This window comes from Eschrichtius robustus, chromosome 15 (genome assembly GCF_028021215.1).
Source record: "Eschrichtius robustus isolate mEscRob2 chromosome 15, mEscRob2.pri, whole genome shotgun sequence".
NCBI classification, from domain to species: Eukaryota; Metazoa; Chordata; class Mammalia; order Artiodactyla; family Eschrichtiidae; genus Eschrichtius; species Eschrichtius robustus.
In genome coordinates, this window is record NC_090838.1 from 84,168,615 (window position 1) to 84,456,972 (window position 288,358).

General features: G+C 41.0%; 3 protein-coding genes, 1 non-coding gene and 1 pseudogene across 11 annotated transcripts in view; 3 read left to right on the forward strand and 2 right to left on the reverse strand.

Annotated features, from left to right (window-relative positions):
* Positions 1 to 5,766: 5,766 nt before the first annotated feature.
* On the reverse strand, positions 5,767 to 53,944 carry TMEM87B (transmembrane protein 87B). Of its 3 annotated transcripts, none has more exons than XM_068564403.1 (19): positions 53,662 to 53,944; positions 50,698 to 50,758; positions 47,042 to 47,133; positions 45,097 to 45,231; positions 44,076 to 44,129; positions 42,555 to 42,645; positions 40,666 to 40,727; positions 40,251 to 40,434; positions 37,257 to 37,356; positions 33,222 to 33,315; positions 28,076 to 28,147; positions 26,442 to 26,550; positions 26,298 to 26,356; positions 24,932 to 25,035; positions 23,551 to 23,624; positions 14,835 to 14,908; positions 12,663 to 12,715; positions 7,319 to 7,349; positions 5,767 to 6,177 (listed from the first exon to the last, which is right to left on the reverse strand). In XM_068564403.1, exons 1-19 carry the CDS (start codon positions 53,818 to 53,820, stop codon positions 6,118 to 6,120), a joined length of 1,668 nt encoding a protein of 555 aa, XP_068420504.1. In that variant the 5' UTR covers positions 53,821 to 53,944; the 3' UTR covers positions 5,767 to 6,117. The 3 variants fall into 3 exon arrangements, with proteins under 3 accessions (XP_068420504.1, XP_068420502.1, XP_068420503.1); XM_068564401.1 differs by lacking the exon at positions 28,076 to 28,147 and adding an exon at positions 31,609 to 31,682 and having other exon boundaries at positions 26,442 to 26,548; XM_068564402.1 differs by lacking the exons at positions 12,663 to 12,715; positions 28,076 to 28,147 and adding an exon at positions 31,609 to 31,682 and having other exon boundaries at positions 26,442 to 26,548.
* Positions 53,945 to 66,918: 12,974 nt separating this feature from the next.
* On the reverse strand, positions 66,919 to 181,849 carry MERTK (MER proto-oncogene, tyrosine kinase). Of its 2 annotated transcripts, XM_068564869.1 has the most exons (20): positions 181,772 to 181,849; positions 158,984 to 159,404; positions 149,149 to 149,249; positions 145,869 to 146,042; positions 130,526 to 130,612; positions 126,978 to 127,093; positions 121,117 to 121,300; positions 113,559 to 113,710; positions 99,608 to 99,761; positions 95,861 to 96,014; positions 92,747 to 92,832; positions 90,916 to 91,011; positions 90,114 to 90,194; positions 85,377 to 85,469; positions 83,713 to 83,831; positions 77,631 to 77,740; positions 75,707 to 75,866; positions 74,895 to 75,031; positions 67,778 to 68,074; positions 66,919 to 67,647 (listed from the first exon to the last, which is right to left on the reverse strand). In XM_068564869.1, the coding sequence occupies exons 1-20, from the start codon at positions 181,830 to 181,832 to the stop codon at positions 67,551 to 67,553; spliced, it is 2,880 nt and encodes a 959-aa protein (XP_068420970.1). In that variant the 5' UTR covers positions 181,833 to 181,849; the 3' UTR covers positions 66,919 to 67,550. The 2 variants fall into 2 exon arrangements, with proteins under 2 accessions (XP_068420970.1, XP_068420969.1); XM_068564868.1 differs by having other exon boundaries at positions 66,919 to 68,074.
* LOC137778232 (small nucleolar RNA SNORA70) lies at positions 171,827 to 171,961 on the forward strand. Its single transcript, XR_011076809.1, has one exon. It is a non-coding gene; the product is annotated as a small nucleolar RNA SNORA70 (small nucleolar RNA).
* A 29,053-nt stretch (positions 181,850 to 210,902) lies between the features above and the next one.
* Positions 210,903 to 288,358, forward strand: part of ANAPC1 (anaphase promoting complex subunit 1) — a 99,137-nt gene continuing 21,681 nt past the window's right edge. For 3 of the 5 annotated variants that reach the window (XM_068564315.1, XM_068564316.1, XM_068564314.1), the window contains exons 1-40: positions 210,903 to 211,157; positions 213,205 to 213,441; positions 214,440 to 214,601; positions 216,475 to 216,526; positions 217,122 to 217,222; positions 217,804 to 217,886; positions 218,964 to 219,037; positions 220,769 to 220,914; positions 221,129 to 221,349; positions 222,080 to 222,289; positions 224,723 to 224,818; positions 229,902 to 229,992; positions 230,106 to 230,171; positions 232,551 to 232,685; positions 234,069 to 234,209; positions 234,778 to 234,838; positions 236,797 to 236,984; positions 247,241 to 247,315; positions 249,341 to 249,609; positions 250,918 to 251,009; positions 251,821 to 251,969; positions 254,712 to 254,790; positions 255,188 to 255,224; positions 255,306 to 255,376; positions 257,296 to 257,474; positions 260,058 to 260,284; positions 261,713 to 261,831; positions 265,317 to 265,588; positions 267,701 to 267,935; positions 270,089 to 270,180; positions 271,530 to 271,664; positions 271,835 to 271,917; positions 272,801 to 272,879; positions 273,572 to 273,646; positions 280,693 to 280,769; positions 281,318 to 281,408; positions 281,499 to 281,552; positions 282,425 to 282,618; positions 283,975 to 284,061; positions 287,394 to 287,511. In XM_068564315.1, the coding sequence (XP_068420416.1) occupies positions 213,229 to 213,441; positions 214,440 to 214,601; positions 216,475 to 216,526; positions 217,122 to 217,222; positions 217,804 to 217,886; positions 218,964 to 219,037; positions 220,769 to 220,914; positions 221,129 to 221,349; positions 222,080 to 222,289; positions 224,723 to 224,818; positions 229,902 to 229,992; positions 230,106 to 230,171; positions 232,551 to 232,685; positions 234,069 to 234,209; positions 234,778 to 234,838; positions 236,797 to 236,984; positions 247,241 to 247,315; positions 249,341 to 249,609; positions 250,918 to 251,009; positions 251,821 to 251,969; positions 254,712 to 254,790; positions 255,188 to 255,224; positions 255,306 to 255,376; positions 257,296 to 257,474; positions 260,058 to 260,284; positions 261,713 to 261,831; positions 265,317 to 265,588; positions 267,701 to 267,935; positions 270,089 to 270,180; positions 271,530 to 271,664; positions 271,835 to 271,917; positions 272,801 to 272,879; positions 273,572 to 273,646; positions 280,693 to 280,769; positions 281,318 to 281,408; positions 281,499 to 281,552; positions 282,425 to 282,618; positions 283,975 to 284,061; positions 287,394 to 287,511 (4,929 nt within the window). In that variant the 5' untranslated portion in view covers positions 210,903 to 211,157; positions 213,205 to 213,228. The remainder of the gene's footprint in view (positions 211,158 to 213,204; positions 213,442 to 214,439; positions 214,602 to 216,474; positions 216,527 to 217,121; positions 217,223 to 217,803; positions 217,887 to 218,963; positions 219,038 to 220,768; positions 220,915 to 221,128; positions 221,350 to 222,079; positions 222,290 to 224,722; positions 224,819 to 229,901; positions 229,993 to 230,105; positions 230,172 to 232,550; positions 232,686 to 234,068; positions 234,210 to 234,777; positions 234,839 to 236,796; positions 236,985 to 247,240; positions 247,316 to 249,340; positions 249,610 to 250,917; positions 251,010 to 251,820; positions 251,970 to 254,711; positions 254,791 to 255,187; positions 255,225 to 255,305; positions 255,377 to 257,295; positions 257,475 to 260,057; positions 260,285 to 261,712; positions 261,832 to 265,316; positions 265,589 to 267,700; positions 267,936 to 270,088; positions 270,181 to 271,529; positions 271,665 to 271,834; positions 271,918 to 272,800; positions 272,880 to 273,571; positions 273,647 to 280,692; positions 280,770 to 281,317; positions 281,409 to 281,498; positions 281,553 to 282,424; positions 282,619 to 283,974; positions 284,062 to 287,393; positions 287,512 to 288,358) is intronic. The other 2 variants (XM_068564318.1, XM_068564317.1) reach the window with 2 other exon arrangements.
* Positions 284,522 to 286,197, forward strand: LOC137778117 (proline-rich protein 14 pseudogene; annotated as a pseudogene).

The window sequence follows — 288,358 nt, forward strand, 5'->3', positions numbered from 1 at the left end:
CCGAGCTGAGCTTCCTGTGCTTTATAGCATGTTCCTGCTAGCTAGCTATTTTATGCATGGTACATATATACAATGGAATATTACTCAGCCATAAAAAGGAATGAAATTGGGTCATTTGTAGAGATGTGGATGGACCTAGAGTCTGTCATACAGAGTGAAGTAAGCCAGAAAGAGAAAAACAAATATCGTATATTAACACACATATGTGGAATCTAGAAAAATGGTACAGATGAACCTATTTGCAGGGCAGGAATAGAAAGGCAGACATAGAGAACGGACATGTGGACACAGGGAGGGAAGGGGAAGGTGGGACGAATTGGGAGATTAGGATTGACATACATACACTACCCTGGGTAACTTCATTTTAATACACGTGAAGAAATCTTAGAATGTGTTTGAATTTCGTATGCAGTTTGTTTCAACTGAGTCTCAGTAGCATCTACCACAATCACTGTTGCTTTTTTTTTTTTAACTGCTGCATTTTTTTTATACTAACCTTAGCTGTCTTGGGAAGGCCTGTACACCAGGCACTTTATTTGTTGCTGCACACGGGCTTTCTCTAGTTGTGGCGAGTGGGGGCTACTCTTCGTTGCGGTGCACGGGCTTCTCTTGTTGCGGAGCACAGGCTCTAGGCACACGGGCTTCAGTAGTTGTGGCACGTGCGCTCAGTAGTTGTGGCTTGCGGGCTCTAGAGCGCAGGCTCAGTAGTTGTGGCGCACAGCCTCAGTTGATCCGGAGGCATGTGGGATCTTCCCAGACCAGGGCTTGAACCTGTGTCCCCTGCATTGGCAGGCGGATTCTTAACCACTGCGCCACCAGGGATGTCTGCACCAGGCACTTTAGATACAATATCTTAATCCTCTAACAGGCAATCACATGTTTGTTAAATGAAATTTCCCTTCTCCCCAGGACTTTGAGGACAACCCTTCAAGGACACTTCTCAGCCATAGCTGGTATTGTACCAGTTTTGTCACTTGTCAGGAGGGTGACCTTGGGTAAGTTATTTAACCACCCTCAGTTTCTTATCTATAAACTGGCTACACCTCCCTCATTGTCTACTATGAGACCACAATGGTTAACAAAGCCTGGCACTCTCCAGCACTCCCAACACTCCCTGAATTGTCATCAGTCACGACAACAGACCCTGCTTTTCCTCTGGGACTACCCATCCTGACCACCCCCCAAGGCTGGGAGAATCCCCATGAAGAAAATCCTCCACGTCCCATCAACTTGGGGCCAGATGGATTTTATTGATTAATGGACTCAGCTGTGATCTGAGAACACACTTGTTTCTAAAGTTTCTGATATCATACAGCCTAGTTATGGCCCTTTTAACATATTTATTTCTCAAAATGTTGACCTTAGAAAACTGGAAAAACACAGAAAGGCTTGGAAGTCTCCCCTAGGCCGGTGCCCCCAGATAACCTGTGGCGGAAGCCTTCATTGTCCACCAAAATCCATCCTCTCCTTTCACAGTTAGAATAGCAGGCAGGGATACGGCTCGCATCATTTCCCAGTCCAGTTGGCAGTTTGGAGTGGCCACTTGACTGAGTTTTGCTAATGGAATAGGCTAAGAGGTGATGGGTACCACTTCTAGGTCTAGCCCCGCAAAATCCCCAGGCTGGAGCAACTCTTCCCTTCTGCTGGCTGGATGCAGATGACAGGCCCCAGGAGGCGGTGGGCCCACAAGATGAAAATAAACCTTGGGCCCCTGAGGGACTGTGTGAGGAGGGTTGCCCTGCTCACCTCTACACCTATCCTAGCACAGTTACAAGGTCAAGAAATAAACTTTTTTGTCTTCACCTACTGAAATGTGATTGAATTATTATTTATTATTAATTACAGCCTAGCTGAACCTGAACATTCATCCTGAGTGCCACTGTGATGTGTTTTCACTCAGTCCTTTCCCTACTTTGTGTTTACATAGATGAGTTCACATATGAGACTCTGTATTATATTTCTTACAAGTACGTTTCTATGTTATCATATATTCTTCATAATTTAATGGTCGCAGAGTATTCCATAAAGTAGCTGGTAAACCATAATTCACTTAACCATTCTACTGTTGATATTTAGTTTGCTTCTTGTTTTTTCCCTACTTTGCATAATGCTATGATAAACATTTTTGTGCAGAAGCCTGATTCTATATTTTGAATCGTTTTTAAAAACGTCAGCAGAACTGGTATTATTCAAAGGTTACGAACTGGTATTATTCAAAGGTTATGAAAAGGTTGAACTTCTTTTCACAAAGACTGAATCAGTTACATTACCATCACTAATGATGTGCTCATTCCATCAGACATTAAAAAGCAAAAGGATTTTTACAAATACTTAACAGCATAAACATATCAACTTGATTTTTTAAAACTTCCCCTTTTATTTTGCATTTCTTTGATCACTACTGAGATTGAACACTTCTTCATGTTTGTTACTTAGCCGTACCTCGTCTTTTTGAGAATTCTGTTTATGTCCTGCCATCGACTGGAGTCTACATTTCCTGTAGATTTAAATAATCTTAGCGCTCATAAATCCTATCAAGAATGGATCATCGGGCTTCCCTGGTGGCGCAGTGGTTGGGAATCCGCCTGCCAATGCAGGGGACGCGGGTTCGAGCCCTGGTCTGGGAAGATCCCACATGCCGTGGAGCAACTGGGCCCGTGAGCCACAACTACTGAGCCTGCGCGTCTGGAGCCTGGGCTCCGCAACAAGAGAGGCCGCGATAGTGAGAGGCCCGCGCACCGCGATGAAGAGTGGCCCCCGCTCGCCGCAACTGGAGAAAGCCCTCGCACAGAAACGAAGACCCAACACAGCCATACATACATACATACATAAAAAGAATGTAAGCAGACAAGAATAGCATAAAAAAAAAAAAAAAAAAGTTCGTTGATTTAAAAAAAAAAAAAAAATGGATCATCCAAAATTTCAGAAGGCATTTTATTGTCAGAACAAATATTAAGGCACAAAAATACATCAGTTTTTGCAAACAAGAATCTTTGAAATAGTTTTGTCCTATATTCAGAGCAGCTTCTTCCAAATTATACAATAATTTAACCTTTTAAATAAAAATATATAACTTCTTAAGCCCCTTTCTTCCCAAATACATGTTTTCCTAGTTCTAAAGAAGTTTCTTATTGAGCTCCTGTGTTATAAATGTACATTTCCTTAAATCTAGTTTTGTCACTTATATACATTCGCTATGTAATTTAGTACTTTAACCAACATGTTACACTCCTTTCTTATAAGGCATGGTGTTTTGTATTGCTTATCGCGTGCTGTTGATCATACAAAGACACAAGTACCAAAACTAGGGACTTATAAATCTAGCATAATACGTCTCATAAACCAGTCCTGTATGGCCTAGTGCAATAGACTCAAATCCCTTTTGAAAAAAGGATACAAAAATCAACCTTTTATACTTTCATGTACACGTATGTCTTTTATACTTTCAGTCTTCACATTACAGTAGTGCAAATATAATATACTGCAGTAGAGGGGGAAAGTCAGTACTCTCTACAGGATATGTGAAAGATTTTAAATATTATTTTCTTTACAGGAAAAGTAAAAAGTATGGGAGCATCTTATCTCTTGGGCTTAAAAAATTCACATATTCATCTATTTTTCCTTACTTTTTGAAATAAACTAACGTAAAGCTCCACTAAAGCAGATACTAATACTAATCTAACTCAAATCATGAAAATTCCCTTTTAAGCAGATTTCATACATCACATAAACCTAACATGAATTGCATAATAAAAACACTTAAGCATGTTGCCTAGGAACACATAAAACTGGACTCTTATTCTCAGATCCCTGCATTAATAGGGAAACCCATCTTGATGGCATCCTAAGAATAAAGTGATGTGATAGCCTCAAAGACCCTGATGCCCAAAGTTTCTGGAAACTTTGTGCAGAAGCGGGGATGACGAGTTGTACGGTGGCTGTGAGTGTGACTTCTCCCTGGGGTCCTTCATCAGAACTACGGCTACAGCCCCAGGGAGCCCCTCCTGCGCACACGAGGGGGCCAAGAAGGCCCTCTGTAGGAATACTCGATTCAGCTCACGAGTCACCAACAAACACAGCTGCCACTGAAGGTGACAGACACAGTATACGCCCCTTGAAAAACATTTCTGATGAGGTTATCAGGAGAAAATACTGCTTTCTGTGACGAGGAGAAAAGTCTGCATTTCGGTGTGCACCTGAGCCATACCGGAAGCATCATTATTCTTGCCAGCTGCAGACAGAAGTGTTTTTATAAACACTATCAAGGTTATGTGAGAAGCATTTTCCCTTATTACTACACAGTTACCATCAACTCCCCACTCGCACCCCACGACATCTGCAGCTGGAAACCCAGGATTCTACATTTCAAAATTCAACTAGAGCCCTATGAGTTGGGGATCAATCTACTTCAAAATCTGGGGACTGGTATTAGATACAAATGTTAGGAACAAGAAGGCACTGGTCACCTCCAGCTCTGAAACAACTGGGCTGAGGGTAGAATACACCAAAACCAGAATGGACATAAATGCTGGGAAAGACGGTAGGTGGGAGCCCATTATTGTGGCAGAAACGGAAACAAGGAAGGGAACCCACACTGTTAGATGTTCTTTTCTTGGGAAGGATGTCCCAAACCTTTCTCAGTACAACATGGTCAATATTCACTATTGAAAATAAATTTGCAAGTATCTTTCAAGAGGCATTACTACTAGAAAGCTTTTTTACTACCTCCTATGAAATGGGTAAATGAGAAACCAATTCAAAACGCAGGCTTTTGAAAGAAATCATTTTGTTTTGTGGCTTCACAATGAAAAAAATCAATGAAAGGTTATGATTCAAGTGCTTGTACTGGTTAAGACTTTAATGCTTAATCAAAAACTCTGAAGTCATCCTCAACTCACAAGGTTAGAACTCCTTCAAAGAAAGACGTATAGGATTCTAACTTTAATTCCTATTCTAAATGTTCACTAGGCTGTATCTTTGGTCAGGAGAGCAGCAAAACATTCACCATTTCCATCATACTATATTCAACTGCTTTTCAAGTTTAGAATGTTCTGCATTAAAAAAAAATTTTTTTTAAATTTTTTAAATTTCAAATTACACATTACATATATAATGTAACAATAATGTATAAAACATGGTTTAAGGTTAAAAAATTAGTTACAAGATTAATAGTGATGTACTATGCAGTTAAATATATATTTTATTATGAAACCAAATATGCTAGGATTACATAGAAGGTTCTAGTTTCCTCAAGGTTCACTGGTAATGAGCCTCTCAGCTCGCCAGGGAGGAAGTGCTCTGGTGGAGCCATGTGGCCAGGGGACCCCATCTGCCCCAGGCATTCAGCAGCAGCACACAGATATCTGGCCTGAGGGAGGGGACAGTGGCAGAGCAGATCTTTGGAAGTGACCTCTCTCCATGTACTGTGCTCCCCTGAGCTCAGACAGAGAAGACCAATGCTATGATCTGATGTGCGTGGTGATAATTACACACAAGGGCTTTGTGCAGATGTGCATACACACAGGTACACACGCACACACGCACACACACACACACACACAGCAAACCTAACCATATAAACATCCTTACGTTCCAACGTTAACCAAGTTTTACTTCTTATCAAATTGCTTCAGCATGAAAATCAAAGAGAATTATTACTGCATCTAGTAACTATAAACCCAAGAGATGGAGACACTGCTTTACCACACCTCAGAAGAATCACATCACCTGAATCAAACAAAGGTCAGTGGAAGAACAGTAGGAGTGTTGATGTAAAAAAGTTGTTTTAAATTGTCACATTTCCCAGGAAAAAAAAAGAGAACCCAAATCCACACGCCTGCCACCCATCAGCAAAGGGCATTTGGGCACCTATCTTTATTATAATACTTCTCTCAGGTCATTGCCAAGTCTAGGCAATTTAATGGACATTAAACTGGCATTCAAGAGTCAGCTTAATAAGGGTTGCAGAACCCTCCCACCATCTGAATTCTTAATTTTAGTACATGGATTTCCAAGATCATGCAATAAAAACTTATTGTACTATATCAAAACAAAGTTCTCTTTTAGTCTTGAGGAAGTCCTTCACTGTTATGTAGGCTTCATTTATGTGGGTTCCAATCACATTATTTTTTCTGAAGAGAACATTTTTTCTGCCATTTCAGATCTGGTCATAATTTCCTTAAAAAAAAAAAGGGAAGATATTCATCAGAATGTTGATGCTCCTTCCAGGTCCTAACACAATTCTCTATAGCGCCTCTACGAAGTAGTCACAATTTTGTGGGGTACACGCCACGATATACACAGAAATATTAGATACGGAAAATAAAAACCATATAATCCAGACTTCTAGTAATGGAGTATAATCAATTATCTGTTAAGTTCAGAAAACTTTAACATTTCTAATTCAGAATCACCAGTGTGAGGCAGGGACAGAGCTAAAATGGATTTCTTAGGCATAGAGCTCATCTAGGGATTTGCCTGACTTTACCAGTTTAGGTATTTTGGAAATTACAAATCAATTATTTATCAAATGAATACTACAAATGCCCTTTTAAAAGTAATTCCATGGTATATCTTTCCGTAGAGTTATAAATCCTGGAGTTCAACGGTTTTGTAGCAAGGTGCATATATACGGCAGGCTCAAAACTTCCCATCCCGCTATGGCCAAATCCCCACGCTGACGCCAGCCTTCTCCCTGACCTTTCAGTGAACACAGCTGTAGCTTCTCTCATATTCTACAGCCACCACATAAATTACTCCTTAGCTACCACTCATTTCCCGCTACACTTTCTCTGTATAAACTGGTGGACCCCACGTCCATCCTTTAATCCTTACACCTTACACTTCAGACTTCTTCCTGGCCTGGGCCACCCTGCAGTGTCCAGACGATCTATAACTAATCCTTTCCCCCAAAATACCTTCCCAAATCCACATCATCTATTCAGATGTCCCACTTAGTAAATGTAACTCAGAAACTCTATTTAATACCCCAGGAAAATATCTACAAATATAAGAGATTGATTTAGACAAACTGTCATCTTGAAGTCTTCTAAACTCTTACATCTTAAGACGTTAGAAAATCATAGACTCAAAACCTCATAAAAATAATTCTTCCCTCCTTTTACACCAATAAGCATTTATCTTGCTCCTGTTTTAAACGAGGATCCAGCTCCTTAAAACTTTACCCACAACTCAGTGCAGTCTTTCAATCTGCTCAATTTGTAATCATTTTGAAAAGTAACTTTCAGAGCTTCTTTTGAAATACATTTCTACTTTGTGAAAATAATAGCTCCAAGACATAAGCAAAAATGTATTTTACCTCATCTGAATCCACTAATACTGGAAGAGCTCTGAAATAAAAGAAAAAAAAAAGTTGACAATGTTATTAAAAGGCCAGTGTATCTACAAAGCTGAATATAAGCATATCCCATGATCCACCGAGTCTCACTCCTGGAAGACAAAGTCAACAGAAATGAATACCTAGTGCTGCCAACAGACACGGAGAAGAATATTCATAGCAGTGTTGTTCTTAACAGGCTCCAAATAGGTAAACTGGAATACTATACAGCCCCCAAAAGAGGTATGAACTATTGAGGGATCAAATTTTAAAAATGGACACAAGTAATCTACAGTTACAGACATCAGTACAGCAGTAGCTTTGGGAGAGTGGGGTCATGATTTGGGAGGAGAACAAGAAGACGGTTTTTAGGGTATTAGTGATGTTCCAGTTTTTGATCTGGGTATCTGGGTGCAGGTTACATGAGTGTGCTCATATTAAAAATTTACTGAGTTGTATACTTATTTAGAATTTGTGCACTTTCCAGAATGGGTGCTTTACTTCAAAAATTTCAGTTAAAAAATTAACTGAAATATGAAAATATTATAACTTCAAAATGGAAACAACAAAAATCAGCAATTCTAGAGGCTAATGTGTTGGAAGAACATCAGGACTAAACCATGATGAATGAATAATTCCAAACACAATGGGCATCCAATTATATCTTTGTTTTTTAAGCCCCTGGTTATTTTTTACATTGAATAGTTGGACAAATACCTTGACTAGTGATGTGCTATCTAATTTGAAAACCCACATGTCATGTACTTTTGTGAGAACTTAAGAGGGATGAATAGGCTTGACTGTAGTCATCATTTCACTACGTACATGTATATCAAATTATCATGTTGTACACCTTAAATAAACACAAATTTAATTAAAAGATATACCTATTTTTAAAAAGATGGATGAGTAAACATATTATGAAAGGTGGTATTTATGGTATCAAGTATTTGTTTAATCCTATGTCATTGTCACCATTGACTGGACATAAACCAGTCAAGGATACTGAAGAGAGAAAAAGTTATGCAACAGAACCTTTGCTTGGGAAAGACTATATGGATAAAAAGACAAATGTAGGGCTTCCCTGGTGGCGCACTGGTTGAGAATCTGCCTGCTAATGCAGGGGACAAGGGTTCGAGCCCTGGTCTGGGAAGATCCCACATGCCGTGGAGCGACTAGGCCCGTGAGCCACAACTACTGAGCCTGCGCGTCTGGAGCCTGTGCTCCGCAACAAGAGAGGCCGCGACAGTGAGAGGCCTGCGCACCGCGATGAAGAGTGGCCCCCGCTCGCCGCAACTAGAGAAAGCCCTCGCACAGAAACGAAGACCCAACACAGCCAGAAATAATAAATAAATTAAAAAAAAAAAAAAGACAAATGTAGAGCTTCGATGTGCAATGGAGCACTGAGAGGGAGAGCCCAAAGGAAGGGTCTGCATGCCAAGGTCACAACATGAAAGTCACATCAACGCACAATCCAGAGGATTCCACTAACAGTGCAGCCCACGGTGGAGACAGAAGAGAGAGAAGTCGGGGCCTCGCTAGATGTGAGGAAGGAGCCAACTCTTATGGCTTGGAATAATACTATTAAGGGAAATCCAGACTGCTTTAGGGAAAGATGATCCAGAACCTTGGGGGCCCAGAAGACAGCCCATTGAGTGCTTAGCACCTCGTTTAGAGATGAACACTGCAATCTCCAAAATGGTCCCTTTTGTGAGGTAAATGACTATTTAAAACTTATTAAGATGGACTCAGTGCATTGAAGAGGAAGGAGAACTATGCTAAGCTGATCTTTTTGGTTTATCAGAGATACAGAAAAGCCATAATGAATACCAGATGAATATCACATAACACACTAGATCATATGGTTATTCATGATCTGTTTAGATTGTCCTATGACTTGAAAAATTTTTGGTCCATTTCTATTGATGTATAAAAAAGTGTTTACCTGTATAAGAAGTCCAGTTTCTAAACTTGCCACATAAATTGCACATGAATTTTGGGTAGCATTGTGCTAAACTTCTTGTGTTAAAAGTTTTCGGAATGGACACACAGGTTCCTAAGAACCTAAAATGCTGGAAGCTATCTTGGATTATACAGTTCTACTCATTTCACATAAATGGTTCATGAGAACATAAAAGAAGACATTTTGCTCTTTTATATTCCAGAGGAATTTTTGTAATCAGGCAGACATTCTACTTACAGAAAGAAATTGTAGAGAGTAATGACTCTCTAAGACATAAGGAGAACTGCCCAGGAGCCTTATTGCTTTCCACCAAGAAGTGGTGGCATAGCGTGGGGTTAGTCTACTTAGGTGATTTCCTTCTAAAGTACTCAGTAGTGAATTTCCAAATCTGGAAGATAACGGTTGCCACCTAATCTGAATCTCTCCGCACACCCTTGCTCAAAATTCCATGAAGTCCCTAAGGATTGCAAACAAAACCACACACAACTCACAGTCTTCAGCATAACCAGGAGAACACAGCAAACCTGAAATTATATGTAAACAGAGAAATAAGTGCCAATACTAACAAATTCCCTGCTGTCACTGCAAGCTCATGAGTACTGAGAGTGGGGAAAGAGAGGTTTGAGAGACTCTGTGAAAGAGTAGAGGGGAAGGAGGATTTAGACAAAGTATAGACAAACCTCTTCAAGAAAAATCAACACTAAGTTCCAAAATACTGACTAAAGGCCAGTGACTTGGTAGTTCACAGTATCTGCTACAGGGAAGGGGCTTAAATTTGAGGGGAACCAAAAGTAGCAGCCTTGAACAATCATGGTTTTCAGGGGAGAATCAGATACATGGAGAAGTGGTACCCTCAGAGCTATGGCAGTACCATGAATAAAAACAAGGAAGTAAAAGGGGAAAATTAAAGATCTTGTAGAAATAAAAGAAAAATAAGACACCACCAACCTCCCTCTCTCCATACCTCCATCCCATCAACATTTTCCATAAATAAAACTATAATTTATGCAACTGATGGAAGAAAGCACTCAAACTAGGAACTCTCACTACCAAATGCCTAGGAATGGGAAAAACAAACAAAACCAATTCCATATAATGGTGCAGGAAGAAAAAAAGAAGGAAAATGAAAATCAAAATGTTTTACAGTAGAAGAAAGCTACAGCTATATAACACAACACTCCAAATTAGATGAAATAAGTTAAAAAGAATATTTGGTGATATTAAAAACTACAATAAGAAATTTTAAAACCAAGAGCAAAAATGGATAAAAACAAAAGAGGAAGAAATTCAAAGAGTCCATTAAACTCTGGGGAAAAAAAAAAAAAGACAAAATCATCCCAGCAATGAAGAAAAAAATTACAAGGCACCCAAGGCAGAACAAATTTAAATAAAAATTTAATATGTGGCAAGAAAACTACTAAGAAAATGAAAATGATATAAAGAAAGAAGTAAAAAGGATTACAGAGAAACTAGTAAAAAAAATGGAAGATAGCAGGTAAAGGTGGAAAGAAATCAGATGATTCCTCCCACAGAAACATTTATAAAACCTGGACAAAAATATTAAAAATAAGTAGTTAAAGGCACTGGAAAATGACCAAAGGGAGTGGGGATATGAATCCAAGTAGCTCAACAAATTCCAAGAATACTCAAAAAGGAAACCACACCTAGGCACATCATACACACACTGTGGAAAGCCAAATGTAAAGAAAAAAATCTGAAAAGCGGCAAAAAATAAATGACACGGTACACACATGAGGACAATACAACTAAAAACTGACTTCTCTTCAAAACAATAGAAACCAGAAGATATTGGAGGGATGTGTTGGAAGAGCTCAAACAAAAGTCAATCAAGCTTTTTATATCCAGCAAAAGCATCCTTTGGACAGGACGGCAAACAAATACATTTCACATAAATAAAATTGAAAGAATTAGTTTCTAGAAGACCCATACTGTAAGAAACACTAAAGAAAGACCTACAGGAGAAGGTGGTAACTCAGATATACAGAAAGGAAAAAAGAAATAATAAATGCATGTAAAGGATATTTATACACCTATTTTCCTTTTATGACTATTAAAAGAAAAAAGTATAATAGTGTACTATTAGTTTCATAATGTAAAGGCAGTTCTTACCTCATATGAATCTGATATGTGTGAATTTCAGTTACCACAGTTTAATTAAACAACACCAGTCCCTCAACAAGACAGTTCAAATTTCAGTTACTCAAAAGCACAATGAGATACCACTTCACAGCCACTAAGAGATCTAAAATCAAAAAGGTGAATAATTACAAGTGCTGGCAAGGATATGGAGAAATCAGAAACCTCATACATTACTGATAGGATTATAAAATGGTTCGGCTCTTGGAAAACTGCTTGGCACTTCCTCAAGACGTTCAACATACAGTTACCACATGATCCAGCAATTCCACTTCTAGGTATATACCGAACAGAAAAGAAAAACCCAAGAGAAGGAGACAGTCCTGAAGGCAGCCAAAAACAAAACAAAACAAAACCCACATAACATATGAAGGAACAGAGAAGAAGTACAGCGGACTTCTTTCTAAAACTATGAAAGCTGGAAAACATTCAAGTGAGAATCTTTGAAGTGCTGAAAGAAAAAACAGTCAACTAGGAATTCTATACCCCTCAAAACAGCTTCCCAAACAGCCAAAACAAAGACTTTTTCAGACAAATAAAACCTGACAGACTTATTACCAACATACTTGCACGACCAGAAACATAAAGGAAATTCTTCAGGCAAATGTAACATCATACTAGACAGAAACTGTCTAAAAAGGAAGTAAATGGGAGCAGGGAAAGGAACAAACAACATGTGAAAACATCATATTTGGCTATCCTGTAGTCTACTGTGGAAACAGCTATCTGGAATTCGTGTGTCATATAGGACACTGATAAAGAAGAACCTGAATAGCTCCAAGTTCCCAGAGGGGCTTCCTCTGCACTCTAGTTTTCCTATGCTCATGTTTTTCCTCCAAAAGCTTCCCCGGGTATCGTGGTTACATGTGTTTAAAAAAAAAAAGTTTGAACTCTTCCATATTATAAAGTTAAAACAAAATGATTCTGATCCTGATAAACTTACATAAGAAAATGTTGGAGTTGGTTATAGGGCAGGAGTATTAATAGAGTTGTTGTACAGTGAAAAAGGAGGGAGAAAGACAAACCAAGGCAGGGCTGTGTTTTCTTTGCATTTTGATACGAAGTTAATCAGTCATACACTAGTGATGGGGGCCTATAAAAACATACAGCGGTGAGAGTTTTGAAAAGCACATAACAAAGCATGAAAATTATCCCTTTATACTACAGCCTAAATTTTAGATTCAAACTTTAGCAGAGGATATTTACACATCTGTGAATGAAGAGGGAATATTTTCCTCCACCCACTTCAAATCTTCATCCTGTAGAAATAAATATTTACGTATTAGCTTTTGCTTAATAATGCCTGAAAGCAGAATTTTTAAATAGAATGTATATATAACTTAAGCATTTAAATTCAAATGCATGACATTCTTTTAATTTCTACATAGCCTAAGAAGTTGACACTTATGCCACACGAAAATTGTGCCAGTATTTTCTTAAACAGTCAAACGAACACTTGGATTTTGGATTTTTGTACTTCTTTGGTTTTGGTTAGATGCACAGGTGTTATATTTTTGTCTTGAAAAACCATAGTAAAAATACAAAGAGTTGATTTATAAGATAGAAAACAGCATGAATATTGACTTGTATTAATTTTTTGCTTCCAGCATTCAGTATGCCTCCTAATCTGTTCACTTTATATCATGAGTTTATAATTTTTCAACAGAAAAAGATGATGGTACAGATATTCTAACTTTACAAAAGCCTATTTATTTCAGTCACTTGTGTTTAATGCTCATGTTTCTGTAGGAGAAAAGAAAAGCAGGTCAATTGGGGTATCTAAATTTTTTTTTCAACAGAAACTTGCTTATAGTTATCTCGCTGGGAGTAAGAAAAATAAAAGGTATATTGAATATTTTGGTTTATAATGTAAAATAAATCAAAATGGCTACATGGAATCCTCTGGTTCTAGTATTAATTATATCTTGCTTACTTACAGAGAGAGAGAAAGCAACTGAGCCAGTACTAATAGGAACCCCAATTCTCTGAGTGAATCTTGGGTAGAAATGAGTCAATCAAGGAGAGACAAGGTCCCCGACTTCTGATCAAGAGCTGACTACACGGGACTTCCCTGGTGGCGCAGTGGTTAAGAATCTGCCTGCCAATGCAGGGGACACGGGTTCGAGCCCTGGTCCGGGAAGATCCCACATGCCACAGAGCAACTAAGCCCATGAGCCACAACTACAGAGACTGTGCTCTAGGGCCCGTGAGCCACAACTACTGAGCCCACGTGCCACAACTACTGAAGCCCGCGCACCTAGAGCCCGTGCTCTGCAACAAGAGAAGCCGCTGCAATGAGAAGCCCGCACACCACAATGAAGAGTAGCCCCCGCTCACCACAACTAGAGAAAGCCCGCGCACAGCAACGAAGACCCAATGCAGCCAAAAATAATTTAATTAATTAATTAAAAAATAAAATAATTATCTAAAAAAAAAAGAGCTGACTACACAATTTAGAGAAATGGAAACATTTTCCCTTGCTATATGTGCAAATACTGAGCTTTAAAATAAACTGAAACATATCCCTAAAATAAGAGGAAAATCTCTTAGCAAGCTGAAAGTTTAATAGTTCTAACACCAGATAATTAAAACCGTGGAACTTTTTGAAGTTTAGTTAAATTACCATAAAACTACTCAAAGAACACATTTTAAAGAATTATTAATTACCAAAAATAAGGATTAGAGAATTTACCAAATCCAACAAATGAAACTGTTTCATACACCATCCATCCTGTCAGAACTTAGGTGCGTACATAAATTTTTACACCTTATTAACCACAACATATGTAACTGTAAGAAAGCCAAATATAAAACTGTATGATAGGCATTTCCATTTTGTTTAATTACTTTCATAATTACCACTTTTATGCACAAATAATATGCATAAAATATTTAAAAACTCATCTCTACCCAATATTTTACCGTTTTATTCAAGTTTACATGGTTTAAAAGTCCCTTTCCAACAGACAACAAATGTTATCTGAAATGGCTTCAAAAATCACATAAAAGTGCTGAAAAATTACCACAAACTTTCACTATAACGAAGCTTCTCAATCTTTAATGTGCATGCGAATCATCTACGGAATTCTGTTAAAAAGCAGATTTAGATTCGGTAGATCTGGTGTAGGCCTGAAATTCTGTGTTTCTAACAAGTTCCCAGGAGAGGTTTGTGCCGCTGGTCCAATGACAGCACATGAAAAGTGAGGGTTTACAGCAGTACAGTTGGCAGACTTAACTAGCATCACTACTTGGTAACATTTATTTTCATACAGAAAAACCTAGCAAAAAGTGTTCTCCTGAAGGTCAATGAATGTGACACTCATATAGATTTCTAAAGTATTAAAGACTGAGACTCTATTAAATATATACTATACTCACAAAATTATCAGAAGTAGCAGGTTTAGCTGTTCCATTGGAAACCGTTTTTGAGACTCTTAATTTTATTCCTTCAGCTGTAATGAGAAACATTATAGAAATTCATAAAATTATAAAATAATAATATTTTCCTTTGTAGCTTCACATTTAATAACCCTATAAAGAGAGTTAATAGTGGAAGCTTTGGGCTGGGTGCTGGCTTTAATATACCATTTGGGAATGTAGGAGGGACAGAAAAAGTTAAAAACGTCATAACTGATTACAAAAACAACCAGGCTCTCAAGTTGCTAGTCTGAGTTCCAGTTTTAGAGGAGTTTAAATAAACAAGCAAACATACATACATATATGCACACAGTAGATAGTTTCAGTACATTTTAAAGTTCATGGATTTAAAAATCTACAGGATTTACGATATATTTAAGAATAAAACACACCCGTGGCCATGCTTTCACTTCTCTAATGTATAAATTTTTAGAATGTGTTTATGGTATAAATAAAATAGGGAAGAAAAAGATTTTCTTTGTATTTGACCAAGGCTCTTCTTTATGCCAGCAGGTGTAGCAGAGGAGAGGTTAAGCACATGAGTCCTGAAACTAGATGGCCTCACTTGGAATTCTGGCTCTATCTATGTAACCTCGGGCTAAGCAATCAACTTTCTGTGACTCAATGTCCCTGCCTATAAAATGGAATAATAATAATGTCTACCTCAGAGAATTCTGATGAGCATTAAACAAATTAGCATATATAAGGTGCCTGAAACATAATGTCTATGTCCAATAAGTATTCACTTTTGTTACTACAATAATTTGCAAAATGTGCTTCTCCATAAACTAGGACAGTTGGTACAATATGATGAGATCAAGTGCATAAGTGGATATAATGAATGAAAATGAGATTGCTCAATCTGAAAATGTTTCCATGGGGCATCTGAAATCTCAACATTTGGGATTCTTCTCTTAAAGGCGTAATACACTGATTTTATTTTTAACTGAAGTATAATATTAAAAATAAAATACACAAACTTTTAAGTGTACAGCCTGAAGAGATTTTTATCAACTCTTGTGTAACTACCATCCCAATCAAGACATTTAACATTTTTATCATCACAGAGGATTTTTTTTCATTTAATATTTTTTCTTTATTTATTTGGGTCTTAGTTGTGGTATACAAACTCTTAGTTGCAGCATGCATGTGGGATCTAGTTCCCTGACCAGGGATGCAACCCGGTCCCCCTGCATTGGGAGTGCAGAGTCTTAACCACTGTGCCACCAGGGAAGTCCCCACAGAGGGCTTTTTAAATTCCTTTCTGGTCAATCCCAACCCCACCAAAAGCAACTATTGCTTTGATTTACATAATCACCACAGTTTACTCCTGCCTGCTCTAGAACTTCACATATAAAACCATAAGGACCCAATATTCTTTTGGATTTGACTACTTTCACTCAACATAAAGGTTTTGAGATTTATTCATGTTGTACAGTGTTGATTACTTTTGCTTCCCAAACAGTATTCCATTGTATACGTATACCACTATTATTTTATCCATTCATCTGTTGACAGACATTTGGGCTATTTCAGTTTTGGACTATTAAGGATCAAGCTGCTATAAAAGTGTACACAGTGTCTTTCTGTGGACATCTGCTTTCATTTTCATTTTTGGATAAATACTTTGGAGTGGAATGACTGGGTTATATGGTAGGTGTATGTTTAACTTTTTAAGAAACTGTCAAACTGCTTTCTTAAAACTTCTTAAGACTTCTTCCGTAATGTATGGGCTATCCAGCTGTTCTATATCCTCTTCAGCATTTCATGTTGCCAGTCTTTTAAATTTTAACCATGCTAGTGGATACATGGTAGCATTTCACTCTGGTTTTAATTTGCGTTTCCCTGATGACCAGTATTATCGAGCACCTTTTCATGTGCTTACTGGCCTTTCCTTTGTCTTCTTTGGTGAAGCGTCTATTTAAGTATTCTATTTTTTTTTTTTTTTTTTTTTACAAATTGAGTTATCTTTTATTGGATTTGTAGGAATTCTTATATTCTGGATACAAGTCCTTTGTCAGATATATGTATTGAGAATGTTTTATCCCACTCTAGGGCTGGCCTTTTCACTTTCTTGTTTCTCTTGATGAACATAAGTTTTTAACTTTGGTGATGGCTAATTTACCAACCTTTTTATTTTATGGTAACTGCTTTTTGTGTCCTAAGAAACTGCCTAACCCAAGGTCATGAAGATATCTTCCTGTTTTCTGCCAGAAGAGTTATAGTTTAATCTTTTACATCTAGGTCTGTGATCTATCTTGAATTAATTATAGGTGATATATACGGCAGGAGTCTAGGTGATTTTCCCCCCATGTGTCTATCTAGTTGTTCCGCACTCTTTGTTGAAAATACTATCTTTTCCTCATATAAAGCCTTGCTGTCTCTGTCAAAAATCGATTGACAAAGAGGTTTCCAATTTGGAGCTAATTTAAATATTATATCTCTTTTAAAAACAAAAGCTTTAGAAACCTCCTATTATATTGGAATCAATTTGGTGCTAGTAAGAGGACATTCTTTAAAGCGTTATTGCATTGATAAAATAATCTGAAGCAACAACAAGAAAATCCACTGAACAATATGTACAGATTTATTTTTGGACTATTTTTTTCAAGTTGTCTGAAATTTCATTTCATTTTATTTTATTTATTTATGTTTGGGACTCTATTTTGATACACTGATGTATGTATCCTCATGCCAATACCACACTGTCTGGATTAGTATAACTTGAAATTTTCGTCTTGAAATCAGTGTAAGTCCATTAATTTTATTTTATTTAGATATAACTTCCACACCATAAAATGCACCATTTTTTTTTTTAAAGATTTTTTTTTTTGATGTGGACCATTTTTAAAGTCTTTATTGAATTTGTTACAATATTGCTTCTGTTTTATCTTTTTGGTTTTTTGGCGGCGAGGCATGTGGGATCTGAGCTTCCCGACCAGGGATCAAACCCACACCCCCTGCATTGGAAGGCGAAGTCTTAACCACTGGACCACCAGGGAAGTCCCAAAATGCACCATTTTGAAGTGTACAATTCAGTGGATTTTAGAACAGTCACAGAACTGTGCAATCATCAGCACTGTTCATTTCAGAAGCTTTTCATCACCCCCCACCCCAAAACCCCATACCTATTAGCAGTTACTCCCAACTCACTTCTTCCACCAGCCCCTGGCAGCCACTAATCTATTTTCTATCTCCATGGATTTACCTTTCCTGGACTTTTCATATAAATGGAATCATATAACATACGATCTATTGTAATTGGCTTCTTTCACTTAGTATAGTGTTTTCAAGATCTATGTTGTAACTACAAGAACGTTTAGGTTCTTCCAGATCTTTTGTATTTCCATACATATTTTAAAATCAGCTTAACCATTTTTAAAAAAATCAGCCAGAATTACAATTGGGACTGTACTGGATCTACATATCAATTGAGGAAGTGATGGCTTAATAATATTGAGTTTCAATTCATAAACATTTACTTATTCTATAATTTCTCTTGGCATTGTTTTGTATTCTTCAGTACAGTTTTCCACATTTTTTTCCATTAAATTTATGCCTAAATATTTTATTTTTTGAAGCTCCTGTAAATAATATTATAAATTTCATTTTTCAATTATTTCCAGTTATATAAAAAACAACTAATTTCTGTATTTGGACATATATCCTATGACTCTATTATTCACTTATTAGTTCTACTGCATTTTTTCTTTTCTGTAGACCCCTTAGGATTTTCTACATACTTAACCTTGCTGAGGAATTCCTTGGCACTCTAGTGGTTAGGACTCCGTGCTTTCACTGCTGAGGGCGTGGGTTCAATCCCTGGTCAGGGAACTAACCCCACAAGCCGCGCGGCGCAGCCGAAACAAAACAAAACAAAAGCTTGCTGTTTGTAAATAAAAACAGGTTTACTTCTTGCTTTCCACACTTTATGGCTTTTGTATTCTTTGGGTTGGTTTGTGTTTTGCCTTTCTGCACTGGCTAAGAACTGCTGTCTGTTACTGAGTCAAAGTGGTGAGCAGATATCCGTGTATTTTGTTCCCAATCTTGGGAGGAAAGCATTCACTATTTCACCATTAAGTATAATTTTAGCTGTAGAGTTTTTTCATACTATTCTGTAATTTGTTTGCTAAGTGGGTTTCTTTTTTAAAAACTCATGAATAGGTGAATTCTGTGATATGTCTTTCTGTACCTACTGAGATAAATATGTCATTTTTCTTCCTTACTCTTTAGATGAATTACACCGATTGATTTTCAAATGTTGAAACAGCCTTGCAACCCTAGGATAAAGTCCACTTGACAATGATGGTCTTGCATTGTTCTTCTAGATTTTATTTACTAAAAATAAAATAAAATAAGAGTGGTATGTGGGATCTTAGTTCCCTGACCAGGGATCGAACCTGTGCCCCCTGCAGTGGAAGCATGGAGTCTTAACCACTGGACGGCCAGGGAAGTCCGTTTAAAGGAATTTTATGTCTCTACTCATGAGTGATATTGGTCTGTAACTTTCCTTTTTTTGTCTTTGTCAGATTTTGGTATCTGAGTTGTGCTGGCCTTATAATACAAGTTGGGAAGTATTCCCACCTCCTCTATATTCTTTTTTTAACATCTTTATTGGAGTATAATTACTTTACAATGGTGTTAGTTTCTGCTTTATAACAAAGTGAATCAGTTATACATATACATATGTCCCCATATCTCTTCCCTCTTGCGTCTCCCTCCCTCCCACCCTCCCTATCCCACCCCTCTAGGTGGTCACAAAGCACCGAGCTGATCTCCCTGTGCTATGCGGCTGCTTCCCACTAGCTATCTATTTTACGTTTGGTAATGTATATATGTCCATGCCACTCTCTCACTTTGTCCCAGCTTACCCTCCCCCCTCCCCGTATCCTCAAGTCCATTCTCTGGTAGGTCTGTGTCTTTATTCCCATCTTGCCCCTAGGTTCTTCATGACCTTTTTTTTTTTTTTTTGGATTCCATATATATGTGTTAGCATACAGTATTTGTTTTTCTCTTTCTGACTTACTTCACTCTGTATGACAGACTCTAGGTCCATCCACCTCACTACAAATAACTCAATTTTGTTTCTTTTTATGGCTGAGTAATATTCCACTGTATATATGTGCCACATCTTCTTTATCCATTCATCTGTTGATGGATACTTAGGTTGCTTCCATGTCCTGGCTATTGTAAATAGAGCTGCAATGAACATTTTGGTACATGACTCTTCCTTTTTTTTAAAAAAATTTTTATTTATTTATTTATTTATTATTTATGGCTGTGTTGGGTCTTCGTTTCTGTGCGAGGGCTTTCTCTAGCTGTGGCAAGTGGGGGCCACTCTTCATCGCGGTGCGCGGACCTCTCATTATCGCGGCCTCTCTTGTTGCGGAGCACAGGCTCCAGACGCGCATGCTCAGTAATTGTGGCTCACGGGCCCAGTTGCTCCGTGGCATGCGGGATCTTCCCAGACCAGGGCTCGAACCCGTGTCCTCTGCATTGGCAGGCAGACTCTCAACCACTGCATGACCAGGGAAGCCCGACTCTTTCTGAATTATGGTTTTCTCAGGGTATATGCCCAGTAGTGGGATTGCTGGGTCATATGGTAGTTCTATTTTTAGTTTTTTAAGGAACCTCCATACTGTTCTCCATAGTGGCTGTATCAATTTACATTCCCACCAACAGTGCAAGAGGGTTCCCTTTTCTCCACACTCTCTCCAGCATTTATTGTTTCTAGATTTTTTGATGATGGCCATTCTGACTGGTGTGAGATGATATCTCATTGTAGTTTTGATTTGCATTTCTCTAATGATTAATGATGTTGAGCATTCTTTCATGTGTTTGTATATCTGTATAGCAATCTGTATATCTTCTTTGAAGAAATGTCTATTTAGGTCTTCTGCCCATTTTTGGATTGGCTCGTTTGTTTTTTTGATATTGAGCTGCATGAGCTGCTTGTAAATTTTGGAGATTAATCCTTTGTCAGTTGCTTCATTTGTAAATATTTTCTCCCATTCTGTCACCTCCTCTATATTCTAAAGAGTTGTGTAAGATTAGAATATTTCTTCCTTAAGTATTTGAAAGCATTCACTAGTGAAGCCAGCCATTTGGGTCTGGCACTTTATGGGAAGATTTAAAATTTCAAACCCAATTTCTTTAATAAATATATGGCTATTCCAATTAGTGGCATAGGGTTAGAATTAAGATTAGGGTAGTTTCTTAAGTGTATTTTTCAAGGAATTTGTTCATTTTATCCAAACGCCCAATTTGTTCATAATATCCCCTTACTTACCCTTTCTTACTGTAGTAATGTCCTCCCTATCTTTCCAATGTTGGAAATTTGCCTTGCTATATTTTATTTCTGGTTTAGATTACCTAGAGGTTAATCAATTTTTATTAATCTTTTCAAAGAAACTACTTTTGGCTTTGCTGATTTTCTCTATTTCCCCGTTTTCTATTTCACTGATGTAGACACAACTTTATTATATCCTTCCTTCTAATTACCCTAGGTTTAATTTGCCATTCTTTTTCTAGCTTCTCAAGATGGAAACATATTATCAATATGTTTTCTTGGTAATATAGGCATTTAAAGCTATTAATTTTCCTCTAAGAATTGGTTTAGCTGCATCCTGTAAAATGTGGCCTGTTATGCTTTTATTATCATTAGCATGAAATATTTTCTAATATTCCTTCAATCCACGAGTTACTTAGAAATTACTGCTTAATTTCTAAACATCTGATTATTTTGTAGATATCTTACTGCTGTGCATCTAATTTAACCATTGTGATCATAAACATACTCTATATGATTACAATCCATTGAAATATTTGGAGACATTTTTAATGCCCACACATATGGTCTATCTTATTCAACGTAGACTTGAAGAACATTTATTCTTTGGTTGCTAAATGCAATGTTCTATAAATATCAATCAAGTCAATTAGGTCGATGGTTTTATTCAACTCTAACTGTAACATCTGGGCCACCTCTAGATTGCTCTTACTGATTTTTCCCTCAACTATGGATCACAGCTTCCAGTTTCATCCCATGTCTAGTAATTTATCATTGTATACTGGACATTGAGAATGGTATCTTATAGACTGGATTCTCTTATCTTCCTCTGGGAAGCGTTGTGTTTTGTTCTAGCAGGCAATTCAAATTATTGCTAGATCACTCTGATCTTTTGGGGATATGCTTTTAGATTTTATTAGGGTTTATTTCAGTTTAGCTTTGGTCCTAGGGTAAATTTCAGTGGTCCTAGACTGTGGTCTTTACTTCTAAGGAGTGGCCATTCTGGGGTTTTAATGGAAAGCCCAAGGGGTTTACCCAAGCACTTTTAACTTGCTGAGATTTGAATTTCAAACTCTGCAGTGGCAGCTGCTGAAATTTCTGTTCCGCTTCTTAGCCTAATAGCTATTGTTTTCCCCCTGGCCTCATGGAGTCTCACTTTGCACATACCCAGTTCAGGTATCAGATGAGACTAGAGAGACTTTGTAGACTTTCGAATTTCCCCCTTTGTGGCTCTCTCTTTTCTGGATTTCTTCCATCAATCTCCAGACATTCTTACAGCCCCAAATTTCACTCTCCAATTCCTTGCATCAGTAAAATTACACCTATCTGCTTGTGCTCTAGCCACTGTACTGTCTCATTGACTGGGCATGAACTCTTCTTTCATGGTTCTCTTCTTTCAACAGTGAAATCTCCTCCAGTTTCTGCCTGCTCTTCTTTGCTCTCCAGTGCCTCCAATGGTTAATTAAAAAAAAAAATCTGTCCAGAGTTTATTCTAGCTATCAGCAGGAAGATTAGCCCCAAACAATTCATTCCATCATTATTGGAGCCAGAACCAACACACTGAATTTTAATATCTCTGCTGTGAATAAGTTTTGCAGATCTCTTTTCTTAATAGAAAAGTCAGAAAAACATGAAAGAATTAGTTGTAGGTGATAATCTGATGAGAGGAGGTAAAAGGGAGTGTGGACACTGAAGACACACTGATTATGTTGCAAATTTTGCTGACTGGTTAGATTATAAAATTTTCACAGTAGAGAAACAAAAAAAATAGTGAAAAAGAATGTTACTAATAAGAGAAACCAAAGTAAGAGGAGGGAAGAACGGAATAAAGATAAAATTACTCTTTACATCTGAGTTACATACTTATGCTGCCTTAACAAATGCTTTAATTACAGTGTTTTGGTAAAATTAATAAAATGATAAGACGCTTATGTATAAATTAATAGAAAGATGAAAACTAAAGCACTAAAACCATAATTAGAAATGCTTTGGGCATGACCGGGAAATTACAGATGTGCACAATTTTCAAGAGCAAGAAGAGGTGATACAAAGAAATTTAGCAATCATCATTAAGAAGACGAATATTATTTAGGAGCTAAGCACAATATATACCAAATCACTCTTGTGGAAAACAGTGCACCTACTTCAACACTTAGACTTTAAGAGCAAACATGTAACAAAAGCTCAAACTACTTTAGCAATCTTGAAAATTTCATTACTGACTTCTCTTCCGTGACTGTCTACCATAATAGAGGTTTCTGCAGATATAGTTTTAAAAATATTTTACAGGAAGAAAAGTGTATCTGATCTTGCATCACAGGTAGAGGTACAATATTTCTTTGTTACAATATATACAGTGGTCATTTAATAAGAAAATATGTCACTCACTTAAATTCTCAGATGTTACCATGAATTCTTCAATTTCATCATCAGAATCATCTATTAAGGGCATGAAGGCATATCTAAATCAAAAACAAGGAGTAGTTTTACTAGTGTGTTTAAACCTGTTCAACTTTCAGGTTAAATCTAGAAGAGTCAGTACACACTTTAAAATACATATACACTTAAAAAGTTTCCCATAAATTGAAATGATAAAAATTTAATTATTTTACTCTCAAATCAGCAAAGGTTACTGTGAAGAAACTGTGAAACTGGGGTTCCCAAACCCGTTGGTAAAAGCATAAATGGATCAAATTTCTCTGGAAGCAACTTTGAAATATCGAATGCTCAGGGAAGGGAATTTTCTGCTGTACTTTTTTCTCCATGTCAGGTTTACCTCCCTGCCCACTATTTTTACTTATCCCCTAACGAAAAGAAATTGCTAACCTGATTGGTGAAAATAAAGCACACCAATCGAGCCACATTTACTAGGTCCAACAGCATTCAAAAAGCACTGCTGATTTAAAAAAAAAAAAAAAAGCATTGCTGATAATAGCAAAAAAACTAGAAACTAAGTGTCTAATAATTAGGGACTGCTTAAATAAATTATGCTACAATCATATGGAATGCCAGATAGCCATTAAACATAATATGGTAGGTCTATACAAGATGATAAGGAAAGACACATTTTAAACAAAGAAAGTGCAGAATAGTGTATATATGTATGTATTATCATTGTTGTATAATTTTTTAATCTTTTTTTAATCAAAAAATTTTCTATTGAAGTATAGTTGATTTGCATGTTGTTGTATAATTTTAAAGAGAGAGAGAAACACACACACTAGTATATATTTTTTCATTTTTTCCTAGAAGGAAGAAACTTAACAGTGCTTTCCTTGGGGAAGAGGAATGAGGCAAGGGAAGCTGTGGGGTTTCCTGTCACATGTAGTCTAAAGTGCAAGTTTCTAAATTTCGCATTCAAGCATTTTACGATTTTTCTCTCACTTTTCCTTTCCAGCTTTATGTCCCGCCAATGTAAGAGTAGTAACCAAACCGCATGGCTTGTTGGTCTCCAAAGTATGCCATGTCTGTTCCCGCTACCCCTAGAAAACCTGCACTCTTTCCCAGGTCAGCCATTCACTGTCCTACTCCTTTCCGGAAGGTGTAACATAAATGCTGCCTTTTCATGGACACCTCTTCCACCTTCCTGCTGGGCTTATACATCTCTTATTTCACTGTCTTGCTTTTGTTACATTTGTCTCCCCACTTGACTGTATGTACACTCTTTAACAGCAAGGACTACCTCTCCAGTTTCTATAAGTGCTGTTTTAACATTGTAGCAGGTGATGAGCAAATCCTTGCCAAATTTGAACTGTCCTATGTTAGGTACCTCTGATTATTTGCTGATGGTCTCCACAAAAACATTATTACAATAAGGATAAGGGAAAAAAGGAAGCTCCAAAACGCATCATCAACCCAGCGTTCCATCCAATCCTATAATAAGGACAATTCAAACAGGAAAAGTTAATTTTCTGATAAACATACAGGTTTCCCATTCAAATAGTATATAATGACAAGTACTAATGAAATCTTTCCAACCAGTAAGTCTTCCAAATGAATAAGCACACGTTTTTCCGAGAAACATAAAAACTAAGAAATGCTATCTCTATAAAATCATTATGCTTACTTCAGTAATATTAATGCTTACTTCAGCCTTATAACCAATACAATGAATAAAATCCTAACAAATTATATAGTATCATAAAAAGAATTAGAGGGACTTCCCTGTTGGCACAGTGGTTAAGAATCTGCCTGCCAATGCAGGGGACACAGGTTCAAGTCCTGGTCCGGGAAGATCCCACATGCCGCGGAGCAACTAAGCCCATGCGCCACAACTACTGAGCCTGTGCTCTAGAGCCTGCGAACCACAACTACTGAGCCCATGTGCCACAACTACTGAAGCCCACGCACCTAGAGCCCGTGCTCCGCAACAAGAGAAGCCACCGCAATGAGAAGCCCGTGCACCACAACGAAGAGTAGCCCCCGCTCTCTGCAACTAGAGAAAGCCCGCACACAGCAACAAAGACCCAACACAGCCAAAAATAAATAAATAAATTAAAAAAAGAAAAGAATTAGAGTTTAAAAGGGCTTCAGAAGTCAATTAATTTATTTTCTAGACAAGAACAGTTTCTTCTCTCACTAAATTATCCCTACAGCAGCAGAAGTCCAGGGTTTTCAGAGGGCTCTTTATAATTATTTATATAGAACTAGAGACTATTTCCAAATCAAGAAACCCCCAAGAGGGCCTTTTATATTTTAAGTCTGAGAAATGTGTCTTCTTCTAACTAGAGAATCCATGGAGGGTATCTCCTGAATGTTCATAATGAGTATACCATCCTAGAAACATGTCAGGCTTAAGGTTTACAGTCCTAAGTACAAAACAACCCAATTACACTGTGTGCTGGAAGAAAAAGATTTCCTGTTACCTTAAATTATACAGGGGGAGGATTCCTTTTCAAAATATACCAAAAGAAGTTGAGAAAAGGGCATAGTTGGAAAAGGAGATTTAAGAGGAACTTTTTCAGACATTTAAAGAAGGCAAGTGTTTTTATAATTCTATACAAAATAATTCCAAGTAAACAGAAGATCTCCACTAAAATTATCTCTGTCTACAAACACAAAATTCTTCAAACTTACACAAAATAAAATAGAATAATTAAAAATGCGAAGTGTTTCAATAGGAAGGTTATACTTACTGACTGACATTTTGCAATTCTAAATGTCTTAGTTGTCCACACCATAAACACTAGAGATGCTGAAAAACACCAAAAAAAGTCAACCTCTGAAAGAATATGCAATAGTAAAATAATGTATTTTAAAAGAAAAGTTAGACAGCTTACCCATTATGGCAAAGATCAGGGTATTTGTAAAGTGCCTGTACAGAGAAAATTTCACTGTGTTCTTTCTTAGCCTTAGAGTCTTCATTGTTTGTGCCAAACTTATAAAAATGTGAAAAAAGTTAAGGAAAAAATTTTCAATAGTAATATACAGTTAAGATAAAAAACAAAATAAGAATCTTCTGCTACATTTCCAAAATTAGTACTGCTATATATAATTCCTATAATTTAAAACTAATAAAAACAACAGAAAATGTTGTCTTGTCCAATATTGTATAATCATGATACCAATTTCATCACAGATATTGTTTTACGATATACCACTGTCTGAACTAAGTAAACAAACTTCAAGGAAAAAAAAACATAAGCAAGAAGGCCTATGATGTGCTCCTTCAATGCCAAATTCTTGAAACAGAGAACAGAGCAGGACACACACTAAATGGGGCCAAGTCCCCCTTAGGCCAGACACTCTTTACAGATCCCATCGTGACATGCCATTTGGCTTGTGCTTTTCTGTCTGTTTCTTTCTTACTTTGTTGTTTCTGGTCTAGTCTCATTTTATCCTCCGAATGACCATAATTAAGAAGTTGCATCTGTTAATTCCATTTTATAAATTTAAACTGAAATATGTCAAGTAACACAAATCTGGACTTAGGTAAAGAGAGACTTTATTGAAGAGATTATTGCAATAGGGAGAATGTTCCGACCGTAAGATCCGAGAGAGTCCCAAAGGTCAGGCAGGGAAGGGCTTTGCTTTTATAGGGAGGAGTAAACAGGTCTCGAGAGCAGCAGGTGTGAGAAGTGGGTGGCCTGACGGGGCAGTTGCTCAGAGAACGACTTTCCTTGAAGTCTGCAGGTTTTCAGGAGGGGCTGTGAAGGAGGGCTGCGGGTGGATGAAAGCCCAGGGACCCGGGGGAAGGAGAAGGCTTAGTTTGGTCCAGTCTGGTATTTGGTCCAGATTGGTCAGTGGGTACATAGGTCTGTGTCTGGCCCTGTCATAAGTAAACATGGGGGCACCTGGGAGTCTCATCGAAGTCCTATGGGGAAAGGCATCTGTTTGTACTGATAGTAAGCCTTTTCCCGGAACATGAAGGCTGTCTTAACCACGGCTGTTCCAGGAGCACAGGGCTCAGGTAAAGTACGACACGGTCAGGTACGAAGAAGCAGAAAGAGGCTCGTCCACGGGCTCCTCAGCAGTGCAGCTGCGCTCAAGCCAGAGCTCTGTAAACGGGAGCTGCTTCCTCTGCAGCACCTGCCAAGCCCCGTTCAGGGACCACACTCTGAACACACACAACAGAGCTGAGCAAAGGAATGGAAGTGGCACAGTTTGCACTTAGGCCTCCTATTTAAATTCCAAATACTTCATTCATCGAAAACTTCACTTTAGTACTAAAACTCCCAAAGCTGCTTTTCAATCTTTCTAAAGGACCAATAAGTTGCAACAGAAGATCAATTTCTAAAGTAGCACAATTCAACCCATTAGGCCTACTGTCAGAATTTACAGAAAGGCACATATGCTTTATTCAGTAAACGTGATCAAGACCAAATACTTCTGAAGCAGTAATGAAAGCACACAGGCCCCATCATCCTGACATGAGAATCACCTTGAACGTGCTGCTGCACTAGGAAAAGGATATCCACCAGCACAAGCCAGAGTCAAGAAGAGACAGAGGGAGGCTGGCCAGAAGCACAAGATCAGAATCATTTGCCTGCAGCAAAACAGCAAAAGAATAAAACAAACAAGCAGGAGAAAAGAGGCAGAAGGCTGTGGCTTCTGGCGTTTTCAGGCTATTTTTTCTATTAATGTAGAATTAGATTCTTACAGGAGGGGCTAGATTAGGTTCATCAAAGGTGAAGGAAGCAGGTTCATTATCCCAGCACTCAATTCTATAAGGATGTAGTCCTGCTTCTTTGCTTGTCATTGGTAACCATTTAGGAAATCCACTACCTTTTTGTACAGAGAAAGCAGACTTTTCATCTCAGTAATGAAAATTACCAAACAGCAGTCTAAAAGCAAACGTCAGAAATTCAGGTTGAGGCAGAAATGGATAATACTAAATTTCCTTTCTCTCACCATGAAATACTAACCAAGAGAACTTTAATTTCTGGATTTCTTTATGACTTTGACCTCAAACATGTTTATTAAAAACATTATTAATTAAGCAAGCTGAATCTTTCCCCTTATTTTCCTTATCTCCCCATCCCAATCTGGCTCATTATGTGTTGGACCAAAGCCAGTGCTGTCCATAAAGGTGGTAAGTTACCCTCATTCAAATCCACATGGAATTAGAGCGTTTACAGCCACTTTCCTCTGGAATTTTCTGCCAAGTTGCATTACTATGTATTTCCCCCAATGAACCAATGAACCACCTTATAGATGATTAAGAACAAGAATACTCTGAAATACATATCTGTAAATTACCAGGAGAAAAGATCATATAGATTTTTAAAATGTAAAGTTTACAAGGCTCTAAGCATCTACAAGTTTAGCAATAAGACAACTCCAAAATGAATAGATGTCTTAAGCACATTTTCTAAACCCACAATGACAGAAGAGAAGACATGAAGATTAGAGACAGTAACGCTGAGCCCAGTAGCTAGTTCACCTCCCCTGCAATTCTGCCTGTCCGGGTCCCAGGATGTTCGCACTGCCTGCCCCTTATCCTCAAGTCAGGTGAGAATCCCTAACAAGCGATGGAGCTGGGGCTTCGGCAGAGCGGGCTCCACACTGGGGATGAGTACTCAGAGCTGGAACCCTGCTCACCTGCAGAACTGAGGAATGGACTTCACCTTTTTAACAACTGAATGACTCTACATGTTTTTTTTTTTTTTTTTTTTAGTGTAGAGAATATGAAAAATTACACTAGAGTAAGACATTTTTACGACTCGGAAAAGATCAGATTTATGTCACTATAATTTTATTCAGTAAACTTGGATTCTCAACTGGTAGCTCTCAACAGAAGAAGAATCCAGTTTTTAAGCAAGTTTGTCGAAACAACTCTTTAAATTAGGTATTATCCCTTTACTAGACACCCCTCGGGAATTAGGGGCTACCTGGACATAACTTAGGAGGTCTGTAAATGCCTCACTGTAGGGAAAAGCTCCTCGTGTGAATGAAGTGTGTGTTTATATATAATCTGTGAAGAGGCCCCACAGCTTTCATCAGATTTGCAAAGGCATCTCTGCTGCCAGAACCCAAACAAGGCTAAGAACCACTGCTTTCGAGAATAAAAATAAATTAAAAGATTTTTGTTTGGTTCTTAACTTGGAAGCATATCGAGAATTCACAAACAGGGAATTTAAAGAATAGATAAGACCGGGTTTAGGAAAACAACCCACAAGGAGCTCAGAAAATCCTACTAACAGTGTTACATCTGTTAGCGCACCTTCAGAAAGGGACAGCTTCCTGTGGAGAAGGGACACAGGCAATTTTAAGCCCTCCGGCCCTCCCTGTGAGAGACAAAGATGAGAAGATGCCTCTTTCCATGTGGAAAGAAACACAAGGAAAACAAAAGCACATTTAATGTTAAAAGCTAAAAGACAATTAGCAAAGACAACAGAAACAAAAAGAACTGTGTAAAAATAAAAGCTTATGAGTTTCAAAGAGGACATAAATGTCAACGAAACAGATAAAAATAATGTTCTGGATCTGCAGAACCCTGCATTCTGCTCTGACCAGGTCGTAGTTTCTCTAGAATCCCTCCCATTTCCACGAATGCGCTTTAGAGGGTCCTGCCTTGGAGAGGAAAACAGTGGAATTGCCCAGACTCCACTGGAGTCACTCAATCAGTGAGGAGGAGCCTCAAGGATCGGTTAACACTGTCTCTGAAACGTCTCCTGCTGTGCTGTGGCCTCTGGCCCACCACCTCCACCGAACCCGCTCTCCTGCTGTCCGCCGTGACCCCTGGAATGCACCAGGCAGACAGGTGCGCCTTGGGAACTCATCTCTCTGCAGCGCTAGCCACTGCTGAGCACCCCTCCTTACCAAAGCTTTCCTAGCCTCCACCCCAGGGCGACTTCCTGATTCTCCCACCTCCCTTCGCCCTGGACTTCCTTCCATGCATGTTTCCGCCCCACGAGGCACTATCCTGGTTCCTCTCCACTTGCTGGTCTACCTGTTCTTCTTGGGTCGCTTCCGCGGCTGCGATCTTCTCCCACACAAAGCTGACTCCCACCTTCATCACCAGCTCTGACTCCTCTTGCTAAGCCAGGCTGGGACTTCCAACTCTCTTCTTCACACTAATGCCCCGGGCAGCTCAACCCTCACCCACTGTGGTCCCTTATCCATGTTTACCACCCTGAGAAAGGCAACACTGGCCCAGCCACCTACTTGAGACGTGCACGCCTTCCTGGGAGCCCTCTCTCCCTTTCCCCACCCATTCCTAGCCAGCCTGTCATCCGGAGTCCTTCTTCCATTTCCTCTGTCCCATTTCTGACCCTCACTACCCCTCCTTTGGCCCACTGCAAATGACTCCTTACTAGACTTCCCAGCTTTAGACTCTCCTTTCCCAGGCATTTTTTAAAATGCCATCCTTGAGTTCCTTCTTACAAGATTTCATCATGTCATTCACCTGTGCAGCCTCAACTCCTTGCTACTTTCCACCTTCTAAACTCTCGAGCATGTCATTCTATCCTTCCCTTCTGGTCCCACCTTCCATGACTCTCCTACACACGTTATCTACAGGCAAGCTACTCTGAGACATCATGCCACTGTCCCTATATTTTCATGCTTCCAACTATTTGGTCCCCTTAAATCTTCCCAGAATGCTTTCCCCTCAGTTCTTTTCCTAGTAAACCCCCATTTGTCCACTCAGTCTCAATTAAAATGTCACCATCTCCCTGAAATCTTTCCTGATTTTCACCCTGGAATAAATTTCTCTTTCCTCTGTTTGCATAGCACCTCTCTAAAATGGCAATTACTATTGCTATGTTGCTCCTAGTTATGTATTTGTCTTCCTTACCAGATCGCTCAATATGTGCATTTAAGTTTGCTGAGCTAATAGAAAGAATAAGGATATTTTTTGTTCGAGGAATCGTTACTTTTTCACCTTCAACTAAATTTCTATATTGAGGTAACAATAATGCATAAGTATATTTCTTTCTATTATTATTACAAACTAAAAATAATCTGATTTTAATGATACAACAATTTTAGGACACAGTAAAGGATATGAACCACACAAAAATGGAGTCAATAACAGCTAAAATAATGTCAGCAAATACAATAGCTAAATGGTTAGAACCCTGAAAAATAAAAATAGGGAAAAAAATCTGAATGTAAAAGTCTCATTGTATTATAATAATTATCATCTGATGTAGAAAAACAATTTATCTCATATCATCGTTTTATAAAAGGCCACATAAAAGACGTTATTGCCTAACAGAATTGTGTTTGAGCACGTGAAAGTTATCTGTTTTGGTGTCAGCAAATGTTTGTCATCAACTTGTCCCGTGATAACATAAAAGGGCACGATAAAGTGGCAAATAAAACACAGCGCGTCCCACCCGACTCAGGTCAACCATTTCAATCTCTGCCCTCTCCGCACCAAACCTGCAGCCATGGCTCCCAAAGAAATGGACTCCTCTTCATCCCCACGCATGTGAAAGGACACGAAAAAAGTAAAATAAGGAAGAGGAACTGTGTGGAAGGGTATAAACAAACCACAGGTTGGATGCGTACTCAAGAGCTGACAGAGAATCATATTTAAAACGGTCACGTCTAAGATGCTGACTGTGTAAAATTTTAAAGAAATACAATGCAATCTATCCGTGGGATGTTTATCCTTTCCATTTTCTTTCTAGCAAAGATGAGTTTTCTGTGAATTATACATGTAAATGCGAAGTTCTTCCTTATTACGTAAAAGTAAAAATAAATGCACCTTTCAAGGAGCAGGTGTATCTAACCCAGAATGCAGATGTGTCAAAGACACCAGAAGAAGAGTGAAGCTTTTAACATTATTGGACAAATGTCCTGCTTTAAGGGTCAGATCAACCTACATGAAGTAGACGTTATGTGGCAATATGCAGATTATTCACTCTGTACACAGTGATCTGATTTAAACATCTAATCCAAAAGATGTTTTGACTAAAAATTACAAGGTTCTCTGAATCAAGTAAAAATATAATAAGCTTCTTAATCACTCGCTCGTCAGCCATATTATTAAGGAAAACCGAGAGCTAGAAATGTAGGGGTCTTCACAAATACAAATATTCGCTCTTCTCGAGAGTAAAGCATTGCTGCCCATGTTGCTAGAGCCGTTTCTCCCCAGAACGCGACCTCCTCCTGGTTCTTCCAAGCGTGGAGTCTGCTGAATCCCCCAAATTCTGAGCCCACAAGAGTCAGGGAAAACTTACAACCAAAGGAGACTTTAAAAAGCAATGACGCGTAATATCTGTATGCACACGAGGTAAAATGAACTTTCTCTTCACTTACACGTTTAAACCAAGGGTTAAGGAAGAAATGAATGTGCTCAGACTGCATAATGATAAAGATGAATGTTCTTCGTAAAGAACAACCACGAACATTTTTGAGATGGAGCTAATTCCTAGGATGACGTCACGTGGTGCCTTCATAACCACATCATTTTACAAAGTGCTCTGTTTAGCCTTATACGTTCAGGACGTATTTAAAAAGGGAAAGAGTCCACAGGGGGGGAAATAAACTCAAATTGGGCCTTTATCACAAATTTCCTATCTTTAAAAATTCATCTCAGGAGATAGAAAGTAAAATCATATTTCACAGCAACAACAAAAAAAGTGCAAGTGGAATGATGTAGTTTTTACCCCAATGACTCTTATCACGCTTTCAGTAGCCGCAACGATAAAGTAAAGAATCCCCAGTCCGATGACCCGGTGCACGACTGTTCCTAGACGAGGCCTGGAACAAGCAGGAGCAAACAGAAAAAAGAAAAAGAAAAAGCAAGGTAAGTAAAACGTTATCTGACTACAGTAACTGGCCCCATTTCCAACACCAGGGATGTCACTATCCAATCACGTCAGTCCCTTCCCGCCGTGGAGGTACTTCGTTTTAGGAAACAGCATTATTTCCTGGGAAGAAGGCAGAAACAGGCTCAGGGAAATCTGGCCTCCTTCTCTACGACTTGAAGCTGTACTGATGCCTAAGAAGCAATATTTTTGAGGCCAGAGGATCTTGCTGCCGAAATCCAAGCAATATGATTAACATAACCCAGGTACTATGTCTATAGAATGGACGAGAAGAGTGATGAAACCTAGGAAGTAAGTGCCAACTTCTAAGTGTCACTGGCAGAAATAATCATTTAATTCTTTCACTAACAGAAATTGTAAAGTGTTCTGAGATGTGTCTTGTCAGCGATAATCCACTGATTCTATGACTTGGGCAGAGAAAGAGCAGGATGTCAGGAGATCGAATCCCACTGCCTTCCTCTCTCAATACTCCCAAACGACAGTCCGAACAGACTCCAGCTTTCATTCTTCGAATTGAAAAGAATTAAAATAACAGTTTTGATTCTTTGAAAGTATAAATGAGTTGAGAACATGCAAAGATGATGATTTTTGAAATTAGTCATTTTGAAAACAGAACTGAAATTTCGAGAATTCCCTGGTGGTCCAATGGTTAGGACGTGGTGCTTTCACTGCCGTGGGCCCAGCTTCAATCCCTGGTCGGGGAACTAAGGTCCCTCAGGCCACACAGCGTGGCCAAAAAAAAAAAAAAGAACAAATTTCATGACACTTGCAAGTCAGAATTTATTGTGAATACGTTTTAACTCAAAAACCCTCCTTTCAGAGTAATTAGAAGAAAAAACTGGTTTTGAAAAAAAAAATACTTATGATAGCCATTTTAAAACAAATCTAAGTAAAAACTGAACTAATACCCATAGCTCATATTTCAGACAATTTATCTAATTTAGTTAATCTAAATTCTGATTCACTATAGCCAGCCTTCTGGAACCCTGCAACAGCCAGAACTGTTACTGCGCTCGCTTTGTAAGGGTTGAACACAAGTTGACAGTGAAGGGATTCAGTCAAAAAGGGCTGAGCCCTCACCCACCAGCTCAGTCTTCTATCCCTTTCTCAGCCACCGCCCTCTGCACCCTGGGACCTGATGGTCATAACTACAGCTGTGAGCTGCCCCTGGGACCCAGAGGGTTTTGTGTTCTCTATACTGTACTAAGGCCAAAAACACAAAAGAAAGCAAAACAGATGAAAAGAAGGTTTCCTCGCTACAGTCTTGGTAACTGCACCAGTCCGGAGCTCAGAAGCACGTGTGCGTGCATTAGTGCACGGTTACTGAGTGCACGCCGTGTGCCGCCCAGTGCACTGGGGCCTCGGGATACAGCAGGACACAATACAGGGAAGTCACACGCAAGTGGGGGGAAGAGACAACAAATGCTAAGAAACACATCAAAAGGGATGAGGGGCTACAGCGATGGAGGATGGGCACTGATTAGGGTCCCAAAGGGCCATCCTCCCTGGGGGGGGGTGATGGTGAGGCAGAGAACTAAAGGAAGTGAGGGAGCAAACCACGCCTGGGATCCGGGGGAGAAGCTGACAAGCAGAGGCCCTTCCTGCTCTGTGAGCCAAGTGTCTGCTGTGTTTAAGGAACAGTGAGAGCAAGAAAACCAGCAGGAGGGGGCAGAGTGTTGGGGAGGAGAGTGGCAGGAGATGAGGTCAGCCATCGGAGAAGCCGCAGATGGAATTTGGGCTTTACTGAGTGAAATGAGCAGAGAAGTAATGAAATTGGAGTTACATTTTAAGAGAATCATCTTGGCTGCTGCTGTGTTTGAAAAGACTGACGGGAGACCAGGGCAGAAGCAGGGAAACCAGTTCGGAGGCTACTGGAGTGTAGTCTCGGCAGGAGAAGCTGGTGGCCTGGACCAGGGTGGTGGCTGTGGAGGGGCGGGATGGGCCCATTCTGGACTCGTTCAGCAGCCAGAGCCACAGAACTGGATGAGAAAGCCTCGGGGATGCCAGTCACTAGAGCAGAGGTCTGGGGCCTGAGCCCAGGGCCCCCCAACACTGGAGCTCGGGAAGACGAGAGGGCTCCAGCACAGGAGACCCTGAAGGAGCCTCCACGACCGGGCACCTGCACGGAGGCTGAGCGGGGCCCACCTGTCAAGGTGACCTTGACAAGAGCAGTCTCAGTGGAGGAATGGGGCCAAACCTCACAAGGACAGAAAATGAGGGAAGTGGAAGCGGCCAAGTACAGACAACACATCGGAAAAATGCTGCTGCACACAGGGGAAAAGCAATGAAGGAGAAGCAGAGGAGAGGGCCATCTGGGTTCAAGGGAGGGTTTGCTTCTGAAGATGACAGAAGTAACAGTGTGCTGAGGGGAATGGCCCACCGGAGAGGGAAATTGACTCTATCAGAGAAAACAGGACAGACTGCTGGAACAGCTTCTTTGACAGAGGAGGTAACAGGACCCAGGGCACCAGGGCAGGGCGGGGCTTAACCACACACAGGGATGGTCCACGCCTTACAGGAGCAGAACACGCTGCGTGTGGTCCAGAGGTGGGGAGGATGACACAGACCTGACGGCCGCAATTCCCTTCTGATGGCTTCTAATTCCTCAGTGAGAAAAGAGCCAAGATCAGCTACGATGGATGAGGGTAGGGAGGTGTGAGGAGAGAGGAGGGGTAAGTGGTCTTCCGCAGAGTGAAGAGTCAGAACACAAATGGCAAGGGGATCGAGAACTGCCAGCAGCACTCAGGGTGCCCTTCAAGTTCAGGGTCATGAAGTGAACTGAGCCAGACAGTGGGGTGGGGGGTGTTCTTCTCAGGCTGACTCTGTGGCCCCGGCTGAGCCTGCACAGATGGAGAGCTGGATTTATCAAGGGAGGCTGACAAAGGAATAGGCGGAGGCCCTCAGGGGTGGCAGGGGTGATCAGTGCCCTGCCGGACCGTGGAAGGCGGTGGGATCAATAGGCCGGAGGCCACACCAGGGACCAAGAGTGCCTACAGCTGACATATTAGAGAAAGTAAACAGGAAATGGGGGAGGCTGAAGAGTGGATTGCTTACATGTGCCACCATGGAGAGGGTGCCATTATACACAATACTAAATAATAATCAAGTCTAGAAAATGGCCAGGGGACTCGGTAGTTGAGGGGAGGTGACAGGTAAGAGCGGCAGAGGTGAGGAGGTGAGGTCAGGTTTCTTAAAGGATCCTCAAACGGATACTGAAATCACAGGGAAGCCTGACAATGAAGTGCTGAGGAGAAAGACAGTAAAGCAAGTGCTCGGAGCGGGGAGGGATGCGGGGAAACCTGGCAGCTGACAAGGCCTGACATCAGAAGATGGAGCTGTGATCCAGTGTGAGGGCTTGAGTTTCTGGGAGTCAGAGGGTCTTAGGGAACAGGCTCTTCCAAGTTCACGCCCAGGGACTCAAAGGTAAGAGGGAGAAAAGATCTGCTTGAGAGGGTCCCGAAAGCGGGGCCTCAGGCGACTGCCAGGTTTCGGCCAGAAATTCTGCTGAACCTGGTGTTTAATCAGAGCGTTCTCTCTTACAATATCTCATACACAATCATGACCCCTGACTATGCTGTCTAGGAAACAGAAAATGGTCTGAACTTCGAGAGTCATTTAAAATGTTCCATTATCCTTATAGTTGATTATTCATCTAACTCTAAAGTTACTGGAATTCAAATTCAGGATCTTTATCGGAGAAAAGAATAAAATAGCCAGTGCATGGAAATCTTTTAAAAACACGTCCTTGCAGGTATTTCCCTCTGGGGTTTGTGTTACGATACTGAGAGGTGTCGGGTTTCACAGGGGTCACAGCGGAGATGGATGGGATCACAGGATGGGGATGCAGTGTCTTTTCCGGGCCCCGGTACTTACTTCACAATGCCGTATCCCAAGCTCACGATGATCACCAGGAGGCGAGCCAGCGTCCTCTTAATCGCAGATATCAACTCCGCAAAGATCAGTAAACCTTGGGCTGAGGGGGACGAAGGAAAATCACTCGCTCTGGGTCCATCTGGACGCCTACCTCCAAGAGTCTAAATGTGTACTGTGTACAGTTACGTCCTGACCTCAGACGAATTAGCCACATTTAATTTAAAGGTCATCTAATCCAAGTGATGTTTGAAACCTCAATGAAGGGGATTCTGATCGGCTCTACTGGGTACAGCTTTCTCACGTCCACTGCAAATCTGTCTCCCCGAGCTCCCCTCTGTTCTTATTCTTCCCTTGAGGCTGCAAAGAATTGGAGCCCTTTCCTGTCCTGTAAATATCTGAAAACCATAATGCCCTCAAGAGCTCTCTTTTCTCCAGGTTGCCCTCATCATTTACTCATTCACGCTCCTACTGTGCGGCTATCACAGTAAAAGACACACCATGTTCCCTGCCCTTGTGAAGCCTGTACTCTGGTCGGGACAAGTAAACGGACAGAACTCAGCAAGTGCTGGAGGTAACGCTGTATCTCCCAGGATTGTGATGAAAGCGACCTAATCCACACAAGGCAGGAAAATCTTCTCATAGGAAGTGACAGCTACACCAGGGTTTGAAGGCTGAGTAGGAGTTAATCGTTTGGAGGAGGGAAAGGGGAAAGCAAAGGAAATGGCACATGCAAAGGCATGGAGGGAAAAAGAGACAAAGCAAAATATGCTGCAAGAAGTGAAAGTTCGGCATGTCTGCAGCAGAGCGTGTAACGAGGGAGGTCAAGAAAAGAGGCTGGGGCAGAGGTGGGGCCCAATCACCTCAGTTTTAGGCCAGGCCATGAGTCAGGACTTGTTGCTAAGGGCAGTGGGAAGTCAATGATAGTAAACAAGGGAGTGAAAAAGGAACTAGTAAACTACAGCCCATAGGCCAAATCTGGCCCTACATCTGTTTTGTAAATAAAGTTTTATTGGAACACAGCCATGACCATTTGTTGTCTGTGGCAGCTTTCATGCTCCAATGGCAGTAGTTGAGAAGTTGCAACACAGACTACAAGGCTCGCAAAGCCAAAAATATTTACTGTGTAGACTTTGCAGGAAAAGCTTGCTGACCCTTGGAATAAAGTAGACAGCTTTATTTTTATCAAGATTGCTCTACTTAATGGCTTGGAGAGGAATAGACTGTAGGTGAGGAAAACGCGCAGGAGTCTATTCCAGAATTTAGCCAAGAGATGCTGAGAGTGCTGGCGGTAAAGATGGAGAGGAGAAAGCCATTCAGAAACTAGTTGTGAATCCACCTAATATTCTTGTTTTCAGTTCATGTTTCTCTGCCTTCTCCAGAAGAAACCACAAGAGACCTTGCCCAATACCTTGAAGAAGTGCAGATATACTAAATTTATTACATTTGCCTAACTGCCAATCTAGAAGCACAAAACAAAGAAGTCAATTGACACGACCTATTCTTAATGTATCCTTGCTGGGTCCTAACAATCACTAAATCATCACTGCTTGATTTTTCTGAAGTCTATCCTTCCAGGACGAATGCTAAGCAAGACAGCCTGGGTTACAGAATTTACGCTTGGGAAAATCAGAAACAACATGAGCCCAGGCCCCGTCTGACGCCTCTCCTTTCCACAGGACTCCTCAAAGACAAGGAAAGCAGTCTGGGGTTTCTCTTCCAAGGGCCTTCTGGTGTCATCTCAGAGGGCTTGAAGGCCCTGAGGACGACAGATGGTCTTTCCTTCTCTTCATGGATCTCAGGCTTTTGCTGCCCCTCACCCAAGTTCACGCCACCCTCTTCTAGACAGAGACCCCCACCACTGGCAGCAAAGGAGCTGATCCGCCTTCTCTGACATTCAAGAATGCTTTAACCCCCAGTAACATGCAGCAGCTCTATCCTTCCTTCCTTCCTTATCTGGTTTAGGGCAGGCACACACACATACACACGCACACACATCACTAAAACTTCTTGTAGGGTAATAATACCTCTAACGTGCCTCCCTGGATGTTTGTCTTATCTTTATTGTTTTGTACATGTCTTTTTAAACTTTTTATTTCGGGAAATTACAAACATTCTCCAACACAGAGAAAGCGATATAATGAACTCCCATGTACCCGTCACTCAGCTTCCATAATTATCAACATTATGCTAAGTTTGTCTCATCTATTTTCCAACTCACCCTCTTTTTTTCCCGGAGTATTTTAAAATAAAGAGCAGACACAACTACACCCTTTGAAAATCTGTACCACGATCATTTGTAACTGACCGCTCAGAAGCACATTCCTGAGGGCTTTCTATCCTTCTGAGCTATCTCCCTTTTGAAGGTTCAGCGATGGAATTAATTGTACCTTTACTTCTCTGGCCCTTTTGAACTCTATCTTCTAGAAGTCTGGGGCACCCATCTGAGGATGCCCCACTATATGCCCTGCCTGCTTCCCACATTCCACTGTGTAAGCTGGGATGGTATCTCCCACGGTCACATGAAGTTCTTTGCAAAAAGGCTGCAGTCACCATCCATCCCGGCACTACTAATTTTACTCCCTGTGGCCAAATTTTCTTTTCTTCTTTGGAGGGGAAAGGAGAAGAAAGAGGATGGGGGAAAAAAACAGAGAAATATGTTAAAAGGATTGGCAGCACCCGATGTCCCCAGTCCAGGACTTTGTGTTGTTTAAAGCCAGTCACGGGTAGCTGAACCTTAGGGAATAGGAATTTTCTTTTCCCGGAGGGAAGTAAGGGAAAGTCAGCAAGAAGAAAACAGAAAATGAAGACAACACACATGCTAGCCTGGATCAGAGTCCTACTCTGATATTCTCTTCTTGGCTTCCCTCCTCGTCATCTATATGGTTGTTCCCAAACCACTGTATGAAGGTGGGGCGGGGAGTCCCCACAGCTCTGCTCACAAATGCTAGGAGACTCTTGGGTCATACCATATTCATGGACACAGTCACCACTTACTTGATAACCCAGTGCTGTTGATGTTTTGGTATTCAGCATAAAAAACTGCTTTTTCAAGCATTCCCAGGAAAATCACAGCTGCAATCCAGAACTGGATTCTTAATATATCTTTCCAATAGCAGGCAGACCACATCAGCCAGAGTATGCCATATAAGATATAAACGATACACATCACCATGTAGAACTGTGGGAGGAGAAGCAATTTTAGTCAGTTAAGCCTTTTGATCATTTGAAAATTGACATTTCTACACTCAAGTTTGCAATCCTTTATTTTCCAGTCACCAGAAATAGAGCGTATGTCAAAGTGTCAGCTACTAAGGAATTACCACCACTGAGCTCTTAAAATGTTTAAATGTTCCAATTAGGATACAAAACTCATTTTTAAAAAAAGGAAAAAATGATGAGAGATACTCACAATCATCAGAGGCCAATCTGATGCAGAGATATATCCATGAGGCCCCATCGTAGAAAGAGAAACTGGTGAAGGCAGGGTGGGGATAAAGAAATTAAGGCATTAAAATTAACAACCAGTTTTCCTTAAGTTTTTCAATGTAAGCTCATTTTAAGACTCCAAGAATACAAACCAAGTTAACAAATGCTGAATTTTTACCTTTGATTATGTAACTGTATGAAGATATCTTTACGTATTTGTATACATGCTCTTGTAAAGTGTGGGTCAAGTCAGATCTTATGCAGACAGCAAAGCAGTCCTGGTCTGAGATTGGCCCTGGCTGAGTCCCTGACCTAGCTGAGGACTCTGTCTTTCTTAATGTAACTTGGATAAATTACTGAACTCCAGGGACTTCCCTGGTGGTCCAGCAGTTAAGACTCCGAGCTCCCAATGCAGGGGGCCCGGGTTCCATCCCTGGGCAGGGAACTAGATCCTGCATGCCGCAAGTAAGATCCCACACGCTGCAACTAAAGATCCCGCACGTGGCGACCCAGCGCAGCCAAATTAATTAATTAATTAATTAATTTTAAAAATTAAAAAAAAAAAAATTTACTGAACTCCAGAATCTAGTTTGGGTTGTTGCCCGAGAGCAATAACAAACAGAGTGCCAAATACAGTGCAAGACTTGCAAGGCTTAGCAACTGCGCCAGTTACTAACCAGCGGAAGCTTAAAGCTGCCTGCTGGTGCCAGAGAAAAAGACGCCACACCTGGGAAGGAAGGGTGCACAGGCTGGGGAGCAGGATGGCAGCAAGGCCCCTGCTCCCCGTGTGGCATGGTCTGGGCCCATTACAGCACTTCCGGGAGGAAGGCCTGCTTCACACTCTCCACAGCAGCCCCTCCACCAGCTTCCCCGTGGAAGACCAGCTCTGGGCCTCCTCTGCAGCCATGCCTGACTCACCTCACTGCTTTCTCCCTCCTCTCTGGACTGGGTACCCCTCAGAGACAGAGCCTGGCTTCACTTCTGTGTCCCAGTGGGTGAATCAGAGCAGTTTGCAAACCCCCAGGATCCTCACATGCTGCTTGGCTACTGTCAGCCCAGCAGATACCCAGTCTAGAAAATGACCGCTAAAGCAATTCCAGGACCCATGGAAGCATTCGCTCCCTTGAAGACCGCTTAGTGTGAGCCCGCTCTCACACTGGGCACCAGGAACTACGGTTTCACGAGGCAAAGAGCATCTACCTTATGGGCAGGCAGGGGAGCTCACAGAACACAGAAGCCACAGTTGCCAGACATGCTACTTCTACTCCTAGGCTACAAACAGATTCTTTTTTCTTAAACTTTTTAAAGAACAAAAATTTTAAACCCCTGATGATGGCCATTTTCAAGAAACAGAATATAATCCACTTCAAGTACGATTAAGGTGTCGCCCACCCATTTCTACATGTTAAAAAAATTTTTTTTTAATCTGGAAGGATGGAGAATTTTGTATCCCTCTAGGAAGTTTAAAACTTTTTAAATTTATCTTTTTTTAAAATTCACCCTTTTATTTATTTTATTTTATTTATTTTTTTCTTGGCCACGTTGTGCGGCTTGTGGGATCCTAGTTCCCCGACCAGGGATTGAACCCTCGGCAGCCGAAGCACAGAGTCCCAACCACTGGACCACCAGGGAACTCCCAAAATTTATCTTAAATTAATTTAAAATTTCCATTCCGTTAAAAAAATAAATATTAGAGTTAAGATAAGCATAAAGTTCTAAGTACCCCAAATAAACAGATTATTCATTTTTGTGATTAACAGAAAATCATTTTTGAATAATGTGTTTTAACAGAGAATGTAGATTTGGGTTAATGACAAAAATACAGAATACAGTAAAAGCAGACAATAAAGCATGCATACTGTTTAACTATACCATTCAAATTCCAGCTTGCATCTGTTTTTTCTGTTTTAACAGAAACAATAAAGATATGAAACCCATCTCTCTGTGTTTTGGCTACAACATCCTGAAACAGAAAAAGAAATCCTTCGTGTTATTTTTTTAAATTGCTATATAAGATATAGCTAAATGATTGTCCACCACATTTTAAAACAACTTTTAAGAACTGAATTGGGTTACTTTAAAAAAAAACACACACAGATAAAAGGAATGGTGGGCTGTGGAAGGATGGCGGGTAGTGGAAGGATTTCCTCCATTTGTTTTTTTTTAACCACCATCCTCCCAGACCCAAAGGGATGGAGGAGGAAAAAAGCCTTTTCCACTTGCCAATGTTTTCTACTTTTTATATTTCTACAGGTTTTCCCCCTAACGTTACCATTCTATGTTTTATTTAATACTACCTTTCAAATAGTTTTTCTAATATCCTAGTATAATCAAGCATTCAGTTATTTATTTATTTATTTATTTATTTTTACTTTTTGGCCACTCCCTACGGCACGTGGAATCTTAGTTTCCTGACCAGGGATTGAACCCGCACCGCCTGCATTGGAGGCACGGAGTCTTAACCACTGGACCACCAGGGAAGTCCCAAGCATTCAGTTTTTAAATGCGTATTTTTTTTAATTGAACTGGGGGAGAAAGATGTCAGATAACATTGCTGGAAATGACTCAGATTCGGTGTACAGGCTAAAGTATTTAAATTCCTTAAGGCACTCTGTTGCTAGCAGTCTCACTGAGGCCTGAAACTGCCCCCTGGCGCTGCCTGTGAACCCTGCAGTGCCCCCATGTAGCTGAACCAAACTTTTCACACTCCTCCTTCCTATTTCCTATCCTTCCCTCTCATTTCCTACTCCTCCACCTGTGACAGTCTGTGCAAAGCAAAGAGTTGGTCCACTCACTGCAGAGTTGGTCCATTCACTGCAGAGTGAATGCCCTTCCACTATCAGACTACTCTGTAAGATGGCTGGAGAAAACAGTATAAAAGCAGAAGAGTCCCAGTCTAAAGGCAAACATCAAGCTCTTCTAAATCCACTTTCAGTCCCTACACTCAACTCCTTGTAATCCTCTCAACCTCTTAGTCTTCTGACTTTGAGTAATTTCCCCAAATTCCAAATTTCCCCTCCCCCTCGTGCTACATCATGGTTTCTATCTATTTCTTTACTTCCTTAAGGATGATACAGATCAGCCCACTGCTGTGCTGTCTCAGGTATTTGGCAGCGGAATTTTATTTTTTAAAATAAAGAAAGACTACGTAGAAGTTACCGTTAAATCACACCTTTAAAGAGATTTTTCAACAAAGACAGAGCCAAGTATATACAAAATTCACACAGACATTATGTAAGGAAATATACTGTTTTAAATAATGCTTCTTTTTTCTTTCCTAATTCTACTAACCCTACTTTAGATCACTCTCTGAGTATCTGTCCATCAACAGATTCTGCTCAGTCTTACTCTAACTTGTATGTATTTGATTTAAAGGCAAATAAAATGACTTACCGCTGACCCTTCCTGGTTTGAAACATTTCCGGTATTTGTTATTAGTTCTTTATTCTGGAAAAATAAAATAAAATAATTTCATTTTATATTGTTGCCTTTCCATAAGGAAAAATAGTTTTAACAATTAAGAAAAAAAATGTGTTATGAAAAAAGTAAAGATTAAAGCTGAACACCAGAGAACACATCTCACGGTATCCCAAACATGCGTAACAAAATCCTACTTTTGAAAAATTACTTCCTTAATCAGGGCAGTGGTTACCGTTGGCAGGGAGGGTAGTAGGAACTCAAAGGGAGCTCGAGGCACTCAAATGCCCTGTTCTTGATTGGGATTCACACGGGTGGGTTCAGGTTGTGAAAATTCATCAAGCCCTACACTTCTGATATGCAAGCTTTGCTGTAAATTTACGTATATTTATTATACCTTGACACAAATTTTTAAAACAACCCTTTAACATTTTTATTAAAGACATTTTCATTTCAGAATTTACAGGACAAAAAAATCAGTTAAAATGACCCACAGCCTCACTACCCAGAGATGACTGCTGTTAACATTTTAGAATCTAGTCTTCGAGGCTAGGAGGAGAAAGCGCACAAAGGAGAGTGTTCAAGTGTGTTAAATGCTGGTAAGTCAAGTACACTGACAGACCTTCAGTAGGAGTAACAGACCTAGGGATCTAATGACATGGAGGCCACTGGTGACCTTGACTAGAGCTGTTCTGATGGGATGATGGGGGCAAAGCTCTGACTGGGGTGGGCAGAAGAGAGACGAGGGATGGAATGACAGCAAATCATGAAAGGATGATAAAAGGATCCTCTTTCAAGGATACTGCTGCAAAAGGCACAAAGAAATGGAACAACGGTTCCACTTATTATGTACTGCCGCACACACAAAAGAACTAAACCTAAAAATTGACAAATTAAGCACCTTCCTTTATCAAAATACTGATAAAACAGGCGTTGATACTTGCATTCACTGGGAGAAACATAAATTCTATTTCAACATGGCAAGACAGGTACTCACATTCAATGAGGGAAACACCTGTAAATCACTGTTGCAATCTAAGTTTTCACTTTTTGTTGTCCAACATTCGCTGTTCTTGAAATAATGACCACAAAAGTCTTCACTGACACTAAGTTCATGTTTTTGTGACAGCTCCTATGCAAAGTAAGATTCTATGTCATAATTTATTTCCACGTAATATCTAAATAATACCAAAAAGTTATTCAGCTTGGAACACTTGAAACATGCAATAGAACAAAATACCGAAAAGAAAAAGTTTTGAATATAATTTTCAGTACAATTGAGGTAAACATAACATTTTAGCCATTCTGATGTGCTCAGATACAGTAATACATAATATAAGCATTCTCTTACAGTAAGAAAAGTGATTAAGATGTTACTACAAGGAAATGGTTCACAGAGAAATACAAAATACTTTGTCCTGGGGCTACTTCCATTTTACTCCAGGTATAAAAGATTTTACAGAGAAAGAAAGCAGCATTTAATTACAAGGAAAGATAAACCAAACACTTAGTAACATAAAGCAAAGATGGCAAACCCAGCTGAGTGCAGGGGGAACACTCATTTACACATCAACGAACAATGAGGCTCCTAGATGGATGAATAAAACCACGCTCCTAATGGCAACTCCCAGGCATGAAGAAAAGGTTAAGAGGCTTCCATTGGCCAAATATGGGACAATTTGAGCAAAATACATAAATACAGTAATAGATTATAACCCACCCAACAAAGTTAAAATCAATGAGTCCATAATGATAATTGATTGACTGACTGACAGACGGATAAGAGAGAGGAAAAGAGTGCATCCTCATGGTCGAATGCTAATAAATGTAGAAGAAAACATGGAATTAGAAAATCATTGTTTAGCAATCATCACAGTGGTAACTGTGCTTTGATTCAGGCAAGAATCAAAGAATGTTAAAACAAGGACTGATGAAAAAACAGGATATCTACACATAAATGCAAAAGTATTTCTTCACAAATTATTGTTAACAACAAGGAGAAAAGTAGTAGCTTTACAGTGGAGAAACCTGGCAGAAACTTCCTTAACTGATCAAAGTTAACATCACCAAAAATGGGACAAAACAGTATATTTTCTGGTATGCCTGCCAAAAATATGACCTGAATTGAATCACGAGGAAACGTGAGAAATATTCAAATTGAGGGACATTTTGTCAAAATAAATGGCTTGTACACCTCAAATATATCAATGTCATGTCATGAACCACCCTCAACACCTCCACCCCCCAAAAAAAACCTGCAGAAATACAATGTGATCCTGGATTGGATACTGTACCAGAAAAAGAAAAGAAAAAAAAAAAAAAAAAAAAGCTGCTAAAAAGGATGTTGTTGGGACACTGGCAAAGTTTGAATATGGTTTATTAGCTATTATATCAATTAGCATTGTATTGCTGTTAAATTTCGTAAATCTGATCACTGTACTGTGTAATCTAAGGGAATATCTTTGTTCTTAGGAAATACACACTGACCTAACCCGGTCTCTTTTTCCTCCTCTCACACTCTCCCCCTCCTTTTCCCTCCTCACCTCTTTCCGAGGTCTACTTATACTCACTAAATCTACTCATACTCACTGAAGTTCTAGGTTCCCTATGACTAATTTTTTGAATGAAGTGAAACTTTTACATTTCTTCTTTAAACTGAGTTGGTTTTCATTTGTGCGTGACCCACAGTCCCCTTTATCAATGGTTTCCACAACTTTGATTTAAATATTTACTAACATTTTTCATAAGATCCAAGGAAACTAAAAGATCTGTATTCTCAGAAAGCATATACTTTGATATAATTAAGGCATTTATTGCCTAAGTCCCAAAATCTGTGGCACTTCTCTATTTCTGGTCTCCTCAGTTGATAAGCTAATAAATCTTTAAGCTCCTAATATTTCCTTCATAGCTTTAGACACATTTAAGATTTGTGTTTTACTTACTTCCAGCTCAGAATATTCATGGTGACAGGTATGATGCTCCAAAAGCCACACTATGGTAAACTTCACAGGCCCAGAGCAACTGAATGACTTCACTGTTTAGAGAAAGAAAGTCTCATTTTAGAACAATAATATATATACTCTAATATAAACTTAATGTTTCAAGAACGCAATTTAAAATAGACTACTTTGGACTTCCCTGTGGCTCAGTGGTTAAGAATCTGCCTGCCAAGGCAGGGGACACGGGTTCGAGCCCTGGTCTGGGAAGATCCCACATGCCGTGGAGCAACTAAGCCCGTGCGTCACAACTACTGAGCCCATGTGCCACAACTACTGAAGCTCGCACGCCTAGAGCCTGTGCTCTGCAACAAGAGAAGCCACTGCAATGAGAAGCCAGCGCACCGCAACAAAGAGTAGCCCCTGCTCGCCGCAACTAGAGAAAGCCCGCGTGCAGAAACGAAGACCCAACGCAGCCGAAAATAAATAAATGTTCCTTTAAAAAGTAAATAAATAAAATAGACTACTTTAAGGAAACAATGAGTAAAGTATTACCTAATTTCTCCGAAAAGTCACTGCAAAATGAGACAGTTAAATTCCTTAAATTAAATTATTACGGTTAACCAAGGCTGAGGCTGGTAGAGTTTCTGGGGCAGAGTACCCAAGAGGTGGGAACTACACAGAGAAAGGGTCAATGAAATCTGCATACAGATCCTTGGTCTCTGGCTGCATAACAGCCTGCCCGTGCATAGGGACAAGCTGAAAAATTCTCAGAGTTCACATGGGGATGGGAACTAGCCAGAGTCTGCACTAGCCAGAGTGGAGAGGCCTCATTAAACACACCTAGCGTTTGGGAGAGACGCAGAAGAGTCACACCTTAGAAGTGGTGCTAAGTTAGTTCTAGAGCAAAGGCTACTCCTGATCCATCCTAAAAGAAATTAAAAACAAAATTGGAAAGGATCGAACTGACCCCAAAGAAACTTAACTGTCTGCCAGAACAAAGTTGTTCATGGAATACAACATTCTAGTACTCAAGAATGTAAAATTCACGATATCCACTATCCAAACAAAAGTACTAGATCTACAAAGTGGGAAAAGTTGACTCATAATTATGACATGAATCAGTCAATTTGACAACGATGTGCACTGTTCTATGTGTCTATCACAGTTCCACAGCGTTAGGATTACCGTAGCTTCATGTTAAGTTCTGAAATCAGAGAGTAAAAGCCCTCCCACTTTGTTCTTTTTTAAAACTGTTTTGGCTATTCTAGGTCCTCTGTATTTGCATATAAGTTTCAGAAACAGCTAGCCACTTTCTATATAAGTGTGCCTGCATTTTGATTGGGATTAATTGAATTTATAGGTCAATCTGGGGAGAATTGCCAGTATAATGTTAAGTTATAGATTTAGCATAGATGCCCTTTATCAGGTTGAGGACATTTCCTTCTATTTATAGTTTTCTGAGAGTTTTCATCATGGATAGGTGCTGATTTTTTTCAAATGCTTTTTTGTATATTTGAGATGATTATATGATGTATTGCTTTTATTCTGTTAATATGGTGAATTACACTGAGAGATTTTCACCAGTGGCTCCACATGACTGCATCTTGAATGGAGTAGCTAAGAGGGGTCACCTTAGCTTTCCTTAGGGAAAGCAAGGCATCTGATCCACAAAACAGCATGGACACATACCCAAGGGACCAATGCTTAACTTTGTAGGCACTAAAATTTGGCTCTGGGACTTCCCTGGTAGCACAGTGGTTAAGAACCCGCCTGCCAATGCAGGGGACACGGTTTCGAGCCCTGGTCTGGGAAGATCCCACATGCCGTGGAGCAACTAAGCCCATGCGCCACAACTACGGAGCCTGCGCTCTAGAGCCCGCGCGCCACAACTACTGAGCCCATGTGCCACAACTACTGAAGCCCGCACGCCTAGAGCCCGTGCTCCGCAACAAGAGAAGCCACCACAATGAGAAGCCCACGCACCGCAACGAAGAGTAGCCCTCGCTCGCCACAACTAGAGAAAGCCCGTGCGCAGCAACGAAGACCCAATGCAGCCATAAATAAATAAATAAATAAATTTATTTTTAAAAAAAGTCATTCCTAACAAATATTTTTTAAAAATAATAATAATAAAATAAAATGTGGCTCTGGGAGAACTCAGAGATTCAGTTTCATCTTTCACACCACGGATGTAGATGTATAAACCAGAATGCCTGATTACTCACTTAAACAGTAACTATAAAGTAGATGTATAATGATCAACTAACTCTCTTTCTTCAGCACACCTTCCTGAATGTCCATTGTGATGAGAAGGCTGCTTGGTGAATATGGCAGCAAAACAAGGAGGCTCAGGTGGGCACTTCATCCACCCTCGCCAGCCACAATGTTAGAGCTACGGTCATAGTTAAAGAAAGACCTCACTCCCATCAGTGCTGGGACACTGCCAGCTTTTACCTGACTAAACCCTCATTTTTTTTGTTACGCTTTTGTTCCTAACTCCCTTCTGCTGCCTCATTTTTCTTTCTTTAGATATGTTAATACTAAATTGTGGTCTACTTTTAGGCTGATCTCGGACATTACATATTGATTTAAAAAAAAATCAAATTCTGTGTTTCAGTGGTCCATATAACTTTTTATTCCCCCATGTAATTTTTTTGTCTGCACCAGTGTTTTAAATCTTGTCTAGACAGTGAGACGTGAATTCATTAAAGCACTGAGAGGCCAAAATTTTTTCCTCACCCACCTTGGGCTTCAATTTCCTCTTACCAAGCTCTTATCACCACTGATGATCTATATCACGAAGCTGCTTTGAACCGCCTTTGCTTTCTAGCTGATGGCTGGCCTACTTCCGTCAGCAAAGACCACACATGGCAGAATTCTCCAACAAATGATCAGAGGATGGTGTGAGAGATGAAAGGGCCACGGCTGTGGGTCCCACGAAGCCAATTTGCTCTACCCAACAAAAAAACTTCTCCTTACCCCAAACTTTAACTCTGGCAACCAACTGACCTAGTCAAGTTACTGGAAACACCTAGAGGGGTTAGTGCACAGTAAATATGATCCAATGTAAACTCATTAAAAATACTGCAAACCTCAAGATCTATGACTTGGTAGTCATGACACACCAGTATTTACATAGACAACACCGTCCCTAGCAAATATTTTCACTTTCATAAGCTCTAAAATCCTAATTGTTAGTGTCTAATAATTTTTATTTCATACTGTGATCATGTGTATATTTAGAAAATTTTCAGAAACACAAAGGTTTCATCACAATCATGGCATTTCATATAACCATAAAAAGAATTTACTGAATTTTAAAAGGGATTCAGAGTCAAATTTCGGAGGTCAAATACTTTTTTGCTGAAGACTACTTTATTAGGTTTTAACTATAATTTTTAAAGAATGATAAAGAATGATTCACATTACATTTTCTGAGACAGGATCAGAAAAATTCATTCTTGAAAATAACTATGACCCGACTGGAACAAAAGAAACCCTTAAAATGTTAGGATCACTTAAAAATATTTGCCTAGTTTAAAATATATAATATTACAATGTGTTATGTTAGTTTATATTAAATTAATGCATTAGTTTATATTACATGTTGCTCATTTATAATTTGTTATTTTACTGTTATATTAGTTTATGATACTTACCAGAAAACTTGATCTCAGTAGAGTTAAACATAGTTTTCCTAAAGATCAAAGGTCCTGATTTCTATAATGAAAAACAAAGAAATACAGAAAGCTCTTGTTAAAAAAATTCCTCTCTACTGTTTAAGAGTATAGTTTTATCCTGGAAAATACATAGTTCTAATCCTTTAACTCCTATGCCTGGAGTGATTATTCTTTAAAAACGTAAATCTGGGACTTCCCTGGCAGTCCAGTGGTTAAGACTCCGTGCTTCCGCTGCAGGGGGCACAGGTTCAATTCCTGGTCGCGGAACTAAGATCCCACATGCCCCGTGGCTCGGCCAAAAAAAAAAAAAGGCATTAAAAATGTAAATCTGATCACATCACTCACTGGCTTAGAACCTTGTCTCATGTAATCTCCTCCCTGCAATGGATGTGAGGCTCCGGAAGGCTCCTGGGGCCAGCAACACACAGCGGGTGAGGGCGGCTGCCACTGTCGATGACTGTTGCTCAGACAGACAACCTGTCTGTGCATCTGCAGCTGCTCTCGTGGTATCAACATAAATGCACTTCTGATAAAACAACTGACCCTCTCCCTAAGTTATGGTTTACCGCTGTCTCTTTACAAGAGACCAAATCTCACTGCCGCTCACAGGGCCCCGCAAAACCAAGGCCTGCCCACCTCTCTTGCACCTTTCTCTCAGGTCCTCAAAAACATGACACTCCTTCCTGCCCTCAGGACCTTAGTAGTCAACCTGAAACTTACTTGAAATCCCCTCCCTGTCGCTCTCTTCATCTAGTTATTTCCTTCTTACCCCTGAAAACCCAGTTCAAATATCCCCTTCCACAGGGGGTCTTCCACTGGGGCCCACACCAGGCCAGGCCCTCCCTTCCATGGTCTGTAAGACCCATTCCTCACAACCCCGTGCCACAACCAAAATGAAATCTCACACTAGTTAGTTATTTAATGTCTGCCCTCACCAAGAAAAAAAATCCTGTAAGAAGGGATTACGATAAACGAACACGTGGTTAGGAATTAAGGAAAAACACTGATAGGACAAGCAGCTCTTTCCTGATAACCTCTTCTCCCTCCTCAACAGTTTCAACATCAATAAAACCCCGGGCCCAGACCCCTCCTCTGAGCTGCACATCCACATACCCAGTTGCCTAAAGGTCATGTCCACTGGGACGTCCAATAGACGGTCCACACTCACCTGCCCTAATCCAGACACCTCCCCCCCTGCTCCTTACCAGCTCTCTTCCTGTGCTGTCTACCGTGGTTGTAGGCGCTGCCACCCCCAGTCATGGCTCTTTCCCGTCTCTCACCTCCGTCACCCCATCTCCACGGCATGCCTACTTTACCTCACAGGCACTTCCCAGATTTAGCTCTTTCTCTCCATTCCTGCCATCACTGCCCTAATTCAGGCCTACGTTTCTGCAATAACTGGTACCTCCGCCTCCAGACCGGAGCCTGTAATTCATTCTTTGATAGCAGCCACAGTGATTAGCAGGTATGTCTAAAACCCTTCAATGGCGCTTCCTCATTCACACCCCAAAGCTGCTAGTGGTGACCGGGGTGGGGCTAATCCAACCTATAAACGGGGTGTGTTGGGCCCACAAGGGACCTTTAAACGTTTTTTTTTTTTTTTTGAATTAGTTGACATAATAAAAATATGGACTCTGACTTCACTTTAAAAAAAAAAAAGGAGACCTGGCAATTCTGTGCCTAGAACCACCCTGTAGGATCCACCAGCTGGAGCCAGTCTGTATGCAGCCGATTCACTTCCAACTTATTCGGACTTAGTTTATGCTACTGCCCACTCACTACAGAAGCAGCATCAAATGGTAAGTGTGGTTCTCTTGAGTTTTGCTTTTTACTGTTCAGAGAAATTTAACGATGAAGATACGCAGGCTCTATCACCGGCACACAAAATAGGGCACCAACCCAGAAGAATCCTGTAAGAAATGGTTGCACTGGGTCTTAAAGATTCAGAAAGATATGTATTCTCCTTCCTTTATGCAGCTTTTGTGTTATAGGAAGAATTTGTAGCCTCTGGTACTTTCTCTTTCCGGTTGAGGAAATCAAAATATAAGTTTTGCCTTTAGAATTGGGACATCGTTTCCATACATGTGGAAAATACTCATCTCAAACGGAGCTGGATGAATCCTCTGAATCTAGAAAAGCAGGAGATAAGGCCTCTTCGATTTCCTGTCCCTCTTCAGCAAATCTTTCCAAAATTCTACCTCTGCATTCCTCCCACATCATCTCATGTGACTACTGGATGTCAAGTTCTCAAATGGCCTGCCCTGGAAAGGAAGAGTTTCCACACTCATGCCTCCAGACCAGCCTTGCAGAGACAGACATCCCTTAATTACACATCCTGCCCCCGCCCCCGCCCACACACACTCCCGGAGCTGTGATGTCAGGAACCCAAAAAGAGGGAAAGAGGGGTGGGGTGACTATTGCATGTTCCCTTCTCATTTAAAGAAAGAAAGAAAAAAAAGGCGCAAGCGCTGTCTAAATTTATGCGGAAACTGAAGCCCTGGAAAATCCACTCTGTGGCCACACGGGTGTGGCCCTGTGGTTGCACCCGGGCACGAGGAGAGGTCAAATCCAAAGATGCCGCTAGGAGTGCCGAGGGGTTCAGGGCTCAGGTCTGAAAAAACGAGGACCTGATCTGGCCAGAGCATGTCGGAGCAGAGCGAGGGGCCAGGACTTCGGGAATGGTGATCCTCATGAACAGGGTTCAGAAGGGATAGCAATCCCCCAGCACACAAGCTTGACAGATCCTCCCCACAGCCCAGGTCGGGCCGGAGGAGGGGGCGCTCCCCGCGCCGAGCAGACAAAGAGCCCAGAGAAAGTTTCAGGGGACCCGGGGCAGGCCCGGCCAGATCAACAAGCCCGGGACCGGCTCCTGGAGCCCAGAGAGCCCGGGGAGGACCTGCGGGCCCGGGCAGCACCTCGCCTGGGTCCCGACACTCCACTTACGTCATTGATCGTCGCTGCCCAGAGCCCGAGCTCGGGGACGGCGCCCACAGCCGCCGGGCCCCAGCACAGGAGGCAGAGGGCGACTCGCAGCAGCGGGCGCCTGGCGGGAAGGCGGCCGCGGGATGGAAGCCAGACCCCGGCCCGGCTGGTGGCGGCCATCTTGACGCGGAAGCCGCACCTGGCGCTCCGTGGCGCCCGCCACGCCCCAGGCCCGCACCTGGTGCAGCTCCGCCCCGGGCGGGTTCGGGTCCGGGAAGTGTGGCTGGGGCATGGAGGCGGGGCTCAGGGCCGGCCGGGGCGTGGAGCTAGAGGTGGGGCCAGAGAGTGGAAAGGAAAGGGGGCGGGAGAGAAGGAGGGGTCCGAGCGTAAAGGCGGGGCCGGGCAGGGAGGGGAGCCGGGAGAGGAGGCGAGGGGCGGGACTCAGGGTTGGGCTGGAGTGTGGAGGCGGGGCCGGGCGGGCGTGGAGGAGATGGGCGGGGCTCAGAGTCAGGTCGTGGGTAGGAGGCGGGGCCGGAGGGGAGGCGGGGCTCTAAATCAGGTCCGAGCTGGAAGCGGCTTCAGCCCGAGGCGGGAAGCTGAGGTCCCAGAATTCTTATGGCTCTGGTCGGATGCTTAGTGGGAAATATAGGATGGAGCTACTAGCTAAAGTTTTTCTCTGTGTATTTCAGTTTCTTGAATCCTCTGCATTTGTCCCCCAACCCCCTCAGCTCAGGGGAAACAAATTGTTCTCTAAATTCATGGTTAAGTGCCTGGAAAGTGCTTTGAGGTCCTGTCCGTTGAACCCAAGGCATTGTATTGTGAGTATAATGTCTGTAGGATGGTTAATGATTTTTAGAACAAATAAAGTTGCCTGGTTACTTAAAGCTCAGAGGGGCAGAGCTTGGGTCTGTCTTAACTGTGTACTTCGCCAGGCATTTTTGACTGTGAAACCTGAGTAAATGTCTTGCTGTCAAAGAGAACTACAGTAGTTTATTTATTATTAAATGTAAATGTAAATAATGTCCAGAGGGAGAATACAATCCTAGTTTCACATTGTCATTAACGTAAAATAGGATCGATTTATAGTCAAGAGGATCTGGCCTTATCAGTCATCTTAGTCACTTATTTAGACAGTAATTATTGAGAGCCTAAAGTGTAATAAAGACGGCACGTGCATTCCATACGTGCCTTTCCCAGCAAGCAGTTGTGATCATTTCTATGTGGGTGGAAATAATAGACTACGCCAAGGCCTGGAGGAACAGAAAGACCTACCAGATGACTAGTTATTGGTGTGAGATGGACAGTGGCAAGACTGCGAATATTTAAACAGTAGCAGAACATTCAGGTCCTCCTAAGCACTTTAGTCTAAGACATCAGAGGGGCAATGATGGTTTTTAAGCAAGGAGGATGAAGTGACCAGATTATTTTGGTTAATCTGAGTCATATGAAAACTGTGTTAAGGAGGGCAGTGAGATGATCAGTTAAGAATATTTCAATACTTTGTATGACCAGTTAAGAATAAATTACAGTAATTCAGAGATGGTGGCCTCAACCACAGAAGCTTCCATTAGAATAGAGATTTGGATGGATTCCAGAAATGTGGGAGATGGAGATTTTAAATTAAAAAACCTTGGTGATTGATTAGATATTGGAGCTTAGGACGGAGAGGAGTTGAGGCTGGAACCAAGGTATCTGGCTGGAACAAGTGAGGTGTGGAACATCTGGAAGAGGAGAAACGTTAGGAGATCCAGGACCAGATGGCTTCACAAAGGGGTAATTTATTTCGGTCACTGTACATTGGGGAAAGAGGGATACCCAAACAATTCAAGGAGTGTTGGACACAGAGTCTGAGTTGGTATTGGCTCCCTATTAGAATGAGAGGCATAAGGGGCCAAGTAATAAATAGAGTCTGGGCCCATAGTTGGATCCACTGGGTCCACAGACCCACATGGTGGTAATTATCCTGGTTCCAGATTGTATAATTGGAATATACATAATGAGTAGCTGAAATGACCTTACACTGGTCCTTGGTGTCTAGAATAAGAGCTGTCTTAACGGGGAAGTCCAAGTAGAAGCCTCTGAATCTGCCCCGCTGGCCAAACCATATTGTCTCCTGGGGGGAATGGCAGAAATTAGTGCTACCTTTAAAAGATGCAGTGGTGGTGGCTACCATCACATCTCCATTTAACGCCTCTTCCATTGTAGGTGCTCCCGTTAGTACAATATTATTTACGAAGGATACTTTGTGTCCTTTTCCATTGATCCACTCACATCCCTCTATTCCAGATTTCCTTGTCCCAAATCTTCTGATCTTTTTCCTCCCAGATTCCTGACCAGCTGGCCAAGCCATTAACCACTGCCCATAAATCCATGTATGTTTCAACTTCAGACAACTTCCCTTTCCACAAAAAGTGAATAAACAGATGCATTGCGTAAAGCTCTGTCCCTGTGCCCCACCCTGGGGACACTGGAAGGATTTCTTCCTCACCTTTGTCTTTCAAGGCCACCCCTGAGTAAGACTAGAGTGCAGCTGCTATCCTTTTTCAACTTGCCCCTACATATGGAGCTGATCCATCTATGTACCAAGCTCAGGCTTTTAACCTCTCTATCAGCTGGTCATAAATAGGATCTTCCATGCAGCCCTGGGTGTGAACTGAGGGAGCAGCACTTTTGAAACTTTGCTTGATGTCAATGAGAGTAGATAAACAACATCTATTAACTACAAAGCCCTTGATGACAGAGAAACGATTGAAAGAGTTTTCTGAATTGGAAGAATTATTATTGTTAAAGTGCCCATTCCCCCAAAAGTGATCTACAGTTTCAGTGCAATCCCTATCAAAATTCTATTTTTTCACAGAAACAGAAAAATCCTAAAATTTGTATGGAAACACAAGTGACCCTCAAACAGCCAATGCAATCTTGAGAAAGAAGAACAAAGCTGGAGGCATCACATTTCCTGATTTTAAACTATATCGCATACAAATGTACTTATTTACAAAACAGAAAAAGACCTACAGATATTGAAAACAAACTTACAGTTACCAAAGGGGAAACGTGGGGAGAGGGATAAATCAGGAGCTTGGGATTAACATACACACACTATTTTAATTAAGATAGATAACCAACGAGGACCTACTGTATAGCACAGGGAACTCTACTCACTAGTGTGTGATAACCTATATGAGAAAAGAATCTGAAAAAGAATGAATATATGTATATGTATAACTGAATCACTTTGCTGTACACCTGAAACTAATACAACATTGTAACTCAACTATACTCCAATAAAATTTTTAAAAACTATATTACAAAGCTACAGGAAAAAAAAAAATCCTCCCCCCGCAAAAAACAGTATGCTATTGGCATAAAACAGACACATAGATCAATGGAACAGAATAGAGACCCTGGAAATAAACCATTGCATAATGGTCAATTAATTTTCTACAAAGTCTCCAGGAATACACAATGGGGAAAGGACAGTCTCTTCAATAAGTGGTACTGGGAAAACTGGATATCTATATGCAAAAGAATGGATCCTATCTTACACCATACACAAAAATCAATGCTAAATGGATTAAAGACTTGGTCATAAAGCTGAAACCACAAAACTCCTAGAAGAAAGTGAAGGAGCTAAGTTCCTTTACATTAGTCTTGGCAACGATTTTTTGGATTTGGGACCAAAAGCAAAAATAAATAGTGGGACTACATCACACTAAAAGCTTCTGCACAGGAAAGGAAACCATCAACAAAATGAAAAGCAACCTATAGAATGAAACTACTTGCAAACCACACATCCAATAAGGAGTTAATATCCAAAATATACAAGAACTCAGACATCTCAATAGCAAAAAAACCAACAACAAATAGCCCAATTTAAAAAATGGGAAGAACACCTGAATAGACATTTCTCCAAAGAAGACACACAGATAGCCAACAGGCACATGAAAAATGCTGAACATAACTAATCGTCAGGGAAATGAAAGTTAAAACCACAATGAGCGGCTTCCCTGGTGGCATAGTGGTTAAGAATCCGCCTGCCAATACAGGGGACACGGGTTAGAGCCCTGGTCCAGGAAGATCCCACATGCCGTGGAGCAACTAAGCCTGTGCACCACAACTACTGAACGTGCACTCTAGAGCCCATGAGCCACAACTACTGAGCCAGCGTGCCACAACTACTGAAGCCTGTGTGCCTAGAGCCCGTGTTCTGCAACCAGAGAAGCCACCGCACTGAGAAGCCCGTGCACCACAACTAGAGAAAGCCCGTGCGCAGCAACGAAGACCCAACACAATCAAAAATAAATAAATAAATAAATAAATAAAAATTAAAACGAAAATTACAATGAGATATCACCTCACACCTGTTGAGATGTCTATTATCAGTAATAAATAATAATAATACATAAATGATTAAATAAATAAATAGGAGAGAAAGAAAACCTCTTCCTTACAGTAGGACACCAACAAATAAATATAGAATGAATGATGGAGTTAGAAAATCGTCATTTGGTAACTGTCATACTTAACACTTGACTCAGAAAGGATCATCAGTTGGATTCTAAAATTAGTAAAAGTTTGTTGAGGAAGTATCTGCCACAAACTATATTAATTAGAAAGGGGAAAATAGTAATTTTATAGTAGAGGAACCTGGCAGACACCGCCTTAATGATCAAAGTTGATATCACACGGAGTGGGACAAATTGACATGATATGTCTCACGCTGTGATGCCCTGAAAAGAAGCAGCATCACTTCCGTGGTATTCCTGACAAAAAGGCATCATCTGTATTGAATCATGGGGAAACCTCGGATAAACTCAAATTGAGGGACATTCTACAAAGTAACTAGCTAGATTGAATTTCTAACAGTTGCTTTTCACAAGAAACTTGTATATCATATAAATATGTTTCTATTGTGTCAAAATTTTATCGTTTACTAATGCTTCATACCGACCCCTTGTTATACAACCATTAAAATTGAAGAGCACTAGGAAATAGAATTCTTTCTAGAACACTAGCCAATCCTCACCAGTAGGTGACACTAGCAGATTGAAGATATTTTATATAAAATACTGTCTACTCTAAATGGCTTTTTAATCCAGAGTTTTCATCTTCCAACTTCGGTTGACGAAGCTATATATACACCTCTAATTTAAGCCATTAACACCTTAATCAGTCAGCAAACATTGTGTGCCTTAGTGCTAGGTATCACACATTTGATTGCTGGTAATGGACTCAACAGGGATTTTACATTATTAAAGAACAAATGCTTTTATGTGTTATTTATTCATTTATTTATTTTTCTTTACATCATCATTATTAAGCAAAACAATAACAGCATTTATTTTATTTATTTATTTTTTAAACATCTTTATTGGAGTATAATTGCTTTACAATGGCGTGTCAGTTCCTGCTTTATAACGAAGTGAATCAGTTATACATATACATATGTCCCCATATCTCTTCCCTCTTGCATCTCCCTCCCTCCCACCCTCCCTATGCCACCCCTCTAGGTGGTCACAAAGCACCGAGCTGATCTCCCTGTGCTATGCGGCTGCTTCCCACTAGCTACCTATTTTACATTTGGTAGTATATATAAGTCCATGCCACTCTCTCACTTTGTCCCAGCTTACTCTTCCCCCTCTCCATGTCCTCAAGTCCATTCTCTACATCTGCATCTTTATTCCTGTCCTGCCCCTAGGTTCTTCAGAACCATTTTTTTTTTTTTTTGGATTCCGTATATATGTGTTAGCATACGGTATTTGTTTTTCTCTTTCTGACTTACTTCACTCTGTATGACAGACTCTAGGTCCATCCACCTCACTACAAATGACTCAATTTCGTTTCTTTTTATGGCTGAGTAATATTCCATTGTATATATGTGCCACATCTTCTTTATCCATTCACCTGTCGATGGACACTTAGGTTGCTTCCATGTCCTGGCTATTGTAAATAGAGCTGCAATGAACATTGTGGTACATATCATACTGTTTTGATGATGGTAGCTTTGCGTTTTGTTTTTTGTTTTGGCTGCATTAGGTCTTTGTTGCTGCGCATGGGCTTTCTCTAGTTGTGGCAAGTGGGGGCTACTCTTCATTGTGGTGTGTGGGCTTCTCATTGCGGTGGCTTCTCTTGTTGTGGAGCATAGGCTCTAGTAGGCCTGTGTGCAGGCATCAGTAGCTGCAGCATGTGGGCCCTAGAGCACACGGGCTTCAGTAGTTGTGGCTCATGGGCTCCAGAGCACAGGCTCAGTAGTTGTGGCACACAGACTTCGTTGCTCCACAGCATGTGGGATCTTCCCGGACCAGGGATCTAACCTGTGTCCCCTGAATTGTCAGGTGGATTCTTAACCACTGCGCCACCAGGGAAGTCCCTGTATTATATTTTGAAATCAGAGAGCATGATACCTCCAGCTTTGTTCTTCTTTCTCAAGATTGTTTTGGTTATTTGTGGTGCTTTGTGTTTCCAAGTGCCCATTAATAGATGAATGGATAAAGAAGATGTGGTATATATATATATATATATATATATATATATATATATATATATATATATATATATACATACATACATACAATGGAATATTAGCCATAAAAACTAATGAAATCTTGCCATTTGCAACAACATGGATGGACCTAGAGGGTATTATGCTTAGTGAAATGTCAGACAGAGAAAGACAAATACTGTATGATTTCACTTATATGTGGAATCTAAAAAGCAAATGAACAAACATAGCAAAACAGAACAAAGTCATAGATACAGGGAATAAACAGGTGGTTGCCAGAAGGGAGGGAGGTGGGGGGAGGAGAGAAATAGGTGAGGGAGATTAAGAGGTACAAACTTCCAGTTGCAAAATAAATAAGCCATGGATATGAAATGTACAGTGTGGGAAATATAGTCAATAATTATGTAATATCTTCGTATGGTGACACATGGTAACCAGACTTATCCTGGTGATCATTTTGAAATGTATAGAATTATCAAATCACAATGTTGTTTAACAGGAACTAACATAGTGTTGTAGGTCAATTACACTTCAAAAACAAACAAACTCATAGAAAAAGAGATTAGGTTTCTGATTTCCAGAAGTAGAGGGTGGAGAGAGGGGGAACTGGATGAAGGCATTCGAAAGGTACAAACTTTCAGTTATAAGATAAATAAGTACTAGGGATGTAACGGTATACATGAAATGTGTTAAGTGAGTAAATCCCAAGAGTTCTCAACACGAGGAAAAAATTTTTTTCTATTTCTTTAATTTTGTATCTATATGAGATGATGGATGTTCACTAAACTTATTGTGGTGATCATTTCATGATGTGTGTAAGTCAAATCATGATGCTGTACACCTTAAACTTATACTGTGCTGTATGTCAATCATATCTTTATAAAACTGGGAGGAAAAAAATAAAAATTAGGTTGTCATTTTACTGTTGAGTTGTAAGAATTATTTATAAATTCTGGATAAAAGTTCCTTTTATCCAGACTAATGATTGCTGACTTTGGATTGGAATATTTAATCCGTTCACGTTTAGTGAACTACTCATCACTGGCTAAGCAAGAAACACTGGGAATGCCAGTCAGACTTGTAAACTTCCTGAACTTGGAAAATATTATCCAAGCTACAGACAGATCCATAAACAAAATGTGGAGGCCTCATTGGCCCAAGATGTTTAAGTGCAACGTCTGATCAATGATTGGCTTACTACTAAGCTCTGCTTGACTCAGGGATGACCCCTTAAAAGCCAGACTTAAAAATAAAAACATGAATAATTTTTAAGAAGCAACTGAGCAGAGGCACCAGTGTTCAAACATTGCAGGAGAAACACAATCTACAGGATTAGTTCAGGCAAACCCCTAAAGAAACAGTGAGAACAACAACCCCTGGAAGGAGAGACAAATTAGAATCCATAGTTGTTGCAATATATGATCTGAAATATCCAGTTTCAACAGAAATAGATTAAATGGGTAAATAAACAAGAATATTAAAGCATACACAGGAAAAAAGTAGTCAATAGAAACTTTCCCTGAAGGGATCCAGATGTTGGGCTGAACAGACATTTTATTATGTAAAAAAGCATCTATTTATAAATATGTTCAAACAATGAAAGAAAACCATTTTTCTTTTATCAAATAGAGAATATCAATAAAGAAAGAGAAATTATTAAAATAACTGAATGGAACTTCTGGAGTTGAAAAAATACAATTACTAAAATGAAAAACTCACTAGAAGGGCCCAATAGCAGATATGAGCCAGCAGAAGGAAGAATCAGTGAACCTGAAGGTAGATCATTACAGATAATCTCACCTAAAGGACAGGAAGAAAAAGAGTTGGAGAACCACACATTTTTGAATGAGAAACTATCTTCTGTCTTTGGAGAAACTATGTTAAAACAAGCCTCATGGAGTTAAGTACTCGTGGAGTACTCCATGGAGTTAAAGAAGCAGCCTGCATTCTCTTGTTCAGACTTGTAACATGATGGAATTTTGGTTTTCAAACTCCAGCTGATGGCCCTTTAATTTTAAGTCAAATGGGGCTGGGCCTTAGAGCCTGCTTCCAGGGAAAGCGTTTGATCTCTAGCTCTGAAGTCTGTTACAGAGTCTGAACAGCATCTGCAGGCCTGGCTGATCTGCTTTACTGTGGTATTAATAGACTTCAATAAAATATGCAAGTCAGAGCACTCTAAGAATATTCTTTAAAAGAAAGTATTCATTTGAAGCCATCTATTCCCTCTTCTGGACTGTTATACAAGACAGCACGGCCTAGATTGCTGTGCTTTGCAAATCCCAATGTCCCAGTTCTGTTCAGAATATAGTCACTAATATTCTCAGTGAGTATCAGTTGAATGGGTGAGTTGACTGTATCCTCACATGGCTGATGTTCAAAAACACTTTTTTTTTTTTCCAAAAATACTTTTTTGGTTAGAATTTGTAGATGTGCAGTTTCAGTAAATCCACTGATTAATTTAAAATTATTGTGTCCTTAAGAGGTAGGAAGGGTTAATATACATAACTCTCAAGTGTCTCTTTCGAATATCTGTGCATGGAATCCTATTTCAATAAAAGATATTATACATGAAAATATTCTAAAGTAGTGGTCTTTGGGTTACAATTTCTGGAAATAATCATTCCATTAAAATACAAATAAGTTAGGTAATTTAGTCATGCTTTTTTAAGTTAAACAGGATTGGCAATTTTACTTCTATTCTTAGAGCTTTAAAAGGGAGAAAATAAAACCTACATATAGAAACATCGCACGTTACTGAAATGTTCATTAAAGAAAGCAAAACTTCCCGTTTTCCCATTTGTCACTCAAGGTACCTAAATGTCTTTAGAGAAGTTAAGTTGCTGTTATAACTGGTTTATTTTGGGGTGAGTTACTTTCCCACCGACTCAGCAGAAGTTCCAACTTGCTTTTTTCATTGACCAGGAGAAGTTACAAAATTCTATACTTTCATGAGTCAGGACACGTCTGGCCAGAATCGACCTGATTTGTAAGATAAGAACTGTGGTTTGGCCTGTTTCCTGAGAGGGAATCTCTGCTTGGTCTGGGGGACATGGAAGCAGAGGGAGGGTCTCCTCCTCCCTGGAGGGCACTCTGACACCTCAGGTCCCCACATCCTGTGGGTAAAGTCACCACTGCTTGCCGTCACCCATATATGGAAAGACAATGGTCACCAAAGCTCAAATAACTAAACTCCAGGATGAGACTGATAGGAGAGGTATCTGGGCATCGCTGTGTAGGGAGTTGCCTGCCTCTGGGGGATGAGGGCCACTTTCCTGCACTCTGACAACTTCCCCTACTGTGTGCATCACTGGCAAAGATTAAGTCTTTTTCTTTTCCTCCTCTCCTCTCCCTCTTTTTTCTTTCTCCCTTCCTCCCTCCCTCCCTCACTCCCTCCCTCCCTTCTTTCTCTCTCTCTATTTTCCTTATTTATTTATTTTTTTGGCTGCGTTGGGTCTTAGTTGCGGCACATGGGATCCTTCGTTATGGCGCTTGGGCTTCTCTCTAGTTGTGGTGTGCAGGTTTTTCTCTCTCTAGTTGTGGCGCGAGGGCTCCAGAGCGCGTCGGCTTTGTAGTTTGTGGCATGCAGGCTCTCTAGTTGAGGCGTGTGAGTTCAATAGTGGTGGCATGCTGGGCTTAGTTACCCTGCAGCATGTGAGATCTTAGTTGGACCAGGGATCGAACCCACGTTCCCTGCATTGGAAGGCAGATTCTTTACTACTGGACCACAAGGGAAGTCCCTTTGTCTTTTCTTTTTTGAATTAGTTTGCATTACTTTGGAGGCAGTTGATAACATAATCAGGGACAATATTTCTACTATGACAAATGGAGAGTTTGTACTGCATAAGCAATGACATTGGGAGAAGCCTCTGATTGGGAGAAGCCTCGATAACAAGCATGAGGTCCTTTCAAGGACCTTGCCACCTCCCCTTCCTACAGGGGGTTGCAGGAGAAGGTGTTGCAATCTTTACTGTACACTGATGGACACTTGGGCTCCGGGAGAGCAAAGTGACCTGACCAAGATTGCCCAAGGAAGGCTCACAGGACTGCTTCCTGTCCAGCCCTTGCTGCTGGCTGCGTGGTCTGACTCCTGATGCTCTGATTCTTCTCGCTTCTCCTTTCTACTCAGAAAGAAAGGCCAGAAAAAGGAATGGCAAGGGGGGTGGGGGGAGGGGAGAAAAGAAAAGGAAAAAGGAAAGAAGAAAAAAGGAGAGAGCTGGGGAGGGGGAGTGAGGGAGGGAGGGAAGGAAGGAAGGGAGGAAAAAATAACCCTCCCAAGGCAGAGCTAGTCTCACCTGTAGGTCACAAGTATTTCTGGTATTTGTTTATTTCTCTTGCTCTCCCCAGCCCTGTCCCAGCCCGGCTGAAGAGAATGACTGACTTGTTTCTCCCTGTTTTCTCTCCCAGACTTTTTGCCCGTAAGAGCCACTTACAAAAGTAATTTGAGTTTATACAAAAAAGAACTTGAAGGGCTGTGTTCAGTTCATACTCAGAAGTCTATACAAGACTTTGCCAGGGATCGGGTCCTCTGAAAGTCACTTCTTTCAAACATTCCAGCGTGGCTGAGAGAAGAACATGGTGGTACCCGATGGTCTCAGCGAGGAGACTTTAAGTGTCGGAACAAGCGTAGTCCGGCTCCATTCTCCTGGTGGGAAAAGGAGGCTGGGATGGGAGTTCTGCCCATCACGCCCCATCTACCCAAGGCCCTGGGGCATCGCTGTGGGGTTGAAGTGAATTTCTCTGCCATGTTTGTTAATGTCTCAGGAAAAGCCGGAAGTCACAGCTTTCTCTCTACAGCAGAACTGGCCCAGGCTTTCCAGCCCTTCTCAGGCCACACGGCACACACTGAGCAAACTGGACAGGATTTGGGGGGCTGTGGGCATTTGATGACCTAGTCATTATATATTTGTTTACATTATGTAATTAAAATTAGAAACACAAAACACAGTGTATTAGTTTAGATATTTAATATTAAATGTGTATGAAACTCCCAAGTATGTTTTTCAATTTGCTTATTTATCTTACAGATGCAAACATACTTTTTTAAAAAAATATTTATTTATTTGGTTGCGCCGGGTCTTAGTTGCAGCAGGTGGGCTCCTTAGTTGCAGCAGGTGTGCTCCTTAGTTGCGGCATGTGTGTTCCTTAGTTGCAGTGGCGGCCTCCTTAGTTGCGGCTCATTGGCTCCTTAGTTGCGGATCACCAGCTCCTTAGTTGTGGCATGCAAACTCTTAGTTGCAGCATGCATGTGGGATGCAGTTCCCTGACCAGGGACTGAACCTGGGCCCCCTGCATTGGGAGCGCAGAGTCTTAACCACTGTGCCACCAGGGAAGTCCCGAACATACCTTTTTTTTTTTTTGGCTGCATGGCTTGCAGGATCTTAGTTCGCTGACCAGGGATCAAACCCGCGCCCTTTGCAGTGGAAGCACGGAGTCCTAAACACTGGACCACCAGGGAAGTCCCCGCCAACACACCTTTTTACCTTGGGTTTTTTTGCTTGAACTAGCCAGTCAGTTCCTGATCAAGACATTCTCAATAGTTACCACCAGTAGGAAACTTTATTTGCACAAAGTAAAAAAATAAAATTTTTCTATTGATTTTCAAATAACCATTCAAAAACTTCCAGCAGTAGAAATGATCTTTATAGGCTCTAACAGCCTTTTGTTTTTTTCCTTTCACGGATAAAATGTGGTGCTGGCATTTCTCCTAACAATGCAGCTTCCTTTCCAACCCTCAGAACTTTCTTGTCTGGAGCATTTCACAGTAACAATAGAGCTGGCAGACCCTGGAGACTGGGGCACCTGGGCTGGCATCCAGGACCAGGACCCAGACTGTGAGGGCCACACACCAATCCCTGCAGGCTGCAGTGGCTTGGGCGAGGCTACTCACAAACCCAACAGACCTGGGGATGCCAGTGGCCCTGCGCCTGCGCGGCTGCCCCGGGGGCTGAAGGGATCAACACTGAAACTGACCACATCAGTCTACCGCTTTACTAGCAGAGTAAGTGAGCCTCCTCTTGCCTCAGTCTGCCCATCTGTGACATGGAGGTAACAGGAGTACCTACTTGGTAGGGTTGTTATGAGGATTAAAGGACTGCCAGGCCTGGCCACATAATAAGTGCTACCTATGTGTTTGTGAGATAAAGTTAAAAGGCTCTAGAACAGACCCCCAAATCACATGCTTAGAGCCAGCCAGAACTGGATTCCTTCGTTCTGAATTCTGGCTCCCGCCCTCTCTAGACACGGGCCATAGCAGGCCCTCAACCTTTCCAGCCTCTGTTTCCTGGCCCATGCGTGATGATGGCACTGGTACCCACGTTAATGATGTACAGATTAATGTACAGTTCACATAAAGCGCTTGAGACATAACAAGTGCTCAACCAGCAATGGCTGTTATGACCCAGCAGAGCCAGGACGTGAACTCAGGGGTCCTAAGCTCTAAGCTTGTTTCCTGTCCACTGCCCGCATCTCCCTCCTACGAGTCTCGCCTTCCCACAGAAAAGCGCTTAACCTCTTGGACTCTCTTCTAGAATTTTTTTTTTTTTTTTTCGGCTGTGCCCCGTGGCATGCAGGATCTTAGTTCCCTGATCAGGGATTGAACCTGTGCCTCCCGCAGTGGAAGGGCAGAGTCCTAACCACTAGACCGCCAGGGAAGTCCCTTCTACGATTTATTTTAAATCTTTCCACTCAGATTGTATTTTTCAACCCTCTAATGTTTTTTTGTTCTTCATCTTCAGGCTCTCTGGAGTGGTTTTTCCATATCTTTAAAAAAGCAATGTCAAGAGTGGTCAGAGCAATTGCATCGAGGGCCAGACATCAAGGGAATTCCTTTGCAAAGGCACTGAGGCAGCCAGTGGCCATGTCTTTCCAAGTCTCAAGTAAGTACCACGCATCTTTCCTCATTCATATTTTATTAGGAAGCCAGATCGGAGAATTCATCAGTTATAAAACTTTAAATATGAAATGAATCACTCTTATCAAAGAGATGATTCAGGTGGGAATACCAGATTTTTCTTAAGAGCAGAAGCAAAGGCAAATATGGCATTTTACTTTACAAATATTTAAGAGTCATGAAAAACGAAAAGAACTTTAAAAAAACAACTTTGTGCCAACGTGAACATCCAGGAGCTGCTGTGGAGATGGGGCTGTTAGAGCTTAAATGTTAAGATCATCCAGAAAAGTGACGAGTCATCTTTTATTAAAATAGAATATCTTTGTCTCTTTCCACCATATACATATATTTTCTCTTTAAATAAATATATGTTACGTATTCTAAACGATGACTTACTTGACAACATTCACGTGGTGCTTTCGGGCCAGGGCATTGACTCGGTAAGGAAGACAAATACCAAAAGCATCGAGTGTACGCGGGTTCTCGTAAGGCGGAGTTTCCAGGACTTGGGAATGGGTCTCAGCTCTCCTCACATGAGGACTTCTGAGTCTTCTGAGGAGTCGTCGGCAAATAGGAGTTCCTCTGACGCTGGGCTCCCCAAGGGCAGCGTGCTGCACTGGGACCAGGAGACCGCATTCCTTACCAGCCTATCCTCCAGTAAAACACCGTTCCTTCCCGCCGTCCCTGTCGCCGGGGCGGCGGGAGCCTGCTCTTCCCAGCCCTCGCCGACCCCGTTCAGGATGTACCTTCCCTCGTGAGGTCTGTTGTCATGGACTTCTGCGGTGACCACGCTGACGGTGGCGCCGGGTGTGCAAGAAGCAATGACCAAGTCGGGATGGGTATTCACGTCCCGCTGAGCAAGTGCCGAGCCCTCGGCCGGGCCCTCGCGGCTCTCCGGAAACCGTGTGTTGACGTAAATGATGTCGGCTTCGTCCTGAACTTCAGGCAGGCTTTCCAAGAGCTTTTCCAGCTGCAGCCTCAGCATTGAAAAGGTGGGGCGGTCCAAGGGCTCAGCTCTCCAGCAAGAGTGCATGACTTCATACCTAGAAGCAAAGAAGAGGGTGTTATCTCCTGGCGCAGCACGCACAGCCCAAGTGCAATCCGCCCCTGCTTCTCGCACTCGGGTGGGAGTGGAGGGGCTGGGGGGAGGGGGAGGGGAGTGGGGGGGGGGGTCCTGGGAGCAGACAGGTGTCAGTGCCAGCTCCACACTCACCATCGTTCCAGGCCTTGGGAGGCTCGAGGAATGAAATCGAGAGGGGGGCTGGCGTGGGCAGGTGTGTGAAGAGTAAGGGCAGTGCTGTGACAGCGGCGGGTGAGCCCTGGGCTGGGACAGCCCCTGATTTGAGGCGGCCGCAGCTTCGTGGCACGTGTGGGGCTGCTGAACCTCGGCCACCTGATGTTGCTCCGTGAAGGAGAAACGCTCTGGGGTCCCTGCTCTTCTCCGTGACCTTGACCTCCTCCGGTAAAAACAATAACCGCTGACCTGTCATCGGCATTTACCATCTGACAGCCATCGTGTAAGGTACTTTTAGAGATACTAGCACGAGCTAGCAGCACGAGCCCACACACAGGTACTGTGATCCCCATTTCACAGAGGAGGACCCTCAGAGCGCGATGCTTGGCCCCAGGATGAGGCTGGAGCTGTGACCCACATCAAAGAGTGTCTGACGCCAGAGCCCGCGTTCTTAACCACTGAGCTGCCCTGCTTGCCATGGGTCAGACCCTGACGGGTTTAGGTTCTACCCTGTGGGCAAGGGGGAACCACAGAAAGATTGTGCTGTGGTGCATTCCCATGACCAGATGATAATTTTAGGAGAGTTGCTTTGGATGTCACCCAAAGGATGTATTAGGATCCTGGGGGTGATGAGAAGAACAAGACAGGAGACAGAGGAGCCCGCACTCCCCTGGAGGAAACAGGGACCCGCTCGTTCACGTACATATACTGTGGATGTCACTGCGCCAACGTTCCCACAAGTGTCACCACCCCCAGGCCCCGCCAAGCCCTGGACCTCTATGGTCTGACAGTACTAGCAGACCCCGTTTTATTGCACTTCGTCTTATCACACTCCAAAGATACTGTGTTTTGTTTTTTTTTTTACCAGTTGAAGGTTTGTGGCAACTCTGCATCGAGCAAGTCTATTGGTGCCATTTTTCCAGGAGCATTTGCTCACTTGGTGTCTCTGTGTCACAGTTTGGTAATTCTGACAATATTTCAAACTTCTTCCATTATTGTTATGTTTGTTAGGATGACCTGTGATCAGTGATCTTTGATGTTACTATGATGATATTTTTGAGGTGCCACAAACTGTGTCCACGTAAGACAGCAGATTCAATCAACCGACACTGTGAGTATTCTGACTGCTCCACCGACCGGCCATTCCTCTGTCTCTCTCCTTCTGCTTGGGCCTTTCTATTCCCTGAGACACAACAACAGTGAAATTACGCCAATTAATAACCCTACAATGGCTTCTAAGCGTTCAACGGAAAGGAAGAGTCACAGGTCTCTCACTTTAAGTAAGCTAGAAATGATTAAGCTTAGTGAGGAAGGCATGTCAAAAGCTGAGACAGCCCGAAAGCTAGGCCTCTAGTGCCAAACAGCCCAGTTGTGGATGCAAAGGAAAAGTTCTTGAAGGAAGTTAAAGGTGCTACTCCAGTGAACACACAAATGATGAGAAAGCAAAACGGCCTTATTGCTGATGTGGAGAGTCTGAGTGGTCTGGATAGAAGATCAAACCAGCCACAACATTCCCTTAAGCCAAAGCCCAATCCAAAGCAAGGCCCTAACTCTCTTCAGTTCTATGAAGGCTGAGAGAGGTGAGGGAGCTGAAGAAGAAAAGTGTGAAGCTAGCGGAGGTTGGTCCATGAGGTTTCAGGAAAGAAGCCGTCTCCATAACAAAAGTGCAAGGTGCTGGTATAGAAGCAAGTTATCCACAAGATCTAGTTACGATCATTAATGAAGGTGGCTACACTAAACAACAGATTTCCAATGCTGACAAAACGGCCTTATATTGGAAGAAGATGCCACCTAGGACTTTCACAGCCAGAGAGGAGAAATCAATGCCTGGTTTCAAGGCTTCAAAGGACAGGCTGACTCTCTTGTTTGGGACTAACGCAGTTAGCAGGTGACTTTAAGTTGAAGCCAATGCTCATTTACCATTCCAAAAGTCCCAGGGTCCTCGAGAATTATGCTAAACCTACTCCGCCTGTGCTCTATAAATGGAACAACAAAGCCTGGATGACAGCACACCTGTTTACAACACGGTTTAATGAATATTTTCAGCCCACTGTTGAGACCTACTGCTCAGAAGAATGGATTCCTTTCAAAATATTCCTGCTCATTGACAACGTACCTGGTCACCCAAGAGCTCTGATGGAGATGTACAATGAGATGAATATTGTTTTCATGACTGCTAACACGACATCATACTGCAGCCCAGGGATCAAGGAGTCATTTAGATGTTCACATCTTATTATTTAAGAAATATATTTTGTAAAGCTAGAGTTGCCATGGATAAGAGATTCCTCTGATGAATCGGAACAAAGTAAATTGAAAACCTTCTTGAAAAGATTCACCATTCTAGATGCCATTAAGAACATCTGTGATTCATGGCAAGAGGTCAAAATATCAACATACACAGGAGTTTGAAAGAAGTTGATTCCAACCCTCATGGATGACTTCGAGGGGTTCAATGCTTCACTAGAAAAAGTAACTGCAGATGTGGGGGAAAGAGCAAGGGAACTAGAATTAGAAGTGGAGCCTGAAGATGCGACTGAACTGCTGCAATTTTAACCTGTTTTTTTTTTTTTTTTTTTGGCTGCACGGAGCAGCGGGATCTTAGTTTCCCAACCAGGGATCAACCTGGGCCCTCGGCAGTGAAAGTGTGGAGTCCTAACTACTGGACTGCCAGGGAATCCCCTGAATTGTTGCAATTTTATGATGATATATATATTTAAAAAAAATTTTGTATTAATTAATTAATTTATTATTTATGGCTGTGTCGGGTCTTCGTTTCTGTGCGAGAGCTTTCTCTAGTTGTGGCAAGCGGGGGCCACTCTTCGTCGCGGTGCGCAGGCCTCACACTATCGCGGCCTCTCTTGTTGGGAGCACAGGCTCCAGATGCGCAGGCTCAGTAGTTGTGGCTCACGGGCCCAGTCGCTCCGCGGCATGTGGGATCTTCCCAGACCAGGGCTCGAACCCGTGTCTCCTGCATTGGCAGGCAGATTCTCAACCACTGCGCCACCAGGGAAGCCCTATGATGATATTTTAATGGATAAGGAGTTGCTTCTCATGAATGAGCAAAGAAAGTGGTTTCCTGAGATGGAATCTACTCCTGGTGCAGATGCTGTGAAGATTGTTGAAATGACAATAAAGGATTTCGAATATTACATAAACTGAGTTGATAAAGCAGCAGCAGGGTTTGAGAGGACTGACTCCAAGTCTGAACGAAGTTCTCCTGGGGGTAAAATGCTATCAGACGGCATTGCATGCTACAGAGAAATTGTTCATGAAAGGAAGAGTAGATCGATGCAGCAAACTTCACTGTTGTCTTATTTTAAGAAACTGCCACAGCGACCCCAACCTTCAGCAGCCACCAGACTGACCAGTCAGCAGCCCCCAACATCGAGGCAAGGCCCTCCACCAGCAAAAGGATTATGACTTGCTGAAGCCTCCGATGATGGTTAGCATTTTTTAGCAATAAAGTGTCTCTTTAAAAAAATATTTATTTATTTATTTATTTGGCTGCACCAGGTCTTAGTTGTGGCACGCGAACTCTTAGCTGTGGCATGTGGGATCTAGTTCCCTGACCAGGGATCGAACCCGGGCCTCCTGCCTTGGGAGCACGGAGCCTCAGCCACTGGACCACCAGGGAAGTCCCCACAAAGTGTTTTTAGAATTAAGGTACGTACACCATTTTCTAGACATAATGCTATTGCACACTTAACAGACTACAGTATAGAAATCGTAACTTTTATATGCACTGGGAAACCAAAAAATTCCTGTGACTCACTCTACTGCAGTGCTCTGGAGCTGAACCCGCCATATCTGGGAGGCGCGCGTGTACTGGGGCAAGGAATGGAGGGGAGGGGGACCCTGAAAGACATCTGCTGGCTGAGGGGACCCAGTGGGATAAGAAAGGACAAGGTGGCTCCCGCCATGTCACCCTGGAGACGAGGAGACCAAGTGCCGGTGCCACGAACCACAGTGGCTGCAGCTGGGAGGCTGTGAGTTCGGCCGAGGAAAGGTCCCCCGGAGGTGATGGGGGCACCACCCAGAGCGGCCTCTTGGGTGACGGGGACCTGGTCATTCAGAGGTGGGGGTGATGCTGTAAGAAGAGGTGGCCCTCAGCGGGCAGGACCGGGGAGCGGGGCTCCAAGCACACCCTGTTATTTCCATTGCTGTATTTCTCAGGGTTGACTGTAAAATGACCGCGGGGCAACCAGACACCGGAGTCGACTCCACTAAGGTGAGACAGCAAACAGAGATGCTCAAAAGTATCTGCCTCAGTTTTAAAAGAAAAGACCCCAGATATGGAAATGCAGAGAGCTCTCTGGGGGATGCTGTCGTTGGCCAGCATCCAGACTGGAGAGCGGACCTGGGAAGCGGGCCTGGCTCACCAGAGCCTCTGCGAGCCCGCGGTGTGAGCAGCCAGCCGGGGGGTGGGGACCGCAGAGCCGCTGCTTCCTCCGGCTGTTCCCCAGCCTCCCTCCCCCAGCCGCACGGCACTGCTGACGCTGCAGCGCTTTCACCTAAAAAACCACCTCTCAAACACCGAGTCAGCATTCCCTCGGCACGGCTCTACCCGCAATGTCTAAAACCACAACGTGACACAGCTTAGACCCTGCTAAGACCCCAGATAATCAACTTCTCCTGGAGCACCAAAGAAGCCAAGAAAGAAAAAGCCACAAAAGTCTCCATTCAATATTGTTTGACAGAAATGGCTTCCTCATTTGCAGAAGCAAACATTTCATTCATGTGGCCCTTTCAGAAACGACCGTGAAGCCCCAGATCTAATTGAATTAGGATTTCGTGATGTTTCTTTTAAAGGGCTTATGATTTCTGTTTCTGTTCTATATGTTACGGATTTACAACCATAATCACCACCACCACTACCACCACCCCCCCCCCCCCAAGCAGTGTGAGGCTCTGATCAAAAAAAACTTTCCTTCTGTTTGGCCGCGGTGGATCTGGGAGGCCCATGTGCAAACTGACCAGGGCCTTCTCACCGGCGCGAGGAAGCAGGGCCAGAGTGTGAGTGTGGGTGTGCGTGTGTGGAGTCCTGCACAGGCCCACCTGCCCGAGCAGCGCGGCCCGGCGTTCCACGACGGAGCCCACGCAGGCCCACGGTCCTGAAATGTTCTTGCTAAACATGGTGCGAATGCCCCTCTCCGAGCCCGTGACCCCTGTTACGCTGGGGAGAGACTCATCATTAGGAAGGTTCAGATCACCGAGCTAGAGGCAGTGCCTTAAGAAATGATTTTTAAAAAGTCGGCAAGGTGTTTGGGAGGGGATCGACTTGTAAAGATGTTATCACGGGCACCATATGTGACACTTAGCGTGCGTGCTTCCTGCAGGCTGAGCTCTCCACACACTTCTTTGTTAACCCTCCAAATACCTCTGCAGAATACGTGACTATACTTTTTTGGTGGCTGATCACGTGGCACGGAGCGGTCAAGTCAGCTGCAGTGGCCACACATGTGGCTAGTTAGGAGGCAGAGCCTGGCCTCTCTGACTCCAAGTCCCAGGCCTCTCCCTGTACTGTCCACCCCGAAGAGAGAGGGGCCTGTTGGGATGGGAAGGGCACTGTGGTCCTGCACGCTGGGGGCTGGGGGCGGTCTCACGCCCGGCTGAGTGTACAGTCTCCCTGGGATAGTTTTTTTTTTTTTAAACAATATTATTATTATTATTTTTATAAATTTATTTATTCATTTAGTTATTTTTGGCTGCGTTGGGTCTTTGTTGTGGTGTGCGGGCTTCTCATTGTGGTGGCTTCTCTTGCTGTGGAGCACAGGCTCTAGGCACGCGGGCTTCAGTAGCTGTGGCACGCGGCCTCAGTAGTTGTGGCTCGCGAGCTCTAGAGCGCAGGCTCAGTAGTTGTGGTGCACGGGCTTAGTTGCTCCACAGCATGTGGGATCTTCCCGGACCAGGGCTCGAACCCGTGTCCCCTGTGTTGGCAGGCGGATTCTTAACCACTGCACCACCAGGGAAGTCCATCCCTGGGATAGTTTTAAAACATACATTTCTGGGCCTGCTCTGTACCAAGAGAATCACAATCTCCAGGCACAGGGCTGAGGAATCACGTTCTTAGAATATCCCCTAAGCAATTCTGATGACCAGCCTGAAAGCAAAGTCACTGGCTTAGATTTCTAAATTTCCTGATTCAAGATATTCCTGTTGATTGGTTTGTTTAAGATGCTGAATGAAAAGAGAAGCATGACTGCAGCAAAAGAGGGCAGAGAATCATCCAAGTACCTCATGCATTGTAAAGCAGACCTATTTACCTACAGGATATATAGTCATCCCTCGGTATCCATGACAGATTGTTTTCAAAAGCCCCAGCGGATACCAAAATCTGCAGATGCTCAAGTCCCTTACAGTCAGTTGGCCCCCCGTATCTGTGGGTTCTGCATCCACCCATACAGAGGGCCGAGTATTTCCTAGAGGGGCTTACAGAACTTCAGAACACGTGCGGGCTCACTGGAGACGTGCACACACCACTTCCCACACCAGGAGAGGCTTCTGGCCCGGCCATCTGCGTGTGTCATCTTCTGCCCACACCCGCCCGGCTGAGTGTCCCCACCCACTATGGCTGTGTGTCCCCAGGTCTTTGCAGGGCGCCCCGAGATGGAGAGCAGCTGACTCACAGTTCATCCAAGCAGTCCTCTGGCTGTTTCAGCCTGTGGCCGTGGAGAAGATAGTCATATATTTCGTGGTTCTGGACGCCGGGATAGGGGGTCATTCCTCGTGTGGCTATTTCCCACATGGTCACGCCAAATGCCCACTGAGGACAAAGCGACAACGTCAGGATGCAAGTCTTTCCAGAAAGGCTGAATGGACTTTTTCATTGGGAAAGGTCATTTCCTTAGAGCCCCGGCAGTCGTGCACAAAGCTGACAATTATGTTTGAGATACGCTGCTCTCCCAAAACGGCAACAACGTGGGGCCAGAACGTCACAGTTCCCCATTTTTACTAAAGCTGTTTGGGAAATGAGACAAAGGCAGATCTAGCCCTGTGTCACATCAGTGCTCTGTTTAACGTTCTGTTCCTACTGTTGTCGGCAAGTGTTTTCTTTTCCCGATCTCTGGTTAAGGGTATCAATACACAGCACCTTTTATACAGCATCTTAGTTCCAAACAGCCATGGGATGAATTCATTTAATTTACTGTGAATATGAAATATCTTAGTTGCAGGCAATGAGTCACTGTACTGTAGCAGAGGAAAGTGGAAATAAATTAAGGGCTTTTGCCATCCTCTGAAGGTCAGGCTACTTCACCAGAATCTAATGTTCTGCCTGAATTAAAGCATCTAGCGATAAATAAAGAGAAGTGTGAGCATGCCCCAATCCTCAGTTGATCAGAGAGTAAGATGTCCTGCAGCACCAGCTTAAGTCATCTCTTTCGGCATGCCTTCATCTTTGCAATGCGGGGCCCCGAATCAAAACTCTGTACGTACGTACCACGTCACTTTTACTGGTGTACACTCGGTCCGCGAGACTCTCTATGGCGATCCATTTCACAGGCATCTTAGCGATGCGGCCCTGGCGGTAGTAGTCGCCACTGTAAATCTTCTTAGAGAGGCCAAAGTCTGCGACGCAGACAGTCATGTCATCTCGCAACCTACAGAGAGAGACAGAGTGAGTTCGTGTCCTCAGCGACCTCAGAGGCAAAGCCTTAAATCACAGGTCTGCACCCGACGCAGCTGAAAACATTCACAATGAGTAACCAAAAGAGAGAGACCCCACAGCCTGTGAGGGTCCTGCTTTGGGACCAATGGCAGAGCAAGTGAGGGGGAACCGGATGAGTTATAACTTTCTACCCTTCTGGTCTGTGTGGCAATCTGGACCAACCAGGGCACCTGGGCACAGAGGATGGAGCCACCTGCAGGAACAGAGGTGCACGGGAGTAGAAAGAGTAGCAGCTCCAAGCCAGGGCCCCCTGGTGGACTCATCTAGAGCCCAGTAGCCTTCCTGCCTGACGTCTGGAAGCAGCACTGGCTCTATAGATTAAGTAAGCCACTCAGACAGCTTGGGGGAGGTGGGGAAGCACGTGCTGTAAGCGGGGGACACCGGACTTCCTGCTAAGACGGTGCCAGGTGGTACCTGAGGAATTAACTGGAAAGTTAAAGGAATACAATTGCATTTACAGCCCAAGCAGTTAAAATTGATCTTAGACAAGAAGGAGAGGAGGAGGAGGAATGAGTGGTCTGGAGGTAGGGCGACTACCTTGTCCCTGTTTGCCTGACACTGACATTTAAAACTAAAAGTCCTACATCCTGGGATATCCCTCAGTTCTGGACAAACCGGACAGCTGGTCACCCTACCTCGTGGGAAAAACATGAAGGAAATGTTAAGGGGAAAAAATGGTTTTCATGATTCTCCTTCCATGGTAGACAAGTTATTTAAATGAAAAACAAAACCAAGACCCTTCTGGGTTTTCAAAAATGAGGTGAAAGTGATAGAGGGCCGGGGGGCAGGGTTGGTTAAGAGGAGGGAGGGGACAGGCTCCACTGTCACATCTCCAACGAAGAAAAACGAACGACAGCAATACATTTAAGGAACACTCTCTCTTCTTGCAATAGTAAATTTCAAATCAAGAAATAGTTATTGTTTTTGAAGATTTACAGCAGATAATGGCTGTTGAAGCAGACTGAAGAGATGGGGAAGGGGAAGTTCGAAGTTCTTGTATAAGCCCTCGTCTCTCTGCTGCAAAAGGAAAGCTCTGGTGTAGTCAGGACCAAACTACTTCACAAGGCAGCATCATGGAAACTCAGGGACGAAACCATTATGATTTTCACTACTGTCTTCATGATGAGCTGACTTATATGTAACTCTGGATCCAAATAAGCTGATGGCAGTTGGGGAGGATCCCAAAGTTCACACCTAATACTCCTAGCTGAGTGAGAGTGTGAAAATAAAAAAGTAGTCACACATAAACACACTACTATACAGAAAATAGATAACTAATAAGGACCTACTATATAGCACAGGGAACTCTACTCATTACTCTGTAATGGTCTATATGGGAAAAGAATCTAGAAAGGAGTGGATATGTGTATATGTATAACTGATCACTTTGCTGTACACCTGAAACTAACACAACATTGTAAATCAACTATACTCCAATAAAAATTTTAAAAAAAAGAAGTCACAGGGGAGTTTTGGAGGCCAGCCAGACTCTTAGAGGCAGAGGTAGTGAAAATCCTCAAGCAAACACCCAGTCATGTGTCAGGGCGGTAGAAACCCCATCTCCGGAGCCTGCCACACTGTCGCCTCCCAAGCTTAGTCCTCCTCCATACTTTAACATCAACAGGCCACCCCACATGCCCACAAATATCTACCACCATGAGGTCCAACCCACTCCAGGATGGGCCAGGACTCTTACATGCAGTTTCGAGCAGCTAAATCTCGATGAAGAAAGTTCCTGTTGCTCAGATACTCCATTCCCTGGGCAATGTCCACCATGAACTTCAATAGTGTCTGCAGAGGAATATGCTAGGGGGTGGAAGACACAAGGAGACAGATTATTATTATTATTATTTTTCTGGCCACACCGTGTGGCTTGCAGGATCTTAGTTCCCCGACCAGGGATTGAACCAGGGCCCTGGCAGTGAAAGCGCAGAGTCCTAACCACTGGACCACCAGGGAATTCCTGAGAGACTATTATTATTTTTTAAAAAATAACTTTATTTATTTATTTATTTATTTATGGCTGCGTTGGGTCTTGGTTGCTGCGCCCAGGCTTTCTCTAGTTGCAGCGAGCAGGGGCTACTCTTTGTTGCGGTGCGTGGGCTTCTTATTGCGGTGGCTTCTCTTGTTGTGGAGCACAGGCTCTAGGCACGCAGGCTTCAGTAGTTGTGGCGCATGGACTCAGTAGTTGTGGCACATGGGCTCGGTAGTTGTGGCTCACAGGGTCCAGAGCACAGGCTCAGTAGTTGTGGCGCACGGGCTTAGTTGCTCCGCGGCATGTGGGATCTTCCTGGACCAGGGCCCGAACCTGTGTCCCCTGCGTGGGTAGGCAGATTCCTAACCACTGCGCCACCAGGGAAGTCCAGGATTACTTTTTAAAAGGAAACCAAGTTACTTCCATTTGAGGGGGTGAAATGATGGCTTTATGACTTAGAAGTGTGGCCATGAAACAAGGAAATTTCCATATCACTAATGTCACAAATAAGGTTTCAAAAAGGAATGAAAAACAAACAAAAACCAACAAACCCTAAAACTTCTTGGCAAGTATCACGTTTTCTTCTCCTTGTGTTTAAAGGTATTTTAAAAAATTAATTTATAAATGTAATGCAATTCCAAAGATACCACCAACAATTTTTTTGTGTGTGTGTGGCCAGTTAATAACATTCTTTTCACAAGTTATGAGCTCAAATGCGATCCTTGTGTCCTTCTGAGTGGCAGTGGGACAAAGAAGGGAAAAGAAGGGGGGTCTGGTTTCAGTGGGGGAGGATCTAATGTTTTGACAGCAAAAAGCCCATGGAGAAGGAGCTGTTCCCAATTATGCACCCACATCTGGTATCATTTTATTTTGAAATGTTTCAAAAGAGACTTTTTTTCTTCTGGACAGAAAGTAGGATGGTCTTTACCCCTTATCATGGGACCAAAGTACCACAAGTAAGTATTCGGGAATTTTCATTTTTGTTTCTCTAGGGCCTTCCTGTAAGTTTTAACAGCCTAATGTTTTTTTTTCTATGTTGTAAAAATCAAACCAGACTGCGTGTTAGAAAACCTGCCGTGTTGGGACTGATTATGAGGATGATGACTAATGAAGACTTCTGTGTAGTAATTCAATGTTTTAGTGCAGTCAGAGCCCTAAAGAAAAGGGTTCACAAAGTCCCTAGAAATCATAAATGGGTCCACCCATGATATATTCTTCCCCAAGGCATTGGATTTATGGTTTATTCTATATGGCACATGAGTCTTCTAAAGTGGTCCTCATGAAGACACTGAATTTTTTTTTGTTTTAATTGGGCTGTGCTGGGTCTTAGCTGTGGCATGCAGGCTCTCAGCTGAGGCATGCGGGATCTAGTTCCCTGACCAAGGATCGAACCCAGTCCCCCTGAGTTGGGAGCATGCAGTCTTAACCACTGGACCACCAGGGAAGTCCCGACACTGAATTTTTAATGATTTATATTTCTCAACTAAGACACGTGTCAATCAAAGACTGTATATTTAACAAAAATGCTTTATCCTTTACCCTTACATAATGGAGTTGTTAAAAAAAATGTAAGTAAATCAGGCATGAAAGCCTTACGCCTCTGTTCTATATATCTGGGGCATTTGATTTTCTGGATGCTAATTTCCAGGAAAGGATTTGGGTGCTAAGAAATATCAAATCTGCTGACATTCATGAAAGTATAAGGAATATCAGGTGCTATTCATTTGTGTTATTTTTTTCCAAGCAGAACTATGTTAATCTTGCAGACTGTAACCAAAGGTCATTTAAAAGATCATTGTGTGGTAAAACTAATAAATGAGGTCAATAAGGTTGCAGGATACTAGATTGACATACAAAACTCAACTGCATTTCTACACACTAACAATGAACTGTCTGAAAATGAAATTAAGAAAACAACATCTACAAAAGAATCAACAACAAAATACTTAGGGATAAATTTAACAGAAGAAGTGCAAAACTTACACTCTGAGAACTACAAAAGGAAAGAATTAAATTAGTTTCTAAATAAATGGAAAGGTATCCAGTGTTCATGGATTGGAAGAGCAGGCGTGCTATTCACACAGAGGACAGAATGGCACCCAGGTCCTGCTGAAGAAGCACATTTATATGACTGAGACCTAGTCTTGGGCCACTCTAGCAGGGCCAGAAGGTATTTATTGCCAAGGAACTGACCGATAAGGCAGCAGAGATTTGAATAAAAGCCTGATTTTCTAGTTTGTCTATGATGCATTTTGTGACTTTCAGCTTTACATGTGGCTACAAAGTGTCAAAATATGAAAATACATTCCTTTTAAATTTTTATAAAACCTGGGAGTTTCCATCATTGGAGATATACTTTATATTTTTGCAAATCGAAACTATTCATTAGTCAGTAAAACGCTGTGTACTTGTTTCCTTGTTATTTTGTTCAAAAGAACATAAGATGACAGCAGTACTTTTGGCAGACACAAACTGATTCTATAATTTATACAGAAGGGCAACAAAACTAGAATAGCAAAAACAATTCTGAAAAAGTAGGATAAATTTGGAGGAATCACATTACCCGATTTTAAGACAATAAAGCTACAGTAATCTCAATGGTGTGATGGGGCGAAGGATGGCACATAGCTTAACGGAACAGAACAGAGAACTCAGAAATAGACCCACACGTGTACAACTGATTTTTCACAAAGGTGCAAAAGCAATTAGTGGATTAAGGATAGTCTTTTCACAAATGATGCTGGTCATCTATATGCAAAAAAAGCAACAAACTAAATTTCACACCTTATACAAAAATTAATTCAAAATGGGTCACAGACTTAAACGTTAACATGTAAACCCACGAATTTTTAGAAGAAAACACAGAAGAAAATCTTTTTTATCTGGAGTTAGGCAAAGAGTTCTTAGAAATGACACTGAAAGTATGATCCATTAAAAGAAAAAACTGATGAACTATACTTCATCAAAATTTAAATTTTTTTGCTCATGTTAAGAGAATACAAAGACAAGCTACAAACTGGGAGAAAAGTCTTTGCAAATCACATATCCAACAGAGGAACTGTAGCTAAAGAACTCTCAAAACTCAACAAGAAAACCAACAACCCAATTAAAAAATAAACAAAAGACTTTAACAGACACTCACCAAAGAGGATATAAAGATGGTAAATAAACACAAGATGCTCAACATCATTAATCATCAGGGAAATGCAAATAAATTTCATGATAAGCTATCACTATACACCTATCAGAGCAGCTAAAAACAAAACAAAACAACACACTACAGATAATACCAAGTGCTAACAAGAATGCAGAGCAACTGAATTTCTCATACATTCCTGGTGGAAATGTAAAATGGTACAGCCATTCTGGAAAGTAGTTTAGCAATTTACTATAAAGACAAACATACATTTTCCATATGACCTAGCATCCCATTCGTGGGTATTTAGCCTAGAGAAATGAAAAGTTATGTTCACTCAAAAACCTGTATGTGAATTTTTACAGCAACTCAAAACTGTCATAGGTCCTTCAATGGGCAAATGGAAAAAGCAAACTGTGATACAGCCATACAATAGAAGCCTACACAGCAATAAAAAAAAGCAATGAACTACTGATACATGCAACTTGGATGGCTCCCAAAGGCATAATGCTGAGTGAAGGAAGCCAGTCTCAAAGAATTACAAACTATATAATTCCATTTATATGGCATTCTCTAAAAGACAAAACTATAGTGATGGAGAACAGATCAGTGGTTACCAGGGGTTAGCCATGTGGGCAAGGTGTAACTATAAACGGGTAGCAGGAGGAGGAGTTTTGGGTGACGGAACTGTTCTGTATCCTGATTGTAATGGTAGTATATGAATCTATACATGCATTAAAATTTATATAACTATAAACCAAAAAGGGAAAAAAGTCATTTTTTTCTGTATGATAATTTAAAAATATTTTTATAAAGGATATAAATGGCCTATTTCTCTTCTACAAAGATTCAAGAAAGACATCCAATCTGAGGCTCACTACACTTGCACAGGGCTCCAAAAAAGGGAGGAGAGTTAAGCTTCACAAGATGGATGATTGTTGGTCATCAAACAAACCTGTGTGTTTTAATTTTTTTTTACTACAGAAGTTGCTCTGGTGAAATATGAAATCCCCCCTGCAAATTATTAGAAAAATCATACAATATACCAGGAAATTAAATGTAGGCAAAATCACTCATCAACATGAAGCAAAATCCATTCAAAACTATGCTATGCAGCCATTCACAGACATCTGTCTGGAGGCTGCCCTGTCGGGCAGGGGCACCCATGGGATGGGGCGGAGAAGAACTAAAGGCATGGGGTCTGCAGCCAGTTCTGCCTCCACCACTGCTGATCTGTGCCTCAGTTTCCTCACCTGAGATTCTATTAGTAACTACTTATTATGGTGGCTGTGCCATTGATATACGCGAAACACGGGCCGGCCTCTGCCAAACGTTTGAGAAACGTTAGCCCCTGTTGTTGGCCTACAGGCAGATGTGTACATGCTGAGCCCCTGCCTGTGAAACACACAGATGTGGAATAAACGGTTGCGATGTGAATGCCCGAGGGTGCCAATGTTGGGAATTATGGGCAATTTTTTCTTCTTCTCCAGGCTTCTTATAATGTTACTGTCTGTTTCTTGGGGGACGGGGAAGAGAAGGAAAGCACTCGGCCATGCTGAGTCCCCTACTTTGGATTAGGCCCTTCACCTCTTTGGAGGAGCCCCAGTGACTTTGTAATAGCTCTGTGATGTGGCTACAATTTCCTGTCTCTGGTTAGTATTTGTGCTGGTGAAAGACTTAAAGAAGCCACGAACAAAATAGGTGTGAGCACAGGACCATGGGGGTAGCTAAAAAAAGGAAGGGGCTCACTTTCCCGTTTAGGTCCCTTACGCCGTCCCTGGAAAGAACAGAACAAGTACAAGAAAAAGGAAAGCAAAGATCTCCTGGCCTGTTCGTAACACACAGGCATAAACCACCAACAGGGGCAGCAAGACACAGGGAAGAAGGCTCCAGAAGATGTTCCCCCTAAATTGGGTCTCAAGTTTTATGTTTTTTTCCAACTGCCTCGCCATATTATAAATAAATGGCTGTTCCTACAGGTTCACCTGTCTCTTGGGATGAGGACCTTCCCCATGAAGCTCCCCAGGCACCATCTTATTACTACTATCTCATCACAACTCCTTCCACCACCTGTGACCGGTGGACGAGGTGTTTCAGTCTAAGAGCTCGTTTCCATTGGGCGTCTCTGCGCTGTGGGGCTTCAGGGCAGGGTCTGCCCTGTGGGGTCAGCGCTCCTCTCAGGGGCACCGTGGAAGGCAGGCAGGCTGGCCCACCAATTCCCCACGCACTGTCTGATTCTGAGGACACAGGGGCTCAGGATAAAGAGAAACACGGATGGAGCTAATTCCCCTCAGGGTCTCTGAAAAACAACTCAGTGCAACTTCTCCCCGGAAACGGAGATGGCTCCGGCACTCAGTAATTTCAGAGGGAACAATCTAAAGAGAGGAGACTTTCAAGGAAAGAGACCACTCTGACAGCAAGAGGGGCCCACTCTGCTCCACTCCCAGCCGGCTTCTCCCTCACATACAACAGGGATAATGAAATCTAGGGGCAGGCCGGCTATGAGGACCACATTTCAACCCCCAGGGTGCACAGTGGGCACTGAACAGAGGCCAGTGTCCCCTCCTTCCCGCCTTCATTTTCTAGGTTAGACGCTGGTGTTGTCCAGGCCCTGTCACGGGAGCCCCAAGCACTGTTCAGAGGCCGTGCAACTGGGTGATTAATTACCTTTGGTCCTGTCTCCAATCGGGAATAGAGTAAATAGGTGTGCAGATCCCCGTATTTCATGAAGGGTAAAATCACCATGGGCCTGGGGATGCCTTGAGGGCTAATTTCTATACACACACCTGGAATTAAAAACAGAGAGTAAGTTACAAAGAGCCCTTGTTACCAGTGACCAGAAAAAGCACTGCAGAAGCACTGGCCAAACTGAAAACATGTGCTCTCAAGTTAGCGGTTAAAAAAACAAAAGAAAACAAAACCCTCACAACACACACGCTGTATTCTAGAATATGGAACACACACTGGGTCCACTTCTTGGTATTTTTTTCTTTCAGACTAGTGCCAATCTTTGCGTGAAAGCTCTCAAAAATTAACCAAGTACAGCCATCTATAAACCCGTGGCGTTTTTGTTATACTGAGTCTAAGTGAGGGGTAGCGACTGCAGCAGAATTCAAGGGCTAACTAGTTTCATGTGATGGTTAAATACTTAATCGTATGAAGAAGTCCCCTGCAACCAAACGCTTAAAACTATTGGAAGAATTCTGAGGGCCAACAGGTGAAATTCACATCTCTAAATGTTAACACATACACGGGGGTGGGGGGAGGGAAACATCATTTGTCATGGATGCTAGAATCAGAGCCTGTCTGTCACCTGAGATCAAGCTTACAAAGCTCTTGCACATGCTGGTACAATTACAAAGCGCCATTGTTCTCAGAGTCTGCTGAAGTCAATAGTCACAAATGACCAACAGTAGTTTCTTTGACATCATAACATTGTCTCCAAACATTAGTCTTCCCATCTCTCTGCAGTGTCCATCATAATAAAACTTTGAAAGTTCCCCAAAGAATTTAGCATTTATCAAGTCACAGGACAGCAGAAGAAAAAAAAAAACAAAACAAAGTCAGCAGAATATTCAATTATTTTTAGGTCACTCTTCCCTCCTGGAACAGTATCACACAGCAACCACTTGATATGGGCTCTCCATTTTGTATTTTTTAGCAAACAGTGCCACAAAACCAAATTCTGCCTATTAAATCACTGACTCAAATCACTTAAATCAAGTCCCATGAAATTGTCAGTGGAGATCCCAAGAAATCAGTACTTGAAATATGTCAATAAATTGTTTCTCAAAGATGATCCTATGGAATTTGTCTACTTTTACAGCTTTACTCCACTAGCTTTTGATTCACGGATAAACTAAATCAATACAAATTATAGCATAACCAGCTTTCATGTCTTGTAACTGGGGTAACCGGGGGCTGTTTTAATCCACAATCACCTAGAACTCTGTGGCCACTAAACATTCCTGAGCCCACTGATGTCCAGGAAAATGCAGGCCTATTTTTATGACCAGCCTCAGAAACTATAACCATAAGAAGTCTTTTGGGTGAAAACTCCCTTATTTTTATTTTATTTTATTTTTTGCCACACTGTGCGGCTTGCAGGATCTTAGTTCCCTGACCAGGGATCGAACTCGGGCCGCCTGCAGTGGAAGCACCGAGTCCTAACCGCTGGACCGCCAGGGAATTCCCGAAAAACCCGATGTTATAAATTGCTTCGGAGTTATACAAAGTGTAAAATTTATCTGCCCCAGAGATTCTTCCTGTGGCCCAGAGTGGATCAACCGAGCCCCTCCGGCCACCCAGTGGTGCTATGTTTCTCTGAGCACCTAGGAGTCGGAGGACGTTTGGGTGGTTGAAGTCTTTCATGCACGCAGCCTCACTGAGAAACTCTTCAATCTCTCGCTGCGAAAAGTTGTCCACTAAAAGAAAAGACAGAAAATGTTAGGCACGAGTTATTTACTCAGAGAAGGGGAGGGGGCAATAGCAATTTTGTTCTTTAAAAGTAAAATCAGGAAAAGGCAAAATGACAGCAACAGTAAACAGATGAGTGGTTGTCAGAGACTGGTGGGGGGAGGGATGAATAGATGGCATATGGGGATTTTAGGAAGGTGAAACTTCTGTATGACCCTGGAATGGTGGACACAGGGCATTATGCATCTGTCAAAACCCACAGAACATACAACACAAGGTGAACCCTAATGTAACCTATGAGTTTCAGTTAATAATGTATCACTACGGGTTCACTACGGGTTCATCATATAAAAAATGTACCACACCCATGCAAGATGTTAATAGGGGAGACTGTGTGAGGGGAGGGGGCATATGGGAACCCTCTACTTTCTGCCCAATTTTTTTTTTTTTTTTTTTCAGCTGAGCTGCAAGGCATACGGGATCTTAGTTCCCTGGCCAGGGGTCAAACCCATGCCCCCTGCAGTGGAAGCCCCGAGTCTTAATTACTGGACTGCCAGGGAAGTCCCTGCCCAATTTTTCTATAAACCTAAAACTGCTCTAAAAATGAAAGCATATTAGTTTAAAAAAACTAAAATCAAATCCAACTGATCTGTTGCAATGATTTTTGCCTTCAAAAAAGAAAGAACACACGCTTCTCTCTCTCTCACCACGTTTCTTGCAAGTCTGGTTGCCCAATCACGCCTTGTGAACTAGATGCACTTTCATACCAAGTTTTTGGAATTAAGCCAATTTAAGAGAAATTTAAAATTCTATATTATGGTAAGTGAAATAAGCCAGTCACATGAGGACAAATCCCGTATGATTCCACTTTTATGAGGTATTTAGAGAAGTCAAATTCACAGAGACACAAAGTAGAATGGTGGCTGCCGGAAGCAGGAGGGGGCACGGGGGATGGAGGTTTGTTGTTTAATGGGTATGGAGTTACGGTTTTGCAAGGCGAACAAGTTCTGGAGATGGATGGTGGTGATGGTTGCACAACAGTGTGAATGTACTGAATGTCCCTGAACTGTACACTTATAAATGGTTAGGATGGTATATTTTATGTTATGTGTATTTTACCACAGTTAAAGTCAAACACAAAGCCAAGCATGCCTTAGGGAATCTGCTTTAACAGGGGGGAAATGTTGATTGAAATTACACGTAAGAGCATGTAGTACAGGGTCTGTACCTCCTATGGGCTTAAGATATATTAATCTTCCTATCAAAGCAAATTTAAGAAAAAAAATTCTATAGACCTGCAAAATGTCTGCCAACTTTGCCCCAAACAACCAGGTGAAGTGGGCAAACCCCTTCCCCAGGGTCTAACCCCTCCAGGCAAATGTAGATGACCCTGGGATTCAGAGGCCAGAGACTGGGCTTTTAATCTTTGATAGTTAGCATGGATGCAATTCACATACAAGTTATTCTAACTAAGTGAAAGGATAGCAGAGCCAAGGCCAGAGAGGAAACAGGTTCCAGGCCCAGCTCCTTTTACTAGGGCCCCTAAACTTTCTACTCGGTGAATTGGGATAACTGATGGAAGGAGCCTTCCCAGGGACACACTGAGAGGTTAACAGAAAAACGAGAGAGGCAGGAAGGATGCTGACTGTGGCTTGATACCCAGACTCAGCTCCACACCGGGTTCAGCTCCAGTAAGTACTCTAACTTCGGGTTTTCTCAGTCTATGGAGGAGATTACCCACACCTACTTCCTAGTTGTACTGACTTCCTGCTCCTGCTGTACTGATGAAATGTGGGAATAACTGCAGTGCCCTTTGGCACACAGTAAGAATTACATAAGTATTGGCCATTATTATGTATATAAAAAGCTTGAAAAAGCAAAAAGCACCAGCCCATCTGACTTATTGGTTATTATGGTTACTTTTTATATTTAAATTAAAACTTCAGCCTCCAATTCTGGTTAAAAAGTCTCAGTACATGCTTATAATCTAACTGATGCCTTAATGCCCAATAAACAGTGGATTTAAATTTTAGGAAGAAACCAATTTTACTTTACCCCTTGATCAAAAATAATATTGAATATATACAAGGGATAAATGAGGAAGCAATATTAAGAGCATTAACAAACACAGCACCGAAGAATTTTCCTCTGTAAGAATTGTGAAGACAACTGCAGGTGAATGGTCTACGATCATGGTCAATTTCATGGGTGCCCAGCTGGACACCTGAAGAACCAAACTTAGACAATCATGTGTCTCCAGGCCCTGGAGATGCTTCCTGGAGAAGGGCATGGGGGGGGACCCGTTATCATGTTCCGCCATTGCAGTCTGGTCAATCTATGGTGAGGGAAACTCCGGCCCAACCCTCCTCCTTTCTAGCTATTTGATTTGGACAAGTCACCACCTTTCTGAGCCTTAGTTTCCTTGTCTAGATGGACATGGGCACAGACTCTGAAGGGCTCTAACTGGCATCTGCCACTATTTTTGTCAACACTGTAATTCGTTCTCCTCCATGCTGCAACCAAAGTGAACTTTCTAGAATGTAATAATATGCTCTTGTCCTCATTTGCTTAAGACTCTTAATAGCGCTTTACTACTTGTGGGATGAAAACAGATTCTGTGTGATGACTTATCAGGCCCTTCCTGACCCAGATGTAAGCACTCTTCCCAGCTCCCTTGGAGACTGCAGTTTATGATCATAGCTCTTGATATGCCTTTAACCAAAGAATATTTCTCCTCTCTCTGGGAATCTTACCTTCCAGGCAGTCCACAGCTTCCTGCAGACCACACAACCACCCTCAAGTGAGGAAGTGAACCCACCAAGCTAAGCCAGACCAATCCCTGGGGTCAGATGCTGCTACCAGCTCAGTCCTGCCTTGGAAATTCATGCTTTACTTTGGAATCATTATCTCTACTAAATGATAAGAGAGGGGGAGGGAGAGAGTAAAAAATAACAAATGTTATTGCCTTGAGTGTGCTGGGGCTCAGGGTGGGCCACCCCAAAATATGTCACAATGGCATATTGATTATTTTGAATTACAGTTACTTAGGAAACGGCCAGTGCAAGAGGGACACTCTGACACTCCTTTCTGTCTTCCTGAAAGCAGGAAATAACTCTCTCATGTGAAAGATGAAGGACACCCTTATCGCCAGAGATAGGGAATTCTGGCTGAAGAAGCTTGTATAAACAAACCTTGTTAGTTTTCTTTCTTTCTTTTTTAACATCTTTATTGGAGTATAACTGCTTTACAATGGTGTGTTAGTTTCTGCTTTATAACAAAGTGAATTAGCTATACGTATACATATATCCCCGTATCTCCTCCCTCTTGCGGCTCCCTCCCACCCTCCCTATCCCACCCCTCTAGGTGGTCACAAAGCACTGAGCTGATCTCCCTGTGCTATGTGGCTGCTTCCCACTAGCTATCTATTTTACATTTGGTAGTGTATATATGTCCATGCCACTCTCTCACTTCGTCCCAGCTTACACTTCCCCCTCCCCGTGTCCTCAAGTCCATTCTCTACATCTGCGTCTTTATTCCTGCCCCTAGGTTCTTCAGAACCATTTTTTTTTTTTTTAGATTCCATATATATGTGTTAGCATATGGTATTTGTTTTTCTCTTTCTGACTTACTTCACTCTATATGACAGACTCTAGGTCCATCCTTCTCACTACAAATAACTCAATTTCGTTTCTTTTTATGGCTGAGTAATATTCCATTGTATATATGTGCCACATCTTCTTTATCCATTCACCTGTCGATGGACACTTAGGTTGCTTCCATGTCCTGGCTATTGTAAACAGAGCTGCAATGAACACGTGGTACATGACTCTTTTTGAATTATGGTCTTCTCAGGGTATATGCCCAGTAGTGGGATTGCTGGGTCATATGGTAGTTCTATTTTCAGTTTTTTAAGGAACCTCCATACTGTTCTCCATAGTGGCTGTATCAACTTACATTCCCACCAACAGTGAGAGAGGGTTCCCTTTTCTCCACACCCTCTCCCTTGTTAGTTCTTTAAATTGACTACCCCAAGCCCAAACTTTGAGCTTTGCTTTGATTCTTCACTTATTGAGCACCTAAAACCCAGTACGCGGGATCTTAGTTTCTTTGTCCTGTCAATTCCTCACAAATTTACTGTTTCTTTGTCTAAAACGTATAAAAGCTGCCTCTTTGGCCACTTCGTAGGTCCCATTTCTATGACATTTCCTGCATGTGAATTAAAGCTTTTTTTTTTTTTTTCTCCTGTTAATCTGTCTTGTGTCAATTTTATTAGGCCAGCCACAAGAACTTAAAAGGGGTGGAGGGGGAAATTTCCCCCTCCCTGACAAGTGTAAAGAATATATAATATTCTGAATCACTTTGCTGTACATCTGAAACGCTGTAAACCAACTATACTTCAATAATAAATAAATACATAAATAAATAAAACCAAACATTAAAAAAAAAAAAAGAATATATGATGCAGATATGAAGAGCTCATTACAGTAACTTTCCATCTGTGACCTTAACAGTGCTCTGGATGGCCTTCTGACCCATTGGTGACCGAGACCACGACACAGGAACTCCATCATTCATCACTGGCCTGATGAAGCACTGGATACTGAAGCAGCTGCCCACGCCTAGAAGAATGGGTTTCATCAGGGTTAACTCACACTTCATGGTTTTCACGGCCACCTTCTGAGAGGTCCCATCCTGCTGATTAAGATTTCCTTCCATGACAGACCCAAACTCTCCTGTGAAGTAAAACAACATCTATATTGACCTTGTGCAAAATCTCTCTTGCCCACAGAAATGCAATAGCACCGTAGCTGCTGTTTTCACGTGGCTCCATTGTGACCCCAACACAGCAGCCGGGCAGAGCTGGCCAGGTCACCCACACTGGTAAACCCAGGGCACAGGCCATGCCCTAGCCTCCTGCTTGTCACAAGCTTGGCTGGCTCAGACTTAGCTCAGCTCATCACTTTATTAAGCATCGTAACTGATTCAAGAAACTTACAAGACAACATGGAAATTGTTACTGACATGCATCAAGTACAAACTCTTAATACCATTATCATTTATCCTAAGACCATTTTGACAAATATGTAGTTTCACCTCTGTTCCTAGTTAATTAGGAAGGTGACAAGAATAGTAAACTTAAGAACTAGAGGAATAAATTGAAAGTATATAGGAAGCCGACCAATGAATTGCATGCATTTTAATGAAGAAAGGAAATTAATATTTTTCAAGAGCCTACTGTGTTTGTTAGGCTCTGCAGAGGCCCTTTTCATAGGCCAAATCTGAGTTTCAAAAATCACTATTTACTTTTTCATTTTAAAAGCTATAAGATAGAACTATTTGTATTATAACTTAAAGTCACAAAAATGGTATTTTATTTAATAAATATATATTTTTTAAAATGACTGTGAACTGCTTACCTTCTTACTCATATTTTAAAAGAATTAAACTGCTTACCTTCACCCAGAATTTTTCCAAGAATTAGAAGGTTCCTGTCAATCACGACATCCTCTAGTTTATTTTGCAGTTCCTCACTGACTCCCAAGCTATGTACTATAAAAGGAGTCACAGAACATACATGACCTGTCAGTATGCTTCCTTTCATATGAATATAATTAAAATTGTATATAAAGTATAAAGTCCTATAAAAAAGTTAAACATTTTTCTCATTTTATATCCACAGCTCTCCCCCCAAAATGCCAGTAGTAAAATATCACACTTAATCCTACTTAATGATTAAACTGAGTAAAATGAATCTTTCAGGGCAAAATTAATCCTGAAGGATTATAAAAATCAGAACCATATTTCTCTTCCCATTGGGTGGTAGCAGCAGCTGGCAATCAGATTCATGCAGGGGAGCTTTGCCCTTGACTCAAAGGAGTGAGGAAGGTAAGTCAATATTCTTTTCTTTTTTCTTTAATTTTTAAATATTTATTTATAAATTTATTTGGCCACGCTGGGTCTTAGTTGCAGTACGCGGGATCTTAGTTGCCACGTGAGGGATCTTCGTTGCGTCACGTGGGATCTAGTTCCCTGACCGGGGATCAAACCCGGGCCCCCTGCATTGGGAGCTCGGAGTCTTAACCACTGGACCACCAGGGCAGTCCCAAGTCAATATTCTTTCTAGTGGAGCATTTACTAGTATACCCCTAACTGTGGGATACAAAAAAGTCATAAGGACACCTCGCCTGCCCTCCCATGCCAGGGAAGGTGACACAGAATCCACAGGAAACATGTAGAGAACAAGGTACAGTTTGTTTTACATATGGTATATAGAACCTCATTATAATGACATAGAAAGTGCTAAATTGAATACTTGGTGGGGGACTGAAGATTAAGATTTTCTATGAGGTGTAGATATGCAGCACAGACAATCAGTGTTATCAATAAAAGGTGTTAACCAGGAGAGGGAGACCAATTCAATAGCCATTTGGCAAATGATTCAGTTTGTGCCATAGTTAGGGAATGACTTTGAAAGAAAAAAAAATGTGGTAATTAGAAAGGACACATTAGCTCTGAGTGGAAAAATTTTCCCCAAATAGTGCTTCAATCAAGGAAAGAAATTGGTCTAAATGACAGATTTTTTAAAATGCAAGAATAGACATCTAACAGGCAAAACTTCTAGATTAGAGAAGTAATAACATCCTACATCAAATGAGTTTTTGTTTCATAGTAACCTGCCTTCCATCATCCTTATATTTATTTGTTGTTATTTGTTTTGTTTTTTGCAAACATCCAGAAGCTTGAATTTGATAATATTCACACACTTCCAACACTGTTTCTGAAATTATTCAAGAACACAGCTATCTGTCTATTCCCATTCTTTGCAACTAAAAGAGTTCCCACTCTGATTCAGCAAAGCTCAAACCATAACTGTCACAAAGTATGCTAGCAAATTGTTCCCTGACTTGGTTGCCAGGAAAAAACAGGAAATGAGCTCAAGATTTTGACAGTTGCTTTGCTGTTTCCTTTAAATCCCTCTGCCCACATCTTCTCCTCTCACCCTGAGAGTTCCTTCTTCCCTCCATGTTTCATGGCATCAGGAGTCCTTAAACCAGGTCACTTCACCGTGGGTCCAGCTCCAGACTTCCAGGAAACCGGCCAGTAGGGAAGCCCAGGGCCATGTCTGACTCTCTACTTGTTGGTTTCCAGAGACATTTTGCACATTAAAGACAGACATTCTTTGACTCCTTTGGCTTTTGTTAGAAATCTATCAATTAATTTGTGGTTTTCTTTGCTCTCAACTATTTTAACTTTTGCCAAAAAAGAGAAATGAGAGTCAACTTACAGGTGAGTTCAAGGGCTCGCCGACAGAAGGACTTCTTTGCTATGTAACTGACAACCAATTCTGAATCCTCCTCTGTGAAGGCGCTCCTGGGTGAATGAGGACAGACATCTCACACAAGAAGCAGAAGGCCACCCAGGCTGGGGCTGGTTCCACAAGACGCTACTAAGCTGCTGCCTGTTAAAAGGGCTCTTCTAGTACAAAAACCTTTCTCACTGGGAGAAATAGGCTTCTTTCCTTAGATCCATTTTAGGCTTACCTGGCAATATCAAACAACCCTGTCTAGGAACCATCAAGAGCTGAGAACAACTGATAAGCTCCCAACGGCCAAAGCTGTAACAATTTGAGCAACACGATAAAGTCGTATTGGATTATAACCCAAAGTATAAAACGAATATCCATGAGTCCAGACTGATAATATACACACACACACACACACACATGCATGTGTGTGTGTGTGTGTGTGTATATGTGTATAAATAAATAAATAAATTGGGGGAAAGGGAGAAGTCTCCTGTGCAGAAGAATTCCAAATATTTTATATAGATACTCTGTCTTTAAGAGATGGCGGTAGCGTTAACTCCTTACCCTGTTAAGTGTGAGCTGCATATACTGACTTGCTTCCTAAGAGTCCAGTATAAAAAGGGAGGAAAAAATAACTATGGTAGAGAAACAAGGCAGACACCACCTCAGCCACGTGATTAGGATCAACATCAACAGTGATAAATCGTGTTGACAGCGTGTATCCTTGATGTAATGGGATGAAGATGGCGCTCTACCTCTGTAGTCTTCCACTCAGTAACCTGTAACCCCAGTCTAATCATGAGCAGAACATCACACAAATCCCAAGAGAGGGCATCCTACAAAATACCTGACCAGTACTCCCGAAAACTATCAAGTTCAACAAAAACAAGGAAAGGCTGGGAAACTGCCATGGCCAAGAGGAGCCTAAGGAGACATGACAACAAAATGTAATGGCGTGTCCTGGATAGGTCTCTGGGAAAGAAAAGGGATATCAGGCAAAAACAAAGGAAATCTGAATAAAGTATGGACTTCGTTAATGATAATGTATTGATATTGTTTGACTGATTGTAGCAAATATACTGTCCTAACATAAAATGTTAATAACAGGGGACCCTGGATGTGATGTATATGGAAAATCTCTGTACTACCCTCTCAATTTTTTCTGTAAATTTAAAACTTTTCTAAAAAATAAAACCTATTTTAAAAAATCCATTTAGTCACTGTGTTAGACTAATTGGTGGAAAGTACTATGAATTCATGAGTCTAAATTATAGACTTAACCTCACGTTATCTTGCATATATAATTTTAAAAGAGAGAACACATTTAAAAAATAATATATTTGTATGCAAAGTAAAGAATCTGGAAGGATTTATGCCAAAATAGCAACTGAGACCAGGTATAAACCCTGGAGTTACAGGTGGGTTTCACTTTCTACTTTCAACTGTTCTATATAATTTGATTTTTTAAAAAACTATAAGAAAGCTACTTTTATAAGTAGAAAATAAAGGTATTTTCATTAAAAAATGAACAAATGAAAGGTGCTTGTACAAAATGAACAAATGGATGGGGTGCTGCAGTGAAGACCCAAGGAAACTGACTTCAGTATAAAATAATGTATAAAATAACCTGTGATCAACTTTTCACTTGTTTTCAGCTTCTGCTCAGCTTAATGGTTCTTGGAGATAATTTTATTTCTAAATATTTGAAACAGTACTGGAATCTTATTAATATATCTGCTGCACTTTGCAGCCCCACTTTTTGGTAAGTTTTAAAACATTCAACCTTAAACTTCTCCAAATTATTACAGCTAGGGTTGAATCAGATAATATCTAAGATCTATTTTGGTGGTAAGCTTTTGGGTTCTGTGGAACTATGAGTTAGTGGAGGACTAGCTGATAAGAATGTTTTCACGTGGAGCATTTTCTTCCGCATTTCTTAACTGCTAGACTATAAGCTACATGTGGGCAGCCCCATGTTTGTCTTGTTCATCTCTCTCCATCCAACCCCTAGAACAGGTTCTGTTTTTTGAACATTCCTTCCTTTCTCCACAGTTTTGAAATGCAGTCTTCATTGTATATTCTATTCCCACACACATATGGGCAGCCTGTGATGTCCATACACTGAGTTCTCACCAATACCTCACTGTTCTGATCATTTAACATGTTTTTATACCTAGTAGGATTAGCCCTCTCCACCCAAACTTTTGTGCTTTTCCAAACTGTCTTGACTGTCTCTGCTTATTTACTCTTCAAGGTAAATTTTCTTTCTTTCTTTCTTTTTTTTTTTTTTAAAGATATTTTTTTGAGGTGGACCTTTTTAAAAGTCTTTATTGAATTTGTTACAACATTGCTTCTGTTTTATGTTTTGGCTTTTTGGCCACGAGGCATATGGGGTCCTAGCTCCCTGACCAGGGATCAAACCTGCACCCCCTGCATTAAACCCACATCCCCTGCATTGGAAGGCGAAGTCTCAACCACCGGACTGCCAGGGAAGTCCCTCAGGTAAAATTTCAAATCAGCTTTTATCAACAATCCTGCAGCAATTTAGATGGTGATTATATTGAATTTACGGTTAACTTGGGGAAAAATGATCTCTTGACAAAACTGAGCCTTCCCATCTATGAACATGGTACACATCTTTCCATTTATTTGAGTTGTCTTCTGCACTGTCAGTAAAGTTTAATAAGTTTTTCCACAAAGCTCTTGTACATATATTGGGTTTCTTCTTAGGAACATTATAGTTCTCGTGCTATTGTGGATGGGATGTCATTCTAGCACTTTGACTTTAATGTATTTTAAAACCAGAATCAAAATATTTTCACAACATGTAATGTCCTAAAAAATATTAAGTTTCCTCTTAAAGGAAAACAAGAAAAGAGGAAAGCAAGAAGAGACTTTGGAAGAAGTAAAAAGCTTTCACTATTGCCTGCCTTTGTGGCACTGGCCTAAGTAAGGAAGCTGCCTCCCCCGGGGTGTGCATAATACAGGGACCCAGCTGGGTACTGGAGCTGGGCCAGCAGAAGAGGCATTAACGCTTGGCATAGCAACTTCATCGATACCATTGAGCAAAACATTTTAAACTGAGAAACTTACCCAAACTTTGTCTCCTGGAATCTTTTCCTGATGGCCAGAGATATATATAAAGTCAACCCAATCAAAACAAATCCACAAAAGCAGCCAAGGATGATGAGCACAGGATCTTTGTTGCCAGGTGCTGGGGTTGACGAGGGGGCAAAATCTACCCAACCTGGTAAAATACCAATAGAATCAATTCAAAACATCTCTTTGGGATTTGGGATAGTTGATTTACAGTATTGGGGAACTCTCTTCATGTCAGTTATAAATGTATAAGCAATTGAAAAAATAGTAAAACTAATATTTAACTGGTACGCTCTAATTTAAAACACTAGAAATATTGAGAATCAAAATGCTTTATTTCTTTGTAAAAAAAAGTATCAAGAGTAGTTTGAACACTCCTTGCCAGCTTCTAGCCACATAGCTTAGGATATAGACAGAATGTATTTTCCATGCCCTGACAAATGTCATACTCCTTTCCAAGTTTGGATCCGCTTCCAATGTTTTATCCTTTGCGCTTTCAGCGTTGTAAAATACCTCTGTGAGTTCCTTTAATGTTGTGATGAGAAGGCAGAGATTTTGAGTTGCTGCTGAGGCATTTTCTTTTATTTTATTTTAAAAAAATATTTATTTACTTATTTGGCTGTGTCAGGTCTTAGTTGTGGCACGTGGGATCTTTTGTTGTGGCGCACAGGCTCTTTGTTGCGGCGTGCAGGCTTCTCTCTAGTTGTGGCGTGCGCGGTCCAGAGTGTGCGGCCTTAGTAGTTGCAGTGCGCGGGCTCTCTAGCTGTGGCGCGCAGGCTCACTTTCCCCTCGGCATGTGGGATCTTAGTTCCCCAACCAGGGATCGAACCCGCGTCCCCTGCATTGGAAGGCGGATTCTTAACCACTGGACCGCCAGGGAAGTCCCTGCTGAGGCACTGTACAGTATGGCAACCCTGCTTACAGCCCAGTATGACAATTCAGAGTCTGGGCATTTCGATAAGGATCTGAGCTTAGGAGTCCTGCTGCAAGTTCCCGCTTAGCTTTTCCGGGGGCACCTTTAAAAATAACCATTTAGAGTTGAGCCCCTGAAAAGTTAAGTACAGGCGTTTTCTACCCTCTCTCTTCCGCCTGCTCCGACGTGGGAGGAAGGACCACCCTTGCCCTGGCTCTCCCACCTCCTCACCCCACACCCGCGTCTGGGATCTGTAATAGATCTTGTGACTCTGCTTCCTTTGTGTGGGTGTATTGAAACTGCACAATCAAAATGACCCCAGGGTTTTCACTTCCCCAAAGTGGCAGCTCAGATGCCGAGGGAACTATCTGCCCACCCCATGTGGGTGGTGTGTGCTGCTCATTCAGTGGGCCATAATCTGCATATTCTCAATCCAGTACACCAGCTTCAGGGCCCCTGACACACATGTGAAGACTGTGGCCAGTGTAACTTCCTCTGGGACATCTTTCTCCTTTTCAGCACAACCAGTTCACTCACGTGGGTAAGTCCACCTTCACCGAGTTCCCTGGCTGCACATCTCATGGACCAAATGGCACCAGCATCAACATGCCCACAGTCAACTAGCTCTTTCGGAATTCCACACACATTCAATTCAAATTCCACTTCCAACACTATCACTTTTTCTTTCTTCTCTACATTTTCATCTTTGTTCACCAGCTCCGTCTTTCAATTATCTGCTTTTGTGAAATGTCATGTGGGTTCGCCCCTGCGAGACAAGGAAGTAACACAGCTCTATGCCTGTTAGATGCATGTGAACTGAATAAGGAAAGCACGGTGATCAACCACAGACAGACTTTGAAAGAAGTGACCCAACTGGTCACAACCAAGATGCCCCTGTTATTTATGGAGTGATTTGTGCACTGAAGAGCTGGCGGTGAAGTTTATACAATTACTCACAGTTAATATATGCTGGCACCTTAAATTTGAACCATATTGTTGGGGAACAGGTGTGATGTAACTAAACTGTGGTAACTGAAATGTACGCAGACGGGAACCATGCAAAGCCAGGACTGCCAGAACAGCAAAGGTTTGTACAGTTTTGGACAGTTTATTATGAATGAAGATGAAAGCTCTGTCATCTTAAACTCTGATTTTTTTAAAAAAATTGAAGAATAGGACTTCCCTGGCAGTCCAGTGGTTAAGACTCTGTGCTTCCACTGCAGAGGCCGTGGGTTCGATCCCTGGTCAGGGAACTAAGATCCTAGATCCCACATGCCACAAGGTGCGGGGAAAAAAAAAAAAAAAAAGAAGTATAGTTGATTTACAATGCTGTGTTAGTTTCTGGTGTACAGCAAAGTGATTCAGTTATATGTATGTGTGTGTATGTGTGTGTGTGTGTGTGTATATATATATAATATATGTATTCTTTTTCATATTCTTTTCCATTATGGTTTGTTATAATATATTGAATATAGTTCCCTGTGCTACACAGTAGGACCTAATTGTTTATCTATTTTATATGTACTAGTTTATATTTGCTAATCCCAAACTCCTAATTTATCCCTCCCCCACCCCCTTTCCCCTTTGGTAACCATAAGTTTGTTTTCTATGTCTGTGTTAAACTCTGATTTTTAACCTGTGCCTCTAGAATCAGAATCTCATTGTCCCTGAATTTCTGCCAGGTAGGCACGCCTTGTGTCCCCAACACCAGTTACTAATGTTCCCTTGGGACTGGGCTTATGGGCTGTAGGAGCTGTAATATGGATCCAATTTGGCACTAAAAGGGAGAACATATTTGAGGGTCACTGAGACAGACATACGGGGACTCAACCGTCTGTTCCCAAGTCCTGTCTGCTACGGCTACAAAGGTTATATATTTGGCAAGAACTTGTAAATGCACAAATCATACCCATATAGATGTCTGCGTAGAGTTTATGGTAGCAGTTCATTACCAAACAACCTAGGGCAGGTGAGAGTCAGAACAAAGGCGGCTGCCCTGGTCTACAGAAGCAAACACAGCATTTGGGCCACTTGGGGCACCACGGCGTCACCTTGCTTAAGGCCACTCCAACGACAAGCAGAAGCCAGCACGCAGGGATGGGCATTTAGCTGAGCGAGCCCAGCGCCGTGTAAAGATGGCTTCTATAGGAAAAGCTTCTTGTTCTGTACCAATCAATCACAAAGCATGTTACCTAAGGTTTGAATGACTGCTAACAGAGCAAGCTGCACCGTTTAAAGCAAACACTAGCAAATAAACCAACAGTGCCAATTATAGAGAGCTGAGGATTAGCCACACTGCCTATCCAAAATTCAGTCATGTAGTTTGGATACATTTAAACTAAATTCAATACTATATATAAAATAGCTAACTAATAAGGACCTATCATATAGCACAGGGAACTCTACTCAATACTCTGTAATGACCTATGTGGGAAAAGAGTCTAAAGAAGAGTGGATATATGTACATGTATAACTGACTGACCTTGCTGTACACCTGAAGCTAACACAACATTGTAAATCAATTATACTCTAATAAAAGTTAAAAACAAAAACAAAACACCTAAATTCATTAAGTCCAGTCAAATTCTGGGTTCTGAAAGGATGAATCTTCCTAGGAAGTTATTACCCTGGATAGTAACAGTAGCGGGAAGACACAAGGGTATCGACAGCTCTGTGATCGACTATCAACTACCCTCATCACTGCGAAATTTCCTTTTGGTCTTTATGTTTCATTCTTAAACAAGCCGTCCATGCCACAGGCTACTCTCCGGCCACCTGTGTGTTGCCCGGACTGATGTTCCGTCAGTCAATCGGGCACCAGCTCTCACCGTGTGCAGGGACAAATATTTTCACCGGGTCACTGAAGGGCCCGACTCCCCCTTTGGTGATGGCTGCAATCCTCACGGTGCACGAGGCGTTGTGGACTTGGACAGAAAGCTGAGCAAGACTGTCGTTCTGGCCGACGTCTTCCGAGAGCTCTTTCTGGGGACAGAGAGGAAAGGAAAGGAAAGGAAATACTGAGGCACCAGGGGCCTCGTCGCCCGAGGGAAGTTCTTCCCAAGGAAGCTGCCCCACCCACATCCCAGGGGCAGCGGCTGTGTTCCCACAGCGTCCCTTCCTCGCTCAGGCCACAGCCAAGGGAGCCAATAGGCGGGCAGTGATGCAGGACAGGCTGGCAGCATCCTCAGGTCCTGGGGATCTGGGCCTACTAGGGTCGTGCGAACATGGTACTTAAGAGGGGTCAGTGAAGAAACCTCTGGAAGAAAGGGAACATGTGGCAGATGGCACCCGAAGGCAAGAGCAAGACTGTCTCCTCGACACTCCCGCCCTCAGAACCCCCAGAGAACACTGCCCAGGAGCTGCACTGAACCTTGACATTGACCACCTGCCAGCTTCCTTGAACCAGCACAAGCGGGCTCGTGTTCCTTGCAATTCTCAGAGTTGTGACTACAGTCTACATTTAGAAGGGCACTGACACTTTTTCTTCCAGTGACAAACACACAACGTGCTCCATTTTCAAAAATCTGGCTTTACTTATTTTGTTTCAAAGGCATTGCTGCGCAACTTGACCCATTAAAACATGGTGGATGGGGGAGATTTTTAAAAAAATAACCAGGGGAAAAAAATACTTTCCCCTTTGTTTCCAAACCTTGACTATCATGGTGTTCTCTGGTGCAGGAAACTAATGTTGCGTCTGGGATTGGCTTTTCAAATAGGAACCATAGGGTTGGTGAAGGCTGAAATGTAGCAATAGGAACGTGTCTTTAATTCTGAATTATGGAGATTTGTTTTCACAGAGAGATATCACACATGGAGCACAGAGAGCATGGATCAGCAATGGATAGCAGGGGCCTGGTCTGGGTGGTAACTTCCTTCCCTGGTCACTCATGCTGGTCACTTCTCCCAATGGTGCTGGGTGGAACCAGCTCGGCCCTTATGGAGAGGGCAGTCCCATCACTCATGACCAATGGGGACACCTGGGTCAGCTACCTGGAGACTGTTTATAATCTAAACAGGCAGTGACCATCAGGACCTAGAAACGTCCCCAGACAAGGGATGAAAGGGAAAACTATGGTCTTAATTTTTTTTTTTTTTTTTTGGTTTTTTAACCCCATTGGACTCAGTGCCTAAAAGATTTGCCATAGATTTTTTGTTAATTAGGTAGACAAATTAGTCTTTTTTTTTTTTTGATATATCAAAAGGCATTTTCTGTATGCCTAACCCAGTATTGATTATGTGTTAGTTGGTCATTCTCTATATAATTTGGGGAGGACAGATAATCATCAAGTAGAGTAACTTCATTGTCAAAGCCCTCACAGTCATGGAACCTTGACTGGCAGCTGAGAAATGGTGCATATACCCCACAGTTTAAAACCTAACAGCTTGGGCTTCCCTGGTGGCACAGTGGTTGAGAATCTGCCTGCCAATGCAGGGGACACGGGTTCAAGCCCTGGTTTGGGAAGATCCCACATGCCGCGGAGCAACTAGGCCCGCGAGCCACAACTACTGAGCCTGCGCGTCTGAAGCCTGTGCTCCGCAACGGGAGAGGCCGCAATAGTGAGAGGCCCGCGCACCGCGATGAAGAGTGGCCCCTGCTTGGCACAACTAGAGAAAGCCCTCGCACAGAAACGAAGACCCAACACACCCAAAAATAAATAAATAAATAAATAAATAAATAAATAAAAACAAAAAAGAAACACAAAAAAAACCTAACAGCTCTTCAAAGTACAAAAGACCTCATGCCTGACAAGGAACATGGGGCCTGCTCCTGGTGTCATACACTTTGTCTGCAAAGATTCAAACGTAATACCTTGTTTATGAGAAAAACTATCTTAAAATAAGGGGACACACACAGTTTTGAAGGAATTCAATCCCAAGAAGAAGAGAAATCCCAACAAAACCAAAATTATCCTTTTGGAAATGAACATAAAAGCAGTTGATAACACCTATCCCCATAGGGCCTATAACTCCCTATGAAACCCCAGAGGAGTTACTTTTTAATTTCCACCTTCTACTCTTTGAGTTAATAAATGTAAGGAGTTAATCTGTGTGAAGTACTTGAAACAGTGCCTGACCCAGAGCAAAGGTTACCCAAGAGTCACAATGGCCACCTTCACAGTTGGCATTATCCTGAATCTTTTTTTTAAATCTTTTTAAAATTTAATTAATTTTACAAAATTATTTACTTATTTTTGGCTGCGTTGGGTCTTCGTTGCTGTGCGTGGGCTTTCTCTAGTTGCGGTGAGTGGGGGCTACTCCTCGTTACAGTGCGCGGGCTTCTCATTGTGGTGGCTTCTCTTGTTGCGGAGCATGGGCTCTAGGCGCACGGGCTTCAGTAGCTGTGGTGCATGGGCTTAGCTGCTCCACGGCACGTGGGATCTTCCCAGACCAGGGATCAAACCCGTGTCTCCTGGTTAAGGTGGATTCTTAACCACTGCGCCACCAGGGAAGTCCTATCCTGAATCTTGAAGCATGGAAATGATGCCAGCCACCGCTCACTGGGAACCCATTTTGGAAATACATGAAATATCATCCCACTTTAGGGGTGGAATTGTAATCAATGCTGAAGTAGTGATTAGAAAGATAAATGACAAACACTTAGTGGAGGTGTCCAATTTTCTCCAAAAATGTCCTTAAATAGTAACCTCAAATATAATTTAAACATGATTCCCAATGTTAAAAATTGATGTAATTTATTCATACCGTTTTGATGCCAAATACGTAAAGAAAGGTGTGACCACATCCATATCCCCAAGTATTTTAGTCTTGATTTTGAAAGTTGGCAGAGATCCATCTAATTTCAGACAGCTGTAGGAGCCCCCGGCTCACCCCCCATGTGTTATGTCTCTTGCTGTCAGGGTGCAGACCGCCGAAGGAGGGGTCACCTCATGGGCACAATGTGGTCTGGCCACAGGACACAGGTCATGCGTCACCTGCACATTTCTCATTTAGTGAGCTTTCAGTTTCACCAACACAGGCCCATATCTCTAAGAACTTAAAACCTAAAGGCAATGTCAGGTAATGAAATCAGTTTGTCTACAACTTTACTTACACAGAAAACATATGGACCTTGCCGGTTGGGGAAAGTAATAGCACATCTTTGGAAACACAGTTTCTTTTTCTCATTGTGTGGCTTCAGTGTTGGTCAGGGCAACTGGATATTTGTTTTCACTTATCAAAAAGACCTTAATATCTCCAACTCTGTAAGAATTCACAACCCCATAATTTGTAACTGTAATTAAGAATATAGGTAATTCCCTGGCGGTCCAGTGGTTGGGACTCCATGCTTTCACTGCCGAGGGCATGGGTTCAATCCCTGGTTGGGGAACTAAGATCCTGCAAGCCATGCAGCACAGCCAAAGAAGAAAAAAGAATATGGCCCATTTCAAAATTACTCAGGGGGAGACTGGTTCAAGATGGCGGAGTAGAAGGAGGTGCGCTCACTCCCTCTTGCGAGAGCACCAGAATCACAACTAACTGCTGGACAATCATTGACAGGAAGACACTGGAACTCACCAAAAAAGATACCCCACATCCAAAGACAAAGGAGAAGCCATAATGAGATGGTAGGAGGGGCGCAATCACAATAAAATCAAATCCCAAAACCGCTGGGTGGGTGACTCACAAACTGGAGAACACTTATACCACAGAAGTCCACCCAGTGGAGTGAAGGTTCTGAGCCCCACGTCAGGCTTCCCAACCTGGGGGTCCAGCAATGGGAGAAGGAATTCCTAGAGAATCAGACTTTGAAGGCTAGTGGGATTTGACTGCAGGACTTAGACAGGACTGTGGGAAACAGAGACTCCACTCTTGGAGGGCACACAAAAGTGCCCATCAGGACCCAGGGGGAAGGAGCAGAGACCCCATAGGAGACTGAACCAGACCTACCTGCTAGTGTTGGAGGGTCTCCTGCAGAGGTGGGGGGTGGCTGTGGCTCACCACGGGGACAAGGACAATGGCAGCAGAAGTTCTGGGAAGTACTCCTTGGCATGAGCCCTCCCGGAGTCCACCATTAACCCCACCAAAGAGCCTGTAGCCTCCAGTGCTGGGTCACCTCAGGCCAAACAACCAACAGGGAGGGAACTCAGCCCCACCAATCAGAAGACAAGCGGATTAAAGTTTTACAGAGCTCTGCCCACCAGAGCAACACCCAGCTATACCCACCACCAGTCCCTCCCATCAGGAAGCTTGCACAAGCCTCTTTGATAGCCTCACCCACCAGAGGGCAGACAGCAAAAGCAAGAAGAACTACAATCCTGCAGCCTGTAGAATGAAAACCACATTCACAGTAAGATAGACAAAATGAAAAGGCAGAGGACTATGTACTGGATGAAGGAACAAGATAAAACCCCAGTAAAACAACTAAATGAAGTCAACCTTCCAGAAAAAGAATTCAAAATAATGATAGTGAAGATGATCCGGGACCTCGGAAAAAGGATGGAGGCAAAAATCGAGAAGATGCAAGAAATGTTTAAAAAGACCTAGAAGAATTAAAGAACAAACAAACAGAGACGAACAATACGATAACTGAAATGAAAAATACACTAGAAGGAATCAGTAGCAGAATAACTGAGGCAGAAGAACAGATAAGTGAGCCAGAAGACAGAATGGTGGAATTCACTGCCGTGGAACAGAATAAGGAAAAAAGAATGAAAAGAAATGAAGACAGCCTAAGAGACCTCTGGGACAACATTAAACACACCAACGTTCACATTATAGGGGTCCCAGAAGGAGAAGAGAGAGAGAAAATATTTGAAGAGATTATAGTCGAAAACTTCCTTAACATGGGAAAAGAAATAGCCACCTAAGTCCAGGAAGCACAGAGAGTCCCAGGCAGGATAAACCCAAACAGAAACACAACGAAACACACAGTAATCAAACTGACAAAAATTAAAGACAAAGAAAAAATATTGAAAGCAACAAGGGAAAAAAGGACAAATAACATACAAGGAAACTCCCATAATGTTAACAGCTGATTTCTCAGCAGAAACTCTACAAGCCAGAAGGGAGTGGCACGTTATATTTAAAGTGATGAAGGGGAAGAACCTACAACCAAGATTACTCTACCAGGCAAGGATGTCATTCAGATTTGACAGAGAAATCAAAAGCTTTACAGACAAGCAAAAGCTAAGAGAATTCAGCACAACCAAACCAGCTCTACAACAAATGCTAAAGGAAGTTCTCTAAGTGGGAAACACAAGAGAAGAAAAGGACCTATAAAAGCAAACCCAAAACAATTAAGAAAATAGTAATAGGAACATACATATCGATAATTACCTTAAATGTGAATGGATTAAATACTCCAACCAAAACATACAGGCTCGCTGAATGGATACAAAAACAAGACCCATATATATGCTATCTACACGAGACCCACTTCAGACCTAGGGACACATACAGACTGAAAGTGAGGGGATGGAGAAAGATATTCCATGCAAATGGAAATCAAAAGAAAGCTGGAGTAGCAATACTCATATCAAATAAAATAGACTTTAAAATAAAGAATGTTACAAGAGATAAGGAAGGGGTTTCCCTGGTGGTGCAGTGGTTAAGAATCCACCTGCCAATGCAGGGGACACGGGTTCGAGCCCAGGTCCGGGAAGATCCCGCAAGCCACGGACCAACAAAGTCCGTGCGCCAGAACTACTGAGCCTGCACTCTAGAGCCCGTGAGCCACAACTACTGAGCCTGTGCACCACAACTACTGAAGCCCGCATACCCAGAGTCTGTGCTCCGCAACAAGAGAAGCCACTGCAATGAGAAGCCCATGCACCGCAACGAAGAGTAGACCCCACTTGCCACAACTAGAGAAAGCCTGTGCACAGCAATGAAGACCCAATGCAGCCAAAAATAAAATAAATAAATTAAAAAAAAAAAAGACAAGGAAGGACACTACATAAAGATCAAGGGATCAATCCAAGAAGATATAACAATTATAAATATATATGTACCCAACATAGGAGCACCTCAATACATAAGGCAAATGCCAACAGCTATAAAAGAGGAAATCAACAGTAACACAATAATAGTGGGGGACTTTAACACCTCATTTACACCAATGGACAGATCATCCAGACAGAAAATTAATAAAGAAACACAAGCTTTAAATGACGCAATAGACCAGAGAGATTTATAATTGATATTTATAGGACATTCCGAAAACAGCAGATTACACTTTCTTCTCAAGTGCACATGGAACATTCTCCAGGATAGATCACATCTTGGGTCACAAATCAAGCCTTGGTAAATTTAAGAAAATTGAAATCACATCAAGCATCTTTTCTGACCACAACGCTATGAGATTAGAAATCAATTACAGGGAAAAAAATGTAAAAAGCAAACACAGGGAGGCTAAACAATACGTTACTAACTAACCAAGAGATCACTGAAGAAATCAAAGAGGAAATAAAAAAATACCTAGAGAGAAATGACAACGAAAACACAACGATCCAAAACCTATGGGATGCAGCAAAAGCAGTTCTAACAGGGAAGTTTATAGCAATACAATCCTACCTCAAGAAACAAGAAAAATCTCAAATAAACAATCTAAACTTACACCTAAAGGAACTAGAGAAAGAAGAACAAACAAAACCCGAAGTTAGTAGAAGGAAAGAAATCATAAAGATCAGAGCAGAAATGAATGAAATAGAAACAAAGAAAACAATAGCAAAGATCAATAAAACTAAAAGCTGGTTCTTTGAGGAGATAAACAAAATTGATAAACCTTTCGCCAGACTCATCAAGAAAAAGAGGGAGAGGACTCAAATCAATAAAATTAGAAATGAAGAAAGAGAAGTTACAACAGACACCACAGAAATACAAAGCATCATAAGAGACTACTACAAGCAACACTCTGACAATAAAATGGACAACCTGGAAGAAATGGACAGATTCTTAGAAAGGTATAACTTTCCAAGACTGAACCAGGAAGAAACAGAACATATGAACAGACCAATCACAAGTAATTAAATTGAAACTGTGATTAAAAATCTCCCAACAAACAAAAGTCCAGGACCAGATGGCTTCACAGGTGAATTCTATCAAACATTTAGAGAAGAGCTAACACACATCCTTCTCAAGCTCTTCCAAAAAGTTGCAGATGAAGGAACACTCCCAAACTCATTCTACGAGGCCACCATCACCCTGATACCAAAACCAGACAAAGATACCACAAGAAAAAGAAAATTACAGACCAATATCACTGATGAATATAGATGCAAAAATCCTCAACAGAATACTAGCAAACAGAATCCAACAACACATTAAAAGGATCATACACCACGACCAAGTGGGATTTATCCCAGGGATGCAAGGATTCTTCAATATACACAAAGCAATCAATGTGATACACCATATTAACAAATTGAAGAATAAAAACCATATGATCATCTCAATAGATGCAGAAAAAGCTTTTGACAAAATTCAACACCCATTTATCATAGAAACTCTCCAGAAAGTGGGCATCGAGGGAACCTACCTCAACATAATAAAGGCCATATACAACAAACCCACAGCAAAAATTCTCAATGGTGAAAAACTGAAAGCATTTCCTCTAAGATCAAGACAAGGATGTCCACTCTCGCCACTATTATTCAACATAGTTTTGGAAGTCCTAGCCATGGCAATCAGAGAAGAAAAAGAAATAAAGGGAATACAAATTGGAAAAGAAGAAGTAAAACTGTCACTGTTTGCAGATGACACGATACTATACATAGATAATCCTAAAGATGCCACCAGAAAACTACTAGAGCTAATCAATGAATTTCATAAAGTTGCAGGACACAAAATTAATGCACAGAAATCTCTTGTATTCCTCTACACTAACAACAAAAGATCAGAAAGAGAAATTAAGGAAACAATCTCCTTCACCACTGCAACAAAAAGAATAAAATATCTAGGAATAAACCTACCTAAGGAGGTAAAAGACCTGTACTCAGGAAACTATAAGACACTGATGAAAGAAATCAGAGATGACACAAACAGATGGAGAGATATACCATGTTCTTGGATTGGAAGAATCAATATTGTGAAAATGACTATACTACCCAAAGCAATCTACAGATTCAATGCAATCCCTATTATATTACCAATGGCATTTTTTACAGAACTAGAACAAAAGATCTTAAAATCTGTATGGAGACACAAAAGACCCCGAATAGCCAAAGCAATCTTGAGAGAAAAAAACGGAGCCGGAGGAATCAGACTCCCTGACTTCAGACTATACTACAAAGTTATAGTAATCAAGACACTACGGTACTGGCACAAAAACATAAATATAGATCAATGGAACAGGATAGAAAGCCCGGAGATAAACACACGCACATGTGGTCAACTAATCTATGACAAAGGAGGCAAGGATATACAGTGGAGAAAACACAGTCTCTTCAATAAGTGATGCTGGGAAAACTGGACAGCTACATGTAAAATAATGAAATTAGAACACTCCCTAACACCATACACAAAAATAAACTCAAAGTAGATTAAAGACCTAAATGTAAGACCGGACACTACAAAACTCTTAGAGGAAAACATAGGAAGATCACTCTTTGACATAAATCACAGCAAGATCTTTTTTGACCCACCTCCCAGAGTAATGGAAATAAAAACAAAAATAAACAAATGGAACCTAATGAAACTTAAAATCTTTTGCACAGCAAAGGAAACTATAAACAAGACGAAAAGATAACCCTCAGAATGGGAGAAAATATTTGCAAACGAATCAAGGGACAAAGGATTAATCTCCAAAATATAACAGCTCATGCAGCTCAAAATTAAAAAAACAAACAACCCAATCTAAAAATGGGCAGAAGAGCTAAATAGACATTTCTCCAAAGAAGACATACAGAACATACAGATGGACAAGAGGCACATGAAAAGCTGCTCAACATCACTAATTACTAGAGAAATGCAAATCAAAACTACAATGAGGTATCACCTCACACTGGTTAGAATGGGCGTCTTCAGAAAATCTACAAACAATAAATGCTGGAGAGGGTGTGGAGGAAAGGGAACCCTCTTGCACTGTTGGTGGGAATGGAAATTGATACAGCCACTATGGAGAACAGTATGGAGGTTCCTTAAAAAACTAAAAATAAAATTACCATATGACCCAGCAATTCCCCTACTGGGCATATACCCAGAGAAAACCATAATTCAAAAAGACACATGCACCCCAATGTTCACTGCAGCACTATTTACAATAGCCAGGTCATGGAAGCAACCTAAATGCCCACTGACAGACGAATGGATAAAGAAGATGCGGTACATATATACAATGGAATATTACTCAGCCATAAAAAGGAACGAAATTGGGTCATTTGTAGAGATGTGGTTGGACCTAGAGAGTCATACAGAGTGAAGTAAGTCAGAAAGAGAAAAACAAATATCATATATTAACACATATATGTGGAATCGAGAAAAACGGCACAGATGAACCAGACTGCAAGGCAGAAATAGAGGCACAGATGTAGAGAACAAATGTATGGACACCAAGGGGGGAAAGCGGGGGTGGTGCTGGTGGTGCGATGAATTGGGAGATTGGGATTGACATTTACACTAATATGTATAAAATAGATAACTAATAAGAATCTGCTGTATTAAAAAAATAAAATAAAATTCAAAAATAAATTAATAAATAAAACTACTTAGGCTAAAAAAAAAAAAAAAGAATATGGCCCATTTTATTGCCTCAAATAACAGTAACCTTCAGTAGGGAAAGAACTACCCCATGTGACAACAAACTTGTTCAAAAGGGCTTCAAATGCACAATCATCAGTGTAAAACCCTCACATCTTACTCTTGAAACCTGTCCTGTTTTCACTTCTTTCTGCTAAGAGGCCACGCTGTTGAATTTGAACAAGAGACACTGTACTGTGAAGAAAGCCAAGGGCATCTGGAGAAGAGTAGTGGGGCTCTGAAAAGCACTGGCTTTGGAGTCAGTCAGACCTGGGTTCTTATTTCAATGCTGCAATTCTAAGCTGTGTGACTCTGGGTAAGTTACTCAATGTCTCTGAGTTTCAGTTTCCTCAAATGAAAATGGAGAAAATAGTACCTTTCTCACAGCGTTTTTGTAAGGGTTAAATGAGGCCTTTTATGTAAAACACTTGGCACAGGGTCTGTAAGTAATCAACACTGTAAGTAACTGATGATGGTTATTATTATTCCTACATTCCTATAGCACCTGTAAGGTGCTGTATTTTGATCTTCTTTCCCTATAACTGTAAGGTTCTAGGATAGAACTGAGCGAGTAGTATCTTTCAAGTCTTGGTGCACTAGAGAAAATAACCAAGGCTGTCTAGTTCCCAAACCAAGAATTTTATTTGACCCATTCATGGAGTTGCTCTTCATCGTAGCTTTCTCTTCCAGGCAAAAGGTACCATTCTTGATGGATCCTTGGGTTTCAGAAATGTTTCAGACCCCTGTCTGGCCTGTCTCACAAGAACCCCACCTGTTCTTTTTACCTTAAAATGACACTAGCTCGCATGCTCTGCCCTCCTGTGACAGTGAGTGAGAGGGAGAAATGAGGAAAGGGAAGAGGCAGTGGGCACATCTACCCTCCAGGCATGCAGCTTGCTAAGAGGCAGGGGTCTGGGCCCAAGGAAGGAAGCCTTGAGTGCACTGTGGCTTCCCTGTGTCTTTAAAGAAGCTGGTTCTACATGTCATGTCTCTTGGCCCATCATAATTGGCTATGAAACTTCCTTCTGATCAAAGATCTCCACCCTTTCCAAACACAGTTAAACCAGCATTAGAGCCCCAATCCCAAAACAATGAGCTCTACAAGAATGACACGTATAAAAATGAGTCTCTGTCTAAGGTTCGGGCAAATCTCGGTCAAAGGTAAACAGATTTATTTATTGCAGAACACTGGAGAACCTTGAACTTGCCAGTATACAGTGCGGGTCTTCCAGAAGGGGGTAAAATACGCAGTATTTTATAAACTTATCTGCTCACTGAATTCTCACAGGTCTACTGACACTTTATGGGAATGGGACAAGAAATACCAGTCCACACTCATCAAAAGACTGTCCCATTCAGAGAGAGAAATTCTCCTGCTGGTTCAGATGTCAGCCAGGTCCATACATCAAGTTCATAGTGCCATAAATGCCTACAGAGCAAGTTTAAGGTCCTGTGTTCAGATGGTACAAAGATGAGCAAGGCACAGCTCCAACTTCAAGGAGAACAGATTTTACTTGATCCTGACCTTTGTATTTTAAGCTTTGATTTGGAAGGCAAGGGATAGCAAGAAAAAGAGAGCGAAAACACATTGATGGCTTCATCAAGATACAGTAAATGTCCATACAGTAAATACCAGGAGTTTCTTAGTCTGAGAGTGACACACAGTTGTAGGATACTGAAGGTACAAATTTTGAAAACTAAATTTCCAGCAAACTGTAATAACCCACCCAAAGACGACTTCAAGAAAGTTCTGAAATTCCATACAAAAAAACCCTCCCTTATTAGAGTAATAAATAAGAATATCTTCCCAAAATATCCAATTTCATCACCTTACATAAAGAAGATGTAGTTTTAGTAACAGTTTTCTTTCTTTTTTAAAAAATATTTATTTTATTTTTATTTATTTGGCTGCACTGGGTCTTAGTTACTGTGTGCGGGATCTAGTTCCCTGACCAGGGATCAAGCCCAGGCCCCCTGCATTGGGAGCGTGGAGTCTTACCTGCTGGACCACCAGGGAAGTCCCCAGTAACAGTTTTAAAATGAAAATGAAAGGACGATTTCGAGAGGAAGTTGTGTCTAACTCTCGCCCTTCGGCAAAGAAGGGAGTTTAGGGAACCGAAGTGATGGGTACAGAGGTCATTTCAAGCTTCACTTTGGAAGGGGGTTTTAGGCTCCTCCCGGGCTGAGCTTCTCTTCAGTGTTCTTATTTGTCTCCAGCTGCGCCTGGTGAGCTGGGAGCTTAGCGGCCTCAGAGAATGTTACCCAAAGTAAAGTGAGCCACTGAGTCTTCTGTTGTCACAAGACTGTCGTGATGCGCAGAGTAGAGCATGAGTACAACGCAAATGACCTTCCTGCTGGGATGATCTAGCATCTCCAAGGAGGTAATGACTGGAAAGGTCACAGCCCTAACTGTGGCGGTATCGTTCTCACTACAGAGGGGAGCATTCTGAACAAAGGGCAGAGAGAATGCAAGGCTGGGTGTTATTGGCACTTGTGTGTTAGGCTCCTTGGCCACGTCGTGTCATTTGTAAGGCTTTCATCACTCCTGCCCTTCAGCACGCCTCAGCTTCAGGGGTCCCCCCCTAAAGAAGTATCTTTCACCCACACCAGGGGAGAAGGAGAAAGGATGACCTGCAGCTCTTTAAAGAAACTGGTTTGTTTCCACATCACTCAAGTGTCTGCTGAGAATCGCTATTTTCCGCCAACCAAAGTTCCTACTGAATCAGAATGCAATCACTGGACCTTCATGTATCTCTACTAAGAATGTAGTATTGTAAGCAGGAGCCATCCTCTAAGAGAGGCATTTGATTCCTCTGACTCGGACAGTGTGCAAATGTGATCAGTAGGCACCTTGCACAAATGCTCTGAGACAAAAGACCAGGAAATGAGAGACTTCTTATCTCATAGCTGCAACTCTCTTAAGCAGGGTTTTGACTGGTACAAATAGCATCCTTTTATCATCTACTATGAGGCCGAACAAACCATGGATTTCTAAGCTCTCTTCCTTTTCCATCACTACTGCTTCTGACAGTCTGCTTCCTGATAGGTAAACTGAGGCAGGAAAAGAAAAAAAATAAATTCAAATTGTTTTTTTGGAAGACAGCAGTTTTGGTAAAAGCTGGGTGATATGAGGTTAAAAGTGACCGACACAAAGCCTCGACATCATCAGTCAGTGCAGCTGTTCACCCCGTTCCTCTCTCGTGCCAAGAAATTGTAACTTTCCTGTGATGCGCCCTACAGATGCCACGAGGATGCTGAAGTCTGACCTGTTACCAGGGTTAGATCAATGAGGACTGTAATAGCACAAAAGAAGCATGCTTTCCGCAGTGGTGGTAAAGAAGAGACAGTCCTGAGGATAAAGCCAGCGCGTCTGCTCTTCTACAGATACTCTGTGTCATGAGAAGTCAGTGTCACCTCAACCCTCTTCCTTTCGCAAGTGGGAAAGGGGCCTGTCTGGGAGCTGCCCACCTAACCACAGTCAGCTGTCCCCCTCACCACTTCTGTCTTGGGTCAGGTGTTCCCACCATCTTTAGACCTCTCAGCAATCAAAATCAGATGGCCCTCTGGGCTTGACTGGAGTCACGTCTAACAAAGCTGTGCTATATACAGTACGTCCTACAGGGCTGTGCCAATCCACCTGCTTGCCCGTTCAACCCTCTCCTTCGGGGTCTAGTTACTCTTGCCATCCGCTATGAGGCTGGGGGTCTTCCCTGACAATCATCTTCTGGAATTTCCAAGAGGTTATGAATTGCAGGACCGCTAAGCCCGGTAACCCCTCTGAGTAGTTCACACTGTCTTCCTCAAAGAGTCTAAGTTCCCTGAAGGCAAGAATCAGGTGACAACAGAGGATGAGTTCTATTCACATTGACTAATGAAATAAATGAATGGATGAAGAGTGAGTGAGGAAAGCCCCAAAGATTTCTTGGAATTCTGTTAAATTTTCAGGCACTTCTAATGTTTACTACATTGTTTACCTCCCACTGAAAGGTGCCTTGCCTGACCCAATAATATCAGGCCTTTTCACGACAAAAGGAAAGCTCCTAAAGCAGTATTAAATCAGCAAATCCAAGAAGACAAGTGCACTCTGTTAAAGTTCAGACTTACGGACGTCTCTGCATTCTGCCACATGTGAGAGATCCGGTAGCCCACCAGTTCCCCATCCTGCCGCTTAATTGGAGGCTTGATCCATTTGACATCCACCTTGTTGCTAGACTCATTCAGAAACATAGTGACATTCAGAGGTGCTACTGACGGGGCTACAAAAGAGAAAGGAGAGAAGGATGAGGAAGTACGAAGAAAGGCACATAGAGAGTCATTCTCTTCTTGGTTTTTGTACGTTTGGTTTTTTAATTTTCTATGAAAAGCACTCAAATGAGACTGAGATTAATAGTGGACTTTCATACATTTCTATGAAGATTTATTAAGATATGCTATGTAAGTGCTTAGCACAGTGTCTAGTTCATCGTAGGCACTCAGAAAATGTTAGTTCTTCTCATTTTCCAACGCTTCCTTCATGATAAAATCTCTTCGATGTCACCTTTGTTTAAAAAAAAAAATAGTGGACTTTCACCTTCTTTTCAGTCGAGGACCATTAAGATATCATGAGTTTAAAAAGGTAAGCTTCGTGTCTAAGATTCCAAACAAAATGATCCCTGCGTTTCCCCAAGATGTTTAGTGACAGGCTGGTAAGCAAAGCAGTCTGAGCAAGAAATAGGAAATGGAGAAATAGGTTTTGTCTTGTTGCATATAATCTTTGCTCTTTTTAGGCTCTGTGAGCTCTGAAATATATTTTTGGGTTACTTTAGAGTGTTTGACAAGACAGCTTGATATTTCTATCAAACAAATGACTTTCATATTGCAACAATCTTTGTAAGAACCACTCAAATAAAATTCTCTTAAAAAGGCCACACATACACACAAAAAGTAAGCACTATGGACCTAGAGATGATCATACTAAGTGAAGTCAGACAAAGACAAATATAATATGATATCACTTATATGTGGAATCTTTAAAAATGATACAAATGAACTTATTTATAAAACAGAAACAGACTCACAGACAGAAAACAAACTTATGGTTACCAAAGGGGAAAGGAGGGGGAGGGATAAATTAGGAGTTTGGGATTAACAGATACAAACTACTATATATAATATAGATAAACAACAAGGACCTACTGTATAGCACAGGGAACTATATTCAATATCTTGTAATAAACTATAATGGAGAAGAATCTGAAGAAGAATATATAACTGAATCACTTTGCTGTACACCTGAAACTAACACAACATTGTAAATCAACCCTACTTCAATAAAAGTTTTTTTAAAAAGTAAGCCCTTTCCAAACTAAAACAACAAAGAAGTGGAAGACAGGGAAGGAGGTAGGTAGAGCTCACGGACTCCTCTTGGGGAAGCAAAACACACACAACTCCAAGAGGATTCTCCAGTAGACACCTGTGCAGGAGAAGGTCAAGAAGGCCAGCTGGGGATCAGTTCTATGTCATTTGAGCTGTACAAGGCAGGGAACACTGCTGATCTCAGAAGGAAGCCACGTTTTAAAGTCCAGAGCCAGGTTACTAATGATCTGAACAGAGCTAATCAGTGAATAAGTTTAAACATGTATGTGTATGTGTGCGTGTGTGCATGTGTGCGTGTGTGTGTGTGTGTGTAAGATACCTCATGAATGAAGATCAGAGGGTCAAATACTATTTGCTGGGTTAGGTGACAAAGTGTAGAATTTAGCACTGGTTTTCACTCTCTGGTTTATAGTAAATTCTACACAAGCCACATATTCACTTTACGTCAAAATGTCTATATACAAGGATAATAAGAGTTAAAGCACTTTTTAGAAAAAGTATGTATGTGGGTACAGTATGTGTACAAAATAATTTGGGAAACAAGTCAAGATCACAACTACATTCTTTTTTGGGAGGGAAGAACTTGACTGTAGCTATTAAAACTGAAAAAAATATGCCTCTTGACCAATATTTTCTTTCCATGGATTTAATCTAGAAAAATTCTCCTGTAGGTAGTGTTATATTCATTGAAGCATAATAGTGACAGAAAGGAATAAATGTAATGTTCAGTCAATAATTACGATATAATAAATTCTGATAATTTTCCAGTGGAATAGTCACTACCCCACACTGAAAAGAATTTGCGAGACCATGTAAATTGATATGAAAGAATATCTAATGGTGGGGGGGGAATAAAACTGCAAAAAAGTACGTATCAATGATCCATTTTAGAAATTAAAAAATAAGTATTTTACATATAGGAAGAGTAAATATGCAATAATATACACCAAACTGTTGTTGTATTTGTATTTAGGGGAGATTAAACTGTATATTTCTGATATATCTGAAAGGGAAACAAAAGGGCACTATAACCTCTTTGTCTCTGCTGATTCCAGGAGCAGTAATAATGAAGTTAGAGCAAATTTCAGCTTAGGAAATATATGGCTAAAGCTGTACCTATGAAACGAGTCACACAGTAGAATTTACAGGGAAACATGGCTGACTCAACATGTCTTTATGTCTACTCCCTCCTAAAACCCCTCTATGATGACAATAAGAAATTTAAAACAGTATAAACTCACAGGGTACAGAGGAGTCAACAGCGGAAGAGAAATGCTAACATACATCTGAAAGCTGAAAAGCAGAGTAAGAAGGCGTAATTAACTCAGTAAGCTGATTCTCCCCAAAGAACCACAGAGAGGCTCAGAAGTGGAGGGTCCAGGGACCAGAGTGGGGATTAAAACTGGAAGATTGAAAGTTTGATCAGGAAGTAGCCCTCGAGATCCTTCTAACCTATTCCCACACACAGCTGGCAGGTATCCCTCAAATTCCCACAGGAGACAGGATTCTTTATTCTCTGAACTGAAAAGCTACTGGACTTGGGGCACCAGTAGAACGGAGGCACGATGAGGGGCTGACAGCTAGGGAAATAAGTGGAAGTTTGTACACTGACTGAGGGGGACTCCACCTCTGGCTCCTCCCCACCTGATCTTAGAGCATCAGCAGCCGTGTTCGTATTCCTGAGGCAGCAGACAGGAGACTCAATTCTAGAGGAAGTAAGTGGCTCCAGGGGAAAGAAAGCCAATATTGACACGTGGGGGTATCCAAACTAAAACACCTAGGTCGCTGCCCAATCACCTGACAGTGAAGCCTACAAGCCCCACCCACGCTCACAGAGCTTCCCATCAATCGCTGGTTCTTCACTCTTCAATAGGAGAGACGGTGGAAGATCAGAAGAGGCTGGGGAGGCCTCCTTCATGAATGTCAGGGACCAGAACAAAACACAGGACAGAGCACTCAGAGGAGGCAGAGACAATGTAGGGAACTAGAGAAAACTAAAACACAAACAAACAAAACCAATAATTAACATACCCAAAGATAAGAAAAGGCTCTCATAATTGAGAACTGGAAAAAACTGTCAATGAAAAATAAAATTATTCTTATATATTATATTGCCAATTTCAATAAAGTATTCAATAGAAGAATTAGAAGATAAATCAAATAAATCTCCAAAAGAAAAGTAGAATAAAAATTTTAAAAAAGAGGCCAATTTGAGGGAAAAAAAATTGAGTAAGCAATTAAAGAGTTTCAACAAATGTCTAATACAGTTATCTGGAAAGAAAAATAGAAGAACATTTTTAAAGGAAAAAATGTATAAGAAAAAGTCTCAAAACCAAAGCATTTGCATTCCTAGATTGAATGCCTATGATGATGAATGAAACAAATCCCACATCACAGCTCATTACAGCGCCATGATTAAAGAGAAAAGATATTAAAAAAAATTAAAGGGGGCTTCCCTGGTGGCGCAGTGGTTGAGAGTCTGCCTGCCGATGCAGGGGACGCGGGTTCGAGCCCTGGTCCGGGAGGATCCCACATGCCGCGGAGCGACTGGGCCCGTGAGCCGCAACTACCGAGCCTGCGCGTCTGGAGCCTGGGCTCCGCAACGAGAGAGGCCGCGACAGTGAGAGGCCCGCGCACCGCGATGAAGAGTGGCCCCCGCTCGCCGCAACTGGAGAAAGCCCTCGCACAGAAACGAAGACCCAACACAGCCATAGATAAAGAAATTTAAAATAAGTTTAAAAAAAAAAAATTAAAACTAAAAAACAGTTCACCTAGAAAACTCAAGTTATCAAAATTCTCTACAGTGACACATGAAGCTAAAAAGCAATGCAGAAATGCTTTTAAAATTTTGAGGGAAAATCGTTTCCAACCTAAAATTCTCTATTGGGAAAAATTACCCATCCAGCATGACAAGCAGACATGCAAGGTCCCATAGTTTTTATTTATATATATATATTCTCTCTAGAGCTAACTGAGAATGTGCTCCGTGAGAATGAGAGACAGTAAACCAAGAAAGACAAATGCCCAGGAGACGGCAAAGGAGTCACTAGGATGACTCTGGAGGAAGACAGGAAAAGAACCACATGAAAAAATTTAAGGTAAGAGTGTCTGGGCCTCACTCAGGGCCAGGAATAGTGTCTGTTCCCATCAATCAGCCTGGAAAATCTAATGATCCAAGGAGCACTGGGTAGAGTACACATAATGGTTTTGTCTCAATTGTGGGTAATAGTTGACCCTAGATGAAGCACTGCTCTGGTCCAGCCTAACAAATACTAGAAGCAATGTCCAAAAGGATCAGTCTTTTCCCATTAGCTTAACTGTGACCCCAAACAAAGCTCAATATTTATAAGAATACAAAAATATCTAGCACTCAACAAGGTAAAATTCACAATGTCAGGAATCCAACCAAAGATTACCAGACATGCAGAAAAATTGGAAAGTACTCTCCACAACAGGAATATCAATGAATCAATCAAAACCACTCCAGAAATAAGACTGATGTTAGAATTAGCAGACAAGGACATTAAGACAGTTATTATAACTGTATTCCATGTGGTCCAAAAGTTAAGTAGAGACAGGAAAGATACAAAAAAAGACAAAAATTACAATGTGAGAGTTGAAATATACACTAGATAGAATTAATGGCAGATTAGATACTGCACAAGAAAAGATTAGTGAATTTGAAGACATAGTAATAGAAACTACCCAAAATTAAACACAAGGAGAAAAGCAGGGAAAAAAGCAATAGCATCAGTGAATTATGGATAACTTCAAGTGATATGATACATGGGTAACTGGAGTCCTCAAAGGAGAGGAGAGGTGGGAACAGAAAAAAATATTTGACGAAGCAATGGCCAACATTTTCCAAATGTGATGCAAACTATAGACACGCAGACCTCAGAAGTTCAATGAACCCCAAGCCCAAGGGATATAAAGAAAATTACACCAAGGCACATCATAATTAAATTGCTCAAAATCAAACACAAAAGGAAAACCAGAGACATAAGACACATTATACACAGAGGAATAAATTAAGAATTACCACAGATTTGTTATCAGAAACAATGCAAGCAAGAAGACAGTGGAGTAACCTAGAACTCTATACCTAATAAAAATATCTTACAAAATGAAGGCCAAAGAAACCCCTCAAAAGTAAAATAAAGATTTCTTTCAGACATACAGAAGCTGAATTTCTCACCAAGATTCACACTACTAGAAGTAATGAAGAATCCTTTAGGAAGAAGGAAAATAATACCACATGGTAATATGTACAGATTTACACCAAAAAAATGAATAACATTAGAAATGGTAACTACCATTTGGGTAAATACCAACTGAGTAAACATAGGTTTTTTATAATTATATAAATCACTCTAAAAGATTATGACTAGTTGAACAAAAATAATAACAATCTAGTGTGGGTTTATAACATATGTAAAAGTAAAATGAGTGACAACAATAGCATAAATATCTGGAGAAGAAAAATGAAAGTATACTATTTTAAGGTTCCTATACTATACCTGAAGTGGTATAACATCACTTGAAGGTATATAGTAATAAGTTAAACCTGTATACTATAAACCCTAAAGCAACCATTGAAAGAACAGAAAAAAAGAGTTATGGCTAATAAGTCAAAAAGGAGATAGAATAGAATAAAAACATTCAATTAATCCAAAAGAAGGGGAACACATTACAGACAGAACAAATAGAAGACAGATGTAAATCTACCCATGTGAATGATATCATTACATTTTAATGGATTAAATACCCCAATTTAAAGGCAAGGACTGTGAAGTAAAGTACTGCCTACATGAAATACCCATTGAATATAAAGATACAAGTAAGTTAAAAATAAGTATGAATAAAAGATACACCATGTAATCAAAAGAAAGAGTAAAATGGCTATATTAATATCAATAAAATAGACTTCACAGAATATAATATTACCAAAGATAAAGAAAATAATTTCATAATGATAAAGTGGCCAATTTATTAGGAGAGCATAGTAATATTACACAGTTATGCACAAAATAACAGAACTTCAAAATATGTGAACAGCTAGAACTACAAATAGAAATAGATAAATTCACAGTTATAATAACTACAGATTTCAATGCACCCGTCTAAATAACTGATAGAAAAAGGAGGCATAAAATCAATAAGAATACAATTTGAAAAACACTGTCAACTAACTTGACCAAGTTGACATTTATAGAACACTCCATCTAATAAGAGCAGAATACACATTCTCAAGTACACATGGAACATTTATCAAGATAGACCATGTTCTGGGCTGTAAAATGAGTCTCGATACATGTCAAAGGATCCAAGTGATATGAATTATGTTCTTTGGCCCCAACAGAATGAAATTAGAAATCACTAATACAAATATCTGGAAACTACGTTAGACACCTAAGTAACTAACGGGTTAAAGAAGAAATCAAAACAGAAACCAGAAAGTTTTTTGAACTGAATGAAAATGAAACACCATATAAAAATTGTTCTCAGAGGCTTTTCTTCCTCATTTAAGATATTTTACAATCTTGGCACTAGTTTCATTTGTTCAAGGATTAAGCCCTAACAATTTATGACCTAGACCTGTCCCACCGTCTGTATTAAAATTGGAGCACTGATTATGTAAGGCTGGAGTTAAGGGCAGGAAAGAGGTTCTGAGTAATCCAGAGCTCTAAATTGGGAAATAATGGAAACCGGACAATTCAAATCTAACATAACTACAATATTCACTCCAATATTCATAGAAAAAATACAAACTCTTGGACATCAAAAGCAGCACACAGAAATGAAAGTTTACAGATGTAAATAAAATTTGCTATAAGAAAATAATGTAGAGACAACAGTACCTACTTCATATGATTGCTATGAGGAGCTAATGAAATAATGCATGTAAAGTACCTAAGATGGTCCCTGGCATGTAGTAGGTGCTTATTGAACATCAGCCACTTTCACATTTATTAGCTTTCTTAAGTTTGATGCTATGAGTAATAACTTTCACATATTTATATTTTAATTAAAATAATATATGCTATAAAGAGTGTGCTACTGTTAATATCTTCCTATGTAAAAGATAATATTCCCTATACATAGCAAGTATAAGGTTTGTCACTAAACCCTTTTCAATTATAGAAGGAAACATCTTTCCCATTTTCACTGGTCACCTCCATAAAATTATCCTCCAGAGACAAAGGCCACACAAAGAAAAAGTTAAACTCTGAATCAGGCCACTGGGAAGGATTTGTTTCATCACGTGCCATCGGGCACAATATGCATTCTGAACCCCAGGAATTACCTCTTTCGGTCGTGCTGGCCAGAATCCAAGGGCTCACTGCAGACCAGCCGACTTCATTCATGCAGGACACACCGATGCTGTAATTCGCCAGAGCCTGCAGCTGCTCGATTTGATACAGATGTGGTGAAGCAGATGTGTTAAAAATCATGACTGAGCCATGACTCAGTGGCTCAACTTCCTCGACCTAAATGAAGAGTAAAATTGTGGACCAGGCGTTAGTAAGGGGGTAGGAATGTCAGACTTGGGGCATTCATGCATTCAGTGTACATGGCCCTTCCTCTCCACTGAGGGGAAGTACCTGCTTCCTTTTGGGCCACACCTTAAATTCCCCACCAGGATCACTGTGTATTACTCATGCTACTCACTTGTGCAACAACTGAGGACCTGATGAAAAATGCCTAAAATAAGTGTTCTCACTCCGGCAGGTAACAGAGCAAATAATCGTCATCATAACATTATAATTATTCTACATTATAATATAACTTATAATAAAAGTAGCTCTTCCTCTCTCAGAATCACTTCAGTTCTTGATCTTTTTTTTCAGCTGTTTCACAGAATATGCAGTAAAGACAGGGGGCATCGTATGTGGGGCAAAACCTGAAATATTTACTGTCTGACCCTTTAGAGAAAATATTTCCCAAATCCTACTTTAGAAGATGAGATATTTAATTTTTTTTTAAAAAAAATCTGTATTTCTTTTCATTATGTCTCCTGAGGAATTCTGCTCTTGCCTTGAGGCTAATTTTAGCATGTCCTTTATTCTTACCCCCCAATTCCCACTCCCATATAGATTCAACTCCAAAAGCAAACATAGATAGTGTAGATTTTATGGCATTTTTTGGTGGGGAGATATAGGAGAGGGTCATGTGCACCTCACCCAACAAGCTTTTCTCCAAATCTTTTCAAAACCCATCAGCTCTTTCCCCTGAGTCCTTGTACCTCATCTTTCTCTCCATAAACTCCACCAGTCTCTCCACATCCCTCTCCAGATGTCTTCTGTATGCACAGGCAAGAGAGAGGGATTCCCAGCAAAATTCAGTCTTATGCTAAACTTCCAGCTTTTCCCTTAAGGAAACCTCTTATCTGGGAATGGGGATCATGCAGAGTTTTCTCTCACTGTATATTTTTCACAACTTTTTTTAAAAAAAATTAATTAATTAATTAATTAATTAATGGCTGTGTTGGGTCTTCGTTTCTGTGCGAGGGCTTTCTCTAGTTGTGGCAAGCGGGGGCCACTCTTCATCGCGGTGCACGGGCCTCTCACTATCGCGGCCTCTCCTGTTGCGGAGCACAGGCTCCAGACGCGCAGGCTCAGTAGTTGTGGCTCACGGGCCCAGTTGCTCCGCGGCATGTGGGATCCTCCCAGACCAGGGCTCGAGCCCGTGTCCCCTGCATTGGCAGGCAGATTCTCAACCACTGCGCCACCAGGGAAGCCCACAACTTCTAAAATACGTTGTACTTATAAAATCAGAAAGACAAAAATAGTATTGGACAAAACAGAAGCCACCAAAAACAATTTGGGGGAAAAAAATCTTAAACCCACAAAATAATATTTCTGGTAATAATGGGCTTGCAATTATGGGGTGTGGAAACACAGTGCTGTTATTTCAGGATATGTATGTTTGCAATTTAGGTCAAGGGGCCACAAATCAACATTTTGGAATTCCAAATCCCCTCATGGATACCATGAGGGTGGCGCTGGGGCCGAGTCTCACCTCTGACTCAGACCCGCAGACTCTGCGGGGTGACAAGAGGGTACCAGTTGGCCTGAGGAGCCACCAGAGGAGAAACCAGGAGCTGTGTGCTTATCTCGGTGGTGGCTGTTGGCAGAAATCACTCTTTGTTTCTTCACTTTAGAGTCTGCACCTACTTCCTGGTGACCAAGCGCTGGAATTAAGGTGGAGGAAACCTTGGCTCCCCACCCCTGCCCCATTTCCGGAACAACGCCCTGGACCATTTCCAGGCCCAGGGACACTCTTGGAGGGCATGTTCCTAGAAGAAGACGGGTTTCTGTAACAGTGCTCAGTGGGTTCTAGGGGAAAGGAGGGCATGAAACCGGCAAGATATACGTGGGAGAGCTAAAAATAGAAATGGAGTCCATAGCCCAAAAATGGGTGAAGAAAGGAACTAATGCCAAGACCAAGGGAAGTGAGAGGGTGTGTCCTGCTAGTGGGTGGACATGAATCTTGTCCAAAACATTCATTTGTTACCAAGTCAGAGTTTAAAATTGTAACAAACTGGGGATCTGCTACAAAATGGTACTTGGTCCCTTCAGAAATGGGAATACACTGTTAATCAACAGAATATGAAAGTATATAACTTGTGGAGCTAGTTCTGATCAACCTCACTAGGACTGCCAGAGAACATAAAGGACACCCGTTTGTATTTAAAGTTCAGATAGACCACCAATAATTATGGGTATAGGTACGACACAAAATCAACAGTGTAATGAACTTGTAAAGTAACTGGATTCTTATTCGCTAAATCCGGTAACCCTAGGAGAGATGGAACGGAGAATGGGTGAAGGAAGCCTGAGCTAGCTGGTGGGGCATAGACAGGATAACCTTGTCCCGCACAATAGGATCCAAGGCGGGCAAGAGGGGCTGCAATTTGGCAGTCTCAGGATGATTTTTCACGCCCTGGCCACCCAACGCCAAGGCAAAGAGAGTGCAAGTGAAGCTTGTGTGATCATCTTCCACCTGTAGGGGTGACCTGGTGTTTTCAGACCACTCAACCACCCTACTCTACCTCCCCTCTACCTCACGTCTACCTTGAGACACACTCTCCTCAAAGTGGGGGCAGTACTCTTCCTCAGTCTCCCTGAAGGTAACACCCTCCTGTGGGAAGGAGTCTCATGTCCTCTTGGACTCTTCAAACAGTTCAGTAACTGGAAACAATTTTTAGGAAGGCTGGTCCACACAGGGAATATAGCCAATATTTTATAATAACTATAAATGGAGCATAATCTCTAAAAATTTTGAATCACTATGTTGTGCACCTAAAACTATACCTCATTTTTTCTTAAAAAAAGGGCTGCTCCATGCTTTATTTGTGTCCATACGTAGGTTCAGTTATGTCCATATACAGGGAAACAGGCCCTGGTTGTTCCCAAAACAACAGAGTCCTGAAATATACGAAGCAAAAAAACTGATAGAACTGAAGGGAGAAATACACAATTCAAAAATAACAGTTGAGACCTCAATTTCCTATTTTCAATAATAGATAAAACCATGAGGCAGAAGTTTAACAAGGAAGCAGAGTAAGTGAACAGGACTATAAACCACCTAGACCTAAGACACACATAAACGTTCCACCCAACCACAGCTGAATACACCTTCTCCTCAGCTGCACATGGAACATTCTCCAGGATAGAACACATGCAAGGCCATACAACAAGCCTTAATAAATTTAAAAGGATGAGGACTTCCAGGGTGGTCCAGTGGTTAAGACTCCACACTTCTACTGCAGGGGGCATGGGTTCAATCCCTGGTCAGGGAAGTTCTGCATGCCTCACAGTGTGGCCAAAAAAAAAAAGATGGAAGTCATACTAAGTATATCCTCTAAACACAACCAACAAAGGAAGAAAACTTAAGAAATTCACAACTAAGTGAAAATTAAATGACACACTCCTAAATGACCAATAGAACAAAGAAGAAATCACAAGAAAAGTGATCAAAAACTTGATTATGAATGGAAAAACCCCCAAATACCAAACCTTATGGTATACAGCCAATGCAGTGCTTACAGGGAAATGTACAGTATAATTGCCTATATTAAAAAAGAAGAAATTTCAAATCAATTACCTAAGCTTTCACTTTAAGACACAAAAAGGGGAAAAAAATTAAGCTAAAGTAAACAAAAGAAAGGAAATAAAGATTAGGGCCGAAATGAATGAAACAGAGAATTGTAAAAAATAGAAAAAAATTAATGAAACCAAAAGTTGGTTCTTCAAAAAAATCAATAAAACTGACCAACCTTTAGTCAGACTGACCAAGAAAAATAAGAGACAACTCAAATTATTAAAATCAGGAATGAAAGAGGGGACATTACTTCTAACCTCAAAGAAAAAACAACTTCTAATGAAACATTATGAACAACTGTATACCAACAAACTAGATAACCTAAAAGAAATGCACAAATTCCTAGAAACACACAAATTACCAAAACTGACTCATGAAGAAATAGAAAATCTGAATAGATCTATAACAAGTAAAAAGATTGAGCTGGTATTACTCAAAAAACTTTCCACAAACAAAGGCTTAGGACCAGATGGCTTTGCTGGTGATTTCTACTAAATATTGAAGACAATTTCACATCAACCTTTCTCAAATTCTTCCAAGAAACAGAAGAAGTGGGAACGCTTCCCAACTCTTTCTATAAGGCCAGTATCACCCTGATACCAAAACCAGAAAAAGCTAACACAAGAAAACTACAGGCCAATATCTCTTATGAATACAGCCCCAATTTAGATAACGGTGATGACGGCAGAACTCTGACTATACTAAAAACCACTGAATTGTACACTTTAAATGGGTGAATATTATGGTATGTAAAATATATTTCAAAAAAGCTATTCAAAAAAAAGGATATCCCTGGTGAGACTCTGTAGACTTGTAGACAAGGAGAACTCCTAACACTTACCAGTACTTGGGAGGTTTGCAAATAATGTTGGACAAGATTAAGCAAGGCTGTGGGTAGCAGGGTGAGGGTGGAGGCTATTTTGGGGATGACACGTTTTTACTCTTCTGAGAAGGAACAGCTGTTAGGCAAGGGCGGGAGGCAGCAAGAGCAGAGAAACGAGTTCCACTTGGTACTAAAAACATCTAGTTGTCAACACATAAAATTCTTTGAAAGTCACTTCTCTCAGCTGAGTTGGCATGACTGGCCCATGTCAGGTTACTATGTTTTTACCTAGTAAGACCAGACATTTATAAAACTAAGAATAATCCCTGACCTTACTGTATGATCAAGTACAAGGCAGAATGCATTCATGTTTTCAGCGGATAATCCACGTGTGTTCAACTACGTGCTCCCACCTGCAACGTCTCTCCTGAGACACGGAGGAGCAGGTGGTCCTCAGCATTGCTTTGGGCATCAGAGTTTCCTGGGCTTGAATTCCGGTTTTGCCACTCACAGGCTCTGTGTGCACTGTGGCCCTGCAGTGCTGGTGTGGGTTCCAAGTAAGATAATGTCTGCAAAGTCCCTGGGCCACTGTGGGCGCTCAGTAAAAGGTAGTGTTACTGCTACCCTTCCCTTTTTTATGAAATGAACACTCAGAGCAGAGCCTGTCTCACGGCAAGGTGTCATTTTAGGATGGCTAACCTATATTTCTTACAGCTCTATTTTATAGCAATTTTAGGTAGTGGTTAAAAGTGGGTGATGACTCTGTAAGGCCTGTAATCCCCAGGTTTCCCTGGCAGCCACAGGCTGAGATGCTACATTCAATAGTGAAGATGACCCACCTTGTGCTTGCCCTTCTGTCCTTCACGGCCACCAACCCAGGAGAAGCCAGGCTGCAGAGGACCTGGCTTCTTGGACTCCTGGTTATAAGCCAGACGGGTTTTTGTATCTTAAAAATGAATTCTCCCTGGTCTCATGACATTCTATCTTGGAAACATGTTCCTCTTCCAGTTGGCCCTGGACCATGCGCGGGAAAGAGGCAGCATTACGGGGGCGCGGGGAGGGGCGGGGGCAGAACATCACAAAATGGTGCGTGCCCAGTGGACGCTGACCCGGGGGAAGGTCAAGGGATTCGGAACCGGGGTGTTGAAATGATCTCAGCGCCCATCCTCAGGAGGAAGAAAAATCAGGCAGACCCACGGAGCACCAAACAGCTACTTCTTTTCATTACGGAAGTTCACCTGAATGCTGCAGTCACTGAACGGGGAGTATCCATCGAAACCGGGGACCCAGGAGATCAGGATGCTGTGAGCGGTACTGTTGCGGACCCTGACTTCAGTTGGCGGGGAGGGAATTGCTGTGTAAAAAACAAAGACACACCACAGACACAGTTATAAACCACAGGAGGCCACAGCTACCAAACAGATGCATTAATACCAAGCCTACTTCTGTTTTCTTGAGACTGGGAAAATTAAACACAAGTTTTAAAGAGAAGCCATCATACGCCTAAGGGTAATGGTATTCGCCTACGGAGAAGTCTTGCAGTGATAGGACGGCTCGGCCAGGGCCAGAGAAGTGGGATGTAGACCTGCTTTCCTGCCCCCTGATGAAGTGAGAACGTTTAGCCGGACAAGGATGGGGAGACATCCATTTCCTGCTGCTGTACGCAGGGGCGTCACTGGGCGCTGGCGCTCTCCGTGGGGGTGAAGAGCCATGGCGCTGCCCTTGTGGAGCTAAAGGCTGCACTGGGGAGACCCACATTAATTGAGGATGTGCCTCGTGCTGAGAAAAGAGGGGTACCATGGGAACAGGCCTGTGTGTGCATGCGTGCGTGCATATGCGCGTGTGTGATGGAGGAAGGAAGCTTTCCAGGCCGAGGAAATGGGCGAGAGTCAGCTCAAGCACAAGACCCGAGTGCATCTGCTTGCGGGGAGGGGAGGGCATACCGTAATGAACGTGCAATGACCTCAGCCACAGGTGGGACATGGATAGATATTTAAATTAGAAGCCAACAAGGATCTGAAGTTTGAGGGTTTTAGTTTCTTGTGCTATATTTAAGTCTTTTTAAGAAAAGAAATATATATTAAAATCTGTGAATCAATATTATTTTTATTTATTTATTTTGGCCGTGCCGCACGGGATCTTCGTTCCCGGACCAGGGATGGAACCCTCACCTTCAGCAGTGAAGTTCTAACCACTGGACCCCCAGAAAATTCCCATACATTTAACTCTTAATTAACGGTAATAACCGCACTTAAAATCCAAAATGATGACTAATGTTTTTGAGTGCTTACTCTGTGCCAGGAACCTATGGACTTCATTAAACACGACTAATCTGATAGGAGGAAGCCTATCAGAGAAGCAGTCTCACGATCCCCACTGACGGATGAGGAAACTGAGGACCAGAGAAGTGAAAAACTTGCCAAAGCTCACAGAGCTCATATGCAGCAGAATAGGGACTTGAACTCCGGTCTGCCTGACTCCAGCACTAGCGTCCCTCAGCAGGACACTGGAAGCTGGCTGCAGGGGCAGCAAGCAGACCAGCGTGGGTACCAGCAGGGGTTGGGGAGTGTGGTCACCACTTAGCCAGCTGCATGGCCCATGGCACAGTTCAATGCCCTCTCTCAACTCAGTTCCCACTTCTATTAAGGTGGGGAGTGACCGCACTGCTCCACGGGGCTGGGGTGAGGATGAAATGCGGTAACACATGCACAAGGTCTGGGGGAGGCGCGCTGGTGGTAAAGGCGAGGACAGGATGCGCAGGGGGTGAGAGGGAAGGAAGCCTGGGACCGTGTTAAGTGCTCACTGGGTACCGCATTCAGGAGTTTCAGTTTTACCAGGAGACACACAGACTGATGAATGGGAAAGAGTCAGTGTTTCGTTTGACTCACTTCCCTAAATAGAGTATCTGCCTTTCCAGTTCAAAGCTTGGCCACGTACACCTCAGTTGATAACAGACGACCAGGGAGTTTTGGTTGCTTTGATATACGTGCTTAAATCAATGAAAGCCCAAAACATAAGGTTTGGAAATAGGCTTCATTAAAATAAAGTCCTAGTTGAGATTCTGTCTGAAGCATCAAATTCAGGAAGTGCTTCTCATTTTATGGATTTTTAAACTTTAAGATGTTGATATTTTATGAAAATGTCTTTATAAATTTATGCCCACGCGTGAATTCCTGAAATTCTCAACATTTCTTTTGAAAATTGTAATAATGGAATTCGTAATGAAGGAAGGAAGTTATACAGTTCCTCTCCTAGTAACTTTCAGTTTGCTCATTTTTTTTCTTCCAATGAACTTTTCGAAAATGCCCTCTCATAGCCTCTTCTAGTTGATTTGCTGAAACTAAACATCAGCACCTTCAAAAAGTATGTCTTTTGTAATTTTGAGTCTCCTGCTGTGCATTACCCACCCTTTAACTCATTATTAAACACATTCTGCTTTTTCCCTTCTATCATTTCCCCAAGGATAAGACCAAAAGGAATATGAACTCAATATTTAAATTAAGAACAAATAACATAGAGAATAGACTGGTGGTCACCAAGGGGGAGGGGGTTGGGGGTGGGATAGAATGGGAGGGGTTAGCAGATGTAAGCTCTTATATATGGGATGGATAAACAACAAGGTCCTACTGTACAGCACAGGGAACTATAATCAATATCCTATGATAAACCACAATGGAAAAGAATATTAAAAACAGAATATATATATATATATATATATATATATATATATATATATATATATATATATATAACTGAATCACTGCTGTACAGCAGTAATTAACACAGCATTATGAATCAATTATACTTCAATAAAAATAAAGTAATTAATTCAAAATAAATTAAGAGCAAATACTAAAACATACCATTTGCTTGAATTTCTATGAGAAAGGTTAAGGGAGATGATTTGAAAGGGATAAAAAGACAAAAGATAAAAAATAAAAAGACAAAAGATAAAAAGGGTTTTCCTTTCCTTTCCTTTCCTTTCAAGTTTCAGGTTTAAATACCTTTGATCCCACAAAAGGAGGAGGAATCTGATGATTGGTTTGGAATGTCCAATCCAATGGCAGATGACTGGATTGGAATCAATCCAATCAGACTGGATTGGATGGGATGATGATTGGCAGATGATTGGATTGGAATGTCTCCACCAGCCTGGGGGAGGTTTCAAACATGTGCCTTTCATTCTGTTATATCCCAGCTGAGAGGAAGCAAGGTGGGTGGAGGAGGTTAGGAGAAAGAGGGACAGGAGTCCTGTGCCTCCAGAAGAAGAGTGACTCTGACCTTCTCCTCCCTCAGGACAGCTGCTGGTGGCGACTTGCTTCAGCCCCAGATGCCCAAGGAAGGACAGAGCCCATCCTCAGGGCATCCTCAGATCAGTGCCCCAAGCTGCGCCCACCCTGGGGGCTCTTCAAGGAGTAATGGGGACTAGTTCAGGGTAGAAAAGGAAAAAGTGGAAATAGGAGCTAAGATGATCCAGGGTCAGCATTTCAGACAATTTTCTTCTCCGTCTGAGCAGAACTAAACTAGCTAATGTTGATCAAAGACAAGTGTCAGGCCCTGTTATGAGTACTTTTACTTGCATTATCTCATTGAACCCTCAAGAGGAGGTAGGTTCTGTAATTATCCCCATTTTACGCAGGGGAACACTGAAGGCAGAAAGGTGAAGTGACTTGTCCAAGGTCACAAAGGGAAGCCAGGACTCGATCCCAGGTGGCTGGCTGCAGGGCTCACACTGCACCCCCCTAACCCCCGGAACATGCAGGGGGGACTCCACGCTGCCGCTTACCTTTGATGTTGATCTGCACGCCCTTGGACACGGTCAGTCCTTTGTCATTGTGGGCCTCACAACTGAAGATCGCAGTCTCGGTCAGACCTGGAGGGGAAGGAGAGCCGTGAGACCAGCTGCAGAGAGACAGGCTTCTGTTTATCAGAATCCTACGGGGGTTTCAGCATCCTTTTACTTCTTGGTTCACTGCTTCAGCCATAAATGCAAAGTTAATTAAAAATATGTGTTGGTGTTTGAAAAACAAACCTAGTATTAAACCCTATGTACCAGGAGCAAGGCAACCATGGGCTTAAAAGGCAGCTGTGAGAGAGTGGCATGGACATATATACACAACCAAATGTAAAACTGATAGCTAGTGGGAAGCAGCCTCATAGCACAGGGAGATCAACTCGGTGCTCTGTGACCACCTAGAGGGGTGGGATAGGGAGGGTGGGAGGGAGGGAGATGCAAGAGGGAGGGGATATGGGGATATATGTATATGTATAGCTGATTCACTTTGTTATAAAGCAGAAACTAACACACCATTGTAAAGCAATTATACTCCAATAAAGATGTTAAAAAAAATTAAAAAAAAAAAAGGCAGCTGTTAATTCATTAAAAGCCTTTATTTTTCCCCGATGATGAGACATTAGGTAACAAAGCAGTATCATTTAGTTTTAAAATGTCTGCAAGGAGGTATGGGAACCACTGGCCCCCAAATCAAGAAAAGTGATTTCTGAGGTTCACCCAGACAATCTCCTGCTTAGCACCCCGTACACTCCACGACACAGTATGGACATGTCAGGGTACCAGAAACAGCAGGATAAAAGTTACAGTTTAAAAAATTTCAGGTGATCTGTTGTAATGAATCCTTTCTTAATAGTAAAAATCAATGTATTCATAAGGAATTATATAAACACAAGGCATCATTACTAATTACTTGAAGAAAAGACACTGGTGCTGAATGAAGAAAATTCTATCATTTCAGAGGTCTGAAGACATCTTGGAAATGAAAAAAATTAGTTGACATTAATTTTAAGGAGAAAGGAAGAGAGGTAATCCAGATCTTGGTTTCTTATAATACTATTCTCCAGTGAAAGGAACCAGAGCCCCTCAGAGAAATGGCTGATTGTCAGGTTGGAGCAGAAAACATATAAGATGAGCCTGGAGCAAAATATAACACAAACAGCATACACCACACACACACACACACACACACACACACACACACACACCGATGGGGGTACGGCAAAGAGACACAGGATCCAGCTGAAAGAACTCCCAATGGCCAAAGCTGGGACAATTTGAGCAAGAAAATAAAGTAGCATTAAATTGTAACCCAAAGTATAAAACAAATATCCATGAGTCTATATTGATATAAACAAATGATTAAATAAAAGGGGGAGAAGAGACAAATCCCCCATGCAGAGGAATTCCAAATGATTTTTATATAGATGCTCTGCCCCCAAAGAGAGGCATCACTCCTGACTCCTTAAGCATGGGCTGCACAAAGTGACTTCCTTCCAAAGAGGACAGTATGGAAAGGGGAATGAAAGGAAAACTTTTGAGTGAGAAACTGACAAACACTCGCTCAGCCAGATGGTCAAGGTCAAGACCAACAATGGTAAGTCGTGTTGACAGGATGTACCCTTGATACGATGTGATGAGAATGGCACTTCTCCTCTATGGTCTTCCTCCTCCAAAACATATAACCCAAATCTAATCATAAGAAAAATGACCAAAAACATCAGACAGGTCCAAACTGTGGGACATTCTACAGGAAACCTGACCAGTACTCCTCAGAACTGTCCAGGTCATCAAAAACAAGGGAAGTTTGAAAAATTGTCACAACCAAGAGGAGCCTTAAGGAGACATAACAACTAAATCCTGGAACAGTAAAAGGATGTTAGGTAAAAACTAAGAAAATCTGAATAAACTATGGACTTTAGTTAATAATGATGTATCAGGAATTCTCAGAGATAACAGAATAATCAGCTATGTACTAGTTTCAGGCTTACATTTACTGAAGGGACATTTCAGTGAGATAAAGAGGTATGCTTTGGGACTTCCCTAGTGGTCCAGTGGTTAAGACTCGGTGCTTCTAAAGCAGCAGGCGTGTGTTCGATCCCTGGTTGGGGAGCTAAGATCCCACATGTTGTGTAGTGTGGCCAAAACATTTTAAAAAAATTTTTAAAAAGAGGCATGCTTGGAAGGGCTGCTCAAAAGGACACCCTGAGGTCCACTACCTCCCAAAGTCTCAAAAACACCTGTGAAAATCTCTCTGGAGAAGCTGAATCTACAAACCTGTTAGGGAACGTTTCTTTCCTGATTAATTATGGTAAGTTCTAAAAATAATGCAATGAGTATAAGGAAGTGAAATAACTTTTTATGGTACACTATACTGTGTCACATTAAATATAGTTGTTCAAAAATGATGTTATCAGTATTGGTTTATGAATTGTAACAAATGTACCACACTAATTAATGTAAGATGTTCATAACAGGGGAGTGTGGGCGTGAGGTTTATGGGAATACTCTGTATGAGATGGCACACAATTTTTCTATAAACCTAAAACTATTCTAAAATTTTAAAAGATTACTTTTAAAAAGCACAGCCATATATATACCATCTAGTTGAATCTGAAAATTTTCTCTCTGACACACAAGGTGCCTGGCACAGAGTTTATATCATAAACTGGAGAAAGATAAAATTCTTGAAAATACGCCATCATTCTCTTCTTGCCTGAAAGGCTTATACTTTTTTCGTTTGTTTCTATCTACTTGTGTAGGATATTTTCCATCGGATGATTTTAAAATCCAAAGCTCGTCACTAACGAAGTCATTAAATATTTGAAACAAGCTGCAGAGGGAAACCCAGCCGGGCATCAGCCAGGAAAGACTGTCCACGTTGGATGCCTGCACAGTGAACGCTGCACCGAGGCTGGGCCACGTGGCCTGGGAGAAGTTCTAGGAAGAAATGCAAATCTGATCCCTTTCAAGTCAGTGCCTCTCCTGAGGGATCAGCTGTGCACAAAATAATCAGTGTTGGTGGGTGTTTGTTCTTTTCCATCCAGATGGAAGTCTGTCCCAGCATCTGAGTTCTCTTGACTAGATCCTCTGTCCTACAATTCTGTGGTGACCTTTGACTTCTCCTAAATAATGTTAGATCAGAATATGATAGCTACTTCAGGCATTTTAATTTTCCAAGATGAGTATTTCCCTCAGACTGGAGGAAAATCCTAAATCAGATTGCTTAATTAGATTCTCTAAATCCAAGTGCTAAGAAACTAAAATTCCAGGTAGGAGCCAGCTCTTTCACATTGGGTCACCTCCTCTCGAATGAGAGATGAAACTAATAGATTGTGTGATGGTTTAGAAAATATTTATTTCACTGAAGAGGAATATTTATTTCAAACCCATTAGCCACATCTATAAAAGAACATCTGTAAATACACTGCCTCAAGGAGTCTTTGAATCCTCTACTTGTATTCCTCCCAAAGAATTTTGAAAAATATATGTAGCCTCTTACACATTTTGAGGTTTGCATCTTAAACTGTTCATCATTTAAACAGCTGCAAAAAATGTAATTTCAGGTACCCTGAATATGCTGATAATTTAGAGTAAAACTCCTTTAGAGTCCCACGTAATATACATATTACTGGGATGGGAGACCCAGCATCACCTGCTGAACTAATTCTCCCCAGAAATCAGAAGTTTTCAATCATGACTTTTCTACTTCCCTTGCAGAATTTTATCCTAATGGCATACATGTGTGTGTTTGAAAGTCACTGATTAATCGCCCTATGATACTTCTTGGTGATAAAATTACACTTACATATTGAAATTGGAAAACAAACTTTCTTCTAGATTGATGATCTTTACAAGTATTATTTAGGGCACAACTGATCAAAACAATATACATGTAATTTTTAAACATACAAAGCAAAATTTTATGGGAAGCACATCTCCTTTGCTGGACAACATTTGGAATTTTCTATGTGGTAGTCTGGAATTTTGTTAACCTTGAGCCAATGCACTACTACAGCAGCTGTTCTCAGAGTGTGGTCTAGAGGTTCCTGGGCATCCCAGAGATACTTTGGGGGGCCTCAAGTTGAAAACTATTTTTGTGAGAATAGCAATAATATGTTATTTGCCCTTTTCACTCTCATGCTCTCGGGAATGTATGATGGAATTTTCCATAAGGTGTATGATGTGTGATGATGTCATAGCTCTATGAGCTAATGGAACGTGCTTGTGTATTATTGTGTTTTAATTTCTGATTCAGTAAATGGCAATAGATGTATCTCACATAAACAAAAACTTGTAGGTTTTCAATCACTTTTAAGACAGTAAAGAGGAGACCAAAGCATTGGAGAACTGATGTCCCGTTGTGACTCCAGGTAAGGCAGAGAGAGGTCTTTTTTCTTTTGTAAAGTGAGAGAGAGATGACAGGGAAGTAGAAAGTGAGAAAGAAGAACTGGCATAGAGTCGGGACTTTGGGCATTTTGTCAGGCACTGACTTTCGGAAAGAGGACACGTACTGGATGAGGATCCACTGAACCCTCTAAGCCACTACCTGGGGCCCCTGCTGCCAGTCACTACTTCCCAGGCAGGCCTGTGACACCTGGCTTTTCACCTTACCTTCCAGGTCATCAGCTCCCAAATGAGATGCCCGTTTTGCCAGGCTACGTGAACTCGCAAAATTTGGCTTATAATTAGAAAAATCAGCTTTGGCTCAATCAGAAGACACTCAATCAAAATGTAAGTTGCTTTGGCTATGTAACTTATATTTTGTATATATCTGAGCAGACATCTGCAGGCTAAAACCAGTCATTTGATTTCAATCACTCTTGTCCAAACTCTTGGGAAACACTTGAGTACAAACTACAAGTGACATTCCCAACTGGTTGTGAGGGCAAGAGCAGCCCTGCTAGAAAACAAGAGGATGGATTTATTTCCTTGAGATCCACCATCTAGTTATAGATCCCAAAGATGAGTTAAGCCCACAGTTCTTCGGTCCTGCAAGGTTGATCAATACTGAGAGTGAAACGGCTCCTTGGGGAACATGATTTTAGGTTAAGCGGGAAGTCATTTTTCCTCTTCGTGTTTCTCTTCAGAGGACACACAAAGTCAGGAAGACAATCTGCAGCTAACTCCCTGGTACAGGGCACCTACTCCGATTCAGAACTGCCCACAAGTAGCCAAACCGTCTAGGACAGCAGATCTGTCTGGGGGCCGAGGTGGTGAATGTCCACAGGCCAAAAGGATGCCAGCAGAGAGAAGTGGAAACTGCTTCCAACTCAGGTTAACTTTCTCCAGAAATGGATGGGCCAAAACTTAAGGCCAAACATAGGCTTCTTGGCTTAATGTATTCAGTGACATTTTTTTTTTTTTTGCTTAATGGCACAAGCTTCCCAACTGGAGACTCATTTATAAGCCTGGGTTGAACACAGCAACCCAGATGTACTAAGAAAGACAGCTCCCCACCTCACTTTTCTGTTCTCCCTCTGGATCAACAATAACCACCAGACTGGAATAGACCTTGAAGTTTTAGAGCCCAAACACTTGTGGCTTTCCAGGGAGAAATTCATCCACACCCCCGCTCCGTCTCCACCCTACCACCCACTCTCCCCAGCGCCCCCAGCACCAGCATCTCCACCTTTCCTGTTACTGTGTCCTCTTCTCGTGGGCATCCCTCTTACTCCATTACATCCCACCTAAGCCCATTACGATGGTTCATACCCCTCTTGCTTGGTCCTCTGCTGGTTTAAAAAAAGATAGCCCCTGACACAAGGTCTGAAAGACATTTTAGGGAACATTCAGCCAAAGGATGTTCCCTTGAGGAAAGGACAGTCAGAATCACTGAGGAATCAGCTTCTAAGACCACAGTTAGGGCAGTTCTTTGAGTTCCAGGTTAAGGAATCCTGTCTCTTTAATTTTGTTCCCTAGTGTTCATCTTTCTACCCAAAGAGGCAGGAAACAGAAGAATACGCTGCATAAATGAAGGACTTACACTTATTAACTTGGAATTCACTATCTACCCTGAATTCCCTCATTCAACATTTACAGAGTACCTACTATGTGCCAGATGCTTCCCCAGGCACTTGGGATCTACCCATGAATGAAACAAAGATCCTTACCCTTATAGAGCTCACATTCTCATGGAGAAAAGTGGGTGAGAAATAATAGACTTAATAAATAAGTAAGCTGCATGTTCTATTAGAAGGTGATTAGTACTATGGAAAAATAGGGATCAGGGGGTCAGGGTGGGTAGAGAAGTGGTTGTGATTTTAAATATGCAGGTCAGAGGGAGCTCCTTGAGTAATGTCCTCTGAGGAAAGACTCGGGGTGAGGGAATGGGCCAAGTTTATTCTGGAGGGTGAGGGAAGGTTCAAAGCAGAGGGAACATGTGGGTCAGGCCTTTGTCCTCCAAGTGAGGTGGGAAACCTGGGGCTTTGAGCAGAAGACTGATATGATCTAGTCTGTGTTTTATGAGGATCGTTCCACCTGCCACACAAAGACTAGCCCTTAGGCCATAAGGTCCCTTAATTGCTCCAAATATTTTCCTGACCTGCAAAATGCGAATTAAAAAATGCCTAACTATATCACAGGTTGCAATGAGGCTCAAAGTAAATCTTTACCAAAAGCACTGTGAGAATTACGAACTGATTTATATAAATTCTAATTATTATTGTTACTGTTGTTATTACAATGAACGTTATGAATTATAGCCAATTAACTAAAACCAAAACTAGCTTAGCTGTTTTCTAAATGTGGATTTAAATATAAAATGAGTATTTTTAAAAAAGTAAAAACCAGAAAGATCAGCCTAAGTCCCCCACTCTTGGTAGAAAGGTAGCTCAAAATTGACAATGAGTTAGTAACTGTTGCATGTGAAAATTTGTTAACAGGTAACATTTCAGTCATTCCTGTAGGCTGCTTCTGTACCAAGGCCTTTACATCCATTATTTCACTGAACCCTCATAAATGTCCTATGAAGTAGACACTGTTATTACCCCTATTTTATATGAAGAAGGTGAGTAAGTTGCTTAGGGACACACAGTGGTGAACTGGCATTAGTCTGTATCAAAGCTCGGGATCGTAACCACTAACCTGTAACGCATCCCACCACTGAACACCATGCAGCAAAAGCTTTCTGCAGTTCTGCTCTTCATTTTGGGGACTTGATTTTGCCAATGACAAAGTACTTCCTTGGGGAAAAAAAACTTTGCTTTGAAATAGTTTTCAATTCACAAGAAACTGCAGAAAGAGGAAAGAGTTCCGAGCACCCTTCACCCAGGTTCCCCTAAATGGTAAGATCTTACATAATCATAGTACAACCATCAAAACTAGGAAAGTGACTTTGGTATGATAAATACTTTTTTTTTTTTTTTTTTTGGCTGCACCTCGCAGCCTGCGGGATCTTAGTTCCCCCACCAGGGATCGAACCCGCCCCCCACCCCCGTAGTGGAAGTGCGGAGTCTTAACCACTGGACTGCCAAGGAAGTCCCTGGTACAATACTATTAACTACAATACAGATCTTATTCGGATTTCACCAGTTTTGGGTCGTTTTATTTTGTGTGTGTGTGGGGGGGGGATTTCTATGAAATTTTATTACAGGTACAGATTTGTGTACAGATGGAGAACTGTTCCATCACCAAAAAGAAGCTCCCCCGTGCCACCCTTTTTACGAACATCCTTCCCCCAACCTAACATCTGGCAGGAGCTGATGTGTACACCATCACTATAAGTTTGTCATTTATGTATGGACACCAAGGGGGGAAAGTGGTGGTGGGATGAATTGGGAGATTGGGATTGTCATATATACACTAATATGTATAAAATAGATAACTAATAAGAACCTGCTGGATAAAAAAATAAATAAAATAAAATTCAAAAATTCAAAAAAAAAAGAGAATGTTATCTAAATGGAATTACATAGCATGTAACCTTTTTTTTTTTTTTTTTCCCTGTACCAACGGGATCATTTATTTACAATTCAGTAAAAGTCTCAGCCCAAACCAGCAAAACCATCTATATGATTGTAGAGAGCCATATACGGGTAATTTGCCTTCTGACAAAAACATGGAGAGGAGAAAGGTGCCACAAATTGAATTAGGTTCAGATTGTTCAGAAAGGAAATCACAGCTGGAAAACATTTCAAACAGAGATCCCTTCGAAGAGCCTTCCAAGGATAGCCGCCAAGTACATTTTGCATGTAACCTTTGAGATGGGCTTTGTTGACTCAGAATAATGCCCTTTAGACAAAGTACTTCTTCGCTCATGGTTCTTGAAGACAGCGCTTACATCACAGAGGAAAAAAAAAAAAAACAACTGGTATCAAGAGGGAAAAGCGTATGACCTTCCTGTTCAAACATGTGCCCGCTCCAAACAGTCTCAACAATCAGGGCTCTTTAAACCACTTCCCTACTCAGCATCCTCTTGGTAGAAGGGATGGGAAAAGTTTGCTTCAGGGTTAATTCCAAGATAGCAGGGTGCCTACCTGCAAACATTCAGGTTTTATTTACATCAGCATGGGAGGCGCTGCCTGGGCACAAAGGGCCCCAGAGGCATCTTGGGTCAGAACAGCCTCAGCACCTAGTTCCCTAAACATGACCTCCTCTTACTGGGAGGGGCTCAGGTATCACACTAAAGTGTCCTCAAAATTAAAAACAAATGCCAATAAGAATAAATTTGTATAAACTTCCAGTTACAAAATAAATGAGTCATGGGGATGAAATATACAGCACGTGCAATACAGTCAATAATACTTTAATGTCTTTGTATGGTGACAGATGGCAACTAGACATAGTTTCATGGTGATCATTTTGTAATGTACATAAACATCAAATTACTATGTTGTGCACCAGGAACTAACATAATGTTGTAGGTCAATTATACTTCAAAGCAAACATATTCATAGAAAAAGAGATCAGAGGAGGAGAGGGGGGATTTGGATGAAGGTGATTAAAAGGTACAAACTTCCAGTTATAAGGTAAATAAATATTAGGTATGCGATGTACAACATGATTAATTAGCACTGCTGTATGTTATATATGAAAGTGGTTAAGAGAATAAATCCTAAGAGTTCTCATTACAAGGAAATATTTTGTATCTATACGAAATGATGGATGTTCACTAAACATTGTAGTAATCACCTCATAATGTATGTAAGTCAAATCATTATGCTATACACCTTAAACTTACACAGTGCTGTATGTCAGTTATACCTCAGTAAAACAGGAAGAAAAAAATTAAAAAAAAAAAAAAGAATAAGTTTGTATATAGTTCTTTCACAGTGCTACAAAGTTTGGCGTTTGGGGACAGTCCGCCGTAGCTGATTTGGTGTGCCTTGATGTGCCCAGAGCAAGGTCTGCATAGGAAGCCTACGCCCTAGGCCCTCTCTCCCTGGACTTCTTTAAGCCCTTTGAGGCTGCAAAATGGATGTAAAAAAAATCCTGTTCTACCCATTTCACGGAACTCACTAGAGGTATAAATGACAAAAGAGGTAAGAAAGAGTTTAAATGCAAAACTAGTGACATGAATACAAGTTACTTCACCATCACTATGTCTCTGTCCCAGTGAAGGGACGTAAGACTCAGGAACTGTTTGAAATTCATTCATTTGTTCATTCATTCACCCACACAGTTCTGATGTGCCGGGCAATGTGCTGGGTAGTGGGCTTAAACTAATGAATGATTAATATGTAATAGTCACACTGATTAAACAACACGGGGGAGGCGGACAAGCAGATGGGTGTGCTTCCATGTGGTGGGAAGGGATGACAGTTATGGAAGAGGAATACATACGGGTACAAAGATGTCTGCATCAGTGACCCCCCAAAAATTAAAACCACCTGAATGTTCATCAACAAGGGAGTGGTTAAATAAATTATGATCCGTCCATGGACCGTCGCAATTGTCACAAACAATGAGACAGGCCCGTGACAACCTACATGGAAAGGTCTACGTGTCTTGGAGAGGCATAGTTGCACATATATGAGTGTTTCTGAAGGACTAGGAAGGGTCTAGAAGGAAGTGAATGAATGGTTGACAGTGGTTTCCTCTGTATGAGGGAATGAATGCATGGAGACTAAAGGGACATTTTCACATTTTGTTTTGGCATGTCACAATTGTTTGAATGTTTTACAGTGAATATGTGTTCACATATTATCTGTGTAATAAAAAGGCTGAAATTAATCTGCACACGTATTATCATTCTAACGTGAAGGAAAATCACGTATAGATGTGTATGTATGTGTGTACACACACACACACACACACACACACACACAAACATGTATATACTTACAGGGAAAGTTTGGAGAGAATCACATTAGTGTTTCCATTGTAATTGTAAATGTGTAATAAGATGCAAAAATACTGAATTTTCTACATTTTTAACATAAAAGCACTTAGTAATTATGTAAAATAAAGTTTTTAAAAAGTTTTATTCTGAAATAATTATTTATTTACAGAAAGATATAAAGAAATAGACAGGGAGTTCCATGTATCCTTCACCCTACCTCCCCAATGTTAACGTCTCAAATAACTACAATGTCAAAACCAGCAAACTGACATTGGTACCAGCTATAGAGCTTATTCAGATTTTGCCAATTATACATGGACTCATTTGTGTGTGTGTTGCTCTATGTAAGTTTATCACATGTGTAGCTTCATGTAACCACATCCCATTAAAGTTTATTTTAAAAAGCACACTATTAGGCTATAAACTGCTCAATTTCTGTTTTACTTCTATCTTCCCTACCAAAGGAAAAAAATCTTCAAATTAAAGAAAGTAAAATGAAGATTGTAAAGAATCTAAAACCCCAAATAGGTGGCAGTCGTAATGGTATATCTGGCCATTTACAAATAAATCAGATCACCAAGCTGAGACAAATTATACATAGCCTTGGGTATTAAAATTTGCAGATCCTTCTATTGTACTTTCTAAGAAAAGAGACAGAAGAGGAAAAGTTCTAGATGATCAGAGATGGACAGAAGTTATCCCCGTTTTCATAAAGTAAATGATACCGATTTTGGCAAGTACAGAATCAGAGAGAGACAGAAATCCACAGCAGAACTTAAAAGGAGGTTATCAAATTGGTGCCTAGGACACGGAAAACTGTCATGGAGTTCAGCTCACCAAGGAGAAGTCAGGTCTGATTTCAAAATGAATTTCAAATTGATTTCCAGTCTTTCCAGGATAGTTACTAGTCCAATATAGCAGGGAACGTCTCAGAAGAGAAGATGGAAAAATAAACCGTGGAAAAAATAAAATCAGGCAGATTTACTACTGGTTGAACAGTGGCCAAGAGAGCTGATTTCATGAACTGATGTCAACTCAGAGGCTGCCTTAATTAGCAGGTCACAGGGCTCTGCCCTTGGTTAAATTAGAATCTAGATTTTCATCAATGACTTGGAAGAGACAAAAAGGCAGGGGCAGGACGCAGGGAGAGAATTTGCTAACCCAATGAGAGAATCAAGGTTCAAAATGGCCTCAGTAGGCTGGGACAATGAGTTAAGTTTTTATGAGGATTAATGTCACACGGTAGGCTGAAATTCCAAAATAATTAAATAAACAAGAAGCAGGAAAGCTTTGATTTTGCAGCAATTCATGAGAAAAAAGATCTGGAGATTTCAGTTAACCTCAAACTCAACATTAACCAATACATTCACCTTCATCAAAAAGGTAATGCAGGGCTTCCCTGGTGGCGCAGTGGTTAAGAATCCGCCTGCCAATGCAGGGGACATGGGTTCGAGCCCCGGTCAAGGAAGATCCCACGTGCCGCAGAGCAACTAAGCCGGTGAGCCACAACCACTGAGCCTGCGCTCTAGAGCCCGCGAGCAACAACCACTGAGCGCACGTGCCACAGCTGCTCGACACAACTGGATAAAGCCCGCGCACAGCAATGAAGACCCAACACAGCCAAAAAAAAGGTAATGCAAACTGCATTATCAAAAATATAGCATCCAAAACACAAGAGGTTACAGCCTCCACTGAACTTCACACACATCTTTCCAAAATAACACCAATGCTACCAAGGTCTTTCAGGAAAGAGATGGGAACAATTTCCAACTATGTCTTATTAGGTCAACAATACCCAGATACCAAAACGGACATTACCAATACAAAACAAAAACAAAAACAAAATTATAAAACAGTTTCCTTCATGAACATTGTTGTATGATAAAGACTGACTGGCTTTTGTCCCTTGCTAGTTCCTGAGTAAGAGAAGTGGCTTCGTTACGCTAACAAGGTGACTCAGGATGGGCCCCTAGATAACTTCAGGATGGGGACTGGTCACCAGAATGACTAAATCATGTGATGGGAGGGTTGGGACTTTGGTCCATGGGATATTAGCCCAAACTCCTGACCTCTAGGGAAGAGAGGGAGGTCTGGAGATCATGTTCCATCACATGGTTGACGCTTTAATCAGTTACGCCCACGCAATGAAACCCCAATAAAAATTCTGGACCCCAAAGCTTAGTAGTTTCTTGTTCCGTGAACACACTGATGCGCCAGGAGGTGACACATCTTGATTCCACACATCAGGGCAGGGAAGGGTATGAAAGCTCTGTATTTGGGACCCTCCCAGACTTCATCCTATGTGTATCCTTTGTAAAAAAAAAAACTATAGTCATAAGTATAGAACTTTCTTGAATTCTGTGAGTTGTTCTGGCAAATTATCGAACCCAAGGGGGTCATAGAAACCTCTAAGTTTACAGCCAGTCAGTAAGAAGTGCAGGTGGATTAGGGACCCCCTTGAGACTGTGGCTGGCAGCTGAGGCGAGGGCAGACTTGTGGCAGACATTGTCTTTAACCCGTGGGGTCTGCACTAACTCCTAGTAATTAAGATCAGAACTGACTTGCAGTACACGCAGTTGGTGTGACCCCAGAATAAGCATAAATGCAAAAATCTTTAACTAAATATTAGCAAATGGGAACTACCACAACACATCATGACCAAGCAGAGTTTAGCCCAGGAATGCAACATTGGTTTAACATTTGAAAATCAAATCAATGTAATTTGCCATACGAAGAGAAGAAAGGAGAAAAACCATAGATCATCTCAAAAGATGCAGAGGCCCGACGCAAAAGAATAGACACCTTATGATTTCATTTATTTTAATTTCAAGAATAGGCAAAATTAATCTATGATAATAAACATCAGAACAAGGTTACCTATGGGAGGTAGGTGCTGACCTGAAGGGAACAAGAGGGAACTTCCTGGGGTGACAGCAATGTTCTATATCTTGATTGAAGTGGTGGTTACGTGAGTGTCTACATTTATCATGACTCACTGAGTTGTGCACTTAAGTGCTATGCATTTAACTGTATGTCAATTTAACCTACATATTTCATTGTATGCCCCATAAATCCTCCTTTATGGGACTTCAAAGCAATCATCCTAGAGAGGGAGGAATGTATTTTTAAAAAATTAATTTTGAACAAATAAGTTACTTGATGATCAATTCCTTGGAGAAACTCAAAGAAAACTCAGATGAAGGCAGAGACAATCATAATATTCCTCGTGGAGTCAGGAGTAAGAAAGGTGATTCAGAAACAATACCTCAGGCTGGCATTCACTTGCTGGTCCACTCAGCATAAATATTCAGTGAGTATTACCATGAGTCAGGCACTGCCTTGGGAGAGATAAAGTCCTTGTTCTTACTGAGTATACATTCTCTAAGAAGACAGACAAGCAGCTAAACTAATAAACAGGGAAATTACAGACTGTAACCAGTGCAATGAAGGAAATCCACAAGAATACATGCCTGGGAGTCAATAAAGGAGTGGGGAGGAACTAAAAGAATGACCAGGAAAGACTTCTGTGCAAAAGTGATGTTCGAGATGTGTCATGGGATGAAGGGCAGATGGAACAACGCCGCAAGCAGACAGAAAGAAAGTGCAAAGGTCCTGAGGCAGGGAGAAGGGTGATGTTTCTGAGAAAATGAAAGACAATCAGCGCGACTGGTGCTTAATAAGCAGGGAAAGAGTGGGATGGGTTTGGGCTGGAGAGTTGAGCGGGGACCAGAGCACGCAGGTCCTATGAGCGGGGGCAGGAAGGACTCTGAGTGACAGTCAAAGATAATGGGAAGCCCCTGAAGGGTTCCAGCAGGCAGGGGACACGAACTGCCATTGAGGACGAGAGTGGGGACAAGGCTAGAAGCAAAGAGACCAGTTAGGAAGTTACTGCAGTGCTGTTGGCAAGAGCTGGCAGTGACGTGGACCAGGGCACTGCAGCAGAGACAGAGAAAAGACAGATTTGAGATGTACTGTAGGAGCAGAACTGACAACCTGCTGATGCATTCAGTGTGGAAAAGGAGAAGGAAGGAAGGATGGGCAAATGGTGATATCACTTACTAAGATGGGGAACTCTGGGGCAGAGCAAGTCTTGGGGGGAAATCAAGAGTCTCATTTTAAGACGCTTCCATATCCAGTAAGTGGAAATGCCAAGCAAGGAGCTTGAAGCTCAGGAGGGAGGTCTGAGCTGGAGATACGAAGTTCAAGGTTGTCATCACACAGATGGTCGTGAAGCCAGGGGCCCAAAGGAACTCTCAGACGTGGGTCCAGGACTGAGCCCTAGGGCACCCTCCCACATTCAGAACTCCTGTCAAGGGAAGAGGAGGAGTCGGGAGGCAGGAAGGAAGCCAGGAAGACAGCGTTTCCTGAAGGTCCCCTCTGGCCTGCAGCATCCCTCAGAACGTTTGCTGAGTGTGTGAAAAAAGGAAGGATCGGGGGTGGTAACCTTGCCAGATGCTGCTGGAAGATGCAGTGAGAGGAGCCCTTTGGATTCAGCAGCACAGAAACATCAGTGGCACTGACCCTGAGAGCACCGTTGGAGGAGCACGGCAAGGAAGACAGGGCACGCCCATTCAGATGGAAATCAGATGACCGCTGACCATCAGGGCAGCCACGGCCTCACGGTGACTCAATCCTCCCACAGCCACCCCCGTGACCCATGCGCTTTCCTTGCCGCCAAACCTCGCTGAGGTCGTCACATCAGTGGTTCCTGAAATGCAAGCCCTGCCAGCCAGCAGGGCCACAGCTGCCACGGAAGACGTGAGCAGGGCTCCCGCTGCCCAGGCTCAAGGACTCTCGCTGCCCAGGCTCAAGGACTCTGGCCACTTCTGCCAACTTAACCACAGACACCCGTGGTGGGCGTATCCCCACGCGCCAGTCCTGCCCCCGAGATTCCCACCTGCCTCCCCCCCAACCTGGCCCCTATCCTCAGCTGCCTCACCTGCGGTTCTATCCGCCTCGACTACCTGCTGCCATGCACAGCAGCTCTCATCAAACTTCCGCTCCCTTCCACCATTCCAGGGCAAACAGTACGCAAATCCCACAACTCAGACTCACCAGGAACAGTCAGAACGGAGGGGGATTTTTCTGGAAGTTCATTAACACGGCTGCTGTTTTGAACCCAGAAAATGTTGACGGGCTCAGGGGGGCCCACGGCCTGACAGGTGAGGTTGAAGGCCGTGTTTCTGGTGACATTCATGCTCTCAGGCTGCCTCGTAAAGTGAGGAAGTCCTGCAGAGGAAGAGGTGAGTGAAAGAAGGTTTTAGATCCACAGGCCAAGGCACAGCCCCCAGGGGAATGGAAACCACACCGGAGCTTGGCAGAAGGAGCTTTCTCTGTCCACCACCCAGGTCTGAAACGGCCAGTTTTTACCTCCCTGAAGTTGGGTAGGAAAGAACAAAGAGGCTAATTCCTGCCAGCCTAGCTCTAGCCAGTTTTCTAGGACACTTTTCCAAAGGAGTAATGGTGATTCAGAACTGTTTTTTTCAGAAGGGAGGCCTGGCAGTTCTGAAATTAGGTGTTGCTCAAACTCCTGGGAAAGGCTGGCAGGTTTTCAGGATTCCTTACCAATAAACACAAAGTGAAAACAAAGCCACATAAGAGTCTACCCATTTTTTTTTTCTTTTTTAAATTTAAGTATACTTGATTTACAATGTTGTATTAGTTTCAGGTGTACGGCAGAGTAATTCAGTTATACATATATAAAAATATATTCTTTTTCAGATTCTTTTCCATTACAGGTTATTAAAAGATATTGAATATAGTTCAATATCAACTATATTGTGCTATACAGGAGGTCCTTGTTGTTTACCTATTTTATACATAGTACTGTGTATATGTTAATCCCAAACTCCTAGTTTATCCCTTCCCTTCTTTCCTCTTTGGTAACCACAAGTTTGTTTTCTATGTCTGTGAGTCTGGTTCTGTTTTGTAAATAAGTTCCTTTGTATCATTTTTTTAGATTCCACATATAAGTGACATCATATGATATTTGTCTTTCTCTGTCTGACTTCCTTTACTTGTATGATAATCTCTAGGTCCATCCATGTGGCTACAAATGGCAATATTTCATTCTTTTTATGGCTGAGTGATATTCCATTGCATATACACCACGTCTTCTTTATCCATTCATCTGTTGATGGACACTTAGGTTCCTTCCATGTCTTGGCAATTGTAAATAGTACTGCTGCGAACACTGGGGTGCATGTATCTTTTCGAATGAAAGTTTTTGTCTTTTCCGGATATATGCCCAGGAGTGAGATTGCTGGATCATATGGTAACTCTATTTTTAGTTTTTAAGGAACCTCCATATTGGCTGCACCAATTTACATTCCCACCAACAGTATACGAGGGTTCCCTTTTCTCCACACCCTCTCCAGTGTTTATTATTTGTAGACTTTTGGATGATGGCCATTCTGACCGGTGTGGTCTGCCTGTTTTTGAGGACAACCTCTTTTGTGTGAGACTTTCAGGTGAGGGATAATAAATTTTAAAATCTGTACACTTGTACAGGTCTGAACACTTTTCCAAGCACATTCTCATGAAAACAGTATAGACAGAGTTACACAGTTACAACCCCAAGACTTCCCAGTATGATTCCAGAACCGGGGTTATAGGGAAGGGACGTTAAGAATAGCTCAGAGAAAACCAGTTGGTACTTATTTGGGGCATGTGACAAAAATTTAACAGATCAAGCTAACGGGCCTCAGACGTTTCAAATGTGTTCTTTTGGGACTGGAAGCTCACAGATCTGGTCCCAGCAGGACTGATGTGGGAGTGGTAAAATGGGATTCTTTTTTCATGTTTCAAAGTTTTGCAAAACTCCGTTTGGACCTAACTCATTCCTGCCCTGGGCACTTTTTCTGGGATTTTACAAGTGAAATGTCCTCTGAATAGTTTTCTCAGATTAGCAGCAAATGTAGGAACCCTCCCCTCTGGCTGATGCGGACAGATCCCTGTGGCACTGGCTGTACAGCCTGGGATGGGCTCAGAGCAGAGCTCCACAAGAGACTCCGCTGGGGGGCCCTTCCCTCAGGCCTCCTGCAGCATTACAGGGTATCAAGTTCAGGTCTGCAAAACAATGGGTAGCACAGCAGCCTTTTTATGGGAGATGCTTCTCATTGAACTTCCTTGAAAAGCTAATAACCTGCTCTAAAGCCTGTGATGAGGAGGGTCAGGAGAAAGCAGAAAAGTTGTTCTGAAGGCTCTGCTGATGGGGCACCTCAGCGAGCAGGGATGCAGAGACCCTGGAGGGCAGCCCCTAGGACAGTGGGGAGTGGCCACTTGGGGTGATAATGAAGATGCTTCCTCCTCAAAGCCTCTCTTGACAGGCCCTGCCATTGCCGAACCAGACGTGCAAACCCCGAGATGCAGGGCCCAGGCCCACCTGGCCTGGCTCACCTGTGCGTCAGCTCACCTTCCCCACGAGAGTTCAAGTTCCTTGAGGGCAGAGACTGCCTTCTCCTTGCCTGCTGCCCCAGCTGTCCCCCACCAAGCCCATCTCGTGTCATGGCGTCGAACTGCACTGAATCACACGCCCGACAAATCCTAGGGCCTAAAAAGGAATCCGAGGCCGAGCTGCTGGCCCAATCAAGAAAACTGCTCACTCTCCCTGATCTCACCGTCCGCATAAGCAAGACAGTAAAAGATACTGACTAATAAACAAATTGGCACTTGACCAGGTGAGTGGCGTCTGGTGCCAGCACTGAGAACTGGATAATAGATTGCATTTTGTTTCTTAACATGAAAAGACTTCAGTTGTTTTAAATTGTAAATAACCTTAGGACAAGGAGGTCCACAATCTCTTTTTATCTCAGCCATAGTGCGTAGGATAGAGCTAAATCTCTAAGAATTAAGCGAATTTCATAACTACCTAAAGTCTACAAAGAAGATGGCCTTGTAAAATTTCAGTGCTTATGGATTTGCAAGGTTTGCATACGGTGCTACAAATGGGATAAATTAGGAATTTGAGAGTAACATACATATGCTACTATATATAAAATAGATAAACAACAAGGACCTACTGTATAGCACGGGGAACTATCCTCAATATTTTGTAATAGCCTATATGGGAAAACAATCTGAAAAAGAATATATATATATATATATATATATATATATATATACATACACATACATATAATAAACTGAATCACTTTGCCGTACGCCTGAAACTAACACAACATTGTAAATCAACTATACCTCAATAAAAACAATTAAAAAACAAACAAACAAATGGGCATGCCGAACTCTGGAGCATTATACACAAAGCAATTAGTGCAGGCTCTACAACAAACCGCCCTGTGGCAACTGGACCCCCTGTGGCCCCTGGACTCACCTTGCACCTCGACGTAGATGGGGTCAGACACGATCTCGTCGTTATTTATTTTCATCTTACAGATATACGACCCATTGTCTGAACGCTGCACACTGGTTATGCTTCCGGGAGAAACACAAAGATATTTATCGTGACGACCTTTAGAGTTCCTACTATAGGAATGGAACATTCTTCAACTTCTTTGTCCTTCGCGGTGATGATTAACATGGCTAACGTGTGTCACGTGTGTGTCAACACGGCTAGGTCACGGTACCCAGATATTTGGTCAAACGTTACTCTAGATGGAAAGATATTTTTCTGTGAAGCCCCACAGATTTCAGAGTTGACAGCACCCACAATTACATTAGCCAATCCTTAAATCTCTCTCGCTCTCTCCTTGTGTGTGTGTGTGTGTGTGTGTGTGTGTGTGTGTGTGTGTCCTCTACCGGTTCTGTTTCTCTGAAGAACCCGGCCTAACACATATTTTGTCACTTGTCTGGACTTCCATGGTAGGCTCTGTACCAGGGTTCTCTATATCAGAGTACCACCCCTCAAGGCATTTTGCAAATCTGTGGGGTTGTTTCGGATGGTCACAATAACTTGGGGGCGACATGGTTTTCAGGGGCCAGGGGCGACTTTTCCGCATCCCGAACGACCTTCTGAGACTAGAACCTAATCCCATTGTACACACACACAAAGTATTTTGCCCGGTGTTAATATCCATCTCGTTTCCCAGGACCGTGAAAATGGAGGGCCAGTATCCCCTTGTCCTGTTTGGAACTTGGCTGTGACTCGGTCATCGTCCGGAAGGTGGATCACTGACGGCACCGCTCCGTCTGCAGCTGCCATGTGCCTGGGCGCACGTCACTGCGGACTTCATTATAATCTCTCCTGGTGTGGTCACACCCGGCATTTACATATTCACATTCGTATTATTTAATTATCAATTGCTTTCCTTTCGTTTCCCTCGTATTACAGGATGAACATAAGATATCTTCTATAAACAGGCAGCCTTGGCTCTAAGAGGCTCAGAGTCCTGCTTGCCAATTTCCCAATGTGTTTACAAACAGGGAGTTACACCACAGACGTGAAACCCGCTCTTAGCCGGGGTGGGAAGGGGTGAGACAATGGGGAACACTTTGAAATGCTCTCAGATGCTCTCCTAGAGAGGATGCCTTTATTAGCCCCAAAGCACTGATTTCTTCTCTGCACATGAGACACAGCCAAGAAGACTGTGAATGAAGGAAAAAGAAAAAAGAAGAAACACGTGGAGGGGTCCACCTGCCTTCCTAGCAGCTTGTTCCCCGATATAACTAGTTTATCCCAAAGCAAAATAAAATCTGTCCTCAACCTGTCAAGGGCTAAGGCTTAAGGCTTAAAAGAGACCAGGAAGCTGGCAAGGTCACAAGGGGCCCCATCCCGGTCCAGGGGCAGCTGCCAGGGTTATTAACACAGTACAATCACCATCAGGAGCTGACAGGCGGCAGTGAAGGGTCCCTGGCCTCTAGAAGCCACAGTTTTCAGAACAAGCACTGGACACTGTAAATACCGCTTCTCCCAACAATACCATTCTGCAGACCCCCATTAGCCAATGATAAACAGAGTAACGAAAGTACACACCAAGAACGGCATCAGTCACAACTAGGAGGACCAGAGCTGCTCGGGTTAACATCACCTCCTTGATGGTCTCAGGATCCAGCAGTGTGACTGTCCCCTGTCCCCTGCACTTCCTGATGTGCCAATCTAAGCAGTGCCCCATTGACTGGGAATACTCTGTCTTCCCCTCTCCCCTCGTGCCTACGTAGGAGCGATATAATTCTGGAATGCACCTGATGAATGACTGCTGGACTTGGGGAGGATGCAGGGGTCAAGGAAAGGCCGGTCTCCGCATGCTTTGGGGCAGGAGCTGAATGTCACAATGCCTAGAGGTCACCAGGAGAAGACGGTCTCTTTAGACCTCACAGGACAAATATCTCCAGATAACGGGCTAGCTGACGCTTCCCCTAGAACCTGCCAGGATATCAAGGTGACCGGAAGGGGCTGAAGAAAGAGGGAGGGGAGCAGGCGTCTAGGATGATGCGCTGCCCATCGTGGGTAACACCTAGAGGCTGGACGGTACAACGTGGCTTTCAGCAGCTCCTGCAGATTCTGCACGGCTGACCAGTCTAGTCTTAGCGGTTCCAAGGGAAACCAAGGTTACGGCTACTGAAGAGAGGAACCTGTCTACTCATTTCACAAGTTCACTTTACAAGAAGCAACGTTTTCTTGAGGCAAGACCCGGGGAGGGGCTGGATGCAGCAGACGATGAGACCTGACAGGCTGAGGACACCTACGCCCTCGGAAGATCGGGCTCTGGCTCACGGCCTGGGACCCCGGTGCTGTAGCAGGCTTGCTGCATGACTCAGTGAGCCAGGGACCAGAGAGGAAGTGAAGGGCAGAGAGGGAGGCAGGGCACATCCCCAGGGGGACCGCACCCAGCCCAGGGATGCACAGCACGCCGGGAAGCCAAGAAACCAGCAGGCACAATAACCGTGGAGCAGTATACCTTTGGCAGCAGAAATCAGACCACAGAGAAAAGTCCAGGAGTGCCTTCCACTAACCAGCAAGGAAAATTCAGACCAGGAGTAAAGCAGGAGAATGCAAAGGGAACGTGATCAAAGCTTGGTCTTTACTCATTCGTGTCAGGCAGGGTTTAGCATCACTGGGTGAAAAGGACAACATGTCTGCGTTAATTAGCAAGTCCAGATCCATCTTACCTATAGCACAGGAAATGTTTTTCACAAATAATTCTCTTGTTGCTTGTTGCCTGTTGTGTGGGCTGGGACTGGAGATGGGAGACTGGTCCCCAGTCTCCTCCTCCTCCCCAGCAGAAACAGCAGGAAAGGCTCTGAGCTCAGAATAGCAACCTAGGCATTCGGACGATGACTGAGTAAGGAGTTCCAGGAAGAACACAGAAAGGGGAGGAGGGAGGCATGATTCAAGAAAATGTCCGCAACTGGAGATACGGGTCTTTCCTAACCTGACACTTAGGTGGGCAGCACAGCAAGAGAGAAAAGACCCACCAAGGGGCTTCACCAGGCAATGTCACACCTCTAAGATAAAGTGGAGACCCCCCAAAAGCTTCCAGAGAAAAGAAAAGCAGGTAATTTACGACTGAATCAGAAAAGTATCATGCTTCTCGAGAACAACTCTGAGAGCGAAAAGGCAACAGAGCAATGATTTCAAGATGACAGCAGGAAATTATTTTCCTTTTAAATTCTGTATCTGGCCAAACCACCTCAAGGTGGTGGTAGGAAAAACATGGCATTTTCAGACACGTGAGGGGCCAGCAAGTGAGTAGAGGCTGGGCTCCATGCCAAGGTGACGGAGTAAAGCCAGGAAGAGGGGGAGCTGGGCTCCAGGGAACAGAAGCTGGAAATCAGCAGGAACGAGGCTCCCCAAAATGAGAGCAAAGTTGACTCAGCCAGACCCCAGACCTGGGGGGCAACGTGTCTGGGCTGGAGGAAAAGGGACAGCTCCAGGACTGGCACCTCCAAGGAAAAACACCAGTCCTGAGAATTTGGTCATTTTGAGAGGAGATGCATATTTTCCTTTAAAACGTGGGGGGAGAATGAGCGATTGAAACTTAGACAATTCAGCGAACCAACAGGCAAGGAAACTGTTAAATTCAGGAAAATCAAAAAGCTCTACGAGAAGTACGATGTAATTACAGCTGACCACATGATTCGCCTGAAAATAGCATTTCCATAGCCACAAAAATTGTGAACTCTGGGCACTGATTTAACCACAGCTGTGAGTAGTACCCTATTAGATTAACATACCATGCTGGGGCCTGGCACGGGCATGCACACACCACACACACACACACACACACACACACACACGACTCATGGACTGAATATCTCTGGAAAGTTACCCAATAAATGGGTCACCTCAGCTCCCGACTGGGAAAGAGCAAGGGGGCTGGAATGCAAGAGCTAACTTTCGGACAGTTAGACTACTTTACCATGTGTAGGCGCTTTAAAAAAAAGTATAAGAATTCCATCAGCTTTTGGTCAAACATCTGAACAGGGGAAGACCAAAGAAACCACAGATTCTGCCACAGCGTCTAGACAGGAACCACCTGGGGAGAGCCATGGCGGTGGGACAACAGCTGCAAAAGCCCATCACACCAGCATCCCCTCAGCTGACGTAGCCCCAGGGCATCCTACAAGGACACACAGCATCTCTCTGGCCCTCAGACCTATTACAACTAGGCTGGCCTGCTCAGAAATGGCTCGCAAGGAGTACCTAAGCTCTCAAGCCTTCTTAAAAGACGTATAAAAAAGGACCAATATTGGATGAATGCCTAGAGTAGTCAAATTCACAGAGAAAGAATGTGGAATAGAGGTTACCGAGGGCTGGAGGGGAAGGGGAGCGGGGAGTTAGTGTTTCATGGGTATGGGGTTTCAGTTCGAGATGATGAAAGAGCTCTGGAGATGGATGGTGGTGACAGTGGCATAACGACGTGAACGTACTCAAGGCCACTGACTTGGATATTCAAAAAGGGTTAAAATGGTAAGTTTTATGTTATGTGTATGTTACCACAATAAAAAAAACCCATGAAAAATGGAAAAAATACTTTTAAAAGAAATACAAAGACGACCCACTGATAAGCATCCTGTTTTATCCTGCCATCGTTCAAATGGCGCTGACAGGATTCCATGGATCACCTGAGTTCAGGGATCTTGGACAAAACCTGAGCTGAAAGGAAGTCTGAATATAAAGCAAGTCCAAAAGTCTCAGGGATCAATGGCTAAAAATAACTTTTCCAGCTGATGGTTTGGCTAAACAAATTAGGTTCTTACTTTCTAGATGTTTGGCTGATTTCTCATGCACGACTCCATTTTGGGGTCACAGGATAAAGAACGGCCAGCAATGGCATCAGGCAGACGCACATCCGCACCCCGCCCCGCCTTGTGGCAAGGGTCTCGGCACGCAGCGCCTGCGGGGGCCCCACCAACAAAAGCGTCTCAGGCGCCAGGAGCCCGCAGGGACCCAAACTACCTACTTAACATGTTTACCAAGAAAATGTAGGAAGAAAGTAAAATCCTTCTAGCTTTAGCTACTGGGAAAGATGCCAGAATTTAAAGAGTACTGGGAATACCTAGACTACAAAGAAAACAAACATCAAATACTTTCCCTTCTCCATAAATCACCCAATAACTAAATCTGCAGGGCCTGTCAGTTTACAGGAACATCAGCTTTTGTTTTTGCTTGCGGGTGAGTCTCCCCAAGTCTTCTGATCTCAAGGCTGGTGCCTTCCTGATGAGGGAGTGTTTTACCTGATGAGGGAGTGTTTCCACCTAAGCGAGAGAGCTTTTTACACCCCATACCAGATTTTAGAGCTACGTCCCACAAATTACACCCTCCTTTAGAGACTTCAGGGGAAGCTCTTGGCTAAGCAGGGTCCCGGGGCTGGACGAGCTGATAACAGGTGTAGATGGGGCGGGATACTGGTTGGAGTGTCAAGGGGGATGCTCAGCCTGGTGACCTAAGTCCCCCAGTCTAGCAACTGCTTTCAAGTGATGTACCATCCAGGACTATGCAAGGGGTGGGGGGGTAAGTAGGGATGGTGGTGTGGATTTTCAGTATTCATCACCAAGCTATCAGTTAAGAATACTCCGACCTACTAGCAGACACTGAATGCTTCCTACACCCATTAATGAAAGATGACTCGACTCTATCAATAATAATAGACATCTAAGTGAAACGTGAACTATTAGCATAGGATAGACCCAGCTCAAGAGGGCATCTGGATTTGAAGTCCCACATCAGTTACTTCTTCCCTTGTGTATGCCACCAACCTTGGCATTTTGAAAATAATTTTTAACGTTTTCCCTTTATAATTCCATTTGCACTCTCTATAAATGAATCTGTTTTACAATAGCAAGTTACCGTGGCATACCACAGCCATTAAAATATTTTGAAGACTTCTGGTAATATAGGTAAATGTTCATCATACAATGATAAGTGCATGAAATAAGACATACATCTATGTAATACAATACTAATTTGATTTCAAGCATCTTAGAGTTCCATATGCTTGGAAAAGTTTTCTCGGGGTTGTGGGCCATAGTTTCCTTCTCTGTACTTGTTTGGTATCTTCCAAGTATTTAACAAAATACATATATAACTATGAAAACAAAATACATACGTAACTATTAAAATAACTTAAAAATGCACATATATAGGCGCTAAGACCAAGTAGTTTCAGAGATCTGCTGGGGATACTCTCACGCATGATGCCAAAACAAATCTCCTTTAACCTTTCCAGGGTACATGGGATTCATACTGAAATGCCGGTGAGTTCCTCCTATCATTCCCACCCTCCCACACCTAGTTTCAATAAACTGAGGGTTGACTACAAGATGTGGTCACCCCTGAGCAGCAGAAGTGTCCTTCCCTTGGTCCTGACGCAGGGCCCTCCTCCCCTAAAGGCCAAATCTAAAATCTGATGGCAACACTACCTTAAACACATCAACGCCACCTTAGCGCTTCTGCACTTGACATTTGAGCCTCCCTTCCCCTCCATTCTGTTCACAGCACAAGCAGGACAGGACCAGGTCTGTCCTTCGTGTCTCAATGCCCAGACGTTCAGGGCAAGGCTGGCTGTTTTTATAACTAGTGGGCAGTTGCCTGTGTTGTGATTTGAAAAAAAAAATCTCTATTCCTTGTGCCTAAAATGATGTCACCAGTGAACGTTAAAGCTTTCCTTAGTGTAAATTACTTATCCCATTCTCTTCTTCCTTTGGAAAGGAGAGCACTATGATGGCCACTGTGAGAAAGAGTGGAAGGAATAACAGAGATGAAAGTTCCAGTGCTTTAAATCTGCACGCCTCTTGGGGCTTCCTTGGTGGCGCAGTGGTTGGGAATCTGCCTGCCAATGCAGGGTGCACGGGTTCGAGCCCTGGTCTGGGAAGATCCCACATGCCACGGAGCAACTGGGCCCGTGAACCACAATTACTGAGCCTGCGCGTCTGGAGCCCGTGCTCCGCAACGGGAGGGGCCGCGATAGTGAGAGGCCCGCGCACCGCGATGAAGAGTGGCCCCCGCTCGCCGCAACTGGAGAAGGCCCTCGCGCAGAGACGAAGATCCAACACAGCTATAAATAAAATAATTAAAAAAAAAAAAAATCTGCACGCCTCTTAAACTACACCTTCAACCAGGACAGGTTTTGTTTTAGGATCAAAGACCAGAAGCTTGACTAACCCTAATTTTTAGAATGAGGAGTTTGGGAGTTTAAGTGTGGGGTGGGCAGGAGCCAAGGGTCTGCATGATATGAAAGAGAAAACATGAACCAATATCAGGCTAAGAGAGTTAAATGCAGCATCCACAATCCTGCCAGGCTTCAGCAACTCCCAGCTGCTTCGTATTTAAAGCACAAGTGCAGGTGCAAACTGTGGACTCCCCATTCCGGAGACCTAATCATTTCAAAATTCATGTCCATTCTGTCCTTTTTTTATTATAATAACACCTTATAGAAAAATGGTTCCGTGATCTAACTGAAAATACTTTGTGTTTTTCTTTATAGTTCCTCTGACCCCTGCCTATATACAGACATCTATCTTTTGCACCTTCCCTTAAATAAACGTGGTCCATGCCGGTCCTGTTAGTGGCAACTCCAGCAAAATTGCAGGCTAATGAATTCCTGATAAAATGGCATCCACTGAAAACCTAGAACTAGTGTTTAACTCTTCACTGTTTCTGGGAACCAGAGTGGATTTCCTTAGGGCCCGTGAAGATTTGAGAAGAGAGGATACTGCAGGTGTGCATATCAGGCTCCCTGGTTAAGGATGACCAGCTTACTATCTAGTGATCCTGGGCAAGACACCCTACTCTTAAGGACCTCAGGGTCCTCATATAAAAGACATCAAATTAGGGTCTCCAACATCCTTCTCTCTTGGGAAGAAATTACACAAATATTGATAATCTTGATCAAGTCACTATAATTTACTTCACTGAATCACCCCCAGCTACGGTGCTGCCTGTATATTACTTTAATAAAGTTGAAGAATATTCTAACGGTGGACTTAGTGCTGTTCCAGATATTACTCAGTTCAGCTGAGTGTCCATCCTTTGCAAGAATTCTGATCACTAAATTTGCTTAGTTGGGAGGTCACATAAGATTTTTTTCTCTTCCAAATGAGTTTATGAGAGTTCAGCCGAATACATGCAAAAGTATACATTTTTCTCTAAAGTTCTCAAAATATCACCCAGTCACCTTCTGAACTCTAAAAACATCAGTTCAGAATAAGACACTGTCTAAGTTTAAAAACTCTCCAAATCTTTTGAATATCTAATGGCCCCTTAGAGCACACCTAGAGCTGCCAGTCAGGCGGTCCAAACCCATCTCCTTGGCAAGAGGACCAGGGAAGATGCAGCGGCTCACCCATGGTCTCATGGGGGCCGGTGGCAGGACCCCCACTTGGGACTCGCAGCCCAGACAGCAGGGCTGCGCTTTCCTCCTAAATGACCCCGGGTAAGACCAATGTGTCAGCTTTTTGTTTCCATAAGCCTTTAAACCTTATTCATTATGAAATGGTGATTTTAGTTCTCCCATCAGAAGCTGTGTCTATATAATGGAAAAACATCTGTGTTTTGTAGTTGATGGAGAAAAAAATATAGTCCTGAGCAAGACACCCGAGTCTTGACACTGGCGGAGAATGGCAGCCCGAGAGACCCAGCCAGAGTTTAAATCGACCAACGGGAAATGCGGAAATTGTTTTCTTTTCCTTGATGATGACCAAGATAACCTGGAAAACGCTAAAAAAGGGGGTCATCTTATGAATGTGTTGACACACTAAACTCTAACTGGAGTCATCAGGTCTATGGTAACTCCCGAGGTGGTTTTCTGAAAAGGAAACACACAATGATTCACCAGAAGACATGACACAGTCTGGAAGAGGCCCAAACATCAGGTTGGAGAAAGTGAAAACACAGCAGATCAAAGAGGGCTCCACTCGGCGTGGAGGAATCCCAGAGAAAAGCCTCTTGAGTCAACGCTGCCGGGCTCCGAATTCATTCTGAACCTTTAGCGGCCACAGTCCACCTAATTCTAAAACTGTACATGCCAGGAGGTCCTGATGTAAACACAAACAAACAAAACCCCTCCTGGCTAAGAGGAAAGAGTAGAGAATGAAAAGGGACGGTGAGAAGAGAAGCAGCTGTCTCACTGTCTCCAGTATCTGTGGTATGAGGGCTCAACCCTTGGGACGATGGATTATTCCAGATTTATGTCCTGGCCTGGCTTATCCTTGTCACTCCCTCCAACTCATTGGGCCTGCCCCTGCCAACACAAAGTGGAATGCTGAGATGGTGAGCCACGTGGCCGAAGATCTGTCTCAATTCCCCAGACTTCACACTTTCCGCCTCCTTCCTACCCCAACAGGAGGGCAGCATCAGTACCAGCATCTGCAGCCGCAGGGGGTGCTGGGAGAGGGAGAAGGGAGAGGAGATAGGGTGAACGAAAGGGGTGGAGGGCCACCTTGTTTCACAAGTTCCACGCCCACCTGGTGAGTTAGATGTCTCCTGTTCTCACTGTTCTCACTCGCTGGGAGAGCTCTTGAGTCCAGCAGGCCTTGACAGGACTTACAGGCCAGCTGGGAGGAGCATCTGATCACCAAGAGTTCCAGTAGGGCCAAAAGCCGGTAGAAAAGAAATCGGCAATACAATCAGCTATTAATCTACACTCTAAATGGACCAGTGGGGTTGCTAACACAGAAATCAGAAGGCTGTTAGTTCTTTACAAGCCTTTTGCTTTTGAATGAGCAAAAGCGTAACAACATTTTAAAAGAAAGGAAGAAAGAACACTTACCTGAAGGAAGCGATGATTGCTGTAACTTCATCATCTGGATAAAACTGAGTGATTGCATGATGGGCCCCCAGCAATTCCTTCCCATCTTTCCACCAAGAAATAGCTGCACTGTCCTGGTATATATTAGGTATGTTGATCGAGCAATTAAACTTGACATCTTTGTGTTCAGAAAGTATTATGTGGCCAACCGTGTGATTAAATGCAAGAGGCGGTAGGGACGTGGACCTGGCGGACGTCACTCCGGGAAGGGCTGCATTTCCGGTGTGCGGTCTTCCAGGCTGGATGGGTGGAAACACGGAGGTGGGCTGGAACCCACTGGTGTGAGGAAAGGAAAATGGTGTGTGGTCAGTCTGCAGGCTTCCCGGGAAAGAGCCGGGGAACAGCGGGTTGGGCTTGGTTTCTTTGCTCACCTCAGCGACAGCTGCAAAACAGAAGATTGGATTTTTAGCCTTTTAAATAATGGAGTTTTCCAAGTAGGTCCCCAACTTAACAGGCCATGATGAGAGAGTAACAGGCATCCTGAATGTCCTGAGAAAGGACGAGTGGAACTTACTTAACACACACGAACAGTGTGAATATTCTCTTTCACAAGTTCATTCATTTGCTTACTTCCTTCTTTCTAAAGAATACGTAAGAAATATAATGCCCCCATCAAAATTTTTTCTTTTTTTAAATTGAGACATAATTGATATATATATTACATATTTGTTTCAGGTGTACAATGCAGTGATTCCATATTTGTATATTTTGCCAAACGATCGCTGCAATAAGTCTAGTTAATATCCATCACCACACATAGTGAGACACTTTTTTTCTTGTGATGAGAACTTTTAAGATCTACCCTCTTAGCAACTTTCAAATATATGATACAGTACTATTAACTACAGTCAGCATTAACTCCATTACATCCCCAGGACTTACCTATTTTATAACTGGAAGTTTGTATCTTTTGAGCACTTCACCCATATTTTTTTTTTTTTTTTTGGCCACCGCGCCGCGTTGCACGTGGGATCTTAGCTCCCCAACCAGGGATCGAACCCGCGTCCCTTGCATTGGAAGCATGGAGTCGTAACCACTGGACCGCCAGGGAAGACCCTCACCCATTTTTTGAAATTTGTGACTCATTCCAAATCCCTCATACCCATCTCACCAGCACGGCAGGCAGGTGATGGCGCCTGAGATCACCTTCCTACTGTCTGCTCAGTCAGAAGACTATGCTTGGCCAACAGTCTTGCAAAGGCTGCTACTGGTCACAAAGGGGCGAGTTTACAATTCTTGTGCCTCAGCATGACCCACCCTAGGCATGGGGGGAAAAAAATCAACATGTGCTTATGTCACCAGCTATAGAATGACTTGGAGCTTCCAGCAAAATGCTTGCCTGCAGGAATAGACCTGGAAATACTTTGATTTCATTTGACCCACAAGAATTTCTAAAAATATAGGCTCACAACAGTTGTACTTTTAGTTTTAATGGCATTTTTGGAACGTACATTCTATACTAGTTGTAATTTATTCAAATGCTTTGACCACGGGTGGTGAGACAGGCAGGGAGGAGAGACACAGGCTGGCATCTTGTGGGTGAGTGACCGGGGGTACACAGAGGCGCCCCATGCCTGCTCAAGGCGCCTCCTGCCTCCTGCCACGCTCAGGACGTCACACCCTCCTGCGCTCCTGAGTGCGCGTGCGCAGGGGGTGCAGACTTAGCAAACAAGAACAGAAGACACCCAGTTAAACTTGAATTTCAGATAAACAACAAGAAATTTTTAGCATAGGGACTTCCCTGGTGGTCCAGTGGTTAAGACTTTGCCTTCCAGTGCAGGGGCTGCAGGTTCAATCCCCGGTCAGGGAGCTAAGATCCCACATGCCTTGCGGCCAAAAAACCAAAACATAAAACAGAAGCAATATTGTAACAAATTCAATAAAGACTTGAAAAATGGTCCACATCAAAAAAAAAAAACCTTAAAAAATTTTTTTGAGTATAAGGATTCAGTTAAGTACTTATTGGGTGAATGGAGGTACAAGCAGATTTGGGGGCAAAAGCGGGGATCTGAGAATTTATACCTCTGGCTTCCTCCCTGTAGGTCACTCTGGACCACACTTATCCCTCAATGGAGGGCCGGGGCTCCTGCCAGGGAGTCCTCTCCATCCAGCTCTCTCCCCCCTACCAGGTCAACTCTCACAGTTGCTGCATTTGGGAACTGCGTCCGGGGTGAATGCCAGGTTGGAGGACAAGAGGTTTCACTATAAGGAACCAGGGAGAGCTCATTGCTTGTCCTTGAGGCTGAGGTCTCGGGGGCTCTGGGAGTGCAGGGGTTCTCTGCAGGCTCTGGGGGAGGGCTTTGTGGGTCGACTGCTGGCTGGCCTTGAGCTCAGTCGTCCAGACAGATTAGTGTGCTGTGATGGGAGTGGTGATTTATTCCAAGGAGTGGAGGTCAGGGTGATTCTGCAGAGAGGGGCCCCTGCCTCTCCTGTCGTCCCCATGCCAGGCAAATTTTATGTACAGGAATGGTAGGAAGAGGTGAAGCCCATCTTCTCTGATTTGGGGGTCCCTTCTGCAGGAATGGATGCTCCCCATCTTGTCTGGTTTGGGGATCCCTCTGCAGTAATGGCTGCTCTGGCTATTTATCTTATGCCTGCAGACCCTCCTCAGAACACTCTTTTTCTACAGGCTTCAAAGCACTTACAATTCACCTCTGCCTCTTGGAGGCAAACTTACCTGCAGTCTTTCCTATTTCTTCAGGTGGGGAGTCAGGGGTTTTGTCCAAATAACTTTTTTGTCGTTGTGTGTTAAATATAAGGCAAAAAAGTAGAGTGGGAGAAGCAAATGATGCTTCCTTTGGTTTGTTTAATTTCCTTAAAAACACTGAACATTCCTGGGACTTCCCTGGTGGTCCAGTGGTTAAGACTCTGCCTTCCAATGCAGGGGCGCAGGTTCAACCCTGGTTGGGGAACTAAGATCCCACATGCAGCGGGGCAACTAAGCCTGTGCACTCTGGAGCCCGTGAGCCACAACTAGAGAGCCCACGTGTTGCAACTACTGAGCCCGCACACTCTGGAGCCCACCTGCCACAACTAGAGAGAAGCCCCGCACACCGCAATGAAAGTTCCTGCACGCTGCAACTAAGACCCAATGCAGCCAAATAAATAAATATTAAAAAAAAATTGAGCATTTCTAATTATAAAGGTAACACAAGTCTGTTGTAAAAAATTCAACTATTTATGGGAGCACAGAAAGTATAAAATGGAAACCTGTTTTGTAATCCCAACCGCGCAAGATAACCTCTGGTTATAGTCTGGGGTATAAGCTTTAGTTTACTATGAGCTGAGCTGCTCATTGAACGAACTAATGGCAAAGCCGCCCGGTCAGATGACATCACTGAAACTGGGGAGCAGCCAAAACCCTGTAATCACTATGGATGGTTTAAAAGATAACTGATCTCCACAATTTCATTTGCCAGACGCTGGTAGTACGATTTAATTGCCAACAGATATTTACATAATAGCACCTCCAGGTCTAAGATTTGCTGTGACTGTCTAATGGGATATGGAAAGGCACCTGCCCCAGGAGAGGGGCAGCAGAGGGTCCCAGGAGTTAAAGGGGGGAGGGGACACAGCTAACTGTGTGCTGGTGGGAGGCTTTCCCTGATCTCCCCACCGCCACCCTGTCTAGTTAAACCTCCCAGGTCAGGTGCTGGGACCCTCCCCTTTTGTAACATCTGTAATTACTCATTCAATTCTTTCTCCCCTGCTGGGCTGACTGACAGCCCCCCACACTGTAGTCAGTTCCTTGGAGGTGCTCAGAATAGGTTTGTTGAATGAATAAGTAAGGGCATGAATTAAAGGAGGGGTAGGGGAGGAGGGACAGGGTTTCAAGGGGCAGAGGTGGTGGAAAACTGGAGCGAAAGAAAGAGGCCCTAATAGTTTGGGAACACCAGTTTAGCTGCAGGGTGGTGCTTCTGTGCTAGGAGAAAAATGAGAGATCCAGTGAAATTAGGCTGAACGTGGAGAGCCCTGAATCCCCGCTAAGGGAATAGGGATTCCTGGAAGGTTTCTGAGCAGGGGAGGGAGAAGATCAGAGCCGTGCTTGACCGGGCCGTGGACATCTGCCTGAGAGGGAGGAAGAGGAGCAGGAAGGAGGAGGCCAGGAAGTGGGAAACACGGCAGGAAGGTATCGGAGCCCTAACCACGGAAGGGGCCAGGAAGTAGCAGGAAGGATGCAGAAAAGAGAAGAGGGGCTGATCCCAACAGCGTCCTCGAGTACCGCCGTCATGCCAAAAAGAAAGGTCAGTTTCAGCTGCAAACCACTACATACGGAATGGATAACCAGTAAGGTCCTACTGTGTAGCACAGGGAACTGTATTCAGTATCTTGTGATGAGCCACAATGGAAAAGAATCTGAAAAGGAATGTATATATATTAGGTATAACTGAATCACTTTGGCGTACAGCATTAGTTAACAACGTTGTAAATCAGCTATCCTTCAATAATTTTAAAAAATATATATTTAAAAAAAAAGATACGTCAGTTTGACACCAAATGTTTAGGAAGGGCGTAACACAGGGTAGTTCTCAGGAGGGGACACCTGGCAGCTTTATCCTGGCCATTGCTTGGATAGTGTGGCCCCCATAGGGAAAATGGGGATGGCAATAATGGTGTCCCACAGGGTTGCAGTTAGGAATAAAGGAGTCATTACTATGTTTGGCTCATAGTAAGCACTCAGTAAACGTCAGCCATTATTACTTCCATTACTTTCTCTTTGTATCAGTAAAACCTGTCATGGCCCAGTACTTGAGAACTGCTGATCTACAGCGGTTGACGCTGAGGGCTGAACAACAACGCACACTTGGTGAGGTTCTCACTGCACAGCTTTGGCAAGGAGTGGGGGTGGGATGGGGTGCTGCCATCCGCATAGTCTTCAGTGTAAACGGTGCTTTACAGTATGTGCTGTGCAGTGCATAACCTCGCCAGCCGTATATGGGGGCGTTGACTGAATACGGATAATGTGGAAAAAGGCAAGATGAAAACCGTTCCAAGGTTTTGGACCCCAAAGTCAGGGCAATGATCAGTTAGAAATTACATTTTAAGCTGCTGATTTTTCAATGTTCTGACTACTTCAGTTGTATAATGTCCCTCCCGCCGTTTTTCCTCACAGAAGGGGAAGACTTTAAAATTATTTTGTTGGCGGGGGGAGGTAGTGACGGTAGGAGGATGCGATCAGACCAAAACTTTTTTAAACTTTTACTTTTTATTAACGTGTTCTTGTCAATTCATTTTCAAGATGACAAAAGCAAACGTGGTGGGCCTGTTTGATGATCTCCATTGTGGAGACAATGTTTTTATTTATTTATTTTTTATTTTTAAAATTTATTTGTTTATTTATTTATTTTTGACTGTGTTGGGTCTTCGTTTCTGTGCGAGGGCTTTCTCTAGTTGCGGCCAGTGGGGGGCCACTCTTCATCGCGGTGCGCGGGCCTCTCACCATCGCGGCCTCTCTCGTTGCGGAGCACAGGCTCCAGATGCGCAGGCTCAGTAATTGTGGCTCACGGGCCTAGTTGCTCCACGGCATGTGGGATCTTCCCAGACCAGGGCTCGAACCCGTGTCCCCTGCATTGGCAGGCAGATTCTCAACCACCGCGCCACCAGGGAAGCCCAAGAGACAATGTTTTTAGCCAGAGTCAGAGGTGTATTAAAAGCCCACAGCCAGAGTCTTAATGAGAATTTGGTCCTCTCTCCATGGCACACGTGGAAAAGCAGGCTGCCACTGGAATTCACGAGAAATCTTACCCTTCCCTTCCCCACTCCCATCTTCTTTCACGGTTATTTTCTCATGTGGACGGGACAGCAGCTAAAGTGGGAAGTTTGGCCTCACAAGCAAATGCAGCTGAACAACTTGGATAAATGGCCTCCCACTCAGGTCCAAGAGGAGCTGTCCACATGTTCCAGCAGTTCATTTGCCCACCCCAGGGGGCCACACCCATCCAGTCCTGGAGGTGGTCGTGGAGCGCCCCTGCTGTGTGCCCCTGTGTTTCCAATGACCACCCAGGCCTTGACCAGATTCCAAGGCCAGCTTCATAAAGACACCCACCTTAAATCCATGAATATTTGCTGAGTGCTTGCTGAGCGTGCATGATGGCAGGCGGGTTGGTGGGCAGTGATGCTTGGGGGTTGGCCAGCAACTCTGTGGTTAGAGAGCCAAGGCCCACCCGGTCCCTGGATGCCTGACCCATGACCTCAGGAAAGCTCCGTCACGCTCTGACCCCCTGCAAGGATAGGAGTACCCGGCGGGGTGGGAGAAGACGAGATCAGATGATCAGCGCCTCCACAGACACCAGCTGCTGCTGTGACTGGCCCGCATCTGAACCCGGCCTGTTGACCACACGAAGGAGGAATTGCTGGGCTTTGTGGGAATGGGTGCTGGGACTAATGGGTAAGGTCTGCCTTAGACAATGCATAGAGAATGGCAACGCTGGAGCAACGTAATTGCCACCCATGAATGAGAGCAAAAAGCATACTTCAGGTCTGTGAAGTAACCCCCTTCAGCCTGCACCCCACTTTTTGACTTGAGCATTTGACTTTTTCTTGGTAGAAGTGCTTTGCAAAAGAAGCTTCACCAGCAGACTGCGACCCCCCCAGTCCTTTCTGTTAAGTGGGCATTGATGCAATCAGAAAAGAGAGCTCTAAGGAATCTCTCCAGGGCTGGTTTTCACCACTCTTTCCCAGCGTGAGCTCCTTTAGATTTTTACTGAAGCTTCAGGATCACAGCCCAAGGTGGATAAAGGAAGCAGCGGCTGCTGAAATCGCAGGTCCCGGGGTAGTAGGTGGAGTGGCAACCTTACACCGCCTCCCTGACCCTGGAGTCCCTCCAAGCTGCAAGAGGAGGGTTGGGCAGGGCGGCAGTTGCGCGAGAGGGAGAGTGCAGGCTGGTGTTATGTGCCATCAGCCTGCTTCACTACCCCGAAGACCTGGGAAGGGACCGGAAGCACCTTGGCCGGATGGGTCAAATAACGGCAGGGCTGACGTGCCAGCCAGTGGGACCCACACCCGGGCTCTTCCTACTCCTTCTCAGACAACAGAACAGGTGGGGACATGAGCCGAGCTCTCTGAAGTTCAGCCTCAAAATCTGGAGACCCAGAGGAGGCTGCAAGAGAGAGGACTTATCCTTGAACTCCTAGGGGTTCTTTGCTCCCCACTGCGGGGCAGGAGGATGCATTTTTGCCCAGGCGCTAAGGGTTCCTCAGCCGCGCTGCCCACGGTGGGATCTGCTATCAAGCAGGCCCCAGCGGTTGGGAGGAGAAAGGCCCCATTCTGGGGTGGGTTTGCAGTTTACAGAAAAGGCTTTTTGGCATCTGGAATCCTGTGTGTGCCCACTCCCCGTCCCTCCCCCTTGTCACACCCTGTGTCGGCCCCCCCAGGAGAAAGGGCTGTTATGTGGACCAGAGCCCCCCCCCATTCCATGTGTGCCCCCCAGGCCGATGTTTGAATCGTGTCCGTGGGCGCTTCGCTGTCAGTTGGTTAAAGACTCCTCCTCTCACCCCCGAAGATGGCTGAGGCCAAACCCAGAACAAGCAGAAACTGTCTACTTAGAATCATTTCACCTTATGCAAACGCAAAGGATTCTCAGTTGATAAAGCGTAGCAACGCTGAATGAGAGGACATTTTAAAAAAACCTTCCACCTGAAATCACCTGACCTGATTGTCCCCAAATTGTAAATGGTAAAAATTAACTTGAGTGCACAGCACTCCGCCACTTGGAGAGAATTAAAAAGAAGAAGGGTCATTCATGGGATAAATGCACCTAGTGCAGGAAAAGTGCAGGCAGAAACTGAGAGCTGACCTGAGGGAAGGGGCCCCAGCAGGGGCTTTACCGGAAAGAAGGGGGAGTAATTGGTGGGTTGCTTGTGCCTGGAGGGGTCACAGCCTCAGCAGAAAAAAGCAGAGGTGACAGTGAACCACTGGGATGCCTGCACAGGGTAAAAAGTGGGGTTGGTATAAAACATGGTGTTGGTGAGTCAGATTTTCTACACAGGTTCCGGAGGGGGGGGCGGGGCAGGCACGGGGTTGCCAGATAAAAAACGGGATGCCCCAGTTACACTTGGATTTCAGATAAACAATGCCTGCGTGGGTTATACTTAGTTAAGTAAATGCAACTTAGTATCCTTTAGCACAAACCAGCTGGAGCCAGAGCCCAGGGAGTTCATTGCCGCCCTCCCCCTAGGCTGGCCTCCTGGGGCGTAGAGCAGGATGAGGGAGGGGTGTAGAGGGGCAAACAGGGACCCCAACACACCAAGCAAGCTACCCAGCCTCTCTGTGCCCTCACCTGGAGGATGTGTGGGGGTTCGGGCCTCTGAGCCAAACCCATGATTATCAGGGTGACTCCTCACTTCCCCTGGCCCCCTAATGCATTGGCTCCCAAAAGAAAGACTGGAGCCCCACAGGTGCCTCTCCCCCTTGCTTGGCCTTATGCACACACTTTAGCAGTAGAAGCTCCAAGGAACTCAAATGGCTTTAGGCAGCCCCCCATAACCCCCTTCAGCCTGCACCCCCCTTTCTGACTTGAGCATGTGACTGTTTCTTGATAGAAGTGCTTTGCAAAAGAAGCTTCCCCAGCAGACTGCGACTGACTGACTCTTCCCCATCATTTTCTAACTCTCCACCGTGCTTTCAAAACCAGCATAACATCAGGATCTCTAGGGGAGCTTTTAAAGTTCTGATGCCTAGGTTTCACCCAGAGCTTGAATTAACTGGCCAGCAGTGCAGCTTAGGCATTGGGATTTTAAAAAATCTCCTCTAGTGATTCTAGAGGAATTAGGGTCAGACCTAATTCCTAGAGAATTAGGGAATGGATCCATCCGGTGGCTCAAATCATCTTGGGGGTGGGGGGGCCCCTGAAGGTTTAGCCCTGATGCTTAGAATCCATGTGGCTTGGGAGCGTGGGAAGAACAAGAACTCTGGTGCCTGAGTTCAGTCCCAGCTCTGCCACTCAGAGGCCAGATGCCAGTCCCTTGTCCTTCTGAGACTCAGTCTCCTCATCTGTGAAGGAAGACAGGTAACACCTCCTTCTCTCAGAGATCAGAGCAGAACACTGCACACGGAACACTGAGCAGGCACACAATCCATGCCAGTTATGCCTTTCATAACATGAAACATCTGATCTGCCTTGTTTCAAAGGTGCAACTAGTCACGTCTGGACTATCAAAGGCCAACACATGGAACCGATTATGCTGACTTAGATCATTCAGCCTCTTGCAGTGAAACAGGAATATATGTTTACCCAACCAAGGGTGGCTTTCCTTCTCTTTCCCCTTTGGCAGCATGCCAAGTGTCACAGAAAGGCTGAGGGGACACTTTCCGGCCAGGGTTGTGAAGCAGCCGCCCCCCTGGTCCCCGTGTCGTCTGGGGCTGCTTCTCCGCAAGAACCAGCTATGGTTTTCACAAGACCCAGGAGAGATACTCTGTCCCCAAGTTTAACTCCTCTGTCCTGCCACCCTTGACACACATCCTCCAGCCCACCAATACCTAAAATCCTATTAATTTTAGCCTTTCTTTTCAGGAAAAAATATTTCCTTTTAAAACGTGACCATCGCTAAAGACCAAACACCTTAGCAAGCACAGTTTGTCCAAGTCTTTCCTAAGTGACAGAGGGCACAGAATTCCCTCCAAAAACAGAGTAGATGGACTTTCCCCTATTTCTTCCACTAAGTACACCTAAAAACACTGGGCATTATATTGATAAATAAAACGAACATTTTTTAAAACCCTGAAGAGTGGACAGATGGTAAACCGACTAGGGACCTCAGGACCCAGGAACAACATGGTGACGAATTCCCTGGGTCTTCTTTTGTCCTGTGTGTCCCAGATTTGGAAATGCTAACAGGCAAAGACAAAAAACAACAACAAAAGCCTGCTATCTCTAGTCAAAGGACTAGGAAAGGGCACCTCAGCAAGACAGAAGGCCTTTAAACAGTAAACTGCTCTCCTCCAGGTGAACAGCCCAGGAAAAACCACGGCCCCATCCCCACCCATGCCAGCAAAGGTCAAGTGGGGAGCCTAGACTTGGACCCTTACCAGGCTGTAAAGAGGTGCCACAAATGTTCCACTGGGTGGTATCAGAGAGGGCCAAGGAGGGAACTGGCACTTTCACCCCTACTGGCTGGTGTTAGTAAAGCCCACGTGGGGAGCCTCAACTTTTATTCCCACATGGCATTAACAAGGCATCCCTCCTCGTCCCCAGCAGGGTGGTATCAGAGGAAGCCTAGTAGAGATTCAGGGCTTTCACTACTCCCTAGCGTCAGTGGAGGTCAGGTGGGGAGCAGCTGGAAAGTAATCAGGCACTCCTACCCCTCCCTCAGCCAGAACTCCCACCCCACCCCTGACCAGCAGTAATGAGGACGAGGACCATCCCACACTTAGATGTCAATGGAGGCTGAGTGGGGAACCTAGGATTCTACCCCCACCAGGCAGTGAGGCCCCCTACCACAGCGTTTCAGAGAAAACCAAGTAAAACAAAAGACAAATAAGTCAGTCTCATAGTACCCCAAATGTCTAGGTTTCAATTAAAAAATTCTGTCTGAAACTGAACAAAATACAAACACCAAGATGACAGAGAATTATCTGAAAAAGCTTTTAAAGAAGGAATCATAAAAATACTTCAATGAGCCATTATGAATATGAAACACATGAATAAAATAGGAAGCCTTAGCAAATAAATACAAAGTCTCAGTAAAGAAAGAGAAGATTGAGAAGAGAAACAAATGGGAATTTTTGAACTAAAAAATACAATAACCAAAATAAAAAACTCAGTGGACGTGCTCAACAGCAGAATGAAGAGGCAGAGGAAAGAATCAGTGAACCAGAAGATAGAACAATAGAAAATTATCCAATCTGAACAACAGAAAAAACTGAACAGAGCCTCTGCAACCTGTAGGACTATATTACTAAAGAGCTAACATTTGTGTCATCAGAGTCCTGGAAGGAGAAGACAAAGATGGCAAGGCTGAAAAAGCACTTGAAGAAATAATGGCTGAAAACTCCCCAAATATGACAAAAGATATAAATCTACAAAATTAAACATCTGAATGAACCCAAAATAAGATAAACCCCAAAAATATCCACAGCAAGGTACATTATAATCAAACTTCTGAATACTAAAGACAAAGAAAACATTTTGAAAGCACTGAGAGAGAGATATGACACCTTACCTATAGGGAAAAACCAATTCATATGACAGTGAATTTCTCATTAAAAACCATGGAGGATAGAAGGAAGTGGCCATTTTCCTAAGTGATGAGAGAAAAGGAATGTCAACTCAGAATTCTTCTGAAATGAAGGGGAAATCAAAATATTCTCATATTAAGGAAAACTAAGAGACTGTCATCAGCAGACCTACTCTAAAAGAATAGCTAAAGGAAATTCTCTAAACAGAAAGGAAACAATAAAAAAAGAAAACCTGAATCATCAGGAGGGAGGAAAAAACACAGAAAGCAAAAATACTGGTCAATACAATAGAATTTCTTCCTCCTCTTGATTTTTCTAAACTATGTCTGATGGTTGAAGAAAAACTGTAACACGGTCTGATGTGGCTTTATATATAAAGAGGAAATATTTAAGATAATTATGCTTTAAATGGGGGAGGTAAAGGGACTTAGAAGAAGGTAGGGATTCTATAATTCACTTGAACTGGTAAAACATCAACACCTAATAGACCACAAATTACATTAAATGTAAATGACATAAATATTTCCATTAAAAGACAGATAATGGCAGAGTAGATTAGAAAACATGACCCAACTATCTGCCATTTATAAAAAATTCACTCCAAATATAATGATATAGGCAAGTTGAACAAAAAGAAAAAAGACATCATGCAACCATTAACCAAAAGAAAACCAGGATGCCTACATTAACATCAGATAAAGTAGATTTCGAAACAAAGAAAATTATCAGAGACAGTAAGACACATTATGTAATGATAAGAGTCAATCTATCAAGAAGACATAGCAGTCTTAAATGAGTATGCACTAAAGCAAAGAGCTTCAAAATATGTGAAGCAAAAACCGACAGAACTGAAAGGAGACATAAACAAATCAACAGTTATAATTGGAGACTTCCAACAACTCTCTTTCAACAATCGATCAAAGGACTAGGCACAAAATAAGCAAGGATAAAGAAGAACTTGATGAGATTGCCAATGAAAAGAATCTAGACTACATTTATAGAACATTCCACCCAACAACAGCAGAATACACATTCTTTCCAAATGACGATATAAACCAAGAAAAACCATTATCTTGAGCCATAAAGCAAATATCAACAAATTTAAAAGAACTAAAAATCATACAGTTTATACTCTCTGATTACAATGGAAATAATTATAAATTAATAACAGAAGGTAACAAGAAATTTTCCAAATACTTGCAAACTAAATGTCTAAATAATCTATGGATCAAAGGTGAAGTCTCAAGGGAAATTTAAAAAAAAATACATTGAACTGAATGAAAATGAAATTACAATGTATCAAAATATGTGGCACACAGTTGACACAGTTTTGAGGGGAAATTTTATTTAGTAGTCTAATCTCATAACATAGAGAAAGAAGAGCAAAGCAAACCCAAAACAAGCAGAAGGAAGAAAATAAATATAGGAAATGCACTGAAAAAAGAAAAGCAACAGAGCAAATCAATGAAACAAAGAGCTGGTTGTTTGAAAAGATCAATAAAATTGATAAATCTCTAGCAAGACTGACAAAGAAAAAAAGAAGACAAAAATTACTAATATCAGGAATGAAACAGGGAATATCACTATAGACTCTGAAGACATCAAAAGTATAATAATTAAATACTATGTTTGCAGCCAACAAAGCCCACCATGCTCTCTTCCCCATGGGAGCCCAGTGTGCAGTGGCTGCAAACAGCAGCCTCCTCGGAAGTACATGCAGCCTGCTGCCTGTATGGGCTGCTCTAAGGGACCCTGGAGACAGCCCTTTGCTGTGGACATTCATGTTTAGCATGCTAAACCCAATCTAGGCTCCAGACAGGTATGCACGGTGCCTTTGGAAAGCCCCAGGGCACAGTGGCCAGTGTCCACACTGGCCAGGTCATAATGTCCATCCACATCAAGTTGCAGAACAAGGAGCACGTGATTGATGCCCTGCGCAGGGCCAAGTTCAAGTTCCCTGGCCACCAGAAAATCCACATCCCCAAGAAATGGGGATTTACTAAATTTAATGAGGATGAATTTCAAAATATGGTGACAGAAAAGTGGCTCATCCTGGATGCCTGTGGGGTCAAATACGTCTCTAATAGTGGAAATCGAGTTTAATCACCAATGGCCAATGATTTAAACAATCATGCTTGTGTAATAAAATCCCACATAAAAGGCTTAAACAACAAGGTTTGAGGAGCTTCTGAGTTGGTGATGAGCTGGGAGGGCGGTACACCGGAGGGGGCATGGAAGCCCTGAGCCCCTTCCCACATTATCTTGCCCTATGTGTCTCTTCCATTTGGCTGTTCCTGAGTTGTATCATTTATAATGAAACAGTAATTGTAAGTATAGCGTTTTTCTAAGTGCTGTGAATCATTCTAGCGAAGTATCAAAGCTGAGGGGGAGAGGAGGCCATGAGAATTCTGAATTTATAGCCAGCTGGGCAGAAGTGTGGGCAGCCTGGACACTCCATTTGAGCTGGTGTCTGAAGTGGGCGCTGGGGGGGCAGGCAGTCTTACGGGATTGAGCCCTTAACCTGTGGAGTCTCTGCTCACTCTAGGTAGTTCGTGTCAAAACTGAACTGAATGGTAGGACTCCCAGTTGATGTCCCCTTTGGTGGAGCCGCTGAAGCGAGGTTTTCTGTAACGTGCAAACAAATGTAAACCCCAAGGACATGGTAACACTACAGTGTTACCAATATAATTATGCGTGATCAAAGGATAGAGAGATGAGTGGGAATTAAAACACCGAATGGCGGGGAGGGGGTAGTGCTTTTGTCCAGGGGGAGGGGAGCAAGGGGATGAGACTAGAGAGGGGAGCAGTGGGGGGCTTCAACTGTACTGCTCATGTCTGATTTCTGATGCTGAGTGGTGAGTACAGAGGTGAATTTTATTCCTGTATATTCTTTTGTGTATCCTAAATATTTTCATCACAAGATTTGAGTATGTAAATAAAAGAGTAGGTAAGAAAAAAAAAATGTAATGGTAAAAAGAGAAAGATAGGCCTTTCTTCACCTGATAAGAATGATGGGATCCCTCACTGAATCCTTCTTCCACCCGTAGGTCCCAAAATCATAATGTTGCAGGAAAAAGAGTGAGGTACAAGAGAATGGTCTCAGGCGAGTCCCTGGGATGGGCCGCCAAGTGTGGGTTCTTGGCTTCATGCAGGAAAGAATTCAAGAGTGAGCGATAGTAAAGTGAAAGAAGGTTTATTCAGGGAGAAACGCACTCCATAGACAAAAGTGTGGGCCATCTCAGAAGGCAAGAGGTGCTAGGGTATGGGGGTTGCTGGTTTTTATAGGGGTGGGTAATTTCATAGGCTAATGAGTGGGAGGATTATTGCAACTATTTTGGGGAAGGTGCAGATTTCCAGGAATTGGGTCACTGCCCACTTTTTGACCTTTTATGGTTGACCTGGGAACTGTCATGGCTGCTGTGGGTGTGTCATTTGGCTGATGTATTACCATGAGTGTATAATGAGGCTCAAAGTCTAGTGGAAGTCGACTCGCCTGCCATCTTGGACCTGGTTGGTTCTAACCAGTTTATGTCATGTCCTCCAGGGCTATGTCATTCTTTTACAGGTTGTGTGCCCTGCCCGCTTCCTGTCTCAGTAAGAGCACTTGGCTTGAGGAATCATCCAGCCTCACAGTTCTCACCCTAGTCCAAGACTTGCTGTCTTCCCTGGATAAACATAACTATTTTATTCTTACCCTCAGTGGCCAGGTTCTGATACATGCCCCTGGGGGGACGGGTCCAGGGAGTGGTGTGAGGCTCTGCACCCCTCCTCAAGAATCAGACACACTGGATCCATGGAGTGTAACAAGAGATGTGGCACACAATGGCCTGGACCCACGCAGGACAGGGTCACACCCCAAAGATTGAGTCCACAGGTCCTGGGTGGGACCTGGGCTTCTGTATTTTGAAAATGCTTCCTAGTTGACTTTCTCCTTGTCCTTGCAGCCAAAATGCTTTGGAGCTTTACATTCTACAATTTATTTTATAAAATAGTTCTAAATTACTAAATATTAAATTATATCATAATATTGAATAATTAGACTTTTTTTGTTGTTTGTTTTTGTATGTGTGAATATACATTTTTTATATGTCTTGGATATCCACCTAAGAGTGGAATTGCTGGGCCATATAGTAACTTCATGTTTAACCTTTTAAGAAACTGCCAAACTGTTTCCAAAGAGGCCGCTCCCTTTTACATTCCCAACGACAGTATATGAACGTTTCAATTTCTCCAAATCCTTGCCAACATGTTATTGGCCTTTTGTTGTTGTTGTTGTTGTTGTTATTCCCATCCTAATGTGTATAAAGTGATATCTCACTTATTTCCTCTCTAGTTTTTATTATTTACTTCCTTCTGCTTGCTTTGGGTTTAGTTTATTCTTCTTTTTCTAGTTTCTTATGGTGGAAGTTTAGGTTATTGATTTGAGAGCTATCTTCTTTTCCAATATCAGTGTTTACAGCTATAAATTTCCCTCTTAGCACTGCATTAGATGCATCCCATAAGTCCATAAGTTTTGCTGTGTTTTCATTTTCATTCATCTCAGAATATTTTCTAACTTTCTTTGTGATTTCTTCTTTGACCCATTCATTATTTAGTAGTGTTGTTCAATTTCTACGTTTGTGATTTCTTAAATTTCTTCCATTGTTAATTTTTAACTTCATTCCACGTGTTCAGAAAACACACTTTGTCTGATTTAAATCCTTTTAAATGTACTGAGACTTAATTTGTGACCTAACATATTGTCATTTGTTTGGGCAGGTCCAGTATCCTCAGAAATACACCTCCGTGTTTCCAGACTATTCTATTGCCCCAGATAGAGCTGGAGGGGGTCCTTCATGGGGACACAGCCCAGGCAGCAGGGAAGGGCAACTTCCCACAGTAAAGAAGCCACTGGTATGACTTATTTTTAAGAGATACCCCACGCTGCCGCTGGCCCCACTTCTGGGCTGATGCCTGCACTCCTTTTGCCAGCGTCAGGCGCAGGGCTGGGGTCTGGCGGCGTCACACTCATGGAAGGCACCGTGTCTGAACCTCACGATGAGAAAACATCCCAGCCCACTTGTCTCCTTCAGACGCAATCCATTTTCGGCCCACCAGGGGCCCCAGAATCACCTATCTGCAACCCGCCCCCCACGCCATTTAATCAACGGAGATGTGGAGTTTCAGAAAGGCGAAGCATCACACCCCAGCTGCCCCTGCACGTTGAAACTGGGATGAGGACTTACATCTTCAGACTCTCAAAGTGGTTATTTTTTTTTTTTAACATAATGCTTCAGATCTCATGCTAAATCTAAGAGCTTCTTTTTTTCTTTGTCCCCAAACTTTCAAAGAACGTTGTTTTCATCCACAAATCTTCGAATCGTGTGCCAGAGTTGGAAAAAGGCTTACAGGCTGCTTTCACTTCCTGCGTGGAGGCAGCCTGCCCTGAACTGCGGCGAGTGGAAAACGGGCCTCCAAAGACAGGCCACCCTTGGGAGCCCATGAATATTCATCACTTCGCTGTGCATTCACTAAGTAGCGCAGGGACAGAAAAGTACTTTCAGCAAGTTTGAGTCTATGTTCTAATATCCTCCACGAAGACAGCCTGTCCTTACTGGTAAAAAGATCATTTTCTAAAACGATAATGAAGTCGGTCTTCTATTAGTAGCTTTAAAAAGCCACACGGCTTAACAATAGTAAAACAATCTCGTCTCCAAAATAAACAAGGCTTTCCTTTGTATGTCCAAGGAGAGGCAGGACCAGAGCTCAGGCACATTCTAAGGCGTCTACTGGCCCTGAATGCCGTGGTAGCTAGAGCACCCAACCCCACCCCGTGCCCCAAAAAGCAGACTACAAAGAAAAGGGATCTGTCAGACAGTGTTTGCCTGATTGTCGAGCGCCAGCCTGAGACCTAAATTGTGAGGATGGGCCCCCTCCCCGAGTGAGCTGGGGCAGAGCTCTAACCCCATGATGATCAGATCCCGCTGGGCCCTTGGCTGGCTCCCCAGAAGCTAGACAACACCTTTGAAGGGATCGACTGGGAAAAATCCAGAAGACACCGTTAATGACTGCAGACAAGGAGAAACATACAAGCATAAAATTTGGTGCCACAAATATCTATGCATTGCTATTATGAAATGCAACGGTTTTTCTCCAAGCGTAAGTCTCTCAAACATGCTTAGCTTTTGGTGTAAAACTTCTCATATATGATATTGGTCCAAACATAAAGTCAACATCTGTCTCCTCTCTCTCTTTTTCTCCCTCTCCCCTCTGCCCTGCTCCTTCCCCCACCCCTGCCACCCCCAAGACTCATGGAAAATCCATTTTATCATTAAGTGAAAGAAGCACTAACAGTGGATGAAATGAACAAAAGGATGAAATAAAATGGTTTAGAATGGAGTGCAGGTTTCTCAACAAACTCTTGAAGACATACTATCTTTCCTTCACTTTAAAACACCAGGACCTAAGGAGGTGACCTGGATGTGGCAGCTAGGCCAGGCCTACTGGATCCTGCTGGCTGACAGAGGCCCAGACAGAGTGGGAATGGCAAGGCAACCAAGAAGGGAGGGCTGCCCGGCTGCTGCAGGTGCTGGAGGGGCCAGGCTTCCAGGCCTCACAAAACTGGGGAAGACCTGGGCCCTCACTGTGGTTAAAAATCTTCCATACACTTCAATAGCCACACTTCAGGCAAAGAAAAATAAGGCCCAGGAAGGAGAAAGTGCTGGGTTGGTAGGTACTCTCGGTATTCTTGCTATCCAAAGACGGGCTGCAGGATCCTCCTGCCAGGCTGCATTTTCAGCATTTTAGCTGGAGGCAGCAGGGCTGGAACAAGGAACAAGATAGGGAACAAGTTACCTCTGGGTCAGGGGTTAGCAAATGCCCAGAGTGTGGGATGCAGAGGAGTCTGGGCCTTTCCCAGGGTACCTGGGGGCTCGCTTACACCTGCCACCAAACAGCAAGCATCTGGAAGCCAGGAGTGCACCTGGGCCTCCCTGTCTGGTCTATCTGCTACAAGACTACCTGCACACACCCACTCAGACACAGAACGTCATGGAAGAAACAAAGCCTCATTCTCTAGCCATTGCAGCCGGAAGACTGCATTTGGCGAACGTAGTTTTAGCTGGAAAAAAGGAAAGGAATTATCTGGATGTTTACACTCAAACAACCCCCCAAAAAATTACAAAACCAAAACAAAACCACACCCACTTTAGCGTAGAGTGATGTGGGAAAAGCTGAGCAGGAATTGGACTTCATTTTTATACCTTCCTGAGAGGCACATGACAGGAAGCGATTCCTGGACTAAGTTAAGTCTGAATTCAACAAGTGAGGGTGATGGGGGGGTGAGGAGGGGAGCGGTCAGGACAGGCCCTGCCTCATCTGAGGCGACAAGCGTGGGTTTTGCTAGCAGAACTACTAGGAAACAGTCCCACAGAGCAAGGACTTCAGCGTTCCGGGATGGACACCCTCAGCCCCTCCAACAGAGTGCTCTGAACAGTGGGGGATGGCCCACAGGTCCGCCCTCATATTTCAAGTTGCAATTTAGGGCATATTTCAGTGAGAAAAGAAGAAACTTTTCCCCCAATACCTTTTGTTTAAGAAAAACAATTACCGCAAAATTTGGGTTGAGAAGGGAAAGGAAGCATGGGTAATAATGGCTAACAGTTTTGAAGCATTTACCATGTGACATTGGCTCATTCATCCTTCCATAAATAACAAAGAGTCCCACAGGACCGGTGAGGAAACTGAGGTCCTGAGAGTTAGTCACTGCCCCAGGACTCCCCAGAGGCCAGCTAGGCAGGACAGGAAGCCCAGCCCGCTGGCCACTCAGCCCGTGAGCTGCAGCCCCTGTTAATTTTCTTTCCAAGCCCTAGAAACACACAGGGTGAACCCGCTTTTTTCAGGTTTTATAATGATTAACTTCCTGCTGAGATGCATCCCAACCAGAGCCATGTGCTTTGGTTTAAGATTAAACTAGTAACAACAGGCCAGAGTCAAGGCACTCGGGACCCCAATGACCTGGGAATCGGGCAATTTGCCCTGGGCAAGGAGCTGTTAAAACTGTGTCTTTAACATGAAAAATTAGCTTTTGACTTTTTTTTAAAGTTGGGATCCTTAAGAGACTATAAAATACATTAATCTTGCTCTATTGGCCTTAATATAGTCCAAAAATCTACCCTAACATTTCTAGTAAGGAAATCACTTTGGCATCACAGTGAAATGAAAGATTTGTTTTCTAGCAACCAAGCCCCAAGCACAAGGTCATGGGAGCTGCAGCACTTGTTTCTGGAAAAGCCAGTAGGAAGAGAGAAGCGGGAGGAACACACGGAGAGACCTGCAGAGGCCTGGGTCTTTGATACCATCCGCAGATACTGAGCACCTGAAATGAACATCATGCTCGGAAAGTAAAGAGGAACCCATCAGGTGGCAGTAGTGTTATTTCATGGAGTGCGTGTGTATAACTTTGGCAGCAGTGGCAGTGAAGGAAGGCCTCTCTGGGAGAACATCTGAGCTGAGACCCAAACGACTAGAAAAAGCCAGTGTGCAGAGATCTTGGGGAAAAGATTCCAGCCAAAGGGAACATCCACAGCAAAAGCGCCGGAGACGTGCCGCTCCAGCCACAAGGGGGGAGTAACTGGAAATGAGTCAAAAAGGGAGAGGGAGGCCCCTGAGTCCTTGCCAACTCTGGTAAAGAAGGGAGGCCACTGGAGGATGTCAGACAAGGGGACAACCCAGCCCGATCCATCTTCAAAGTCTCATTCTGGCCATTATGTGGGAAGCGGAGGGTCTGCATGTGTTCATTTCCAGGCCGGGGAACCCATTTAAACCAAGGTCCGGCCTCAGCCTCTCTACCTGGCGGCATGTTCCCAATTCACCGGCACCTAAAGATGCAACCTGTTGGTAACCAGCTCTGACTGGCAACCCACTGGCCCTGCTCCTAGAATAACCTGGAAATTATTTGTAAAAATAAGACTGAAAAAAATAATTATTCTCAATTTGAAAAACCCTAACCCTAACTTTAAGGAAGTGGATCAGAGTAAGTTTTGAAAAATTACTTATTTTTGAAATGTGCCCTGCTTACTTCCACAAAGCATTTGAGTCCATTGATACAAAGCCCATAAGCAACTAGACATCTTAAAGTTCTTTCTGGGAAAGTGTTGACAATATATTGTAATGTGGTGACAGCTTCAGTTTGGGAGAGAAATGCTAACACTGAAGAGTTTTAAAAGCCAATTAGTTCTAAGGGCTGAGTTTAGGGGCAAGCATGGCTTCATCAACGGCTAGGTCCTTGCAATGCCTTCGCTTTTATCCACTTCTGTATTTCTTGACCTCTAGCTTCTCCTGGGCCCTCTAGAGCTACCCTTTGCCTGATTTGTTGCTCACTGGCACCCCCATCAGAGACAGAACAGAAAGGAAGGATTGGTGAGCCCAGAAACGCCCCTGGTTCAGCAGTTTCAGTTCTGTGTGTGTTTGTCTTTGTGGGAGGGTGTTTGTGTGTATGGGGTGGGGGTGAGGGGTAGGGAGGATTCCAGGGTTAAAGTGATGCGTAAATTGTAATTATCCATTCCTCTACAGTGTAGAGTCTAAACACACATTCACACCCTGTCTCTCTCTCCCCTCTGCTGCCTGGTGAGCAAACCGCTTGAAACCACAACATGCAATAAGAAAATCGTAAAACTAGGGCTTCCCTGGTGGCGCAGTGGTTGAGAATCTGCCTGCCAATGCAGGGGACACGGGTTCGAGCCCTGGTCTGGGAAGATCCCACATGCCGCGGAGCAACTAGGCCCGTGAGCCACAACTACTGAGCCTGCGCGTCTGGAGCCTGTGCTCCGCAACAAGAGAGGCCGTGATAGTGAGAGGCCCGCGCACCGCGATGAAGAGTGGCCCCCGCTTGCCTCAACTAGAGAAAGCCCTCGCACAGGAACAAAGACCCAACACAGCCATAAATAAATAAATAAATAAATTAGAAAATATTTTAAAAAAAAATTGTAAAACTAGCCAAGGGGTCCAATTTCCATTTCTAATCTCTTCCTACAGCACTCTTACTTCTGCTCTAATTTGGCCAGGGAGAATCCCATTCTTCCAGCTTTTCACAAAGTAAAATGTAACACTGTCAGACATCTCACAGGTAAATTCAAGATGAAAAGCAAAAGGTAGGAAAAGAAACACTGGAGAAACTTTTCATTCTTCCTGCTGGGTGGATTTTAACAGACCTTTTATGATTATCTGCCTAAACTGATTACTGGCTACAAAAGGTTTTTTATTACAGCTTTTTAAAAAAATCAGAAAAACACTCCATTTAAAAAATGTCTTCCACCAGAACTACTGTTTCTATTACTTTTCCCATAATTTTCACCACATTCACTACGTCCAAGACTACTGTTAATGGCCAGCCTTCCCTAGTAGCAAAATATAACAGATTTGCAGCAGATTATGAAAAATGGATCTGGCAGAAATGCTGAGGAATTTTTGAGGGTTTGGTGGAGGGCTGGGGGTAAAGAACAGAGTTGCTTTAATTCTTTGCTTGGTTTAGGTTTCGGATGTTTGCTTCAAATTGCTACGTTGCCCCAAATTATAAATTGCGTATGTTATTTAATGTGTGCACTGCTTAAGAATTTCTTATTTGAGCAACTGAGCTTTCCAATGAAAACTTCACAGAGAAAAAATCTGAAGTAAACTGTTTAACTATAAATTGAACTTTCCAGGTACTCTTAAAAAACATCTTTGACTATAATAGGTGAAAGCTAAACCTTTTAGTTAAGGAAAAATGCCTGAGATGTGTTTATTCAGTATAAAGCCTGGTTAAATTTCTTCCAGCTTCCTTAAGCAATGCATCAGCGACTAAACTTCTAACCCGTTAATCACTTACCCTCCAAACAAGCTGCTGATGCAGAATGGGACCTGCCCTCCCTTGCCACCACTTACCCATCCAGTACTGGATGGGTAAAAGTACTTATACTGGAATGCCTGGCAGAGTCGAGATAAACCTAGACGCTGACCAAGCACGTTAGATTCTGTTCAGCAGTAACAGGGGTGAAAAGAATGCTTCCCCTTTTTCCGGGGTCCCCACGCTCCCAGGGTGTCCCTGCTAATGTTGCCCATGAGGGCCCGGGGGGAGCAGCCGGACGACAGTCCCTCCCGGTCGCACTCTGGCCTTGGTGGATCTTAGCACCGGGACTGCGACCCCAACTCCCGCAGCCTGCTGGTCTCCGGTCACTCGGGGGGTGATGGGGTCTGCGGCTCCCAGAACTCCCGCCAGAGCCAGAGTCCAACCACGCAACCATGTCCAGGGAAGAGCTTTCGGCGCATTCCCCTCTGCCGAAAATTTCAGGACTTGCAGCGCGCCCGGCCGAGCTCTGTTTCCCTCCTGGAGGTTAAGGGGAGCCCTCGGTGCCCACCCCTCCCCGGCTCCACTGCGACGCGCGCCCACGACCCAGCCTGGGTGCCGGGACAGTGCGTGGGTGGGAGCCCCTGCGCCTCAGCACCCGGCCGGGTGGGAGGAGGTGTCTGCAAACTTGCCAGCTGCTGGGTGCGCCCGAGTCGGCGAGCTCCCGGCCCCCCGCGCCCGGCCCCCGGCCCCCGGCCCCTTGCACTCACCTCCCCTCCACAGCGCGGGGAGGAAGAGCCACGGCAGGAGCGGCAGCAGGGCCCGCCCCATCCCGGGGCCGCGGAACTGGAAATTCTCTGCGGACCGACGGACAGATGGACGTCCAGAACCTGCAGCGTCGCCGGCCAAGCGCGCCCGCGAAGCAGCCCAGTCCCGGCGGCCCCGGGAGCCAGCGCCGAAGTGGCGGAGCCGAGCCGCTGCTGGTGGCGCCGAGGGCTGGAGGGGGCGGGACGCGGGCCGAGTCTGAGCGGACCGAGCCAGTCGGGGAGGGGAGGGGGCGGGAAGGAGGCCGGGAGAGGAGAGCCGCGGAGGGGGAGGAAGGGACGGGGCTGGACCGGAGGGGCGGGGAGAGGCGGGCCGAGGCGGGCCTCGGGTCGAGCCTGAGCAGACCGGGATGGGGGGGCGGGGGCTGAAGAGAGGGGAGGGAGGTGGGGACCATAAAGGGGAGGGGCGGCCGGAGGTGGGGAGGAGAAAGGGGCCCTGGCTCTGGGCTGTCTCGACGTCCAACACGTGCAGGTGGGAGGGACAGAGGGAGGAGATTGGGTTGGGCGGGGTGAGCGGCGGGCGCCCGAGGCGGCCACCAGACGTAAGACAAGGCGCCTGCAGCCTGGGGACTGCGGTGGTCCCGCAGTCTCGGCTCTGCGGACACAAAACCCAGGCCGCAACGCTCCCAGAGACCAAGGCCACCGTGGCGGCGCTCCCTGCTGAGCGCCGCACCCATCCGCTCCCGGCCGAGCGCCCCCTGGGTACCCGGCCAAAGGGGTGAGACCAGCCTCGGCGTCGAGGAGCTCACCGCCTCCTGGGGAAGAACTCTTCGCTGTGTCCCCGAGTCCAAGAGAGGTGATGCTCACGGAGGGAGACGAACGTCAATGAAAAAAGTGCAGAGCGTGAGTGGAAAGAGGCAGCCCCCAAACGACAAAGTGTGGAGGAGCCAGGAAGGCAGACGCAGAGAAAGTTAACCGTGAAAGCAATGTCAGCCACTTTTACTGATAATCGCAACAATAACTTACATGTATATGTATATATATATACTTTCTTTAAGGAAACATTTTTATAATTTATGTGTTTTAATGTGATCCTTTGACAACATGAGCCATTCCTCTGCTCAAAACCGGACAGTGGTTCCCGCTTTCTCTCTGCATAAGACCCACAGTCCTGCCTTGTGGCCTTCAAGGTCCTACACGACCTGGTCCCTTTTCTTCTCTGACCTCATCTCCTTACTCCACCTCCATTTATGCTGCTTTGTGGTCCAGCAGTCCCTGACCCCTAGGCTGGTCACTTGGGCTAGATTTGGCTGTAAGGAGGCAACCAGCCCACATGGATTTAAGTTAAGGTGTCACTTGCACTGACAGCAAAAGCAGTCAGCACGATGTCAGCTCCTGGCGTCCCTAGTCCCGTAGGATGACACCAAGCCCGAGGGGCCAGATGAACAGACATGAGGAGTGGGTGGCTTTGCTGCTGAGCAGCCGACTCTAAAGTACAGCTGAGCAGTTTCATGGACTTTCACAGGTGGCTGCTGCTGTGTCCTTGGGGGCAGGGAGAGGCATGGAGGGAAGGCGTGGAAACACCTTGCTCAACTGAAAGCCTGGAGAAGGAAGAGAAACAGGCACGCCTTGAGAGCGAGATATGAAACTGCCTGCAGCAGCTGCTCACCAAGCTCACCTCCCCCTGCGGCAGGAGGGATCACGGGACAGTCCCGCAAGACCTGGGTAAGACTGCAGTCAAGGCTCGCCTGCACGCCTATGTGGAGATGTGCAAGGTCGCCAGGCCATCTCAGCAGAGCCCTTGTTCTCCTGCGGTGTCCTTCCTGCTGCTCACATACACCAGGCTTTCTTCCACCGCGGGTTTTTTTTTTTTTTTTTAAATTTATTTATTATTTATGGCTGTGTTGGGTCTTCGTTTCTGCGCGAGGGCTTTCTCCAGTTGCGGCGAGCGGGGGCCACTCTTCATCGCGGTGCGCGGGCCTCTCACTACCGCGGCCTCTCTTGTTGCGGAGCACAGGCTCCAGACGCGCAGGCTCAGTAATTGTGGCTCACGGGCCTAGTTGCTCCGCGGCATGTGGGATCTTCCCAGACCAGGGCTCGAACCCGTGTCCCCTGCGTTGGCATGCAGATTCTCAACCACTGCGCCACCAGGGAAGCCCCCACTGCGGGGTTTTGCATCGACTATTCCGTCTGCCTGGAATGCTCTTCCCCCAGACTCACCCCCTCTTAGTTAATTCTCCTCCTTCAGGTCTTTGTTAAGTCTCACGTTCCTGATGAGGCCCACCTAGTATAAAACTGTCTAATTATTTATTCCTGTGTGATCTACAACCCCAAGCCCAGTGGGGGTAAACAGCAGCCACTGTATTAGATTCACAGATTCTGTGGGTCAGAGATTTAGATGGGGCACAAGGAAGATGGTTTGTCTTTCCTCTTCCATCTCTGCTGAGATGTTAGGCTCAATGACTGGGGCCTATCGTCTGTGTTTGCAAATAAGCATTATTGGAACACAGCCATTCACTGCGTGTTGTCTATGGCTGCTTCTGTGCTCTAATAGCAGAATTGAGTAGTTGTGACAGAGATCAGAGGGCCCGCGAAGCCACACGATCTGCCCCTTTGCAGAGGCTGGCCAACCCCTGATCTAAAGGCCTGTTTCCTCACATAGCTAGCACTTAACACTGGGGTGACTCAAAAGACCAGGGCTGCAGACCAGAGCACCTAAACAAGGCTTCTCCATGGTGGCCTTGGTGTAGTTGGAAGTCTTACATGGAGGCTCAGGAGGGCTCCAAGAGTGAACATTCATTCCAGTGAACAAGGTAGAAGCTGCATGGCCTTTCGTGACCTAGCCCAGAGGTCACCCCACTCCACTACACTGGACTCTCTTGGTGGACGCAGTCACAACCCCACTCTCATGGGGAAGAGCCGTACCTCCCACCTCCTGATGATGGAAGGGTCAAAGGATTTGCAGCATCATTTTAAAACTTTCACGAAGAACAAAGCTTAGCTAAAATGTGGGATATCAATTCTACTGTATTAATTTCATACTTGCCATGCATCTAAATGTTATTGCAAGTTAATGTCCTAATTATTCAAGTCATCAAAATATGTGACAGGAAATGTGAGTTTAAAAGAAAAATCAGACCCCATATTACACGACTATTTCCATCCTTATAGGATGTCTGCCCCGAAAGGCTACATTTGTGCAACTTTAGCAGGGCGGCACCAACCCAGAACCCATACTTCGGTGCCCACACTGTCTCCTATATCTGCTAAGACTCCACATGTTGCAAGGGGGAGCCCCTACTTCTATTACGTAAGAAAAAGAGGGAAAGTCAAGGGGCTATAGCAGTGTTCATCCAGGGGCTGGGAAAGTCGACCGCCACTGACTCAAGTGTAGAAGGGCCGTGTCCCAAATCAAGTGGTATTGTGGTAACAATCCATGCCTCAAGCATGTTCAACATATCAGTGACGGGATTTAAGACTAACAACGGAAGTCCCCGGAGGAGCATGCCAGACTACACATGAGAGATGTAAAGCGTTAGTTCTCAATGGCCCTATTCTATTTTTTTTTAATTTTATTAAAATATAGTTGATTTACAAGGTTGTGTTAATTTCTGCTGTACAGCAAAGTGACTCAGTTATACATATATATATATATATATATTCTTTTCCATTATGGTTTATCACAGGATACTGATATAGTTCCCTGTGCTATACAGTAGGACCTTGTTGTTTATCCATCCTATATATAATAGTTTGCATCTGTTAATCCCAGACTCCCAATCCTTCCCTCTCCCACCCCCCATCCCCCCTTGGCAACCACAAGTCTGTTCTCTATGTTTCATAGATATGTTCATTTGTGTCATATTTTAGATTTCACATATAAGTGATATCATATGGTATTTGTCCTTCTCTTTCTGACGTACTTCGCTTAGTATGATAATCTCTAGATTCCTCCTTGTTCCTGCAAATGGCATTATTTCATTCTTTTAAATGGCTGAGTAATATTCCATTGTATATATACCACGTCTTCTTTATCCATGCATCTGTCGATGGACATTTAGGTTGTTTCTGTGTCTTGGCTATTGTAAATAGTGTTGCTATGAACGTAGGGCTGCATGTATCATTATGAATTACAGTTTTGTCTGGATATATGCCCAGGAGTGGGATCGCTGGATCAATGACCCTATTCTAAACCCATATCCTCTCCCTTTGTTGTCCTACCCACCCACATACATATTCCCCTCGCCCCTTTCAGCCTTGTCTCCAGCGGGGGCCTGTACTTGACTTCCTCTCCTGCATCCAGTCCAGCACGTGGACCCCCAATTCAGAGCTGGCCTCCTCCCATCCATTTTAACATAGTGCAGACTGACTAAAATTTAGGGATCGGGCTTAGCCTCATGGTATTCTATGAATGACAGATTGCCAACAAACAATCTCATCCTGGTTTCAGTGCCAGAGAGCCATTCATTCATTTATGATTCCACAGAAATTGACAGCATGTGCTCAATTCCAGGTGTAAGACCAACCCCTGGAATGTGTCACTGAGCCAATGCACAGCACCTCCATCAGGGAGCTACTATCTCATGGGCCGAATGCCAGTCAAGGACCACTTTGGTTCTCACCCGCCCAGCAGCCATTCCATGGTCCTCCCACCGCGACACCCTGGTTTCCCTTTGCTGAACTATGCCTCCTGCACCCACATTCCCTCCTTCCCCTGCGCCCGGAGGTGGTGCTCTCCTTGCTGCCTGAAAGATCGTTCTCTGTCCCTCTCTCCAAAGTCTCCAACTTTGAATCTCATATCATCAGACCTGTTTGCTGCGGTCACTACAGACCCCTCGGTCTCTCCCTCTCATTCCTTGAAGATTTCAGTACTTGCATCACTGTCACTCGTTTCACAAAATCCCTGTCATAATTCTTGGTGGTTTCAGTCCTGTATAAATGACATGCCAACACCACAGAGTCCAAGTCCCTTGACCTCTTGTCACCCATGTTGTGTGCTGAGCAGCGTGTTGGAAATCCATGTAAGTACCAAGTTCTTGAAGTTTGCTGGGGAACTGGGATGGTGCCCTGTAGGAGAGTCAACTCAGAGCACCCCAAATCTTAAGGGAAGCACAAGCCTCTTGTAGTTTCTTGTAGGTGGTGCACAGAAGACTCTCCATTCAGTGTGCTGAACAAGATGCTCGGAGTACAGGTGTACAGCTCTTGGGGGACCATGCTGCAGGTAAGGTAATCCATTAGGAATATTGAATTGAATACAAGTGAACAGCTGTACTTGTATAACTAATGGGCAGTTAAACAGGAATCCACTGCTAATGAAGACTCAGGGGATCCAAATTCTACAGTTTGAAACAGGAACAGGATACAATATAGCAACAGCAGTAAAGTTAATAGGCATCACACTTAGTGGTTGTTTCATTGTAAGGGCTCCAGAGAGGCCAGGTACAGGCTCCTTTGTCCACCCTTCGGTAAGACATGTGGCTGGATGCACTTCCTATCTTGGATCAGGAATCACCTGGAATACCTCAGAACCAGGGAGCCCAAGATAGAGGCGTAGCTGGAGATTTTTATGTTTCATGGGTCCCCTAGGCATATTCCTGAGGCATAACCAGCTCCAATAGCAGAGCCCTCTAGGGGGTCTCACTGAGACCACATACAAATCCTCTGTCTCACTGGTTTATGTTTAGTTTGCTTTGTTTCGTTTTATTTTTTAAATTTATTTTTAATGAAGTATAATTTACAAATTATTAAATAATTTTAATAATTATTAAATAATTTTCAAGTATACAGCAAAGTGATTCAGTTATACATATATATGTGTGTGTATATATATATATATATATATATTTTTTTTTTTTTTTTAAATTCTTTTCCATTATAGGTCATCACAAGATATTGAGTATAGTTCCTTGTGCTATACAGTAGGTCCTTGTGTCTCACTGTTTTCAATAAACAGCACTGATGAGCTGGGACAAGTCTCCCTGAACCTCCTCGAACCCACAAAGCAACATGACTAATCAGTATGCTTCATGCCCTGACCAGGAGCCAGGGCCATGCAGGAACTTTAGCAAAATAGCTCAGGCTAATTCCAGGCCCCCCCCCAGCACAATGGCTTCCACAGTCATTGCAAAATGGTACAAGTAAAATTTCCATTCAGCACAGTGAACATGGTGGTGGAATAAAAGTGTTTCCTTTTGTAGTTTTGGGGACACTTTAGCATGAAAATCCGTTCGATAGGCAAAAAAACCAAAACCAAAAACAAAAAAACAACTTCCTGAAAGTAAAATTGTCAGGCTCAGAAAAAGGATGGTGCTGATTAAAGATGCCCCTCCATGGATACAAGGACAGTTGTTGGGCTTTTGCAGTTTGTTGGGGAAAAGCGACATTGTCCATGTTAGAGAAACCATTAGGTGTCCTGGAAAAAGTAAGAGAAGCTCAAATATCTAAGTGTTACAACTTTATAATAATGAGATGGTATATGTATGTTTTCATCATGCTAAAGAACACACCGGAAGTTCCATTGTCTGGCACTTGTAAGTTGTGTTGGGGCTGAGAGGGCTCTGGTGGACACTGCATTCAGCCAGCACACTGAACTACATACTAGAGGCCGGGTGTCCAGTTCTTGAATTTGTTGGCAGATGATTATGGAACATGTAAAACACCTCATTCCATGTGCTGAACAGTAGATTGAAGATTATCCAGCTCATGTATTTGCAGTGGGTGTGTGTATGTGTGTGGGAAGAGGGGATTCAGATTGTGTGTGTAAAACGCTCAAATCGCCACGGTCAGCAACGTATGGGAAGTATAAGTGACCCCCGAACAACTCGGGGATTAAAGGCACCGACCACCCCTCTCAGTTGAAAATCCGCATAACTTTTGACTCCCCCCCAAACTTAACTACTAATAGCCTACTGTTGATTGGAAGCCTCACCAATAACATAAACAGTCGATTACCACATAATTTGGATGTTATATATATTAAATACTATATTATATACGATAATAAAATGAGCTAAAGAAAACATGTTATTAAGAAAGTCTTAGGGAAGAGAAAATACATTTCCAGTACCGTACTGTATTCACTGTAAGTTTACATCAAATGTTTACAGGCTGCATTGTCCCTCTGTCAATACCCACATCAATATTAAAACAGTCTTATATGATACAAAACACTGTAGATGCTATACATACGACTAAACTAGACATCTAACATGAATAGATAATGTGAAAAAGAAATACATACTTACATACAGGTACCATATTTATTGAGAAAAATCTGAGTGTAAGTGGACCCTCGAAGTTCAAACCTGTGTTGTTTAAGGGTCAACTGTGCTAGTATTGGAGCATGTAAGAGACTGTGTTTGGAGGGGTGAATGACAAACTGGAGGGACCAGTGTCTAGCCCTTGCAGCTTTTGGATACCCTTCACCATGCCAAACATCTGGGATGTGCAAATATCTAGACAGAGTTCCCCGAGGCACTGAGATGGTGCTTAGCAGAGTCTCAAATCAGCATAAAACTCTACTGGAAGTGTGTGTCCAACACCTGAAGATTGGGGGAGATTGAGATGGTGGATGTAGGAATCTCTATTCAGCTGCTAAAGAACATACCAGAAGCACAGAGATCTAGATTTTGTAATTTAATGTGAAACTGAACTAATGCTTGCAAGCAACTCCATTTAGCTTCTGAAACAAAAATACTAATAGTATAAATGTTTTAGGGACTTCCCTGGTGAAGCAGTGGTTAAGAATCTGCCTGCCAATGCGGGGGACACGGGTTCGAGCCTTGGTCCGGGAAGATCCCACATGCCGTGGAGCAACTAAGCCCGTGCACCACAACTACTGAGCCTGTGCACCACAACTACTGAGCCCGCGTGCCACAACTACTGAAACCTGCGCGCCTAGAGCCTGTGCTTCGCAACAAGAGAAGCCACCGCAATGAGAAGCCCGTGCACCCCAACGAAGAGTAGCCCCTGCTCGCTGCAACTATAGAAAGCCCGCGCGCAGCAACGAAGACCCAGTGCAGCCAAAAATTAAATTAAATTAAAAAAATATATGTCCTTTAAATGTTTTGCCTTTGTAGTTCTAAGGGAGTTAAGATGGTACATATAAAGAACTCCACTTTTCTTCCCCAAACCATTCTGGAAATAAGATGTTTCTAGTTCTTATAGTTTGGTGGGGGAGTGGAGATGGTAAATATGAGATTCCATTTGCTGAACAGCTTACTGAAATTACAGAGGTCTGGTTCTCGAAGGTTCTTGGTAATGGCTGACTATCTGGTGATCTGCCAGGTGGTAGATAATGGAAAATCTGATAGATAATAATTTTTAATTGTCTCTTCGTATTGGGTACTCTGTTAGCTCCTGGCATTCTCTGTGCTGTTTGGCTTGTTTGCTTGCCTCTAGAGGTGCAATTCTGTGAAAAATATTGTGGTGTGTGTGTGTTTGCTGGAACTGCTGAGCTGGTGAGTTTCTGAGTCCTGTATTTCCTTTTGACCAATAGCTGAAGTTGTAAAACCTAAGCTTGTAGTTCTTTTGTATGTGTGAAAATTTAGAGAGGGAAAAAAAGCCTTCTCTCTTCCTCACAAAAGCAAGATACAGTAACTCATCTTTTACAATCGCTTGTTTGTCTATAGCTTGTTCTGTGTCCTTCTGTCTCTCAATCTGAGGGGACAGATCATAAAAGCTTATTATTATATGTTTCAACTAGCAAAATCTAGTGCAGGCACACAGATCTTTCTGATTCCTTTGGTAAGGGGAGAAAATGTATACAAAGACTGATGGAAACATTTTAAACTGGTTTTATATATTGATAACAAATGGGTTGACACTATTAAGAGGGTCTTACTTGGTTTGGATAACTGAATGAAGGAACTGGAGTATGTGATGGTCAGGGAATGATTGTTTCTGGATTTTTTTCGAGTTTCTGATCCTTCTGAGAAATCTAGAGTTTGGAGAACATGGCTTTCTCTCTCTTTTCTCCTCCACAAAATTAGGGAGGTCCCCCAAAGATTAATATGAATCAGTTCAAGATGTGAGGGAGAGCTCCACGTGCAACCATAAAGTGTGATTAAGTCTGAAAAGTTATGCCCCTAACTAGCCGCAATCTGCCTGAACAAGTACTACATACAACAAAGGGCACATAACAAAATAGCTGGAGTTAATCCAACTATTACCTCCTCTTAAGGGTCCTAGCTTGCCCGAGAGTAATTGGTCTTCTAGAAGAAACATCAAACGAGCCGCAGTTGAGGACTGCACCATAGATCCAGGCTTACCAGAATAAACTGACATTGCCAACTGCTGTCAACCTGTACTTAAGGACTGAGGTAGGATTGCAGACACTTTGGTCCAGAAGCAGACAAATGCATGAAAGTGCGCTGCTTAATTCAGGAGCCATACAAACCTACTTTGATTTAATTATGGATAATATTCTATTTCTGATGAGTATATCAAATAGGTTTTTTTTTCTTTATCTCTAGCCATCAGTTTTACTGCTAAACTTGTTCAAACTGTAATGAGACATTTCAAAAATAGTTATCTTGTACCAGCTGACCCCTCAGAATTCAGAAAAAGCAATCCCGTAAAAGACTGTAATATAGATTATAAGTTAATAAGTAAAGGAAAACATAATAATGATTCTGTTATGATTAGTGATATATATTGATTACTCTTATCTACAAAACCACTCAGAACAATGGTAACATTGGTTAAATATTATACAAAGTGTCTTACCGAGTTCTCTTTTTTCATAATCATAAAATTTTTTTGCATAGTTTCAATTAGAATCTGTTCTTTTTACTGGGTAATAATTGGATAAATCAGTTTATAACCGTGATTATGACCGTCTCATTTAAGTATGACAAGAGTTTTTTTAAGGAACAAGGTTGTTTGTTTTCTTTATTTGGGTGTTGAGAATTCTTTATATATTCTGAATAAAACCCTTTTGCCAGTAATGTGATTTGTAATATTTTCTCCCAGTCTGTGACTTGTCTTCTTTTTTTCTTGATGGTGTTTTTAGCGGAACAAAAAGTGTTAATTTTGATAAAGTCCAATTCACTATTTTTTTTCCTTTTTTGGATTGTACTTTTGGTATCTTATCTAAGAACTTAAAAAAAACAACTTTATTCAGATATGTTTCACATTGCATAAAATATAGCATAAGACTATGCATAAAACATAGCATGAAACTCCGTTTTTAAGTATACAATTCAGCAGTTTTTACTGCACAAGTGAATCACACACTTGTGCAAGCAACACCACTATCTAATTTTAAAGCATTTTCATCACCCCAAAAAGAAACCCTGTACCTACTAGCAGTCACTTTCTGTTTTCCCCACCTCTACTTCTATCCCAACCTCTAGCCCCTGGCAACCACTAATCTACTCTCTGTCTCTATGGATTTGCCTATTCCACGCATTTCATATAAATGCAATTATACAGCGTGGCCTTTTGTGACTGGCTTCTTTCATTAAGCATAATATTTTCAAGGTTGATCCATGTTGTAGCATGTATCAGTACTTCATTCCCTTTGATGGTTGACTAATATTCCATTGTATGCATATACCACATTTTGTTTATCCGTTCACCAGGTGATGGGCATTTGGGTTGTTTCCACTTCTTGGGCTTTATGAATAATGTTGCCACGAACAGTCATGTAAAAGTGTTTGTGTTAACATATGTTTTCAGTTCTCTTGGGTATATACCTAGGAGTAGAATTACTGGGTAGTATGGCAACTCTAGGTTTAATTGTTTTGAGGGTCTGTCAAATTGTTTTACCAAGTGGCTGCACCATTTTGCATTCTCACAAGTAGCATAGGAGGGTTCCAATATTTCCACATCCTCATCAACATTTGTTATTATACATCTTTTGGATTATAGCCATTTTAGTGGGTGTGAAGTAGTGTCTCAATGTGGGTTTTTTTTATTTTTTATTTTTCGCTGCTTTGGGTCTTCGTTGCTGCACGCGGGTTTTCTCTAGTTGCAGCGAGCGGGGGCTACTCTTCATTGTGGTGCACGGGCTTCTCACTGCGGTGGCTTCTCTTGTTGTGGAGCACAGGCTCTAGGTGTGTGGGCTTCAGTAGTTGCGGCACGCGGGCTCAGTATTTGTGGCTTGCGGGCTCCAGAGCGCAGGCTCAGTAGTTGTGGCGCACGGGCTTAGTTGCTCCGCGGCATGTGGGATCTTCCCAAACCAGAGCTCGAACGCGTGTCCCCTGCATTGGCAGGCAGATTCTTAACCACTGCACCACCAGGGAAGTCCCTCATTGTGGTTTTGGTTTGCATTTCCCTAATGACTAATGATGTTGATTATCTTTTCATGTGTCTTGTGTCCATTTGTTTATTTTCTTTGGAGAAAAGTCTATTCAAATCCTTTGCCCATTTTTTTATTATGTAAGTTTCAGGTGTACAGAATTATAATTCAATGTCTGTATATACTACAAAGTGATCACCAACACAAATCTAATTACAATCCATCACCATACAATTGACCCTCTTCACCCATGTGGCTCACTCCCAAACCCCTTCTTCTCTGGTAACCACTAACCTGATCTCTGTATCTATTTTTGTTTTATTTTGTTTGTATGTTTGTTTGTTTTTTATATTCCACACATAAGTGAAATCATAGAGTTTGTCTTTGTCTGAATAATTTCACTTAGCATAATACCTTCAAGGTCCATCCATGTTGTTGCAAATAGCAAGAGTTCATTCTGTTTTTAGGGCTGAGTAGTATTCCACTGTGTATATAGACCACATCTTCTTTATTCAGTCATCCATCGATGGACACCTAGGTTGTTTCCGTATCTTGGCTACTGTAAGTAATGCTGCAATGAACATAGAGATGCAGGTATTTTTTTGAATTGGTGTTTTCATGTGCTTGTACCCATTTTTTAATTGGGGTCTCTTTTTATATTGAGTTGTAGGAGTTCTTTATATATTCTGGATAATAGAGTTGTCAGATATACGACTTGCAAATATTTCCTCCTATTCTATGGATTGTCTTTGCACTTTCTTAATAGTATCCTTTGACGCGCAAAATCCTTAGGTTTTTAAAAATTCCCATTTATCAATTGGACTTTATCATTTTTTCTTTGGTTGCTTGAGCTTTAGGTGCCATATCTAAGATATCATTGCCTAATCCAAAGTAACAAAAATTTACATCTATCTCTTCTTCTAAGTGTTTCATAGTTTTAGTCTTACATTTAGGTCTTTGACCCATTTTGAGTTAATAGTATGAGGTAGAGATCAAGATTCTTTTCTTCTTTTTTGCATATGAATATTCAATTCTTCCAGCACTAAGTGTCCAGAGACTATCTTTCCTCCACTGAACTGCTTTTGCAACTTTGTAAAACAAAACAAATCAATTGGCCCAACTCCTTAAATGAGGGCTGCACATACTGCCTTCCTTCCAAAGAGTACAGTATGGAAATGGGGGAAAAGTAACTTTAGAGAAACCTTGCAAACATCACCTTAGCTACATGACCAAACTAGCATCAACCATGATAAGTCATGTGATTGATATGTACCCTTAATACGATGTGATGAAAATGGCACTTTATCACTACAGTTTTCCTCCTCAAATCCATATCCCCAGTCTAATCATGAGGAAAACATCAGACATATTTCATTTGAGGAATATTCTACAAAATACCTGACCAATATTGCTCAAAACTGTCAAGGTTATCAAAAATAACAAGAGTACTGGAGATGTAATGTATAACCTGATAAATATAATGGACACGGCTGTATGTTATCTGATGAAAGTTGTCAAGAGAGTAAATCCTAAGAGTTCTCATCACACGGATATTTTTTCCAATTTCTTTAATTTTATATCTATAGGAGATGAGGGATGTTCACTAAACTTATTGCATCCCTCATCTATAGGAGATGAGGGATGTTCACTAAACTTATTGCGGTCATCATTTTATGATGTGTGTAAGTCAAGTCATTATGCCGTATGCCTTAAATTTACAGTACTGTTTGTCAATTATATCTCAATAAAACTGGAAGAGGAAAATAATAAATAATTCACCATTTCTGTCACCAAAAAAAAAAAAATCTTGTTAAACTAATTTTTTAAATATTTTAGTTGTTTAAATATTTTGTTGTTTGCCAACCAATGTAAATGAGGATGACAAGAGTTAAAAGTTACAATCAACTATCTGACCGTATATTGAGTTAAGAGATATAAGATCTTCTGAAACAGTCCCTTTTCTTTCTTAATTTTTTAAAAAATGAATTTATTTACTTATTTATTTTCGGCAGCGTTGGGTCTTCCTTGCTGCGCGTGGGCTTTCTCTAGTTGCAGCGAGCGGTGGCTACTCTTCATTGCAGTGCGCAGGCTTCTCATTGCGGTGGCTTCTCTTGTTGCGGAGCTCGGGCTCTAGGCGCCCGGGCTTCAGTAGTTGCGGCACGTGGGCTCAGTAGTTGTGACTCGCAGGCTTTAGAGTGTAGGCTCAGTAGTTGTGCCGCACGGGCTTAGTTGTTCCGTGCCATATGGGATCTTCCTGGACCAGGGATCGAACGCCTATCCCCTGCATTGGCAGGCGGATTCTTAACCACTGCACCACCAGGGAAGTCCCCCTTTTCTTAAAATGAATTTGCTATCTGGCTGGAGAGGTAAGATATATGCTTGAAACAATTAGAGGACAAAAGAAGAGTAAGCCGACTGTCATTGTATTCTGATAAAACCAAGTGCTAACTATTGCACTATTTGAGACCAGGATAGTATAGTGTAGTGAGTAATAGTAGTGTGTGGCACAAACAGTAGGTGTAAAATGAGTTAAAGATAGAAATTAATGTGTGTTGGCCATCATCAAAAAGTCTACAAATAATAAATGCTAGACAGGGTGTAAAGAAAAGGGAACCCTCCTTCACTGTTGGTGGTAGTGTAAATTGGTGCAGCCACTATGGAGAACAGTACAGAGGTTCCTTAAAAAACTAAAACTAGAGTTAGCATATGATCCTGCAGTCCCAATCCTGGGCACGTATCTGGAAAAAACGAAAACACTAATTCAAAAAAAGATACGTGCACCCCAATGTTCATTGCAGCACTATTTATAATAGCCTGGACATGGAAGCAACCTAAATGTCCATCGACAAATGAAAGGATAAAGAAGATGTAGTGTGTGTGTGTGTGTGTGTGTGTCTATATATATATATTTATATATATATATTTATATATATATATTTATATATATATATAATGGAATATTACTCAACCATAAAAAACAATGCAATAATGCCATTTGCAGCAACATGGATGGCGTAGAGTTGATCATACTAAGTGAAGTAAGTCAGACAAAGACAAATATCATATGAAATCACTTATATGTGGAATAAAAAATTATACAAATGAACTTATTTACAAAATAGAAATAGACTCACAGATATAGAAAACAACTTATGGTTACTAAAGAGGGAAGGGGGGAAGGATAAATGAAGAGTTGGTATTAACAGATGCACATACCTATATATAAAATAGAAAACCAACAAGGACCTACAGTATAGCACAGGGAACTATACTCAATATTTTGTAATAAGCTATAAGGGAAAAGAATCTGAAAAAAAAATATGTATAACTGAATCACTTTGCTATACACCTGAAACTAACACAACATTGTAAATCAACTATACTTCTATTTGAAAAAATACAAAAGAAAAAAAGGAAAAAAAAGAAATTGATGTGAGTTGCAGGAAAGCTACTGCAGGGAGAAAGCAGCATTCAAAAGCAGAGAAGTCATTTCTAAGTGTGAGAGGGAGGGAAACACGTGTTAGAGGACTTTAGAGAGATTGTCTCACCTGGGGCAGAGAGGAGAAATGTGATAGAAACACTGACAGAAATATACATCCAGACAGAGAATTTGATGTTCAAAGAAAGTGGATTAGGGGAGTGGGAGAAGAAAGATCAAATTCATTTTTCGGAAGAATAAAACTGTACACTCTTCGCGGAACATAAAGGAAGAGGGAAAGATTGGGTAGGAAGATCTTTTAGGAAGGTAGGAAATACGAAATATGAATGCCTGTGGAAACAGTCGAAAAAATGGCCAATGTCCTGTAAAAGGAAAGGTCCCCTGCTTCCTCCTAATCTTCAGAAGTTCTGAACCCAGAGGCCAAGAAGGAAATGAATAAGTAGGACAAAGTGAGTGGAGTAGTACTTAAGGTGCTAATATAAATATTTTATGATCTTTTTTTTTTTTTTTGGCCACACCATGCGGCTTATGGGATACTAGTTCCCTGACCAGGGATTGAACCTGTGCCCCCTGCAGTGGAAGCACAGAGTCCTAATCACTGGACCACCAGGGAAGTCCCTGATATAAATATTTTAAAACCCAAGGGTGATGGCAACGGGAATGATTTGTAAGGGAGAAATCCAAAAGAAATTTCAAAAAGAGGGTTAAATTACAGAGAAGGATGAGAATTTGGTAGGTTCCAAAACAAAGAAGCAAAAAACAAACAAATTCCCCCCCTTTCCCCGGTAAAAAACAAGAAGAGCTTAAGGAACCAAGATGACTTAAAGGACATTAAGTTAAAATTAATGAAATCTAAATAAAGTATGGATTTCAATTACTATTAATGTATTGATATTGGTTGATTAATTTTAACAAATGTACCATATTAAGTATTATAAAACATTAATAATAGAGGAAATTGGGTGTGGGGTATATAGAAATTCTGAACTGTCTTTGCAATTTTTCTGTTAAACAGTTTCAAAAAACAAAGTTTATTTAAAACTATCAATTGGCTCTATTTGTGTGTATCTGTTTCTCAGCTCTGTTCCATGAATCTGTGTGTTTATCCTTTCTCCCTTAGCCCACTCTTTTTCAGCTTTATTGGCACATAATTGACAAATACAATTGTAATGTATTTAAAATGTACAACACGTTGATTTGATATGAGTATACATTGTGAAAGGATCCTCTCCATTAAGTTAATAAACACGTCCATCACCTCAAAGATTTTCCTTTTTTGTGTATGTGTGGTGAGAACACGCAAGTTGTACTTGACAAATTTCAATTATTCATTACAGTATCATTGGGCTTCCCTGGTGGCGCAGTGATTAAGAATCCGCCTGCCAATGCGGGGGAAACTGGTTCGAGCCCTGGTCCGGGAAGATCCCATGTGCTGCAGAGCAGCTAAGCCCGTGCACCACAACTACTGAGCTTGCGCTCTAGAGCCTGTGTGGCACAACTAATGAGCCTGCATGCCACAACTACTGAAGTCCGTGTGCCTAGAGCCCATGCTCCGCAACAAGAGAAGCCACTGCAGTGAGAAGCTCGCAGGAGGAGCAGCCCCGGCTCGCAGCAACTAGAGAAAGCCCGCTCGCAGCAATGAAGACTCAACACAGCCGCAAAAAAAAGAAATACAGTATCATCAACTATAGTCCCCAAGTTACACATTAGGTCCTCAGATCTTTGCCAAACTCTTCTTATTTTCCCCACCCCTGAGCCCCTGGAAACTACTATTCTACTCTCTGTTTCTATGAGTTCAACTTTTTTTTAAGCGTCCTTACGTAAGTGATACTGTGCAGCCTGGCATTCTGAGTTTGCAGACTCTTATGTGGTGGCTTATGAGAGTACGTAAAATGGGAGCAGCATAGCATTTTTTGATCTAGCCTCAGAAATCAGGCAGGATTACTTCCACTGCATTCTATTGGTTAAAAGCAAGATACCAAAGCCAGCTCAGATTGAAGGGGACATGAATTAGACCCACATTTCAATAACAGTACAGTCATTTTATTTACTTATTTAAAAAATTTTTAATTTTTGGCTGCACCGCAGAAGCATGCAGGATCTTAGTTCCCCGACCAGGGATTGAACCTGTGACCCCTGCAGAGGAAGCGTGGAGTCTTAACCACTGGACTGCCAGGCAAGTCCCAGTATAGTCATTTTAAAAGCCACCACACTATATTTAAGAGTAGAGGATTAAAAGGCTGATTGGAGACTCTGGATAGACTTGTTGACCTTGAGAGTTTCTCATTTGGGAATTCCTGACAGCAATGCGTTAGATTGTTTCCTTTAACATAGGCAGATTCTGCAGGGAAGACCCCCGTTCTCCCGACTGAAGGGAAGAGACCAGCTGCTGGATTCTGGGTGAGTATAGGAGGCGACTGAAGTGGAGGTTGGCATGGATGTGTGCATGCCAACACCCAGTGTGCCACATGTCCCTATTTTCACCTTAGCCTCACCACCTTTCACTGTGCTTAGCGTTCCCCAACCAGAGACTCTCTGTTCATCCTCTCCAGGTTTTTTTCTTGTGAGAGGGACAGTTATTTAACTGTGTTGGCTATGAGTGGGGAAGATTGGACTCTTTTTTTTTAATTTATTATTTTATTAATTTATTTTTGGCTGTGTTGGGTCTTTGTTGCTGCGTGCAGGCTTTCTTCTAGTTGCAGTGAGTGGGGGCTACTCTTCGTTGCAGTGTGTGGGCTTCTCACTGCAGTGGCTTCTCTTGTTGTGGAGCGTGGGCTCTAGGCGAGTGGGCTTCAGTAGTTGTGGAGCACGGGCTTAGTTGCTCCACGACATGTGGGATCTTCCCGGACCAGGGCTCGAACCCATGTCCCCTGCATTGGCAGGCAGATTCTTAACCACTGGGCAACCAGGGAAGCCCTTTAATCCATTTTGAGTTTATTTTTGTGTATGGTGTTAAGGAGTGTTCTAATTTCATTCTTTTACATGTAGCTGTCCAGTTTTCCCAGCACCACTTATTGAAGAGGCTGTCTTTTCTCCACTGTATATTCTTGCCTCCTTTATCAAAGATAAGGTGACCATATGTGCGTGGGTTTATCTCTTGGCTTTCTATCTTGTTCCATTGATCTATATTTCTGTTTTTGTGCCAGTACCGTACTATCTTGATTACTGTAGCTTTGTAGTATAGTCTGAAGTCAGGGAACCTGATTCCTCCAGCTCCGTTTTTCTTCCTCAAGTTTGCTTTGCCTATTCGGGGTCCTTTGTGTTTCCATACAAATTGTGAAATTTTTTGTTCTAGTTCTGTGAAAAATGGCACTGGTAGTTTGATAGGGATTACACTGAATCTGTAGATTGCTTTGGGTAGTATAGTCATTTTCACAATATTGATTCTTCCAATCCAAGAACATGGTATATCTCTCCATCTGTTTGTATCATCTTGAATTTCTTTCATCAGTGTCTTATAGTTTTCTGCATACAGGTCTTTTGTCTCCTTAGGTAGATTTATTCCTAGGTATTTTATTCTTTTTGTTGCAATGGTAAATGGGAGTGTTTCTTTAATTTCTCTTTCAGATTTTTCATCACTAGTGTATAGGAATGCAAGAGATTTCTGTGCATTAATTTTGTATCCTGCTACTTTACCAAATTCATTGATTAGCTCTAGTAGTTTTCTGGTAGCATCTTCAGGATTCTCTATGTATAGTATCATGTCATCTGCAAACAGTGACAGTTTTACTTCTTCTTTTCCGATTTGGATTCCTTTTATTTCTTTTTCTTCTCTGACTGCTGTTGCTAAAACTTCCAAAACTATGATGAATAATAGTGGTGAGAGTGGGCAACATTGTCTTGTTCCTGATCTTAGAGGAAATATTTTCAGTTTTTCACCATTGAGAATGATGTAGGCTGTGGGTTTGTCAAATATGACCTTTATTATGTTGAGGTAAGTTCCCTCTATGCCTACTTTCAGCAGGGTTTTTATCATAAATCGGTGTTGAATTTTGTCAAAAGCTTTTTCTGCATCTATTGAGATGATCATAGGTTTTTATCCTTCAGTTTGTTAGTATGGTGTATCACATTGATTGATTTGCATATATTGAAGAATCCTTGCATTCCTGGGATAAACCCCACTTGATCATGGTGTATGATCCTTTTAATGTGCTGTTGGATTCTGTTTGCTAGTATTTTGTTGAGGATTTTTGCATCTTCGTTCATCAGTGACATTGGCCTGTAGTTTTCTTTTTTTGTGACATCTCTGTCTGGTTTTGGTATTAGTGTGATGGTGGCCTTGTAGAATGAGTTTGGAAGTGTTCCTCCCTCTGCTATATTTTCGAAGAGTTTGAGAAGGGTAGGTCTTAGCTCTTCTCTAAGTGTTTGATAGAATTCGTCTGTGAAGCCATCTGGTCCTGGGCTTTTGTTTGTTGGAAGATTTTTAATCACAGTTTCAATTTCAGTGCTTGTGATTGGTCTGTTTATATTTTCTATTTCTTCCTGGTTCAGTCTCAGAAGGTTCTGCTTTTCTAAGAATTTGTCCATTTCTTCCAGGTTGTCCATTTTATTGGCATATAGTTGCTTGTAGTAATCTCTCATGATCCTTTGTATTTCTGCAGTGTCAGTTGTTACTTATCCTTTTTCATTTCTAATTCTGTTGATTTGAGTCTTTTGCCTTTTTTTCCTGATGAGTCTGGCTAATGGCTTATCAATTTTGTTTATCTTTTCACAGAACCAGTTTTTAGTTTTGTTGATCTTTGCTATTGTGTCCTTCATTTCTTTTTCATTTATTTCTGATCTGATTTTTATGATTTCTTTCCTTCTGCTAACTTTGGGGTTTTTTTTGTTCTTCTGTCTCTAATTGTTTTAGGTGTAAGGTTAGGTTATTTATTTGAGATTTTTCTTGTTTCTTGAGGTAGGATTGTATTGCTATAAACTTCCCTCTTAGAGCTGCTTTTGCTGCATCCCATAGGTTTTGGGTCATCATATTTCACTGTCATTTGTTTCTAGGTATTTTTTGATTTCCTCTTTGATTTCCTCAGTGATCTCTTGGTTATTTAGTAGTGTATTGTTTAGCCTCCATGTGTTTGTATTTTTTACAGTTTTTTTTCTGTAATTGATATCTAGTCTCATAGCATTGTGATCTGAAAAGATATTTGATACAATTTCAATTTTCTTAAATTTACCAAGGCTTGATTTGTGACCCAAGATATGATCTGTCCTGGAGAATGTTCCATGAGCACTTGAGAAGAAAGTGTATTCTGTTGTTTTTGGATGAACTGTCCTATAAATATCAATTAAGTCCATCTTGTTTAATGTGTCATTTAAAGCTTGTGTTTCCTTATTTATTTTCGTTTTGGATGATCTGTGCATTGGTGAAAGTGGGGTGTTAAAATCCCCTACTGTGATTGTGTTACTGTCATTTCCCCTTTTATGGCTGTTAGCATTTGCCTTATGTATTGAGGTGCTCCTATGTTGGGTGCTTAAATATTTACAATTGTTATATCTTCTTTTTGGATTGATCCCTTGATCATTATGTAGTGTCCTTCTTTGTCTCTTGTAATAGTCTTTATTTTAAAGTCTATTGTTTTCTGATATGAGAATTGCTACTCCAGCTTTCTTTTGATTTCCATTTGAATGGAATATCTTTTTCCATCCCCTCACTTTCAGTCTGTATGTGTCCCTAGGTCTGAAGTGGGTCTCTTGTAGACGGCATATATATGGGTCTTGTTTTTGTATCCATTCAGCCTGTCTATGTCTGTTGTTTGGAGCATTTAATCCATTTACATTTAAGGTAATTATCGATATGTATGTTCCTATTACCATTTTCTTAATTGTTTTGGGTTTGTTATTGCAGGTCTTTTCCTTGCCTTGTGTTTCCTGCCTAGAGAAGTTCCTTTAGCATTTGTTGTAAAGCTGGTTTGGTGGTGCTGAATTCTCTTAACTTTTGCTTATCTGTAAAGATTTTAACCTCTATCAAATCTGAATGAGATCCTTGCTGGGTAGAGAAATCTTTGTTGTAGGTTTTTCCCTTTCATCACTTTAAATATGTCCTGCCAGTCCCTTCTGGCTTGCAGAGTTTCTGCTGAAAGATCAGCTGTTAACCTTATGGGGATTCCCTTGTGTGTTATTTGTTGCATTTCCCTTGCTGCTTTTAATGTTGTTTTCTTTGTACTTAATTTTTGATAGTTTGATTACTGTGTCTTGGCATGTTTCTCCTTGGATTTATCCTGTATGGGACTCTCTGCACTTCCTGGACTTGATTGACTATTTCCTTTCCCATATTAGGGAAGTTTTCAACTATAATCTCTTCAAATATTTTCTCAGTCCCTTTCTTTTTCTCTTTTTCTGGGACCCCTATAATTCGAAGGTTGGTGCGTTTAATGTTGTCCCAGAGGTCTCTGAGACTGTCCTCATTTCTTTTCATTCTTTTTTCTTTATTCTGTTCTGTGGTAGTTATTTCCCCTATTTTCTCTTTTCAGGTCACTTATCCGTTCTTCTGCCTCAGTTATTCTGCTATTGATTCCTTCTAGAGAATTTTTAATTTCATTTATTGTGTTTTTCATCATTGTTTATTTGCTCTTTAGTTCTTCTAGGTCCTTGTTCAATGTTTCTTGTATTTTCCCCATTCTTTTTCCAAGATTTTGGATCATCTTTACTATCATTACTCTGAATTCTTTTTCAGGTAGACTGCCTATTTCCTCTTCATTTGTTTAGTCTGGTGGGTTTTTACTTTGCTCCTTCATCTGCTGTGTACTTCTCTGTCTTCTCCTTTTTCTTAACTTACTGTGTTTGGGATCTCCTTTTCGCAGGCTGCAGGTTTGTAGTTCCTGTTGTTTTTGGTGTCTGCCCCCAGTGGGTAAGGTTGGTTCAGTGGGTTGTGTAGGCTTCCTGGTGGAGGGGACTGGTGCCTGTGTTCTGGTGGGAGGGGCTGGATCTTGTCTTTCTGGTGGTGTGTTTTGGGGTGTCTGTGAACCGCATCCAGTGGTGTGTTTTGGGGTGTCTGTGAACTTACGATTTTAGGCAGCCTCTCTGTTAATGGGTGGGGTTCTGTTCCTGTCTTGCTAGTTGTTTGGCATGGGGTGTCCAGCACTGGAGCTTGCTGGTCATTGAGTGGAGCTGGGTCTTAGCGTTGAGACGGAGATCTCTGGGAGAGCTCTCACCGATTGATATTACGTAGGGCTGGGAGGTCTCTCATGGTCCAGTGTCCTGAACTCGGCTCTCCTGTCTCAGAGTCTCAGGTCTGACACCCGGCCGGAGCACGAAGACCCTTCTGGGAAGTCTGAGGTCTTCTGCCAGTGTTCAGTAGGTGTTCTGTAGAGCTGTTCCACATGTAGATGTGTTTTTGATGTATTTGTGGGGAGGAAGGTGATCTCCACCTCTTACTCTTCTGCCATCTTGAAGGTCCTCCCGGCAGGCGGATTCTTAACTACTGCACCACCAGGGAAGCCCTGGACTCGTTTTTAAATGGACTCTCAACCCAACCTCCTCATCTTAACACTCTGCCATTTCTTTATTCACACTAGGGATACCTGATACCACCAATTCCTAAGACTTTTGTGGTTTTATGGTATAATTTGGCCTGGTTCTTACTTTTCCCCTATTTTTGCTTACTATCCAGTTTTTGTTTATTTTTTTGGCCTTGCCACACGGCTTTCGGGATCTTAGTTCCCCGACCAGGGATTGAACCTGGGCCTTCTGCAGTGGAAGCGTGGAGTCCTAACCACTGGACCGCTGGGGAACTCCTACTATTCAGTTTTCTTAAATGACTTATGTAATTTATCACTCTGTTGCTTTACAGCTTCCAAAACATTTAAGCTATTGTCTCCTTTCCCATGCACCACATCCTCCTGAGTTTATAACTTAGAAGAAAATCCTTTATTGATTTTTAATTAACCCTTGGGGAAGGAGCACTCTGTTTAATCTGTCTTTTTTACCTAGAAGTCCCCTCTTGTTGGTTGTTTCCATTTTTCCTCCTATGATGAAAGCAGTCTAGCAGTCTGGTCTACTTATCTTTACTCTCCTTTCTGTCTCCCAGAGATATTCCCCATCATTTACATGCTCACTCTCTGTGCCTGAGAGTGCTCGTTACTCCCACCTTCACCAATATCTGGCTTCATTATTCATTCATTCACTCATTAATGTATATATTGCTCATCCTCTATGCACGTGGCTGAGTGGTAGGTGCTTGCCACCATCATGAGTAGGATGGAGCTTGTATTCTAGAGAGAGAGTTAAGAAACACATACTTTTAAAAAAGTAGAGTTACAGTTTGTGAAAAGTTTTCTAAAGGGAGTAAACTGGATCGTAGAGGGGGACTTGGGGTACCAGTTTCGAGATGGTGGTTGGAAAAGTCCTCTCTGAAAAGGTAGCGTTTGTTTATTTATTATTTTCTTTTTAAAAGTATTTACTGTGAGAGATTTTAAACATAGGCAAAAGTGATTCCACGTCCACTAATGAACTCTCATATTTATCACAAAGTATCAACCATTATGAACGTTTTGCCAGTCTAGTTTCATGTATTCCTTCCCCCCCATCTTTTTTGGCTTCAGTTCTTTAAAACAAATCCCAGACACATTATGGTACCCTTAAATTAATCTGCATCTCAAAGTGATAGGGATTTTTTTGAACTTAATCACCATTATCACATTTAACAAAATTAATAATTCTTTCACATCATCTGATGCTCAGTACATATTCAAATTTCCCTGGTTGAGTCCAAGATGTCACTTAATAGTTGGCTTGTTCAGGTCAAGAGATCCAAAAAAAAAGTCCTCACGTTGCATTTTGGCATGTCTCTTAAGTCCTTTATCTGAGAACAGTGAATTTCTAATACTTTCAATAATTCTCTTTACTACCTGGGATTCTTCTATAAAAAAAACTTTCTCTCACCAGCTCACTGATTATTCTTTTTTAAAAAAATTATTATTGGAGTATAGCTGATTTACAATGTTGTGTTAGTTTCTGCTGCACAGCAAAGTGAATCAATCATATATATACATAGACTCACTCTTTTTTAGATTCTTTTCCCATATAGGTTATCATAGAATATTGGGTAGATTTCCCTGTGCTATACAGTAGGTCCTGATTAGTAATCTATTTAATTTAATTTAATTAATTAATTTATTTATAATTTTTTTTGGCCATGCCATGTGGCTTGTGGGATCTTAGTTCCCCGACCTGGGATTGAACCTGGGCCCTCAGCAGTGAAAGCGCCGAGTCCTAACCACTGGACTGCTAGGGAATTCCCAGTTATCTATTTTATGTATAGTAGTGTGTATATGTCATTCCCAATCTCCCAATTTGCCCCTCCCCCCTCATTGATTATTCTTGAAATGCGGAGATCACAGAGGAAGGACTGGATAAGTGCTGGATACTTTCACTTTAATTATCAAATTTCAGAGAAACAAGTTGGTGCACTAGTAACCTCCATTGTTAATCAACAAGGTCTTGTTTGTTTGTTTAGCATCATTATGAATGCACATTTTTACATATCTAATGTGTTTTAATCCATTAAGATCATTATTCTTTTTTTTTGCCACGCCATGCAACATGCAGGATCTTAGTTCCCCCACCAGGGATCAAACCCGTGCCCCCTGCAGTGGAGGTGCAGAGTCGTAACCACTGGACCGCCAGGGAAGTCCCCAAGATCATTATTCTTTATGATACTCAAATTATTCCTTTAGGCTAGTGGCACCCCTTGGAGTTGGCTTCTTTGTCCTTTTGAGGTGGTCCATAGATAATTCTTGAATAAGCATCCTGGCTTGCTAGTTCTCTTTCTGCACATACTCCTGGATTTATTTTCTCTACTCCTAAACTTCTTGGGGTATTTGCAAACCAGTCATAAACTTTGTCATCTCCAAGCCGTTTCCTGGGCCGATTTCTTTGCCTAAAATGATTTTTCCTATTTACGCCTCCCAACTGATTTCAAGACTCAGTGCCAGATGTTGGCTACAGTCTGGTGAGACCCTAATCATAGGAGCCACTTAAGCCGTGCCTGATTCTTGACTATAGGATTTGGGAGATAAATGTGCATTGCCACTAGGTTTGTGGTAATATCGTTACACAGCAAGAGATGACTAATACACAACCTTTATGAAATTAGGTCCTGTGTCTTTTTTTTTTTTTAATATTTATTTACTTACTTATTTAGGCTGCACCAGGTCTTAGTTGGGGCACGCAGGATCTTTTTTTTTTTTTCATTGCGGCATGCATGCAGGATCTAGTTCCCGGACCAGGGATCGAACCCGGGCCCTCTGCATTGGACCAGGGATCGAACCCGGGCCCTCTGCATTGGACCAGGGATCAAACCCGGGCCCTCTGCATTGGGAGCATGGACTCTTACCCACTGGACCACCAGGGAAGTCCCAGGTCCTGTGTCTTTTAGTTTGCTTGTACAGAAGAAACTTTGATATTAGATAGGGGTGCTAGTTAATAATAAAGTTTCATTAAAATGAAAGTTATACTTTGCCATGTTGGGAGACAGTTCTCCATGGGTCTTCCACTTTTCCGCTTATTGCTTGGGGGGCACTGTCTGCCCTCGTTCCTTTGTGTAGGAAACAGCCTTGGAAGATAGAGATAGTGTCTACTTCTGGAGCAAAGGGCAGGTTTGCTCACAGCCTTAGAAGATGGAGATCGTGTCTCCCTTGGAGCCAAGGGCAGACATTCTTACTACCCATTATTAAAGATTTGGGTTTCCTAAGCTCACTGTTCTTTCCTGTGATGCAACCCAGGGTGCATGTAGATGTCATCCAGCCTTCACATCACTCTGTGGGAATTTGGACTCAGGGAACTGGTACAAAAATGCTGATGCTCTGCTGTAAGTAACAAATTATTCTTCATCTTTGACCCGGCAGTTTTCTGGCTTCTACAAGCATTTATGGCGCTGTGGCAGGCAGAGAAGGTAAAAATCTCAAACCGCTCAGAGTTCTTAAAAAGCTATAGAAATGATGTACAGCACATATTCACTTGTGGAAATTGGAAAGCCCCCCCCCCTTTTTTTTCAGCGGTGGGAATATAAATACTGTACAAAGTTACCTCTGAACCTATTAACTAGTCAAGTGAGAATCCAAGCCTTGTAATTCTTCTCTCTCAGTGTATGGTGTCCCTCTTTCTCTACCAACTTCAACTACCCACACTTACCTGGTAAAGTCTCACAATGGCTAAGAATACCTTTATTGGGACTTCCCTGGTGGTGCAGTGGTTAAGAATCCGCCTGCCAATGCAGGGGACACGGGTTCGAGCCCTGGTCCAGGAAGATCCCACATGCCGCGGAGCCACTAAGCCTGTGCACCACAACTACTGAGCCTGTGTGCCACAACTACTGAAGCCCACGTGCCTAGAGCCTGTGCTCTGCAACAAGAGAAGCCACTGCAATGAGAAGCCCGCGCACCTCAACAAAGAGTAGCCCCCGCTCGCCACAACTAGAGAAAGCCCGCACGCAGCATTGAAGACCCATCGCAGCCAAAAATAAATAAATAAATAAATTTATAAAATGATAAAAATAAAAAAGGCTACCTTTATCATGGAGGGATTTTAGAAAGTATTTCCTTAGTTGTTGCTGGTTACATTACCATCCAGGGAATGACTGCTTGGTGCCATTTGTAGCTAATGCCCCCATTCAGTATCATATAATAATATATTCACTGTGCTATGAAAAAGTCCATTACAGTCGCTATTTCAAGTCTTGCTGCCTACTAATTTAGCATTTATAGCCAAGAGATCCAGAGGCTTAAAGCAGTAAAATATTGCTGGATAAAGTCAGAATTGGGAAGCAAGAACTTAATACAAAAGGTACTAAGCAAATTAACCTCAGAGTTGCCTCTGTAAAACAGAGAGTTGAATCCAGTTGAGTTTCCACATGGCACCTACTCTCAATTTAACCTCTAATTACAGTTCTCTAAAATTGTTGTGTTTTTCTAGGGCAAAGTAGGTTACTGAGATTTGAAAAGGTAGCATTTACATTGTGGACTCAAAATACCGTAAACCGTCTCTTTGAGAAGGGAAAATGTAAAACTGGAAAAGTAAATTCCCCTTTAAGATGGGACAAGCTTTGATTAAACGAATAAAACCTCTAATTTCCTAGATGTTTAGACTTCCTGTTTGTTCAATGCAGTGCTGTAAATTGCCCCGATGTTGAAACTGTTTTTACAAATACTGGTGAGACATATTTGGGCCAGCCAGGCTAGCCAGAAGTTTGAATAGAGAAGACATTGTGTTTTATATGCTGCGGGATTCATTACCCAAGATCCCAGAAGGTAAGGTTTTGCTCCAATGCATGTGAAACCTGCCTCTTATGACTGCAAATTAGGGTGACCAGTGGTCCCAGCTTGCTTGGGATGTCTGGTTTTAAAATGGAAAGTTCTGTGTTTCAGGGAACCCCAGTCCTGGGAAAACATCATAGGCGGAGGCCACGGAGAGGCATCTTGAGAGAATTTATGGGCAGACAAGGGAACGTCCAGGAGGAAGAGCTGTGCGAACCCTTTCAGTAACTCTATTCACAGACTGGACACACTTTGTGGACTGTGTTCTCGAAAACATAGAGCTGGAGGCAAATTTGATGAGTGCTGAGGCTTTAACCCACGATAGAGAGAATGAAGGCAAGGGAAGGATGAGAAGCACTGCGTTGGCCACTGCCAAAAACTCAGCTGACTGCTTGGCAGGCGTGCCCACTCAGCCACAGAGGATGTCTGGCAGGCTGTGCAAAGAAACCATGCTGTAGAACAGTCCACCAGAGGGAAAAGAAAAGGGAATTTATGTCTCTGGCTCCTTCCTGCCTTGCTCCTCTTGAACAAAATTTGCCTTGATCTAAATTTGCTCCCTACACTTCTGGGTTTCTATCAGCTTGCACACCCCATGGGGAGGCATTCCCTCCAAGCCAGTGCCCCAGGGAGTGTGACAATGGCCTGATGGCACAGCAAAGCCAGGGCAGAGGGCCTCGTTCTCTGTGGCAAGTGGCTGGTAGTGGGGCTGACAGGGCTGGTGGAACCAGCCTATGGTGTCCCTTTCTCTAGGAGGGCCCAGGTATGGTCAGGCCATGGTGGTGGCTGAGGTGGGGCAAGAGGTGGAGGGTGGCACTCAGAGACTCTGAGAGGCAACTGGGATATGTCCTGATGCTGTTTCTCCCAGAAAGACCAGGTCATGGAGAAACAGGACTTAAAGGGGGAGTGGCTGAGGGGGGACCCTGTAGGAGGAAATAGGTAAAAGATAAAGGCAGAGCATGAGGGATGTGATTGTTCATTTGACCTCACGTGTACCCTCAGGGCAGGGATGTCTGGGGATATTTTGGTCTCAAAGTCTAAGATAGACTAAGTTCTATCTTGATCCCTTTGGGCTGCTATACCATAAACTTATGAACAACAAACATTTATTCTTTACAGTTCTAGAGGCTGGAAAGTCCAAGATCATGGTGCCGGCAGATTCAGTGTTTGCTGAGGTTGTGCTTCCTGGTTCATTGACAGCTGTCTTTTTGCTGTGTCCTCATTTGGTGGAAGGGGCCAGGGAGCTCTGTGGGGTCTCTTTCATAAGGGCACTAATCCCTTTCACGGGGGCTCCACCCTTATGACCTAAGCACCTCCTAAGGCTCCCACCTCCTAGTATCATCACATAGACCATTAGGTTTCAACATAGGAATTTGGGGAGGGGACACAAATATTCAGTCCTCAGCAGGCTCCTTCCTGTTGGAGTAAAGCCTTCTGAAAAGAGGCCGTTTGAGCTAAACCCTGAAGGTTGACATTTCAAATAAAGAGATGAGAATGAGCCAAGATACCAAGATACCACGAAGTGCAAGGTGTGTTTGGAGACCCTAAGGAGATAATTTTAGTGAAGACATAAAGTTTCAGGCAACTTTATATTTCTGGATAAAGAATTTGAACTTTATTTCTCAGGGAATAGGACTCCTAGCAATCCTTTTAACATAGCGACACCACGCAATGGAAGATTAGAGCTCAAGAGAGTTATACATTTTGCACAAGTGTGATATTGTACAGTTGAATCCACAGACAGGGAGGGAGGGGTAAAGCTGGGGTTCTTAACCTGGATCTATGAATTGCTAGGGGAAGTCTCTGTGAAGCTCAGATTATTACACGCAACGTTTTTATGAGGACCTCTATACCTTTCATCAACTTTTCGAAAGGTCCGGACCCCCAAAAGGTTAAAGTGCACTGGTAAAGAGAGAAAATCAGTAGAGTCCCCACCGTCCCCCAAGCCTGGAGGCACGTACCTCCCATTTGGGGGTCAGGAGGCGAGAGCGAAGTTGGCCAGAAAACCTTCTAATTCATAGTTAGGAGGCAGTTCAGGCTCGTACTGACATGATCTGGACGCCAGGAAGATCCTATCCCAGTACAGGCTGAAGGTATAAATAAATACCCAGCAAATTCTTCCTCGCGCTTCCTTCGTGAAACTGCGGAGGCGCTAGGACCGCGGGAACGCCGCTCGCTCCCGGCGAAGCCCGGCCTCGGCGCGAGGCAGGACGGGAAAGTTAACATGGACGCGTCCATTTGAACATCTCGCTGGAGTGGTTCTCCCGCACGCTTGTTTGTCGTTAGCAGTCGTGTCCGCAGCTGCTGCCCAGTCTTCCTCCGGAATAGGGGAGGGAGAGGGAATGAGAAGCTGCAGCGGCCGAGGAGTCACCGTGACCGTCCCCGCCGCCACCCTCGGGCCCCCTCGGCCCCCGCGCCTCCGGGGAGCAGCCGGGGCTCGCCGCGCCTGACGCGTCCCGAGTCACACAGGTATGGGCCCGGGCCCGCAGCGCCTGGTGGTTCATCGCCTGTCCGCTAGCCCTCTCACCCGCCCCGAGGCCTACCCGCGCGCGGTGACCCGGAGGGCTGGGAGCCCGGGGCGGGCCCTGAGCGGGCCGCAGAGCCAAGGGGACCCCAGCTGGCGGGCTGGGCTTTACGGGCTGCACCTTCCTGCTCCACTCTGCGCCGGCTTCCTTCCTGCACTAAGCGCGGTGTCCCGTGTGGGCCTCAGCTTCTAGATCAGCCCCTTGGCCGCTCTGATACGATGTTCTGAGACCCAGGCTCTTAGACTTGTTTGTTTCACCTGACCCTAAAGAGGCCGGGGAAGCTCTGCCTTTTTGCGGAGTCTCAACTCAGGGTGTCTTCTGTGTGCATTTGGATTTACTCTTGAAGCAACTGTGTGGTTACCTCTGGCGGGGTAGTTTTTGTTCCTAGTTAGCAATGCTGATATCTTGTTTTATAGCATATCAATTTAATACAGTACTTTCATTTGTAGCTCTTTATGTTGTCCCCTAATGAGTAAAAACACATAAAAATTTGGGGTATTGCAAAAGCATTAAATGTGTCGCTTTAATTAGTACAAAGAGATATTGTACTCTGAAAATAACTATAATTAATACTTTTGTAATTTTCTCTCAAAGTTTTAATAGAATAGCATTTCAAAATGGCACAACTGAAGTCGGATGAACTCGCAGGTTTTTTTAATGTTGGTTATCCTGTTGACTAGAATATAGGAAGACCAGCTGAATTTTATTTTTTTCTTGTAAGTTTTATAAGGTACTGTTTTAGTTATATCTCAAGTTCAGGTCTTCTCAGTTCTGAATTTTAGCGGGAGGAAAATAAAAATGTTTTGATTGTGGCATATGGTTATGTCAGGAATAGCATTTAATTCATAGCAAAATAACTTTGACCCTAGAGGAGCTGCATAGGAACTACAGGGGCTTTGAGATATTGCAGGAAAAAAAACCCTACTGATGCCAAAAAGACCTCAGATGAGAAATATAAGTCAAATTTAGTTAAACTTTTAATTGTGAGTGCCGTTTCAAACCCTTTAAAGTTGTCTATGGTGCTGTGGTCAAATGTTGGTTTTGATCTGTGTTTTGAGGATCGTAGCTTAAATGTGATGCCACAAAATCCATTTTTAATGTAGGTGTTTTCTTGGAGAGAGAACTGGCATCCACCTTATGTGCCACATTATACAGTGAATTTTACTAGCTGTCAACTACTGTATGTAGAAATGTTTTGGAAGTGAAGGGGCATGGTTCCACCCACAGCTGAGCCACATCTTTATAGTGATAAGCTGTACTGTAATAGGTTGTGTTAATTAAGAGCTAGGACTCATAAATTTGCTGCAAGTGTGGCTGTCCCATGGCCAGCGTTCTTCATGCCTTGGTTTCCTGTGTTTGGACCCCAAATTGGAATTGATTGTAGTCATATGTTTAGGTGGACTGGGGTGTCAAAACTACTGGTGACATTTGACAGTTTATTAGGTCTTTTGTGGATTGGTCAGCTGAAACGAGTAGTTCAACTTGTGATGAATTAGAAGTAATATGTGTTTTTTTTGTGGGGTTTTTTTTTGTTTGTTTCATTCCAATATGCCAGTGGTCCTTGAGGTGTGCTTTTCAAATGAGTTTCCAACAGCTGAACAGAAATGACCTTAAATGTTGAGAAGCCGGGCAGTCATGGGACTATAAAGTACAACTTGTCTAAATACTTCATATGTGAAGTGTGGAAAAACTAGCATATAGTAGTAGGAAACATAGGATAGGTGTTGTGGGATGTAAGTGTTTGTCTCAACCCAGTGGTTTCCTTCAGTGGTAACCGTCTGTTGGTCAGTCTCCAACTAAAATGTGGCGATAACTGTAATCACCTGAGAGTCAGAGCTGGAATGACCTTTGATGTTATAATTACTTGTACACCTACAGTGTAATAGGATTGACACTCATCTAAGGATTAATGACTCTTCTGTAAACTTTTATGATATTTTATTCTGGTTTTAATTCTAGAAGCTGACCAGAGTGTGTTTGAATTCATACAGAAATAATGTTGATATTTGGAACCCATGTCGAACTTCTATGAAGAAAGGGCAACAATGATTGCAGCCGGGGATTTGCAGGAATTTGTTCCTTTTGGTCGAGACCACTGCAAGCACCACCCTAATGCTTTGAACCTTCAGCTTCGCCAGCTGCAGCCAGCGTCGGAGTTATGGTCTTCTGATGGTGCTGCTGGCCTGGTGGGATCCCTTCAGGAGGTTACGATCCACGAGAAACAGAAGGTTCCGTTAAGTTTCCTATTGTATTTTTGAAACATAGAATGTTGTGATCTACTTGTAATTTAAGGCTACCTGCAACTGAGAAATGAGTATAATGCTACTTCTAGGGTAGTGGTTAAGATTTGGTAATTTCAGCCGAGACTAAAATAATGACTTCATTGTATTATGGTGTCATAACCGTTTATTTAGACATATAACTCATGGTTTTATAATAAGTACTATGATTATGGTCCATTCTAAACCTCTTTCTCTTCCCTTAGTATGTGGGGACCAGATTTCATGTTGTTTGATTATTAGATGGTAGAGTTAGAAATGGTCCCTGCTGCAAAAAGACTTACATATTTCTTGAGGACAAGAAAAATGCCACATAAGTAGATAGAGTACTAGTTCTTAAATAGGAGAATGAGATGTTAGCGTGTGTCAGAAAATCAGTCTTTCCCACTTTATTCCACTTTCATTCCATTTGGGATACCAAAATCTCAGGGAGAGGAAGTCTATGTAGTTAGAAATCTGAACCTTTCTCTCTCCCATTTATTTTGATGAGTGGGACAAGGGAAGGAAGGTGAATGTATATTTAGTTGTGAAGCAGGGAAATCTACCCTGTGAATAAACTCCAGCAGTGATTCCCACGTGCACCTTCCTGCCCCCTCTCCATCATTTCCCCATGCACCTAATATACCATTTTAGTTTCCCTAGCATGTTGGTTTCATTTTTGGATCTATAGATATGGTATAATTTTTGTTTGTTTATATTTTGGGCAAATAATATAGTAGTATAATATAAAACATCCTGTAAGGTATATAATACACATATGCACACACCCCACTTTGTTAATCAGTGGCACTAAGCTTCTAAGAATTGGGCTTAGATTGAGTCTTTCTCCCCAGGCAAAGAGAGAGTAGGAGACTTGTCTCTGAATGATTATTGATTTAATTAATAAATCCTGCTCCACACTTTGGAAAAAAGTGCTTGAATATGTCCTGCATGTGTTAATTTTTAAGGAGAGCTGGCAGTTAAGGAAAGGCGTAAGTGAAATTGGAGAAGAAGTAGATTACGATGAGGAACTCTATGTGGCTGGAAATATGGTTATCTGGAGCAAAGGAAGTAAAAGCCAGGCATTGGCTGTTTATAAAGCGTTTACAGTTGACAGTCCTGTTCAACAGGTGAGTTGATTTGAATTTTAGCGTTTGATTGACTACTTAACACTTAAAAAAGTTTTTGTCCTAAAATTTAACAGAAATAATAAAAACTGTGTAATGGTCCCAGCAGCTGGGTGTCCATTTAAAAAATTTCATTTGTTTTCTGTATCATCACTTTTTTTACACCATCCTTTGTCAATTTAATGATAGCCTTTAAACACTGTTCTTGAGTAATTCAATTTGTTATTCTCAATAAAAATGTCTAAGACATTGAGGGTACAAAGAATACTGTAACACATGATGATTATAACTGATTGCAGAGTATTCAATAAATAAAAATCTGGTTCCTAGTGATAATCAGAAAGAGAAAGAAAAAAACTAACTTGTTATCATTGCAGTTGGCTATTACACCTAACTCTATTATGAAAATCGGTAATTAAAGGGAAGGAATTAAGCATTTGCCCTGCCTTTCTAGGAAGACGTGCAGCTCATCTCGAGTTAATGAAGGAACACCCTTATTTATGGACGAATGCCAGCTAATAAATATAGAAAGAAGGGTAGAGTTAAAAAATCACCACTTTGTAACCTCCAATGTAATAATGGATTCAGAAAAGGATTGTTAATGGATATTAACACTCTTGGGTGAAAGGATATTACCATGGCACTAAGATATTACCCTGTGAATTACTTGCTAAAATGGACTGGACATCAGGTGCTAGAAGAAAATTACATTAATTTTCCTCAGGTGGGATGACGGTTTTGTGGTTATATAGGAGTACATCTTTAGTTTTAGGAAATGCACGATGAAGTGTTTAGGGGTAAAGTGTCATGATGTGTGCAATTTTCAAATAGCCCCCGCCCCCTGCAATTCCACATGTACTCAAATACCCTTAAACAAGTATGGCAAAATTCAGGTGAGACAGATGTTCACTGTACTGTTTCATCTTTTCTTACTGAAAGTTTTTAGAATATCAAGTTGGGGGAGAAATGAAAACATTTATGTTGGTTGCATTAATTGTTAGGCTACTGACAGGAGGTTTTAGAAGCTTTTTACTCATGTGAAGTTCCCCATTTGTAGACACTGAAATTGTACCTCGACACTGCTTATTTTATTTTTTTTCCATGAACTATTTCCTGATGAGTGTTGTATTCTTCTAACAATTTATTAGGAAGGGTAAACTGAATTATTCCCAAATTTGAGAGCATGTGTGAAAGCATTTCCATCCAGGAGAGTTGAAGCCAGTGCTCTTCTTGATGATAATTTCCCCCTCATGTAGCATTGTGAATGTATTTAATACCACTGAAAAATGGTTAAAATGGTAAATTTTATGTTATGTATATTTTAGCACAATTAAAAAGACACATAAAAATGCCATTAAAAATTTCAATAAGTGATTGTCAAGCATACCAGTTGAAGTTTAACGGCTTTTCCTAGTTTGTATATATATTTTTAAGATGGGCCCTTAAGAAAAGGAAATGTTTTTCTAAATATTCTTTCTGGCGAGTCAAAGAATGATAAGATTAGGTAAGTCTGGAGATTATAAAATAGCTTGGCAATTTTCAACTCTTCTGATAATCTTTAGCTTTGTATAGGATATAGGGTTTAATACAGGTTGAACCACTATTGAATTCACTTTTGCTGCAAAGCTTCTATCTAGTAGGTTTCTTGATTTTGTTTTCCCTTTTCTTTTTATTTGCAAGCATAGTTTATCTTTCCTTAAGATAGTTATCATTAATCAGTCTAATTTTATCTTATTTTTCTTCGTTCCCATGGTATATGTGTTGAGCTGATGAGGAGGGACCGTTACGTAGGTGACACTATTATTTGGATACCATTAGTTAATAGCTTATTGTTTAGATGTAATTTTCTTAGGTAAGCATTTTGTTTTGATTTTAGGCATTGTGGTGTGACTTCATTATATCACAGGATAAGTCTGAAAAGGACTACAGTAAGTTTCTTCTTGAAATTTTATTTGATCTTATGATGATTCCAAATGTTTATCTCATTTTTTTTCATTCAAAATAAGTAAGCCACTAATAATGGTGGATTAGCGCAAGCATTTTTATATTTTGCATTAAAGAATTTGTGCTGTTGGGAATTGCAATTTATTTATTTTTTAAAAATTTATTTATTTATTTATTTTTGGCTGTGTTGGGTCTCCGTTGTTGCATGTGGGCTTTCTCTAGTTGGGGTGAGCAGGGGCTATTCTTCGTTGCGGTGCGTGGGCTTCTCATTGCGGTGGCTTCTCTTGTTGCGGAGCACGGGCTCTAGGCGCTTGGGCTTCAGTAGTTGTGGCGCACGGGCTCAGTAGTTATGGCTCTCGGGCTCTAGAGCGTAGGCTCAGTAGTTGTGCTGCACAGGCTTAGTTGCTCTGCGGCTTGTGCGATCTTCCCGGACCAGGGCTTGAACCCGTGTCCCCTGCATTGGCAGGCGGATTCTTAACCACTGTGCCACCAGGGAAGTCCCGGGAATTGCAATTTATGATTATTGGGATTTTTTTTTTGAAAACAATGCATATATCTTGTTGTACTCTCTCTTTTCAGGTAGTGATGAAGTAGAAAAATGCATATGTATATTGCAAAGCTCATGTGTTAACATGCATAGCATAGAAGGAAAGGATTACATAGCTTCTTTACCTTTTCAGGTAAACTTGAGTGTTTCAATGTTTTTGTGTTTTATTGGAGAATATTCTTGAATTAATTGGTTTCAGAAGTATTGCTACTTTCATGTCTTGTAATCAAAAATGTTATTTTTACTGAAATAAAATTGTAGTGGCTTACCATTTCCATCCTTTGTCTTAAAAATAAATTATTTAGTGAAGTGAATTATGAAGTCTTTTCTGAGAGGTTTCTTTTCAGTTTAAGTGACATATAAGAAATCATTTTGGTTTTATTCAAGCACTTGAGCAATATTAGTCTTTCTCCTATTTCTCATTATCTTTTTCATGCCCTAATGCTGTTGTTACACTTTAATTACATTGTCATTTTGGTACTGATATTAGCTACTGGCAGGAATTTCAGGTCGAACTTCTCTTCCTTAGATTTGATTTTGTCTTAGATTTACTTGTTAGAATTACTTAAAAAAAATTATAGTTAATGATTGTTACTTTGCAAAACCCTTGTTAAATTGGAAGAAAATCTAATGTTCTGTAATGTTTTGTAAAAACATGTTATAAAGAATTGTTTCTTTTACTTCTGTTTTTTTCCTCACCCTTTTACCCAATAGGTTGCAAATGTTTGGCCCACGAAGTATGGCTTGTTGTTCGAACGAAGTAGCTCTTCACATGAGCTTCCTCCAGGCCCACCCAGGTATGCAGGTCAGAATATGATTCCTTGGGCTTTTTTTGGTTGGTTCTAAGGTAAAATTGTTTACCCAAAAGTTTGGGATGATGATAATTTCCATGCTGTCAGCACAGATAGATGCCTTTTTCTCTCATCTCAGCATTGTACCCTTATGAGTTCTACTTCTCACTTGGCGCTTAATTATCTACAGCTTTTTTCCCCAAGTAGTAAAATTGAGCAAACACTTGGCTTAAAGGTAACAAAACTCAATTCTTAGCTCTGCCATTTTTTCCATCATGTTACTTTGGGCAAATCATTAGCTTTGGCTTTAGTTTCCTTATCTGTTACAGGAAGAATACTGTCATTTATTTCTTAGGATTTATGCAGTGATTTAACAAGCTAATGTATATAATCTCTGACATAGGGCTTCATATGTCTTAGGTGCGTAATAAATTATAGTGTGTTTACTTTGTCTCCCTAATCAGCTGTGAGCTCGTTGAAGGGCAGGAACATAAAGTACCTGTCACAGTGTGGTGCAAGTAGTAGACACTGAGTTTTAAGAAAATTGCTTATAGATTTTAATCTCTCTCTGTGTTTAGATAGAAGGTCTGTTTTTTCCTCTTTTTTCAGTCACTCCTTAAGAAAATGCAGCCATTTTATTTACTTGAAGTGTTTCTTCTTTTTTTTTTTTTTTTAAATACTCTCCTTTGTAAATAGGTCTAGAAGACTAAATTTCTTTCCTAGCTGTTGGAGACACACTGCCACTAAGAGAGGTTTTAAAAAAAAAAATGACTGCCTTATGCCCATTACTCTGTTTGTTCTGTAAGGTGTTGACTGCTGCTCACAGATACTCCCTGGGCTACACTGAGTTTGGTCTGTGTGTGTGCAAATTTACCCTGCATAAGAGGAGAGATTTCTAGGAATAAAATAGAAGATACTGTGAAAAACAGTAGGTCAGAAGTTTTTAGAGGGTTGCTTTTTGAGATGGTAGGTTTCTAGTTGCAAGTGTAATCTGCAGAAGACATTTCTTTGCAAGGAAAGTACAAAATTTGTGCACAAATGGAGTCATCTTGTGTTGGTGATTGTTTATTTGTTCTTTACTAGAGAACCTTTACCCACTATGTTCAGCATGCTGCATCCACTAGATGAAATTACACCTCTTGTTTGTAAATCTGGAAGTAAGTGTATGTTTATAAATTCTTTTATGTAGGCTCTCTTTTGAGTTTGGGGCTGGGGAGGAAATAAAGGAGCTTATGAAAATTAGATTTGTTTTATAAAAAGAATATAATTTAAGCATTTAAAAATAATTCTAATGAAAATAATTCATATTAATTAATTCATTGAATACCCTGGTATTAACTGTTTTAACAGCTATTCTTTTAGTAAAAATAGAGCCTATACATCAACCAGAAATACTGATATATTTTCTAACTTACCTGTAGATGACTCTGGACTTTGTTCCTTAGTAATTAGTAAGTAAATGAACAACACTCAGATAAACTAAAATCGTTTCCTTTTTTTGGAAAAAAGAAATGTAGAGCCTTAGACCTTTACTTTGGAAATTTTTAATATTTCATTTTCCCTGCTCATAATAACATAATTTGCTGGGACTCAGACTTTTAATAGTTCCTAGAGGTATTTCTAGATGCTTGTTTTAAAATTTTAAATGTGACCAAACATAGGCTATTATGAATAATGAGGACTTGAAGGCTAAAAAAATATATTTATATTCTTTGACCAATTTTACTTTAAGGACTTTATCCCAAGTATATATTCTGAAATACCACTGAGGTTTTTATCGTCTATATCAGGGCTTGGCAAACTACAGCCTGGGGGCTAAATCCAGTTTATTTTTCTAAGGCTTAAGAGCCAAGAGTGGCTTTTACCTTTTTAAAAGGTTGTAGAAAGCAAAAATAATTATGCTACAGAGTCAGTATGTCTGCAAAGCCTAAACTATTTACTCTTTGGCCTTTTACAGAAAAAGTTTATTGGTAATTCTATATTATACTGCTAACAACTACAAACAACCTAAAAAAACATGTCAGTGTGTGATTGAATGGTATGCAGCCATTATTGATCATGTTTTTGAATAATATTTAATGACCTCAGGAATTGCTTATTCATAATGTTAAGTAAGGTACAAAACTAACTGCAATATCATCCTAATTTTGTAAAAACATAAAAAATATGTCTGTATCGGAAAAAAAAAAACTCAGAGGAGTCCTCCCAAATATATTAGTAGAGGTTATTTTGAGTGAAATTATGAGTGGTTTTTATTTCTTTCTTTATAAAGTACTCCTTTTATAAAATAATTCTTTTAAAATTTTTCAATATTTTAACTGAGAGGGAAGCATTTAGGAAACAGTCAAATAAGGATATAGAAACCAGTTTATGGTACTGTAGATGTAACAGCTGGACTCACTAGGAAAAAACTTATTTTGCATGTGTACCCAGTAAAGCAGAAACAGTAGTGTACTGTTCAGCACTGTTTGAGTACTTATAGTAGAGAACAGATTTCTTAGAGAAGAAAAGAACTAGTAAGGAAGTCAAACTTGGCTGAATGGTCGAGTGCAGTTTAAGAATAAATCAGTTATTAAAGGAGTCATGGACCTTTTACCTGTGGCTGATGAATTTAATGGTTTAGTCAGCACAAATCTTCAACATTTAGTTGCATGTGTGTGAAATCAAAACTCGTAACGTTCTCATCTTTAATATATTTTAAAGGAATTGATGCCCAAAGTAAATTTATTAAAAATTGAGGGTTAATTACGTAATATATTAATAGATTTTTGTGCCTTAATTGCCTTGATTTCTCTTTATCTTTAGGAATTGCAAGAAGTCACTTCATAAACAACAGTCTTGTAAAAGTCCATTGTTCTATACCTGATCATTTCTGTTCTGTCTTTAAGGTCTTTTTGGTTCATCACGGGTACAATATGTTGTAGATCATGCAATGAAAATTGTTTTTCTCAACACTGATCCCTCCGTTGTAATGACCTATGACACCGTTCAAGGTTTGCATTCTGTGTGGGCTCTCCGGAGAGTCAAAACAGAGGTAAGGGTAAAGGCAGATCACTTCTTAATAGAAAAGGATAGTTAATACTAAAAACTTTGCGGATTTTTAGAAGAATCACTTGTGAAATAGGTTGAGTGCCTTAGGTAAAAAGATATATCTTTAATAACTGGCCACTACCCTGCATTCTCACAAGGAAATTGCCCTTTTAATCTAATTATTTTCTGCCCCCTCCCCCTTTTCATTTTGACTTAAGGAAGAGAATGTTGTTTTAAAGTTCTCTGAACAGGGGGGCACCCCACAGAACGTGGCCACCAGCAGCTCGCTCACAGCACACCTCAGAAGCCTCTCCAAGGGAGACTCCCCCGTGGCTTCCCCCTTCCAGAACTACTCCTCCATCCACAGCCAGAGTCGCTCAACCTCCTCGCCCAGCCTACACTCCCGCTCACCTTCCATTTCCAACATGGCAGCTCTCAGGTGGGAATTAAGTGTGGAAGCATTTCCTTGTTTTAAACAAGACATCCCAAGAAAAAGATACTTTCTTTTAAAACTTTCTCTTGTGATTTGAAGGATTTAAAATTTCTGTTGACAGCTCCTGAGTATCTTTTAGAGAAAACAGCATTATTCCAGTTGTGCTATTTTTACTAAGACTTCCGGGCCTCCTGGGTCACTTTTTCACTGAGTCATACTTAGAAGCTGCCGGTGCTTGTTGTAAGAGTGCCGCATTTTTACCACTAAGTGGCAGCAGTTTGGTGAATATTAATTACAGAAATTTTTTGGTGCTGTTTTCTTTTGTCTAAATTTGCATTAGCTTTTCTTTTGTTTTTGTTAATATCTGTCTGTCTGGTGCAATAGGGACATAGTTTTGTTGGTGTGTATATGTTTGAATGTATAGGAACATAGTTTAAACTTTTTTGAATGATATTGATACAAATAATTGATTTTCTGAGGCAGAAAATGAACTGATTTTCAGTTAAAAAAAAGAATTCTAATAGGAATTCTAAATCTTTAGATCTTTAGAATCTTTAGAATAAAGCATGTTGACAAACCGTTTAAGTAGCTACTCCTTTTTAAAAAAATTGTATTTCTGACTGGGTTTATGTTATGAATACTCTCCGTACATAGAATTTGGAAAGCTTTATTAGAAAGTGTGTTATATCCGCCTGCGTTATTAATTGTGGTGCACTCTTTTCTCTTTATTTTGCAGTCGTGCTCATTCTCCAGCCTTAGGAGTGCACTCTTTTTCAGGGGTGCAAAGGTTCAACCTTTCAAGCCATAATCAATCTCCGAAGAGACACAGTATTTCTCATTCTCCAAATAGTAATTCTAACGGCTCCTTTCTTGCACCAGAAACAGAGCCAATTGTTCCTGAACTTTGTATGGACCATTTATGGACAGAAACGATTACTAATATAAGGTTTGGAGTATATATTTTTATATTCAAAGAAAAATGTTGCTAAAAGTTTTAGAAAATACTTGGTATTTTGTGTAAAGCTTCCTTTGAGTATAAGCAGTTATTAATATTTCTAAAATACATAGAGATATGTATTAAAGGCTACCTCAGTTTCAGTAGAGGATGTTAGTGATATTAAGGTGATCATAAAAATATTTTGTCATTTGCTATTTCTTCCTTAGCTTAGTAATCTCTCAGATTTGAGGTGTTTGATGTTTTAGGGAGAGACAACTAATTTCTGTAGATTAGGAAACTTGGGAATTTATAGCATTTTTCTTAAGTTTTGTCTTTATGTTAGTTGAGTATCAGGTGTTTTTCTGGGAAACACAACTCAGACCTCTGTTCCATGTGACCTTCCTCCTTTAATGTTCTCTTTAATCATTCACTCAGTCAATGCCAGTGTGTGTGCTAGTGGCTGTGGTTTATCAGCAAATAAGTTGCTGTCCCTGTCCTCAGAAAGAGACAGCTGGAGGATGGTGGCACTGCTCATCTGCTGGTAGCGCTTTGGAAGGATGACTAGGTATTTCCTGGGTGGGTAAGTGGGGCAGTACACAGTAGTTAGAGGGGATCAGAAGAAAAGTTCAGAAGTGTCAATGTGTGGTTTGTTCAGGGAATTAAAAATACTCTCAATTTGTTTGTGCAGGAGGAGGGGAAAGGGCTGCAAAAGAGGAGGTGGAGAGAGATGGCCCTTTGGGCTGTTCTGTTTGATGAGAGCTGTAAGAAGGTGCTTTATATGTGGGTCATAAACTCAGGGGAAGAGCAGTCACTTATCAGTGGTGATTGAGGCAAGACAGGTGGATTGGAGTTTACGGAGTGTGTAGAGGTTGGGTTCCTGGAGGGCCTGTGGATGAGCTTGCAGTTGCAGGGGTTCTGGTAACCCTCTGGAATCACAGATAGTAATCATGGGTATGCGTGGTGTATAGGCCTTTTCTTTAGGAGAGGGTAACATTCATTAGATTCTCAGAGTCTGTGACCTCCGAATAATTAAAACCAGGCTGTGTAGAATCAGAAGAGGGCTAGTGACTAAAGTCTTGGAAACTTAAGATTTGGCGGGGGTGAAAAGAGATAAAGCTGCTGCAGAGAGACAGAGCAAGAGAGGTCAGGTGGGGGAAGCAGCAGGACATGTCATGGAATACAAGAAAAGTGGCTTTTGAGAAGAAGGTGCCAATGTTGCCAGGTGCTGGTGAAGTGTGGCACCTTTAGGTGAGCTCAGAGAGGCAATACCTGGATGGCAAGGTCACTGGTGACCTTGGCCAGAGCACCTGGGGGTGGGGGTCTAGGGTGGAGTGGAATGGGGTGGAAAAAGTAAATGGGGACCGAGGAGGTGAACGTAGATATACAGACTGTCCAAGGAGTTTGCCTTTGAATGGGAATGAGGATACAAAACTAGCTGAGGGTGTCTCAGGGTCAAGGGAGAGTTTTGTTTTTCCTGAACTATGTTAGAGACAATTAGTCTTCATTTTTGCCCTTAAATACCTAAGTGTGTTTCTCTAAAAAGTAAGGGCATTTGCTTACCTAACCATGCTACCATTTTTACATCCAGCCAAATTACCAGTAAGTCCTTTATATAATCTAATATTTAGTCCATCTTTGTATTTAAAGACTCATTTTAATATGAGAGAGTAGGCTATGAAAAGACTATATACCCAGAGCAGGGAAAGCACTGAAAATACAGCTGGCTCTACAGCCTTAAGCTATCCACATCCGAGTAGAAAGACAAGCGCATGTTCTTAGGCTGGCAAGTCAGGGATAGGCAGTTGGAGGAAAGGAAAGATGTGAGTACAGTGTTGAAGTATGTTCTATTTTTATATATATAAAATAAAAATTCCTTATAAAATAAAAATTTTATATATAGAATAAAAATTCCCTGTATTTAAAAATCATTTGTCTTTAAATACCATATTGCTAAGCTGGATATATTGCAGATCCTTATTGTATAGAGTTACAAAGAAATTTTTGAGAATAGAGAATTTTTGAGTATGGGTTAAAAAAAAAGGGCTGAAGTGGAGCCTAATCTGAGAGAGAGTGGGGATAGATTGGAGAGGTCATGTTATAAAATGTCTGACCCCTTAGACCCTGTAAGAGGTCTAAGATCTCTTCAAGTTTGCATTACTTTAGCAGTAGGCAGCTTGCATAATGTGGAATTAAAAAGTCTGTGGGTAATGATTACATTTATTGTAATTTTTCCCCAAAAAAGCTGTGTAGTGGACTCAGAGTCAAAGAGCTGAAAGGAATCTTAGAGATCATGAAGTTCACTTCTTAGAAGTGCTTTTGTGTCTTCAAGGTTATTGCTTGGCCCAAGTAGTATTTCCTGTAGAATATTTTCAAAGACTTTTAGTAATCACTGCGGTAGATTTTTAAGTGAGTGCCAACAGTTTATTAATAAATCTATTACAGGGAGAAAAATTCACAGGCCTCAAAAGTCTTTATTACATCTGACCTATGTGGGCAAAAGTTCTTGTGCTTTTTAGTAGAGTCCCAGCTCCAGTTACGGTAAGTGCGTTTATGTATCTCACTGATTTGGTATAAATAAACTTAGGACTATTTTTTCTTTTCCTTTTTCTCTCTCTCTCTCTTTTTTTTTTTTGGCTTAAGTAGCTTTATTGAAATGATTTACATACCATAAAATTAACATGTTTTAAGTGTATAGTTTAATGATTTTTAGTAAATTTACAGTTATGCAGCATCACCATGATCCAGCTTTAAAAATTTCTATCACTTTAAAAACATCTCTTGTGCTTGACTTGCATTCAGTCTCTGTTCCCATTCCCAACCTCAGGCAACCAGTATATAGGCTTTCTGCCTCTGCAGATTTGCCTTTTCTGGATATGTTATGTAAATAGAATCATACAATATATAGTTTTTTTGTGTCCACCTTCTTTCACTTAGCATGATTCTTAGGGCCTACCATGTTGTAACATGTATAAATATTTTATTCCTCTTGCTGTGTAGTATTGTATAAATATACCACATTTTGTTTATCTAGTCATTAGTTGATGGGCATTTGGTTTGTTTCCACTTTTTTGACTGTTGTGAATTATGGCACTATGTACATTGGAGTCAAAGCCTTTGTGTGGACATACATGATTTCATGTAGATAGATAGGTAGATAACTAGGAGTGGATCAAATGATAAATTCATTATAAACTTTTAAAGACATTGCTAAATTTGTCTTCCAAATAAGCTGTACCATCTTACATTCCCACCAGTAATGTTTGACTGTTCCAATTTCTTCATCCTTGACAAGATTTTTTTTTTAATTTTTGAATTTTATTTATTTTTTTATACAGCAGGTTATTATTAGTCATCAGTTTTATACACATCAGTGTATACATGTCAATCCCATTCACCCAGTTCATCACAACACCACCCCCACCCCCCTGCGGCTTTCCCCCCTTGGTGTCCATACGTTTGTTCTCTACATCTGTGTCTCAACTTCTGCCCTGCAAACCGGTTCATCTGTACCATTTTTCTAGGTTCCACATACATGCGTTAATATACGATATTTGTTTTTCTCTTTCTGACTTACTTCACTCTGTATGACAGTCTCTAGATCCATCCCTGTCTCAACAAATGACCCAATTTCGTTACTTTTTATGGCTGAGTAATATTCCATTGTATATATGTACCATGACTTCTTTATTCATTCGTCTGTCGATGGGCATTTAGGTTGCTTCCATGACCTGGCTATTGTAAATAGTGCTGCAATGAACATTGGGGTGCATGTGTCTTTTTGAATTATAGTTTTCTCTGGGTATATGCCCAGTAGTGGGATTGCTGGATCATATGGTAATTCTGTTTTTAGTTTTTTAAGGAACCTCCATACTGTTCTCCATAGTGGCTGTATCAATTTCCATTCCCACCAACAGTGCAAGAGGGTTCCCTTTTCTCCACACCCTCTCCAGCATTTGTTGTTTGTAGATTTTCTGATGATGCCCATTCTAAGTGGTGTGAGGTGTTACCTCATTGTAGTTTTGATTTGCATTTCTCTAGTAATTAGTGATGTTGAGCAGCTTTTCATGTGCTTCTTGGCCATCTGTATGTCTTCTTTGCAGAAATGTCTATTTAGGTCTTCTGCCCATTTTTGGATTGGGTTGTTTGTTTTTTTGATATTGAGCTGCATGAGCTGTTTATATATTTTGGAGATTAATCCTTTGTCTGTTGATTTGTTTGCAGATATTTTCTCGCATTCTGAGGGTTGTGTTTTTTGTCTTGTTTATGGTTTCCTTTGCTGTGCAAAAGCTTTGACGTTTCATTAGGTCCCATTTGTTTATTTTTGTTTTTATTTCCATTACTCTAGGAGGTGGATCAAAAAAGATCTTGCTGTGGTTTATGTCAGAGTGATCTTCCTATGTTTTCCTCTAAGAGTTTTATAGTGTCCGGTCTTACATTTAGGTCTTGAATCCATTTTGAGTTTATTTTTGTGTATGGTGTTAGGGAGTGTTCTAATTTCATTCTTTTACATGTAGCTGTCCACTTTTCCCAGCACCACTTATTGAAGAGACTGTCTTTTCTCCATTGTATATCCTTGCCGCCTTTGTCATAGATTAGTTGACCATAGGTGTGTGGGTTTATCTCTGGGCTTTCTATTCCTGTTCCATGATCTATATTTCTGTTTTTGTGCCAGTACCATATTGTCTTGATTACTGTAGCTTTGTCATATAGTCTGAAGTCAGGGAGTCTGATTCCTCCAGCTCTGTTTTTTTTCCCTCAAGACTGCTTTGGCTATTTGGGGTCTTTTGTGTCTCCATACAAATTTTAAGATTTTTTTTTTCTAGTTCCATAAAAAATGCCATTGGTAATTTGATAGGGATTGCATTGAATCTGTAGATTGCTTTAGGTAGTATAGTCATTTTCACACTATTGTTTCTTCCCATCCAAGAACATGGTATATCTCTCCATCTGTTGGTATCATCTTTAATTTCTTTGATCAGTGTCTTATAGTTTTCTGCATACAGGTCTTTTGTCTCCCTAGGTAGGTTTATTCCTAGGTATTTTATTGTTTTTGTTGCAGTGGTAAATGGGAGTGTTTCCTTACTTTCTCTTTCAGATTTTTCATCATTAGTGTATAGGAATGCAAGAGATTTCTGTGCATTAATTTTGTATCCTGCAACTTTACCAAATTCATTGATTAGCTCTAGTAGTTTTCTGGTGGCATTTTTAGGATTCTCTATGTATAGTGTCATGTCATCTGCAAACAGTGACAGTTTTACTTCTTCTTTTCCAATTTGGATTCCTTTTATTTGTTTTTCTTCTCTGATTGCCGTGGCTAGGACTTCCAAAACTATGTTGAATAATAGTGGTGAGAGTGGACATCCTTGTCTCGTTCCTGATCTTAGAGGAAATGCTTTCAGTTTTTCACCATTGAGAATGATGTTTGCTGTGGGTTTGTCGTATATGGCCTTTATTATGTTGAGGTAGGTTCCCTCTGTGCCCACTTTCTGGAGAGTTTTTATCATAAATGGGTGTTGAATTTTGTCAAAAGCTTTTTCTGCATCTATTGAGATGATCATATGGTTTTTATTCTTCAATTTGTTAATATAGTGTATCACATTGATTGATTTGCGTATATTGAAGAATCCTTGCATCCCTGGGATAAATCCCACTTGATCGTGGTGTATGATCCTTTTAATGTGTTGTTGGATTCTGTTTGCTAGTATTTTGTTGAGGATTTTTGCATCTATATTCATCAGTGATATTGGTCTGTAATTTTCTTTTTTTGTAGTGTCTTTGTCTGGTTTTGGTATCAGGGTGATGGTGGCCTCATAGAATGAGTTTGGGAGTGTTCCTTCCTCTGCAATTTTTTGGAAGATTTTGAGAAGGATGTGTGTTAGCTCTTCTCTAAGTGTTTGATAGAATCACCTGTGAAGCCATCTGGTCCTGGACTTTTGTTTGTTGGAAGATTTTTAATCACAGTTTCAATTTCATTACTTGTGATTGGCCTGTTCATATGTTCTATTTCTTCCTGGTTCAGTCTTGGAAGGTTATACCTTTCTAAGAATTTGTCCATTTCTTCCAGGTTGTCCATTTTATTGGCACAGAGTTGCTTGTAGTAGTCTCTTAGGATGCTTTGTGTTTCTGTGGTGTCTGTTGTAACTTCTCCTTTTTCATTTCTAATTTTATTGATTTGAGTCCTCTCCCTCTTTTTCTTGATAAGTCTGGCTTATGGATTTTCAACTTTGTTTATCTTCTCAAAGATCCAGCTTTTAGTTTTATTGATCTCTGCTATTGTTTTCTTTGTTTCTATTTCATTTATTTCTGCTCTGATCTTTATGATTTCTTTCCTTCTGCTAACTTTGGGTTTTGTTTGTTCTTCTTTCTCTAGTTCCTTTAGGTGTAAGGTTAGATTGTTTATTTGAGATTTTTCTTGTTTCTTGAGGTAGGCTTGTATAGCTAATAAACTTCCCTCTTAGAACTGCTTTTGCTGCATCCCATAGGTTTTGGATCGTAGTGTTTTCATTGTCATTTGTCTCTAGTTATTTTTTTATTTCCTCTTTGATTTCTTCAGTGATCTCTTGGTTATTTAGTAACGTATTGTTTAGCCTCCATGTGTTTGTGTTTTTTACGTTTTTTTTTCCCTGTAATTCATTTCTAATCTCATAGCGTTGTGGTCAGAAAAGATGCTTGATATGATTTCAGTTTTCTTAAATTTACTGAAGCTTGATTTGTGACCCAAGATGTGATCTATCCTGGAGAATGTTCCGTGCGTACTTGAGAAGAAAGTGTAATCTGCTGTTTTTGGATGGAATGTCCTATAAATATCAATTAAATCTATCAGGTCTATTGTGTCATTTAAAACTTCTGTTTCCTTATTTATTTTCATTTTGGATGATCTGTCCATTGCTGTAAGTGAGGTGTTAAAGTCCCCTACTATTATTGTGTTACTGTTGATTTCCTCTTTTATAGCTGTCAGCATTTGCCTTATGTATCAAGGTGCTCCTATGTTGGGTGCATATATATTTATAATTGTTATTTCTTCTTCTTGGATTGATCCCTTGATCATTATGTAGTGTCCTTCCTTGTCTCTTGTAACAGTCTTTATTTTAAAGTCTGTTTTATCTGCTATGAGTATTGCTACTCCAGCTTTCTTTTTATTTCCATTTGCATGGAATATCTTTTTCCATCCCCTCACTTTCAGTCTGTATGTGTCTCTAGGTCTGAAGTGGGTCTCTTGTAGACAGCATATATATGGGTCTTGTTTTTGTATCCATTCAGCCAGTCTGTGTCTTTTGGTTGGAACATTTAATCCATTCACGTTTAAGGTAATTATCGATATGTATGTTCCTATGACCATTTTCTTAATTGTTTTGGGTTTGTTTTTGTAGGTCCTTTTCTTCTCTTGTGTTTCCCACTTAGAGAAGTTCCTTTAGCATTTGTTGTAGAGCTGGTTTGGTGGTGCTGAATTCTCTTAGCTTTTGCTTGTCTGTAAAGCTTTTGATTTCTCCGTCGAATCTGAATGAGATCCTTGCTGGATCCTTTTGAAATTGGCTTTTTACAGTTAGTATAATACCCTTGAGATCAGTAGAGGTTGTTGCATATATCAATAGTGTATTTCTTTTTTAATTTGAATATTTAGATGTGTAAAGTTTCAAGAGAGTAATGATAAAACCCAGCTCATCTTTGGCTCCGTCACCAACATACAGGCAAAGGATGCAGCTCCAGTGGAGGTAAATGCAGGCACATTTCTTGAGAAGTTGAAAATCATTGTGCTTTATAATTTGCACAGATTGGAAAATAAAATTTTTGCCTTTTTTTTTTTTTTTTTTTTTTTTTTTTTTAGAAGATAGACACTATGCTGGTCCTGGAAGGCAGTGGAAACCTGGTGCTGTACACAGGAGTGGTTCGGGTAAGTAATAAATAGCATTTCATGCTTTTAGTAGGACTACTTCCTTAATTATTATTTTTTAATGTTACTTTAGTTTGATATTTAAAATTTGTTACCTCCTGTCTATAGAATTTGGCAGAAGATTCTTGTAAGAGTTGACAATGAAGTCTTCAATTTAGTTTGGGCCTTATTTGGAGGTCTAGGACCCAGTGTCATTAGATGGATTGGCACTATGAAAACAGGGCAGTTGGGGAAACTTTAATGAATATAGATAATTTTTAAAAAAAGAAAAAAGTTAATTGAAGTTTTATAAAGAATATAGTTTTGAAATTGATTTGTGGGTAGCTTTCTTAAGTCTCAAAATTTTAGTAAAGTTTCATTGTATTAAATGTATAATATATATGTTGTCTGTGTCTTTTTAAACAGTTGTGAACTTTACATATGGAATAATGTAAATTTTACAAATTTAAATTATGAAATTTAAATACACATAGTTTGAAGGATAATGAAGTGAACATTCATATAACCACTACCCAGGTTAAGAAATAGGATGTTGCCATATATTTACAGTCTCTTGGATTTTCTTTCCTCATTGTATCCTCATCCCCCAGAGATCCTTACTTGGAATAAATCAGTCCCTTGTTTTTATTACTAGTTTTTGCAGTTATGTATGTATCACTGATGAGTAAATTGTTTAGTTTTCCTTGTTTTTGAATTTTCATATAAAGAAAACATACCACATACTCTTCTCTGACTTATTTTGCTCAACATTATATTATTTTTAGATTTATTTGTGTTGACGTGTAGCTGTTGTTGACTCACGCACTGTTACCTAGTTTTCCATTGTATGATTATACGAGAACTTTACCAGCCACTCGGGTTGTTTTGCTGTTTCCTCTAATAAACAATGCTTAAAAAGTTTTTAAAAAATATATATCTCCTAGCCTTTAGAATATATGCATATTCAACTTAGCCGCATGGTGACACATTGTTTTCCAAAGTGTAGGTTGCATCAAGGAGAGCTCTCGAAGTTTCTTTACAATCTTGCTAACCCAAAGTACTGTTAGCTTTTTGTTTTTGTTTTTCCCAGATTGGTGCCTCATTACAGCCAGGTGATAATGGAAGTCCAGGCTTCCACTTGGCCTTTGCTCACAGGGCCGAGGGGTGGGGTGCAGTATTTTCCTATCGTGTTTGTCTGGAGTAGGTTGGTCATTGTCTAAAAGTTTTCTAGCTATTCCTTTCCTGATTGGGTCTTTTTTCCTGTCTGCTCCCGTAATGAGATTGTGGTCTGCCTCAACTTCCACATTACCTAGAGGGCAGTTTGAGAACCGAATGGTGTTACAGATCATTGTTCTCAGATCTTTTACTGTGTCATTGTTGGTCAGTTTCACACATGGGTCACTCATTGTTGGTCAGTTTCACAAAAACTTTATATATACTAGTTCTCCTGTCATTTTTGTTTTTTAATCCTAAGGATTTTATTTGGGCAACTTCTGTAATTTTATTAGCTTTCAGGTAGTATATTGACATAAATATGTATATTGTCAAAATTCCACTTTAGTTCTGAGTATCTCCTTTTAGTCTTATCAAGAGTTTTCAGCCTGTGTGGGTGTGAATTTCTGTTGTGTTTTTCCTGAGAACCCTGTGGGTAGCTAAAAGGAAGGAGTGGTTAGCATGGATTGTTGGCTCATTCTTTTAAGGTCAATGTAGAGTTGATGTAAATTTTTTTTGAGGAAGAGGTATTTGAAAGTTTATGACAGAAGACAGATTGTGAGCTAGAGAGTACGGTTTGAATTAGGTTGGATTTAATTTCTTGAGTATCACTTCAGCCTAAATTTTTTGGCTCCCAAGAAGTAATTGATGTCTTTCTCTCTGCCAGGAAAATACTTAACAAGATTGATGCTTATAGCCTCTGAAAGCTTAGTGTCTCTGCTGCCTTTACCACCAATGAGGTAGAAAAATGCATAGTATACGTGAATTTTGTATAGTGTCTTGACTATATTAACATTCCGCCTGTTTCCTGCCCCCAGAAAAGTCCTTAGTTATGAAAAGAAGGAGTCAGACTAAGAATTTATGCCAAGATATTCGTAGTTGGTAGGTAGAGTTTGATACATTATTAAAATTTTAATTCTCTTTGTTTTTTAGTTGTGTTTGGTGATCATAGACTTTGAAATATCTAAAGAAATATATCCTTACATGCCTTAACGTTTCATTTAAGAACATGATACAGTAGGGAATTCCCTGGTGGTCCAGTAGTTAGGACTCTGAGCTTCCACTGCAGGGTTCAATCCCTGGTCGGGGAACTAAGATCCTATAAGCCGTGTGGCGTGTCCAAAACAACAACAACAACAACAAAAACATTAAAGCTAATTTTTTTCCACAATTTTTTATTGCTTAAAGGTGGGAAAGGTTTTTATTCCTGGGCTGCCAGCTCCCTCCCTGACAATGTCGAACACGATGCCTCGGCCCAGCACCCCGCTTGACAGCGTTAGTACTCCCAACCCTCTGAGTAAGCTGCTTGGATCCCTGGATGAGGTAAGACAGGGAGTAGGTGTTGTCAAAAATTAATAGTGTTTTAAAGAAGTTTGGTCAAATATTAGTTCTTTCCATGGTTAACTTTTTTCTGTTTTAACGGTGACAGAATTGGAAGTTTGGCTAATGCTTGTAGAATGTGTATATTTTCAAACACAAATGATTCAGTAAACATACATTGACTTCCCTTCTGATGTGTAAGGTACTTTTTGAAGGTGCTGCAGTGAGGAAAGTGATGCATTCTTTTTCATCTAGGGATCTCACAATTTACTTGGGTGGAACAGATGTACTGTCTGTTTTAAGAGATTATAATTTAAGATAGGTAGACTATTAAGACTTAAGAGGAACAGAGAGTACCATAGGAGATTCACTGATAGGAAGATACATTCTGATGGGATGATGTGGTGGAATCAAAGGCTCCTCTTCCAGAGACGTGTCTACCTTGGTTTGGACCTGGAGGGTAAGTAGGATGTCTGTAGATGGAAGGGGGCTTTGGGGTAAGCGGAATTGCATGGGTGTGCGCGTGGAGGCAGGACAGTGCAGAGCATTTTAACACATAGTTGTATCTCCATCTCCCAGCATACAAGTGAAGACTCAGCAAGTCTGTGGAATGAATGAATGCTTATAAAAGTACACGTAGTCCCTTGGGTGAGGCAGGGCAGGGGGTGGGATAATAATAACCTGTTTTCTAGTGTTATCTATGTACTAGACACTGTTCTGAGTGTTTTATATGTATTAACTCATTTAATCCCTTAAAACAACTTTATTAGGAAAATATTAATCCTTGTTTTACAAATGGGCACATAGAGAGGTACAAGGAGGTTCCTTGTTTTACAAATGGGCACATAGAGAGGTACAAGGAGGTTACTGGTCTAACAACATACAGCTAATAAGTGGTAGAGCTAGGATTTACACTGTCTTCCTAACATGCTCTTGAAAAAGAAAGGATGAAAAGGTTTTTATTCCGAATGCAGTCTCCAGGGCATTATAGGTTTTTGAGCATGGAGTTAAGAATGTTAGGGTTTGTGTTTTAGATAGGTTTATCTTGGGATTGCAGATAGACCAATTAGATTCCAAGTGCTGTAAGACTCTGGGGCCACCTCCTTCCGATTCCTTTCTTCCTCTCCTGATCTTGGTCCGTCAAGTCCAGGTAGTCTCCACAGCTTTGTAGTGCTGTCCATCAGATGTGCTATTTTTATCGACTTTTTCTAGTTGCTTTTGGTGAGGACCTTGGTCTGCTACAAGGTACTTAGTCATGATTAGAGCAGAATGGTTTTAAATCATTATGTACAATTGCTAGGCCATATGCAAAAAAGATACATAGTTTCTTTAACCTTAATTTCTCAAAACATGCTTCACATGTGTTGTATTTATGACTTTTTCCAGGCTGTTTTGTTGTCCCCAGTTCCAGAACTAAGGGATTCTTCAAAGCTTCATGATTCTCTCTATAATGAGGATTGTACTTTCCAACAGCTTGGAACTTACATTCATTCTATAAGAGACCCTGTCCATAACAGGGTAACGCTAGTAAGTATGCATATTTATTTTTAAAAGGTTAGGCAACTTTCCAAGAATTGTGGCTGTTATTTAAAGTTTATCAGAATGCAGAATTTTGTGAAAAATGGAAACAAATGTTTCTTGTGATTTTTAAAATCGCTTGTTATGTGTCATTTTTTTGCCCTATTTTACTTTAAAGAAGCTCCGCCCAACTTTTCTGAAGTTCATGTATTATGAAAAAATGTATTGAAAACAAAGCTTGTTCAATCAGTTGAATTTTATACGGGCATGGTTTTTGTCTTTCTATTAAAAGTGAGCCTCTTTTTTTTGGTGATGGTGACTCAAGTGTCTATATGAAAATTAGACACTTTATTAAAGACAAGAATTTGTGTAAATGTTTTACAAATAAGTACATTGATTGTTTCTAAAACTTCGAAGTATTCAGTTCTGTTTGAAAAATATTGCTTGTTTTTCATTTATTTTATTGCATTTTTGTTTGACAGTCTTGTAAAGCATCAGCTATTTTTAAGACATTCAGAGACTTAGAATGCACAGATTCTATTTACTCGCTCTTATTTGTTTCCATTCTTTTCCCTAGGAACTGAGTAATGGCTCCATGGTTAGGATCACTATTCCTGAAATTGCCACCTCTGAATTAGGTACGATTAAGAATCAAACCTCACTTTTGTGTGTTCTTAGTTTGATTTAAAAGATTTGGAGTAATTGCTGATTTACATGAATAATTGGGATTTTAAAATTTTTTGCTGATTTTGAAGCCATGAGATGGAGTTTTTTACTGTGCTGAGAAGCTATAAAAAAGAGCTGGGGGGCATTTTGTGCTGTCTGCTCCATGTGTGCTCTAAGGCTGGGGGAACCCGTGCAGTGTGTGCTAGTTCTGCTTCTGTGAGATTTCTTATGAAAAAGAAGCCATGCAGTGAGATTACAGTGTATGGACATGCCTCTTGCAAGAAAATCTCAAAAACAAGGAAGCCCAAGCAACTAAAATAGTTTTCGGCATATTGATGGTTTTTAATCCAAAAATATATCTCTCAATTGTTAGATAAATTGAAAATTAACGTAATTGCCTTTAACTGAATAAAACTTAACATTATAGTAAAAATACACTCAGGAGTATTTTGATAAAATTGCAGTCTGCTTGAATTATTACTGAAATGCAATTTGGAAAGTACTAGGTGAAGAATATTTTGAACATAGAATAGTAAAGAAAACTGTGGAATTGAAAAGATTTGCCAACAAATGTAAATTAAGAAAAGAAAGCTTGTATGATATAAGAAAATTCAGGACATCTATTAGTTTCAAAGTCTAACTGCCAGAGCAGAGTGTTGGCAGATTGTGTGAATTCTGGAATTTGGTAAGTGGGCTAGAATGACTTTTGCGTTTTAGGAAGTATCTTTCATTGGTGTAGTAAAGGATATTCTGAGTTCGTATGGAGATGCCTTGCTTTTCTGAAAGGTATTTAGCCAGTGATCTCAAGAAGTATAAGCCTAACCAAAGTACATAAAAACAAATAACAGGTTAATTAAAAAAAGAAAAAATCTTGCTCTCTCACGAGCAAATAGAAGTCACATAGTTCATGCAAGTAAGTTTTTGTACTTTACTTATAAAGCTTTCCTCAGCCCCTCAGGCAGTATCTGGTTTACACTTATTTTGGATTCAATCATGACAAACTTGACTATTAGGTTTTCTAACATTGGTTTCATTTGATTCCAACCTTTGCTGTGTATGCACACACATAGCAAATTGATGAGAAAAAGCATATGCTGCTGAGGATGGGCCCCGGTGACAGTGCCAGTGGGAAGGGAAGAAAAGAATCCTCTAAAGAGATTATGGGAGGATACGAAAGCATTGCAGTTTGGGGCCATTTCCTACTAAAAGCAGACCCAGGCCTCTTTATAGCAGTAGCCCTTGCCACCCTGAGGGGGTCGCTGTATGACAGTGTAGCACTGTAAGTGATAGTCATACTAATGATATTGAGTCATTAAGAAAGTTATAGTTTACATGGTATTGATTGATCAGAGAGCATGTAAAACATTTTAGAAACAATGCTGTCAGAAATAATGAAAAGTTATAAAGCTTTGGTTAACCAGAATGTTCAGTCATTCAGAACATATTTTAATGCTAGGTAAGCATTGCTATTTGAGGAGGTATATAATGATTATTACATATTTACTGAAGTATTGAAGCAATATTTTATATGAATTTATTAATGTGGAAATTGTGTGTTTTTGTTAGAATGGCCTTTAACTTATTGTCCAAACTAGGACATTTTTGAGAGTGAAATGGGGAACTGTTAATAACTGTCAGGGCCATGGATGTCAATCAGTTCTGTCTTAGGTAATCTCAGCTCTTTGGTTACTCTATTTCTGATCCAAAATTAATGATCAGAAAGCTGCCCTGAGACCTCTCGCAAGCCCTGTTAAATTCAGTGTCAGTTGATTGGCTAGGTCAGATTTGCATCCCATTGGCTCTTTAATGGCAGTTCTTTTTTCATAGTACTTGGCCTTTATATAGTAGTAATTAAAAAATGTTCTTAGTAAAAGGGGAAAAGAAATGCATACATAGGAAGCATACTAAAATTAATCTTTGCTTTCAATAGTACAAACTTGTTTGCAAGCAATTAAATTTATCCTGCCAAAAGAAGTAGCTGTTCAGATGCTTGTCAAGTGGTACAGTGTCCACAGTGCTCCGGGAGGACCCAGTTATCACTCAGAGTGGAACTTATTTGTGACTTGTCTCATGAACATGATGGGTTATAACACAGACCGCTTAGCATGGACAAGGAATGTAAGTACAGATAATTGTTTTTCCTCCTGAGATATTCTGTTGTTATCTAAAATGTTGTTATATAAAATGTAATGTTTGCATAATTTTTTTTTTAACATCTTTATTGGAGTATAATTGCTTTACAATGGTGTGTTAGTTTCTGCTTTATAACAAAGTGAATCCGTTATACATATATCCCCATATCTCTTCCCTCTTGCGTCTCCCTCCCTCCCACCCTCCCTATCCCACCCCTCTAGGTGGTCACAAAGCACTGAGGTGATCTCCCTGTGTTATGCGGCTGCTTCTCACTAGCTATCTGTTTTACATTTGGTAGTGTATATATGTCCATGCCACTCTCTCATTTTGTCCCAGCTTACCCTTCCCCCTCGCCATATCCTCAAGTCCATTCTCTAGTCGGTCTGCGTGTTTATTCCCGTCTTGCCCCTAGGTTCTTCATGACCATTGTTTTTTTTTAGATTCCATATATATGTGTTAGCATATGGTATTTGTTTTTCTCTTTCTGACTTACTTCACTCTGTATGACAGACTCTAGGTCCATCCACCTCACTACAAATAACTCAATTTTGTTTCTTTTTATGGCTGAGTAATATTCCATTGTGTATGTGTGCCACATCTTTATCCATTCATCTGTCGATGGACACTTAGTTTGCTTCCATGTCCTAGCTATTGTAAATAGAGCTGCAATGAACATTGTGGTACATGACTCTTTCTGAATTATGGTTTTCTCAGGGTATATGCCCAGTAGTGGGATTGCTGGGTCATATGGTAGTTCTATTTTTAGTTTTTTAAGGAACCTCCATACTGTTCTCCATAGTGGCTGTATCAATTTACATTCCCACCAACAGTGCAAGAGGGTTTCCTTTTCTCCACACCGTCTCCAGCATTTATTGTTTGTAGATTTTTTTGGTGATGGCCATTCTGACCGGTGTGAGATGATATCTCATTGTAGTTTTGATTTGCATTTCTCTAGTAATTAGTGATGTTGAGCATTCTTTCATGTGTTTGTTGGCAATCTGTATATCTTCTTTGGAGAAATGTCTGTTTAGGTCTTCTGCCCATTTTTGGCTTGGGTTGTTCGTTTTTTTGATATTGAGCTGCATGAGCTGCTTGTAAATTTTGGAGATTAATCCTTTGTCAGTTGCTTCATTTGCAAATATTTTCTCCCATTCTGAAGGCTGTCTTTTTGTCTTGTTTATGGTTTCCTTTGCTGTGCAAAAGCTTTTAAGTTTCATTAGGTCCCATTTGTTTATTTTTGTTTGTATTTCCATTTCTCTAGGAGGTGGGTCAAAAAGGATCTTGCTGTAATTTATGTCATGGAGTGTTCTGCCTATGTTTTCCTCTAAGAGTTTTATAGTGTCCGGTCTTACATTTAGGTCTTGAATCCATTTTGAGTTTATTTTTGTGTATGGTGTTAGGGAGTGTTCTAATTTCATTCTTTTACATGCAGCTGTCCAGTTTTCCCAGCGCCACATATTGAAGAGGCTGTCTTTTCTCCACTGTATATTCTTGCCTCCTTTATCAAAGATAAGGTGACCACATGTGCGTGGGTTTATCTCTGGGCTTTCTATCCTGTTCCATTGATCTATATTTCTGTTTTTGTGCCAGTACCATACTGTCTTGATTACTGTAGCTTTGTAATATCGTCTGAAGTCAGGGAGCCTGATTCCTCCAGCTCTGTTTTTCTTTCTCAAGATTGCTTTGGCTATTCGTGGTCTTTTGTGTTTCCATACAAATTGTGAGATTTTTTGTTCTAGTTCTGTGAAAAATGCCAGTGGTAGTTTGATAGGGATTGCATTGAATCTGTAGATTGTTTTGGGTAGTAGAGTCATTTTTACAATGTTGATTCTTCCAATCCAAGAACATGGTATATCTCTCCATCTGTTTGTATCATCTTTAATTTCTTTCATCAGTGTCTTATAATTTTCTGCATACAGGTCTTTTGTCTCCTTAAGTAGGTTTATTCCGTGATATTTCATTCTTTTTGTTGCAGTGGTAAATGGGAGTGTTTTCTTAATTTCACTTTCAGATTTTTCATCATTAGTGTATAGGAATGCAAGAGATTTCTGTGCATTAATTTTGTATCCTGCTACTTTACCAAATTCATTGATTAACTCTAGTAGTTTTCTGGTAGCATCTTTAGGATTCTCTATGTATAGTATCATGTCATCTGCAAACAGTGACAGCTTTACTTCTTTTCCGATTTGGATTCCTTTTATTTCTTTTTCTTCTCTGATTGCTGTGGCTAAAACTTCCAAAACTATGTTGAATAATAGTGGTGAGAGTGGGCAGCCTTGTCTTGTTCCTCATCTTAGTGGAAATGGTTTCAGTTTTTCACCATTGAGGATGATGTTGGCTGTGGGTTTGTCAAATACGGCCTTTATTATGTTGAGGTAAGTTCCCTCTATGCCTCCTTTCTGGAGGGATTTTGTCATAAGTGGGTGTTGAATTTTGTCTAAAGCTTTCTCTGCATCTATTGAGATGATCATATGGTTTTTCTCCTTCAATTTGTTAATATGGTGTATCACATTGATTGATTTGCGTATATTGAAGAATCCTTGCATTCCTGGGATAAAACCCACTTGGTCATGGTGTATGATCCTCTTAACGTGCTGCTGGATTCTGTTTGCTAGTATCTTGTTGAGGATTTTTGCATCTATATTCATCAGTGATATTGGCCTGTAGTTTTCTTTCTTTGTAACATCTTTGTCTGGTTTTGGTATCAGGGTGATGGTGGCCTCGTAGAATGAGTTTGGGAGTGTTCCTCCCTCTGTTATATTTTGGAAGAGTTTGAGAAGGGTAGGTGTTAGCTCTTCTCTAAATGTTTGATAGAATTCGCCTGTGAAGCCATCTGGTCCTGGGCTTTTGTTTGTTGGAAGATTTTTAATCACAGTTTCAATTTCATTACTTGTGATTGGTCTGTTCATATTTTCTATTTCTTCCTGGTTCAGTCTTGAAAGGTTGTGCATTTCTAAGAATTTGTCCATTTCTTCCAGGTTGTCCATTTTATTGGCATATAGTTGCTTGTAGTAATCTCTCATGATCCTTTGTATTTCTGCAGTGTCAGTAGTTACTTCTCCTTTTTCATTTCTAATTCTATTGATTTGAGTCTTCTCTTTTTTTCTAGATGAGTCTGGCTAATGGTTTATCAATTTTATCTTCTCAAAGAACCAGCTTTTAGTTTTATTGATCTTTGCTGTTGTTTCCTTCATTTCTTTTTCATTTATTTCTGATCTGATCTTTATGATTTCTTTCCTTCTGCTAACTTTAGGGTTTTTTTGTTCTTGTTTCTCTAATTGCTTTAGGTGTAAGGTTAGGTTGTTTATTTGAGATGTTTCTTGTTTCTTAAGGTAAGATTGTATTGCTGTAAACCTCCCTCTTAGAACTGCTTTTGCTGCATTCCATAGGTTTTGGGTCATCGTGTGTTCATTGTCATTTGTTTCTAGGTATTTTTTGATTTCCTCTTTGATTTCTTCAGTGACCTCTTGGTCAATAAGTAGTGCATTGTTTAACCTCCATGTGTTTGTATTTTTTACAGATTTTTTCCCTGTAATTGATATCTAGTCTCATAGCATTGTGGTTGGAAAAGATACTTGATACGATTTTAATTTTCTTAAAGATACCAAAGCTTGATTTGTGACCCAAGGTATGATCTATCCTGGAGAATGTTCCATGAGCACTTGAGAAGAAAGTGTATTCTGTTGTTTTTGGATGGAATGTCCTATAAATATCAATTAAGTCCATCTTGTTTAATGTATCATTTAAAGCTTGTGTTTCCTTATTTATTTTCATTTTGGATGATCTGTGCCTTGGTGAAAGTGGGGTGTTAAAGTCCCCTACTATGATTGTGTTACTGTCATTTCCCCTTTTATGGCTGTTAGCATTGGCCTTATGTATTGAGGTGCTCCTATGTTGGGTGCATAAATATTTACAGTTGTTATATCTTCTTCTTGGATTGATCCCTTGATCATTATGTAGTGTCCTTCTTTGTCTCTTGTATAGTCTTTGTTTTAAAGTCTATTTTGTCTGATATGAGAATTGCTACTCCAGCTTTCTTTTGATTTCCATTTGCATGGAATATCTTTTTCCGTCCCCTAACTTTCAGTCTGTATGTGTCCCTAGGTCTGAAGTGGATCTGTTGTAGACAGCATATATATGGGTCTTGTTTTTGTATCCATTCAGCCAGTCTGTGTCTTTTGTTTGGAGCATTTAATCCATTTACATTTAAGGTAATTATTGATATGTATGTTCCTATTACCATTTTCTTAATTGTTTTGGGTTTGTTATTGCAGGTCTTTTCCTTGCCTTGTGTTTCCTGCCTAGAGAAGTTCCTTTAGCATTTGTTGCAGAGCTGGTTTGGTGGTGCTGAATTCTCTTAGCTTTTGCTTGTCTGTAAAGGTTTTAATTTCTCCGTCAAATCTGAATGACATCCTTTCTGGGTAAAGTAATCTTGGTTGTAGGTTTTTCCCCTTCATCACTTTAAATATGTCCTGCCACTCCCTTCTTGCTTGCAGAGTTTCTGCTGAAAGATCAACTGTTAACCTTATGGGAATTCCCTTGTATGTTATTTGTTGTTTTTCCCTTGCTGCTTTTATTATTTTTTGTTTGTATTTAATTTTTGATAGTTTGATTAATATGTGTCTTGGCATGTTTCTCCTTGGATTTATCCTGTATGGTACTCTCTGTGCTTCCTGGACTTGATTAACTATTTCCTTTCCCATATTAGGGAAGTTTTCAACTATAATCTCTTCAAATATTTTCTCAGTCCCTTTCTTTTTCTCTTCTTATTCTGGGACCCCTATAATTCTAATGTTGGTGCGTTTAATGTTCTCCCAGAGGTCTCTGAGCCTGTCCTCAATTCTTTTCATTTTTTTTTCTTTATCCTGCTCTGCTGTAGTTATTTCCACTATTTTATCTTCCAGGTCACTTATCCAATCTTCTGCCTTATCCATTATTCTGCTGTTGATACCCTCTAGAGAATTTTTAATTTCATTTATTGTGTTGTTCATCACTGTTTGTTTGCTCTTTAGTTCTTCTAGGTCCTTGTTAAACATTTCTTGTATGTTCTCCATTCTATTTCCAAGATTTTGGATCATCTTTACTATCATTATTCTGAATTCTTTTTCAGGTAGACTGCCTATTTCCTCTTCATTTGTTACGTCTGGTGGGTTTTTACCTTGCTCCTTCATCTGCTGTGTGTTTCTCTGTCTTCTCATTTTGGTTAACTTACTGTGTTTGGGGTCTCCTTTTCAGAGGCTGCAGGTTCGTAGTTCCCGTTGTTTTTGGTGTCTGCCCCCAGTGGCTAAGGTTGGTTCAGGGGGTTGTGTAGGCTTCCTGGTGGAGGGGAGTAGTGCCTGTGTTCTGGTGGATGAGGCTGGATCTTGTCTTTCTGATGGGCAGGTCCATGTCTGGTGGTGTGTTTAGGGGTGTCTGTGACCTTATTATGATTTTAGGCAGCCTCTCTGCTAATGGGTGGGTTTGTGTTCCTGTCTTGCTAGCTGTTTGGCATAGGGTGTACAGCACTGTAGCTTGCTGGTCGTTGAGTGAAGCTGGGTCTTGGCGTTGAGATGGAGATCTCTGGGAGATTTTCGCCGTTTGATATTACGTGGAGCTGGGAGGTCTTTTGTGGACCAATGTCCTGAACTTGGCTCTCCCACCTCAGAGGCACAGCCCTGACGCCTGGCTGGAGCACCAAGAGCCTGTCATCCACACGGCTCAGATTAAAAAGGAGAAAAAGAAGAAAGAAAGAAAGAAAGAAAGAGATAAGATAAAATAAAATAATTAAAATAAAAAATAAAAAATAATTATTAAAAAAATTTTTAAAATGTAATAAAAAATAAAGAAAGGAAGAAAGAAGAGAGCAACCAAACCAAAAAACAAATCCACCAATGATGTTTGCATAATTGGTTGTGCAGAATTCAGAGTATATAACATATCAGTTTACTAATGGGCATACCTCATTCAACAAAATGGAATAATGCTAAGGCTTATTGTATCTATACATTTTAAGTCAAATATCATTACTATTTAATAACATTTTACTAGTAATTGGAATTATTGCATTTTCATAATATGGTAAAGTACTTTGGCTATTATTTCTCATTTCATCTTTGTAAAATGGCTATAAGTTATGCTCGGATTAGTAGTAATAGTCTTGATTTTATTGATGAAGAAACTGAATCACGAAGAAATCACAGACTAGAGATTTGCTCAAAACTGGGCCTTCATTGTATCTTCTGACTCATGACAATGTTCTTTTCTGAAGCCCAGACTGTCTTTTCACACACTATTGCTTGGTCTGTGAGGAGGAAGGTTTGGTTTGAAGGAGATTTAAAGTGCTTTAGCCTAAGTATCTAGTCTGCTAATGATACAAAGCTGCATTCCTCATCTCCCTCCCTAGAAACTTTCTTCCAGGCCCTTAATAGGTTATTTATAAAATCAGGGTAACGTCTTCAGTATTGGTGATTTCCTTTTGCCTCTGGAGATCACTCCCAGGACAACCTTGCCTGGGTCACTCTGAAGAAATCACTGTAGAACACACTTACCTTTCTCCAGGTAACTCGGCTGTACTTGTCTATACATTTTAGTTTTCTACCAGCAAATCCATTAAAAAAAATCATTTGTTTTTCTTTATTATGAAAGTATACATGCTTACTGAGGAGAATTTGGAAAATGGAGGAATTAAGAGGAAAATAATACTACTCAGAGACAACCACTCTAAACATTTTGCTGTTGCTTTATAGATAAACATGATATCAATGAAAATTTCCCATATCATTAAAAATTCTTCAAAAAACCTTCTTCATTTTATAGGCTACCATGTGGTTTTATCATGATTAAAAGCTAATAACTGAACATTGTTGAACCAGTTTTTTTCTTATGAGTAATTTGCAAACATTCTTTTATATGTAAATCTGTACATCTCTAGTCATTTCCCAAGAATTGAACCCTAAAAGAGGGATTACTAGGTCAAGTAATGTTCAAAAAGGGTTGTGCAATCAACATTTTCACCAGCATCATTTAAAGGTGCCCATTTCACCACATTGATTATTTGAGTGGGGTGAACCTTTGCCAACTCAGAACTATTATGTCATTTCTGTGTAAGTAAATGGGAATGACTTTTTAAAATTCTCATTGGTCATTTATATTTTTTATTTTTTGACTTGCATTTCATGGCTTACCAGTTTCATTCTCCTTTCCACCTAGCAGCCAAAGTAATCCTGTCCAATAAAATCAGATCAAGCCACTCCTCTGCTCAGAACCCTCCAGTGCCTTCCCATCCTACTCAGTAAAAGCCAAAGGCCTGCAAGACACCATGTGACCCAGCTTCTCTTACGTCTGGTTTTACTGCCTACTCATCCCTGCCTTGCTCACATTGTCCCCACCACACTGGTTTCCATTGTTTCCCCTGAACACACCAAGCATGTTCCTGCCTCAGGGTCTTTGTACTTGCTGTTACCCCTGGAGAAAATGACTTCCCTCAGACAAGACAAGCTGAGGCCTTTTCCATATGTCACCTCAGTGCAACCTGCCCTGTCCATTCTGTGTAGAATTGTACCTACGCTCCATGCCCCCCTTATTATCCCCTTTACCTTTTTTTTTCTCTTAGCACTAATTAAATGTAATATGCTGTATATTTTATTTATTTTGTTTGTGTGTCTCTTCTCCTCCCACAGGAAGGTAAATTCTGTGTGGGCAGGGATTTTTGTTTGGTTTTGTTCACTACTCTATCTCTAGGACCTACAGTAGTGCCTGGCATAGATGGGTGCTTAGTGAACATTTGTTGAATGAATGCCCTTTTCCACCTGAATGAAGTATTATTTTTAACATTTTGTGTCTGTTGCATCATATGAAAGAATCGCCCTCTGCAATTTCCTTGGGAAAAATTTTCCTGAGAAAATAGGGACAATTTTCTTATTCCAAACAATTGCATGAATGCTACTACATTCCAGATTTTTCCATTTTTTATTAAATATGAAAAAATTGTGCTTTACAGAAACCAAGGATTTCTACAATATGAATAAGTCCACTTCAGCTTCTTGTAGTTTTTGTATGTTACTGTCCTGTGGAACTTGTTGAGGAATACAGATCACTGTGCCCCATTCTCTAGCAGAGAGCCAGTGCCCCCTCGTGTTTCCATGTTGTGGTTAGGACTGAGCACCCACAGTTTTTTTCTTTTGTAAAGAGGAACATGATTCTTTGATTTACTTATTGCATGATAGCCCTAAAGGAAGGAACGAGGAAATCAGCTCTGACATTTATTTGTAGGACTGCATAGTTAAACCCTGCTGTCTTTTGTCCTCACTGTCAAAGCTCAGGATGAAATGGTCCTCAGTGGCAAATGGCTTTTATTTTGCTTTGTCCAGATATATCTCTTTTTTGTTTTCATTTAAGTAATAGGGTGGAGGGTAGAGTACCGAATTTCTGCCAATGACTAGCTCTGTGATTTTGGCATTTCTTTGGGCCTTCCTTAATTTACTAATTAGTTAAATGAGAGGACTGGGCCAGATGTTTCTTTCTGGTTCTTACATTCTGTGAGTGGTTGCATCTAGGGTTAACTGTTCTGTCCTTTGGGATACTCATATTTTCATTAGATAGATACTGAGTCCCTGATGCGGGCCAGGCATGAAGCCAGGCTTTTCAGATACGCATTAGGGAAGACAGATAGTTCCTCTCATGGAATTGACTGTCCTAGGGGAAGGCAGATAAATGAATATTTTATATCCAGGTTATGATAGATCAAAGTCAGGGATCCACAGAATTATATAACAGGATTGGCTAACCTGTGACATATTAAAATAATGAAAATAAGACAGAGCCATATATGTCACAAAGAGGTATCTGTATCAGACAATCTCCACTGTCCTTTCCCATAACTCCAGGTCTTAATGAATCTGATAACCATAGCTGGGACATTCTTTCTGACTGTGGGACTTAGACTATGTGTGTGTGTGCACGTGCACACACGTACGCTATATTTGGTTGAAGTTTTAGGTAAGATAGCTATCATTTCATCTGTTGCTTTTGATTTTGCTCTTGTTATTTTTGTTTTTTGATAATATTGTGTGTAAGTTGGGCTGTGTTTTATTTAAATGCTTCACAAGAAAACCTGTTCTCTTGATCAGTTTTAAAAATTACTTTATTCAGTTTAAAAAAGTACTTTATGCGGTTTTATATTTAAACATTCAGTTTTAAAAATTATTGCTATCTATGTTTAGTTTTTATATAGAAATCAACTTTCAGATGAATGAGATTAATTGATAAATATGTAAGTTTTTATAGCGTAGGAAAATAGCTATTGCTATTTATAGGGTTGTGGTTGATTAGTTGGTAGTTCAGTGTCTGTGTAAAGTAGCAGGTGGCAAAGGTTATGCCAGAGGGAATTGAATAAGACTGAACTTTTAGAAAATTGCTTTTATGTAACTGCATTAGGATAGGCTAACTATTATAACAGAAAGCTCTCAAAAGATATAATGGCTTACACACACACAATAAAAATGTGTATCTTGTTCATATAACAGTATTTAGCAGGTAAACAGGCCTCATGGTTATTAGGGACCCAGGCTGATGGAGCATCTGTCTTCTTCAATGTGAGGCTTCAAAGGTAGCCTTAGAGTTGACGCTAGATACAAGGGAAAGAGCCTAGGGGAGCATGAAGGGGAGGTTTTCATGAACTGGGCCTGGCAGTGGTGACATCTACTTTCATTCATAATCACACTGTCAGAGGGCCACACCTGACTGTGAGTGGGCAGGGGTACGTAGCCTGGCTGTGGGTCCAGGAGAAAGAGGAGAACACAGATTTTGGAGAGTAGCTACCCATCTCTGCCATAGAATTGGTAGACTGTCACTGCAGACAGACTCTAAATAAATGTCTGCTAAGTTCTGACATTTGGCTAACACCGGGTTGATTCTTTGAGACTTGGCGTATTTTGGGTATAGCTAATGGTCCTTGTTCTTTCTACCAGTGGAGTGAAGATCTGTGTCATCAGAGAAGTAGGGGAGGAAAGGAAGCTACCGCTGCAGTACCTGTGAGCCCAGGCACTGGACTAGGTGCTTTACATAGATGATTTCATTTAATCTTCACAATGACCCTAGAAGAAAGGTTTTCGTACCATGTTTTTCCAGATGAAAAAAAGGGGTTTTGGTGATATTCCTCAGTTTCCATAATTGGTAGAACTGATTTCAGAATCATTTAAGTTGATCAGTTGTCAGTGATAAATTTACATGATTTTGTCTTCTCTTTTGGGGTTATCGTCCAGTTTGACTTTGAAGGATCACTTTCCCCAGTCATTGCACCCAAAAAAGCAAGACCTTCTGAGACGGGATCTGATGATGTAAGCATTGTTTTTTCTTGCTAATAAAAATTAATCTGTGAGTATTATACTGGTCCCCCACACTTGTAGTGTTCCTGCTGATTTGCGTGTATTTCTAACACCTTTTACTTATTTTAATACTGAATGACAGCTATTTTGAAGGGCAAGACCTGTAACATTTTCTGTGGCTATTTATTCACTTTTGTCTTTAATGATCATCTAAAAATTACTGAACATACATAATGCTGTGTGATTTAAATTTGGGTTTATAGATGTTTTACTGCCAATTGATCACCTAAAGTGACAGCATTTGCCTTTTTAGGCAGTGTTTCTTTAATTTAGGTTTTCAAACGTATCAGATTCCATGGGTGTATTCTTGTTGTTTCAAAACATTCTTTTAAAATTGAGGTTTAATTTACATAAATGAAATGCTCAGATCTTAAATATGCAGCTTGATCAATTTTGACAAATGCACACTCGTGTAACCCACACTCCTCTGAAGAACAAAACATTTCCATCCTTCCATAAAGCTCTCTTGTGCCATTTTAAATCATTTTTTTCTTCTCAAAGCGTCCACTGATTTGAATTCTGTCATATGTTAGCTTTGCCAGCTCTAGAACTTGATATAAATGAAGGAATATAGTATGTAATCTTTGGCGTAAGGTTTCTTTCATTCAGCATAATGCTTTTGAGATTCATCCATGTTGTTGCAGATATCAGTAGTTTGTGCCTTTTTATTGGTGGGTAGTATGAATATACCATAGTTTGTTTATTCATTCTTCCACTGATGGATATCTAGCCCATTTCCGTTATTTGACTGTTACGTGTAAAGCTGCTGCCAACGTTCAGTAATAAGTCTTTGTGGACACATATTTTCATTTCTCTTGGCTAAATACCTAGCAGTGAACTTGTTGGGTCATTGCTGGTTCTCAGACTGGTTATACCATGTTAACACTGACGAGTAATATATGAGTTGGCCAATATTTGCTGTCAGTCTTTTTCCTTTTAAAACCATTTGGATGTGTGGAAAGCAGTTTCTCTAAGAGGTTTTAGTTTGCCTTTCCCTAGTGACTAATGATGTTAGGCACTGTTTCATATGCTGATTAGCTACTTACATATGTTTGTGTGAAGTTTCTGTTCAGGTGTTTTACTTATTTTTAAATTGGATTTAAAAAAACATTTATTAAGCTGTAGAAGTTCTTTATATATTTTAGATATGACATTCTTTGTCATATGTGTATTTTGGGAATATTTTCTCCCAGTATGTGGCTTAACAGTGTCTTTTGGTGAGCAGAATTTTTTATTTTGGTTGTCTAACTTATAAATTTTTTACTTTTATGGTTGGTTCTATATCTGTTCCAAGAGTTTTTAAGTTAGAATAACACACTGTATTAAGCCTGACAAAAGCACCAGTAAATTCCAAGTTGTGACAAAACCATAGACCACATTCTCTCAACACAATACAATAAATCACAAGTAGAAACTAAAACACACTTAATACTTGTAAAGTGTAGCACAGTTTGAGTATAAAATTCAGTTGACTGTTAGGCAGATTACTAGCGTCATCATCTTATAAACATTGAAAGATACATATACCAGCTGGATAGAAGTAGACCTCTCCTCTTACTAAAACCCAAATCAATGTAGTGGTCCTTATACCTGCCTGTCTACACTTCCCACCTTTCCTTCTTTACTTTTGGCTCATAAGACATTGCCTAAGATAATCCTAAATTTTTCTCTCTCAATCTCTACCTAGGTGGTAGGATTTTTCTTCCAAAGTCTGTGCCCTAAAAGGGCGTGACTACATTTTTTCAAATGGTTTTTAAAGGTGGCTTGTCTTAATATTTATTGCTAGCACCTGGAAACTGCTTAGCTATTTTTTAAGTGTTGGTTCTAATTTTTCAGCATTGTGATTTTTCATATTATTAACAACTTAATGTGAAAATGGAACTTGAATTGTTTTAAGTGAATTTGATTTTCTTTTTTAATGATGACATTACAAGGAGGGATTATTTAAAAAGTTAATATCCTTTTTATTCTTCTCAGGACTGGGAATATTTACTAAATTCAGACTACCACCAGAATGTTGAGTCTCATCTTTTGAATAGATCTTTATGTTTGAGTCCTTTGGAAGTTTCACAGATGAAGGATGAGGATTTGTCACAGAATCTCAGTTTGGACTCTTCTACACTTCTTTTCACTCACATACCTGCAATTTTTTTTGTTCTTCACCTGGTCTATGAGGAGCTTAAGTTGAACACTCTAATGGGAGAAGGAATTCGTTCACTTGTTGAACTTCTCGTTCAGTTGGCAAGGTAAATGTTGTTTGTAGATTAGAAACTTCAAGAGGTCGTTAGCTGACTTGATCTTAGCCATGAATATCGTATAGGAAGCTTGTAAATAAATTTCTGAAATCTACCGTCTCAACAAACCACAGCATTTTCTATAAACCACAGAATTGTTTGGAGGTATCCACTATGTAAGGGCCTGTGGGTCATGCTGGGGTTGCTGGTCTTTGTCCTAAGATGAGGGGGAAGACACCAGAGTGTGTTACACGGTGAGGATGACCTGCTTAGCTTTCATCTTGACACGATGACTGTGGTGAAAGGTCTGTAATGACACCTGCTGTTTTCGTAGTAATGCCTATGTTCAGATAGTGTTTACAGCGAACAAAATCGTAATTTACATGTAGGAATTGTCAAAGTAGGTATTACAATCCCTGTTTCAGCAATGAGGAAACTTGCTCAAGTTTGTTTCTAAGAACAGGTGTCGTCTGCTAGTTGTGGGCTGTCTTTGCTGTTCTTTTGTTGTCTCAGTCTGTGGTCTTCCCCGTCTTTCAGGCTCTCGTAGTGGATCCATAATAAGATTGTTCTGATAATATTTTTAAAAGCCTTTCTAGCACCTTGTGTTTGGCACTGAACTGGGAAGGTCATACTTAGGTGTTATTTGAGCCTTTGTGACCCTTGGTGATAAAGAAAGTTAACTTTGAATCAAAATGCCAACCTCTGCGTTAAGGTTGTAGTATGTTTTCTAATTTCTGTTATCTTCCTTGAGATACTGAAATTCTTTTCTGAGACATGGCAGTTTTAATTGATGGTCAGTTTCTCTTAATGACAAATCATTACTATGATGAAAATACTTTTGTAATGAAACGATTTTCAAACCCTAATCATGGCTCTCTGAAACAGGTAACATTTGTAAAATGTTTTACATTTTGTAAAGTATTTCTCACACATATTATCTTATTTAATCTTAAAAACTTGAGAGTGAGTTAACTGGTGTTTCTCCATTTTCTAAAAGAAAAAATACTGAGATTCATAGAGTTGACTTGCTGACGATCACACAGCTAATAAATTAAAACAGGAGAAAATGGACCACAGTGTTTTCACAGTAGTTTTATCCACAAAATTCATCTAGCAAAAGGAGTTTGGGTTCCATTTGTCATTCTGGGCACTTTAAGGTCCAGAAATAGAATACAGAGGCTCTAGACCTGGTTGTCTTCTTTCTCATAAGTAAATTTTTTTAATTGAAAAGTTCAACTGATGAGTCCTTCTAACTCTTGGGAGGAAAATGCTATAATACCTTCCTTGTTATTTCTTTTTTATATGTTCTTATTGTTTTAGGGACTTAAAATTGGAGGCTTATGTAGATCATTACTATAGAGATTACCCAACACTTGTCAGAACTACTGGACAAGTGTGTACAATTGATCAAGGTAAGTGTGCTGTTAAAGGTTTTCCGAACAATGTAGTGACATTTGCTTGTATTTTTCTTGGTGAATAGCAGAGGATATATTTCTTACCATTAGCCTCTAAATCAGGGGCAGTGTCTTTCCACTAGGCAGATTTTAGTTTGTAGTGTTTGATCTCTGACTTGTAGTAAGCCATAATTTCTTCAGTGTAGGGGGAAAATGTTACTCTTCCCTAAGTTTCTGCCCTGCAAAAGCTTCGAGCTTCCGGTGCCAAGGGTGCTTTGCTGCCCTGCGCTGCCCAGTTGGTAGCCACCTGCCATGCGCTATTTAAGTTAATTATATTACAAATGCAGTTCCTCAGTTGCACCGGCCACGTTTCAAGTGCTCAGTAGCCACATGGGGCTGGCTAGTGGTTGCCATATTGGACAGTACGGATACAGAACAGTTCCATAACCACCGTACTGTCTTAGACCCTGAGTTAAAGCGACTCAGGATTGGGGCCCAGTTGTTAAAACAGAGCACAATCCTGGGTGTCTTGTCTGTTTTCTCATCTTTAGGGTTAGGGCAGAAATTTTTGATTAGATTCTTTATATGCCTTGAACACAAGAATTTTCTACATTTCCTTCCAGGATTGGATAAAATATTAGTCAATTAAATTCCACATATTATAATATGGTCAGTTACTTACTGTGGCAGAAAACGTGAAGCATTTTGGAGACTATGGAAAAACGTTATTCTGATTGTTTTCAAATGATAGGTATTGTTGGTTATTTTTCCTTTAGAATAAAACAGTATTGTATTAATGTATCTTTATAAAATTTATCTAATTTTAAAGGACAAACAGGATTTATGCATCATCCATCATTTTTTACTTCTGAGCCACCAAGTATTTATCAGTGGGTGAGTTCTTGTCTGAAGGGTGAAGGAATGCCACCCTATCCTTACCTCCCCGTCATCTGTGAAAGAAGCAGACTTGTAGTCTTGGTATGTATTCAAAGTGTTGCTGAACTTGTTTGTTTTTTTCTTTTTCTCTTTCAGTATAATTTTTTAAATTATCATACAGTTAAATTAACTTTTTTTTTTTCATTTTGTGTATAGCTCTGAGGATTTCAACAAATGTAGAGTTCATGTAATCACCACCATAATTAGGATTCAGAACAGTTCCATCACCCGCCTCAGAAAATTCCCTCATGCTTTTGAGATTCATCCAAGTGTTGCTGTATCAGCAGTTCGTTGCACTTAATTGCTGAGTGCCAGCTATACATTGTGTGGATATATCACATTGGTTTATCCATTCATCCATTGAAGATATTTGGGTTGACTCTAGTTGTTAGCAATTATGGATACAATTGCTGTAAACATTCATGTCCAGGTTTTTTGTATGAACAAAAGTTTTCATTTCTCTAGGGTAGATACCCAGAGGTGTGATTGATGGCCATATAGTAGGTATATATTTAAGATTAATATATTTATATTTAGGAAACTGTAAACTGTTTTTCAGAGTATATGTACCATTTTACATTTCCACCATCAATGTGTGAGAGTTCCAATTTCCCTGCATCCTGGTCAGTGTTTGGTATTGTCATGATTTGTAATTTTTGTCATTCTGATAGATGTGTAGTGATATCTCATTGTGGTTTTAATTTGCATTTTCTTAATGGCTAGTGATATTTTGAGTATTCCTAGATATGAGGTTTTGTCAGATATATGGATTTCAAGTATTCTCTCCTGTAGTTTGTCATGTTCCGTTGTTCTCTTAATGTTTCCTTTGTGAAGCAAAAATGTTTAATTTTGATGAAGCCAGTTTATCCAGTTTTTTCTTTTATGGATCGTGCTTTTGGTGTCATGTCTATAAATTCATTGTTTAGGTCACAAGGATTTTCTCCAGTTTTCTTCTAGAAGTTTTACAGTTTTATGTTTTACATTTAGATCTATGATCCATTTTGTTAATTTTTATAAGATGTGATGTTTATGTTGAGATTTTTATTCCATTTGGATGGTCAATTCTTTTAACAGCATTTGTTGAAAACACTATTCTTTCTCTTTTGCACTTTTGTTACAAATCAGTTGACCACATTCTTGTGGGTCTGTTTCTAGACTTTTTATTCTGGTCCATTGATCTGTGTTGTGGTCCACACACTCTTGATTATTGTAGCTTTATAGTAAGTCTTAAAATTGGTTAGTATGACTTTTCCTTCCATTACTTTTCTTTTTCAAAATTGTTTTAGCTATTTAAATTCCTTTGCCTTTTCATTTAAACTTTATAATCAACTTGTCCATAGCTACAAAAAATCCTACTTGAATTTTTAAAAATAAAATAATTTTTATTTTTAAAAATTAATTCATTTTGTTAATACATAGTTAATCCAAGATCAGACCTTCAAATAGAACCAGAGGGTGTTGGCAAAGGTGAGTTCCTTCACACTCCTTTCTCTTGGTCCCCCTACTGGAGTAGCCTGCCTACAGGTCTTTTGTGGACCTTTCTGGAGATGGAGTCTTCCCAGAATTAGAGGAGAACCAGATCTTTTGTCTCCTCTCCCAAATGTCACTGGAGTATATGAACGTCCTTGCTCCCCACCCATCTTTTCCTTTACTCTGCATTCTGTTTTGCTTCATGTTGAGAAAGGCTTCAGAACCCCCTGTGGCTCTGAAATTGACACGCAGAATGGTAATTCTGCTTTTTTAAAAAAAAATACTGATAAAATATGCATAACATAATATTTATTATTTTAACTATTTTTACGTGTATAATTCAGTGGCGTTAAATACATTCACAATGTATTAAGAGCAGCTTAATTCCAGAACTTTTTCATTCCTTGCTGCTTGTGTGGAAACATCCAGGTGAAATCACCAGATATATTGGTCCTGTCCAACTCTGCTGAAATGGGTTAGACTCAGTGTTATATCTACCCAAAAAGGAGCTAGAGAAATATGGATAAGCCAGAGTTGTTCAGCCTCCAACTTAAATAATAGTAGTCAATTTGTAGATATTCATATTATATCTTTGTTAGATATGATGTCAGCTAGCTTTAGGAATATATCATTTGCAGTGCTTGTATTGGTTTAGAATGTAGGACTTGAAGATCCTCCAGCATTGTGCTGAAATTTTAATAAGATCATGCTGCTACTTTGTTTCAGAAGAAAAAAAAAAAAAGCTGCAGGTGTAGATCTTAGTGGTAGTAGCAAGTATTCAAACGAGAACTTTGAAGGCTGAAGCAGAGAAGAGTTAGGCCTAGAGGGTTAGAGAGTTAGGGTGTACCTCACCAAAAATGACCCAAATGTCAATCAGTTTATAAGTAGATAAACAAAGGTTGGTACATCTGTATAATGGAATACTCGTCAACGGTAAAAAGAAACAAACTACTGATACATGCAGTAACGTGGATGAATCTCAAAGGAGTGCTGAGTTAAAGAAGTAGGGCACAGAAGACTACATGTTCTATGACTCCATTTGCATGACATTGTAGAGTAGGCAGAATTTAGGGAGAGAAAAAAGATGCGTTGTTTCCACTGCTCGGTGTAGGGGAGGGAGTGGATTGACTCCAAGGGGCACCAGGGAACTTTTTGGTGTGATGCAGGCATTCTGTATCGTGACTGTGGTAGTGGTTATATGATTGTATAACATTTGTCAAAACACAGAGCTGTACATTTAAAGTGGGTGAATTTTCCTATATGTAATTATGCCCCAGTAGTTTAAAAAATAATGTTAACTTTCTCCTTATGCAGAGTATTGCACTCTACATACTTGGTGATGAAAGTTCTGTTTCTGATGAATCCTCACAGTATTTATCCAGAATAAGTATAGGTAAGTCAGTCTAATGTTAAGCTTCCCCAAACAAATTTTTATAGATGTTGATATCAGAGTTGAAATTTAAAAAATTAAAAATTTTCTAAGTGTACTTTAGAGGCCATGTCTTGCTTCATTTTAGAGGTGACGTAATTGCACCGTTTTAGTCTGGAGTCCACATCTGACTTTTAGAGACCAAGTTTGCTTAAAATCTAACAAATTTTACATTTTCAGTGTGCCTAAGAAGGGCTGTTTTAGCCCCAGGGAAATGATTATACTTTCCAGCCTGCCAGAGTACTGCTTATTATTTTTTAGCAGTTGTTTATTAATGAATTTTTATTTGCAAATGTTTTCTACATGTTATGTGTTTTCTTTACCAGGATAACTATCAAAATAAAGTTTCATTTTGTTTTAGCCCCACAGAAGTCACAAGCAGAACAAGAGGAGAACAGGTGACTTTTATTCAGATTGTGCTTTTACACAGTCTGTTTAATAACTTCATGTTTAATAACTTCATGTTTGTTCTTTTATAGGTTTAGTTTCAGGCATTCTACATCAGTTTCTAGTCTAGCTGAGAGATTAGTCGTCTGGATGACTAATGTAGGTAAGGTGGTCTTTGTTACTTTTCATGTGTCTTTGAAATCCTTTCCCTGGACTCCCCTTCCTAAGTAGGCCCTGCGTCCTCAGAGCTCACTAGAGCTGGAAGGCGTGAGACGGGAGGGCCTCTCGCTCTACAGAAGGATCCCAGAGGATCGAGATCATGGCCCATCAAGCCACCCTTCCTTTCCCTGACAGTCTCACAGCTTCCCTATACTAATATCTGGGCTATCAGAAATGAGTATTTCTGGCAAAATCTAAAAGTAATGTGTAAATATTTCAGGGTATGCTTTTGAATGATACAGGCCAGGGATTTTATGCACCAAGAGGCAGATTCACCTGGGACAAGGGAAAGGAAGGAAAAGAGTTTATTCTCTCTTCCTAAGACTGTGCCTTTAGGTTTTAAGCTGAGTAAAATACTAAAATTTCCTATAAAAATGAACTAAAATTTTTAAAAAATATTACTGATATGAAAATGTAAAAAATGAGAATGTTATAGAGTAGTATGTTAGAAAGTAATGCTTTAATGAATATTACAGGATGTTTCTGAATTCTTATTTAAAGAATGTTCTAAATGACTTAGTTTTTCACTGTTCTTTTTTGCATGCTTCCTTGACAATTCCAATAATTGTCATATAGTATTACAGATGAGATACTTATGCTGAAAAATATGAGTTCTATTCATTTGTGTATTACGTAGTGTTTAATAAAAGTGTTATTCTCAAATAAGGTAACATTTTTACCTCAATAATTAATCAACTTTCTATATTAATAAATAATGTATAATATTATAAAATTTAGAAAATTATTACAGAAGAAATTAATTAACCTGAGGGTTTGAAGTTTTTTTAAATGAAATACGGTATACATATAAGAGTGTATAAAATGTATTTAGAGAATAATAATAAAATGAACATTGATGTCCTAGTGACCCACCATTAGAAATAAAACACTGCCAGTGTAGTAGAAAGCCCTGTGGCTCTGCTCCTGCATGGCATCCTTTTCTCATACACCCATTGCTAGAGGTAAAGTACCTGTACAGTATCCTACCTAAATTTTGTATTACCTTCTATCAATTTTTTTTGAGTTTTATCACTTCATATATTGCTTAGTGTTGTATATTTTTTAACTTTATATAAATAGATATAAATATAAACATGTTTTTTTACTATCTTATTTTCTTTACTCAATATTATTATTTAAAGATTCATCCATGTTGACTCACGTAGCAGAAGATCATTCATTTTCACTGCTGTATGATCTACTGCTTGAATATATCACAACTTATTTATCCATTCTATTGATGGTAGCAATTGGGCTCTTTCCTCCCTTCCCTTTTTTGCCATAATGAAACATTACTAATGAATATTTTAATGCTTATGTCCTGGTGCCATGTGCACAACTTTCTGTATGTCTGTTGATGGGGGTGGACCTAACTCTACATGCTGAATGTTTTCCAAAGTGGTTGGACCCGTATACACCACCACTGGCTGTGGAAGAGAATTACTGTTGCTCTACATGGTTACCAACGCTTGGTATCGATTGACTTTAATATGTGCCTGTCAAATGAGTGTGAAATTTTATTTTCTAGTGGTTTTAATTTGCATTTCCCTGATCACTCATTGGGTAGAGCATCTTTTCATATGTTTATCGACCATTTGTGTTTCCTCGCAGGGAAATGTCTTTTTGTCCTTTGTGTTTTTCCTATTGGATTGTTTGTCTTTTTCTTAAAGTTTTTAGGAATTTTTTGTTTAAAACAAAACTTTTATACTAATCCCTGAGGTCAAGACACTGGTCTGGTAGTAAGATGAATAAAATCAGTTTCTTGCTTATTTGTTAGGATAGAGTTTACTAACTTCACTCAGAGAATAATTGGGACAGTGGTAAGTCTAAGTGAAAAATTTTCTCCCTCGCTTTCACCACAAGGTTTCGCTTTAAGAGACTTGGAAACTCTTCCCTTTGGAGTTGCTCTTCCCATCAGAGATGCGATTTATCACTGTCGGGAGCAGCCCGCTTCAGACTGGCCGGAAGCTGTTTGCCTCTTGATTGGGCGTCAGGATCTTTCCAAGCAGGCCTGTGAAGGAAACTTGCCCAAAGGGAAATCTGTGAGTATCAGTATGGAAAGTCCATATTCAGATTTAGCCTCAATGAAATCAGAGTAGAAATGTTCTCCATTTTCCTTGAAGTCTTTTTGCAAGTGTATATATCAGATTATCTTTTATATTAGATGCTAGATACGGTTTAAAATTGGATAAATCTTATTAATTGTAAATCGAACATGGGAACAGATTTTGTGAGTGCTCTGTTTTGCCTGGACCTTTCTGTGCCTTGAGTCGGGACAAGTGCCGAGTCAGTAGAGCCGCTACCGTGACTGATTCCCTACTTGTACCATGTTAGTAATTAACTACTTTGTAATTATTATGTGGAAATAGGGAGAGCACATAATGTCCTGAATTTGAATAAATTATAACTACTTTCTCCTTCATACCTTTTTGATGTGTTACATTTCTTAAATTTAACCTTTTACATAGGTGTAAATATATCTTTAATCACATAAAACTGAAGCCCCGGGAAAAAGATTTTTTTGCAGGGGGGCACTAAAGTTGTTTAGAAGCTGTCTTAATGTTACCCCTCCCTCCTCAAACAGTGCCCTTCATCAATGTTCAAATCTGTTTTTTTAAGAATGGGTTCTAAGACCCTACAAATAGAAAGTGAAATATATCGTTATCCTCCTTTTTTTTAAAAATCAGCCTCTTTTAAAACTTAAAAATGGAACTTTTAAAACTTCTTCTAGAACTCCAGTTAACTTAAAAAAAAAAATGGTAGCACTGCATTTCCTCTAAGGATCAAGGAGGATTCAGGGATGGTTATTCCACCCCTGGTGACTTTGGTCCTTTATGTCTCTGAGAAAACAGTGCAGATTTGGCTCATCTCTTATTAACCTTTGAACCAACACATAATAATCAATACACTGTAACTGTTCATAATCCACGTTAGATCTTAGGCTATTAACGCTTCTTCAGGGACTGTTACCAAAATTTATTCCCAACATCAGAGTTGTATAATGAATCTGTGACAGAAGCAGTTTCCATGGGGGATCCCATCTCCAGCAGGGTTGTACCAGCACATCTGTCTTTTAATCTGCACTGAAATAACAACTCTTAGTTGAATTAGCATTTGTCTTGTTTTAAACAGAAAACCAAATTTTTTTTGCTAATAATATGGTTATCTTTACCTTGACCAAGGTAAGTCTTTAGCATTTAGACCTCTTTTCTTAGTGTGAATGAGAACATCATTAGCACTAAAGCCAAATGGTATTGATAATTATTCATCTATATTTATAAGTCATTTTAAGTAATTCTGGCTAAATTCAATTTGTTCAGTTATTTGAGGTTACATTTTATAACTCGTCTCAAATTTATCAGCTATTTGGGTCTATATCTTACTGCTAACTCACCTATTAGAATGTAGTTTCTTTTAAAATTAGGTATTTCATAGGAATTATAATAAATTTTTATCAACTAAAGTCAGACTGATTATCTAGTCATATCTACCTTTATTCTTTTTTCAGGCTAATGTCGCTTCCACATTAAATGTTGCAAAACTTCAGCATTTCACCTAGGAGTTAATCTTTTGTGAAAGGAGTTGAAACTCTGAGAGAAAATGAGATTTCTGCTATTAACATCTATCTTAAAGTCTGACTGAATTATTTGGACTGGGAAGGCTCACAGTAAAGTACATGCTGAGCTTATGAGGACAGAATGATAAGCAAGGAATTAACTCTCCTCACTTGTTTTGCTTCATTTAATCCCTTTCTTTTAAGAAATATAGTTGGAACATACTTAGGAGAAAAAAAAGTGAAAACCAACCATGATTTATTCTACTTAAAGTACGGAAGTGAGAAAGTGTTGTCTGACCTCCTCCAGCCCTTGGTTTATATCCTTCCAGGTTGTTTTCTTCTGCTTCTATTAACTAAAGACAGTATTTAAATTGGTGTTGGTTCTTTAGTGCGTGGGGTTAATATTCTGTTTGCAGTAATTTGTGTCCTTTTTGGAATATTTAGGATATAGTTAGATTTTTACAATTTATTTAGAATATACCTTTCAATGGAATCAGCCTCCCGACTGTTGTCGTGAGTTGAAAGCTTTCCCCTTGGCTCAGTAAAGAATGTTTCCAAGTGGGCAATATAATTATACTTAAAAAAAAAAGATTTTGGGGCTTCCCCGGTGGCGCAGTGGTTGAGAATCTGCCTGCCAATGCAGGGGACATGGGTTCGAGCCCTGGTCTGGGAAGATCCCACATGCTGCGGAGCAACTAGGCCCGTGAGCCACAACTACTGAGCCTGTGCGTCTGGAGCCTGTGCTCCGCGACAAGAGAGGCCGCGATAGTGAGAGGCCCGCTCACCGCTCTGAAGAGTGGCCCCCGCTTGCCGCAACTAGAGAGAGCCCTCGCACAGAAACGAAGACCCAACACAGCCAAAAATAAAAAAATAAATAAATAAAAATTAATCAATTAAAAAAAAAAAAGATTTTTAGGTTAGAGTCCCAGTATGTATTGGGAACCCAAGCCAGCCCTGCTTCGGAATATATTTTTTCTCTGCACTGATGTAGACTTGGTACCTCATCCTGTGTATCCTCATGTTCAGTAAGTGTGTGTTGGCTGGTTTTTAAATTAGTTTTACAACCTAGTCTGTTACTCAGGTGCTCTCATCAGATGTTCCTTCAGGAACAGAAACTGAGGAGGAAGATGACGGCATGAATGACATGAATCAGGAGGTGATGTCGCTAATATGGAGTGAAGACTTAAGGGTGCAGGATGTGCGAAGGCTTCTTCAGAGTGCGCATCCTGTCCGCGTCAACGTGGTGCAGTACCCAGAACTCAGTGACCACGAGTTCATTGAGGAGAAAGAGAACAGGTAAAGGAAAACGTTAACTGCTGTAATTTAAGTAAAAATTTAAATAAAAAATTAAGTACTGCCTCATTTTGTTCAACTGTAAGAATAGGCATGACTGTAGCATTCACACCTCACAGAGTTTCTCCGGGAATCAAGTGGGTCATTTCTACACGGTGCTTAGAACACTGCCCAGTACATAGTAAAGCTCAATGCAGCTAGCGATTATTATCAGAGTTCATTGATTCTATGATGCTGATTTTTTTTTCTTGTACCTTTTACTATTTCTGAAATCAGATTATGTCTTTCAGTCTGTAGGTGTTTGTAGGTGTTATGGTTTAAATGGCAGTGTTTTTTCTTTTTTAGTACCTCCTGAAATAGTGCTGCATCTTAAAATCAGTGGCATCTTAAATGGAAGGGGGGGGATATACTGTTTTTGTTTTCACTATTATAATTTTGTGGATTATGCATAATGTTTCTGCTAAACATGTTATGGAATGTAGTCTGCTGGCCTGATTCTAAATTTGCCTGATTTTGAATTAATGTGGGGCAGTGTTCCCAAAGAATCTTAGGACAGCAAAATTTTCCTCACCAATGAACTAGAAAAGCAGCTATATATATTTACAGTTAGGGAGAGAGGGTGCTTGTGAATAACTTTGTCTGCAGAGAGAATTTCAGCCTCTAGTTAGCCTCAGAAGGAGGAGGGATATTTCTGTGTCTTCAGATATAACTTGTGTTAAGTGTTTCCTGGTTATGAATGCCCCTACTTCCACAGTTTCTGTTTGATGCCATTTATTTTAACGTAGAAACAAATTAAAAAGTAGTGTATTAGTTTCAAAGTATAGCCTGTAGAAGCCATTTTAACCTTGAACATAGTTGACATATAGTACTATTAGTCCTATAAGTCCTCACCATCAAGTAAATGAAACTCCTTCTGTGTTCCCTGGAGACACCTTGAAATCCACTGACCTCCAAAATAGGGACTTGCTTTTTTACCTTGTGTGCAGGCCATGGAGGTGGCACCTGGGCTGTATTCACAAAAAGGATGAGAGGAGGATCCCAGCTAAACTGATAACAGCACAACGAGGAAACCCAACAAATACGATGTTTTCCTCCGAGAGGGTTAGCATCGTTTAGAGTAGAATTATAGGTTTTACTTTTTGAATACTTAGGGAGAGTTGGCTTGGTTTATAGAACAGCTGGTTTTAATTCAAAGCAAATATGAAACAGAAGAAAGAAATGTGTCTCCCCTTTAGAGTTTCTGATGGGAGTAAGAGTATTACAATGAGAACAACCGTGTTTAGATGACTCACTCAAGACTTTGTGTGGATTTACTTTGATGTGGCTTCATCTTGCACAGCACTGCTGCTTTTGAAATACTTGCCTACAGATTACATTCCAGTTTTTTTTGTTTAAAATTTTTTCACATGTTGGTTTTAATTTTAATTATAGATTGCTCCAGTTGTGTCAGCGAACTATGGCTCTTCCAGTAGGACGGGGAATGTTTACCTTGTTTTCATACCATCCTGTTCCAACGGAGCCATTGCCTATCCCTAAGTTGAATTTGACTGGTATGTTAAATTCTGGGCTCAATGAGAAAGGAAAATGGGTATATGTTTAGTGGAGTTCTTTTGAATCATTGTAGTTAAAACCAAAGAAATGCTCTATCCCCCATGATTTTAAATATTGTTAATAGCTACTGTAGTGATTATTGTTAAAGCTACTGTAATGGTTATCAAAGCTCAAATAGCAAATCAAATTAAACATTGAGGGAAGTAGAATATAGCCCATTACTAAATTTTGTTTTTAATGAGACCATTTCAAGATATAAAAAGGCACTGGGGGAAGTTTAGAAAGATACTGTTGAATGGTGAAATTATTGAACTTTAAATAATCTTAAAGTCAATATGTAAAAATATTTAGTCTTAAAATGTCTTGTTATGTCTTAGTATGACTAGATGATGCTTGTACAAAAACAAGAAAATATACTAAGCAAAAACAAAAAATGGTCACTCATAGTAGTCCCAACTTGTTAAGAGTTCACTAGTGTTAAGTAACACTTTGGTTTATTTGTTTCCCAATTTTATGTCTCCATTTTATAATTTTATATTTGTTTATCAGAAAATTTAAACCTGTTTTAGAAATTGTTTTTAAAAATTTACTATATAGTGAGTGAGCATCCTTTTATATCTAGCATATATATATGTGTACAATTACGTATATGTATTTTATACACATTTTTAATCAACAACTTCATTTTTATTTGCTCCAGAATATTTCGCTTAATGGAATATAGTTTATATAAACCACCTGGTATTTTTGGAAATTATTGTTTTTTGCCATTACAAGCGTATTGTTGGGTTATATTTATCTTATTTATTTAGGATAATTGCTTAGATAGAACTCCTAGGGCAGCAAGATTTTAAGACTGATGTAACATTTTGTCAAATTTCGTTTCTGGTTGGTTACATGAGTTTTTACTTCTGCCAGATATAAGGGTACTTATTTCCCAGCGTTACTGATTATAGTGGGTTTTATAGTGCACGTCCACCTGATCTGATTTGAATGTATACTAAATGTGACAGTTGTATACAGCTGAAATTGTTATTGAAAATCCCTTAAAGTATATAGTATATGTGACCCGTACAAAACGTATGTATGATACATACAGTGGTGTATAGGATATAGTCTATGCAAATACCATTCCACCATATTTTGTTACATAAGTAAAAAACCCAGGGTCCCACTGAGATTTGTAAAGAGCTTGTGTTTTTAGCAGCATGCAGAATATGAGATCGGCTAGTGAAGAACACATTCCCGTATCCTATATCACTCCTTTTCTGGAGCCATAATCTCACTGACAGACAAGCAAACAGAGTCACCTTCAGTATTTTAATTGTTCTCTCTCTGAGAGATAAAACAGCTATGGCAGAATCAGAACAATTAGTGAATCTTGATGGAGGGTGCTGTGTATAGGTGTTCATTTTATTAGTCTTTTAACTGAGTGTTTTCATATAAAAGGTTTGGGTGAAAAAGAAAATCTCATGCAAAATTGGCAAATGTTAAAATGTATTAAATCTGGGCGGTAACGCTTGGGTGGATGTTAAAAAGTAAATGCATGAATCATTGTCTCTTTATTTCTGAATGCGTTTAAATTTGCATGATTTAAAATGTATTTATGACATTGATGCAAAGTTTTATTCTTTTAGTCATTCTGGTAGGACCCCCTCCCAGACCAGCACCCCCCCCTCCAAAAAAAAGATGATCTTTAATAATAAAGTATTATTAATAATTAAAAATAAAAGTATATTAATAATAATAAAAATATTATTGTTTTAATAATAAATTCATTTAGGAAAAAAATGTTCACTTGAAATAGTTCCTTAACTGACACTGGTTTGGCCTGTTGTGCTTTTGTATGTAATTATTCTTATTGAAGAAAATTTGCTTTACCCTTTGCCTTTTATTTTCTCTTGTGTATAAATATTATGTCTTATGCATATGTTGAATTGTTGTTTTAGAAATTTTACTTGCTTTTTCATTATTAATCTCTCTGCCCTTTTTGAGAAAGTAAAAGTATAACTCATGAACTTGTCACCAGTGTGGTGCTATCACAGACCAGCATTTGAGTTAGCTCTTAGGTACAAAAAGCAAGTGGTAAATACAAATATATTTTATTTTATGCTTGTGTCTGTGTATGTGTGTGTATGTGTATATAGACTACAAACAAGACACTGTGCATCTAATTAAAATTTACATAACTTTCAGAACTCCTTTAAAACCATATTTTCAAACCTCTAGCAAACTGCATAACTTTATGCAATACAGTAAGTCCCCTACATATGAACGAGTTCAGTTCCGAGAACACGTTCATAAGTCCAATTTGTTCGGAAGTCCAACAAAGTTAGCCTAGGTACCCAACTAACACAATTGGCTACACTGTACCAGCTACATCACTGCTGCTTTTACGCTTGCTTCTGGACATCCTGGCCTTGAAATAAAGATACTGTACTACTGTACTCTATATAGTACTGTACAGTAAAGTACACAGAAGCACAACCACTTGTAGAGGATGCATACACGTGACAGCATACACGTGACAGCATACACCAGATGTGTGAACTAACTTACGTGATTGGACACGCGAACGCACATTTGCATCTTTGAAAGTTAGCAATTTGAAAGTTCGTATGTAAGGGACTTACTGTATTTAGAATATTTATTTTAAATATTCATCCATGACTTGAGCTAATACAGAATATTAAAAATATAGAGATAATTCAGTATTTGCGGGTACGCAGTGTAGTCAAAACACTCAAGAAAAGGCATTCAAAGAGAACATAGCGTCATGAACATTTAATTTATACTGTTCTTCAATAAGTTGACCACAAATTTAAATTTAGTGAATACTCTTTTATGGTTCACTGGGTAACTCAAGTGTATAAAATGTTTTTTATATAGGTATCTTTGAATGCAGTTTGGCATTTTTACCAATAGCTTGTAGTTAGATTTCTATATCATATAGAGAGATGTATAGATAAGAGATAGAGCAAATTTATAAAGCTCCTTGTCTTTTTTAAAAATATCATTTTTCCGTAACATCCAGAGAAAAAGATGGGATGGCACATTTGAAATTAACATCATTGTTGTCAATCACATGTTGGAATTATTATTCATGTAGTTTGTGATGTTAATTTTCATTTTATTTTTCAGTGAGCTTCCTGCTGTTTGAAAGAAAGCTTTCAAAGCAGTGGGTATCCTAATCAGATCTGTACACAGTTATATTGGTATCAGTTATCTTATTATAGTCCCATATATTTTAGCAGAAAGGACAGTGAATTATTTTATACAGTTAAGGTTTTTCCACCTTGCATCAAGTTTGACTCACATGTATAAAACTTTAAGTATGCGTAGTAACCTAACATCATTCCAGGTATTATGGGGTTAAGGGTATTGAATGTAGAAAAGTGATCTCTGTTCTCAGAGAATCTAAATGTAGCAATTTTGGTTTCTGAATTTTTGTTCTCTCAATTTTAAATTTTGTTTGCCTGAATAGGGCGGGCACCCCCTCGGAACACAACAGTAGACCTGAACAGTGGCAACATCGATGTGCCTCCCAACATGACCAGCTGGGCCAGCTTCCATAACGGCGTGGCTGCCGGCCTGAAGATAGCCCCTGCCTCCCAGATCGACTCAGCCTGGATTGTCTACAATAAGCCCAAGCACGCCGAGTTAGCCAATGAGTATGCTGGCTTCCTCATGGCCCTGGGTCTGAACGGGCACCTTACCAAGCTGGCTACTCTCAACATCCATGACTACCTGACCAAGGTGAGAACTCGTGCTGCCAGCTCCTGGCATTGTGCCTCCCCTGGGCTATTACAGCAGCTCCTAGTTGTTCTGTTTGCTCTTCTTCAGTCTTGTACCTCTAAGTGCATTCTTCTCATAGCAGGCAGAGAAATCTTTCTAAAGTGTAAATCGGAATATATCACTTCCCTGGTCAAACTGTTCAGTGATCTTCCATTGCTCTTAATGTACATTCTAGGAGCCTGTGTGATCCTACTCACTTCCCCAGCCTTACTTTGTGCTTCTCTTTTCCTTGCTCCCTATGTTCCAGCCGTAGAGACGGATTGTGTTAGCTCCTTGGCAGACCAAACTCTTTCTCTTGGCCTAAATTTTTCCACTTCTATGCCAAAGAAGTTCACCCATATGAAGTACACAATTCAGTGGTTTTTATTATATTCACAGAGTTGTGCATCCATTACCACTGTTAATTTTAGAACATCTTCATCACCCCATGAAGGAACCCCCTACCTAGTAGCAGTCACTCTCTGTTCCCCTTTCCTTCCAGCCCCTGGCAAACTGCTAATCTACTTGCTGTCTCTATGGATTTGCCTACCATGGACATTTCATATAAATGGAACCAAACAATATATGGTCTTTTATGACTGGCTTCTTTTGCTTACTGTAATGTTTTCAAGGGTTGTCTATGTTGTACCATGTATTAGTACTTCATTCCTTTTTATTGCTGAATAGATATTCATTGTATGGATATACCATATTTTATTCTTCCATTCATCAGTTGATGGATACTTGAGTTATTACTACTTTTTGACTATTATGAATAATGCTACTGTGAACATTTATATACACATTTTTGTGTGGATGAATGTTTTCATTTCTCTTGGGTGTATTCCTAGGAGTGGAATTGCTGCGTCATACGGTATCTCTTTGTTTTAAAGTTTGAAGAACTACCAAATTGTTTTCCAGAGTGGCTGCACCATTTTGTAATCCCACCAGCAATACATAAGGGTTCCAATTTCTCTGCACTCTTGCCAACACTTGTTATTATCTGTCTTCTTAATTATAGTCATCCTAGTAGGTGTGAAGTAATATCTCAGTGTGGTTTTGATTTGCATTTATTTCCCTGATGGCTAATGATATTGAACATCTTTACATGTGCTCATTGGTCATTTGTATGTCATCTTTGGAGAAATGTCTATTTAAATCCTTTGCTTATTTTCTAATTGGCTGTCTTTGTTGTTGAGTTGTAAGAGTTCCTTATGTAATCTGAATACCAGTCCATTAACAGATACATGATTTGCAAAAATTTTCTGCCATTGTGTTGTCTTTTGACTTTCTGATGGTGTCTTTGAAGCACAAAAGTTTTAAATTTTGATGAAGTCCAGTTCATCTACTTTTTCTTTGGTTACTGTGCATTTGATGTCATATCTAAGAAGTTACTGCCTAGCCCAAGATCACTTGGATTTATATCTATTACATAGATTTACACCTATGTTTTCTTCTAAGAGTTCTTTTTTTGCTTTTAGTTACATCTTACTTGAAGTTAATTTTTATGTATGATGTCAGGAAGGGGTCCAATTTCATTCTTTTGCAAGTGGCTGTATAGTTATCACAGCATCATTTTTTGAAAAAACTTCTTTTCCCATTGAATTGTCTTGGCACCCTTGTAGTCAATTGAATATCAATGTGAGGGTTTTTTAAAAATCATCTCAGCGTCATTTACATGTTTTTCCATCACCTGTCATCATTCTCTCTCACTTTCTAAATTTGAGTGCCCTCCCTTCTTGCCACTTTGCCTGGCTAATTTGTACTCATTCTATTGTAAATTTTACTTTTTAAAGATTCTAAATAATTCTCCAGTCCCTTCTAATCTAAAGTAGGCTCTGTTAAAATACTCTTTCATAATCTTTATACTTTTTCATTTGATGAGTTTTCAATAATATATATATTTTTAGTTTAACACTTTCCCTTCCCCAAGGGCACTAACTTCATCAGTACAAGGACCCTGCCTGTTTAGTTTGCTTGTGTATTCTCGGAGCTTCTCACTGTGCCTGTCACAGTACTGGCAGGCAGTATTTTATTTAAAACTACATATTTGTTTTGGTAGTGACTTAAGTCTCATTCTGTTTTCTGTCTTAGGGTCATGAGATGACAAGCATTGGACTGCTCCTTGGTGTTTCTGCTGCTAAGCTAGGCACCATGGATATGTCGATTACACGGCTTCTTAGCATCCACATTCCCGCTCTCCTGCCCCCAACGTCCACAGAGCTTGATGTTCCTCACAACGTCCAAGTGGCTGCAGTGGTTGGCATCGGCCTTGTTTATCAAGGGACAGCTCATAGGCATACCGCAGAAGTCTTGTTGGCTGAAATAGGTATGGCATTAATAGCGCTGTGGTTTCGTAAGTGTATTTTTACCATTCCACAGGAACCAAAGTAAAAATGAAAGTAATAGTAAGATTATAAAAATTAAGGAAAAAATAGTAGCTTTTGTGAGCATAGAATGAGCTATACTAACAAAGAAAAAAACTACAAAGTAATGTTTTCCAAGGCTGATGTTGCTATGCAGGTTATTGGTCTGCATACTTACTTGGCCAGCCCATTATTGAGCTCCAGTGGTCCCATTTAACGAGGTAGCCTAAGGTCTTAATCACATGGGAGCATGCTGCTTGTCCCGCTCTGTCTTTGCCAGGCAATGTCTAGCAATGGTCTACACTTAAAATTCAGAGTTGATTGTTTTGATCCCTAAGAGCACAATGTTTATTCTGTTGGACAACAACGCTTCTAACAGAATGGAAGTGATTGACTCCGGCTTTCCTCTATATGCTGGTGGGTATGTTCATGATAAAAGGCATTTTTTATGTTTTCTCCTAAGTCTACATCTTTTGGAAATGTGTCTTAACGTGTTGTCATCTTTTTCAGAGAAATGGAAATGCTATTAGCATTATTGGTACGTTCAGTAATTTAGATACATACTTGCATGTCTTGTTCTATCCTGTTCAGGATCTTTCTACATATATTTCAGGATAGCCACAAAATTTGCCCAGGCATCTCTGCTTCAGGCTGTAGATCTGTGGGTCTGCTGCTCAGACTCTGCTCCAAATGCCTTATTCTGGGACCCAGGCTTCTTTTATGGTGATGACAGAAGGGCAAGAGGGAGAACCAAATAATGGAAGTGCATTTCAGGCCTTTGCTTACATTGTGCCAGCCAGGATCCTAGTTCAAAGCCAGTCACACATTCAGGTACAGAGGAAACTCTGTCAGGAGTGTGGATGTGTATATAACTGGCACTGTAGGGCAGTGAAGAATTGGAGTCAACAATGTAGTCAACTACAGTGATGAAATAAATTATTCACAGAACTAAAATTTTCCTGTCAGCAATATATGTAATAGCATAAGTGATTGGTCTGAGAAACACTTATTCAGAAGATACTCAGGATTGGCTTTTAAAGCTTGTTCATCTGCAAGGTGTAATTAACATTCTTTGGCTATATCATAATGATATCTAATGGTGGCAACATTATACATATCTCACAGCCATAGTACACCTCTTTCATATTGTATACAGAAGATTTCATCTGGATTCATATGCATATGCTCTTTTGTATAATTACAGTCAGAATGTACATACTGTTTTTGTACTGCCCTTTTCATATATCATTGTCATAAATGGCTTTTAAAATTAATTTTATATTGTGGAATAGCTCATTGAGTTGGTTTTCTATAAATTGCCTAATCATTGTCTTATTTTCAGGACTTTTAGGTGGTTTTTAATTCTTTGCTAATTAAGCAAAAAACATTACACTGATTACTTGTTTATAATTTTTCTTTCTTTTTAAAAAAATTTTTTTCCTGGGGATGAAATTCCAGGAATGTGAACTTTTTTTTGGTTGAAGGTGTCTTTATATATAATACATTTTGCTGCCCTAAAAGGGGTGGAGTTAGAATTAGGGGGTACTTTTTAAAGTATGAATTTTGCATCCAGGCAAACTTAGAGCATCAATACAGAGAAATTCTATCATAGTAAGGCTCAGTATTATATAGATTCAAAATACATGTCTGGATGCATAATATTTAACATTCTTAAAAACTTAAAGGAAGTGTCCTTCCTGTTCCTTATCAGTATTTGAACATGTTTTCACCACATCTAATGAATAGATTTGAAGCTAACAAAGTAAGAACAAAAGGAAAGAAATTACAAATTGAAGCTTTTTTGAGCATCCCTCCCCTTTAAAAAATTTTTCCCCTTTTTTAGTAATTTTTTTTTTTTTTTATTATAAAACTCAAGGTTTGACAGTATTTTAAAGTGATTGCTTTCAAATTGGCAAATTAGAAGAACCATGTTTGGGGTTTATTTTGTGATAAATGGATAGTTGTGGACACCATTTGTGATAACGTCAGATCTTTCTGAGTGGGGTTATATTGAATCCATAGTTCTTACGCAACTTACTAGAAAGTTAACTCTAAAACTTTTACGAGTTAGGATTTTAAGAGGCCAGTTTGAACTGTGTTACTTTCTGTTTTATAGGACGACCCCCTGGTCCTGAAATGGAATACTGCACGGACAGAGAGTCTTACTCTTTGGCTGCTGGCTTGGCCCTGGGCATGGTTTGCTTGGGGGTAAGCAGAGTCTGTGCCTGCAGATGCTTCAGTTACAAATTCTGCTTCTTGAGACAAGTAGCCTTGACACTTTACTCTGAATACCACTCTGCCTTACTGTGACTTAACTTACTGTGATTCTCAGCTCTTTCTTCTTTCTGGATATTTTTCAAAGTGCCAGATTTGGGAATGGAGAGAAATTGTAGTGAAGAATGGGGCTTTAAGGTTTCTTCCCCCCTGGCTTAGATATAAGTGTTTATGAATGAACTAAGGGAATGAAGTTTCTCGAAAAGAGTTCAAGACGTAAGATGAAGAAATGACAGTTCACTCAGTAAGAAAACAGAAAAAAGTGAAAATGGGTGTATGATGGGGAGCCTTAAGAGTCTGTAGGACTAGAGATAAACCAGAACTCTCTTTTGGTGCCCTGGTGTTCACTAGGTATCCCAGAACGTTGCCACAATAGCAGCTGCTTCATGACAGAATGCAGTATCATTCTGACTCCCCATCTTTAACCCCATCCAGTAGACGTAGTGTAGGGTTACCAGAAACATTAAATGACTATGTCAGCTGGAATGTGGGTCCTTTGAAGAACCACCAATACAGTATTATACTGAAACTGAATTATATAAAGAAAGTCGACTGTCGTTTAGGCTTTTGACTCTTCACATTTGGCACATGAACTAAAGAGGCAGATAAAACAATGGAAAAGCGTCATACTGGGAATTGGGACGTGAATTCTGGTCCTGACCAGTGAGTCCTGACATCATATAACTACAGTATTTTCTAGTAGTTAAGCAGCTCGATAGACTGTGGAACCAGACTGCCTTGTTTTATATCCACTGCTGCTCCTTACTAGCTATGTAACCTTGGGCGTAATCTCTTTGTGCCTCCCTTTCCTCACCTGTAAAATAGTAGCTATTTGATCGAATTGTCATATTAAGTAAGTTAATCCATGTTAAACATGCAGAATCATGCCTGGAAGAGCGTTAAGCGTTCAGTAAGTTATTATTATGGTTATTATTGCTGGAATAGTTCATAGGTACATTGATGAAAGGATTCAGGTGTTCATAGTTCAGGTTTCATTTACCTACCTAATATTTTCTTTAACTGTTAAATGCAGTTAATGCAGTTAACTGTATTTTGAAGCCTTTATGTATTTTATGAAATGAAAGTATTAACTTGCCTGTGTATGTATTATAATTTTTAATGTGAATTATTAATAGACTGAGTATTAACTCATGAGATTTTAGTTGATAAAAAACCCAGAAGACTGGCTTTGAAGTTAGTTTATTGTTTTCTTTGTTATGGGTATGTGTTATGGATCTTATTCTGTAAAATTTCCTTTCACTTGTCTGTTACTTCGTTTACAGCACGGCAGTAATTTGATAGGCATGTCTGATCTCAATGTGCCCGAGCAGCTTTATCAGTACATGGTTGGAGGCCATAGGCGCTTTCAAGCAGGGATGCACAGGGAGAAACATAAATCTCCAAGTTATCAAATCAAAGTAAGTCCAAATCAAGCAACAGATCAAACTTCTGGAAGCTAAGAAGTTAATTTGAAAATAGTAGTTTTCATACCAACATTTGTAAATATGTTAATTTTAAGCATAGGCTAGTATTCAGAAGAATCTTATAGTAATTCAAAGCTCTTTTACACAAACTTTTCTTTTGATAGGAAGGAGATACCATAAATGTGGATGTAACTTGTCCAGGTGCCACTCTCGCTTTGGCCATGATCTACTTAAAAACCAATAACAGGTACCGCATCTCCCCACCCCATCCCTTGCCATGACCATGTGACTTCCTTTCTGACCTCAGTAGTAAAACTAAATTATCTTACTGTGTTTACCTCTCCTGTGCTAGATCAGCCTGATTTTAGTGCTCTCAGATACTACAAGTTATATAGAGTTTTATCTAGAAATAATACATTTGGTTATTTTAATGGTATTTGATAATACAGTTGCCAGTTTCTGTTCACTTTTATTTTATAGTTGATGTCACTGACAATCAAACAATGTCTAAGTTCCTTTTCATTAATTTTGCTTGTTGTTATGAGGCCTGGGTAAATCAGAAGTACTTAGCATTATTATATCCCTGGTTACCATTCATAAAAATGGTTTCTGCTTAGTTCAAGAGCTTTCTTAATAGCTATTCCTTCTGCCTCCCCAAGCCCTGTAATTAGTGCTGACACTTGAAAGTAGATGTTTGGCGTTTATTGTTTTACGTTTTGTATAGAAGAGTAAGTTGGGTTTTAAGTCTTTTAATTTAAAAAACATTTTAAGATTAAAGAAATGGTCCAATGTTGTAAATTCCTTTTTTAGACAAAGTGAATGTTTGCAAAATTAACAAAGTGGTTAAAAACAGGTTTATTCATCTACTTTTTGGATGAAAGTATATGACATTGCTTTCTTGGCACTGGAGATGTTTCATTTAACAAAAGAAAGCTAAAAATATCTGCCCTTAGGAAACTTATAGTAAGACATACATACATACTAAATATTACGTTGGAGGAGGTGAAGTACTATGGGAAAAAATAGACAGTGGTTGGAGTGGAAAGAAAATTCTTGAAATCTGTCTTGTGATCTTGGTGATCTTATTCTCTACTTGAGCAATAACGCTTACTGGTATCCACCACCAACAGATCCATTGCAGATTGGCTCCGAGCTCCCGACACCATGTATTTGCTGGACTTTGTGAAGCCAGAATTTCTCTTACTTAGGGTATGGTACTTGGCAATTTTTAATTTTTGTTAACATGAGGTGTCTATAAAATGTCTCCACAAGGGAGCTTTACTGTTAATCCATCATGTATATATATAATTGGTAGTGTTCTTTTGAAATTTCCCAAATATAACTGTAGGAATTGCCAGGAAAGGCAACCACCTTGATATATAATACTTGGAGTGACATTTTAACGTTTCACATTATTATTCAAAACTTCCTAATAAGTAACAAGACACTGGGGCTTCATTACTACTTTATTTTACATTCTTTCATTATTATTAAGAATGCAATAATACTATTAAGGGTATAATTAGTTACAGTAACTGTTTGACATAAATTTGATTCAGATTTTCCCTTTTCTACAATGTTTATGCTTTTAGCATATGAAAGGCTTTAAATTATGTAGACAGATCTATGTATGATTCTTTTTGTTATGATTTTTCTTCTATGGAGCAAGTTTTAAAAACTTCTCTCCAAATGATCAAGTCAATTTGAGATTTTTTGAGATAAATGTAAATCTTCAGTTTATTTTAATGAGTGGCTTAGGTTGATACTGTATACTTTGTTTTTCAAAATTTTCATCAGTTGGGAACTAATTCTTAAACTGTTCTATTAAGAGTATTATCATTGTTACAAAATCTATGAACTTTGCCTGCTGTAATTAATTTTTCTGTATTGCATTTTTTAAGACGCTTGCTCGATGCCTGATTTTGTGGGATGATATTTTACCAAATTCCAAGTGGGTTGATAGCAACGTTCCTCAAGTACGTATGTATAATAAATATTATTATATCTTTAATCACATAAAATTATGATTTCCTGTGGGATTTTCTAAAACCCTATAAAATACTTTTTCTTTTGAAGGCAATAGTGATGGTTATGATTACTATATTTCTTGAAAACTTAGGAACTTTCATTTAAGATTGTATGCTGAGCACAGACCACAGCCTTCCTTTTTCGGTTACAGAGCACTAGAAATGGTGATTTTTAAAAATTAAATGTATCAAAGAACTCTAAAAAAGTATTTTTGACATTTTTATCCTAAATAAGGATACATTTATCTAAAATACTGTTGTACTTTGTGACAGTTTTTTATCTTGTATGTAAGAAGTTGTTTTAATTACTTTATGGCATATTTACGCAATAAGCCAGATAGTTAAAAATAAACAGACTCTTCTGTAAAAACTCCAAATCAGATATTGTAAGTATTGTAACTAAATATTGCCCTTTAATTAACTGTCCATGTCCTCAGTACCTTTTTTTTTGGTTTGTTTGTTTAATTATTTATTTATTTATTTATTTATTTATTTATTTGGCTGTGTTGGGTCTTCATTTCTGTGCGAGGGCTTTCTCTAGTTGTGGCAAGTGGGGGCCGCTCTTCATCGCGGTGCGTGGGCCTCTCACTATCGTGGCCTCTCTTGTTGCGGAGCACAGGCTCCAGACGCACAGGCTCAGTAGTTGTGGCTCACGGGCCCAGTTGCTCCGCGGCATGTGGGATCCTCCCAGACCAGGGCTCGAACCCGTGTCCCCTGCATTGGCAGGCAGACTCTCAACCACTGCGCCACCAGGGAAGCCCCCTCAGTACCTTTTTATTTAGAAAATAAATCTGTTTATCCTTCAGAATGCTAGAGTGCTCCCTCCAATGTTTTAATAAGAAAATTTCAAAATAAAGGCTGAAAGAACTTTATACAAACACCCATACAACCAATTAGATTTTACAATTAATATTTTACTGTATAAACTTGTTTAATCACATATCTATCCATTTATCTCTTCCTCTATCCAGCCCATTATTTTTTGATGAATTTCAAAGTTAGTTACAGATAGTCATACACTTTTCCCTAAGTACTTCAGCATGTGTGTTATTAACTAGAATTCAGTATTTACCTCTTTTCTTTTCCTTTTAAGGTAAAATTTGTATATAATGAACTGCACAAATTTTAATTATACTATTTGATACGATTCAACTAATGCATAAGTTCATGGAAACAAACCTTTATCCAAATGGTCAGAAGTTCCCTTCCCACTCAGTCTGTGCACTCACTCCGCACCCCCAAGACAACCAATTTTCTGATTTTTTTCTCCAAAATATATTAGTTTGCCCGATATAGAACTTTATATTAATGGAATCACAATGTATACCCTTTTGTATAAGACTTCTTTCACTCAGCATGATTTTGAGACACCATTGAGTATATCAGTAGTTCAACCTTTTTATTGTTAAGTAGTATCCCATTGTATGAATATACCACAGTTTCTTTTTTCATTCTCTTTTTTGTTGGATGCCTGGACTCGTTCCAGGTTTTGGTACCGTAAATATTTGTATGCAAATATACATGTGGATTTATGTTTTAGTTTCTCTTGAGTAAATACTTAGGATTGGAATTACTGAGGCATAGAGTAGCGGTATGTTTAGTTTTTTAAGGACTGGTAAACGTTTTTCCGAAGACGTTGCACCATTTAACTCTTGGACCAACAGTGTACGAGAATGCTGGCTGTTGCCTGTCCTGCAGCTGCTGCACATCTTGCCAGTATTTGGTGGTGTTAGTCTTTTTAATTTTAGCTCTGCTGGTCAATATGTAATGATACCTTATTGTAGTTTCAGTTTGCATGTTGAAAACATTCTCATTTGCTTATTGCTTCTTCATATATCTTTTTTTAATGAAATGTCTATTTATATCTTTTGCCCATTAAAAAATTTTTTGTATTGTTTATCTTTTTATTACTGAGATGTTAGAATTTTTTATATATTCTGGAAACCTATCCTATGTCAGATAAATGTTTTGCAAATATCCCTCCTAATCTGACTTGCCCATTCATTTTCTTAGTACTATTTTTGATGAGTAGAAAATTTTTAAAATGTGATAATGTCTAATTTATCAACTTTTAATTTTATGGTTGTTTTTTGTGTCCTCTGGAAAAAATATTTGCCTAGCCTGAAGATTTATTTTTTTCTAAAAGCCCTGATGTTTTAGCTTTTATGTATAATTACATAATTCATCTCAAAGTAATTTTGTTTATGGTACGAGGATAAGGGTTAAGGTTTTCATTTTAAAAAATATAGATATTTAGTTGTGCCAACACTGTTTGTTGAAAACACCTTCTCCTTATTGTATTCCTGTGCCTCCTTTGTCAAAAATTAGATGAGTGGTCTTTTTTTTTAACATCTTTATTGGAGTATAACTGCTTTACAATGGTGTGTTAGTTTCTGCTTTATAACAAAGTGAATCAGTTATACATATACATATGTTCCCATATCTCTTTCCTCTTGCGTCTCCCTCCCTCCCACCCTCCCTATCCCACCCCTCTAGGTGGTCACAAAGCACCGAGCTGATCTCCCTGTGCTATGCGGCTGCTTCCCACTAGCTATCTATTTTACATTTGGTAGTGTATATATGAGATGACTGGTCTTTTATTCTTTTTCTGTCTTTTCTACAGATTGCATAGTTTCTATTGATTTATCTTTCTGTTCATTCACTCTTACTTCAGGCATTTTATTTTCCTATTAAGTACATGAAGTGAATTTTAAAATTACATTTACTGTACTTTTTAGTTGTTTTTCCTTTTTTTTTAATAATTTCTACTTTTTTTGATGAGATTTTCTGTGTTTTCACTCATTATGGGCATACTGTCCTTCTAGTTAGAAGAGCTGCTTTAAAATCCTTCTCTTCTAATGCCAACAGTGTGGTCATTTCGGGATTGTTTTCCATGGTCTTTTCTCCTGAGAATATGTTGCATTTCTTCTTATGTTAAGTAATTTTGATTTGTATCTGGGACATTGTGCATGTTGTTTTTTGAAGACTCTAGTTTCTGTTGTATTCCTCTAAAGAGTGTTGATACATATGTACATACATACATATCTCTGTGTGTGTATTTGTGTACACACACACACACATACACACACACACAAATACATTTTGTTTTAAAGCAGGCAGTTAGTTTACTTGTAATCAAATGTCAAACCCTGTCTCTTGTCTGCCGGTTCTAATTTTAGTTCAGTTCTTTTATCCTCTGGAGGCTGAGTCTGCCCTGATCACACATGGTTCATGGGTCAGGCAGACATTTAACTCCCAGCACATTTAGATGTCAGAGATAGCAGTTCCTTTTGGAAAGTAAATGTACATTGTAGGATGAAAACATACTTTTTCTTCATTCAGCATATGTTTGTTGAACCTTTGCAAATGCAAGTCACCATACTAAATTCTATGGTGCATTTAAGATGCATCTGACACGTAGACTGCCTTCGAGAAAACTTTATTTTACTAAATTTATTAAATTTGGTTTACAAAGTGAAGTTAAACATGTACACAAGTAACTGTATTCTCAAATGGAAGGTGAAAATTCTTGTCAGTTCTTTTTTTAAACTTTTGTGGAAATGTAGTCTTTGGACTTCTTTTAAAAAAATATTTATTTATTTGGCTGTGCTGGGTCTTAGTTGTGGAACGTGGGATCTTTGTTGCAGCATGTGGAATCTTTAGTTGTGGCATGTGGTCTCTTACTTGTGGCATGCAGGCTCTTAGTTGTGGCATGTGGGATCTAGTTCCCTGACCAGGGATTGAACCGGGGCCCCCTGCATTTGGAGCATGGAGTCTTAACCACTGGACCACCAGGGAAGTCTTTTGGACTTTTAATACAAAGTTATCTCTCTGATATTTATTTTACTTCAGACTTAATAATTTTAAATTTGGTCTTTATTACATCAGGGATACACAATAGGACATATAATAAGTTCACAGTTCTGTTGGTTGGTATTGCCTGTCACTCTCCACTTTCTCCTAGTTCTCGCCCACTCATCTCATTGATTCTGTAGCAGGGTCCCTTGTAGGGAGCAATTTAGCATCAAAGGTGGGATTAAAAAGGTCACTTTGTAAACTACTTATTTGTTTGAATTTAAGGCATGTGTCAAATACAATAACTAGCATCTTCATAGGACTTTTTCCTTCATAAAAAGCTTTCCTCTACAGCCTAATGTTTTTCTTTTTTGCGGTGTTGTGCTATAAATTGTTCAAGTATCGCCCCCATTGTATGGGTGGGAATGATGTACTACTTTTTTTTTAAAAATTATTTATTTTATTTATTTATTTATTTTGGCTGCGGTGGGTCTTCGTTGCTGCGCACAGGCTTTCTCTAGTTGTGGCGAGCGGGGGCTACTCTTCATTGCGGTGCGCGGGCTTCTCATTGCGGTGGCTTCTCTTGTTGCAGAGCATGGGCTCTAGGCACGCGGGCTTCCGTAGTTGTGGCTCATGGGCTCTAGAACACAGGCTCAGTAGTTGTGGCGCACGGGCTTAGTTGCTCTGTGGCATGTGGGATCTTCCCGGACCAGGGCTCGAACCCGTGTCCCCTGCGTTGGCAGGCGGATTCTTAGCCACTGTGCCACCAGGGAAGCCCCTGATGTACTACTTTTGATTATCTGTTTGTGTATCTGTTAGACCATGAACTTCTCAAGGCCAGCTACCGTGTCTTTTCCATCTTTCATTCCTAGCGACTCGCACACAGTAGCTAGAGTTCAGTATATCACTGTTACGTTGAAAGAGGACAGACTGGTCCAAAACCATCCAACTAGTAAGAGGTGGGGCAAAACTGAAACTAGCTGTTAGGACTTCAGAGCTTGAGATTTCTGTATTAGACTCTGTACAAGACAGGGCAGTTTGGTGGTATTTTCTTGTTCATTTCCTGTGTGCCTCAACCTGCCTTTAAGTGATTACATGTTTCCCTTTCATTACTCCTTATATTTCTTGCTATTTTTTAAACTTTAGGAGACCATGGAAAAGGTTACAAGGACTGGGTTGAAGTGTGCTCCCCACCCCCACAGTTGTGTACTTATTTAAAACGGGATTATTTTATGACATAATTGGACTGCATGCTTTCTTCTTTTATATATATATTTATTAAAAAAATTTTTTTTGGCTGCATTGGGTCTTCATTGCTGTGCATGGGCTTTCTCTAGTTGCGGCAAGCGGGGGGCTACTCTTTTTTTTTTTTAACATCTTTATTGGAGTATAACTGCTTTACAATTGTGTGTTAGTTTCTGCTGTATAACAAAGTGAATCAGCTATACATATACATATATCCCCATATCTCCTCCCTCTTGCGTCTCCCTCCCACCCTCCCTATCCCACCCCTCTCATTGCGGTGCGCAGGCTTCTCATTGCGGTGGCTTCTCTTGTGGCGGAGCACGGGTCTAGGCTCACAGGCTTCAGTAGTTGTGGCACGCAGGCTCAGTAGTTGTGGCTTGTGGGCTCTAGAGCGCAGGCTCAGTAGTTGTGGCTCACGGGCTTAGTTGCTCCGCGGCATGTGGGATCTTCCCGGACCAGGGCTTGAACCCGTGTCCACTGCATTAGCAGGCGGATTCTTAACCACTGCGCCACCAGGGAAGTCCCCCCACAGTTATTTATAACCCAAGTTTTTAGCAATGTTTTAAAGTGGTTATGATCAAATGTGGTCTTGTGATAGCAATGGTACAGATCTATAATAATGATAATAATGGAGCTACCACTTGCAAAACATATGTGCCAAGCATTAATTTTAAGAGCTTTGTGTCGGTTAAGTCCTCTAATTCTCACAGACGCCTAGAAGGTAGGAAGTTTAGTTTTGCTCATTTTTACAGATATGGTCCCAGGGCTAGTGTGTGGCCCTGCTGGGATTAGAACCTAGGCCTTCAAGCTCCAGGCTACATGCTCTTTTGAATACAAAAAGGAGCTTATGAATGTCTGCTGTCAAAATAGAAATATTCCATTCCTGTACGATATTGCTAATTTATATGAATGGTATAATCAGGTTATCCATGAATATATTAATTACTCACTTTGGAGTTATATCAGTTTTTCAGAATGTCGCTCAATTTCTGAGTAAATACATCCAAAATTAAAAATAAAGACAAGAGGAAGGAAGAAAGATGGAAGTAGTTATCAGCCTATATTACACAGCCAACATAGTTGCTTACCTCATTGAGATTATCAAGGAGAAAAGGTATTTCAAGTTTTTTGATCTGGTGATATTCAGTACATAGGAAGATTGTATCATAAGCGACTTCTGAATACTTATTGATTTATTATGGAAAACATCCTGAAATACTACTCCCCTGAACAGTCTTCTAAGAAGAACTATAGGAATAAATCTTCAGAGTTTTACATCTATGTACTTGCATTCATAAATTTAGAGAATATATAGCTTTATCTTTTTTATTTGTATTTAAGTGAAGAGAATCAAATCAGTTCTTGGTTGTTAAAGTTAGATATTGTCTATTTTTAAAAAAAATAAATTCTTGTTCACTACTTATACTAAAAGGAAAGGGATGTGTTTCTAAACAATAGTTACAGATTAACATATTGACAGTTTAGTTTAGCTTGTGTAATTAATCTGGTGACTAACCTCACCTTTGGTAGTTAGGTAGGCTTAATACTAGAAACATTCACGAGTAAGAAATATATGTCTCTGGTTAGGATTCTCTGCAACTGCTTTTTTCCACTTTCCCTGCTGCTTCCCCTCACTTCTGCCCCAGCTCTGCTCTGTGGCCATCATCTTGGCATTTCAGTTCACTTGCATGAAACATTATTACTCTGTTGTTGATTCAGAATATACTTAAGTCCTGCAGTTTGTATTCGTTCAGTACTGTTCAGTTATTTGGCCCATCTTAGATTTGAAATTGGATTGCATTCAATGTGATTAAAATATAGGCCTTTGAATGAGATGGTTTGGTAAAGCTTATTTTGTATAAATATGGCCATAAGCAATATGTTACTCTTCAAATTATTAAATACTTGTAACTTGAATGTTAATGTCCAAGTGTTCTTGCTTTCTCCCTTGACAGATTATAAGAGAAAATAGTATCTCTCTCAGTGAAATCGAATTGCCGTGTTCAGAGGATTTGAATTTGGAAACTTTGTCGTAAGTCCTAAAACATGTAATACAAATCAGCTACTCTAGCATCTGTCAGATAAATGAATTGGAATATACTGTGTAGGAGCAATACTGTCCTTGATTTGAGTAATTCTGAATCCCCCATGTTTCTAACCATTATTTACCAGATGTTCACAAGTTTGTTTTTCGTTTGGCTCTCTGAAGTATAGAGTTCTTACCCTCAAAAAACGGTGTCTGAGTTTTAACTTGTACATATTCCTCTTTTATCCTTTCCATTAAAAAAAATTGGCAGTGATTGTTAAAAATTATCTCTTTTGCTGCATATGAAACAGTGCAGACAAGAGACCGACTTTATCAGCAAGAGCCGCATGGTGCTTCCACTGAAGAAAACCGGACGGAAATCTGTCCAGTTGATTGAGTAGAGACACAGTTGAGCATTCCCAGAAGAATATAAACTATTGATAATTTAGAGAACAGGAATTGCTCTCTATATTGCATTCTATTGCATTCTATATAATAATGAATTTTAAAGCAAGACAAGGACAGTATTTAAATTTCTTGTGATCTGTTTTCAGGCAGGCACATGTCTACATAATTGCAGGAGCTTGTTTGTCTCTGGGTTTTCGATTTGCTGGCTCAGAAAACTTATCAGCATTTAACTGTTTGGTAAGAAATATCTTCGTTTACTTTGTTCTGTTTTTTACAGAGTCTTAGTATGCTTCTTTTAACCTTAAATTTTTTCTTTTGTTTTTCCAGCATAAATTTGCAAAAGATTTTATGACTTATTTGTCTGCACCTAATGCTTCTGTAGTAAGTCTTTTTATGATGATTCTTCTTGGGAATAAAATTAAACTTGAAGAAAATTCACTGTTAATTCGATTACTTATGTGTTGCCAAATATATGCACAGTTTTTGAATTTAGAATGGGAGATTTGAAGCTTTGGCTTATCCTTGTATTTTAGTTCTGGGATATTAGGTGAGAATGTGACTATGCTTGAAGGTATGTAATTCTTGTGACAAGAAAATAAATAAGAAAAGCCATAACCTTCATAGATTGTCATACCTTGTGCCATGCTCAGTACTGAATCATGGTAACTGCTTGTTGAAAAAATTAGTACTTAGTAAAAATGCAGTTGCTTTTGAGGATTGCTGCTCTGATGATAGTAAGACTGCAAGATTTTATTTCCTGGTTAAAAAAACAACAACACATTTAATCAACATTATTTATATTAGAAAATTGGAAACATCAGAAAATCTAAAAGTAGTCAAAAAAGGGACTGTGGTGTGTCTACACTGTTATCTAGAGGAGCTATCAAAATCATGTTCTGTAAGATTTTTTTATGAGTGACGATTGCTCATCATAAAATACATTAAAAAGCTTACAAATACTGTGTATAGTAATATCTCAGTTTCATTAAAAGCAAAATAGATACAGGGAAAGATTTGGAGAAAAAGCCAAAATGTTTACAGCTGTTAGTATTCCAAGTGATTGTTATTTCCTTTTGATACTTTATTTTCTGAATTTTTGACATGGAACTTAAATTTCATAATCAGGGAAAATATTTGTTTTGTCAGAGTTTTGAAAGTTGTGAACATTTGTAGTCTAATGCTGGCCGCTTTAGTTTTGATAATAAAGAAAAGGTAGCACAGCGGTTATAGTATGTCATCTTCTGCGTCTCCAGACAGGTCCTTACAACCTGGAGACTTGCCTGAGTGTGGTGCTGCTGTCTCTCGCCATGGTGATGGCTGGCTCGGGGAACCTGAAGGTTTTGCAGCTTTGTCGCTTCTTGCACATGAAAACAGGTGGTGAAATGAACTATGGTTTCCACTTAGCCCATCACATGGCCCTTGGACTTCTGTTTTTGGGAGGAGGAAGGTAAATGAATATATATATTTTTTCCTCAGTGAAAAGATCTCATGAGCAAGATCTCAAAGAGTGACTTATTTTGATTTTGAAGATGCATGAAAATTTTCAATTCTGACTAGGTGCTAGCTTATCTCAGGGCATTATTACACTTAAAAAGGGCTTTTTCATAGTTTAACCACCAATTTATGCCCCACTTAGTAGAGTTACCATCCTCTCTCTAACACACTTGGCATCACTGCATTTCTCAGAAGAGTCTGTACTCAGAACTTCATTGCATCACCTCTTGTTCCCACTCATTAATGATTTTACTCTTTTACTAAATTGCTTTCTCATAATGGTCATGAACACTTTCAGTCACCAAATCCTATGAGATTGCCTTAGTTTTCAACTTTCTTGCTCTCTTTCCAGCATCTATCATTCCTGACCACCTCATCCCTTTATAAGACTTCCTTGGCTTTTAATGATCTGTTTTGAATAAAAATACATACACAGAAAAGTATGCAAATCGTAGGAGCATGACTCAGTGAGCTACCTACAGTATGAAAATCTGTTTGATTTTATGTAGATCAAGATGTAACCGAGACAACCCATCTCCCACCCTGCTCTGTCCCTCCCAATTGACTGTTACTTTACTTCTGCCCAAAGATGACTGCTACGTAGCTTCCTAACACCGTTGACTGGTTTTGCCTGTTCTGGAAATTCAGATGAAATCATATACTGTGAACCCTTTTGCACTTTCTTTTGCTCAACATTATGTTTGAGACTCATCCATGTTGCGTGCAGCATTGGTTTATTCATGTTTCAGTGAAAACTGTGTGTTTCAAGGAATAGTTGTTTATCCATTCACTGTAAATTTTTAATGGTAGCTTTTGCCTGTTTTATTTAGTCTAGCATTCTAAGGAAATGCTTATGCTTTACAGAAAGGAAAACAATGTTTGAGATACCCAGTAAAGAAACCTTGTATGTTTAGAAGAAAGGTTCGTATTTCTATAAATAGGTATATATAAAACTGGAGAAGGTAGCATACTTTACACTTGACTTTTTCAGTATCTATAATCTCTAGAATTGCACTCATGGTCCTCACTACTATTCTCTTTTAGGTTAAAACTTTGCTTACTAATTCAAGTTTTAAAATTTAATATTTGTGAAAAGTCACTCCTGCTTTAAATAGTAGATGGTGTGGAAGTGGCTTAAGGACTGACCGTAAAGTCAAGTGTTCACAGTGTTGATGCATTTGTATTGATCAAGGATTAGCTTCATCAGTGTGCCTTGCCACGGTACCCGAATTTCCTGATTCTCGAGAATCCCGTGAAAGTTTGCACAGTGTGATTAACAGCGTCTGTCCCTCCCGAATTTGTTTTGCAGGTACTCTTTGAGCACATCAAACTCTTCCATTGCCGCTCTCCTCTGTGCCCTTTACCCGCACTTCCCAGCTCACAGCACTGACAACCGGTGAGTCTAGTGATTTTCCTCACGTGATCTTTCTTAAGTTCTCTAAGGGGGTAAGTTGATTGTGTTTTGGCTCCATGGACTTGTTTCCAAATTAGCTTTATCCTGTTCTTCAACTTAGGTATCTCCCTGGGTAAATCTTTTAAAAAGTTTCTTTCACAAAATATTAAGCCAGAAGAGAACTTTGGGCATCTGATGACTGGTCAGCCTTCTCCCATTCTCCCGTCAATAGAACTGCTCTAAACCCAGAAGTAGGCCAGACAGGGTTATCTTTAGGGAAAAACTCATCATGCAAAAGAGAGCAGCTAAGAGAAGATGAATATGTTTTGGCAGAATTGTTTAGTTCCAAGAGAGGAATTTGTCTGATTTAGTGGCAATGTCTATATGAATTCTGTTTTTTCTCTCTTTTACATGAATGCTGAGAAGTTTTGTACAATTGACAAAGAAGGGACAGAAAAGCAAAATGCAGCAAAGAATTAGACAATTTAGAAGTGGAAGTGAGCAGTAGAACCTCAAACATGTAGAAGCGGTCTGATAATACAAAAGCTCTGCATATGTTAAAGTTTTCGATATGTTTAAAAAAAAAAGGGAATTCCTTGGCAGTCTAGTGGTTAGGACTTAATGCTTTCACTGCTGGGGCTTGGGTTCAATCCCTGGTTGGGGAACTAAGATCCTGCAAGCTGCGCAGCATGGCAAAAAAAAAAAAAAGAAAAGAAAAAACTTTCCTTTATGGCCAAATAATATCCCATTATATGGATAGACCCCATTTTGTTTATCCGCCAGCACCTGGCTCGAGCATTATGGGGAGCCGGGAGCCCAAAACAGCCGAATCTGCAGCCCCTCGGGGCCCCTTCACCCTTGGAAAAAGCCTCTCGGCAGGTCCTGGCCATGGTCCTGGAAGATGTCGTGGCTGGCCACATGGTCCCCCTGGTGCCCCAGGAGGAGATCTCCAGCCCACGGCCCCGCAGCAACCGTCAGGATTCTGTCCACAGCCAACCACCTGCCTTGCCACCCAGACAGGCCACGTGGTCCCCACAGGCCAGGCCTTCCTTCCCACTGCACTTATGCCAAGAGCCCTTGAGCCGTGTCCGTCGGCCCTCTTCCACCCTGAGGCGGCGATCAAGGACAACACCTGGCCCAGAGGAGGGCCCTTCACAAAAGGTAGACCAGGCCCCCCAGCCCACTCGGGTGGTGATGCTAGAGGACATTGCCAGCTCCAGACCCCCAGCTGCGGGCTTTGCCAGTGAGACTCCCAGCTTCATCGTCCCAGCAAGAAGAGCTGGGTTCACCAGCCAAAGCCTCTGCCCAGGGACCTGGAACCCCCATTCCAGCCATCTGCCCTGTCTGCAAACCCTCCGGAGAGCCCACCACCAGCCCCAGATCCTCTTCTGGAGCCCTCATCGACCCCACCGCCATCCGGCCTTTTACGCCCCTGCCTCAGTCCCTGGGGCTGGGCCCCGCCTTCCGTTCCGTTCGCTCCAAGCAGGAGGGCTTTGCTGACATCCTCCTCACGCCCAGCAAAGACCCCCTCCCCCATCACTCCCCATGAAGTTGGAGTTGAAGATTGTCATGTCAGAGGCCGAGCAGTCCAGGGCTGCTGAGGGCACTGCATCTATCGGTCCCCGGCCCGCTATCTGCCAGTGGCGGGCTCAAGACCAGAATCCCCCAGCACCTCTCCCTAAGCCCTCTCTGGGCCGATGCCACTCCTGCCCTGGTCAGGGCCCCCTGGCCCACCGCACCCAAGCCGGCCACGGCCTCGGCGGTGCACTGTGGGTGGCGGAGAGATGGCCTGAGCCCCACCACCCCCTTGGCCCTGTCTCTGGAAAGAGGTCTTCCCTCTTGGAGGAGGGGGAGGTCTCCTCCCCTCATCACATCTTGCTTGTCTATTGCGTCCACTTTTTCCTTCTTTGAACCTGCAGAACCCAAGTTGAGCTCAAGAGGAAGGAGCCAAGGGCCTCAGAAGACCAGGTGCTTTCAGACCCTAAGACCAAGACCATGGGAAAGGCTTGCAGAAAGAACCACCAACACTTCCGTTTCCCTACGAGTTTCAGGCCTAGCCAATCTCTGTTTGTGGAGGAAGGGAAGAAAATAGCTCCTTATATCCCAGTGACATCCAAGGTGCTCTGTGAGCTCAACTGAAGGCACCCCCAGTGGTCTGCCCAGAGAAGGATCAAGAGAGGGAGCACTCATTGCAGCAGTAACTAAGCCATCGTTTAAAACTGCAGCGTAATGTTGAGACCATAATGACAGACGGGTAGCTGTTTTATAAAAGTAGCCTGATCTGAAGTCCTACTTTAGTGATCGGTGGTGCATGAGAATATTATTGTTAAATTAATAAAACTCGGACAGGTGGTCTATCATTTGTCACTTTAGGGAAGGGTTTTTTGAGTTGTTGAAGTCACCTATTGGTTAGGGTACAAGGGAGAGCTGCCCTCACATGTTGCTGGTCACAGTATCAGCTATTTTAAACAAAGCAATTTGGTGATAAGCACAAAAACCTTAATGTAACTGATATGTATCAGTTTTTTCTGGCCTTGATTGATTTTGTTTCTAGTAGATTTATAGGAGTGGGTAGATTTGGGTGGGAAGGGGGGGCTATTGATATAACTAAAATTAAAGAAGAGTAAATTTGAAGTCTCGTTTTATCCTTCTTTATGGGATCTTAAAATGTAATAACTTTATATGTGTTTAAATTCTAAAATATAAATTTTAAAGTTAAAACAAACTTTTTTTGAAAACTCAGAAAAGCACACACACAGCAAGAAAAATGTTACCCATTAATGTCACCCATTAATTTTTGGTGTACTGTGTTCTGGGTGTGTGTATGTATTTGTGTATAGGGATGTATATGTAGAAGAGCTTTGCTGTCTGAGGAAAACTGTCATCCTTTCTTTCCCCCTTTTCCCTACCAAGTCTTAAGAAAAAAAAAGAAAGCAGGAAGTAGATCCCATAGAAGGTAAAAGGAGATGCCTGTGTTGAGCAGAAAAGGATTTGAAAACTAACATTATAAGTGATCAACTTATTACTAAATATTTTCATGTTTAGATAATTTTTACTTCCCTATAAAACCTCTTAACTGTGAAGACTCAAAGAATTCTTGGGTCAAGGGTCATGTGTCTCTAATTTTTTAAAGAGAATTTCTCCATTACTTTTTTTTTTTTAACATCTTTTCTCCATTACTTTTTAATTGAACCTCATCATCTTCCTTTAGGATTGCTGTCCTGAGAAGGTATCACTTGGCTCTGACTGGGTTTAACTCATAGACCACAGCAGATTGTAGAGCTCATGTGCCATCACCTGTTTTTTTACCACCTTTCTGTGTTTTCTCTGAGCAGGTATCACCTCCAGGCTCTCCGGCACCTGTATGTGCTGGCTGCAGAACCGAGACTTCTCGTGCCCGTGGATGTGGACACAAACACACCCTGCTATGCCCTCTTAGAAGTGACCTATAAGGTAACTCTCTCCCCCTGTTGTTGATGTGTAATTTTATTGCCACTCGTCCATCTTTGCAAATCAAAATATTTTGAAAGTGTTGTCCTTTAAAAGATGACAATAGTGAGTTGAACTCTCGTAAAAATTGAAGCTTCCAAAGTTCTTGTACATTCTGCCAGTCCGTTCAGGCTCATTTGTGGTCTATGGGTGTAATATTTTAGAGACCATCAGCTGCTCTTTTATCTTTAGAGCTTATAGTTTGAAAATGTCCTTGTTAACTTTACACAGCTGATAGCGGTGTTCTAAAGAACGAATTCTATTAGAATGATTCTTAGATTTGTTAGCAGAGTGCTTTAAAGCCCAAGGTTGTGTATGTGATGAGAGATCTTTGATTTAGATGTACAGGTAGATTACAAGTCATGTATCCTTCCTTCAGAAAATTGTTAGGTACCTTCTGTATATCAAAACTGTGCTAGGCTCTGGGGTACAAGGTTGAGATGACATAGTCATTTTCCTTAAGGAACTTCTGTCACTGGGGAGTCAGGCACGGATGCAGTAGGAATAGCGTGTGATAATTGGAGGTTTGTGTGCGATGCAGGGGGAGCGGAGACGTGCTCCCATCCAGCATCTCTGGGGGTTGGAAGGCCGTCATAGTAGACACGGTGTCTGGGCTGAGATTTGCCAGCCAAGCCAGGCACGTTCCCAGCAGAGGAGACAACATGCAGAAATCCAGAGGCCTCGCAAGTGCAGAGCTTCAGTACTGCTGGCAGGTGAAGTGCAGGGCTCGGAGTGCTGGAAGGTGGTGCTAGCTCTGCAAAGGATTGTAGGCAGTAGCCCTTCCAGACTTGAGTATCAGAGAGGGTTTTGT

Bases quoted from the DNA above. Each gene is read 5' to 3' on its own strand.
- TMEM87B (XM_068564403.1), bottom strand. From the start codon at position 53,820: ATGGCCGCCACCAGCCGGGCCGGGGTCTGGCTTCCATCCCGCGGCCGC. The intron at 44,130-45,096 runs GTGAGTACCTGT...TTATTTTTCCAG, and splicing joins AGGTGTTTCCCTCATTGAAT to AATAAAGAACTAATAACAAA. The intron at 37,357-40,250 runs GTAAGTGGTGAC...CGTCCCCCTCAG, and splicing joins CAACAGCACTGGGTTATCAA to CCCAAGGTTTACTGATCTTT.
- MERTK (XM_068564868.1), bottom strand. From the start codon at position 181,832: ATGGGGCGGGCCCTGCTGCCGCTCCTGCCGTGGCTCTTCCTCCCCGCG. The intron at 130,613-145,868 runs GTGAGTCTGAGT...CTTCCCCTCCAG, and splicing joins CTCCGTTCTGACTGTTCCTG to GTCTGACCGAGACTGCGATC. The intron at 127,094-130,525 runs GTAAGCGGCAGC...TTTTTTACACAG, and splicing joins CGTGCAGATCAACATCAAAG to CAATTCCCTCCCCGCCAACT.